We start from the raw sequence: 233,661 nt of genomic DNA, 5'->3' as shown, positions 1-233,661 counted from the left end.
TGTTCAACATGTTCACCTTGCTGCCACAAATTGGAACAGGGGTATCTCCCTGTCTGATCACTTTTGAAGCTTAGAGTGGATGTTCTGTGTTTGTCAGGAGAGCTCTGGTACACTGACGTGATGGTTTGCACCAGCCTGAGTGACAGAGACATGAAAGCGTACTGGTTTGAGACTTTAGCTATTAGTACAAACTCTCTGCTTTCCAGAGGCTGTTTTTTTCAACATTACTTTATGTACTAAATCATGTTTCACAGACTTGAATTTCAACAGCAGAAATTGGAACATGGTATTTTGTTACATATCAGTGGTGTAAACACTGCAGTGTAGGGAGGCAATCACATTGGGGCCCATGGCGCAGGGGGGGCCCACAGTAACCTCATATAGATACTTGTACAACTGATTGTTGTACAAGCGTACAACTGTGACTCATAGTTGGAAGATCCAATTTCTTTACAACATAGTTGGCCTCAGTCAACACTAAAAAGACTGACGTCTATTTATTTTCCACTAATATATAATGCATGTTATTCAAGGGAACGATTTTTCTTTCTTTCTGTCTTTTACTCCTTGCATGATATATTCATCATCGTAAAATCTGACAAAGGTATTCAAGTAAAAAAAATTAGGTTTCTTACATACCAGTGGGTAGAGAAGCATGCCTCGAGAGCATCAACTTGTTTGTAACAATAACAAGTAAACAATTTACAACAAAAACAAATTACGCCACTGTTAATTACTGCATACAATATTGTGCAACAAATCTTTGCAACAGAGTAATTCAGTCCACAGACACATTGCCTGAAGGTTATACTGCCTTTTTTTTAACTTTAAATAATTATATATCTTTTTACCCAAAGTGTTAAGCATATTTAATGTATGAATAACGTCTTTAATGATAAGTCTTGCGAAGTGGTTGCTTATCAAAATCAATTTTGAGGACAACCACCAAAGAAGGCCAGGACCAACTCTTCAGTAAACTCTCACTAATGTACTAGCAAGAAAGCATAGAAGGTTGAATAGTTAGACATACAGTTTGATTCTGTTAAAACCTTAAAAGCATGAAACCTTGCGCTCTTGTTTGTTTTCACATCACCACTTCACTAAAGTAGATCTAAAGACCTTATTTCACACCACACCTCCTATACATTTTTTCTTTCTTTTTCTATTGCAATCAAGTCTTCAGAACTGTGCTCATTCTCCATGGGCCAGGAGGGCAGCTAGATAAGACTCAAGCGGGAACAATTGCTGGAAGCTGAGGGCTGAAAGGAGTGGGCTTTTAAGACATTTCTTTTTTTAATCTAGTGTGCAGAACACAATAAGAGGGTCCGAACAGTTCTATGTACGCAGCTTGAGCTCTTTCCTTTGGCTCAACAATAAACTCCCCTGTTAAAACAAAAAAATGTCTGCAGTAGCAACAGAAATCTGCTTCATGTGAATGTGGCTCCAAACTACATCATGATCAGTATGTTAATATACCTTTACTTATAAAAAAACATGCAACAAGTACTATGTTTTTACATTTTTACGTAGATTCAGAGAAGCAAAAACTTACTGGGTGAGTTTACTGGGGATGTAGGCCTACTGTTTCCTTCATCAATCTCAAACTGAATTGGTTGCATTAATGTAACAAATAAAGGTGATCTCACAACACAATAACATTATGAAAACTTCCCCATTTTTAACTTTCCATTTAGTTTTCCATAATTCACAGGAAATCAAACGCAACATCTTGTGCAAGACACCATCTTGTGGGCATATAGCATAACTGCATCCTCCAAGGCTAAGTGTAGGAAGCAAGTCAGCTGTCAGAGAGGTTTAAATCTCTCACGTGTGGTTGCTAACAGTGAGCTATGACTGTATGGAGTTCAATGTAGAGAAATTTGCTTACTTAGATTTCTTTCAGGTGGGGGTCACAGCAACCAGGGTCCAGATGTCTACAATGTAAGTATAGAAATTTTATTTACTATCCAAAACCACCAGTGAACCTACATGTGTCTTCTGAGTTTTAGAATTAATGTTGGTAAAAAAAGTGGTAAATGTGGGGAAAAAGTTTTCTTTGGATACTATGTGCCTTACAATGCTCTGCATACACCTCTTTGTTATGAATGAATGGATTTTAGGCCAAAACCTTATCTCACAACCACTGTAAAACAATGTCTTATCCATCAGGGAGTGTATAAACATTTAATGAAATAACTTTCTGTGATGTAGCTTTTAGAGGCATTAAATTCTTCAGGCATATTGTTCCTATTACCACCACTGTGATCACTTCTAATTTGGTTAGTTTTCAGAGCATTTCACATCAAACCTGAATGACTTTGTTTACATCTTAAACATTTTATTATACGAAATATGAAATAGAGACTCAGCTTTTAAAACTAGACACATTTTAAGTTTGTTCATATCAGCTTTATAGCACTTGTACTTTTATTCTTCAGTATCATTTTTACAGACCTATGGGGCAACCTTCATATATGTTGCTGTCCAAAAAAAACAAGTATCTCCATTTTTTATCTGATTTTTGATCTGATGTAAGATCACTACTTTGCACAAGTCTTTTTATTTAAACCATTTTTTGGGTATTTATCTGTGCCAATCTAATCTATGTAATATAAAACACTGGTAAACAAACCTTTTGTCACATGAAAACTAATTTGTGTTTATACATGCTGCATGCTGAATTCAAATATGCAATCAAACTGCTCTATTACTCACAGATAGCAGTGACCTACTGTGAGTTATAGTGAGTGACCTATTGACATTGTACAGAAAAATAAGACATTGTACAGTCATTAAGAACACATTTTCTGAACACTCATCTGGATTTCTTCTCTGAGAATTTTGGCACCAGTGGAAACAGGGCCCTAGCATGCTTCCTGACCACGGTTGGACACTCCAAAACCAAAAAACAGCAAAAATCTACTACTCAGGGATGCCGGAAGTGGGGGTGCTGAGGGGGCTGCAGTTCCCCCTGATTTCAGGATTGCAACTTTTAAAAATAATAATATTAATAAAAAGCTCTGAACTTTATAACAACCCAGCAAACTCACAACATTGGCACAACATTGTCTACTTTATTACAATGTTGTCAAAGTTCTAAACAATGTTGTCACAACCTCATTATTCAGTAATGTTGCCGTACGGTGTTATGACTACCTATTTTGGAACAAAATTCCAGGCACAACATAACGGAGCTTATGAGAAGGTTGTTACAAAGTACTGAAAACGTTTTCACAGCGTTGTCAGATAACGTTGTCACAACGTTGAAATGTAATTCCTCAGTAAGTTGTGGCACCAAAACAACATAACTGTGTTTGCTGGGAACTGAGCATAGACCCATGGGTGCTAGTTTTAGAGTGGAGTTTGCATTTTTATGTTTTTAAAATCTGCTGTAGCTGTACAGTAACCTCATTTAAGTGAACTCCATATTTTCATTACAGTGAGCCAAAAACTGTTTGCTGCTTTGAGGGCGCATCACTTAATCACACGCAGACCCAGGTTCAAAGAGAGAAAGTCTATGCAGAGTTATAGGCCAGTTCTAAACCCCAATGTGGCCTATTATTGTTTTTTAAACTTTAAAAAGTCATCTACTGTAATAATGAAGTTTTTATCAACCATTATATCACCTGCTCAAAGTGTGTCTTAATGGCAAGTCGTTTTAGCCTAAAATTACACCAGTGATACAAATGTATTTCAGTTTTCAGTAAAAACATAATTCTGACTACTATATCAATGGCTGCTCATTGTGTATCATTAAAGCCCTGTTATCACACACACAGCAGTCTATCTTTTCACTCAATAACTCTGCACAATGCAAGTCTGGTGTATGAGGCAAATCTCTCGCCAATATTTACCTGCATTTGGCAAGAGGCGGGAGATACTTTGGCTTTTACATTTATCTATTAATCAATGTCATAATGTATTTTTTATAGCTTGCCAAATTGTATACATGCTAATGTATGTTTAGCTTATTTGGTTAAATTCTGATTAACCTTCAAATTTTTTAATTAAGTGGCTGCACAAGATATAGACTTTGACCTGCACTCCAGTCACTCCCTCACTAATATGACCACATTTAAAACTTTAAATGGGTCAGATTCTTCCTCTATCCTTCATTCCTCTCCTTCTCAACTACTTTCGATCTTGTGCCCTGCACTGAATAGCTACACGCATACCACCCTTTTCCTGCCTTATGTCGCTCTCATGATTATGCATTAAAAGACAAAATCCTAATTGTTTATGTATTCATTAAACCATTGGAGAGATCTGAAACATAATTTTGACTAGTCAGGATTAGATCTCCAAAACTATATTTTAAATTGCAATAATTTCAATAAAGACATCTGTAAATCTATTATGACTAGTCTTAACTTTAATTTTAGATATATTATTTCGAATTATTACTCATTCTAATGTTATTTCTACTAGTTAAAACATAATTACAGATATCTGTACCTTACATATACAAAGATAAAATCTACTTATTACTAGTCAAAACTAATAATAATAGCTAGTTATAGATCTACATTTAGCTATCAATAATATTAATATTAATAGTCAAAACAGAATTTTATATATTCTGTATTTTAGAGATCTAAACCTATACATACCTTTAAGGCATGTTATAACTAATTGTATACAACAGTTAGTTCCGGCCACGCAAGCTGATTGGTTGAGAGGCGTTGTAACCCAACGTGTGTGTGTGTGTGTGTGTGTGTGTGTATATATATATATATATATATGTATATATATACTGCTCTGTTGTAACCGTGCTGTTATTTCGCCATAACATCACGGGTTTTTCACAAACATTGTATCACTCCGCTGAGACGCCATTGCTAAGCAACGACTTTGGCGAGTTTGTACTTATTACTTTGCGCACAAACAGAAAATGGATACTTTTAAGATCACATGTGACCGACAGCCGATTTGGTCAGACTCTAAAGATGAGACTACACACAAGCTTTTCAGTCGGCAACTGTGACAGAGGAACACCTAAACAACCTGGAATAAGCCAGAAATGAACCTAATACCATTCGCCAAACGTGTGGTCTCATCTTCAGAGTCTGACCAAATCCGACTGAGCCATAAAACTGCCGCAATAAAAAACAGAAAAGCTGCTCAGTGGTGATAACAGATTGGGAATTTAGTGTAAAGAGCTGGAGAACGACCTGCCGGCTGTGCAGCCAGTGAGCGGAACTCGTTACTGTGACGCAGCAACAAGAGGCTTGTAAAGGAACTATAATTTGGCGGAAGGAATTGTTGACATTAAAACATATTAAATGACACGTTCACGTACCAATTTATTAATTTCTTACTTTATTTGTTTAACTATTTAAAGATATCTTGAATTAGCATTTCTACTATTCAAAACCCAACTATAGATATGTGGACCAGTCAAAATTAGTGTAAATATCTGTGATTAGAATTTCTAATAGTAAAAATGTAAATGTAGATATGTTTGGTTTACTAGTAAAAATTAAATCATACGTGAGAGAATAAAAATTCAATGTAAATCAATGATAGCATATGACTGGTCAGAATTACATTATTGGTATGTCATCCTGGCAACATGACTAGTTAAAATGGCTTTGTGGATATGTATACTTGATATTATGACTAGTAAAAATTACACAACAGTTGTCTGGATTCATAGTATTTACTAGTAGAAACTGCACTGCATAACACACTCTATTAGATGTAAATTGGCAAAAAAAGAAAAAAGGCGAATAATATTGCATGACCTCGTCAGTCACTTCACACATAAACTGTTTAAAATTTCAGCACCCCCAAAAACCTCTCCTTGTCCCTGTCATCACGTAGAACCCTGGGTGATAGAATTCAGCACACAAACATCACCTTTAGTTCATCTGACATTTTCTGTCAGTGCAACTTTCTTAGAGCTCTAGAATACATTCAGTTTTAAAACTGACAAAATATCTAAATTTGACCAGAGAATCGAAAATCGCATCGAATCTGAAATATAGGCATCGTTACCACCTACAAGCGACTATGGTTTTTCACGGCCCTTCTCATTTCTCTCTGATCGCCGTTTCGTCCATCCTCACCGAGTAACGTTCAACTCTCGAGACTCTCGAAACTCGCGAAAAAGAGGCCGCGCGACACACTCGATAGTTAGCTATTAGCTTCCTGTGTGAGTCAGTGACAGGAGACACGTTTGTTATTAATACAGCAGAAATGCTCCGTATTCTGGTTTCATTTACATAACAAACTGAATTATACACACAGTGTCCCGAAGTTAATAACATGGAACTCTCTGTCATTACCGTAAAAGGTAAGACGCGTCGTCAGAAGACTAGCTAACGTTAGAGGCGAACTTTGCTAAGTTTAGGGTGACTAGCTTGCTGTGGTAGTAAGGTTAGCTAGCTAACTAGCCAAGTAGCTTCACTACTTCCAAGTGATAACCTAGGTACCGCTAGACATGTCCAGTGTGGCTTATATTCAAAAGCGACGCTAGGTTATATTACACAATTTCCACTAACGTTAACTGAGAGATACCGTTATTATAATCTTTGTTTTCTCTCCTAGGCCTCTCAGAGAAACTCCTTCACAAACAATGTAATGAAAGCGTGAACGAAGTGATTGAGAAGCTGTTCGATGAAGTTCTGCCACTTGAGAAACCCACTACAATACAGGACTCGGAGGTGGCTAAGTTGCCTGTTTTAGGATGAGTTGTAGTGCCTAAAGTCTGAAGCCACAGGCTGCAAGTCCCGGTCATTTGTTACTTTGCCATGCATTTTGCTGGACATTTTTGCTGTACATTTGTAGGTCGCGTAACCCCTGATGTTTTTAAATGAAATGGCAGGAGCACTGCTAGTAGTCAGGAGTGCATTTTACACTGATATGAATTTGGTTGAATGTTTTAATAAAAATAGATTAAAATGGATGGGAACTCTGTCAAAGGAAAAATAGAAACATCTGGTCTTTGAGATTTGTAACAAGCACTTGGAAGGTCAAAATGAAAATGTAAACGATAACAAGAATATTTTTTTCCTCTTGAAAATGTGAGTAAAAGTACTCAAAAGTGTTCCATTCCAGTTAACCTACTTGAGTAAAGTACAAATCTTGCACAACAGTACCTCTTTGAGTCTTGAATTTAAGGAAACCAATTTTAATCAAACTAAAAAATGAAAGTACTCTTTGAGTAATGATATAAATTCTACTCCCAAATTCCAAATAATGTGAAAACATTCATTGCTGGCTCAGTTGCATCCAGAAAGTAGAAAAAACCTTTTCAGCAATTAAGTAGATTAAGAACATCTCCCAAATACTATGACCTCAAAAAAGTTACCTCAAGAAACAAACTTCAGATGACCCACAAGAACAGAAGGGTCATGTTACAGTTTGCTAAAAGTTCATAAAAAAGCCAATAGCATTCACTGATAAAGTTTAGTGGACAGATGAGGTGAAGAGTGATAGGGAGAGGGATGTGGAGGGAACAAAGCAGCTGCTTAGGATCTGAATTTACCACTTCATCTGTGATAGATGGTGGCTTAGGTATTTATGTTTATGTTTAGAAACACATAGTTTTTTGTTCATATTTAGAAGTACAAAGCCAAACGATTTGTGTACATTTGAAGTGGATCTGTGCCCTGGAAATATTTTAATAACAAAAACAAAAGTGCCTGAATACTTGTTTACCCACACTGTGTATGCCAAAAGGTGAGAAAAATCAAATCTAAATCTCACTGATCATACATTTCAGTTACTGAAGAAGATTGAGGGCAAAAACAAGAGCTAAAATTTTTGGCATTACAGGCCAGGCAGAGCTTCACCAGAGAAGATACTAGAATCTAATGATGTTGGTGAGTCACAGAATTCAGCTGGTCATTGATTGTCCAGGATTTGGAACCAAGCACTAAATATGACGGTTTAATTTCATTTGTCCAGCTACTTTGGTAACCTTAATTGCACATCCAGTGCACCCTGTCATTCTGCCCTTTAACCTCATTTGTTTAATTTTAAGTGAGATGTGTTGGAGTATAAACCTAAAGCTGTACAGACTGCTTTGTAAATAACAATATGAGGTTTGATAACAGTTTTTGGCTTGTGAGTCTGATGAATGTGTGGTGTAACTATGTACCTTCTATGTTCCCTCTACAGTGACCGTAGTAAACTGAATTAACCTGTACTTTAAAGATGCTTTGGCTCGTTTGAGCAAGTTTGCATGTCCCAGGATCCTGGAATGTCCTTGAAGGTTGATTGGGTAGAAAATACCTGAGTGGTTATGCTTTGAAACTACATCTTAGTATTATTTTGGAAGATTTGTACTTAAGTATTATTGAAATGGATACTCTTACATTTCCAGGAGGAAGAAAACTTTTTACTACTTACATTGTCATTTAAATCAGGCGTGTCCAGTCTTACCTGTAAAAGGCGTGGCTGCAGGTTTTCATTCCATCCGGTTGCAGGAGCACACATGATCAGTTGTTTAAACTGAGTCATATGCTCCTGCTTGTTTGGAATGAGAAACTGCCACCACACCAGCCCTTTGTGTGTAACATTGTGCACCCCTGATTTAGACCTTTAAAGCTTTAAAGCAATCTCAAATGCAGATTTCTACATTTCTATCTCTCAGATTTCTATCTTTTTTCGTCTCGTCTCGTTACACTTTTTTTCTTGAAACTTGTATCACTGTAAAATGGAGTTGCTCCTACTTAATGTTTTATGTTTGTGCGAGGACCAGTACTAGACAAGACACTAGCGAAAAATGTAGGATTTTTTCAGACTCAGACAATGCTGCTAAGGCTAAAACAAAAAAAAAAAAATCAAATTTCACCCAAAAATTCTCTTCATGTTTTGTTTTTGTAGGTTGAAGAAAATGCTATTCAGTTGTGGAACTGGGCTGTGACCAAAAATATTGGTTCGAATATCAACAAACAACAAAAAGCGAAAGGTTCTATTTCTGTGCTGTTATCATGGGGTTAAACAGTAGTTAGTAGTTTTTGCTTAACCTGTTAAATGTCCAGGACCCACTGGCAGGTCCAGAGTTTTACTACACACTATTACAACCTAAGAATAACTCAGCTAGTTTGCATTGCAATTTAAGTAGTTACTGAATAATAAGCCTTAGTATTTAATAAGCCTTAAATTTTGTCAAAACACCACGAGATTTTATTTTTCTTATGTGTGTTTCAGTGCGTCATGTGGCCTGCAGACTCCTTTATTTATGTGAATCTGAGAACCCATCAGAGAATGCCATTCGCAAGCAGATTTTGGTTTGTCTGTCCTCTTACTGCATTTCTTATTATTTTTCAGAATTCCTCCCTTTGTTCTGAAAACACTAATTATTTTGAACTCTGTTTTATAATGCAGTTTATGCAACTTAGCATCTCATCTTTTTTGCTGGTTGAAAATTAATTGCATTTTAAAATCTGTTTTGCAGATGGCCAGTAAAACAGGAAGGACATGGCTTGATTGTAAAAACCCCAAACTTGCTGATGATTTTTTAAGTCTTGCTGTCAACGTAAGTATACATTTAGCATTTTCAATATGTATGCTCACAAAATGTGGGACAAAATGGAAGTATACAGGATAGGGCATCACACATAGGTATTGTGCATGTTAAGCCATGAGGCTGCAGTGCTGTGAAAAAGTGTTTTCCACCTTCTTAATTTTTTCTATTTTTGCATGTTTTTCATACTGGGATGTTTCAGATGATCAGACTGCTTTTGATATTAGATATTAGACAAGGATAACCAAAGTAAAGGCAAAATGCTGTTTTATTTCGTTTATTGAAGGAAAAATCCTGTTCAGCCTGACATGGCCCTATGTGAAAAAGTATTTGCCTCCTTAGCTACTAAATCAAGCAGTTAACCAAATTCAATTGACTATTCGTTTCACCAGCCACACCCAAGCATGATTATCACCAGACCTGTTGATCTAAACATCACTTAAATAGAACCTGTCTGGAAATGTGAAGCAGGTGAGAAAGTCTCAAAAAGCAGCCCCTGATGCAACGATCTAAAGAAATTTAAGTACGGATGCGAACAAAGTCATTGATATCTACCGGTCTGGAAAAGGGATACAAAGCTATTGCTAAGGCTCTGGGACTCCAGTGAACCACAGTGAGAGCCATTATCCACAAGTGGAGAAAACTTGAAACAGTGGTAAACCTTCCTAGGAGTGGCTGGCCTACCAAAATTTCACCAAGGACTTAACCATGAGGTCACAAAAGAACCCAGATAATAAGAACAATAAGAAAGACACTGGGCAAAAATGGCAATTATGGGAGAGGTGCAAGACGTAAACCACTACTGACCATTAACAATGAATTGTGCTCTCTGTCAGAAAATCCTGAAACAGAATGTTCGCCCATCAGTTTGTGACCTTAGCTCAAGTGAAGTTGCGTTATGCAGCTGGACAATGATCTTAAGCACACAAGCAAGTCGACCTCTTAATGGCTCAAAAGTAACATAATTAAGGTTTTGGATTGGCCAAGTCAAAGTCCTGACTTTGAGATACTGTGGCAAGACCTTAAATGGGCAGTTCATGGTTGAAAATCCTCCAGTGTAGCCAAATTAAGACAATTTTGTTTTAGAGTGGGCCAGAATTCTTCCACAGTGATGTAAAAGACTCAACGCAGGTTATCACGGTTGTTTGATTGCGGTTGTTACTGCCAAGGGAAGCACAACCAGTTGTTGGGCTTAGGGGGGCAATTACTTTTTTCACATGGGTGATATAGTTATTGAACAAATCTTTTCAATAAATGGAATGATCACTTAAAGCTGAATTTTGCGTTTACTTGTTCTTATATTAAAATTAGTTGGAAATTGGCTTTGGGCAAATACTTTTTACAGCACTCTATGTAGACTTGCCAATTTTCTCTGATGCAATGCTTGTATTTTTTATGTTTTGTTTGGATAATGTATTTTTGATCTAAATATATCCCCTTGATACTGTAATAATGGATGTTTTGTATGATTTCACAGAGCCTGGAGACTCTTTACTGCAGACTAACATCCCATGGAGATTCTGTTGCTGATATCAACACACTGAAAGGAGATGTAGAGAAAGACCTGCTACGGGTTCTCTCTTATCAAGCTGAATCAGTGAGCAAAGATAGCTTGTGTATAGTACATATGTTACTCTTAAGTGAAGTAATCATTCATTGCAATGAGTATGAAATGACTGAAAGCGAAGTTATTACAAGAAACAATACATGAATAGATAGACAGTGTATAAATAAAAAGAAACAGACTTTATTTAATATAATGGTGTTTCCTTTGCAGGCAGTTGCTCAAGAAAAGCACCAGGAGGCAGTCTCCTGCATACAACGATGTAAAGAGATGCTTCTGAGGCTTCCCAAGGAGGTGTGTCATTTTTTCCTCTAAAAATATCTTGATCTTATGTTCTTGTTTTTTCATTTGCTATTCTAATGTATTTTGCAAGATATAAGTAAATATTAATATATTCAAAAATTGCTTTCCTATTGAAATTTTTTTCTAGACTGGCTATCTGTCTCTCATTTGCTACAACTTTGGAGTAGACACATATAATCAGCATAAGCATGAAGAGAGTTCATTTTGGCTCAGGTGAGACTGTACTGAACTGTAAATATAAATGTGTTAATCAGTACAAATGATAAATTGGCAGTGTTGCTGCTCGTATATTATTATAGATTATGAGGTGATTTTTTTATTCACATTGCATTTCTTTAGTTTAAAATGATTTGGTATGATGAGCTTTAAAAAGAATACTTTGCTCAAAAGTGACATTTTTACATTTAGTTGTCAGACTTATGATTTATTGTCATTTTCAGTCAGAGCTATGATATAGGAAAGATGAATCCAAAGTACTCCCCAGGACCAGAGATGCAAGTAAGTATTTGGTAAACTTTTTTTGCTACTCTTTAAGCAGTTAATGAAACTGCAGTATATTCTCTTTTCAGGCCAAAGTCTTGAGACTTCTTGCTACAGTTTATTTGGAACTGGATTGTCACAAGGATAAGGATAAAGCTCTTCATGCAGTGAACCTGGCAAATAAGGTATAATGCTATAAAAGTAAACACCGCAAAGTTTTGCTAGTACTTGTTTAAGAAATGGTTAGACCAGTGGTCATTAGCCTTCTTTCTGGAGATCTACCTTCAGTGCTGACCCCCCCTTACAAAGGTGGTAAAAACATTTCAAAAACACTATTTTTTTAATTGGCGATGTGTGACCAATATTTCTAACCCGACTAACCAGATCATTTTCTGCAAAGACTGACGACTGGAAATCTATGGATATAAATTTAATGTATTTATTGATTTATTTATCCCCCAGGAAACCTTTCATCCAGCAGGCCTTTTTCTGAAAATCCGCATTTTGCTGCGGAGTGGAGCATCAGATGAAGTGGTTAAAACCGGTGAGTCAGAGTATTTTAATGATCTAAGTTCTGGTTCTAACAACAGCTAACAAATATGTATTGACCTACATTCAGGTAAGGGTCACTCAGAGCTATGCTTTATCATTCTTGCCCTTCTACTCTCTCTCTGTTTAATAGGACTAACAGAACTGCTTGACTCTGAGGTTCCTCTGGATGTGTGTCTGAGCACAGCAAAAATGCTGATGGCAGAAGATAGGTAACAACTGTCATAACTAAATATTCCCTTGTACACTGTCTAATGTTTTTTGTTTTGTGTTCCATGCCCATATTAAGAGAGTAGGGCTATCATTATGTGTTCTTAGAGAAACTCTATCCTTCGACTTCCTGAAGAGGATGTATCAGCATTTTGAGTCATCTCCTGACCTGGGCACTGTACTCCTGTTGCATATTGAGCTGCTGCTGCAGAAAGGCAAAGAGCTGCTGGGCAAGCAGAAAATTGAGGATGCAATCACAGGTACTGCCAATTAAAGTACAAGCTAAACTTCGATTGAGTCTGCTAACCTAAGCTAAATCACCCCGACACTGTAATTCAGTGGCATGCAAATACAAACCTCACTTCTAAAAAAGTTGGGACAGTATGTAAAATACTAATAAAGACGGACACAGTGATTAGTAAATTCGGTCTAACCTGAATTAAATAGAAAACAATACAAATGCAATTTTTGTGAATACACTGATCCAGTTTTGAAAGTGAAAATTTTTGCTATTCTTTCATTATGCATGTCTTCAGCTGTGCAACTGTACAGGCCTTCATTGTTGTGGTCTATTTTGTGTGCCTGACCACAGTATACATTTCCACTGAGCATTAGTGCATTTAAGATTAGCTTGAGCCCCGAGAAGTTGGCAGCGCTTCTGGATGTTGTATGTGGCTTCCACTGTGCGTAACACAGCCCTAACTTGCATTTGTAAAGCAGTGAACAGTGAACAGTGTTTATAGACAACAGTTTGTCGAAGTATTCATGAGCCCATGTGGTGATATCCAGTACAGAAGCAGCAGTGCTGTCTGAAAGATCAAAGTTCTCAAGCATTCAGTTGTGTTTTTTGACCTTGCCCTTTATGCACAGAGATTTCTCCTGATTTCCTGAATCTTTTGATTTTTTTTTCAGTAGACAGTGAAATATCTAAAAATTTTAAAATCACCTCTTCAGGAACTTTGTTCTTAAACTAGGGGAATTTTCTTGCTGACACATTTTGGCAAAGTACTGAGCTCCAACCTATCCATGCTCATAAAGGACTAGGCCTTTCCTGGCTGCTCTTTTTTTTACATTTTATATAGCATGATTGCATCAGCTGTTTAAGATGTTTTCTTTGCATTTCACGATATTTCTAGTCTTAAGTTCTAGTCCCTGTTCCAGCTTTTTTAGACCATGTTGCAGGCATCAGTTTTAGAACAAAAAGTTTTATTTACAAAAGTAATTTAGTTGATAGGGTAAAACATTAAATAATGTCTTTCTACTGTATTTGTTAAAATATAGGTCTAAGTGGATTTATAACTCACTGCTTTCTGTTTACATTTGCATTCACATACTGTGCCAACTTTTTAGGAACTGAGGTTTGAACTAAGTAGTGGCGCCATGTTAATTAAAAAAGAATGTTGAACTGCAAATGTTGGGCAGACCTTTAATTGCCCGCTGTCCCATGTCTGTTCAGGTCATTACACAGGAAAGCAGTTATCACCACACACTCTAACTTCCCTCCATCTCCTTTTATGGGACAGAGCTTCTAAAAATTTTGAGGTACTAATAGTAGCACCCTTTTTTCTATAAATCCCACAAACTACTGTGTTAGTTGTACTGTTTATTAATTATTATTGATATTATTGTTATTGTTGTCATTATTATTGTAATTATTACTACACAAGTGACATTTTTGCTGCCTAGGCCAAAAACTACTCAGAGGCTCTGCAGTGGTACAACTACTCACTGAGTTTTTACAAGGCCGGTCAACTGGATCAGAACCTGGCAAAACTGCAGAGAAACCGAGCAACCTGTTTCCTTAATTTGCAGCAACTAGACAGGGTACTTTTTGGCCAACAGTACATTCACAATAGAGCAATAATGCTTATGAGAGTGCTCACAGCCACACAAATGCAAATTTCTTTTTAAAAATTAAGCACAGTAAATCTTTGTTGCAGGCAAAGGAAGCTATTTCGGATGCTGCCAAGTGTGATCCAAATAGCATCTTCACACATTTTAGTGTCTTTAAGATTGCTGTCCTGGAGAAAAATTTAGAGAAGGGTCAGTTTATGCAATGTAATACATTAAATATACTGTATATAATACTTGAAGAAAAGAAAATAACGCTTCAACAGTGTCATTGAAATGGATCATCATTATGTAAACTGTGCCGCTTAGCTGCTGAGGCTGTAAGAGAGATTGGGGTCCTAGCCCAGGTGCCTGTGACCAGCGAGGACAGGCTTCATGTGACTGAAAATGCTGCGGCCAACCTTCTCAGCCTGGCTGCTCAGATTGCCCTGGAGGTCAGTAAAAACAGCATGTAAATACAACCCATTTCCAAAAAAGTTGGGAAAGAAGTAAAGATGAGGAGGGGTTCACCACTCTGTGAAAGACTGCACGATCAAATAGTACAACAATTCAAGAATAACATTTCTCAACATAAAATAGCAAGAACTTTTGCTTTTCATCTTCTACGGTACATAAAATCATTAAAAGATTCTGAGAATCTGGAGAAATCTCGGTATGCAAGGGACAAGGCCAAAACTGGCCATAATCTTTGGGCCCTCAGGCGGCACTGCATTAAAAACAGACATGATTCTGCAGTGGAAATCACTGCATGGGCTCAGAAACACTTCCGATAAACACTGTCTGTGAAAACAGTTAATCACTGCATCCACAAAAGCAAGTCAAAACTCTAAAACGCAAAGAAGAAACCATGTATAAACAGGATCCAGAAATGCTCCCACCTTCTCTGGGCCTGAGCTCATTTAAAAAAAGTGTAAAAGTGTCCTGTGGTCCAATGAATCAACATTTGAAATTCGTTTTGGAAAAACATAGATGCTGTGTCCTCTGGGCAAAAGACCACCCAGCTTGTTATCAGTGTACGGTTCAAAAGCCAGTATTCCTGATGGTACAGGGGTGCATTAGTGCACATGGCTTGGGTGACTGGCACATCTGTGAGAGCTCCATTAATGCTGAACGATATATACAGATTTTGGCAACATATGCTGCCATCTACACAATGTCTTTTTCAGGGAAGGTCTTGCTTATTTCAGCAAGACAAAGCCAAACCACATTCTGCATGTATTACAACAGCATTGCTCCAAATTAAAAGAGTCCGGGTGCTATACTGACCTGCCTGCAGTCCAGACCTGTCACCACTGAAAACATTTGGCACATTATGAGATGAAAAATATGACAAAGGAGACCCCGAAATGTTGAGCAGCTGAAATCCTATATCAAACAAGAACGAGAAAACATTTCACTTTCAAAACTACAGCAGTTGGTGTCCTCAGTTCCCAAATACTTAGAGTGTTTTTTTAAAGAAGAAGTAATGAAACAGTGGTAAACATGCCCCCATCCCAAATGTTTTTGGAACGTGTTGTTTGCATCAAATTCAAAATGGGCATATTTTGAATTTTATATTTTTCAAAAAACAATCAAATTTCTCAGTTTCAACATTTGCTATGTTGTCTTTATAGTATTTTCCTTTTAAAATATGATTTACATGATTTGCATATCATTGCATTCCATTTTTATCTACATTCTGTACAGCGTCCCAGCTTTTTTGGAAATGGGGTTGTAGTTTACCTATTATTTTGGTTTAGAGTCCTGGTAGTCGCGCTGACCTCCATCACCATTCCATTGTTATTTAACTACCTTGAGCAATTTGTACCAATAGACAATCTTGATGATGAATTTTTTCCAGTATTCTCATTGTGTTTTATTTACTGTAGAATGAGCAGCTGGAGACAGCCATGAAAGCCTTGGAGAGTCTGTGTGAACACTCACAAGATGCAGAACAAGTGTTCACTGCCCTCAGGTTTGTCACACATAAACAATCTCTAGCCTGGAACCTCTGACCTTGACCCCTTTCTTGCATATGCTAATGTCAGAAAGTGAAAAACAATTTTTTAGTGCTGACAGTGAGAGAACAACCTGAGAATAAAAAGCAGTGTCTTTTGAAATCTCTGTTTGGTTTACACCAACCTTTTTCAGGTGTTTAGTTCGACTTGTGCTTTCAACAATGGAGAATGACAATGAAGAAAAGAGGTTAGTGGATCACTGCTGTCTGCTTGTGACAGATGGTCACAAATATGATTTCTATCATACAATAAATGCTAATATTTGTAAGGGCTCAGCTCTTTGCTCTTCTGCGTCTTGACACATTCTTTCAGCTGTCACAGGGATGCCAGTTTAGATGTCCTCTTATCATATCTGAAGATGGGTAGGTCTAATAAAATGGATGAGATAGGTAGGAACCACTATATAAATATCAGATAAAAGTGTAAGTGCATCTCTATGTAGCCTTCTTCTGTCAATTAAAAAAACACAAATGCAATTTATCTTTGCTTGTGTGTGAAGGAGAGAACTGCTTTGTTCTATTTGTTTGTACAGCACTGAAGAATGTGCCCCAACTCAACCAAGTGCCTGTCCAGGAAACTGACCAGTGCTCTGAGGAGGCCAACTGGTTCAGGAGGATTGGTAATAATTGCACTCAGCCTGTGATATACACTGAAATTGATTACTCTGTTTATAGGACTGTGTAGCTCTGTGAAGTTCTGTAGTCTCATATTTCATTTCCTTTGTTAGCATGGAATACGGCCCTGCAGTGTGAGAGTAGCCCTGTTAGAATGAAAGATTTTTTTGTCCTCTCCTATCAGGTAAATTCTCATAGAATACCACACGCATATCTTAATCTTTAATGGCAGAAACACAGTCACCGAGCACTTTGTAAGGGACACCTGTACACCTCCTTATTTATGCAATTATCTAATCAGCCAGTCAAGTGGCAGCAGGGCAGTGCATAAAATCATGCAGATACAGGCCAGCAGCTTCAGGTAATGTTTACATCAACCATCAGAGTTGGAAAAAAATGTGATCTCTGATTTTGACTGTGGCATGATGGTCGGTGCTGGATGATTGTTGGTACTCAGAATGGTGCAATAAAGAAAAACATCCAGTCAGTGGCAGTTCTGTGGACAGAAACGCATTGTTGATGAGAGAGGTCAGTGGAGAATGGCCAGACTGGTACAAGCTGACAGAAAGGCTATAGTAACTCAGATAACTACTCTGTACAATTGTGGTGAGCAGAAAAGCATCTCAAGCAGACAAATTTCCAGTGTCGGAATAAAATAATGGGAGTCTTGCTGGAGTTGCGTTGCGCTGCGCTCGCATCATTTCGATCGTTTAGTGTGAGGTGGTCAGGATGGAGGTCTTAGGTCAGTCTTTTTCTCGTCTTGATGCTGCGATAAAATCAACCGCGTTTGATATTATTTTAGGTTTTAAGTCTTGGCTCTTGCAAATAGTGATGTGCCAAGGGTGCGCGTGAGAGCGAGCGGACGAGCACATGCTCGAGGAGAGAGAGAGAGAGAAAGAGAGCCTGAAATCTCTGTAAAAAAGGGCATATCTGCTCCACTTTAAAACAACAATCATATTTACTTAAAATGTAATCTGGCTATTTTAATATTTCATGCTCACTGAGCCTGTAATAGTAATGTAATGAAATGTGCAGAGGACTTGCAGAAGAATGGCATTATTGAAGAATCATCAATGTTTTTTTTTTTGCTTTCTGTTACACTGGTTTCTTATTTTATTTGTTTGTTTTTTATGGTTTAGTTCATAACACCTAATCAACAATGCTGAATCACTGCTTTTTTTGTTGATAAGTGTTTATGTCAAATTTAAAAAGTAGCTGCACATTTTACAGGTTAATTTAAAAAAACACTGGGTGATGATCCGAGTCCCAGATCTTTACATGCTCAGCCAACGTATCTTCCCATCTGTACCACTATAGAGTGGAAGGAAAAAGTGTTTATCTGCTTGTAAATTTACACCAGTGCATAATGGGGAATAATCTCAAAAATCTAGTTGCAGTCTTACAAAAAAAGACACTTCAATATTCCTAGTTTTGCAAGATCATACTTTGTGACTAAAAACTGTGACTGTGAGAGGGTGTCAGACTTTAGTCTTTCAAAAGTCTTTCAAAGTCTTTTCAAAGTCCTCTAGTGTATGGTTAGCATAAGGTGGATGGGCTACAACAGCAGAAGACCACATCGAGTTCCACATGTGTCAGACAAGAATAGAAAGCTGAGGCTGCAGCCTCACAAACACTGGACGGTTAAAGACTGGAAAAATCTCACCTCATCTGATAAATCTCAATTTCTCTATGGAAAAGCTCCTGAAAAATGAGCATGTCAACAGACATGGCAGCATGGACTAGAATCTCAAAGGAATGTTTTCAACATCTTGTGGATTCCATGCCATGTAGAATTGAGGCCATTTTGAGAGCAAATAGGATGCCCTATAGAATAGTACTCAGTGTGCTCAGTGAGTGTACTTCAGCCAGCTTCAGAGAAATAATGTTTCAAATATTTGTTTTAATGAAACATCTTAATTGTAAAAGAATGTGCTCTAATTTTCCCTTTTTCTTCTCTTGGTGGCATAGCTGTCACGGTTCTGTGTTCCAGACAAAGGTGTGTTGATGGGGCAGAAGACTTGTTTGCTGATGGCTGCTGCTGCCTGTCTGGAGATCTACAGGATGTTTCCTCAGTCTGAACAACAGGTAGACAAACCATATGACATTATATAACATTCACTACTAAACCATTCAGAATATGATTTTTTTCTATTTCATTTATTTATTGAAATGCCTAAAGCATTAATGTTAAAAAATACAGGCTTTAAATTGATTTTAACAGCAAACAGAATTAGTATTCTTAATTTTAGTAAACGTGAACTGAAATACCTGTGTTAGTTAAATAGTATTAGATACCTAATTATAGGTAATATAATTATATTAGTCTAAATAAACATACAGTTGACCCAGTCGATCTCACTTTTTGGTCTTCTTGTTGTTACCTAAACTATCCAGGAGAGGGTGCAGTATCTCACCTGCTAAATCTACCATGTCTTTCAGACTGAGGTCCTAACTCAAGCTTTGGAGCATATTCAGATGTGCTGGGAGGTCTGGAGAGCTTTAAAATGTACAGTAAAATTATTGTGATATTTGTAGAGGCTAATATTTGTACAGACACAGATATTATGTACAGGTACAGGTATCATCTTCAGAGTGATTTATTTCACAAACATTACTTCAACTTACTTCTTTAGGTGACTGTTGTAAAGACCCCACTGAAACCTTATTACTTTTGTATGAGTTTGAGGTTCGCGCCAAGTTGAACGACCCCAAGCTGGAGTCTGTGCTGGAGTCAGTTCTGGAGCTTGATAACATTGAAACCAAAGTGCTAGAGACAATTGCAGGTGAGACATAAATGTTTATTGATTCATCTAGCTACTGGTGCCTGATGGGATGTAGTTTTTCATATTCCTACATCTAAAAGTACAGACTTGAAGAATTCAAAGAGTTCAGGCTGGACTTACTCTAAGATTGTGTGGGTTTCATTCTTTATTTGTCCCTCTGATATCCGATCAGCAGATTATGCAGTTATCATCCTAATACTGATACCCATTTATACTGATATGCCGTCTATAGTACACTGGTTATGAGAAACTTTACCTTGTGTTTGCAGCCTTAGCTATGGAACCCCCGGCCCACTTCCCGGCGCTGTGTAAGAAAGCTTTGAGAATTGCCCTCTCTCTACACAAACAAGGCCCGCATGCAGATTTGTCACGCTGCAGGTAAGTCTAACAAGTTGATAAGTTGGTACCATGTTGCTAGATATTACCTAATTATTGACAAATCTCACAAATCAGAACTTAGTAATATTTTTTTCTCATGTTTGCTCCCAACAGTAACTGTTTGCACAGTCTGATCCAGCTATCTCTGCCCAGTGGTGTGTGTGAAGTGGAGCCCCACGTGTTAGAGGAAGTGTGGGGTTACTATGAAGAGGCCTTGTCCATCATTGCAGCAGTGAGTTGGCCAACATGACTCACCACCAATCGCACATGACCTACTGTAGCTCAGCCATGCAATTACCCCCATCTCTGAAAAGATCTCCTGTTTCTGTCAATGGGCTTTTAGCCTCACTTCAGTTAGCAGATGCTCCATTCACCAACCTCTTCCTGCCAATTTGGATGCCTAATTGAAAATCCTTTTTGTAGCCCTTGCCTTTTGGACTGATTTTAAAGGAAACTAACTGGTGGTGCTGTTCTGAACACATTAAGAACGGTCATGAATATAAATGGGTATGTTACTTTTGTCAGAATAACTCTAAAGGCAAATATATGTAGCATCAATAGCTTATACACTGTTAATAATCATATTCAAAAATGTATATTTAAATTGGCTCTGTTCTGTTCCTAAACTTGAACAAATATATTCAAATTAAGATGTCCTTTATTACAAGCTGTTCTTCTAGACAGCTCTGTAGTCTTCAGAGTTCAATTATTGACAGTTCATTAGACTAAACTGTTCTTTGATTCTAGCCTGCTTTACAGTTTTTGCTTTTGCCGCCAGTCAGAAGACTTCCCTGAACTGGAGATCCTGTGGCTGCTGACCCGAGCATGGAACACAGGGATACTGCTGTACAGTCTGGCCCAGTACCCTGAGGCAGAGAAATGGTGTGGCTTGGGGATGAGCTTTCTGCGCCACCTGGGCTCCCTGCAGGAGAGCTATCAGACTCAGGTATAAAATCAGGGGTGGATGAGTCCATGGCGTGTGAGGGAGGGGCAGACTAAGGTCTTTGCAGCTGTAAACAAAAATAGGCTTCGGTATTCTAACAGAAGAAAGGGATTTCATTTATATATTTCATACTTTTCTTTCCCTTGAGGGTGGTGACAATCTATTCTGTAGTTTGTCATTGTTATTTGTTGTATTGAAGTACAACCCTGACATTATTAGCTGTAGTTAATAATAGTGATGGGCTTGCTGTAGCATGGCTTGGTTTAGTTACACATCGTGCAAGATTTATTAAGAGCCATGTCAAATTCAACTGACAACCAATGTCAGTGCCTTGAATACAAAATGCATTTGGTAAAGTATGTTATTTTTCAGATGTCTGGTCTATACAGTGAGGTGCTGGACAGGCTTGACAGAGCCAAGAAGACTTTCATAATAGAGGAGCAACAACGGTTCTAGTCACTTTTGTATTTGTTTTGTGTTCATTAACAGCAGAATTCCTGTAACATTGTTTGGGATGGTCATAAATTCAGATTATTTGCCATTCTATAAAGTTTGTGTTTTGCAGTATACTAAGATTACCTGACTTTTTGGCTGATGGGAGATTGAAAAAATAAAACACATTCAAATCTGAACAGAACCACATATTTTATTATTTCCAAACAAATAAACTCTTGTCCAGTCCAAAAAAAAGAAAGGGGAAAAATAAATAAAATAATTAAAAAAAAAAAAAAATCTAGGACTGTTCCCTCCTGACCAGGATACTTGAAGACTTGTTTTCCTTGTGTCCTGATAGGTTCTATCATTTGTATTCACAGGGAGGACACCACTGTACAATCAATTCATACTTGCAAGCACTTACTGCACATGTGCTTTCACATCAATAACTAATCATCACCCAAAAAGACAAACCAGAATCCTTGTGCCCCACCCTTAACAAGTTTATTTAAATCTCTTCTCTGGAGCAAAGATTGACACCCTCCTCAGTACACGCAGGATCATTCAGAATCAGTGGAGGATTCAGCAATCTCAATAGAAAGAGTACAATGAATGAAAATTCTTTGGGCTTTACTGACATGGCTGACTGACACCAGACACATTAACAGTCAGCTGTTTTTTTTTTCCCACTTGACACCAGAGAGGACCAGTTCTACACTAAATGAGTTAGTTATGCTCCTGGTTTACTTCTTCTCCCTACAAGTTGCTGTATGCATCTCTTGATTTATATATTTATATAAATATGTGTGTATATATATATTTATATTACTTTTTACAATTTTTCATCTATACACTCAGACAAGTTCCACAAGATATCACAAATAGACAGGCCCTAGTTTAGGGAAGTCGATTCCCAACTGACTAGAAAATGTGTTGTGATAGGCAGCTGAAGATTTTTGTCTATAGAGAAATACCCACATTACGGCACATTTGTATGGAAATTAATCTCAGAATAATTCAAAGTTTACTTACCTGACATTTGTGATTTATAAAACATTGTCCCAGTTGTTTCACACATGCATGAAGCACAAGTGAGGGGGATATTTACATTTTACAGCTATCACACCCTTTGAAACAGTCTGTAAGCAGTTTATAAATGGCTCTGTTCCCTTCGATTATTCCCTGAACTCTGGTTTTGACACAGGTATGACAGCTGGTTTAGTGGAGATGTCTGGCAGGTGCGCACACCTGCTCAGAAAATGCCTGCAGAAACAGGAGCTGGGGTGTAGAGGGCACAGCAATTTCACTTCCGGTGGGCAAGAAAATGCTGGTCTGGTTCTTGTACCTCCACGATTCTTAAACTTTCATCGTCTTCAGAGTGAAAAGGGGAAAAATGTCATCTTGGAGGTTTTGGGGGACCACAGTAATCCTGTATGAGTGAGTCAGCACAGTCTCTCCTTACACATCGTACAGAGCCTCAACAGTGGTAAAGCTCAGCACTGCAGGTGGGCCTTTCCTCTTCTGAATCAGAACGTGCACAGGAGGGTCACCACAGGTACAGTGCTCACAACGTATGTCAAAACGGAGAGGAAATCTTGCAAATACCTACGTATTTATGTTAGCTTGTCTAGGTGCTCAGTGAAGAATATTTTCATCTCTTTTGCGTGAATATTCTATTGACGGGAACCATTTTCCCATCGCCATGTGATTACTTCCATGGATTATATCCAAACATCAGATTCCTGAGCTTACCAAGCTCACTCCTGGCACAAGGTTCAACACAGCAGAGTAACGTCAGCCCAAAATAGAAAATAAAAAAAAGTATTTAAAACAATTACAAATGACAGGATTTAATCAAAACATCTTTGAGTTCTGGGGAAATTAGGCCTATTCAGGCTCTACCGACTCTTTAATATTGAGAAGAACATCCAATACAATTATTGTCTTGATTCTACCCGTTTTAAGGCTGCCTGGTCAAGCAGCTTACAGGACAGTACCATGTTGCCGTTCAGTCTGAAGAGAAGAGTCTTGGAAGGCAGAGAAAGTGCAAATGGGCTGTCTGCTGCTCAACAACTTCAGGGGAGCCTTGGCTGCCAAAATCAGAATTCAGAAATCAGTCACTTAAGACAAAAGTAATGAGGAAAAAAGGATTTCAAAGAGGTAAGACACTTAAGTCTATTGCACTCACAAGTTAGGCCTCCAATAAGTAGAAACTCAAAGAACACTAAACCGTTTGAGTCTTCCATTAAGCACTGATCAGTTGAGTAATTTGTAGCGTCCCCCCAAAATGACTGAAATTCCACAGAATTTTTATTAATCATAAGGCAGTTTGGTGTTCTGCAGAGAGCCCAGTTACACCCCTCTACCTTCATCTTTAATACAGAGCAGCTAAAAACCACAAGAAAGAGAGAACACAAAAACAAGTAAATGAACTCTAACAGCCCTCCAAGTAGACAATTCTAGTGAAGTGTAAAATGTGTACCGTAGTATTTAATATTACGTAGTAAAATCGCTCCATAGGATTTTTATTTACCATGTGATTTCAGTAATATAAATGTATAGATTCATACCCATTTTCCATTTGTTCTGCCTTTAATGGCGTCTCTACCAACTGTGCCACGCCAACTGGCAGCAGCAGCCAACTGTCATGTGACTACTGAAGATCACCAGTTTCTAAGTTTCTCCACTAAATTTCTATAAACATGATCAATAACCCCATAAACAGTACCTTCAACAGGTTTAAACTGTGTTTAGTCCTTGTAGAAAACATTTGTCTTTACTCAGCATCTTCCATTTCTTTATAATGTAACAAGGAACATATACAGGGTTCCAGCATTTCAGTCTCCATGTCCAAGGAACTTCTTAAAATCACAGGCCCCACTCTTTTAGCTTGAGGCATTCCCCTCCCAAGTCCATCCAAACACACAAAGGATTCATTCATTTTCCCTTTTTGTTTTACATGACAAAAAATTCATTTGGAACTGCATTTCCAGTCTTGAATGGATTTGCTGAGAAACTCATGCAGGGGTGTGCACAGTCACAGTAATGGTGATAAGACTTCTTTTCATTTGAGAGTAACATAATGATGACACTAAAACTTGATATGAAACATATCAGTAAAAAGGGAAGGAGAGGACTCAGGATGGAGCAGGGCTGGGGTTGGGATAGGACTCCGCACATGTGCAGAGGAGTGGAGGCTGCAAGCTCAGAGTTTTTCTGAGGACGGGATCCAGATGTAAGGGCCTGACTGCTCCTCAATGATCAGTTTGATTTTATTGTAGATCTCTTCTAGTGAGTCACCCTGGACTATGGCTGTGAAGAGAGGAAATACAAGCAGGTTATGTATTTTTGTAAAATATCTGAAACGAGTTATAGCTTGTGGGTGTGTAGGCCAAGAGTTTCCACAAGGCTTACATTTCCAGGTTTCAGCATACAGCACATTGTATCTACACTCATTATCCATATTACCAGCTACACTTACCATACAGGTGCACTCTGTAGTTCTACAATTACAGACTGTAGTCCATCTGTTTCTCTGCATACTTTATTAGCCCCCTTTTACCCTGTTCTTCAATTGCTGGGATCCCCACAGAGCAGGTATTATTTGGGTGGTGGATCATTCTCAGCACTACAATGACACTGACGTGGTGGTGGCGTGTTAGTGTGTTGCGCTGGTAGGAGTGGATCAGACACAGCAGTGCTGCTGGAGTTTTTAAACACTGTGTCCACTCACTGTCCACTCTATTAGACACTATTACCCTGTTGGTCCACCTTGTAGATGTAAAATCGGAGACGACAGCTCATCTGTTGCTGCACAGTGTTGGTCCTTCATCAGTGGTCAAGGGACGCTGTTGGCTGGATATTTTTGGTTGGTGAACTATTCTTAGTCCAGCAGTGACACTGAGGTGTTTAAAAACTCCAGCAGCACTGCTGTGTCTGATCCACTCATACCAGCACCAGGGTAAAAGGGGGCTAACAAAGTATGCAGAAAACCAGGTGGACTTCTGTAATTATTAAAAAAAATGGAGAACTGTAGATACAAGAAGGTGTTCCTAATATAGTGCTCAGTGCACACACACACACACACACACTCACACACACACACACACACACACTCACACACACACTCACACACACACTCACACACACACTCACACACACACACACACACACACACGCTACATGAACAAAAGTACTGAGTATTGGGACACCTACACATTACACCAACAGGACCTAATCCATAAGAATTAATATGCAGTTGGTCTCCCTTTGCAGCTGTAACAGCTTCTACTGTTCTGGGATGCTTTCTACAAGATTCTGGAGTGTGTGTGTGTGGGTATTTTTGCCCATTCATCCAGAAGGAGTATTTGTGAGGTCAGACACCGATGTTGGACGAGAGGGCCTGGCTCGCAATCTCTGTTCTAGTTCATCCCAAAGGTATTTGATGGGGTTGAGGTCAGGGCTCTGTGTGGGCCAATCACGTTCTTCCACACCAAACCCTTATGGACCTTGCTTTGTGCACTGGGGAACAGCCATGCTCGAACAGAAATAGGCCTTCCCCAAACTGTTCCCACAAAGTTGGAAGCACACAATTGTCCAAAATGTCTCGGTATGCTGAAGAACTAAGATTTCCCTTCACTGAAACTGAATGGCGTAAGCCATCCCCTGACAAACAACCCCATAGCATTATCTGTCCTCCACCTAACTTTACAGTTGGCACAATGCAGTCAGACAGGTAACGTTCTCCAGACTGCCAGATAGAACGACCCATCCTTCCACAAATGTTTGTAAAGACAGACTACATGGCTAGGTGCTTAATTTTATATACCTGTGGCAATGGGACTGAATGAAACACCTTAATTCAATGATTAAGAGGTGTGTTCCAATACTTTTGTCCATACAGTGTGTGTGTGTGTGTGTGTGGTGTAAATATAAACGTAAATAAATATATATAAAAATGAAAGTTACCTGTGAAATACTCCCCAAATTCCTGTTCAAGTTTCATTGCCTTATCAAAGACTTTATTGGCTTGCTCATATGTCTGCCTCTTATTCATTTCCCTGTAAAACAAAAGAAACAGAGGGACATAAATTAGATTTAAGAAATTTTTGGGGCGATGGGGACTAGAAAGTTTTACGCTTCTTTAGAGACAGGATGAGAGACATGCGCTGTTCATCAGCTGTGGAAGTAAAGTTATGTGATGTCATCGATATTATATCCATTACTATCAAAAATGTCTAGCAACTGGAAATGAAACATCCTTGAATGCTGCAGAACAAAATGACCTGGCCATCATTCCATCTCCCCAACATAGAGGATGCAGGCTTGAGTAAGGAATACAATTTTTGTTCTTAGGATGTGACAGATGAGTATTTATTATGGTAATATTTTTTATTTTATAAACTGGTAGAGCCAAGGTATACAATATTTCCAAGTGCGCTCCAGGGATGGGTGAAACTTTAAGAAAGAATAGTGTTAAATGGCTGTTAGTCAAATGTGCACATAGCGACGGCGTATACATATATTTTCCAAAAGCTGTTCCTTAATTGCTGTTGTGATTAAGGTGGAGAGCACCGTCTAACACATCGGTGCAAGATCTCCCACTGATGTTTAACTGGGTTGAGATCTGGCGACTGCGAAGGCCATAGCATATGATTTACATAATTTTCACTCTCATCAAACCATTTGGTGACCTTTCTGGCATCCTCACCACCATATTCAGTACAAAAAGTTTGCGAAGGAACATCTAAATAAGCCTGATGCATTTTGGATAGTGTTGGGCAGATCCACATTTTTTCAGTTCTGATCTGATTCCAATACACAACTACAGATTCCGATACAGATTCCAATACAAGAGCTCTTTTTACTTTAATGTTATTATTATTGTTGGTATTATTTTTACATTTGTATTTAAGGTGTTTAATATTTTCAGCGTATGGAGGCTGCAATTAAACTGCTGATGTGTGACTCCCTGCACTTTTTCAACTGACGCACCGCACTCTCTAGTGCATGTTTCAGAGTTTACCCGGTGTACAGTGGTGAGGTCCAAGTATCAGCTGTGAAGCTCATGGCTTTAACATCTAGCTAACTGTGCTGCTAACTGGGATGACACTTGATTGTACAGTTCATGTATAGCAGTCTCTGAAATGTATTTCCTGGATGGGAGGTTCTGGGCTCTTAAGTGCTCCAACAAGCTGCGAAATCCGACACTGTCCTCTGCAGATAGTGGTTGGCCATAGAGTATAATGAAGTTGAGCTACTTCTCTGTAATTCCATTAGCCTTTGGATTGTGTGCTACAAAGCATCAGCGAGAGTCGCTGCCTGGTAGCGTCTTCCTGTCTGTTAGCTAGCATGAATTCCTGGTACTCTTTCACGTGAAACCTCTGCAGGTGCTTGATTAAACTGGTTGTATTGTACGACACAGCCGTTCTTCCACCCGTCGGCACGCTGGTTAACACACACTGCAAGTAGCGGTCTTGTTTTTTGCCGTTTCCAGACTAAAATATCTCCAAACAAATGACATTTTAGTCAAACAAACAGCTAATGTTATTTGCTCACTCAGTTACAGACTGAAGTTGCTGTGGGTTCATGGCAAGACGTGGAATTGAATCTGGATTGGTGACGTGTCTCATGTTACATTATGTTATTTTGCAGCGGGTTCATGGTCCAGTGCAAGCTGCAGACTGGAACCCGGATCGAGAGTGGATCAGCCCTATCTGTCCGATATTCAATGAGTGAATTACATCAATATCGGACCCAATACTGATATATTTCTAATGCTCTAATTGTGGAAACACGTCCTGTGCAGTGATTAAGTTAAAACAAAAGTTTTTGGCCATGATGCACTCTGTAATACTACAATTACAGACTGTAGTCCATCTGTTTCTCTGCATACTTCATTAGCCCCCTTTTACCCTGTTCTTCAATTAAGCCATATGTTTGGAGAGAAAAGGGTGTAGAATTTTATGAAAAGAACACCTCTCCAAATGTTAAGCACAGGGTGGATTGATCATGCTCTGGGCTCAAGTTGAAGCCAGTGACACGACGAACATTTCTCAGGTAGAAGGATGAATTAATTAAATTAAATACAAGCAAATTCTGGAAGCAAACATCACATCGTCTGTAAAAAAGCTGAAAAGGAAAAGAGCATAACTTCAGCAAAAGGATAATGATCCTAAATACGCCTCAAAATCCAGACTACCTCAGGAGGCACAAGCTGAAGGTTTTGCCATGGCCTGCACAGTCTCCTGACCTAAACATCATCAAAAATATGTGGATGGACCTCAAAAGAGCAGTGCATGCAAGACGGTCCAAGACTCACACAGACCAAGAAGCCTTTTGCAAGAATGTGTGAAAAACCCCTGAATAAGAACTGAAAGACTCTTAGCTGGTTACAAAAAGCTGTGATTAAATAATGACCATGCAGAATGCCTAAACGTTTGTTTTCTTTTTCTATTTCAGAACTAGAAAAGATGGCAATAAAAAAGCAATCTTGCTTAAAATACTAAAGAAATGTGTCATCTTTACGCCTTTTGGAAATCAGGTAATTTTTTCTCACTTAGCTGTTCAGAGTAACAGAAATTTTGACTGTGGTGCCCAAACTTTTGCATGCCACTGTACTTGTACATATATGCACAAACACACATGAATTTTCTGCCAGTTCAAAACTACTTACATTAGGGCTTCAATGGATTTTGGCTTGATGAAAATGGAAATCGGATAGAGTTGTGCTTGTTGAAGTCGCTTTATGGCGTTCCCAGACACATCCAGGATGCAGTGCTTCCCCTATAATACAAAGACAGAAATGCACAATTTTTTCCACTCTCACTACATACAACACATCTCTTTGCCTGTTGCTGTTAAAGTCATGTATTTAAAAGAAGTTGTTAAAAATCCCTCAAATTTTTGCATCAACATGTACAAGCTCTTACGAACCCTCTCAGCCACTGCCCGAACAGACAGAATGCTGGTCCCGTACAGATTCTCATTGAACTGCCCCGCTTCAATAAACTTGTTGTCCTGAATATCTTTTTCCATCTGCTCTCTTGAGGTCACAAAGTGGTAATCTTGTCCATCCATTTCATTTTCTCGCCGTGGACGAGTTGTATCTGGGAGAGGCAAAGGTTTTACCTCATAAGTTCATTTCTAACTGAGCCCAAAAAAAATAAAAGGGCAAAAGCTGGACACGTTCAGTATACTTACGTGGGACACAAGATCCAAACTTGTGAGGAAACTCTGAAATCAAGTCATCATTTACCCTATCCTTCATTGGACCCAAGATGATAACAGGCCTTGTGTAGTGGACTGTCAGAAAAGGAGCAATAAAAAAATTATCAAAATGAATTAAACAGCTGTTTTCTATTGTGAAAAAAGATAGGACACAGATCTTGCATTTATAATTGAACACTTACTCTCTTGTCGAGTCACTGGCTCATAGGATAGAATTGTATCCTCTTGCCCTTCTGTAAGATAAAAAAGAGCAGTCAAAATACACAAAGTACTAAAATATGTTTCTCTTCACTTTTTAAATAAACAACACTTTCGCTCTCCATCATGCATGCTGAACAGCCAGTGGGTCCCCATTTCCGTCAGACAGCTAGCACTAAAGCTAAAGGTTAGCTTTCTGAAAGGTTTATTCCATCTGTACATGAGCATGCGTGTTTATTTCAAGACAGCCTACTATAAATAATTCTTTCAATCTACAAATGTGTTTTTTTTTCTTTTCCTGAAAACAGTTTGGAAACTGTTTTTTGTAAATAGCAAGTCTTTACTTTTCACAATTCAGGCTGTTTCATAGAGGAGGTTTTGTAATATTTTATGTACATTTTGATGGGTTTTAGGGCAGTGTTCTGATTCCTACTTCCAGTGTTCTTTCTTTCTTGAAAGCTAAATTTTATCTGCAGTGCTATGTGCCAAAATAGGGTTAGGAGAAACACACCTACATCACAGGGTTTGCTGGGCCTGAGAGTTTGAAAAATTGCCTTCAAGGAACTTAAAATACTTACAATTGTAAAGAATTAAGGCAATCATTCAAAGTTAGAAAGATTTAACCCCCAAGGTGTCTGAAGTGTGCTTTTTTGTGCTGGACCTATAAGTCCACTGTAGCTAAAAGCAATAGAAATTTATACATAGTCGGTACTGTGCAGACTGCATGCCTACATCCTCACACTCCTGCCTCAAACCATGTTGAGTTGATCTCAAATAGATTTATCTCAATTAGACCTGCCTATGTGGTTTCTGGTACTACATATAGCTATGATAAAGATTCAATAAGTCTTGGTTGAACAGTTGCATTTGGGCTACAGGAAGATTGTGTAAATGTGATTTTTTGCTGAACTGCTTGTTTGAGCCAAAACAAAACGACTTGATTCAAATGCCTTTAAAAACATTCATGCAACATATCACAGCATTTGAAATGGTAGGTTTAAGTTAAACAATGTGGTACTGAACACTGAATGTTAGCTTTCTGCATTACACTAATGTGAAAGATTTACATGCAATCAATATGAACAATTTTAATCCGGTTATTTAAGGAGAAAACACAACCACTGCTTTAAATCACTTACTTGAGCTGCTCTCACTGTCACTGGTATTTGATGTCAAGCACTCTGCAGAAATTAAAGAAAGGTTAAAAAATATCATGATGCTAACATTTGTAAAAGTCAAAATAACAAAACAAAAAAAACAAAAACAAAATCTGTCTCACCATTATGCTAAGAACAGGAAATAAAACACATGGAGAAAGGGAAAGAAGTCTTACGCACACACAGTCACTACTTCCTTTATAGGGAAGTGATAGGAGGTGGCAGTAATAGGAAATTAAGTATTTCCTCCTACAAAGTCCCGGGTGACCTCCACTCCCTGGTCAGGGCTTCCTATGGCCTTGTTGTGTTGGCTAAACCAGATACTGATACTGCCATACAGGCCAAAGTAAACACTCTGGTATTTAGTTCCTAACAGGAATCAAATGGCACACGCACTGCATCCCTATTGGTGGGAATAGATGGTTTAACAATGACAATTCAGAGGTATGTGATGCTAATCAAGGGCAATTTTGTTTTGCTTAATGTAGTAAATGTAAATGTTTCACTCTAAGAAATGGCCTCAAAGTACTTCACAGATCTAATCTTTATCTTTAGCAATTAACACTTGGCATCTGGACAATTAACACTTGACATGTGGAGTGTAGAAAATTGTTCTTGCTAGCCTAGCCAAGAATACTATATGTAACAGACATATGTAACAATGTAACAGACTTGGGTGGAAGTCTAGGGGTGGCTAGGTGACTTTCAGAATAAACTACATGGCAGGTTTTCAACAAAAACAAAGATGTTTTGCTGCATAAAACCATTCAAAGCATATCTTGGCTGAATGCCTTTTGCTGCACCAGTCATGAATTAAATGATGCTTTAAGAGGATCAATACAGTTGAATCAGCTGTAATTCTAATCTATGCATCGATACAATGAATGAAACAATAGGTCCCCACTGGAAACAATGACTGCAGGCTGTGCTGGGAGTTTGTAAACACCAACAGCAGCCAAGTCTGTCTGATAATCATTGAGGATGGAGGTATAGAAGAGAGCAAAAAAGGGAGAAAGACATTTGTGTGTGTGGCACAGCTATTGCCAGTCAGTTAGCTAATTCTGAGCTCAAGGGGCAGCTGCTTGACAAGTATAACCACACACTTACTCAAACTCTTTGATCCATAAAAGTCATCGCTTAACCCTGGGAAGTCCTGAGTGTCCCGACAGGTGAGAGCAGAAACAAAGAAGAGAAGAAGAGAGCAGACAGGAAGAAGAAAAGATGTTAGTGAGAAGTTGAGAGAAGAGGTGCAGTGCTCTCTGGGTATCGAGGGAGACTAACACAAACCAGCTGTGCTTTGTTCTTTCTACACATTGTAATGCAAAAGTTAAATTAACAGGGCTAACAAAAATGGAGTCAAAAGAATAACCGTGCAAGCCATGGCTTTAGGCACTAAAGTGAAACGCTTAATAGCACAGTTTTTACCGGCAAATACCTAGGACTAAGTTAAGCACAGCATTTGAGTATTAGTGTGTCTCTACGCCAGTGAGCAGCAGACACCTGAGGTCCCCCTAAGAACACAGAGAGGCCAGAGAGTACTCTGACTGTCTATGTTGTCTCTACGGGGGGGCTTAAAGGGATGACGAGAGGCATCAAGAGCCAACCACACACCGTCCCTGGAGTGAGTGACAGTGAGAGGAGGATGAAGCATGAAGGACAGCGTTAAAGCCCTTACCCCCCACTCACATGCTTATACTCACGTTCAGATTCCACCAACTCCTGCACAATATTCTCCTTGCTCTTGTAAAAGGGGAACTTGCGTGAAAGGTTGAAGCTTTTTTTGCGCTTTACTTTGACTGGCTGCTGGGAGATGACCAGATGAAGGGAGTGGAAATGAAAGATGAAACAAACAGAACAGAACAGAATGGATTTCAATGTGGCGGACAGCACAATCACACAAAATACAACCATGCAAAATACAACATTTGACGGAAATAACATATAACAGGGACAATGAATACCAACAAGTGAAAAATATTCAAATAGTGTAATTGTAAAGAGTGAAAAAGAAACATGATTTACTCTGATAATAAATAGGGGTATAACAATACATTATGACATTGTCATATCGCAAAGTAAAACTGAGACTATGTGCATTGCGGAGACTGGACATTCTGTTAATTATGCAATCTAATGCAACCACATTCTTTGAACCCCTAAGTTTGAAGATGATCAACACCAATCAACACCTCACTCCAGCACTCCTACTGCCTGCCAGCTCTAGTGTTGTTAGCAAGTTGTGTAGCTACATGATTATACTCACCATTTTTGTTCATTTGAATTTTGTTCAAAATATTACGAGAATACGGAATCTTGAACCCAGTATTGTGAATCGACTTGATATGAGGACTGAGTATTGTTTCACCCCTAATTATAAATGTCTGTTACATCACTGTTACTTGAACTGTGAATGCAACAAAAAAGAGGGGAGTGGTAGTAGTAATCCTTATATACTGGATGTACTGTGCAATTCCCAAAGAGGCAAAGCACGTAAGGACAACACAAATCCTGTAAGGCACAACAAGAAATGTTCAGACCTCTCACCATCACTGAGGTATGATGATGGCACTACACTACATGACTAAGTCTATGAATGACTACCTTTGTGTGTCTGTAGATCTGAGATCTCCACACACCCAGCGAGAAATGAGAGGTCTCTGTAATAGGAGCCTCCTATTCTCTCACAAGAGGGAGAAGGCTCCTATCCCCACACTCAGGGGGGAAGTGGGTCAACTACCACATGGCCCCTGCTGGATGGCAGGAGGGAAAGGGGTTGGGGAGGGAGATGCTATTCAACCACACTCACCCTGTTGGACTCAATCATGCCTGTCCTAGCATGGAACTTGACTGTTTTTAACCGGGCTCGCTCTTTCTTTTCCACCCTATAGAGCAGCAAGTAAGTAAATAAACAAACAAATAATCTAGTGATCTTTTCAACAAAAATTCATGCTGTTTCTCAGTTACTTTTATTAGCAGTCAGACAATGACAGTTTACGTGCCTACAATACCTGCATTACACATTTGAACATTTCAGAAAATTTTATTTTAGAAAAATAGTATGAAACTTGTTGCTCTATTAAAAGGTATTTGATTTTTATATCAAAATTTCTTTTCAGATAATAAACATAAATGGCAACAAGCTAATAAGCAGCAACTGCTGCTATTTTTTCCACTTGTTTCTGGAGCATTTTGGGAAAGGCTTGGTTTTGTGTTTACTGTGTGTACACGTATGTTGTGTACACAGGGGTACATATTCCATGGAGTCAGTGGCTGTGAAAGATGAATCATAAATAAGAAATTCAGCTGTGAACTTGGAAGTAAGAGGTCAGGTGTTTGTTAGTGCCCCTTTAATGGAATCTTTGCTTCTTAGTTTTGTGTTGAGCTGTGTCCCATCATGAGTGATCGATAGTCCAATACCTTTTCTTGCTGGGAATGACTCCAATTTGCTCACTCTCTCCGTGGGGCGTGACCAGCCGTGCCTGCCACCACTCGTCATCCGAGGCATTGATGACATGCAGGATGTCACCATAAGAGAAGCTCAGGCCCTGGCTGGGCAGGCAGCTGTCTCTGGTACGGTCATAGTCAAATAGAGCTCTGTACATATAAAAACAAATAAACAACAGGCACAGTATTTTAGCATTCAAGTACAACGCTAAAGCTATTTCTATTTCCTATAAATCAACTGATCAGGAGGGAGGAATGAAGAAATACACCACATTGCACATCAGTTTCCTTGTGATCGGCGAATTTTTTCAGGTGGTAGGTGATATTTAGACCAAAAGACACAGTCATGCATTGTATCCAGTGCAAAACCTCTGTCACCCTGTCAGACAGGTAGAAGGTAAAAGAAAGGAGGACCTGCTCCACTGGTTTTCCTCTTCTTCTACAACCTACTCTCTCAGGACATGCTGTGTAATATGAATTGCTGACTAAATGGACAGTAATGTCATACGGCAGGGGTACTTAACCTTCTTTCATGGCAGAACCCACATGTAGAGGTAGAGTTTACCCAGTTACCCACCAAATATTCTTTAAAGTGAAACAAGACGCACACACCAAAGAAGCGCTAAGAATGAAGCATGCATAGGTCTACAATGGTAGGATTGTAGGTTCTAAAAATAGTAAAACAATAAGATTTTTGTTCTGTATTTAGAGGTAATCCATTCAAGTCTAACCACATACACAAATTTAATTAATATTTAGTTGGACATTGTCTCATTTAAATTTGCTTTCATCCAGCTAGTTTAAAAAGACAGCCAGTGTTGTACTTTGATCACCACTGATTCAATAGGCTAAAGCAAGCTTGTTTTAGATGTGGCATGGCAGCGTAAAGGGTTGTATTTAGTGTATTTTGTGAATTTTTCTAATGGCAGGTAGTTGCTGTTAAGAACAGACTCAAAGCTGTGAGTGTGGCAACCGCACATCCCTACAGTTGTTGTTCAAATGACATTCGATAACTGCACAGCCAGTAAAAAGCCACGCTGATAACACAGGAGCGTTTTGCAAGCATCAGCAGTGCTGTGCAAAGCAGAAGCAACATGGTTACCACTTCAGGTCTAAGATGTACTTTATTTAGCTCTGCTTATAAAGAAGAAAAAAATGTATATATCTGCATTGATGCAGCTTCCTTGCTTCACTGCGACCCACGAATAGGTTGCGACTCACAGTTTGAAAACTACCATCACATAAAGCACTGTTCATTCTGACTTGTCAGTCCAGTTGAACAGTTAATGGGTAAACTACTGCACACATAGCTCTTCAAAAAAAGACACCACACACACACACATACACACACACACACACACACAACAAATATCTGGGGTCTGTCTCACAAAACAGGACCAGTTTAGGCTTACTTTAATCTAACCCTGGTTGAATCACTTTTCACTGAGCTACATCATCATGGCAACTTATGCTTCATGCTTAAGCTGCAGGTTAAGTTCAGGATTTTGGAACAATTATGGCCATCCTTTAGATGGAGGTGGACCCCTACAGCCCCTTTCAGTTCACTTTTTTCCCTCTATGATATCTGAGGCATTGATCAATCGAAAAACATTGCTTTTCACTGGAGGAAACAAATATAAATATGAAGCAATTATTACTACAATAAGCACTAACACAGTGGCAGCAGCAACATAAATGCTTTACATATTTATAAGCAAGTGCTTCAAATTCATTTTTTTTTCCTTTTCAACCTGAATTGCTTTGTTAGTGACTGCTGCTTGTTATTCTATCAATTATTCATCAATTTATTATTATATCAACTGTTCCAAACAGTGTCCAATGGAACCAGAAACAAGAGATACATGCTAAACAAGCCTTCCTTTCCACTGTATAAACTGTAATGTCCTGTAACTTGCACATGGATCAGGCAAAAATCTCTTTTGCAACACAAATTTTAAGATAAAAAGACAGTAATAAGTGTTTACATTTTATTCAGATTTAACTGTCAGTTAATTCGTACTAAACATGCAATTACTTCGAATGGTTAATTGTGTAACCATGTCAATTCCTAATGCTCAGGAATGTGAAAAAACTGCTTTTGAGGACTGAAACTCACATGTAGCACTTCCACCATGTCAATCATAAGACAGCATTTCAACCATAGCTCTCAGCTTACTCACAAACACGCAAGAACAAATGCCATTTTAGGCACAGCCCAAGAAGCACATCATGCATTGGGAGTTGAAGTGCTGCATTAGTGCTTTGTTTTAGGCAGTTCAAACTACAACATGAATTTCTGTGATACTCCACTATCAGTAGCTTAATGTTCATGACTAAGCTAAACCTCCTATCTTTCCTTATTCTCATGACTAAAACACCAACAGGTCAGAAGGGGCCTTCAGAAAGCTCAAAAAGAGCATATTTACTCTTGTGGTATAAAGCAAGGCCTGACCGACACACTGGCTGGAGAATAGTTTCAGCTGATACTGAGGTCCCACAGATTTATCAGTATCGGTGTGTAATATTTTGCAGCTTGTGTTTTACATTGTAATAACGAAGCACCTTTGAAAACAAGAAAACTTTCAGGGTTTCATGGTCATATGCCAGTCTTTATGAAAACAGCTAAACTATTAGTCATCACTTGCTCTCATGTTAAACAATAGTAATGAATTTGAACATAAAACACAATCATGGTTTAACGTTTCCGCATGAGGACGTTAGAACACCAAAAACCTTTTACAAAAACAAAATAAAAATAATTAAAGAAAGAGACAATTAACAGAAACCAAAACTGCTAAAAACTCTGAGTAACTCCACCTCTCATAATTGGGAGATAACAATCGTATCAGACAATTCACAGTCAGCAGCTGGCAGTTATATCAGTCAGTGAAGCACAGCTTAACTAAAACTATTATAATTTTTGACCATATTAAATTAAATTGCATACAAAATGATTATTTATATAATATTTATCTTCCATATAATCACAACTCTTCTGAATTTTATGCACCTTAAAATCTGTTCTGATCAGAAAATTTTGCACATAGTGGTGCTGACAATCTTGGGTGTCTGACAGGTCTACATTGATTCTATACAACAGGGCAAATTTAGACAGAATGTTAACTGTAAGGCTACATCTCAATATTAAACAAACTGATCAGTACAAGTTCATTTACAATCTGTTCTTGTGTTTATATGTAAAGTATTCTGGCTGAAATGAGTGTGAGGGGATTTTTTTAACATGGCTTAATCACAGCTAATTGAGCAGAGGTACAAATCGGAAGCTATAAACATCTTTGTCGATTAAGCTATTTGTTTCGCTCGAATCAACACTTCACAGCTGCTTGAACCCTGTAGGGGAGAAGTAGCTGCCGAGACTCGTGTTTTCTCCATGAGGCTTAAGTTGGCTTCCTATTCGCCAACTTCTTATTCCATTCCACCTTAAATGGAGCAGCAGCTACATGTTACTGCTGCTCCATTTAAGGTGGAAGGGAAAATTAGAATTAGAAGCTGGCTAACTGACACATCTGGGTGATGTCTTTACAAATGAGTTAACATATCTGAGGTACTGGCACAGGTATTTGAAACTTGCATTAATGAGTAATGTTGGCACAGTGTCACTGTTTAATCTATCACTCTTTGCTAATCATTACTGTACTCAACTGAGTAACAAAAGTGTTCCCAAACAGGAGATGAAATCAGGATGATTTTGACTTGTTCTAGCTCAAGCTTGCTCTCTCCACTTGCCATTTCAATCAACTTGGCTAATCAACCATCCAAAGTAGGCTAATCACATCAGTTTTTTCCAAATCCAAGAGCTGTGTAGAGGTGTTAATTTTTTTTTTTTTACATTCATGATTATCACTTAAGAAGGTCATGGATTGTGTTAAATAGAACTACAGAAACTATTCACGCTCTCAAGCATTTTATAGTATGAAATGTAACTGTATTCTATTCACGGCATTAACTGTCTCATGTGTCTTGAAGGGGAAGCACATACTAGCCTTCACCTTCCCAGCTTAGGAGCGTCATGCAATAGGTGGAGACCTAGCTAACAGGTTGGAAAATATGGCATTTTTAAACCCTTTTTAAAGTGCTTCTTCGTTTTGTTTTTTTTGTACATGTTCTCCCAGCAAACTCTGCTAATGGACAACAATCCACTTGCTAAAGCTGGCTGCACAAATAAGTGGGCGAATGTTGAACTCCAGAGTCAGTGTTTGCTGTCATTAATGTAATCAAGTTGGCTACCGTAGGATAAAAAGCTGCTAAATTGAAAAGGCAGTGTGATTGAAATGAATAAACACATTACTGAACACTGGCACGAAATGTTTCGACAAGTTTTGAGTAGGCTTCTTCTGTATGATTCAGTCTGTGCCTTGCGCAGACATACTCAAACTCACCATCAACCCAATTCTGTTTGAATCATGCCCTGTCTGCTCCTGTCTGATTTCTAACCAAAACAATAGACCAGTGGATTAAAGGGAAGAAATAATGGATTTGTTTGAGTAAAAGTCAATCTGTGTAGATGCAAAACAATTTAAAACCTACATTCTTACACTTTTCTATTTTTTTTACTACTGAACAGAAAGGAAGAAATGAAATCCAAAAGATTTACAGACAAAATGCAGACGCTGCACTGCCAGCTAATGAAGCATAGGTCGCTTCTTGCAAGCATTAAAGAGCAACACAGCCACTTTAAAGATTATTTTGATACACTTGATTAATTTCCATTGGTCCATGTTCATTTCTCAGTAATAAAGCATGCTTTAATCCGTTAACTCTGACTCAAGGCGACCCATGCTGAAAGAGCAAATTATAGTCTAGTCTTTTACATGGCCTTGAGAAAAGACTCATGTGAAACAGAAAGACAGCAAATGCCTTGAGCACTAACATCTGATGTGTGAGATGTATACCTGACACAAACACTGTATCAGTTAGGTCAAAGTACAAAGGTTAAATAAATGAAAGACTCAATCTCATAAAAGACTCTTCAGTGATTCAACTGCAGGAAATAGTTCAAGATAAACATGTGCTGATTTTCTTCAAGCATTCACCTTTAACTATATGCAGAAGAGTTAGTTTGATGTGCACGTAGGTTACCTGACATAGAGGGAGCGCTTTTCACTGGTGCGCAGGGAGCCTGATCCAGAGCTCATGCTGCTGTTCATCATCTGCTCCCTCAAGTCGTGGATTTTAGACTCAAAACGGCTGTACTCTGCAAACACAAAATGTAAAGTCGATAACAAAACTGCATTTTCCCAAAGCTCATCATATCACAGACTTAATAAACAAGAGTACAGAATGGAAATAATGTCCAGTGTCTGAAGTCTATGTTGCACAGGGCTTAACGTGAAACACAGCAGCTTTCTGCAGACTGATTAATGACTTCAGGAACAGATGGATATTAATCATGTATCTACATGAGATATGCTCTAATATCTCCTGCCAGGTAATTAATTATGTATATTAATTAAGTAGAACATGCACAATTCAGTTTAATGGGATGAAGACCTCCAAAAAATGTCTGAATGTAATCATTTCTCATTGAGAGAACAAGACAAATTCATTTCTAGAGCAGTACTGAAGCATGACGCATGACTGTACAAGAGGCTCTTGATTAAACATGTAGGCTACACCTCTGCGGCAGTGTGGTCTGGCTGCAGTCACTAGCTTAGCAACCAATCAACACACATGCACAGAAAGGGAGAGAACGAGAGAGCCAGGGAGAAAAACAACAGCACTCAAGTACATGAACCCAAGAGAGAAGAGAAGAACAGAAAGAGAGAAGTCCTATGTGGATAAGAACAAGCGAGGAGACTTATTGTGGGCGTCCTTTTAGTTGATTTTTCTGTACCAAACGAAGAACACATTGTTTCAATAATCTCTCCTCGAGCATTTCACATAAAACAGCACTTAATACAAACCTAAGTAAAACAAAAACACACATGCAAACACTGAAAATGGACTTCAAAGCAAACACACAGGCCAGCTCTACAGTACATGCCCTGCCCAGCACATAGGAGTTAACAACACTCTAGAATGACACGGCAAGGTAAAGTAACCCGACACCACTTAAACGTAACTAGGGAGACACCCTCAAACCATTAGAAAAATGTAGGAAGGAAACAGTCTGACTACATTACACTCAGGTAAACCGAGCAGACAATGAGGTGGCTGTAACGATACACATATCACATCACAGGGAGCAGCTCTGGACTACACCACTGGTCAGATACAACTGTTCTGATCCGCAGGGACTCATTAACAGCAACAGCAGCTCAGCTGTGGATTCTCAATATGACAAATGCGCAAACCATCACATGACAAGTGAAGGCGCAACAAGCAAAACACTGCAGCAAAATGCAAGGTTTGTATTTTAAAATCACCCTTTCAAACAAGAAAAACTTGTTCACATGCTGCTTGTCTTCATTATGATGAGGACTGAGCATTGGCTGTCTCTTTATCTACATGGTTGTATCAAAGATGTGAATGAAATGAGACAACATGCAATGTTCACATAGTTAGGTTAAGATAAGAACCCTTCTCTTGGTCACGCAAGCCAGTACCCCAAGTCATACGCAACTCCACACTTTGCTTATAACTTTCTCAGGACCGAAACAAATACCAACTATTAGTAAGCAGACTGTATAGGCTGCAAAAATAGTAACTAACATTAAGTAACAGTCATTTTTTTAACAAAAAAAAATATATATATTTACAATTTTTATATGAAACAAATTTTATATGAAACAAATACCTAGTACTAGTCAAGCAAGAACACCTAGATACAGGCTAAAACTGTATAAAGCCTACATTAACCATATACATAGAACTGCAAATGTAATCCCAGTAAAAATATTACAGTAAGCATCTGAGCAATCATGCAGTAAAAACTGTCCCTACTCTGTAAAAAGCAACAACGATGAGGGTATGGGAATGTTAACAAGTGTCTGTCATTTTGTTGTTCAACCAAAAGCTTAATTCACGCGATAACAAGCAGTAGTTGGGCGTGTTGATTGTATCAGATGTACTCTGATTGGCTCTTGAAAATGTGCTGTGTGATTCAATGGAAATGGCCTGTTTTGCCTAAGCAGAGTGGGGGAATCTTTGGAGGTACAAATGAAAATGACCGGAAATCGTGTATAACTTATTTATTAAAAGGTACAACTATAAGTTAGGCTTGTCTGTGTAGTTGGCCCACTGAAGCTGCGCTACAGGCACATGTATTCCAAACACGTTCAGACAACTAAAGAAGCAGGGTGGGTCTGCACACTGAAGACACCCACCACAACCCACACAAAACTCGCTCTCACCAAGCAAATCTGATGTTTCAGGCAGGGTTCAAGCTACACACACAAGTCACATTTTAAATTGTGGTTGCCTCAGATATGCACATACATAATAAAAAGCACTTTTATCAGCAAAGGAAGCCAGTTAAAATGCCAGTAACTGGAAAAATGCTGAATATCAGCTCCAATTATCGGTCGACCCCTAATGCTTACTGTGCACATATGACAGGAAAAGAGTGGCTAGCAGCGGCAGCCCATTCAATGAAATTGGCCCACCACCAACGAGCAAATGAATGAATGAAAGGAAGGATGGAAGAATTAAAGGATGTAACCAAGTCCTCAGTATTGGGCTTCAATTAGAAATGTCTGTAAGATGGCCAGGCCCTGGCCCCTCAGCGAACGACTAGGCACTGTGCCCAGACTGACATCTGAGGAATCAACTACTGAACCACCATCGCAACTCTGGTTACCCCAGCTGCTCTTTGAGCCAGCGGCTTTGGCCAGTCCAACAGGAAACTAGGCACGGGACACACTGACTAGTTAGGTCAAAAGGGTGACAAAAGGGTGACAGCAATGAAGTTTAAAGTTGAAAAAAAGAGCGAAAGATAATGATTTGCCAGCATCAGTGAGGCTGGTTATGAATCACCAATTACTAACTTACACTGCACTGCTGTACAGTGACTTTCAAGACTTGAATAGCTGTAAAGGGAACTGACAAACAGCTAAAAAAAATCCTGAGCTAATGTACAGAGTTCAGGTTGTCTTATGCTGGACACCACAATTTCTTGTTTAAAACAGATTGCCCATTAAACACATACACTGAGAAGACTAAATCATCATCCTGGATCTTGTTCTTGTTCTCATTAGTGCTAAAACTTATCCTATAGTCCCACATAATTCAATAAACTATTCTGGCCTAAATTAAGATGTCACTTCTATTTCTGTGCAGACATCCAAGCCCCTGGGAGGGAGGAGCAGACCATTTATATTCCGGGAGCGTTTGAAAGAGATCAGGAATATGAGGGAGAGCATGCTGCAACAGATAACTTACTGCCACATTCCACTCATAGTTTACACAGGAGAAATCAGACTACAGACTCAATCAGACATACTGCTTACCACTGTATTAGATTACAGATCCACTGTGAGCTGTTTAGTGGGTGTTTGATAATGAAAGTGCTGCTATTGATTTCTTGCCTTTTTATTCGTATCAAGTAAATGAGCTATAGTGAGCTGACAGGAGGTGCTCCAAGGAAATAACTCATTAATTGCAGCGAGAGGCCAAGCAGGAGCAACATATGTTAAAAAAAAGACAATTTCACTAATGTTTGTGTCGAATAAGACACCAAATTTGATTAATTGAGCTAGTATTTTAGTCCATTTCCTGATACTACCTGAGTTTCCACGCACCTGTTGTGTATCTGGCTGTGGCCTGCTGCTTTCAGCTTATGCTGAGCTAGTTTGACAGCTAACGCAAAATGTCCAGTCATAAACATAATGTAACAGCTTTAAAACTCTTTGTAATTATTTGTATTATGTTGATATGACTGGTGAGCCAAAACCCACACAAAAATTTCTCAAAAGGACCTTTTCCCAGCACCACCACTCTGAGCCCCTGCACTTCACCTTAAAAAAGCTTAAATTAGCGTTAATAACATCTGGCTAACAAAGTAAGCCAATTCACCGAGTCAAGTTTGGGAAAAGTAAGCTTTGGAAAGTAATTACCGTTTAGTTTACTGTCAAATGAAACTGCCACCGCTTCACAAGTACAAGCTAACCAAGCTAATTCAGTTCCATGAAACAATGCGCGGCTTCACAGAAAAAACACGAGCGCTCAGACCATTCAAAACTCACTCACTCTGATACTGGGGGATCATTTTACTCGGCCAACACCGCGCCGTGAGACACCAAGCGCCTTTATTTTCTCGAACTTAGGCGATAACTTGGCTCACACACAGTCGACTCTGTATGTTTATTGAGCTACTATTTGCCCTCTATGAAAGCAGTAAAGGTTTTCTTACCCGGCTGAACTCCCTTCTGTTCGCCGTGTTTGTCGTAGCCAACTTACTTCAGCCCAATCGGGAAAACACAAAACGGCTGAAAACCGCAGAGTGGACTAGCTACCAACTGTACATGTTGTACTCAAGAAGACAGCTAAGTAGGTTTGTTGTTCTTGACCGAAACAAAGATGAAAATGCAGATAAAGACGAGGCTAAAAGCCGTTTCGCTCTTCCCTGCTATGCTCCTCCCATTAACAGAGCACCTCGGCCGGACAGGCTCGCATTCGTTGCCTCGCTTTAAGGCGCGGGATTTTCCTTTCGGGCTGCTGCTAACTCCGGACGAATTTCAGGACGACTGCAGATAAAAGTCCATTCATCTCCCAAAAGTTGTGCACGGTAAGAGGACACATTCACAGATTCGTATCCACTTTTTTACACACTTCCAGTTCTTCTCTGTCCCTCCACTTTGACTCTGGCAGGATTTTCCGGTGCTCCCTCCCCTTTAGCGCCCCTTTGAATCCCACTTTGATTAAGAAGAGCCGCCAGCAGGCTGCCAGACCCCCAGCCAGCGAGCTGCACACAATCCTTCCACCCGCATGGGGGATCCCTCGAGAATGCAGTATAAGAAAGGCTCCTTAACCTGATCTAAAACCAGCCAATCAGCATTCACCAACAATGTCCTCGTTTGCAAACTAGGCTTCTGTTTTTTATGAACTAGGCGAGGCACTGTAGCCTACCTGCCTTAAAGGGACACACTACAGGAATCTACAGCAATGGCTTGACTACTGCAGCGTTAAAGGCGCATTTCACCATGTTTTCAAAATTTCTGCATAATTCAATTGTTAAGATGTAAATAAAGTCAAATTTATCGACTCGCAGTTCTTCCCAATGGTGGTGATAGGAACTAGGGGGTTGTGAAATCTGTAACTCAAATATAGTCATTTTATTTTGTACCCAAAAACTACATCTTCTAAGACTTTAGATATAATGTTGATAATGGTAATATAGTGTTCACTCTAAAAATGACTTTCTTTGGGGGCTATTTTGCCTTAGAACGGCTTGCATGTACTTCACCATAAATGGATTTCAAGAAAGGCCAAAACCTTCTCAAAGTTATTAGAAAACAAAGTCTCGGGCAGCATATTCATAACCATTCAATGTAATAACTTTCTGCATTTACATCATAATGATTTAATTATGCAGACAGTTAGAAAAATCAGGGGCATTAACTGTACATCCGTCCTGCTAATTTAAAAACACACATAGAAATGTCCCAAAATGGACCAGGCATAAGTGACAAAACCATTCATTCATCTTCTCAGCCACATAGCCTTCTGGGTCGCAGGGGGTAGGATGCTGGAGACTGTCCCAGCAGTCGGGCGGAAGGCAGGAAACACCGTGGACAGGCTGCCAGTCCCTCGCAGGGCAGATACACAGACATACACACTCACACCAGGGGCATGCCCGCCCACATGTCTTTGGACAGTGGGAGGAAACCAGAGCACCCTGAGGAAACACACGCAGACATGGGAAGAACATGCAAACTCCACACAGTGAGAGAATCGAACCCAGGCCCTTCTTGCTGTGAGACGACAGCACTACCCACCAACTGTCAGCACAAAGTATATAGCAAATCTGAGTAGTCAAAGAATTATAGATTGTAGGAGCACAAGCACAGTAAACCGCCTTGACATTTTCACGCCAAATAAGCAAGCGAAACACAGGCATTTAAAGGTTTGGAAACACTTTCACTTTACCAATACAAGACAGAATCATCTCACAAATGGTTTAGTCCTTAATAAATTACAAACATACCAAACCAACTGGCCATCAACACAATATTGCTGTCTGAATTCTTTCAATTAACCATCATCTCATTGTTCATCACTCTGCCTGCTGCAACACACTTCCATTGCTTTGGCTAATATAATGGAAAATGCAATTTAAAAACTCTCTGTACCTTCTGGCCTGTACTGGGCGATGATTGTCACCGTCTGCCCAGCTCTCTTCAGTGCAGCTGCAGCCTGTTCATGAGTGGCATTGCGCAGGTTCACACCATTCACCTGATACAAAAATGATCCGAGAAAACACTTTAGTAAAGGGGTAATTTTGACTACAAGTCTATCAACATTTGTTGAGCTTGATTCAATTGACCTGTAGAATACAAATCTGTACGGCACAGAATACAGTCATATATTTTTCCTACTCTTGGAACACACACATCCGTACAAATCAGATAAGCTTTAGGAAAAAAAATGGACACATGAATGTATGATTAAATGTAGAGGCCATAGTCTACATTTTTCTGACTTTTTCCCTTGAAGTGCACTTATAACATTAGTGTGGTTTCATATTCCAAAAACATTCTTAACTCATTTGCATGGCCATTTTTAACTTCTTTTTATGCTTATAAACATGAATTTATACAACATTGGAAATCATAATGCTGGAGGGAAAACATGATATCATTTGATTAATATTATTTTTCTGCTATAGCACATAGTCATCATCAGAAGATGTCCAGAAGTTTGTGGGAAACCATGTCCAGGGACACGAACTAAAACGTAAAGAAGGTTGATTTTGATTTCAGGTTGACTTTGAAATGAAACAAGATTTTGTTACTATGCCTTTAAGAAGTATATATGTAAATGACTTCTGTTCTTATTGGCTGCCCTGTATTGTGTCTCCTTAAAAAAAAGTCTGAAATGAAACATTAAATTAACTTCAATTCCAACTGAAATCTTCAGAAAACAGAATAAATAAACCCCAGCTACTCCTCTGGATTCTGGATCCTTCGGAATCCTTAGATCTTCCTCTAAAACAACTCTGCTACAGAATGTCTGCAGTAACAACACTTCTTATCACTTCACCTTGAATGAGTGAGCTAAACTGCTGTTTAGTAGGCTGTTTTTGCTGCTTAGTTTCCATATTATGGACTTTACAGACATGAGTGTTAAACCTTTAACATGAGTGTTAAAGCTTAAGTCTTAAGCTGTGATGTGCAATATGGGGCATACTGCTCTCTCAGAAAAAAAGTTATTCTTTTCAGAAAAATGTCAGAGATACTGGGACTGTATTCAAAGAATGGTGGCCAAAAATGACACCACTGGTTGATTTTTCCCTTTAGCCAAATTTGCTGAATATTGACATAAATTGAAACTCAAATATCTCACTAGGGCATTATCAATTAAGGTTTATCACAAATACATTTCAACAGGGTGTTTTACTTATGCCATAAATCAGACCTTTTGACATTTGGGTCTGGAATACCCATATGGATGAAATTTAATAATACCATCAAGTACCACATTTAGTTTTGAGAAGGCATCGCTATCAGCCTTGGAAATGAAGATGTAGTAAAGTTGCCTCATGTGTTTTTTCAATCTGTAGTTTAATGTTACTGGCAGTTACTGACCGATAGTATGCGATCTCCCCTTCTCAGCTCGCCACTCAGGTCAGCCGGCCCACCCGCCAGGATGAAAGAGACGAAAATTCCTTCTCCATCCTCCCCGCCCACAATATTAAAGCCCAGTCCTGTGGAGCCCTTGTGCAGAAGGACCTTCCGTGGCTCCCTGCCAAAAAGAGCAACAACGTCAGGGCACTGATCAGGGCACAGACCAGCCAACAGCGGAGAGTGGGGGCAGGAGAGAGACACTGGTGCAGCAGAAAAAGAGATAGGTGGGTGAACAAGTGCACCTCATACAGCTAGGGGTGTAGGACAGTGTGGGGCAATCGTCTCTATACACATTTGACCATCACAAAGGAAGCAATCAAAGTCCTTCCCCTAGAATTACCGGCATGTCACACTGTAGGAAGTGATCCTCATCCTTGGCAGGGAGCAAAGAGTTTAATATATTAAGTGTGGGTTGCACTAAGTTTTGATATAACCACTGGAAATAAAGCAGGGTTGTGTTTTTATGCAAAATACAGTGTATAATACACAGTGAAAAGAGAGAAGAAAGGAAGATGAATAGCATTGTCACATAAAACAAAGCTATGATTCTAGTCAGGACTTGATGAGACTGGCAAGCCTTCATTTTTTACAAAGCTTAACAGCAAGTCTGTTTCTCCAGCACACACACACACTTTTTTTCTCACACATACACAAACACTCACACACTGAGCTCATTCCTGCCTCATGCTTGACCACTCCACTGCAGTTCGGTTTTAGCTGCTGTGACTCATCTGCAGGCAGAGAGGCATTCCAGACTGCCCAGTGCTGGCATCCTGCAAAGTCTGAGCCGCAGTGATGGACGATCGAAAGCCTTTCCCAAACTCACTGAAGATTAACACGGGGCAATAGCGACAAAGCCAAAGGAAATCAGGCACACATTCACACAGTGCTATCCCACACGTACCTCAAAACTCCTTGCTTTCCACGGTGCATGTTTTCCATTAAAGTACTGTACTTCCATAGTTTAATACTTGGGCTGCAGTTGACATGAGCCATTCCCATTTTGATTCCTGTGGCTGTACTTGCTGCTGCTGATGATAGCACTTTTGCATTAGTGGTATTCTGTGACAGACTGCGTACTTTTCTTTTGAGGATTTAAAGACCACAAACAACCACTTGGCTCACTAAACATGGAAAGTTTTCTCCAAAATGTTTTAGAAACTATATAAAGGACAGTGTAACATGGAAAACATGCTAGTGGTTTACACAACAGTTTGTGCAGAATAGGGGTGTAACAATGCATAGAATTCAAAATTTGATTTGATATGGTATAGTTGTGCCTTAGCCCCACCCTCTCCCTACCCACTGTACTCTGATAAGATGCAATCAGATGTCTACCTTTGATCATTGACTGTGGTCTCCACGAAAGATGATAAGTCAGAGATCCAAGGAAGAAACCAGGGGGCATATCAGCGAAACAGTTTTCAATTTCAATGCACTGTTTCAAGTTTGATTCTTCAATACGTGCTGAAATTGTTACAGAATTAAACCATGCACTACGTTGATATAGTCTGACTACAGTTCCTGGAAACCTCATGTCTGTATAAATTTGTTGCTAGATATTTGATGATACCACATATAAAGACAGTCTGAACATCTAATTATGGAGCTACCATCAACACACAACACTGCTTTCCATTAGAAGACTCACTGGGCTCTTAATAACAGTACTGTATTTCACTTAAATTTGCAATGCATTTACAGCCAGATCTGGCCAAACTGTTCAAATATGAGGTGTCAAACACTAGTTGACGAAAGTTCTTTTACATTTGCCTTTACAGTAAAAAGCAGCAAACAAGTCTGCAAGCTTCTATTCTGTTTCTGAAGAAATCTAGATTGCATGGTGTCCTTTTAAGACATGGTGTATAAAGTAGCCATGGCATTCAGAAGGAAAAGTAACGCACACACAGTTACCTGGTGCCTCTCTGCTCAGTCCTAAAGGAGCTGTTTTTCGCAGCTTGTCTCTCCAGACTAAACCTCATCATCGGCATGGAGGAGGAGATGTTCACGGTGAACATGGTGGCTGCCACCAGCTACTCCACACAGCCTGGGTGGATGGTATCCTGAGACTGCCTATTTCTCTGTCCAGTTTCTCGTGTGGTGCTATGTGTATGTGTATGTGTGTGTGTATGTGTATGTGTGTGTGTGTGTGTGTGTGTGTGTGTGTGGAATCTTTGAGTGTAGGGGTGTGATGGGAAACAGCTCCACTTTGGCTGTCACACACTCGCCTCATCAGGAACTGTGTAAGACTTAACTCTTCCACACCCTCATTCACATTTTCTCCTGATTATTGCACAAACCAGCACATTCTTTCTTCTATCACACATCTCTCTTCGACCTCTCTACATCATCTGACCTATATCATCTTATCACAAAGATAGAGTGGTGATCGAGGTCTTCTTGAGTTAACAGTCTCTGTGTCATTCTTGCTCTCATCTCCCATGTTAGTTCTACACCTTCAAAATCAAACCGGCATATTGGTCCCAATCCCTCACTTTTAAATGGGAATTCTACAATTTTTTCACAATTTCTTCATAATTTAATTGTTAAAATATAAACTAAGTTATTCAGAGTAGTTTAATGTGTAATGCTGAATTAACAGTAGTGGTGAAAGGAACCAGACATCTTACTTAAACAAAGGTGTTTAAGGCCTCTTACAATTACCTCATAGAAAGTTATTGCATGAAATGATTATGAATAGATTGCCTGATGCCATTATTTTATGTTAGCGTTAAGATTACATACATATTATTATATAAACATACATATACATTACTTATATAAACTCAGAAGACGTGAAGATTCATCAGTTGTTTTGGGTTGCAAATAAAATGGTTAACATTATGTTAGTGTAAAGATTACATATATATATTATTACACAAACATACAAATTACATATACGTATGTTTATATATAATATGTATATTTATATTATATATGATGTATAATGTAAACATACATATCATATAAACACCCATATATATATATTACATATATAATCTCAGAAGACGTGTAGATTCATTAGTCATTTTGGGTTGTAAATAAAATGGCTAGGTTACGTTGTAGACATCATGAGTCCTGGTTTCTATCCCCACCACTGTAAAGAAATCTGAGTTGGTATGTTTCTCTACAATGCCCCATTTCACATCAAACCACACAGTTGACTTTATTTATATCTCAGTGATTGAATTATGCAGAAACTTTAAAAAATTGATGGATTTCCCCTTTAAAGAAACTCCTCATAATATTATATGGAGGTTGATTAAACCTTAAAAAGGTTCAGACTCAGAAATATGGTTCTCTATAGAACCGTCCACTGAAAGGTATGGCAGTGCATAATGAACCCTTATTGGCAACTTGTTGGGAGGGTGGAAAGAGTTAGATTAGATTACACTACACTTTGCTATAACCGCCCAAAATAAATCAGCGTTGCGTCTTTTATACAAAATATGGTGTATAATGCATAGTCAGTGGTTACTTTGGGTCTTCATGAGAAAGGCAACATACCACCCTGCCGAAAAGAACCATTAGAAACAATTAGGATTAAAACCTAATGGCTTTGCTTTCTAATGGGTATTGGTTTAATGGTTTCAAACAGAGACCACTAGTTTCCTGTAGAACACCATTAAGAAACTATCAAATGCATTTAGAATTAGCCACTGGTCACCTGTTAAACCATTAGGATCCTTTACATTGTGATATCAACACATTAAAAGCCAACACACATTATAAAACCATCTGGAACCAACAGAAACACTCAGTGATTTCTATGGGTTTTTTTAGCAGGGCAGCCTGTCACCTCAACCTTCTTAGGCAGATTAGCTAACCAGCTTCCATGTGGCCTGTCTGCTAATTTGAGAATGTGTAAACACAGTAAATAGTATGCGGTCCATTCAAGCACTGTAAGCATGGAGGCTCACGCCTGAGCATCTGAGAACTGACTAACACTGTATTGGATTTCGTCATGTGTTTGGCCACATTACGCATGCTTCATATCTCTAACCACATGTGTGAGAAAAAAGCACGATAACAGGGGAGCAGACAACTTGGGCAGTGCCAGTGGGGGCGAAAAAAAGAGAGGAGGAGTAAATTCCAAAGGTTATGAACACAGTTATCAAGCTCCTTTCCCTATCATGAGACCTGCCTCCCTTCCCCCGCTGCCTTCAATACGGTGCGGAGGAATTCTTAATTTTATCTGTCGTGCTTTCCCACTCTATTCCATCCCTCCTTCTGTTGCATTTGCTGTTGTCTGTCTCTTTCTGATAATGTTTGTGGTGAGTGCCCCCCCCCCACCCCTTCAGCTCTTTTGTGGCGCAGACTGAAATTCCCTACCCTCTCTGCTCTGCATGGAGCTGTGAGGTTTTGAGGTTTACCAGGTCACAATGCCCCAGTGCACTCCACGTCTATATCTCTCTATCGTCATCTCTCTCTCTCTCTGTGCTCACAGTAATTGGTTCTGCTTGGGTGATTAATAGTGGACACTGCAGACACGTCTCTTCACAAACACACAGAGGCCCGACTCTCTCTGGGAAACATGTACTCTTTGGCAAGATCATAGTCCTGTGGCTTTCACGGCTGCCATGCGCCACTCTCTTGGTTCCTCTTTCTGAGGCAGCTTTCGAAGTCTCGGGTGAATACTCAGCTCTCTCCCTCAGAGCATGCTACTTCATTCTAATTTGGCTCTGCACCAACAGACGGTTCAAGACATTTCAGGCCTTCCAGAGCAGCTAAGAATAAACTTGGTGTGATAAATGATTAACAGTTTAAATGCTGCAGCCTAGCTAAAGCTGCCAAAAATGACCCCTACGTTTGATCATACCTTTCCGCCGTTTAATGGGGTTTACATAACTTAGTGGCCCAGATATACACAGTTGAAGCGATAGGAATTTATGGGGCTATGAGCTGTAAAGAGCTGACCATTTTTACAGTCACTGTTGACACGTGAAAGTCATCAGCACAAAGTTACTGATCAATCCACCATGTTCTGTTGTGTACTCTGAGCAAACAGAGCTGGTCAGACGCACAGGTTTCTCCCACATACACGCACAAGGCTGATACTGACCCCACCAGGGTGTTTGTACCACCAAGCATTCATGGACAGTGCGGCAGTCAAGTCACTGATACAAAGACAGTGTGGGTCTATATCAATGTTTCTTTATACCCAGGATACTTTGAGATCCACCTACCTTATAGGTCCACTATCAAGGTGTACAATTACAGATTGTAGCCCATCTGGTGTCACGCATACCCTCTACTCATTGGTCAGTGTCTACTGTTGATCAGATATTATTTGGACCATCCTCAACACAGCAATGACACTGACATGGTAATAGCATGCTGATGTGTTTGGCACTGCTATGAGTTTATAGGCACAGTGTTGTTGCTGGGGTTTTTACAGATGTAAATGTCACTGCTGGGATGACATTGGCCCACTACTGAAAAATACCCAGCCAAAAGCAGCTCTTTGGTCAGAAACTGATGAAGGTCTAGACGATGGCTAACATAAATTTCACATGACAACAGTGGGACTCTTAACTGTACACCAGCAAGGTAGACCTACAGGGGAAGCATATGTGAGTATTATGGCAAATTTATACTTCTGCAAAGATGCAGATAAATGTATTTGAGAAGAGGTTAATTGGTTAGAGTAGTTCGCAGCTGATGTCCACACCTCCAAAATCTGAACAACCCGTCAGGCGAATCTACGGTGCTGTGTGTCCAACAAATGCTGATAGGTTCAGCAGGAAAGCATTGAAGGTGAGACGCAAAAAGGAACCAAACAACATAAAATGTATCCTGCGTTCCTCCCATCATCTTGCTTATGACTGAAAAATCTGTTTTTTTATGAGCTTCTTGTTACATATTACATGTATGCATTTGCCAGATGCTCTTACCTAGAGCGACCTACAATTTTAATTATGTTACAGAGGTTGGTGAATGTTGCATTAGGAGTTATGCCCAAGGACTCTTATTTGTGTAGAGTGGTGCGCTTGCCCAGCCAGGGAATCAGTCTCCTGCGTGGAGTGCAGTGGTATTACCCACAATGCTACACCAGCACATTACATCACATCACAGTAAAGATGTATTAAAAGTAGTAGTAGTAAAAATTATGTTAGATTCCATTAAATTTCAGTCAAACTGGCCAGCTTTTTGTTCTTTTACCTAAAGCTTATGCTATGCAGGTTAAATGAACACATAAATCATACTAGGACATTTCCAGCTTTACTTTCTATTGGCCAAAGTGATCATTTAAATAACATTATTTGCTCTTTATTTGGCCAAATTAGCATTTTAAATTCTTAAATGAAAAATGAGTTGCCTATATATTATATAAATTATATAACCTGAATCAAATAAAGTGCTACAACTAGTTACACTGAGTCATGCATAATTGTGCTACAACATGTTGATACAGGTGTAGCATATACAGCGTGAGTACACCTACCTGCCTCATGTTATTTATGTCATAAAACTGCAACAAAGATCAGCCAAAGTAAAATAATAAATTGCCAGTTGCATGAATCCGAAGGTGCACCCTTACATATTGGCATATATCTATAAATATCTATAAATATTTATCACACCCAATATTTACTTTTTCTGTCCACTCATTTGCTGCTACACTGCAGACTTCTGAGGTCAATTTTTGTTTCTTTTTCACTGCCTTCCAGCACACAGATTACTGTTATGTGCACATTCACAGATTTGCAGATGCAGAAGTATTCTTCACTGATCATGTTTAAACTTTTTGATTCCGTACACACCCAATATTATAAGCCTGTAAAAGAGGCACTCTAATTCGATAATAACCAAATGGCCACTTAATTGACTTTACAGCAAAAAGTTGTGGGTGGTACAGCTTAAGGTTGTGCTCTTCTTCACAGACAGATCTCTAGATTCATAAACCAATTTTCAGTAACCCTGCCGAAACATGTTTTGAAACTCTAATTGTTTTGTTTACAAATATTGATGTTTATGAACAGGGCAAAAACTCTCCAAACCATGCCAAGAAGGTTATGCATTGGCTGATGATTGGCTTGGACAAATTATTTGAGTCTTTACTACGATGTAGACATAAAGGCTTTATAAATTGCAGCATGTAGCTTTAAACTGCATGCCCTCAGTCAAGAGGTGAGTAGAATCTCCTTAATATTATGCATCTGGCAAGAGCTGTGGTCCTGTGGTGGATCAGATAGACATGCAAATGTGTCAGTGACAGCCCTAGCGTGGGGGAAGCACAGATGGGCAGAAGGCCGATCTAAGTCCCTCCTGTGACTCAGTCAGTGTCACACACATACACATACACAGCCTGGCAAAGTGCTCCATGAGCAAACTGGCACTGTAGAAGAATCAAGTACATATTTATATGCATGTTTATACATATTTATCTCCTGGTATCTTGACTAAACATGCATGTGTAATCAAATAATGTGGGTTTATAACTTATTTACACACTTACATGAAAGTTTATGTGTTCTTATGCATCTTGAGTGTGTGTAGGTATGTGTTTGTCCATATTCTAAAATCGTTAGTAATTTTGCGGTTGTGTATTGGTCTGCACGTTTGTGTGTGTGTGTGTGTTTGTGTGTATGCGGCTGCTTATGCATGCACTGTGTGCATGTCAGCACATTCTGAAAGGCTGTCTAAGTCAGTCAGTTTGTGTGATAGGCATAGCATGTTGTGTGTTTGTGTGTGTGTGTGAGGGAGGACCAGGGTGTGTGGCCTGCTTTCCTCCCTGTACAGATGAATCATGACAGCTGCAGGAATGTGCTCCACTCATCATTTGTGCCCTGACTACAGAAGCAGCCTCTCACTTCCCAATACCTTTACAGGAAGAACAGAGCCTACTGTTTATATTTACATAACTGCAACAGCAGCTAAAATGTTCCAGGGCTGCAGGGCAACATTAGTGTGTGTGTGTGTGTGTGTGTGTGTATGTGTGTGTGTGTGCGTACATACATGTATGCGTGTATGCTGATGAGGTCCAGTTACCTCAGCTATTATCAGCTTTCAAGATAATTGTTATTGTACATTGTGTATAATAATATTAAAACCAACTTGCTGTGCATATTAAGCAAAAATCACAAAAACATGGCTCCACAGAAAGCTGCAAAGAACATGACTTATAAACACTGTCTAAAGTATATCCGTCTTCAAAAGAAGTACAAAAAGTCTTCATCTGTTGGTAAATTTGATTATGGATGAAAAAGCACACACTGGTAAACAACAGTGGTACACAGACACTGAAAGAATGAAATACTTCATGTCTCTACTTATCCTACACATGCACAAACATGCAGGTGATTATATTTCGGTCAGTTCCTCTCCTACTCTGTTTTTATGTACAGTACTGTGCAAAAGTCAGTAATAGTCTCTTTGTTAATTTAATTTCCGGTCAAAATGCCCATCAAGTACTTCAGTTTTTCAGTTCCCAGTGTCAGAAAAAAGCAATTAATATATTCAACAGAAAAATTACACAAAAGCTATCAAAATGCAATCTGTCCACTCTTATGTGCACTACACTGTCAATTTAACTTCCCCATCCTTCTTAAAATCAGTTACAGCTGTGTCCTCCCAAACAAAGAAGTCATTGACATTACATTCCCTTTCAAAAAGACACTAACATTCACACAAGCAAAAACTGTAGTTCAAAAAATGATTAAAAGAGAAAAATGGTTCTACTAACAACCATACCAGACCTGTTAGAACACTAAACTGTCACTGTCAGATAAACAGTCCTTAAAGCTTTCATTTTTGAGAGACAGGAGAAGAACAAGCTTCAGATCTGAAAAAAGAAGACAACATGCTGTAGAACACTGACATTGGACATCTGAGACGGAATAAGGTTTTATGGACTGATGAGCCTAAATTTGCAAATGAGACTACTGAAACCAAAGACTGAACTTTGGAGGTGTGTTTAACTAAAAGCAAGTCTTCTGAAAAGAACAGAAGCTCTGATAAAGGCAAAGTGTGAACACACTAACAACTGCAAGGTTATATGATATCATATTTATTTATTAATGCATCTGTGTATTTTTCTGTAAATATGTTTTCTGCTTTTTCTTCTGAAAAATGAATAACTTTTACTCAATAGTCGTTTTGACAGGAAATTAAATAAAGGCCCAGTACACAGTACCAGAGTGAAAATTCTTCCTAAAGCCACCTTTTTTGTTCAGTATAAAAGTCTGAACATTATTTGTTGAAAACAATAACTATAAAGCACAGTTACTGCCACACTGTAAGAGGAGTACAACAAAACAGACTGTGCAACACAGACACACTGCTGAGATGATACCCATCTCAGACAGCAAGTCAGAGCACATCAGCACAGTCACAGACGAAGCCTGGCACAGAAAGTACACAGAAATATCTCGATTTGGTGTATATGGGTTGGTAAAGTATGACGACTTATGCATGACTAAAATTACATACAATGAGTATGTTGCTGAAGAGGGAATACTGAAGGTTAACACATGTATAGGCTACTATGTGCTGAAAGGGAAAAGCCATCAGACATACAGTACCAGTCAAAAGCTTGGATACGCCTACTTATTGAAAGGTTTTCCTTATTTCTTTTTTTTATATTGTGGAATAATAGTGGTGACATTAAAACTATGTAATAACACATACAGAATTATTTAGTGATCAAAAAGTATTTTATATTTTATATATTATATATGAGTATATAAACACAGGTCACTTTATTAAGTACACCACCTTTGTATCTATACTTACCATATAGGTGCACTTTGTAGTTCTACAATTAGATTGTTTCTCTGCATAACTTTGTTAGCCTTCCTTTAACCCTTTGGTCAGGACCCCCACAGAACCACCACCGAGCAGGGATTATTTGCGTGGTGGATCATTTTCAGTGCTGCAGTGATGTTAACATGGGAATGACACTTTAGTAGGTATGTGAGCTGCACAGAGTGGATCAGACACAGCACAGCTGCTGGAGTTCTTAAACTCCTCAATGTCACTTCTTGATTGAGAATAGTTCATCAACTAAAAATATCCACCAAAGCATATTGCAGACAGAAACTGACCAAACTTCGTAGAAATACAAAGTGCACTTATAAGTTAAGTGGACCTGACCAAATTGACAATGAGTGTAGATAAAGCTAGGTAATAAAGTGACCAGTAAGCTTTTATTTTGGTTTCTAAAATGTAGCCACCCTTTGCCTGTGCATACTTTTGACATTCTTTTAAACAGCTTCATGAGTATCCACCTTGGATGCTTCTCCAGCATTCTTGAAGAACTTCCAGATCAGCTGAAAACATTTAGGCTGCTGAAAAAATATGTTTTAAATTTTAAAATAAATTGGTTGGGAAATAAACTTGTACAAACACATCAACTTAACTATTTATATTCTGCTTAGAAACAAATATCAAGCATTTAAGCATAATACAGGATGTGTCATTTTTTTAATCAGATACAGCTGCTCTTTTTCAGGATAAGAGTTTCAAGGAAACAGGATTAGTACCTTTTGAGAAAGTAGGTCAAAATAAGTCAAAAGGACCTATAAAATGTACTCATGGTGTAGCTTCAAATATTGCACACAGACCTGAATAATTCACAGATTTGCTAAAAAATAGTAATAAAACCTAAACTCTGCAAAAATAATTTTGAAAACTGATTGAAACATCAGATTGCTAAGATGACACAAAAACACACTCTATATATTCTTGTTTTGTATGAATTTGCTAACATGAAAGCAGTTGATTTAAATTAAAAAATCTTAATGTTGTATTCATACCTAGGTAATATTTCAGCTTAGTTCAGTCATTCTGTAAACTCAATATTTAAGATGCAGTTTACAGCCTAATGGGGCAAACTTTAAAAATTCTTAACTAAAAAAACTTAACTAAAATTAGGAGGACAGTTTTAAGATTTTGCATTGCACTGAGACAGTCCCTCAGTGAGTTAGCTTGGAATAACTCACAAGTGTTTAGATCAAAATTTCTTTAAGCTTATGAAAAAAAAAAACCTGTCAGGTGTGTCCAAACTCTTGACTGGAAGGGTAAAGCCATCACTATCATGTAACTCAAGAGGTGCAGCCTCTCACAGCCCAGCTGTGTCCAGATAAGTCCAGCTAAGCCTCACCCTTCTCACCCTGCTGCTTTCTATAATATGCACATCTGCCTTTCCGTATATCTGCCAAACAGGTGGAATACACAGCCACCGTGCACTGTGCAGCCTCCTGCAGTGACGGTGGAGGTGGGGGGATGTGGGGTTGTGGAAGAGCGTAGGGGAGGGGGTGACTGTCAGTTTAGCTGTCTAGGCTAGTCTAGGCAAGGCAGAGCAAGAAGCAGTGGGTTAGTAGGGTTAGTACCTGCCAGAGTACGGGACCAGGCTTTGGCACAGGGCAGGCGGGGCGGGGCCGCAGCCCACATCCCCTGACCCCCCTCTGCACAGGTGGGGGGAGGGAGGGCTGGTTTCCCCAAGATGTTTGTGGATGACACTGTAAATGGGCTCGGCCCTAGTGGGGGTACAGAAATCACACAGTGAATGGGGCTGGCTAAGACACACAGAGACAGCAAAAACAGAGACAGACACAGGAAAATGTACTGCACATACATACATGCACACAGACAGAGACAGACACGCACGCATGCGTCAGTGAAGATGCATTCATCTTATTCAGTAGAAGGGGCTGGAGGGCTCTCATGTCCCCGTACTGGATAGCAGCAGGTTGGGGCTGGACCAACTCACAAGCTCCATGCTGTATTCGCTGTGAGACTGATCTCATGCCCAAGAAATGATGGACAGTTTTTACACACTTAAAGGCTGAATCTTTAACTGTCTATGACGTTTGACCCAGTGTAGAATCACCTCTTGTCCAGGAGTGTTTGCTCCGCTTGTACAGGCCTAAAGAGACTTGCTTGCTCACATGTTTCCATTTAGGCCATGTCCACAAACACGCCACCACACAGAGAGGCATAACACAGAGACATCATAGACGTTCCTCAGCCCACACCCTCCACCTACTCGAAAAAGTTTGTTTGTTCTCTTTAGTTCCATCTTTGCCCAGTTATATCATAACATGTGATGTGAACTCTGTGAGTCAAATATAATCAAAGGAAATTAAACAGATAAAGCAAAATATAGAAAAATAAAAAAGTGATAATCATGTGTAATACATGGCAAATTCCCATCTTGATAAAACACAGTAATACATGCGTGCACTGATTTTTTTGACACTGTGTGAGTTGTTTTATAAACATCAATTCCAAAAAGTTGGGATAGTATGTGAAATGCTAATAAAAGCAGAAAACAGTAAGTAGTAAATTCTGTTTGACCTGTATTAAATAGAAAATGTTAAAAACATTGTATTTGATCTTATTAACCTGTTAGTTTTTAAGTGTTTTTTTTATTTTTTTAATGTAAAAATATGCTCAATCCAAATTTACTGCTTGCAAAATATTCACACTTACTAATCATTTAGGAACTGAAGACACCAATTGACCCAATTTTGAAAGCAGAATTTTTTTGCAATTCATCTGTTATATAAGCCCTCAGCTGTGCAACCATACAGGTCCTTGTCATATTTTACACTTTATAACTGACCACACGTTTCCAGTGGGGAGATGTTTTTATTACAGGCAGGCCAGTCTAGTACCCGCACTCTCTGACTACACAGCTGTACAGTTGTAACTCATGCAGAATGTGGCTTAGTGTTGTCACGTTCAAAAAAGCATGGAAGTTGCTGAACGTTGTCTAGAACAGGCCTGCTGCCCTGCACTTTTGAGTGCTTTTCCTGCTTTAACACAGGCATTTTAACTCAATAATGGGATGTTAATAAGCTGATTCATTGGAACAGGTGTATTGAGAGCAGGGAATATGAAAGGTGAACTCTTCAGACCACAACACGCGTTTGCACTGTCCATCAGCCCATTTTAGATGAGCCCAGAGAAGTCGGCAGCGTTTCAGTATGTTGGTGACATATTGCTTTTGCTACACATAGTACAGTCTTAATTTACATTTGTGGATGCAGCAATAAAACATATTTATTAAGTTTTTCTGTGCCCATCTGGTGATATGCATCAGAGTAGCATGCCAGGTTTTAATGCAGTGTCATCTAAGGAATCGGCCCTTCAGTTGTGGTTTTTGGCCTTCTTTGTTCTTTTAATGATATGATGCATTATAGAGGGTGAAACATCTAGAACTCTTGCAATCACTCATTAAGAACCTTTGTTCTTAAACTGTTGGATAATTTATTGACAGGGTTTTGCTCCTTTTATTCCTAAACATGACTGCATGACCTGCTTAGGATGCCTTTTGTACATTTCACAATGTTCTTCTTAAACTGCCCTGTCCTATATTTTTTTTTATAATGTTGCAGGCATCAATTCCAGAATGAGCATATATTTAGAAGAAACAATGAGGTTCATAAGGTATTATGAGGTTCATAAGGTATTATGAGGTTCATAAGGTATTACATTAAATGTCTTGACTGTTTTTGATTAGTACAGGTCAAAGTGGATTTACAAATCACTGCTTCCTGATTTTATTTGCGTTTCACATACTGCTTTCCTTTTTGGAATTAAGGTTTGTATTTCATAGTGGAGCGAATTTGTGAAGGCGGAGAACTGACCTAGTGAAGTCGTCCTCCCCCAGCATGTGCCGTGGCACTGGGGAGTAACGTGACGGGGTGACCTGCGGAGGCTGGTACACGGGCTTGGGCTCCATGGCTCCCATGTATGCCATGCTGGAGTTGTGGCTGACGTGGTTATCCACCATGGTGGGGAAGGCTGGGGGGAGGGCGAGACCAGTAGAAGGAAAAAGAGAGATGATTAGTCCTGAAGTGGTTAACGCCGGGTGGAAATGTCTGTGAATTGTGTATATGTGTGTAAATGTGTGAGAGAAAGAGTGCGAATGCAAGTGTTTGAGCCTGGTTGGTGCTTGGCAGAGTGTTTAGGTGTGACTCCACACAGATTTGTGTGCGCCTCCTCACTCAGCAGGAGAGTGAGAGGAGGGCTGTGTGTGGAGCAGCACAGTGGGCAGCACTGCAGCATGTGGGAGTCTGAGAACAGAGCAGTGCGCCCACCGCTACAGCACCGCATTGTTACAAAACTGCACGAGCATAGCAGCCTCTACGGCAAAGCACTTCTCTACTTCTTAAGCTGTGAATAGCATGGATCATCTATGGGCAGCATGTTGAGTTTTATCACTTTACTGTTCTATTTTACATATTGCAGTTCACTCTGAGGATCAAAGCTGCAGTCTTAATAAGTCAAATTTACAGTTTTCTCCTTACACCAAATGTAGTTTGGCGTCTAAGGTTTGCTATGAGGCTAATGTAGCTGACAAGTAAAGGAAGCTTAAATTCCACCATGTATCATCATGTAAACTGCATGTCTGAATCTTCACACATTTGCCTCAAACTGCATGGAGCTGTATGGAGCTATTACGTAATCACAACTACACTTGCATGCGTGGTTTCTGACCCTGTAGGATAAACTGTCGTCTATTAAAATGAACAAAATATGTTGCACAGCCAAAACCAGTAGTAGCAGCCCACTTGAATCCTGATTTTCATGTATACTTTTTTTGTCCATTTTCATCAGGCCCACATCATGTGGGGGGTGGGTTTCCAAGGATAGGCTTAGACCGCACTTGGAAGACACTAAGCCCCCCTACCCAGACCTGCCAGAGCTGTGTCAGAGAACAGTAAACTTTTATTATTATTATTTATGATATACACATCTGATTTGTTTTTTTTTTTTTTGGTGAATTTTGTCAAAGTCATGACACTCTCTGTGTCATTCCTAATTGTACCCAAGCTCTGCCATATTTTCTTATCCCTCCAATCACTGCTCAACAGCCTTTGCTATTCACTATTACCTCGGTCAAGATTTAGGTTCTTTAGCCAGAGTTTCACGGTAACATATTTTACATCTGAAGCTCCAGATATGGTCAAATTATATTTCTAGGGAACAAGTAAAAGGGAGACCTGATAGCTCGAAAAAGTGGAGTGTTTTTTCTACTCTTTTATCAAAACCAAAAACAAATTAAAAAAATGTCAGCTTGAGTTGCTGCATCATCGTTGTTGTTGTTGTAGTCTTGGGTCAATCAATTTGGCACCTACAACACTCCTTTACTTAAATAACTAGGCTATAATAGGCTACGCAGAATGTCAAAGCAAAGGTCTACTTTCATGTGTTGAGTAATCAAACGTAAGATAAATGGTTCATAAACATTTCATGCCCCGCATGGCAATATGCATTAGCCTAGGACGTTTCACTGTTTAGGAAGTTAACTTGGCTGGTATTGTTTGTTGCTGACTCAGATTTTGTGAATTTTTCACCAAACAATTACATTCAGATGCAGAAAATATGCTTTTGTGTCAGAGTTGGTGTTGCAGAGCATGATGTAAGTCTGAGTGGTCCAGCAAAAGGAGGTACGTACTGCTGGAGTAGTCCGGAGGAGCATACATGTCATTGAGGTGTACAGGTCCTGGCTTAGCCACTTTCAAATAGACCATGTCTGAAGTGTTTTTCAATGCAGCTACGGCCTCTTCATGACGCACGTCCTGCAGGACGATGTTATTCACCTACACATGCACACAAACACAACCACACACACACACATCATACAGGTCGGTCACTGGAGGGTGACTCCAGGAGGCTTGACACTGTGTTTGAGGTAATAGGAAGGAAACTGCCACGGAGAGGTGGCCGGATGGCCCTCGGCACGGTTTTCATTCTCCTGCCTTGCACTGCTCCACCATGAAGGGAAGGAGATTAAAAGCGGAAACCAGTTAAAGGCAGTGTGTTCTTTCCTTTCTGTATTTTAGTCAATTTAGTCAGTTAATTACATGGGCACATTAAGCTGAAAACCTGATCATATATATGATACTGCAAGTCATTTTGTGAGGAGAACTACATAAATCATAATATTTACATTCTGCTGTAAAGAGCTGGCAACCGAATAGGAGAGATGCAATATTTTTGGCAAGTGCATGGACATTTTGCATGCCTCCATGATGGCAGTCATAACTGATGACTGGGACATTATTTATGACAGTCCTGACATTATTGTGCAGAAGTCAGAGACCACCCTTCGTTTTTTTTCCATTAAGTACAAGATATTTATTTTTACAAGATATTTTTGAGGAGATAAAAGATAAGATAGAAAATAAGTGAAAAAAACGATTAAAACATATAGAAAAATTGGTACACTTAACAACTGTGTAAGATAAAAAAAGGAGAAAATCTGCATCAAATAACTAAGCTCCTAGTAAACAACACACCAGAACGATTACTTTGTCTGTGCGAAGCAGAAAATGCAACCAAATCCTAAGACTGAACATTAGAGGTATGAAAAAACTATCCCTGCAGATTTCTTTAAAAAACTGAAAGCAAGTCTTCCGAAAAGAATGGAAGGTATAACAAAGACAACGGGTGGGCACACTAAATACTGAAAAATCTGATATTATATTTGATTGTTGAGGCTTTCTTTTCCCGACGTTGAAAAATGAATAATTTGTATGTAACGGCCATTTTGACTGAAAATTATTTATTTGATTCTTTTTTAACTTTTGCACAGTACTATATATTGTCCAGCACTAGTGTTGAGTGGGGGAGAGCTTACAGCCAGGAGACGATCGCCTGTCTGCAGCCTTCCATCTTTCTGTGCAGCCCCGCCTTCAATGATCTTTGTGATATAGATGCTGTTGTCTCCAGGAATGTGCTGGTTGCCAATACCCCCGGCAATGCTGAAGCCCAGGCCTGCAAAACAATGTGAAATTAACAAATGAGAAAGATATTAGGATGGTGGTCTGACGCTAGACTAGTTAGTGTAAGAATGATTCAGTTCTCAACAGACCAAAATTCATTACTGTTAAATAATTTAACATAGTTACATTAGTGATACGTTGCATAATGTCACTCTAAAAGGGTGTGTTCATGTGCACGGGTACATTTGTATTTGCTCAAACCTTTAGGCCCTTTGAGTAGGTTGACCTCCAGGATGGTCTCAGGTGGAGCCTGTCTCCTGCGCACCAGCAACCGAACCACAGGCCCTGCCTCCTTCAGAGCCTCCACAGCCCGGCTGTGCACCACTTCTGACACATCCACCTCATTCACCCGCAACACACAGTCATTCACCCTGACAAACATACAGAGCATAGATTGCAAATTCACAATTCAACTGCGCACATACACTAGCCTTGTCAATCACAGTAACACATGACAAACCTGTCAAATAACAGCCTTACGGGTAATATATATACTGGGTACAACATTAGAAGGCTTCATTACACACATTTTCTTCACAGATTAACAAATATGCCCCTAGTTTAACTGCCTGCAATCCAGTTAAGAGGCCTTAAAAAATAAAATATATTAGCTACACAAAATGATGGAAATGCTACCTGAAAAAGGGAGCTTTTCAAAGCAACATGCTAGGCATGTGCCAACATAAACATTTAATAGCATAATAATTCAGGGTATCTGCACTTTTTTTAAGGGACTTTAGACGTTTAAGACCTCTACACGGAAAAAATAATCCCATTACTGCAGCAAAGGAAATCAATAAACTACAGTACAGTATGCACTGTTATTGAGTTTTATTGAAATTGAATAACAGAAATATTCAGTACACATTAGGTAACACGACTTCCTTCTCATTAACGAAAATAAAACTGGTGGTAGACCGGACAGATTTGCAGTGGACAAATCACCTTTAGTAGAAACAGTCAAAGTAGCCCTCAAATCAGAAGCTGGATAAACACCTTCTTCTTCTAATTTAATATGCAGATCACAGCCATACAAGGCATACTATCACCACCTACAAAGCGGAGTGTACGCTACCTATATAACATGCAAACAAATAGGCTGTGTTTGAAATAGCCTACTACATACTGCTCGCGTACTGATTCTGCCCAAAAGTTGTAAATAGTATGCAGAATGACCAGCATGAACTTCTCCAGTACACCAAAGATACTTGGATGATGTGCTGCTCCGGCAAAATATTCCGGCACACTGCCAGAGCGTGACATACTGCACCTCAAAATGCAACACGGCCATTCTGGGAGGATGTAACCACTGACATAACCACCTGGATATTTTGAATAGCCCTGGATTCAGCCTTTCTTCTATACATTAAAAACAGCAAAATGAAAGAAATTTGACCAAATGCTGCTGCACCTAGTGCCTCACTGAAGCCACATCAGCTTTCTCTGCATATTGTGAGGTGGGTTTGCTTACTTTGTCTATTTAAAAGTTAACAACGACTTACCCTCTTTCATGGTAAGGGGTCTCTTTTAGAAGTCACACAGACACATCTCTTGACCAAAATATAAACAATATAAAGCAACGGTTGCTAAGCAGTGATTGGAGGGCTGATGAAAATGGGGCGGGTCTTGAGATGATTCTGATTGGCTTAGTCCCTGATGTTGGCAGTCTTGTCGCACCTCTGTCCTGTAATACGGCACATGGCTTGTACTGTACTGTATACTACTGATGAAGAGCAGTATGCAGTATTCATTGTATACTGATGCAATATACAGTATACAGTACACAGTATGCGAACACAACCATACTGTAGGTATAGGCAAAGGCTTCATGTATCCTCTCTGGTTTAGGGCACATTGTGCTGCATTATGGGATCATTCTGCCATGCTGACAGAGTTTCGTTCAATACTCGCATTGTGAGAGCTTAAAGAGATTTTTGTTTTATTGTGGCTTTATTTGGTGAGACCATAAGTTACAGAACAGCCAATATCAAGGAACGCAGGTAGAAAAGTTAGATCCATGATGGTTGATTCCCCCTCAAAACACTGCCTCACATTCAAGCCCTATTGGACAGTGCAGAAAGGGTCATTTTTGTGGGTCAATTTAGGGTCAATATTTTTGAATATCCCGTTATACCTTATTATTGAATAACAGCACATAACTACAACATTCACATACTTCTTATTCATTTTAGTACTAATACCTTCTTGTACAAGTTGTACAAAGTTTTTTAAATACAGAGAATAAAGAGAATATTTAAAAAAACTTTGTACAACTTGTACAAGAAGGTATTAGTACTAAAATGAATAAGAAGTATGTGAATGTTGTATTTTTTTTTTTCTAAAGCAACATAAGACATCTAATACTTGAAGTGAGCAAAAATGAGTAATTGGACACAAACTGCAGTAGCACCAGCTACTAAAAAATTATAATGAATCAAAAGCTAAGGCTAATTTCAAAGAGGGCAGCGTTTCTAAGGAGGGAGGAAAGTGGTTAAAATGCGACATTCTCTGACAGACATTAGTTGCTAAAAATACTAAATGAGGGCCTAAAAATGCCCACAGAAGCCAATTTAAACCATCTTGACGTGATCTAAACCATAACTGTGCATTATTAGCTTCACAAAGCTGAAAAGTACTAGAAGTCTTCCAAATCAATTGTAACCACATAACCTGTTAGTAATTGGAGTGCTGGAAGAAGCAAATGGCTAGATGAGTCATGTTTTACTCTTTATTTCTACAACTGGATATGTTTTTTTTTTTTTTGTCCGAGGGAGCCCTATCTGGGCAACTTGATAGTGTGTAGGTTCTTGAAGTTTTGTTCAATTTACCACTAGAAATAGTTCTGAAAGGGTGATAATAATACTGTGATACTGGAGCTCAGGTTGTATGATGCATTATTTATCTGAAACATGACAGGTAGGTACTGGGAGTGTAATGGTACACAAAATTAAAAACCTGATTTATTTCTGAATGTGTCTTGCATTCATATGCTCATATTCATACGACTATGCACACAGTTTAAACGCTTGCACGCTAGGGGCATAATAATGTACATAGCATCAGGTTTCATACTATGTTTAATTTCAAGGTCAAGATTTAATTAGATTTTCAGTATCTGCATGTAAAAATGATTCTACACAGCTCTAACTGTACACTACACTGATTGGTTTGGCTCAGTTAAATACAAATTCTCAGACTGTGTCTGTCAATGTCCGTTGTTTAGCCCTTTAACAAAATAAATCATAAAAATCACAACCCCTAGAAGTTATAAATGGAGTTATGGAATGACTAAAGTTTAAGGGGTGGACTGTTCCTGAAACCTCTCCTCCTTCCAATGCAATCCCATAAATACCTTTCGTTTCCCATGATGAAGTTTTTGAAATCCCCACCACCACCCCACCTCCTTTCTGTTTCTCAGGTCTATCTGTCAGTCCTACCAATGTCCAAAAGGGAGCATCTGGCCTTTTAGCTCCAAGCAGAAGCCACCTAGAATTCAAAGTTCTCTGAGTTCTCTCCCTTCTCTCATACCACCACCATGGCCTGACCTCACAAGCTTATAAAAAGTCCAGTCATTTGAACATGGGAGCATGCATAACATACGCCCCTCCCCCTCCCAGCCCACTGACAGTATGCACACAGATGCCTTTTGATCACTGACAGTGGTTGATAATGATGATAAATGAAAGACCCTCAGAAGAAACACAGTCAATTTTGATGCACATTTCAAATTCGATTTTCCAATATGTACTAAAATCGTTAGACCCTCAGTAAGTATGCAGCTCATTATGAAATTAAGGGTTGTATGTATATTTCCATATCTGACATGTTTTTGTTGCAGTGCCTTTAAGACTGGTGTATGTAAATGAGCTCTGCACTGATTGCTGCCCTGTATTTTGCCTGAAATGCTGAAACATTCCTTCTTTACTCTATCTTTATTGTGAAAGGGTGAGGCTAATCAGCTGTAGGCTTGACTAGGTGGATATATTTATAAGGGTTGGTTTTTATGACATTACAAAAAATGATGAATTGAAAACAGCCTGTTTTTGCAGCTCAGTTTCCATATATGGCTCATACAGACTGGGGAGTGAGTGGTACATTTTGATACTTTAACAGTGTTTATATACTGCTTTAAACTCTTTTATTCAAAAAGCAAGACATTTTGTTTTTCCATGAAACTGTCCTTTAAAAGACACACAAACAGAAAATCTGATGAAACTTACTAGGATACTAAAGAATTAGGACAGTGGTTCTTGGGCAGTAGTTTACTAGGGCAGTGTGAGGTAAGCACAGAAAGCACAGGAAAGCATGACAGAGCAGAGAGAGTGTGGACTCACCCCAGTCTTCCATCCATGGCTGCTGCACCTCCAGGGATGATCTTAGTGATAAAGATTCCTGGATCATCAGGGATGTGTGGATTATCAATCCCTCCAGCAATACTGAAGCCAAGCCCAGAGTTGCCCTGTTGTATTGCAGGACAGGTGTTATACACAAGAACATACATAACCAGCATTCATAACAGGTCCTCAGGCATTTCAAACATATGTGGTTAGGAGATGAACACAAAAGCCTTTTCCTTAAAAGAAAAAATATCTTTCTAAGAGACATTCCATAAGTCTTTGTTCATTTATATGAAATCTCAGGCATATGGATAGCTTTTGAGATGGATGAAAGAAAGAACCTTTGCACTATACAAGGATTTGTGTTGCTCAAACACAAAAAAACCCTTAGAAATGTATTTGTTACACTAGTCCTTCATTGGTTCTCTCATTCTCCCACTGTTGTTCCACCCATTACTCCTTTCATCCACCCTCCCCTTTTCTTTTGAATCTAAAGCTGTGGATTGAGACTCGATGGTCTATCAGGCACGTCAGAGATGGGCCCCAAAAGAAGACAGCTGAGAAAAGATTTCACTTTATTATTTTCTATAATTAATGAGTAACAGTCGTAGCAAATTAGGACAGAGGGAGGCTGAGGTGTCCCAGCCAGAGGCTCCTGAGCCAGAGTGAGCACGCTGGGTCCCACTGCCAAATGTTACACACCCACGGACCTTTTAACGTGTGATCCTACATAGTTTATTTAGGCCTCAGCATGCAGAAATGCCACTTAGCGGAGGAGCAGCCCTGCAATTATCCTGAAAGCCCAGAGATGCATCCAGACCTGTGGGAGGACGAAGGCCCACAGAGCTCTGCCAATGCGCTGACCCTTCTCCACCAGCTAGCGCTGTTTCATGGATGCTATATACTGCCTGATTAAAACTACATGACTTTGCTTTATACAAGATGGAGGAATGCAGAGAGAGCCCAGGCCCTATAAAAGCTATTTATTCACTCGGGTCTCACTGTTTAACGCTCACTTAAAAATAGGCTCTTCTTGGGAACACATTGTCTTATGTAGTCAGATGCAGCACTGGAATTTAAATGAATTATGAGTGTAGAAGGACTGTGGTGATTTGTAAGCATTTGCTTATTGAGAAGCCATTTCACTGCGGTGTCTCCTGTTTCATCCTGAGAACACTATTTATTGCCATCTAGTGGCCAGATCTGCACAGGTAGCACATTAGAGAGAGCATGCACAAATGTCAGTGCAGAAACTGCTAAAATAAAAAAAAAGATGTATGCAGTAGCACAATGATATTCACCCTTTCCAAAATGATTTCTTCATATTTGTACATGCCGTCACTCCCATTCACCTGTAATTAGCAAAAGGAGGATTAGTTCATGTACAGTGCTGACATAATTTACTTTAGGCAAAGAAAAAAAATGTTTGAGAGATATCATGACCTTAGACTCAAAAGGGTAAATACTGCCAGCTACATCAATGTACTGTAAACAGTACAGATTTTGCGTAAGTAGATTAGTACTAATGACAGTCTAAAACACTACAAAATCTCACATTAAACCACGCACTCTGTCAATTAGTATAGTCCTTGTTTGTATCTTATTCATCTCAAACACATACAGGAAAGGGCTAGGTCAGACCAAAGGGAATAATTCCACGTGGCAGGCAAGCAGGGACTATTGGAGGTGCACTCAGAGAGACAACAGATACTTACATAAGGGCCTGCATCCAGTGAATCTGCGTTGACAATGATGGGAGGAGGGTTCGCCTGGAAGATAAAGAGATGCGCATTACCTCAGTGTGTGAGGCTGGCTACTCACACATACACACACACACGTGCTGTCAGGGGGTGAGGAGAAAATAAATGCATGCCATGGGAACAGCTAGTGTGCCTCAGTGGAACACGGTACATCATCAGCATGGTGTGATGCCGTAGGGAGAGTAGCGGAAACAGGACTGAAGGTGTTAGGATTACAATGGCCTGTGGTTCTGAGTTGAAGCAAACTGTATCTACAGCAAGAGAGACAAACAACGCTGTGCACAATTCCCCCTGGACTACACAGTATATTCCATTTCTAACATATCTACTTTGAGGTGTTCGCATATGTCAGAAACAGAGATAACGGACACAGTAATGTGTTCAAAATTCAGTACCGTACAGGCTCATATATATATATATACATATATATATATACACATAGACTTTTTTTTTAGTACATTCACAAGGCACCCAATGCTCTGAATGTGAATGAGAAGACACAGACAGATCACAGGCTGATATTAATGCCATTTCACACGCAGACCTTGCTGGATTTCTCGATACTCAGGATGCTGACAGTGCTGCAAAGCAGCTAGAAGCCTCCCAATAGACATTTTAAACCTTACTATGTGACTAAAACTACTATTTGTAGCCCTTACAAAAACGGTACCAATAATGCATTACAATATTTCACTTATATTCCGTAATATATTGTCTGCATATTCAATTTACAAAAAAGGTGAAAAAGGCAAAAACCTTATCATGGAAACTCACTAACTGAAAGAGGTGCTTAAATGGTATATCTGCTAAATCTGTGGATCATTCCACAAAGCTAATTTATGACCGATGCACTTGGAAAAAAGAAACAAAAACCAAAACCATTTACAAGTGAAGGCAAAAACTTTCATATACTTTTCATGTAAGTTAATGTAAAAAGATTTAATTGCAAGGAAATTTGGAGCATTTCTACTGACCCACTCATTGTGAAATTTTCAAGGGCAGCTGCTGCACTGATATGATGTAGAAAAATACAAAGTGGAAAAAAAATGGAGATTTTTTTTGTTTTGTTTTATTTATTTTAGTTATTTTATTTATAGCAATGATATTCTTGTTAGAGGTGGGCGATATGGCGAAAAATATAGTATTAAAAAATATTTTCAGAAATTTTTAGAATACATTATATGCATTTAAGTAGGGTTTTTTTCTTTTGAATCAAAGGAAGCCTTTTACAGCACTTTTCCTGCCCCCAACTGGCTGACATGATAGTGCATCTGTTCTTCTTGAAGAATCGTTCAATTTTCCAATAATCCATTCCAAACCTGCACAGCAGCATTCCAAGAAGGAACTGAAACCACTCTGAAGATTTAAGGAACCCCCTAATTCATTATTGCTGATATAACCGTATGTTGCTTGGTGTTTCCATTATTTTCCTATCCCCTGCAAATGTTAATCTGCTTATTGTTCTTGGAATCTACAGCTCTCAATTTCGCATTATTTTGATTGCCATCATGCTATCATGAGCCGTATTTTGCAGTAACTAAACTCTCCACTATTCGCAAAATACCGCAAATACCGCAAATACCACCAGACAGCACCACAGCAGTATGTAAAGTACAGCGATAGATCACAGACAGTCACACTTTAGATTCTCTCCCATTTTCATTGCCATTGTAGCTTTATAATAACAGCTGCTGAATTATTTCTCTGCTTCACTCACAGCTGAAAAGAGCAGATGGAGTACGAGCTTTTCTTCTGTCACAGGTTCCATTTTCACCTGACTCTTCCTGCTTCCAGACAGAGCCTTGCAGGTACAGCAGGACACGTACAACACAGCCTGTTCTTCCCAAGATGACGCACTTCATAAACCACTAACACACATCCTGCCTTATTATCTAGTTACTGCTTATCTTTCAGTTCAGCCATAAATTACTTTGTATTCAAACAATATTGTCTCATATGGTAACCTTTTAATTAAAAAGAGAATCGTTGTTATAAGTGTGTATTATAAGTGTGAATTTCTTTCTTGTGTCTTTTAGTAAATACGTCAGAAACATAAAAATCAGCTATTGAGTACAAATTTATATCATTTTAAAGCCTGAATCAGTGTTTGTAGCAAGTAAATGTGGTACTTTACCACTACAACCTGAAACACTAAGAAGGGAGGGAGATACCCTACTAAAGTTCATGAGCTGAGATCTGAATGAACCAAGTGTGGTCAATGACACAGTGAGGTAGGGCTGGGCAATAAGTCAATATGTATCATTATGGATATCATCAGTACTTAAAGAACACTGATCAACTGCATGTTTCATTACAAAGAGAGCATTATAAGTCCTGTTTAATCGGAATTTGTGCAGTGCTGTGCATATTTTATAAAAATAACTGTATGCAAGATGTCAGGAAAGGATGGTGGCATATCGTGTAAATGATCATGATATTATATTTTTGCCATATCTCCCATCTCTACTGAAAGGTTCTAGTCATTTAGAAATATTTTGTTTTTAAATAACTGAACTAAAACTTTAATTATTTTGCAAGGTATGTAAAATGTCATCTCTGAAAATCAGCTAAAATACATAATTAAGTCTATCTTAAAAATGTCTGATTGAGGTCTTAATTGTAGCCCTCCAACTACCAAGTTTACCCTATCCCCTATCCCCTCGTCACATACAACAACGCATGTACCAAAGCCACAAGACACATTTTGGAGTTGGGAACACACTGCATAAATAGCATTAAGGCTGAGGAACAGGAGAATTCAGAACAATATGTTCCTTAAGTAACACTGCCACAGCTATCAGTGAGATAAAAGAGTCATCTGACTTTTACTGAAATTTTGTTAAACCAAATGCCATTTTAACCTGTTTGTGAAAAGAGATCTGTGACAAATGATTCAAATCTTCATGTGCTTCTAACAGCACCAAAAACAATTAATTGCATTTATATACCAATCCATATTGGCTCATCACTGGCTCAACATTGCTATTCTTGCTTAAAAGGAGCCACATGTAGTGGCTGATAGCACACTGTGAAATTATTATAGCCTTCTCAACTACTGAATTTCACAAATGGACATTACACTTCGTTATTATGTGCAGGGAACTGTAGTGAAGGCGAGGACAAGCAAAGCAACATATAGCCTGCAATAAGGTAGTGTCAACTGCCCAGCTTGCTAATTAGGTATGAAAACATGTCATAGCAATTACCAACAAACCACCCACAGTCTCAGGCCTGTAAAAGCTATCATCCTAGTCTGGGATTTTGTCTATAATCCCACATCTTTATAGCAATACACACACAAACAAGATGAAACAGGACAGTAATCTGAGCGGGGGCCACCCTGCGTGCGGCTGTCCTCGGAGAAAGAGAAGGTAAGCGAGGGTGAATGAGTCGTCCACAGTGCTGCAGCATCACCGCAGCAGTGACAGCAGCACATGACCTGGAGAGTCCATGTCCTGGAGAGAGGCTTACACGGTCTGAACCTTGCTGCACATCACTCTGTTCAACACTAACTCACTATCCCAGATTAAAACCATGCTGGGTGAGGGAGAGAGAAAGAGAGAGAGAGAGAGAAAGAGAGAGAGAGAGAAGGAGAGAGAGAGAGAGAGAGAGAGAGAGAGAGAGAAAGAGAGAGAGAATGGGGTGAGCTTATGCAGGGATGGCTGACAAGAGGTGAGAGGGTGAAGAGAAAAAAGGGGAGAGCAGTAAAAGGTTGGAGGGTGTCCAGATGTGGCAGAAGGGGGTAGACGAAGGGCCATGGGTGGAATTAACCAAATCTGGATTAGATTATCATAAATCCCTTAATTTCCTTTTAATTCAAACACTAATCATTAAAAGGCTGTTATCCAGCCAGCTGTCGCTGTTCACTTCTCTCCAGCTGCAACGCACAGGGCCAGACACACCCACAAATACACACATATGCAAAACAGCACTGGGCAGTTCATTTATTGCAACTGTTGCTTGGGCTCCGGTTTGCTCGTTAAAGAGGTGAATTGATATTAGCTCACAGCACCGCTTCCCCTGACAAGCTTTAGTCATTGGACTCGGTCCCTTGGGACAGCAATCTGACAAAGGCTCTCGATGAACCTTGGCAAGCGGCAGGACAAGCGCCTCATCCAAACTACTAAATAATCAATGTGTTCCCATGGCGACGGCCACCCTGGCTACCGCGCTGGCTGCATGGAGCGGATAGAGCCCTCCCCCTCCAGGTTTGTCTCTCTCAGGACAGAACGGCAAAGGCTCGGGCCCCTCCTGCCCGCAGCCTAGTGTGTGGTTAGCACAACCATTCAGCAGACAGACTGGCTGTGTCACATTCAGCTCGCCTCTAAAAGCGGCCTGCCCCGGAGCTGCAACACAGCGGCCAGGTGGGGGAGACTGTCCATTACACAGCCACGACGATCACCACTATTCACTGCCAGATAGCTTTCGGGTGAATCCACACTCAATGTGACTCGATGTGTCAAAGCACCCTTGACATTTTCGGAACTTAATTGTTTCTAAATAAAGATGTGTTTGTGCAGAAAATAAGTGTGAACAGTTTTGTAACATTTAAAATAGTAGCAACAACAGACATGTTTTGTAGTATTTCACAGGGGGGCAAAACTGCTGTTCGCTAGCTTAATAATGCTTGACATCCTTTCTATGTTCAATTAATGCACAATTCACTTTACCCGGCAAGTAGCAATATTGCTTACCGTGCTTTTTCAGAATTATAGCAGCAATCCCTATTGGACTTTCCACACTATACTCCCTCTTTTGCATTACCTGTCCTTACTCACGGTTTCACGGCCTGCAATATCTTTATTTGGCTCATTTTTGTACTCTCATGCTTGTACAGTTGAATGTCTTTTGCTGTAAACTGAGTTTTTGCTGCTTTGTTCCACATCAGTCCTTCATAACATATGAGGATTAGCTATATTTTAATACACTTATGTGCAGTGCACAGTTGTTCATATTTACATATGGACGCATACCGTACTTACATTCCACATTTGACTGTTTCAGATTTGCAGCAATTGATTCTTGTGACAAGACAGGACTAATGCTAGCAGTACAGTGAAAGCAGCTATTACATGCAATACTTCAAACATATAACTATCCGTGGCCTGTGGGGAAATATGAGTCTTTGTTTCTATAATAAAGGTGGCTTTCTGACATGATACTGCACACTATGAGGATGATCACTCTGTGCTTTGTGTCCTTCTGGTTTTAGGGAGACAAGCCATGCCAGAGGAATGATCCATTTGGTGCATGAGTAATTCACATACTTCATGAGCTGCAGCCCAGGGCAGAACTAGTGGGGACAGAGAAAGGGGTTTGTCTAGGGTTGTGTGGGGTGTCTTGTGCTGAGTAGGGGCGAGAGAGCCAGAAGAAGAGAGAAAGAAAATGGAAAGTCAGGGGTGCTGCTGTTAGATGGTCCTTTCTGCCTGCCTTCATTGAGTTCTCATAAAAGCTACGCTGCAATCCGATCAATAGAGACCCAATTACCATGCACCCAACATCTCATTCACTTCACTGAGGCGTGGGTGCTGAGAGGGGACGCCAGGAGGAGAAAGACAGAGACAGAGGTATACAGTGGGTAAGCAAAGAGAATGCCTGATAAGTTCTCCAATAATGCAAAAGTATTAAAAAATCTGTCTGTAAATGAGAATCCTGAATTCACAGGTTTTTAACTAGTTGTCTCAGGTGTGTTTCCACATAAACAACCCCAGCTGCTTCATGTTATGAGGTACAAGCTGTCAATGTTAGAAATAGGGCCCAAACAATATATCTATTGCTAATAATATCAGCCAATACTGAATGTCCCACCGACTTATCAGGTAAATTCGCGGCGATAATATGGCAGAAAACTGCTATGTTTAAAGTTTCTTTGAACACAAACGCCATCATGTGTAAAAAAACTAAACAGGTCAAATGCTTCAAAATTAGGGGAGGGCGATATGACAAAAATATAGTATCAAGACACTTCAAGTCATTTTCTCAAGACACTGTATGTGTCGCGATATTAAGTTTGAGGTTTGATATGTTAGAACAGAGAAAAAAAAACAGTATTGCCACATTTAAACAATACTAACATAAACTATGAATATAGTAAGTTTAGTCCATGTTTCACATATGACACTGCACTAAATCCAGTTAAACAGGACTAATTATGCAGTCTTTATTGTGAAACATGCAGTATAAAGTGTTCTTTAGGTACTGAAGATATGCTTATAAAAGCATATTGTGATGTAATGTGACATAATTTATCACAATAAAGCTAAATATTTATTGCGCTATATTGCCCACCCTAACTGAAACCTAACCTTTAGCATGAGCATAACATGTTATAACACAAAACGTTTCCCACGAAAACTAAAACCAAAAATATAATAGCTAATTATCGGTAACCTAAACCACAAAGAACGCTGGGAAGCTCTGCCACTGCGCTACAGTATTTACATGATTTAAAAATTCATAAATTGCTGCTGTTTTTTGAGTTTAAGAAATGTGACAAAATTAAAACCTAAAATTGAATTACAAAATACAAATTTTATCGGGTGATATTAATGGTCATTGGGATTTGTAGCCCTTCAAAATCAGCAAAGGCACACAATTTTCATATCCATCAGGCCCTAGTTAGAAACAAAGACTTGTTCATCCCATGTGCCGGAAATGTTACTCAAAGTGTACACATTTCAAATAAGTACTGTAAACTAAAGCTGTAAAACAGTACAAAGGAAGAGTATAACAAAAACTGAAACTGTATAATCAATATGCCCCTGTGTCTTTTCCGAAGGTCTTTCATTTACCACCTTTCGTGGAAACCACTGTCAGTGGTCAGGCATACAACATAGCTAAGCATGTGGGTGCATCCTAGCTATGTTGTATGTTTAATAGCTCAGTTACTCTACTTTATGAGATAAATATTTTACACAAGGACACACAAGCTACTTTACAATCTCTAGTTTAGAAAGTAAATTTTAGGCAATCCAATCTAATCTGTGTAGTATATAAATACAGCTCTGACATTTTTACATGCAAAGCACTTCATAAACTAGGGGTGGGAATCTTTAGGCACCTCACGATTCGATTCGATTACGATTCAGAGGGCTGCGATGCGATTATAAAACGATTATCGATGCATCTCGATGCATCGTTTTTCTCTATACATGATTTCTATCTTCCTACTGTCTGACTTGGTAGTTTTAAAGCAAAGTATTTGTAATGATCCATAATGTAAATGCATTACGGATCATTACAAATACTTTGCTTTAATTATCTAAAATATCTTTTATTAATAAATCAAATGGAAGTGATGTGGCAACTGAACTAGAAGGCTCTCATTCAGAGACGCTGCTGCCACTCATCTGCGATAAAATGCGCTGTTGCCCTGAAATAAGATCCAGTGGTAATGGGTGTCCACGCAGTACGTTACAGCCACCCTTTTGGTCTCGTTGTAGAGAGTGGGGGGGTATTTTCGAGACTGAACGCTGAATCTCGGCTCCGAAGTGTGCAGCATAACGCAAGAGCCCTGGTTCTCAACGACTGAGAACAGACAGCAGACAGCAGGTCACATAGCCCCGAGGTCTGGCCTCGCTAGCAGCGAACGAAAAAAAACAGATTAAGACGAACATTTGGAGGACTTATTCGCATTTATAAGCAGCGCGGTTGGTTAAATCTGCTGAGAGACTCTTTCTCTTAAAAGTTGCGAAAATCCACTCGCTTCTCTTTCGTATTTTCCCGTTCCACCTTTAATGGTGCAGCAGTTACATTCGGCGCCTAAGGCAGAATTTAAGGTGGAACGGGAAAATTAGAACGAGAAACTGGCGAATGAGAAGCGACTTCAGCCTCGTAAAACAGACGCATGCTGAGACATTTTACAAGAAACTCTTCTAGTTTTGAAGAAAAGTTTTCTGGCGGAGATGGGAGGAAAGCGGCTGTAGCTAAAGCTTAAAGCAGAGCGGAGTAAATCTGCGCTCTCGTTTATATTTTTAGCCCATACTAGGACATTAGCGCACCCTGAGACATACTGGGCATTAAATGTTGTGGCTCCCAAGGTGGTTTGACTTCGTTGAAAGGCAAAATGGCTCTTCTTATCATTTGTGTTGTGACTCCTGACCTAATCTGGCTTTTAATGCAGAGGGAGCTGGTCGGATTTCTCGCTCCTCCAGTAGTGTTTTTGTTATGTGCCGCCACAGACTGTCCGGGCGCTGCACTTTCCCACTTCCAGTTCAGCTTTTTGCGTTCCGTCAACATTACGTTATAAATTAAGTATTTAGAAAATCGATTTTTGACGTTGAATGAATCGATTCAGAATCGTTCACGTCCGCATCGCGATGCATCCAAGAATCGAGTTTTTCCCGCACCCCTATCATAAACCTAGCTTGTAACTCACTCACTCACATTTAGTAGGCTGAAGACTCTGCAAGGGGCTGTTATTAGCACACAGATCACTTTTCATGTTTCATAAAAGTGATGCTTCACATCAGTGACACTGTGTGCCCTTGTTATTACCTAAAATAGCAAATCCTAACCTCCGAATTAAAAATCATTTCAAAACAGAAAATATTTGTATCATCTCATCCCTGTTCTAAATTACAAAATAAGACGAGTAGAAACACTAAATGAAAGTGAACGATTAAACACTGAGACACAGTAAGAGAATATTTAAACCTTTAGCAGTGTTTTCCTCCGCTCTATGTAATGTCACTAAAGCCCACACTGGCTTAGCCTTCTGTTTGGTCATGGTGAGCAGCTCCAAATGAGCCCCCAAGAGGTCATCAGTCTGACCTTCAGCTCAACACACACAGCCACCATGAAGTAATGACATTATGTGTATCAGTCACAGCAACAACCACAAAATATGAGGCTGCGGCTAAATGTGTGAGTTTAACTCATAGACGCCTGTGCACAGACGTCTGCACTATATGAATGCTGAGTGTTTGATGTTGGCAGGACGTTTGCCAGAAACAGCCTGGCTTGGAGGATGACAGTTCGTATGGAGCACATAAGCACTATCTGGGATAATAATTCAATCTACCCAACCCTGTCTGATCACACCGCTGCCAGGTTATGTGAGCCACTGCAGCAGCAGCGCTATAATCATCTCCATCATTATAGCGAGGAAACAGCCTCTGTCACCACTACCGAAATAAAACGTCAAGCTGCTTCGCTTGTCTGCACCATCACACGAAGCACAAGCAGAACCAGATGCCCAACGACATATGATAAATTACTGCGAGCTGGAGACAGAATTGCGCAAATAAAATAATATCACACCATATTAATAATCCATTTTAGAGAACAAAGGAAATGGACAAATACATCAACTTGACTGATACCTGATTTCTAGGTAGGGATGCACGATGTCGGAATCATATCGATATCAGCAGATCTTTGATTAAAGGGCCCATATTCTACATTTTTCTGGTATTTTATCTTTTCCCCTGATGTCCACCAAAAACAGTCACAATTCATTTTACATGACTGTTTTCCAACAGTCTTTGTCCCTTAACATTAAACAGACTTTTCCTTTAAGACTGAAGAATGTAAATGAGCTCTGTTCTGATTGGCTGTCCTGTACTGTACCTCATTCCAAAAGCAATAAGAACTCCTTTTAACTTCAGTTTGACTGGGTGGGGCTAAACAGGTTTGACAGACAAATATGTGTAAATGCATCGCTTTTGGTGACAACACAAAAAAAGTAAAATCAAAACAGGCTGCTTTGGCAGCTTAGTTTACAGATATGAACTCTATTAACTGTTAAATTAATGGTATGTTTTGAAACTTTAACAATCTATATTTACTACATCAAATTATTTCATTAAAAAAAGTTTTCAATGATCTGGGCCTGGACAGTGTTTAGATTTAACCAATATTTCCAACCAATATCTAGACACTGAGATAAAATGTCTGCTTTCTATTCATTTTACTGCACTCTAAATCCTATAGAAATAAACTTTATACTTTTTCTGTAATGTTAATCCAGGTGGATTAATCAAAATCTACATTTTATAAATATTTATGTACATTGGTATGTACATAGTTATGCATTGGTATCATGATTGACATTGTACATGAAAAATGCCACATATCGGCATTGGCCTACATTTCCTATATTGGAGCATCCCTGTTTCTGGGTCTGAAACACATACTCATTTTACATTGTTGTAAATGTGCCTACATTTTAACTTCAGTTTGTCTATGTACTAGCATATTGTTGCCTTAAATACTGAACCTAAAAGGGTGGGCAAACTCAAATATTAGCCAATGCATTGATGAATATGATACATTAATCTAGCTTGAATAATAAAAGCTTTATATGACCACTGCTTGATGCATTTCAGCTGGTTGCTACCCCCTGTTGCTAAGATAACAGCACTGTCTGCTCCGATGTGCCGTTCTAGCAGTGAGTGTCAGTAACAGGGAACAGAAGATCTCACACATTTTTTTTTGGTGTTATTTAGCTGTTGTGAGAACTGCGCATTCAGTATATGCATTTTTGTTTCAGCTATTTTCACTTTAACTTTTCCATTATCCCTCAGGAAATGAACAGCCTGTAATGTATGACAGACCTTGTTTTAAAAGGCCTTATAGGCCTTATTCGCTCACACTGTGACCTTGATAAATGTTATTGCTCTACAAGTCAAACTTCTGCAGACAGTTAAAAAGACAAGCATTACTGTAAAATGGTTCTGGCCACCTGAAGACAGTGTGGGAAAGTGACAGAGAGTCGGTGGACAGGGGAGTACTCAGGAGCAGCTTACGGGTCATTAAAACACAGAGGAATCCGACGGGATCTGCTATTAAAACAATCACAGATCACAGGGACACCTTTTGCTCTTAGTACGGAAGAAAAGGTCCCCCTTCCTGCCTCCCATTCTTCCTCTTTCTGTCTACCTCCATCTCTTTACTCTTCTGTAGACATGAGTGAGGGATCAGGTCTCCATCCCTCCACTCCAATGCGCCCACACAGCTCCATTCACTCTGTGTGCCTGTGTTCTGTTTGGCTGACAAATGTAGGTGTTGAAAGTGATGAGAAATTACAGTAAGTAGGACAACGGCAACAACAACGGCGCAGAAACAAGAGCTGTGCCACTACTTTTCTCTACACAATTATGAATATATTCATGAGGACGCTTATCCATATGCTGGCGTATTTACTGCCAAAAGGCCGTGAAAAAAGGCTTTGTTTTAAACGTTTGTATCACTTCAGGGATTGCCAAAACAATCTGCCTCCCACAGAGGGGCCAGATTTGCAATCTCTCTCGCACACCTTAGGACGGAGAGAGGAGCGTCAGAGCACGAGCCCACAGCACATATCTCCACTGAGATCAGAGCGTGCATCACAGAGACGCACACAGATATCACATCCACAGATCTGAGAACACGCACACCAGCCATTTTCACACAAACATCATCAGAGGGGAAGATGTGTGACACAAGCACTAAAGATAACAAAAATGATTCAGCTAATAGTGGGATTTTTTAAGACCAGCCAGGTATTATACAGTAGTATTAAAACATTTCTTGATTTAATCTTTAATAGTATGATTAATAGTAGTGTAAAAACATTAACTGGTAGACCTACCAGTACACTAGAACATAGTCACTGTTGGGACAAAACCTCGTATCTGCATTTTTGTAGTTTTGGGCTTTTTTTTACATAATTTGAAAACACCAGCTGCCCTTTGCAATGTGTGAAAATTTCATATAGATGGACCAATAGAAATAGGTCCAAATTACTTTTACTTTTACTTTTACAATTACTTTTTACATTTACTTCCATTTTAAGTTAAAAAAGCTTTTCCTTCTCCTGAAAAGTCACCGTGTTGAAACTATGGGGTTTTGTGTGAAATTTCAGGCCAGATATCTGCCCGATACTGATACCCAGTATTGGATCTGTGCCATCTCAAGTAATTTTTAAATTTAATTCAAGTATGTTTACAAGTATACTTTTTCTCATATTTATCACAGGTTATATTCGTTATATGTCCTCTGTATTGCAGCGTAATACTACGTCATGAAGTATCAGCAACTAATTCATGTTCGGATTTGCTGATGTTCATAGTTAATATTGACAAATTGTCACATTATTCTGCCCGTTGTCCTAGCAAACATTAGTCTTTCCCAACAGACAAACAGTTCTGTGAACTAGTACGTTTTTAGAAAGATTTAACTATTTTTTTTTGTTTTTGTAATGAACTGTTTTACTATATTAACAAAATTTATTTATGGAATGTAACAGCATCCCAATACAAACTTTAGCACAATACAAGCTAATGTTTCTTTCTTCCTGTACCCCTTTTGTCCCTGCTCCTGTACTCTGCCCCTGTACAGGATAAAATACAAGATCATATTAAACAACACATAGGATCAGATTAACAGAGATTTAAAAAATCACATCATCACATAGAAAATAGATAAAATAAAATAAAAAGAGGTCATTAACCGAGATTTTTAATTGCAGTTATTGCCTCTCTCGGTGTCTTTAAAGCAGCAGGTTTTGCTTAATTAACCCTAACTGCAGACAGCTCTAAGTAATATCAAGAAGAGACTGTAAGCATTGTCTGATTGGAAGTTTGTCAGGTGTTAGCCAGACACCTTTTAGCTGTAGTTATACTAGCTAACCACATTTTACTGATTTTCATTATCATTTGGAGATCTGAACGTCAGAAATGTATTTCTAATTACTCACCCTGTCATAGAAGGGATGACCGGCCCTGTTTTAGATGCCATTTCGAGTACTAGGTCTCGATTTTTAATGTAATAACTCACATCACCAAAGGTAATTCCGTAAATGACTCATAATCCATATTCAACAAGGACTGTCTGATAAGGGAGAGTGTTAGATTGTGTTCGTAGGTTTCAAGTAGTCATCAAAAGTAATAAGCTTAGAAATGGTGTATTTTGTAAACATTATGCAGATATCACCATATCTTGCAGGGCAGTACATGAGGTCGAGTTCACTGGAACATCAGATACAAGTGACATCTGACAATAATAACATTGTTCTGTAACAGGGAATCAGCAATGCAGTGATGGCAAAACGATATGAGTGGCCTTCTGTTGCATCATTCTCTCTCTCTCTCTCTGGTCCTGGCCATCCCCCTCCCCCCGCCACAGACAGCATCATCACTGGCCTCGCAATGATTCTGATGAGCATATGCAGAACTTGGATTTGGCTGATTACATAATTGGAATTTTAATGGGGAATATTAATCCACAGAGGACCCACATTGGGTTTTATAAGCTGGCTGATCAGGATCTGCAGCTACTCCAGCAGCCTATTCACAGTGCACGGTGTTACACAAGTGGCACGTTACACCGAAGCTCATGTAAGATAACAGTGAATATTCAGCTGAAGCTTAAAACTAACCCAAGATATGTTACTCAAGCTACTAAAAATGAATGAAAATCAACTTTACATTATTATTCTCCACCTCCTGTATGTACTGTATCTTTAATGGATGAGTATGTATGTAAGTATTTGTCAGTATACGGCAGCCTATATGCTTTCTAAAACCTCTTTGCTTGTCTACAGATCCACAGTGCAGTCCCATCCTATTAGGCAGAGCAAGGCTTATATAGAGCTCAGTTCAGCCTGCACCATGGCAACACCGGCAATGTGTGGCTCAGGCAAAGCTCCCCTCCTACCCAGCGCCAAAGTGGATGCAGCATAAATGTGTCTGCGTGTGTGTGTGCGTTTCTCTTATGTGTTGGGAGTTTTTGTAATATTCTGCATGTCCATTTCATGATGCTGACACCGAGTCCAAATGTTGATTGGGTTCGGAATACACTTGCAGTGCTTTGTAAAAGCTTCAAAGGCATCCAGAAGCTGTGGGCTTTATGAGCTGCTTCACTGAGGCCAGTCCCTCATGCCATAACAAACCCTTAATGGGTGCCTATCCTTTTTCTGTTCTCCTGCGCAGCCACAAAGTCACGAAGTCATGATGACTAATGTCAAATAATAAACGATTTTTCCCCCTCCAGATGCAGGATGAAACACAACAGAAAGATCTACTGTGGGACTTTCTACTCTGTGCTGGCAAGTCAGACTTTCTAAGAATCTCAGTGAGTAAATATTCCTACTCAGGAATCAAATCAATTGCAGGTATTATCACACTGCAAAAAATTATACCTTGGCCTATATTGACTTAAGTCTGGTCAATTCTAGGGATGCATCAATGTGGGACCTGTCATCTTCATATCCAATATTTTTCATGTACATGTCTGCCAGTGGTGATAGACAAACATTTATAAAATGGAGAAACTGGGACTACATCTACCTGAATTAGCATCCAGGAGAAATATTACATTTATTTCTATGGGGTTGCAAATGCAGTAAAATGGACAAAATGTAGATATTTTAACCAGTAGCCCAGCATCGCCTAAACATTTTGCTTTTCAAGAGAAAAATAAATATTTCATCAAATACAAGTTTGAAATATTGGTCAAATCTAAACCGTCGTCCAGATTATTTTAAACTAATGACCTGCTGATATAGTCAGGAGTTCAAACGTTTACCTCTGCGTAGAGTGTTGTTGGAATATTATGTGATTAAATATTATTACATATTATATGTAAAATAAAAAACTATGTAATTTTTACTGTCAAAGGTTTCTTGTTTTGTGAAAGAAGAAGAAAGAAGAAAAAAAAAAACAAACTAAAATATGATGTGTGTTTGCTGCTGCGAGTCACCCTGTAAAGGCTGAAATAATAATTTAAAAGTCAGAGGCTTCGGGTTGGACTTCACAGAAGTTTATGGACCACATCATGCGTCTTTATGTATTGACGTCATACGCACAGGCTCAAAAGAGAAGATGCAGTGTGATACTTAGGTCTCAAATGCAAAATCATGATGAAGATATGATGATATTAGTAGATATTTCACTTGCATCCTTGGAAGACACTGTCTGCACCAAGTTTTGACAAGTTTGAAGGTCTCTTTGAATACTCTTTCAACATGCTCACAACCATCAGACTGATCCACTTGTAGTTCGAAGCACAACTGATGTTACAAGATCAGCTGCACTATGTAATAATACCCAAATATTACATAGTAAAGCTTTAAAATAAGTACAAATGTCTAGAAATAGGTTGCAACATTTTATAATATACCTACAACAATCTCTGTATCTCTCAACAATATACAAGCTCTAAATGTGAGATATATTGACTAGATTTAAGTCAGTATAGGCTTTCAATAAAGGAATATCTTTAACTTGGCCGGAGATCATTTTCTGTTGTGTGATTGTGTGGTAACCTGTAATGTTTATGATGATTTGATTTGGGTGCTAACAAAAATGTCTAGAAATAGGTTTAAAAATATTCTTACAGCAATATCCTTACAAACAATTTATGTATATACACAATTTGACATATATTGGTTAGGTTCAAGATTTTTTTTTTCACAGAGAGAAAGAGAGAGACAGAGAGAGAGGGACAGAGAGAGAGAGAGAAAGAGAGAGATAAAAAACGATTCATTATTTGTTGAAGCACATTTAAAACGTACTAGATTTCTGTGATATCTTTCATTACATGCTCAAAACCTGTTTCGCCCCAGTGCTCAAGAAATACTCTAAAAGGCCATCAGGAACGCCGAAGAATCCAAGACAGCATTTGAAAATTGTGGTGAAATTCTGGAAAAAAGTTATTTATTTATAAGTTTCTCTATACTCATGAATAGAGATCTTGGTGCCTTTTTCTGAAATTTAAAGTACAATTACTGCATAAAAAATTTCTCAGTAGTTCTGTGGGCGTTTACCATGTATAGTATGACAGTTATATCATTAGAATACTAAAATGCAGTTCATCAGGACACAATTTGAAACTGTCAAATAGGCATAGGTCTAAAGGCAAGTTTAGAAACATTCTCAGCAGAGACGTGGTGCACACTTTCAGAGAAAACAGAAACTGTAAAGGTGCAAAGACTGTCACACCCACTTGCTATTTCTCGACAGCCTATTAGCAAGCGCATAAATTATCAAGAGAAAAGATACAGAATTTATACAAATCTGTGACACAGTAATTGATGCCTGTCAGAAATACAACAGTTTGCATGTCTTGATGTTGTATTTTTTGAGACTACTTCCTACCTTTAGAATTGATAATGCATAGCTGTAAAAAATAGTAGCTTGTTATGATGTCTAAATCCTTAGTTGGCACTAAAACAGCAAAGAGACCAGAAATGTGACAGGAGGCTTATTTGATTTTACCTCTAACGACATCAGTGGGGCCAATGAACACCAATGATCAAATCACTCAACGTAGGTCTAAGACAATTACACCCATACACACAGCAGGAACAGCCAAATAAGTATACAGGAGCAAATACCAGCTAAAAATTGGGCTGCTGCCTGCTAGCTGTGTAACACTGAGAAACTTTGATAAGCCAGCATGGTAATCCGGCATGTAATCTTTACAGGCTCGGCTCAACCCTCTCGTAGCAGTTGCCAGGGGCTGAGACTCTCTGAGATGAGAGATGTGCGGCTCGATTCTTATCTCTGTCGAGATATGGGGTGAGCAAACATGTTGAGTAGGGCTGGGGTGTCTATAAATTCAAATTGTACTTTACTCTATCAGTTACATTTCCATGCACAAGGTATGTGAGGTATTCATAAATAATTGCTATACAGCAATTTCAGCAGGCCGTAAGACCAAGATCATCTGAATATGAGTGCACTTGTGGATGAATACAATCTGAATATTCATAGTTTCATAGATAACTTCACACACTAAGTGGTATAATGGAGCTGTACATTTGATCAAGTACACTACGCCAGGTAACTGGAATAAATTCTGTATGAAATAAGATACCAATAGCAGTGTGTTTATAGAAATTCTAAGCCTAAATCATAATCTTTCAAATATACTAATAACCATTTTAGGTAAGCTTTGTATTATGCATTTTTCATTGTCTTTTCCTATAGAGTGCTATTTAGACAGCCGTACAGTAAGCTGGGTGGATTCCAAACACAAAAATCAATCAAATCAATCAGTCTCTGATTGATAGTGCATTTCAGATACAGAGTCATTAAAAATTCCTTATGAAACTTTATCAAAACATTTGAAAAACTATAATATACAACCATTTCCAAAAGTTTTAACACTCCCAAAATACATGTTTTGTTGATTTTCTAAATGAATGTAAGCTAAAAACCTTTACATATATACATATTAGAAAAATATTTTTTCTAATATGTAAAATTCAGAAGCTGTGCATTCAAATGTGTGTGTTCTCCGTAGAGGATGTGCACTTATTTTCACCTAAAAATATCAACAAAACATGCAACTACGTCAGGGGCGTCCAAATGTTTGCATACAACTGTATGCAGTATTGGCCAAGTTTTATTGGTGACAATTAGTTTTCTGGTCACAGCGTAGCTGGTTTGTGAACTCTACATCTCCCAATGATGAGGAGAAATCTTACATACTTGTGGCACAGGGAAACTCAACATTTAACTACTCCCTATTTAACTTTATGACAGCAATAGCAGCTGAATGGGTGAATTTGAATGCAAATTCATCATTTGAAAAAATTTACCATTAGAATAAAAAAACATGTAACATGTAGCCACACCCAAGACTTCTCATAAAAATAACATATTATAACACAGAAAAAAAACAAAAATAAGAGGTGATAAATAGAAAACAAAACCGCAAAGTTTTCTGCAGCTCCAACTCCAGTGCTACAGTATTTACATTATGTAAGACTGTGAGTTTCTGCTTATTATATGAGAATGGTCACATCATTATATTAGTCAGTAAAGCACTGTTTAACTAAAACTACTGAAGTATAAAATTGCATCTAAAATATAAACAGAAAGTTACATTGACTGATATTATCAGTTATCAGAATTTTTCGGCCCCTAAAATCAGCTTTGGCCACAAGATGTTCATATCGGTCAGGCCCTAGCATGAGATCACCTACTGCATGAAATTCAACTTTAAATTATTAAATACACATACACTTTTTAGTAAGTTGTTAAAAGGAATGAAAGCAATCAAGATGTTCACCTGCAAGGTCTCATCTAACAGCTGAAACTATTTTTGGTCCTTAATTTCACTTAATGTGATTTTGTTTAGAGACTGTGCTGGTACATGCTCGCCTACAGAAAAGCATGACACTGCTCACTCTCTGTGGAACTATGTGTAAGTGTTCACATTCTCATACAACCACATAATGACACGCGTGCATGTCTGAAATGATTACAGTTAAATGAGAACAGATTACATACAACATGTTTTAATTGTCTATTTCAGATGTATAGACTGCTGAAAGTAAGGGAAGTTTACATAAGATGCAAAGGTACACTAATTAAGATTTTCACCAGGGATTTGCAGTGTTTGCCATTATTATTTACATCTTGGCAAACAGTGTTTAGTGTGCTAATGATCAGCCATTTTGGCCACTGTAACAAAAACACAAAAACACAGTCATCATATTTTGATCATCTGCAAGAGAGCTGGAAAAACTGCTATAAAAATAAAAGAAACTACAGAGAAAAATGCAGATTTCAATATAAAAATTCTTCATTTAAGACAAGCTTAGGAAAATCTTTGGAAAATCAAATGTGCTGCATGTGCTTTCCTAAATATATATATATATATATATATATATATATATATATATATATATGTATATATAATCTGAGCATAACAAAATAAGGATTTTTAAGGATGGTCTTTCAGTGAACTCAACTTTCATGAACAATTTTCATAATGTAGTGAGCAGAACACACCTACAAGTAAACAGCCTGTAGCACTGATACTTTAAAAAAGGAAAAGTAAATTCAACATTAAGCTAGCATGCTTCAATATGTTTCTTGAATGTTACAGTGCTTTATACTGTTCAATACCTGAATTCATGAATCATGATTGTTTTAAAAAAAACACAAATGTTCACTTTGAACATTCTAGCGTATTCCTTCAAAATATCATCAAAACCACAAAGGTGAAAAACTAGAGACTGAGAGTACAGATGAAAACAATTCTCAGTTATATTAAATTGAAGAAAGCATATAACAGTGTAATAATCTGGAGCCTTTTCAAAATGTCTAAAGCATCAAAAGAGGTTATCTATAAAGGTAAAGAACACAAATGACAAAGGATGGGAGAAAGAAGACCATAAAGAGTGAAAAAAGAAAATGGAAGATCACTAGGAATGCATGCAGACCAAATGGCTGAGGGCCTGTTTAGACAAAGCATTAGCGAGAGATGGCACTCAGTGCACCTCCACCTGGTAAAAACACTGCCAGTATTGTCCCCATAGACATGCAATCAGTCATGTGAGCATGAGTGAAATGTGGCACCTTAAATGTGTTTGTCAATTCTTGAATATTCCACTTAGAAAAATAATTTGTTACATGGACAGTTATATATATATATATATATGCTTTCTAAGCAAATCGTTGATTTACTATGACAACATTAGAGTTCATCCCTAACATTTCAGTTTAAACTAGCTTTTCTCAAACCGGTCCACATTTTTGCTTGACGCCAATTCAGAACACATAGGGCACACCATACAAAAAAAAAAAATCTGTGTAAAAAAACAGTAAAAAGGATGCCAGACAAAACCCGTTAATTAACAGTAAATCTACGCTTTCTCAATGAGGGTAAAAATCTGTAAAATTACAGTCATTTATACTTTTTAAGAAATACTGTCTTTTGCTGTAATTCAACAGTTTCAATAGTTTGACTAGTTATTCGAACATACACTGTTTTATCATGATAGTAACAGTAACAACCATTAAAATAAATGCAAATTTCTGTGAAATAAAGGTGAAAATTTGTTTGTACATTCTATTTCTGTAAATTAAACACAGCAGTGTTAAAGATATGCAGTATATTACAGTATGTGTATGGATTATTTACATGGATTTAACCTTTAAAAAAAGTGGTAATGACCATTTTTACAGTACTCTGACATTAAAAATACTTTTTTTAACAGTGCACAAGAGCAACATGGACGATCTATGATATTTAATTTAAACAAAACAGTGGTACGAGCAATCGTATCATTTAATCTGATTCTATACATGTAAGAAAAAGGTAAGTTTGTAATTATGCTTGGTAAATGTCCTGAGACCACTAATACAGGCTCAGAGCTTAATTTGAAAATTGTATTTAGATATTTTCCTCAAATTGTTCAGCTCTAATTTGAAGTCTACATCTTTTCAAATAAATAGGTGCCTTCGGAAAAAAGAGGGAATATTTGAGATCTGAATTTTAGCTGTTGCTATGGATGTGTGCACGTACAGTGTACAAAAAAAGTGTCTAAAATTATGAACAGCTGAACAAGCACCCACAGACACCCACGAAAGAGGAGTGAGAAGACTTGGGGATAGGACATGCTGGAGAGTTTATTGATTGCGATGCACGCAGGTTCCACGATCGCGCGTGGGTGTCATGATACGACTGTGTGCGGATGGTGGATGCGAGGCGCTGCTATTTGAGGCCTGCCACAGCGAGGAGAGCAAACAAAGGCCAAGCAGAGATGATGACTCTACAAGTATCATAAAGAAAAGTGTGCAGCACAGCACATCGCTGGTTTGAACATGGCTCTGGCTTTCATTGTGATGATAACCCTGCGACTGTGGGTTGGGGGGGTGATGGCACAGCTGAAAAAGCCTGCAACCGTGCCAGGGCTCTTGGTGGCATGTGCGCGCGCCTGTTTTCACTGTCAACACAGCGAACACATCAAGAGCTGAATCATGAGAGGTGCCCTGACCACGACGGCTGCGTTTTCCAGGACAGTCGCTACTGTGATCAGCAGAAAAAAGGAGGAATGAAACAAAACAGGAAAACAAGCTAACAAACAATACCCCCTATATCTTCAAGTGTGATGGGCAGCAGAGCGGATGGGGGTGTGGGGGGGGGTGGTGGCAGAGCTTCAACAAGCCCCCTGACTGAGAGCATATGGCTGACAGGTCCTGCAAGGCCAGGGCGAGAGAGCTCACTCCTTTCAACACACCCACACACAAACCAAATAAAATGCACAAACTCAAATGACTGGTACTCACTCAGTAACTGCTACACAAAAAATATGAAAAAACAGTCAAGTATATAAAAATAGTCGAGTAGTCCAAATGAAGACGGCATCTTTCATTCATTTAATTTCTGATCGAAATGGTCTTAAATCCAAGTTATTCATTTTTCAAAAGATACTTCTGTGCAAATTAGATAGGATACTCCACTTGCATAAGGAAGGGGAAAGTCAAAGGAAAATAACTAAAAACAGGAGTTTCCAAAACTAGAGTTAAAAAAATTATCAAAATATATAAAGAAATGAGAAAACTGTGCAAGAACTGGCAGACCACCAAAAGTGTCACCATGAGATAAACAATACCTAAAGCTTTCATCTTTGAGAGATCGAAAAAATGAGAAAATGAAGCACCCAAAGTGCATTAAATTAAATACAGGCTAGTTTTAACTGGTCTATTTCTTAATGTTAGACAAAAACACAGAAATAATGCATATGATCTTGCATCACTCTCTAAACGCATGACAAAGCTATAAAAGTAACATGAAGGTGCTTTTGTGAGAGTATGCGTGTTACCATAAAGATCAAGACACTTTCACGTCACCACTTCTCAACTTTTCATGATGGCAGTCTCCTCCTGGTCCCAGAAAAGAAACAGTCTACCTTCCTTGGACTTTTTTTCTCAGGAACAGAGCCTTTTGCCTTCCTCAAAGTGGATAAAAGCCAATTTCTGTAAACGTGGACATAAATATTGCAGTGTACCTTGTCCCCCTGTTTCATAGTGCATTTGCAGTGATTTACTGTGCTCTCCCCCTTTGGATTTTTATGGGCTCCGCACATTTTGTTTTAAAAACGGGTTCCAGAGAGATGTTGTATTTGTGTGTGTTTATGTGTTTGTGTGTGTGTCTGTCCAGTGCCTAAATATATATATATATATATATATATATATATATATATATATATATATGTATGTGTGCGTGAATAGATGGATGCCTTGATAGAGAACGTTCAACATTCTGCAGTCTTTTGACAATCCACACAGAAACAACGGTAAAAAGTAATAGAATTATTATTTACAGAACAATTTTAGAACTATTTAGCAAATGTGATGATTGTCAGTGGTAGTAACACAATGAACTAAGGCTCCATCTTGTTGACTTATGTAATATCAAAGATTATTACACAATTACACAAACCATGGCGATCAACACATAAACTTGTATATGTATAAAAGTGTATCAGATGATGAAAGCAAATCATTTTGAAACGGAGGTCAAAATGCACAAGAAATCAACAAATACAAGCCTGCTTTCAGTATGATTTAAGTAGTAGGGAGTCCATTGTACATGGCAAAGTAACCTCACCAACAGCATCTAAAAGAGTAATGTTAAAATAATCATGTCTATAAAACAGCACTAAAATTTGATGCTCCCTCAGGTAAGAGGGTTTCTCTCCCTCTTGTCGCTATGGCAACACCGGGTGCCTATGGAGCCTTTGGTAAAATTAGGCAAACAGTGGTCAGTGATAGAAACTAAAATTCTAGAGTGAAATGTGGTATTAACTTTGTTAACTATGCTTTCGGAATCTAGGCATATAATGGAGATTCACATTCATCACAGAAAACTGTCTCTACACACTTCCAGAAAAAAAAAAAATTCAGCAAAGCAAATTTTTCAGCAAAAAATCTTACAAGAGAATCCACCTTATTTTCCACATGACCACTGTGTTTTGAGATTATGGCTGAAATATCTGGTTCTGTTCATAAGTCACTCAAAGCATCATGGGATGCAGGAATATAGTGGATAAGCAATAGGTAGTACTAGGCATATAACGATTCACAAAATTCATAATTCCATTTGATACAATACAATGGTGTCTCTGCTTGATACATTTTTCAATATAGCAAAAATAAGGAATGCCTGAAAGTCTGCCTTATGCTAACATGGTAATACTTCTATTTTCAGTTTATCAGATCATTCAACATTGGAAAAGTACAATATTTTAAAATAATGCACAAGCCATGAGCTAATATGGTAGCTCCAAGCTAATATACAATATATAATATGCTAATATATTGAAGACGGTGCTTTTCCTTCCTGCTCCTGATTCTGAGGTAAAAAGGAGATGATATTTTGAAAGGAGGGTGGGTCTGCCTTCATTGTAGGCTTTCTTGTATGCAATATTATCAGTATTAAAATGAGCATTTTATTTTGCTCCAATCCATTTAACGTACTGTTCGATATCTGTGAGTATTGAATTGAGAGGCTTATATTGAATTTTACAATATTATACGTTGTATTGTTATATTCCTTCAGCATACCTACTGTATGGATTGTAATACATAACATCTGTCCATTTAGAGAAAATATACACTTTGCACCAATTTGCTGTACTGCACAATGTACACTGTCAACCAGTATGTTTGTAACTCGTTGCAGTTAACTTGTAAGTCATCATAAAACACTGAACCATTTCTTCTCTACTACCACACCAATGCTCAGCTTGTGTGTAGTATGACATCACTCTCAGTTTTCTAGGAAGTCTAGCCTTTTAGTGTCAGGAGAGATAACAGTCACAGAAGAGAGAGCAGGGCCAATTGGGACCCACCCTGTTTCAGAGTATGTCTGCCACCATGTGCTGCTCCACCCCTATCTAGGCCTTCCTCAGCTACCCCTGCCACCCATTCAAATTCACCACCAACAGCACCACTGGGAATCTTCCCCAAAAATCTGTTACAGAAACCCATAAACCTCTTAAGCTACAGATGCTTGCCTGACTCCTCTCATCCTCCACTCTGTCACCGAGTTATGACATGCGTAACCAATCTACAGGTCTGACCACCCACTGCTAGGATCATGCCAAGCGCTAGCACACTTCACAGATCCACAGCAATATGCACCTTTTTAGAGTACTACAGAAGTGTTTAAACTTTAAGTATAAACTATTCAACATGAACAGTAAAGCTTTGAATTTGGAGGTCAAACTGATATACATCACTCAAGCATATAAAGACAGTTGTTGGTGGTCTATGTTCTACTCAGACACTAGTCTCGTTGGAGGTAGATGTGATATTGTAACAAAAAAACATCTGGGGATAACCATGAGGAATTTTAGGCTAAATGTGAGTGGAAACAAACTGAACGTAAACTTCATAAACCAATCCAATATCTTGTGAAAGCAGAGCTCAAAGCAGGGGGCAATGGTGCATTCATCAACACTGTCCAATGAACAACCCTTTCATTAGCACACAGATACAATGTCTGTTAGCTGGCTAAAAAGCCCCCCCAAAAAAAATTCCAAATAAGCATGTAAATATGTGTAGCGTGTGGGGAGAATATATTACATCTGGTAAAATAAAGCATTATCTCTTAAAAAAAAAAGCAGATCAATTAGCTAACAACAGCATTTCGTTAGCTAGCGTGTTTTGCTTTTGTTTTTGATTGTCCTCTGGACAGAATGCATGGATTAGTGGAATTTGGGAGCAGGTTTTAGCAGGGGAGGACCCTTGCAAGTAAAAGATTTTACCATAAAAGCACCAAAGGTTTATCAAGTTGTGCCCAGATGTCTATTCTCGTCACTTCTGGCCCAGCGAGACTACTCAGAATTCTAACATTGCTATCAGAGTTATAAGAGTCTGATTTTCATGTCAACTGCCATCTATTTAATTTTGGTAATGATTTGGAAATGTAATGGCTGACAATAACAAATAATACAATATATGCAAATGGTCCATCTACCTTGCAGAAGCTCTTAAGTGACATCCATGATTATACCATAATATTGGTGAATATGCTAAATAAGACAATGACGATATCCATCCTGGTAATCAGTCAGGATATGAGAAACACACCGATGACATCACTTTTCCTGTATAATGTGTCATAGCTACTTCTTCCTCTTCATTCCTTTGGCTGGTACACATATGAGCTAAAAGATTAATCCCTCTTGATATGATGAAGGCTCTAAGATGGAGGTCTTCCATGCCACAGCAGGGGTCAAAGCTGAAAAAAAATTGAGGGGATAAGTCCCTCTTTAAGTCTTCTCTGCTCTCTGTTTAAAGACTGGGTCAGAACACATAACACTCTCAAAAGCACTTTTGAATGAAGTTTTAAAGATGAGCATATGTCAGCAGACATGCATGCAGAATTCCCATGAGAACACGCTATGCCAGAATATTAATCAAACAAAGAACCCTCAATTAAATACACTTTCAACAAGAGGCTGAGTCTAATCAAGAAAATGGACAAAATGAGCCACAATTAAGACAAAACTACTAAGGAAACTACTCTCAGTCTATAGCATGACATAAGCATTCCAACATTTATCTAATATAAAAAAGTACTTTGTATGTGATAACTAAAGGCCAATTAGTATTCAACAAACTTTGTCTAAACTTCAAAATGCTACTTTTACAGGAGAGAGTAAAAATGTTCTGAACTTTTAATGGAAGTTTTTTTTTTTTACAAGCAATCTTGGCCCATTTCTATCAGTCCATTCATCATGAAATTTTCACACAGTATATTTCACACACATATATTTCAGTATGTATAATCCAGCATTGTTGGTGGCTGAAGGCTTCTGTTGTTGCAGGAACCAAAACAGGCTTTCTAGCATTATTTTTCACACCCTCCATTAGCCAAGTTATCAGCAATGGCTGGTCCAGAAGCAAGAGAATGGACACAATCAGCCAAGATTGGAATCGGCACATTTCTACTTTAAATATTCGATAAACAATGGGCCAATTTGTTGTTATTATTTTATGGTATGAAATATGTGAGCCACGTAAGTGAACTCGAGACGTACTGTGAATGCTGCTGCTACACCTCAGTGTGCTAAATAGACAGCAGCCTCTTACTGTCAATGTGATGCTTATTTGATTTGTGTTATTTAAATAGGCAACTAATTTTTCGGTTGTGAATTTAAAATGCCAGTTTGGCCTGTTAGAGAGCCAATAATGCTAGTTATATTGTGACTTTGACTAATAGAAAGTACTGGAAATGTGCTAGTGTGTTTCATGTATTCATTTAGCTTACACAGCGTAAATTTGGTAAATTTCAGACTTAAAAATTCATGATCAGTGCATTATTATTTTCTCCAGTTGTTTTAAACTTTCAGCTGTCAATGTCAATGTCCTGTCTCATTTCATATGCATGCTTCTGACCTCTTGCATGTTTATCAATGAAGAACTGAGTCTGCCATGTGTGTGACCGCATGCTGTATTTATACTCCAGTAAAATAAAAAGTCATGACACTAGCCTGAAGACTAAAATAATGGGATAATATTCCTATTAAATTTTGTAGACGAACATTCAAGTAACAACAATCACAATGTGTTTTTATTAAATATGTATTTCTTATAGGTATGATTTTCTATGTACATGTAATCTATGTCCATGTGTGTCTTTGCTAACATTATAACAGATGTTATAGGTAGTCGGCTCTAACATTCACACATATAAAGTGCAGGATGCATTTATCAACACTCACAGAAGTATAAGACTTAGTCATGCCTACATATTTTACCTTCATGAATTTAAGATGATGTCACTATTAATTTCAGATTTGTCATATCCTGAGTCATATCCTGTTAGCTAATTATCAAAACCCAATGAAAAGAGTAAACTGCTAACATTATTCTTTTAAGACTAGTGTCAAAACCACACACAATATTGTGTCTATTGCTTCTATACAGCCAGTGAAGGTTTTTTGCAGGGGTGGGACTCTCATCTATGTGTCAATGTAAAAAAACAGCTTGTAAATGCGTACAGGGATATAACACTGAGAATAAAAGAGAGTCCAAAAGGGGCTTACGGCAGAAGAATTTATAGAGAAGAGAAAACAGCAAATAGCATGTACATGCATATATGCATCCACACTAATGAGAGCTAGCAGGCAATAAACTGTCGCCCTACAGAGAGCGGGGGGCAGATGCTAGTTCACAGTTCCACAGCTCCATGGCTGCTCTCTCTGAGCATCTCCTCTCACAGCTCCACCAACTGCCTCTTCTTACGTAACCCCCTCCCCCTCCAGCATGCTCGTCTTTATTGGCTTATTTCTCTCTTTCTCGACATTAGGATTTTCACCTTTATCACAGTCACTTTCCCATGCTAGATTTGATTCTCAGTTCTCTCTGATTGTGTCTTTTATGATGGATGCTTTTGTCATTTCTAATGCTGTCCTTTTATGCCTACTGTAATTCATTTAGATTTACGATGGACGGCTTTTGTAAATAAAGCACATCAACGTGGCCTTCAAAGATAAATGAAGCCTCCTTTGGAATCTTGACAGACAAGATGGAGTCATGAACGGAGTGGAGGTTTCCTGTCGAATGAGGCACTTTAATACTGCCATTGCCTTATATCCTCTATTTGAACATGTTTTCCCTCATTAATCATCAGTGTGCACTCAAAAACTGCCAACCAAGCCATTACATAAGTAAAACTACTTGGTATATGTTCATAGCACTGGAGGAGGCATTTAAAATGACACATTTGACAAATGAGCAGAGTATGTACGAAAGTGCATAAGGTAAAATCAGTAAAGCCTGTCACGCACAGCCTAGAATAAATAGACATATAATTTCACTGCTGTTTAGAACAAACAGGCAGTTGATAGATGAAGCCTCTGCCATCCTGACAAGCAAATGGCTTTCTGCTTGTGCTTTTCCTCCCTGTGCTTGGTGGAATCTCTTCTGCAGCCACTGATACCTCACCCTCCATTTTAGTGCTATGCTCCTGGTCTCTGTTCTCTCACCTTCTTTCTCCCTCACTCATGAACGTACAGATAAATGCACCCCCTCCCAGCCAGATCCTGCTTCTCTAGATACGGCATGCAAGCACAGGTTCATATGCACTGCACATCCATGCAGGCTGTTGCTCACATAAGGGGTTGTATCTTCCATTTCACACACTGAGAGCGACCCTTCCCCCACCCCTCCTCACTCACACGCACACGCGCACACCTTACTTAATTACAGTTTGTATTCGTAGGTTCTGTCTGATATGCTCTGCCAGAAAACAGGCAAAACAAAAAAGACCAATCTAATTAAAACGGCACATGGACAAATGTAAATGACCAAGAAGAACTGCATTATTTTTATGCAACATTTAACACATCAGGATTTTTCCTTTGTAGTATTTCATCTCATCTTTGCTAAGTGATGTAAGTCTGTAAATATCAAAAACATTAAAAAATGACCGGAACTTCTATAAGAGCAGCTATTTAGAGAGGTTGTTTAAGAAAAGCTCTGTTCAGTCACTCCCTTCTTCTACTTTCCCCAAAGAAAAGATATCCAACAAGAAACTGTTCTTTCCTTAGTTCTGAACATGTCTTTATAATAAGCATAAAAATGTCCAGGTCCGTTTTGCTGCAAATGAACATATAAATATAATACTTAGGAGCAATGTAACCAGGCATTCTATGCCCACTCAAAGTGTTCTCCAGTGTTAATATCCCTCATTTGGTTATGAAATACAGTCAAACTATACAGTCACTGCTGCTCACAAATCCCTGTAAGATATATGATTTGTACCTATGGTTTGAGGAAGATACAATATTATGGTTGCACTATGAAGACATGGAGATTTAGCATTCTATACACAGCCATCTTAGACAATAAATCTTCAATGAAATTACAGTAAGATTACTGCACAACAAGAAAACACTGAATCAAATAAGCAATCCTGCAAGAAGCCCTTATGCAGAGGGACCTCCATTATAGGCTTTGAACAGAAGGATCAGCTCCACCGAACGTGTTCACGCTTGTGTCAGCTCCAACCTAGCAACCACATACAACCATATACGGCCTCAGTGGCATGAGCAGTTATCAAACACGGAAAACGCGTTTACCTGGTCATACCAGTCCCGATTGGAGCAGGTGCATTCCGGCCACCATCCTCCTTGCCCTCCCGAGTTGTTTCCGTTCACCTTGGGACCACCCTTGGATTGGCTCTTGGGATTGGGGCCTCCAGGACCCCCGGCGGACATCATTTTTCCTTTACTTCTCCCCAGCGTGCCCCCTCCGCCCATTCCCGCTCCTCCACCTGAGGTCTGTGGCGGTAAGGTCTGACCGCCTCCGTAGCCAGCCGGATATCCGTAGGGTTCCGGCTGCCAGTCTCCGTACGCCGGGGCATCCATCCTGCGCAGGGCAGCCATGCGGGTCACCTCATAGCATTCTGGGCACTTACAGCAGTGGTGGTGTTTGTGCATGCTGGCTGGCTCACACGGCGTGGCGCTCTCTCACGCTGCTGCTGTTGTTGCTGCTGCTGCCTGCTCAGATCAAACACAGCACACGCCGCTGCTCGGCTCAGGGAACAGCAAGGCTAGTGGTAAAAAAACCGCACGAATCGCAGCAACGTCGCCGACTTTCGCAAGCCCTGTTACCCCCTCTTTGTTCCTCCCAATCCAGAAAAAGCAGATGAAGAGGCAGCAAGCAGGAAAGGGGTAATACAAAAAGGACTGTAGTCTTCCTCCGTTCGATGAAAAAGATCTGGGAAAATATCGCTGAAAATACTGTATATGATCTCACAATCAGAGACCAGCCCCGATGACAGAATATTCTTCTTGCCGTTCTTGGTTCACAGTGATATGTATATAAATTCATAGATATATATATTCATTTGTTTATATATGTATATATTTACACACACACAAATACATATAAAAATATGAATATAAACAGACAAGCACAAATACACAGTTATGTACAGGTATATTATGTATATTTATATATATATATATATAAATAACTATATGCGTGTGTACAAATATATATATAAACAATTTGTATATATATAAATGATATCCGTGATTCTTCCTCTGGATTTCTCTTCTTTTTTACCAGCTAGATTTCCTCCTTTTCTTCCTCCTGCAATGGGTAGCGATTTTCTTTCGTTCTCTCTCTCTTCTCAGCCTGCAGAGAGGAGCTGAGCACTGAATTGCCTCTCAGCCCGCTTGCCCTAGATGTGGATTATACAGAGGGACGTGAGCAAGCGAGAGGGGGAGAGAGAAAGAGAGAGAGAGAGAGAGAGAGAGAGAGAGAGAGAGAGAGAGAGCAAGGCAGAGAAGGGGAGAGGGAGATGCATAGCAGCATCCCTCCAGCACCTCAGCTCTGACAGCCACAGCCAATCAACTTGCAGCACAGCCATCAGCAGCAGCACCAACAGGACTCTCAGTGCATCAGTGACTGCTCTTAAAGGGGCAGTGCACCATAAAATCAGCATGAGCACAGAAACGGCATGATGATCCAGAAATTCCAATGCTCATCTGATGCTGGTTCAACGTAAGAAAGACTCTAAGCCAGTCTTACCAAACACATAAGAGCTGTGTTAATTTTGTGACGTATAAAAAGAGCCTGTAGGTATATTTACATTACAGACTAGTGCTTTCTGATATATTGTCTACACAGACACACCATGATACCACCCACTGTGGTACTTTTGAATGTTAGCAACATTTTTAGCAATATATTTGATACAAAATGAGCAGAATATGCAGGATATAATCCCCACAAAACAGCGGTATTCCTGTTGCCAAGCAGTTTGTTTATAGGTTTTTAGGTGATTAACTTTTATGTGACACACTTTACTCATGGTAAGGTTTCCTTTGGTGCAGTTTTAGGAGAAGAAAACAAAGAGAAGAAGAAATATGGGTTCGTTAACTTCACTGATCCAAACTTAAACGGGAATGATGTATACAAAGTCATTCAGAGTAGTCTGATATGAAATCCGTATTAAAGAAACTTGCGAAGTCAGAATTATTCACAATAGTATTGATATGAGCAGACATCTGAAGTGTAATACCTCAAATATATGAAATGGTTACGAATGTGCTGCCTGATGCCTGAGACACTGATTCACAATGATTCTGATACAAGGTTTTGACCAAAAAAGTATTTTTTTTAAATCCATTCATAGTGGTGAGGTGGGGTGTTCCTAGGCAAAACACTCCAAAAAGAAAACATATTTTTTCACACTTGCAAATATTTTACCATTATCAACATTATCTACCAAACCAGTTCAAAGTCAGACTTGAAAACACATTTTGGACTTTTAACTGTCCTGAACTTTAGACTAAAAACTTATACCTTAATTGGGTTTATTTTAATTAAAACAACAACTGAAATGACTAAGTTAAATGACTGACTGCACACTTTAAATAGCTGTACACACATAAAATCACAACATTTTTTATTAAAACACAAAACGTTTACATAATGGAAGAAAATCTGTGTTTCAGTAGTGACATAACACCAACATTTTTAAAAACAATATTAAAAAAATGCAAAAAAAATGTGAGTATTATTTTCGCTGGTTTAAATTTAGGGGTTAGGCTTTGGGACAGCCACCTCCCTAAATAAATCATAACATAATTTGTTAAATTAAGGTTCTGAACATTGTTTATTTAAACAGTTTTTTTACTGAGGGACTGCAAATTGATTTAATTCTGTAGAATGGTTCATATATAAATACTCAGAAGACACATGTAGGTTCACTATTGGTTTTGGATAGTAATTAAAATGGATATATTTGTGTTGTAACCATTGTGACCTTTGGTTCCTATCACCACTACTGTAAGGAAATCTGTTGATAAGTTGCTCTACAATGCACCGTTTCAAATGAATCCAATCTGACTTTGTTTACATCTCAACACCTGAATTACGCAGAAATTTTGAAAAATCAGTGGAATTCCCCTTTAAATGCCATTTGGTACTGCAATTAAGTTAATAAATATTGTGGTATAGAATTGTATCAAAACCACCCAGCAGTATTTCAGACCAAACAAAAAATTGTTAAATCGTTAAAATATTTCTTTCAAAATATTTCTCATGTCTCAATATGTCCCATTTGTATTTTGTTGCTAGGACAGAACTGCAAATTTCTTTTTTTCATTATGGCTATAAAATGGTAAATCACACAGAGTACATAAACACTTTAAATAAAAAAAAAAGAATAAGATTTAAGATTCTGTATTTTGAACATATAACAATTCCTATACAAACGTTTCATAATCAGTGGGAAACATCAGCCCTGACCACCAAGACAGTGTGACGTTTTCATATGCATGTCCACTTAAGAATAAGAATTACACACTTCTGTCTCAGCGTAGGTGGTGTGAGAGGGGGAAGGAAAGATAGTGAGAATGAAAGGAAAGGCTGGCTGAAAAGTCTGTAGAGAACAAATTGAGTACAGCCTGGAGTGTAGGCAAATCAACTCATTTTAGAAGACATCTCTATCAATAATAACAATGAAATTCAAAACAGAGGACATTGTGGAAAATTTCAGCTGACAGTTTGAGATATTGTTAAGCCTGCTAATATCACAATGCTTAATCTTCACCAGAGCCACTCTTGGATATGCAGAGAAGCTGACAGAAAGAAGTTGTTTGCAATTACAGAACACGTAACAGGTATAAAACAGACCATCTCAACATCCTCAACAGGCTGTAAAAGCTATGCTGCTGACACCATTCTGTGGCTGAACTGGATTAGGTTTTGATTAAGGTTAGGGTTAGGATTAGGGCCAGGGTAAGGGTTAGGATTAGGTTTTGGGTTGACGTTTACAGATATGAATTTGGACACTCCAAATAAGTGAAAAACAGCTGAATTCAGTAGATTATAAACAAATTTTATTTCCATAGTTAATTAAAAGTCTCTTGATAATCTACTGAATGTATCGTAACATATCAACAATACATCTACTTAATGTAAGTAATGTATCAACAATACATCTTCAAGATATTTACCTCAATGTATTCAGATGCTCCACTACTGCTACCTCACTGATTTGTTGTTGATGTGTTACTGATACTCTGTTAAGAGTTTATTAATCATCTACAAAAGACCACTCAAAATAGTATTTCCAAAAAAAGTATTTTAATAGGAAATACATTTGTTCTCTCATCGTGTAAATTAAACCAAATGTCTTCACAGGCCAACTTTGGCCCATGAGCCACACTTTGGGCAACATCAATGCCCATAATTTTAGAAATGTCACTTCTGCACACAAAATGAAAATGTATTTGTACTCATTTGGACATTTACAGGATTTCCCACATATTGTTATTTATATTTATAACTCAGTGACACGACACTAGACATATGTACTAGACTATGGACAAATGTAGCTGGGCATCAAAGCAGCAGTGTACAGCACATCTGGATTAAATAATAGTATAGAATATACTACTGATACAGAATGATCATATAATGCCAAAAATAGTATATTCCACTGGATGCAAATGAATCTTCACAGTGAAAGAATTAAATGATGTGAGCATGAGTGTGTGTGTGTGTGTGTGTGTGTGTGCGTGTGTGTGTGTGTGTGTGTGTGTGTGTGCGCGTGAGCATGTGCATGTGTGTTCCTGCATGAACTGTTTGTGAGTCCTTACACTGACTGCAGGCTGTACCGTTAGAGCTCTACTAGGAGGCACAAACAGCAGGCTCAGCCACACATAATTATATGCACTGGTAACTCCTTTCATTATCACAATATTCTATTCCTGTAACTTGTAGAGACTGTGAAAGCAGAACAGAAAGAGGGGAAACTTTTACATTCGGAGGGAGAGATGAGGGCCAGTCAAGACTCTGAACCGGGGAAGAAGCACACACTAACACTGCCAAAGCCAATCAGAATGTGCGGGTGGTGCTTGGTGGCTGGAAAAGACGGTGCAAGCATATCTACCACATGACTGGACACATGTTGTGGCCATCCTCCTCTTTCCCTTTGCACAAAGCCCTCCTCTCTACAGCAGCTCCCTATACAGTGATGCACAGTTCAACGCTCACCACACAGCGCTGTTTGAATCTCCATGCTTGGAGATGCAGATTAGAGGGGAAGGGAGAGGGGCAGAACATGCTCGTATGCATGCATTACATGTTGGCATTATGTCATGTGTTTGTGTGTGATTCTTCCAGTGTGTGAGCGCATGGGGGCGTTTCTAGTACCTCTAGGGAAAGAATCCTACTCCTTCAAAGATTATATAATATAAAAATATATATAAAAAAAAAAAGATTCTGTATGTCTCTGCAGTCAGAGCCAATCAGTGGCCAAACTGTCTGCATCTGTCATACTAAGGAATGGCAAGAGGGGGAGAGAGAGAGGAAAAGAGGGAAAATATGGTTAGGTTGTTAAGGGGTTGCCAATCCAACCAGAACACCGGAGCACTGCTTAAAGAAAAGCAGTGCCTTGTGCATCTTTGTTACAATTATGGTTATAATATCAAGCTCCATCTGTCTACTTTCTGGAAATGTGCATCCATATATGATGCACTGTTGCAGGCTACTGCATACAGTGTCCATGTGATAAAGCTGACAGATGCATCCTCTCAGGCTGAATTCTAAAAACAAATCTCAATGCCATTAGCACAGCTGGACGGTTCAGTAACATTTACACAGCATCCTACTACTGTATATGTCTCATTATATATTTGCATTTTATAAAGTCAATAACCACATATTTTGATTTTATATGATCCAATCTGCCAATCATTTGAAGACTAGATGTTCTAGGTGTCTAGAAAAAGGTTTCAACTCCTGCAAGTATTAATAATTTTTGGAAAATGAAATAGGTTAGGTCTAACATACTCTTAACATACTGATAAGAAAGGCTTGCTCATAGCATGAACAGGAAGAAATCCACATTGGTTTTAAAGGGGGGCAGAGCCCACCTTACGGCAAATACCTTACATCTGTCAGTCTCACTGTCAGCCCCTGCAAGCCCCCATTACATAAACCCTCCAGCCTGCCTCACGCCCCTTTGCATACGTTCTCACACAGCAAGGCATCTATAGAAAATTTCTGGAATTTCTGTGCATTCTCATATCAGCCCATGCGACTGCTCTCTAATCACCTGACAGGATGCATGCCCATATAAGGCGGGATGAGACACAGGCAGTCTTAAAGGGACAGTAACACTGTTACTAAGCATCCTTTGAATGAAATGCAGAGGCAACGCTGTGTAGAACACAGTGTGCTCTTTGAATCAGCGTAAAGATCTGTCACAGGCCTTGATGCCTTTCATCCTGTAATTTTCATTGGATAGGTCACAGCATGGGGGAATTTCTGTACCAACAATTTCCTTCCTATTGTACGTGGCTCATACGATTCCTGCGTGCTTTCAATTGGCTCTGACAGAGTGAACACTTGCCAGTGTTTCATGGAAAGCTGAAAGCAGGGAAGACGAGGCTACAGACCCAAAGACTGTTGTGGCTCCCACATTACTACACACTCCGAGACACTAAACAAAAGCTCCTATGAAGGATGTGACTCCTATTAATAGGGCTGGTGGTAGAAAACAGCTGCTGCACCAAACACTGCACATCTGAGTGACAGTATAATGATAGAGGTGAGCTACAGAAAAAACACAGAGATAGTGACAGGAGGAAAAGAGAGATGGAGAAAGCAGGAGTATATGAGGTGCATGGAAAGTGAATGGGAGATAAGGGACTAAACTGAAGAAGAGAGGCTGCAATAAGGCATTGCAGAGGCTGAGGGAAAGGAAAGAGAGACTAATGGGAGGAACCAGAGACAAGGGAAGAGATATAGGAGCTAAGTAAATGGAGAATGCTAATCATGAGTGGGAAGAAACAACTGGACTAAAAATGGCTGGAGGAACCATGACTAGAAATCTGTGCTTAGGAACAGATGAGACTTGGACAGGGAAAGATGTTATAGAATCCAAAAAAGAAAGATGAAAATAACTTGCCGCTATGAAATAGCACTTCTATGTAATTGTATTTGCATGTCTGATTGTGACATTCAATTCAATTTCAGTTGAGACTGTTCAATTACTAGCATGTCCATACATTTCATGCTTTTGCCCATGTTATAACGGCGCACACATATGATAGAGTATAAGGTACAGAGATGCAAAAGAGACAGAAAAACAGAGACAGAGGGAGGGAGAGCGAGCAAGGCAGCCTGTCTGTGGGGATGCAAGCAGAGGGAGGAATTTCGTTTCCATGGTAACCTGCAGAAGGCTGAACTCTGGGTGTCCGTTCCAGCTCTGACTGTGTTGCACTGCGCCGGCCCTCGCCTCTCAGCCGGCTCGTTCCCTTCATCCTCCCCCACTCCCTCTTTCTTTTTCTCTCTCTCACTCTCTCTATCTCTCCTTCTTTATTCGTGCCACTCTCTATCCTTCCCCTGCACCACGTATCCCCCGTCCTCCCTCCATGTGTGTGGAGAGACACAGCGCTCTGTTCGGCTCAGCAGCACACAGCCTTACTGTCAACAGGATGTTCTTGCCTTGCACTCTACTATATGGTTTAATGCGGAGAAATGACACTTGACACGTCTTTAAAACCCACTGAGCCTACATTCCTAAGCCACAAATCGAGACCCCCGCAACCACCTCCTCCTCTTTTCCTCCTCCCCCTCACGCCCCCACCCCTCGAACTAGTTCTCCACTCAGCTGAAAAGCCAGCGCCTGCAGGCATTGTGCTGCCATGTGCCGCTGGGCGTGTTGTGATTGGGAAGGCATGTGAAAATGAGGGCTGCCATGATACAGTGGAGCTCAGTATGCCTTTGGAGCCATGATGCCTTTGGACCACTCTAAGAAATAACGTGACATCATGATTAGTGCCACTTTTCTGTTTTTTTTTTGGCAAGACAGGGGGCTTATTGATTCAGCTGTAATGTGGCTTAGGTAGGATCCACAGTCTTAAATGCATGATTACAGCACCTGCAATCATGTTAATGTGTTAGATTCAGACAAATAACCATAAGATATGACAGTATTACAATACAATCATGCAGACTGTTCCCGAATACCAGGATTTAGGCATCTTATGAACCAAATTAGCCACTTGTGAACCCAAACCTTTGTGATTTATTTGGCACTATACAGCACCATGTGAAAGTCAGAAACTATCCTTCATTTATTTAATGTCTACTTAAAACAGCCAATTTTTAATTTTTCAGGAGATATTTCTGAAGGGATTACAGAAGATAATCCACTTGCATAACAAAGGGGAACGTCAACAGAAAATAAGTGAAAAACAGGAGTTTCCTAAACTGGAATTCAAAAAATGCTTAAAAGAGAAAATAGGACCTCTAACAACCGTGCAAGACCTGCTAGACCATCAAAACTGTCACTGTCAGGCAAACAGTACATAAAGCTTTCATCTATGAGAGGCAAGAGGACATAAATCTCCACACTTGCTCGTGGTCTAAAAGGATGTGTAGCTGTCAAGAACACATTACTAAGAAAGGCAAACAGACAGAAAAGAAGAAACTGCAACTGCAAATCAAACAAAGAAGCTGCTGGCGTTCTCGCAACAACGGACTGGCCACCCCAGAGCCCAGACCTCAATGTCATTGAATGTGTTTGGGATTACTTGGATTGTGAAAAGCAGAAAAAGCAACCAACTTCTAAGACTGAACTTTGGAGATACGAAAAAATATCTCTGCAGATTTCTTTGAAAAACTGAAAGCAAGTCTAACGAAAAATGATAGATGGTTTTCCATCACTCAAGGGAATGCAATTCCACTGCACTACAGTGCTGGGGAGTTTTCTATCCCTCTTGCTAACACTTGGCATTAGGCATGGTGACCTTAGATTCATGTGCGGGTGCTCCCAAGTGTCCCACTCAATTGGTAATGCTTTTCTATGGAGGGTACACAAGCTGTTTTTGTGCAATTAACTGCATGTGAAAGCAATGAAAGAACCTTAAAGTAGACGAATTAACTAATCACAAGGGGCGTCTGGACGTCTGGAGACTCTTATTTTCATCAACAATGAAACAGTTAAATGAATGCTTGAAGCCTCAAATCAGCAAGCATGTAGTTGCGGAAAACTGGTAAATACTGCTAGTCAATTTGTTAACATTGTTTATGATGTAACAGCCCAATATCTTAACCAGCAACAGCAATGTCTGTATTCATAAGTATTCTTAATTCAGCATTACATGTATGGACAAAGAAAAGGAGCCGCCTTATTAAGCAACTCATAACTCAACTCAAAAAATGGCATCTTCAAAACAACTCACATTTCACACAAATTTGAAACCCTCATATACATTCATTCATAGACAAGCACTGTGTTTGTTTTAAGCAATAGCCCTTATTAACAAACTGAAACTGCCAGATCTTACATTCTTAATAGCTCTAGCAATTCTAAACTGGACAAAACTGTGTTGTACTCAAATCTTAATGTAACTCCTAAACAGTCATCACCATTTAATCTCCAGTTTCCCACTAACCTTGGGTGCCTCTACATGGGAGTGACTCACAAGCCCGGCCACTCTCTCCACCTTCTGTGGGCTCCTCCTGCTGGTCACTCGCACTCGTGACACACCCTCCACTTCCGAGCTCTGCTACACAATTTATGAAAGAGAACATCAGACAGCAGCAAATTCAAAGATTAAATTTGAGTAACTAATTTTTATGTGAATCACTCCAAAACATAAATGTCAAAATATGCCTGATTATTTGCAATAGATCAGTATTACATTACCTTACAGAAAGCAAGTTTAATCATATGCATCTGGAAACACTATAATCCAATTTTATGATATTACAGTACAGAGACAGTGATAGCTATGCCGTGTTTATATGTATATTAATTACCTCACAGCCATTTGTGTTTTTTCCTCTGTTTTTCAGTTGTTTACATTCTAGCATCAGATTAACAGTCACAACGGCAGAGCGAACAACAGCTCCTAGGCTTTCTCTGGAATATTCCAGTGCACGCACAAAAAAGCATTTGTTGTGCAAAGAGACAATACTGCAAAAAAGGCAAACACTGCATGGCTGGTAACCTGAACTGGAAACCTCAGTGTATCAGACTGACAGCACATGACAAAGCAATAGCATTACAAGAGAAAAGAAAACAAGTACAACATAAACAAACAGGAAAAACGGAAAAAACAAAAACGCTGAGCATTACAAAATCCAACTAAATACACTCAAGCAGCAGAGGCAAGTTGCAAAGCACTGCAAATCAGATCAATGGATCTAAAGTCACAGGACAGGTACAGTAATGGCTAGGTGAAATAATGACATTATTCATTATGATATGAAACTAATAATGCCACAAATTGTAAATAAAGCAATATCATGAGTGAAGAGTGAACAATGTACCTTCTTAATTGTTAAGACTTTGCATCACAGTTATTTACTGATCTCCCACAACCTTGTTGTCTGGAACTGTTTTCTAGATAAACCTAGCATCATTTAGCTTGTGGTAAACATGTAGATTAAATGCAACTTGTATATAAGTAAATTAATTTTTATATATGTCAACTGTTACACTTAAAGAAATGTAAAGAAATTCAGTAAAAGATCAAATTTACACAACTTTCCTCTTACCCCACAGTCAATCAGCCAAGACATGTTCGTTGTCTGAAATTTGTTTACTAGTTTTGCACTGTAGCAACAAGGCATAAAGTAGCTAACATGTAATGGAAGTCAATGACATGCAAAGTCTTTTAGTCTGACATAGACTTCTATTATATTAGCCTTTTAGCTTTACTGCAAAGCTAAAGAACCAAACTTCAGACACCAAATATGTCTTTGGTGGATCGGCTACTTTTGGAGGATAAGTGAAACGATTGTTTAAATGTGAGTTTTTTTAAGAAACCATTTCTTTAAGATTCTGTATAAGCAGAGTCTTAGAAAGTATTTCAGTATTTGTTAAGGACTTAGTCACCAACTTATAGATTGTTCTCTAATTGTGCCAACTGTTTGCCAAAACCCATCCCACATAGAAAATCAACAGGCAGCAGAGGACAACCTTTGGAATAAGTCACAACAGCGAGGTTAATTATTAATATCTTATTACTAAATGTTACAAAAGCATCATGTTTGCACGTAATATCACGCAACTAAAACTGATCACTAAAGTGAAACTGAAAGCAGCAGTTAAATTAACTAGCTATAGAAGCAAATATCCCAATCTGAATTCTTAAGAATAACAGACTACATTATTACTACTGCAGACTAAAAATAACAACAATATGAAGCTTTATTTATTAAGCACATTCCACAGATTTACAAGGTGTCTCATAAGGTTTCTCAGTGTAAAGTAGTTAAAGAAAAAAGCAACAAATGGCAGTCAAAAAATATTCAAATAATAAAAATGCAGTGACAGGAAAATAACAAGAAATAATAACAATTATCAGCATGTTAAAAAAATAGAATAAAACATTTAAAATGTCATAACATAATATAAAAATAACATACCAGTAAAACTAAGGAAAATAATAAAAGCTACTTAAATGCTAAACGAATAAATATGTTTTTAGCTATTCTTTTAAAATAAGTGATATATGGAGACTGGTGAATGTTTATTGGTAGCATGTTTCAGACCTTCAGTGCATAAAAACAAAAGGCTCCCTCTCTTTTAAGCTTTATACATGGAACATGAAGAATGCTAGCACTGGATGATCATTCATCAGATCTAGCTGACAACTGTCTGCGTGTGGTGCTAATGTGTGGATGGATGAACAAGCAAACAAACAAATGGATGGATAGAAGACAGGCAGACAGATGAGCTAGCTTAAAAAATTAAGTAACATTTGCTATGTTAGCTTTTGTTGATGGTTAGTTTCCTCTTTGTTAGTTTCTCCATCTCAAAGAGAAAGAGACTGTAGGGGAACACAGATGTGTTAATGTGAAAACTGTTTGGGCAGGACAAGCCACACAATTGGTGAGGGTATCAATTACGTAAGAGGACTGCCCAGTACACACTGAAAGAGATTTATTGGGTATTGAAAAGTTATTCACAGGGCTACTTTGTACATGTATATTGTGTGTCTGCAGGAGCAACATTAACCTAGGCTTAACATTTATAATTATCTAAAAACTCAAGTCATCCTTATTCCAAAACCTTAATGACTGATCTGTGCTTTAGTCAATCACAAAAGCTGCTGATAGCTGTTTCTTCTCTGTAGCCTCTGCACAGGATCAGTGAATTTGCAGACTCATTTCATTTAACTCCTCTCCTCCGCTCAGGTGACAATGTGTTGTGAATGCTAATGAGAACTGCACTGGACATTCTCTCAGCTCCAGCCCTCCCTTCACTGCCAGCTGCCTCTCACCCAACACCCGGCTGCTCCCCAGGGCAGAGCTTTGCATTTCCATACAGTCATCATGGCCTGTGCTGGGCCTGGAACATTCGCCACCACAGATAACACAGTGAGTCAGTGACCCCTGCAGTATTTCGATGGAAGAAAGGCTCTTGTCACACAGCAATGATGCATCTGGAAGCAAGCAAGCAAGGACCTGCAGGAAAACCTGCATAGTTGTTAGAGTATGTCTAAGACAAAATAGTCCGTAAACTTTTAAATCTTGCCAAACTTGCCAGATTAGATCCTTACTAAAGTATTACAAAAATATTATTTAAAAAAATGCAGCATAATTAGTCTTGATCATAGCTGGATCACATTTTCCAGGCTTTATTATAATATAACACAATCAGCTGTAACCTATTGTAGTTAAATAAATTTTCTAATAACAATTACTAACTTAATTAATATTGTAGCGTCCCACTACCCAGGGCTGGCTGGGTAAGTTTAGTGGTCAACGGGACCTACCCTGCTTCACGGCTGTTTGGCAGCGCTGCGTGACAGGCTTCTCATGCTGCTGTGTTAATAAAACTGCACTTGTTCGAAGCACTGTCTTCTTTTTCTGCGCCTACACCAAAATATGATTCACTACAATATATAAAATTTGTATAAAACCATTTAGGCCTACTATTTGTCTGCATTTTAATAAACTACAGAACATTGTCTAGAATATACTTACAATTGCATTGGCTTCCACAATACATTTTTAATCACTAATAATTATATCAGTCTTCACAATACTTGCTTAAGTGTGCATGATGCAAATGAGCCTCTAACCAGTCACTGAATGATTTACTGTGTGCTGTGCACATTCTGATCAATCACAGATGTTCTTAGGATGTATTGATGAATCAATGCATTTACATGTATACTGCATTTAGTATAATGTAAGGTATATCAGAATCACAATATGCGGCTCCAATATGGTGTTCTGTCCATATCACGCAACCCATATTAATTCTGTCAAAACTATCAGAAATTATCTAGTTTATTAAAAGTAAATAGAAATTTTACCTCAAAACATTTCAAAATTTCCATGTTTTCCCTCAAATGGTAAAGTGAACAGTGTTTGAAATTTAATACAGATTGTGCACTGTATTATATTATTTAGATCTATACAACAGTTATTTCTGGCAACGCAAGCTGATTGGTTGAGAAGCATTCTAATCGTGCTGTTATTTCACCATAACATCACAGGTTTTTCCACAAACACTTGATCACTCGCTGAAACGCTGTCGCTAAGCAACAACTTTGACAGCTGTAGGAGACGCTCAAGCCATTTGAACGTTTTTACTTCTTACTTTGCGCTCAAACAGAAATTGGATACTTTTAAGATTACATTTGACCTACAGCTGATTTGGTCAGACTGTGAAGATAAGACTACACTAAATTCCCAGACTGTCAGTTGGTCTGTTTAAGGAGCTGGAGAATGAACTGCTGGCTGTGCAGTGAGTGAGCAGAGCTCGTTACTCTGACGTAGCTGCTTATTAAGGAACTATAATTTGGCGGAAGGAACTGCTACCATTAAAACATATTAAATGCCACATTCACAGCCCAGTTTATTTATTTCTTACTTTATTTATTGAACTGTTGTATAAAAGCAATAGAACACTCGTGGTTGTGTTCAAATAACAGCCGTTATGTTATTTCGTGATAACACACTCCTTCTTGTGTTCTACTGCTTAAGTATACACTGCTTCTGCATGAACAAAATATACTGCATTCATACAATTTTTGTCACTCAGTTTACATTAGATAATATCTGTGCCGATGTATACATCTAAAAAGCACTACTTTTCAGTGCCTGCGATGGACTGGCAACCTGTCCAAGGTGTATTCTGCCTTTCACCCAGTGACCACTGGGATAGGCTCCAACACCCCCCCCACCAGCACTGAAGTCGTTCACTTCAATTTGTCACCAAGCAAACAACCAAAGCATTTAGTATTTTAAAAAGTTAACTTTCCACCGGTAGAAAGAGTCCAATAGGAAAGAATGAATGAAGCCTGAAGGAAGAGACCTAAAATGGAAAGATTTCTTTCAAAAAAAAAAAAAACATTGAAAGTTTTAACCAAATTTAATAGACTAAGAATTACCATCACCATTACACTACAATACTTTTAAGGAGATTAGTAAACACAGAAATTAAAATTCTAGACCGAAAGCGAAATCCTGGATACACTTTTCTAAAAAATCAGAACTGAAAACAGAAAGAAATGGTTCTTTTATATATGATCTGCCATTTTATATATACTTCTGAATTTTTGTATAATGCTGATTATACTTCAAAGGCGATCATCTTGTTAGGAAACAGAACTGGAAGATACAGAGGATTCATTTAATTTTAAACAGCTTGCTAAATAATGCTAATTAGTAACAGTTGTGTAATTATGAAAGTAAAAGTATTCAAGGTTTCCCAAAAGCATCTACAGCTGAATTCCAGGGACCCTCTACTTTAATAATGAAAAAATACTCAGACCATAGCCACGTCCAGTCATACTAAATTGTACATTAAAAGTATTACACCACCATTAGAAATGCATTCATTACTCGTTTAAAAAAGAAACAGCCAAAAACCTCAGCAGTATCTAACGAAAACACGTGTTTGCAGTAACAACTTCTTGCAAAACCATTGGCGAAAGGGTTTATTACCAAAACACATTGTGTTACTCAGTATTATTTACATGATTTCTAGTGAAGTATTTCATCAAATCAGTTAATGCTAAAAAATCTTGTAAGCCACAAACCGTATAGAACACAGCTGCAGTGAACCATGTTTATGTTTCACTATTTATTTGCTGCCACTCAAACTGTTTAAACACATCTGCACTGACCAGCGTAGGAGAGTGAAAAAATGCTGATTTTCTAAGTGAAAATAAGTGAACACATCCTCTACAAGGAACGTTAAATAAAGCAATCTCTGCAAATCTATATTTACTTGCTTAGTTTAACATATTGTAAAAAAATAAAACACAAAATATTAAATTTGAAAAAAAAATCATTTTTTCCCCAATATGCTAAATTCTGCAAATAAACAGCAATTAAATTAAAAGCAATAAATTGTGCAGAAGTGTGCTCTCAGTAGAGGATACGTTAACTTCTTTTCATTTAGAAAATCAACCAAACATGTCATTTGACCAGGGCACGCAAATTTCAGAATTCTACGAGTGCACATGTACACCAGCATAAAAACATACATGTGAATACATACTTTGTCAATACAACTTGATCAAAAAGACAAACAACTCAAAATCAACAACGAGCTAATGTGGCCTTACTTAGTGGTATTCAGAGCAGCGGACAATCTACTCTCTTCTCAGACTGGTTAGACTGCATGGTCTTTACTGCAGTGGTGCAGTAGGGGCTAAAGAAACAATCTGGGCTCCATAATATTTTCCTCCCCACCAGGCTTTCCCAGATTCCTAACACAGGCCTGGGGTTATTTTCTCTACTCTGTCTATAAATATTTCACGTGGCCATGTGACTAGACACTTTTAATTGAAGGTTTCGATGCCATCGTTATGCTGCCCACTGATGAGCCCTCAGTGTTGTCTCTGCAGTCCTTCCTAAAATGACTAATGCTCTATAGTGTATGACTCCCTCTCTTGCGCTCTCTGTCTGCCTTTTACACTCACTTTTCTCTTTTTCCTTCTCATTGGTCTTCTCTCAGTCTTCCTTTCCCCTCTGGTTTGCTCATTAGAACTCACCATGTTCTTTTCATTTTTCCTGCATTTTTTCAACTGAATGTTTGCTTTCAAAATGTAACTAACATGATACTATAATCTGTTTGGTATGTGTATCTTTCTATAAAATCCTTTATTTGAAACTTGGTATCTATATTCTGAATACTGTTTTTGTTTTTCTGTGTTTAACACTTTTGGATTGTCATTGTCTTCTCTAAAGAATTTTACCTCCAATGTTTCCTTAGGGCCGTTCTCTTTTTTTCCATTCTCTGTTGCATTTAGCTGCAGGGTCACCTCATAGCACTCTTGAATATCTGAAAATAATGGAAGAACAATGTCATGTGGGAAACACAAATAATTTACAGTTGAAATACTTCTCACTAGCTTGCATGTTCAAAACAATGGCTAGCTTATAATAAACCACTGATACGGTTTACATCCACAAATAAAACAGATTTTAGAATTAGCCTAATTCTTAATGAGGTATTCAACAGTATCATGTTAACTAAAATCAGCAAAGGAAAACCTACCAGTCATGCCAAAAGACACAGGTGCAAAACTTTCATGAGAGAAATATTACAAGGTCAAGAACAAAGTCAGTTCTTGGCTCAACCTGAGCATCAGTCCTGCCATTGTAGGGCTCTATAAATATCATCCAGCAGCTCCATCCAAATTTCCTGCCCATACTGAGTTTAGAGGGCAGCAGCAGTGACACTCACTTAGAAAGGCTGTTAATGTGACTCACTACTGATAGCACAGTGAAGTACACAGTACATTCCTCAGCTGTACTCTCAATACTGCTGTCATTACTGCAGGTCACAGTAATTCTAACTGACAGTGTTAATGATCAAAAAAACTGCTAACACAAACTGAAGAGATTTTATTATGTTGTAAACAGGACATCACAGCTGATTGGGCCTATTTGTTTGCTGTATTATCCATGTAAACTATATAAGAGGTATGCTAGTTGAAACAATAGGCAGGCTATGTCTATTCACACAGAGAATAGCTGCCTTGAACAAGCTATTCAATACAATCTAACCTAATTCATTAAGGAAATACATAGGTCTTTTCGGTCTGCCTCAATTCGTGATTGAAGATGTCCAAACAGTGAACAGTGTTAGTTTCAGACTATATCTATTGTTTCCTAAATGCTCACGCAGTCTTCAAAGCAGTCAGCAAAAAAGGTTCACAAAATTTTCATGAAAACTACAGTAATGTTCAAAAGTCAGAGACCACCATTTCATTTATTTAATTTCCAGTCAAAATGGCCATTAAGTACAAGTTATTCATTTTTCAACAGCAGGGAAAAAAAAGAAAATGTATATTTCACAGAAAACACAGAAGACTAAACAGAACAACTAAATATAATACTAAAACTTTTCAGTATATATTGTGTCCACCCTTGGCCTTTATTATAGCGTCCATTCCTTTCAGGGGACTTGCTCTGAGTTTTCAAAGAAATCTGCAGGGATATTTTTCTGTACCTCCAAAGTTCAGTCTTATACATTTTCTGCTTCTTGAAACCCAAGTAATATGAAACACATTTGAAACAGAGGTCTAGGCTTAGGGCTGTACAGTCTATTGTTCTGAGAACACCATAAGCTTCTTAGTTTAATGTGCAAATATTCTACTTTTTTGCCTATTTCTTTTCTCAGCATCAGCTTCTTGACAGTTACAAACTTTTAGCACAACAAAAACTCCAGCAGCACTGCTGTGTCTGATCCACTCGTACCAGCGCAACACACACTAACACATCAGTGTTACTGCAGTGCTGAGAATGATCCACCACCCAAATAGTACCTGCTCTGTGAGGATCTATGAGGGTCCTGACCACTGAAGAACATGGTAAAAGGGGGCTAACAAAGTATGCAAAGAAACAGATGGACTACAGTCATTTGTAGGACCACAAAGTGCACCTATATAGTAAGTGGAGCTGATAAAATGAGCGTAGAAATAAGGAGGTGGTCATAATGTTATACCTGATCGGTGTATCTTTTAATAACTTCATGGTTGGCAGCTCACCACCTGAAGCTCAATACTAGCAGGACTGAGCTTCTATTCATCCCTGGAACTACAGGTCTTCACCATGATCTTGCCATCTTATTCAAGAACTCTTTGGTCATTTTGTCTGAAGATGCAAGAAGTATTTGTGTGACTCTAGATAACCAGTCATCATTCTCAGCCCATATTGCAAGCCTGACCCAGTCATGCAAGTTTCTCCTGCACAACATCTGTTTTTCTCTCTCAGGAGGCCACCCAGGTGCTAGTTCAGTCTCTTGTCATCTCAAGGCTTGACTACTGCAACTCACTCTTGGCCGGTCTTCCTATGTGGGCCATCAGACTCCTGCAACTCATCCAGAAAGGAGCAGTATCATGTCATGTCAACCCTGATTCTTGCCTACACAGCCAAAAATGGACCAGTCCCTCCCTACCTTATGGCAATGGTCACAATTGAAATGGTACCTCGAGCCGTTTGAGCTTCAAGAGCAGCTCGGCTTGACCCACCATCTTTCAAGACGCGTGAAAGACAAGCGTCAAGACTCTTCTGGGTCCTGGCACCCAGGTGGTGGAACAAACTTCCACTGGTTGTCCGAACAGCAGACTCTCTCACAGTCTTTGTACAGCACTTAAGTGAGCACTAATCTAATACTTGTTGAAATTTATTGTGTTGCACTTATACTGTCTAATAACGTCTGCTAAATACCGTAAATGTACATGTATATGCAGTCGGGACCTCCACAGGACTACCACAGAGCAGGTATTATTTGGGTGATGGGTCATTCTCAGCACTGCAGTGACACTGATGTTGCGGTAGCATGTTAGTGTGTGTTGTGCTGGTATGAGACAATCAGACACAGCAGTGCTGCTGGAGTTTTTAAAGGAGCAATATGTAAGATAACTCAATCTGTCAAATTCACACTCCATACTCCAAACAAACAGGGGTCAACATATCACCAGAATACTCCAGAAAGTTGTGGTGTCCACCCCTCTCGAAAGAAACAAGGAAATGCACAGTCCCTCCTCCTTCTTCACTTCATCCCCTCCTTACCAGTCTAGAAGAAACGTTAACTCACTACTTTTCTTTGCTGTTGAACATGGTTTCTTGCCAAGAGCAGGCAGTGGTGGTGAAAATGGTCATTTGCCAAGATCCTTTGTTGCTTTTACTGTTTCTTTTATTGGCTACCTGCCTTTAAATGATCTAACTGGGGACGGTACCTTCAACATGATTGACAAGAGGTTAGAGTACGCCCTCAGGGCAGTGCCACTTCTTTATCTTCTCATGTTGAACTGATGTCAGACTCAACACTTCAGTGACCCACTATCGCCTCTTGAGGTACAAAGTGGTACTACAAGGCAGCATGGGCTGGGGCTATCTGGATCGCATGCTAATTTAAGTAGATATCTTTACAACACAATACATAGACGTCTTTGACATAACGTCATAACTGTTATTTTTTCACATTCCGCTGATAATTTTGGAGTGTTTAAATCTTACAAATTGCACTTTTAAACACAGTGTAATTGTTGGACTGAGTATAGTTCAGCAACCAAAAACATCCAGTGTCCTGTGACCACTGATGATTGACTAGAGGATGACTAAGACAAACTGTGCAGCAACAGATGAGCTGCTGTCTCTGACTTTACATCTACAAGGTAGACCAACAAGGTAGGAGTGTCTATCAGAGTGGACAGTGTGTGAATACAGTATTTAAACACTCTAGTAAACTGCTGTATCTGGTGCACTTGTACCAACTCAACACATGCTAACATGCCACCACCACGGCAATGTCACCGCAGCGCTGAGAATGATCCATCACCAAAATAATACCTGCTCTGTGATGGTCTTGTGGGTCCTGACCATTGAACAACAGTGCAAAGGAGGCTAAGAAAAAGTTTGCAGAGAAACAGATGGACAACAGTCTTTAAGTGCAGAAGTACCAAGTGCATCTAAATGGTAAATGAAACTGATAAAATGGACAATAAGTGTAAAAACAAGAAGGTAGTTTCAATGTTATAGCTGATCATTGTATTTTTGGGTGCTAGTTAATGTATTACTCATTGCATTTTCAACAGCACTTTCAAAAACCTGGGATGAGAAATAGCTGTGATAAACACTCTCTTCCACCACTAGGCCATGCTGTTCTGCCTTGGCTGCTCTGGTTGATTTAGGATACTTTGTACAATCACCAAATATTAATGCTTTTGCCTTTTTCATCTACCCTCCACCCTTTTTATCTCATCTGTGTATCTTTCCCGCTCTTGCCCTCTGCTCGTCTCTATTCATCACCTCTCGGGTCGGTAATTGTCCATGGCCCGTGGTCACCAATTAAAGGGGCAGCCATTTGAAGACAATTAGGGGAGACAATACTGCTGATGTCATACAGACTAACATACCAAGCCACAAACAGCACTAATGGCATAATGTGTTGCTTGTTGCTCCACCGTGTTCAAAGTGAAACATACTCTATTTACAACTCCCGTTCACGTGTTCCATCACAAAGGGAAAAGAAGTGCAGCTAGAAAGAACATAAATGTTTGAAAGGTTTTATAAAGAACTTTTTTGAGATATCTGAGCGACGGTGTGTGTGCATGTTTGTGCATGAGGGGGTGTCAGGGGCAGCGTCGGAGTCCCACTGGGGTGCAGTGGGAAAGACAGTAGAAGAATGGGGCGATGTGACTCATCATGCTGTGTCTGTGTGAGTCTGTGTGAGTGGGAAGAGAACAGTGTGTGGGAGGCAGTTATGTTGCCCGGCTGGCCAGAGACAGATGAGAGAGAGAGAAAGAGAGAGAGAGAGAGAGTAAGTAAAGTAAGTAAAGTGCAACCTAAGTGAGCAGGGCCCGCTGCATGATTATAAAACATTCAGCTTTATAATGAATGGAAGTGTTTAAGTGTGTCAGACAGAAACACCTCCTCGTTTACTAAAGTTCTCTAAGCTGTCTCAAAGGATGGAGGCAATAATGATCTATGGAAATTGTATCTGTTCACCAGGAATAAATTCAGTCGTAATTGCAGAGACAGCAACAAAGCAGGTGGCTGGCACTAGTTTGTCCTTCTGAATGTCTCTCACTCTCATTCACTCAATCTTTCAGGCGAATCTTTAAATACTAAATGCCCCAATTTCTCTAGGTACATCTATAAAATATTCAATGAATACAGGTCTTAAACTTGCAAAATGTAGCTGTTCAGTGCAATGCGTTAATGTTTTCTCCACATTTAGGTACTTATTTTAAAAGGTTCATATCAGTACTAAAATAGTGTTTCATTCCAGACTGCTTTCTGAATGAGCCACAGTACAGGGCAACCAATCAGAACAGAGATCTTTCAATTGACCATCCCTGGACATGTATTGTTGATTTTCTAAGTGAAAACGAGTGCACATCCTCTACAGGAAACACAGTTCTTCATATTTTAATGCACAATTACTGTTTATTTACTGATTGTAACATAGTAACATAAAATGTAGCATGCACACAAGTTATGCCATGTTTTTTATTTGATGTTTTATATATGTTACGTAATATGCTAAATTCATAAATTAAATGAAAGTCAGCTACTAAACAGGAATTTTGCACTAAAATGTGCAGGAAAATGTCATGCTTAAGTTCCCAGTAGAGAATGTGTTCATTTATTTTCTCTTAACATCAACAAAACATGTACTTCGACTGCTGGCATTCAAACTCTTGCATACGACCATTTCCATCTAAAAGGCACAGCAGAAAAGGAAAATGGTTAAGTAAAAATTTATTATGACTGTTTTTGGTGCATAAACCCACATAAATGTTATTAGAGAAAAAAATTAAATACAAGAAAAATATAGGACATGGATCCTTTAAACAGTAAAAAATGTGTTAAAATAAACTGCTCTGGAAAATGTTCCCACAGCCAACTGAATCCTAAAAGACCACATGAACTTCTGGCCACAGAACAAAAAATGCTAACCCCTCCAACCATAAAAACTGCACAGTTCCCACTATACTTCTACAGAATTGTGCTGTGTGTATGGCCCCTTTTACTGCTCCCTTTAAGTAATGATACCCTTTACTGCATTTTAATGGATGTTTAGTGTTGCTTGTGTTAAGTTAAAGCTAAGGAATTTTCTGTGGAAATACATAGCTTTGTGGTATTTGGTCTTAAATGCAGTTCTACTCAGTACAAACAAGGGATGCTGTAATAGAGGTCGCCACAGCACCTCTTTTGTGAGAGCTGCCTGTTCCCCTGTGTTTTTGTGTGTTTGGAACAAGGGGATGAGTCTGCTGTTAAGGAAACCTTTGTTGAAAATTGTGCAATCATGCAGACATCCAATCAAGCTTTCCGTCCACTCTCCGTCCCTTCCACAGAGCACAGAGCTTGGCTTGTTGCAAGCCCGTCACAGTTCTCCCATACCTTTACCATAATTATAATATGATAAGACAACAAAACACACATACAGTACAAAATATACAAACCTGCTCTTAATAAGTATATTTTTCAAATTTATATTACATTCAGCAATCATTACTTTCCTTTACCAAAGCCACAGTGACGAACGTACAAAACATTTGAACAATTTATGTCACTTTTATGACGCACTGAGGTTTTCAAAACAGCAAGTATCAGTTGGAAATGCAAACATGATCATATTAAACAGGCTGCATGAATGATGATGGGCAGTGTTCCCTCTACTGCAAACCACCGCTGTGTTGTTTAGTAGGCCAAGCTGCTTGGTACACGCATTAAGACCAAATAATAGAGAAAAACTGTTAGTGGAAATATTATGTTCCCATTCGTACTGGGCACCACCCCAGAGTTCGCGCTGATTAAAACCACATGTTTCTCACAGCTGGGCCTTACTTGACCCCATTCTCTTCTATACCTGAGAGACAGCTTAAAGCTCTCCTCCACAGTACAGTATGCTCGGAAAAAAACACACCCAGCCTGAGGGAAGATGGGAATGAAGCACCGAAGCAATGAGCTTTTTGTTTTCAGTCTATCTGCAGTTAACGTCAGCCTTGCACATTCCACTAACAATCCAAGCTCTTTCCGGAATGTGTGGAAATCTTATCCACTTATTTTGCCAGTTTCAGGCTGGAAATGGTGTGGTTTCTATATCCCTGATTCAGATACTGATAGAATAATTAAGAGCCTTTGTAACATCTGTTAAACATACTGTAACTGGATAAAAACACAAGGAGAGGTCATGTATTGCCAATACAGTACTGCATTACAAAGGCATTAAGGTGTTATAAATGCACCTTTTTGTACATTGTGGCATACAGGCTGATTTGTTATATTCAACAGGTGTATAGATCACCTGGGACTAGAATAAAGGGAAAACCTGTCCCTCTCTTCACTACAGGCTCATAGCAACCCAAACTAAACTAACGCCCTGCCTAAGCCACAACCCCCGGCAGTATTTTTCAACAGTGCTGCAGCTGTAGCTGTCTTATAGGAAGCCCTCATTAAAGTTTGGGCCTGGTAATTAAGATAACTACTCAGCCATTTGTTGAAGAAAAAACGTTTTCCTTTGCAGAGCAAAACTATAAGAAACTTAAGAATCGAGTTTGTAACTTCAGAGAAAAAAAAAACAACACAAGACAGAGACTAAACACAGAGTAACAAATTATTACTATTATAACTGAAAGGTGGAATCAATGTGATGGTTATTCAAGGTTAGTGCACAAAGTTGGTTAACGCTTTACAGTTTGACTGTTCATTAGTCTAAATGACACCCACATAAGCTTGTCATGAGAGTGGGCATAATCCTACATAAATGTTTATAAATGCTTTTTCCAACAGGCATCACTCACTATAAAGGTTACTTTGGCCAATTTAGTAAGCTAAATAGCCTTTATGACAGATGACATCGATTGAAATAAGCCTTTATAACATTTATGTATGGTTATGTCAGTTGTCATGACAATCACAAGCTGTGTGCCTTTGGCCTCCCTGATTTCCCCATAACCTACTGAGAAGGAAATGTGGGTTTATTTTATTTTATGTTATTATTTATTTATTTTTACCATCTTAGCCATAAAACAAGATCACATTATACAGAGCTATTTGAGCACTTTCCCTTTAAAAAAACTGAGTAACTCCACGTCACTCAGTAAGAGAATGTTAGCATTCTTTTTAAAAACGTCTCCTCCACAGACTTTTAAGAGGTATGTCACATGGAAATCTGTTACAACACTAAATATGCATAATTATTGTTTTTTTTTCCATAAAAAAAATCACATGAGGAACACGCATGCAGCATCTTTTAAAAACTGCCTTAACAGTCAAGAAAAATAGCAATAACAGAGGACGTGTGCCCTTTTTTGACACAATCCCCTTTTTTTGACGCAATCCTTCTATCCACTTAATTGAAACTGAAAAATAACTGACACTAAAAAATAGCTTGCTGTTGTGATGCACTGATACTGATCTGATACTGGTACTTAAATATAGTATTTGCATCAGCACTAGAGTGCTCTACTGAGTAATGCACAGGTCTACATGTCGGCAGTGTGGGATTATTTGACATTTTAGACTAGCAGTACTAAAAGTGTTCACCACAAACTGTGTAACATCAATATTTCTAGGGGAGGCCAGCAAGCTATTAAAACACTCAAAAATGTCATTCTTTCAAGCTTAGTATGCTTTATTTGTGACACAGAACACTACTTTTACCAAAATACAATATATAAAAGTGGAATGGTATAAATATCAGCATTTATTTACATGAATAGAATAATATGGTCAGACAGAGTTAAGACCAGTACCAGTATAAGCAACTACTTAAGGATGAAGCATTTGTACTAATATCAGAAGGGAGTAAGTGATACCAGTGCATCATTAGCTTGTTAGATGACATTTCTGACTGCCCTGCTCTTTTGTACTGTTGTAAGTGAATGGCTAAAACTCCTCTGTTGTGAGCATTACCCATTTAGTAAATTAAATAAAAATTTACAAAAGTCTATTTATGTTTGTTACTGTAGGCTTGTCATCATTACTGGGGCAAATGATGATAATTGAGATTTCATCACCCAGTACGAGTCCATGTGTTCAGTGACCGTCTAAACTGCGCACAACTACTGCCACCTAACCACAGGTTACTCACATTGGACTGTCCTTACCAAAGTTTCTGCTAAATTACATATTACTTTCACTTAACATGATAATATTTATTTTTAGCTCTGTGTGGCCCTACTCATGCTTTTTTCATTCTAGTTTCGGCACCTTCTCAGTGTTGTACAGCATTCCAACTAGCATGGAATGCTGCGCGACACTGAAAAGGTACCAGCAGGGAGCAATTAATAAGATTTAATCTTAAAAAAAGACATACTTGTGAGGCACAAAGATCATTTTGTTGTCTTGTTGAAAGAGGGCTTTTATTTGGCCTAACTCAATAAATCTAAACTTTGTTATGATGACACGTAAATGAACCAGACCTTCATCTGTTCATCTTGGTTGTATGTACTGGAAACAGAGGAATGAGCAATATTCAGCATGTGGGACTACAGCCAGAGCTGGATTTTTTTAAGACTGGATGATTATAGTATAACTGAAATTCATGAGCTAGTCCAACAGCAGAACACAGCATTATTGAAAAAAAGAAACAGAGTTGCAAAGTCAAATATTTTCTTGAACCACAGTGATTTTATGTGAAGTATGCTGAAGTCAGTGAAGTCTTCAGCTCTAAAAATGTCGAACCTTTAAAAGAATGTGTCCGGAGAAATGATTCACATAGAACCAAATCTTACCTAAAAGGGCCTTAAACAGCTGGCTGCCAAAGATAGCAGAAACCTTTCCCACACTGGTCTTCAGAGCCTGCTCCTCTGGGCTAGTCAGACTAGCCTGATACTGCTTCAGTAACCCAACAGCTCTCTCCGTATCTGTAAATAAAAAAAAGAAATGTGACTATATACACTGTCTGCTTTTTGCTTCAAAATGCTGTTCATGTATCTTTCAGCTACCAATGCTATATGTGTTATAATAAATGTATCAATTTAAACTGTACATCTTTTAAGTTTGTCCATAATCAGCATATTTCAAGCAGCCTACAACAAAGATTTAAATTTAAGTTTAAAATAAGATCATTTACTATAACTCACAGAGCTGTGATAAAGGGGGAAGAACCACTCATTGAAGGCTTATCTGAAAAAGGTTCCTAATTTTGCCCCCATTTGAAATTCTAAGTGTTGAACTGTGATTTAGCTTCGATACCAGTTCTTTAAGTTGAAAAGTTGTAATTGTTCACAATGGTGGCGATAGCAATGATTTCAAACAGATGTGTGAAGCATTATATTCGTCTAAAAGCTACATCACAACGGTGTACAGGAAGTTATATACTGTACAAAAGTGTTACGAACGTTGCAGGTTGTCTGATGTTTGTAAGTGTTTTATGATGGTTTTGCAGCCTAAAGCATATTTCTAAAACGTATTAATGTCAGAGAGATACATGCAGACCAAACAGTACCCTAAGAAACTTTACTTTGATTAATCGGTAACACTTTACATTAAGGGTCACTAATCAATCATTAAATATATAATAATCAACTATTAGTTTCCCATTAGTTAGTTATTAGTTAACTCTTCATTAAGCATTAGCTATTACTTAGTAATTGATTAAGCACTTATCAATTAGTAATTAAGTACACTGTTAGGTCATAAGTTAGTTTGTTGTTAGTTTGTGGCTTACTTACTCATTATCTGTGTGCTAATTGCTGCTTATTACATTGTTAATTAACTAATAAGTATTTTTCTTCATATAAAGAAGTAACGTGATAACTTACTAGCACTTATGTGTTAATCACGCTAATTATCTGTTAATTAACTTTCCATCACCTCCATATATTCAGTTGCTTCACTTTTCTCACTTTGGTTCATTAAAGATGCTTATGGTTCTATCTGACCATAAGATGAGCGCACACAAATTCATGGACAGTTTTGTTATTCATCACGTTCATCTTGGCATATCTGTACTCATATCTGGTAGGAGTGCATGTAAGTTTGGGCATAAATGCTGGATATGTGGCTAATTAACCAAAACTATTATCAACATAATCTGTAATTGCAAAAATAAAAACAACAGTAGAAAATATCAATAATACTAATTTGTGTGCATGACAGCCCAGTACAAAAGTGGATGTACTTACTTTACATGCACATTGATATAAACAAGTGCTGCAACTATTTCATGTTCCATTTAAAGACACATTACACTGTGCTTTTGTTGTCATACACTGCAATAATACAGCGTTTATTTTAGGGAATTAATTACACTAAACAATCACTCTACTATGTTAACAACACTGAGAGTATTTTGTTTTATTTCACATTTTATTTTTTTCCAGTTGTTTTCATTTTAATACTATTAAGTTTGGTCAGCAGGGGAGGAGTGCACTCACTGCTGGACATCAAACTCCACCCATGAGCACGGCCATTAGCTTTCATGCCAAAGACTGCCGTTTTATTGGCTGACTACTGAAACATCTGCATGAATTAGTGTGTGCTTCATGTAAATGATATGTAAATGAGGTGCTGGTAGGCTGGTTTCATGCACTGAAGCTGATTTATCATTTATGCTCAAATCTCCACTTGTTTCCACATCGTACAAAATTGTTATGAATCAGCAGTTCATACCGTATAAAAGGCAATAAAAAGGTGTTTTTTTTTTACGTAACTTCGATGATTAATGGCCATTAGATCTTTACATTTTGACCATTAATTACTTCTTAAATTCCACTTAATCAACCATTCATTGCTTCTTAAATTCCTCTTACTTAATCATTAATTACTTCCTAAATTCGTCTTACTTAACCATTAATTACTGCTTTTGTGTCCCTCCAAGTAAAGTGACAACACAAAATCAGTAATTAATGGTTAAGTAAGAGGAATTTAAGAACTAATTAATGGTCAAAATGTAAAGATCTAATGGTCATTTTGTCATGATAGTGCACGAAAACTAACATATGTCTGTTGTAGCTCAGTATTTGAGCATTATAGTTCACTGCTAACTATTAATCCAGACGTAATCGCGACTCTTTGTGAAAAGGGCCCATGGCCATTGGATCTTTACATTTTGACCATTAATTACTTCTTAAATTCCTCTTACTTAACCATTAATTACTGCTTTTGTGTCCCTCCAAGTAAAGTGGCAACACAAAAGCAGTAATTAATGATTAAGTAAGAGGAATTTAAGAAGCAATGAATGGTTGATTAAGTGGAATTTAAGAAGTAATTAATGGTCAAAATGTAAAGATCTAATGGCCATGGGCCCTTTTCACAAAGAGTCGCGATTACATCCGGATTAAGCTTTAGCAGTGAACTATAATGCTCAAATACTGAGCTACAACAGACATATGTTAGTTTTCGTGCACTATCATGACAATAGGAAGTGAATGGAAGCACTGATTTAACTGTAAACACAGCTAAAATGCTGTGTGTGGTGAAGCCCTGCTTACAGCTGCTCACATCAAGCAGTGTCTCTGTAGTTGTACAACATGCCAGCGATTTCTGTAATATTTTTGTTTTCAAAAGAAATTAAAGTTCTTCTGTGTAGTATGAATTTGGTAAACGTTGTTTAGCTGTCGCTAGCTAGCAACGCTAGAAGCCACTTCTAACTGTAGCTGTGTTCCCAAAATAAGGAAGCTAGTTAGCTTTCATTAGCTGCTGGCACCAGCTGGCTAACGTGGAGCAGGTTCTGTGACACATTTAGCTACATGATGGCAGTGACTTCTGACATAAACACAAACAAAAAACTTTTACATGTAAAGTCTATTTGATAGACATCGTTTAAACTGTATTAGCTTACGGTAGGCTAGCAGGCTACAGTCGCTAATTAGCTAGCCTGCCATTAGCAGTTTGAGGAGCACCAGCTTCGTATGAGCATCAAACTTTAAAGCTAAGTTAGCTCTAACGCTAGCTATGTTAGCGATCTGCCAAACAGCATTATTCTTATAGTTTCATGGCAATTTTTGAAGCAGCACTTCAGAAAACATCCACCTTTCACTGCTCAGTCAAAAACGCGACTCCTAGCTGAAAAAAAACATCTGAAAAAGCTGCTTCATGTTAACCGGGCTAGTTTGGTTAGCAGTAGCTTCTAGCCAGTATAGCTAGCTTAATATAAACAAAGTCTATAACATTTATGCTACATATAAAAGTTCTTCTTTCTTTTGAAAACAGAAGATTACCGAACTCGCTGGCGTGTTGTACAAAGACACAGAGACGGCTTGATGTGAAGCAGCTGCAGCAGAACTGCAGTAAAAACAACATACAGCATTTTAGCTCTGTTTACAGTTAAGTCAGAGCTTCTTACTCTCACTGTCACAACCGTGCAGGAAAACTAAAATACAGCTGTTGTAGCTCCGTGTTTGAGCGTTACAGTTCACTACTAAACACTTTGACATCGCGTCTGCAGTAGCTATATGGAGAGGAAGTGAGTTTTACCCTGCTAATGCTTAAACCGGAAGTAATCACGAATCTTGTGAAAAGGGCCCATTAATCATCAAAGTTACGTAAAAAAGGAACACCTTTTTCTTGCCTTTTATACGGTATGAACTGCTCTGCGTCTGATTCATAACAATTTTGTACGATGTGGAAACAAGTGGAGATTTGAGCATAAATGATAAATCAGCTTCAGTGCATGAAACCAGCCTACCAGCACCTCATTTACATATCATTTACATGAAGCACACACTAATTCATGCAGATGTTTCAGTAGTCAGCCAATAAAACGGCAGTGTTTGGCATGAAAGCTAATGGCCGTGCTCGTGGGTGGAGTTTGATGTCCAGCAGTGAGTGCACTCCTCCCCTGCTGACCAAACTTAATAGTATTAAAATGAAAACAACTGGAAAAAAATAAAATGTGAAATAAAACAAAATACTCTCAGTGTTGTTAACATAGTAGAGTGATTGTTTAGTGTAATTAATTCCCTAAAATAAACGCTGTATTATTGCAGTGTATGACAACAAAAGCACAGTGTAATGTGTCTTTAAATGGAACATGAAATAGTTGCAGCACTTGTTTATATCAATGTGCATGTAAAGTAAGTACATCCACTTTTGTACTGGGCTGTCATGCACACAAATTAGTATTATTGATATTTTCTACTGTTGTTTTTATTTTTGCAATTACAGATTATGTTGATAATAGTTTTGGTTAATTAGCCACATATCCAGCATTTATGCCCAAACTTACATGCACTCCTACCAGATATGAGTACAGATATGCCAAGATGAACGTGATGAATAACAAAACTGTCCATGAATTTGTGTGCGCTCATCTTATGGTCAGATAGAACCATAAGCATCTTTAATGAACCAAAGTGAGAAAAGTGAAGCAACTGAATATATGGAGGTGATGGAAAGTTAATTAACAGATAATTAGCGTGATTAACACATAAGTGCTAGTAAGTTATCACGTTACTTCTTTATATGAAGAAAAATACTTATTAGTTAATTAACAATGTAATAAGCAGCAATTAGCACACAGATAATGAGTAAGTAAGCCACAAACTAACAACAAACTAACTTATGACCTAACAGTGTACTTAATTACTAATTGATAAGTGCTTAATCAATTACTAAGTAATAGCTAATGCTTAATGAAGAGTTAACTAATAACTAACTAATGGGAAACTAATAGTTGATTATTATATATTTAATTATTGATTAGCGACCCTTAATGTAAAGTGTTACCGATTAATCATTATTGTACCATTACCTACATTAGATAAAGGCACGTGTAGGATCACTGTTATTAAATATCTTTATTTGCGTTGTAACCTCTGGTTCCTATCACCACCATCGTAAGTCAGAAGCTTTCTCAGCAATTCACTTCGCAGCAAATTTTGAAAATTCTGTGGAATTCCCCTTCAGCTGTTACTAAGGCTGACGGAATCTTTCTCAGTACCTCAGAGTTAAGCCTCAGACCACAAGGCAAGTAAGTTACTCCATTTGTTTGACTTACAGAAGATGGGAGTAACGGTTAGAGCTTAGTGAGAGGAGTAAAGGGGAACGCCCAAACTTCTCTTCTGGTTGCACTACTTAACACCCAGAAGCTGCTCTCGGAGGTCCCAGTGCTCAATGATCTGAGGAGAAAGTTGTCAACAGCGCGAGGAAAAATACTTCCTGCTTCCCAAGGGAATTTCCAGAATATGAATAGCCACACTGTCAGCATGTCAGTGTTAAAGCTTTCAGAGTAAAAACTAAACTATCAGCTTGAACTGAGAGACTTTAGGTGCAGTTCGTATGAAGCAACACAGCTAACACTCGTCAGTTAACTTCACAGTTAAACCGACAGTATGCTAGCTATAGCCAAAGTTAACGTTAGCCTCCCCATCTCCCGTGTGAAATGGACTTACCGTACTTATGGACCATGGTGAACAACTGTGACCTGACAGTTACACAGTCCGCTAAGTCAGTGTTAGTATTTCCAAATCGCCTTCACGTTTCATTTAACGTCTTACGGCGAACTAACAGAGCTTTCTCACTTTCTCACAGTCTGTCGCTCGCTTGTTTTCTTTTCGGTCTGACCGTCTCAGTCCTGTTGGCACGAGACGAGACACGAGATGCGCTATGACGGTTTAATAGCGGTGTAAACTCTTCAGACGGAGGGAAAGTTCACCCGCCAGTGTTGCCTCCCGCTCTTCTTGCCGTCTGCACAGCCTTCATCATGCTATAAAGTTTTGACGAAATGTGGAGGGCGGTGTTGTCCAGTTCTCTGGACGTTTTACTCAGACTACGCAGGGCTGGCAACCTGCTCAGATGAGGGGGCGGCTGGTTCACACACAGTGTCCTAATGACCCGCGTGTCACAGCCTTGCTATGATTTTTCATTCACACCTCCAGTCTATTACTTTAACAGGAGAAGAAATGTAATCGGGAGCAGAAAAAGCGGTTAAACTGACCCTATATGTTATCAATATTTCGCAACTTTCATTCTGATCTGATGATATAACTTGTTTGTCTACCATTGAAGTACGTGAATGACTCCTTTTTTGAACCGATTCTTTTCAGTCAAATAAATCGATCCAAACGATTCAAGAGTCAACTGAATCTAAATTTTTGGAGTATTTACGCAATGTTTATGGCTAGACTGTAAGTTGAAGACTTTTGAATAATTAATCAAATCGAATAATAATAGTCTTTGGGAAACTTAATCCCATAAAAAAGCATATATAAAGCATAACACACCACACTTACATTTACAACAGCTAGTAAATTCGTTGGGGGAAATGAGGAGAACGTTAACAGATTTGTGAATCAATGAATCATTGAATCGGACGTCCTGTTCACGCAAACCAACGGTTCAAAAGAATCGATTCGGTAAACCGAATAGAACCTTTTATGTAGATTTGTAGATTATTATGAGGTCGTGTCTGCCACCTACTGGTGATAAGCTGTAATAGATAGCATGATTTTGACCCTTAAACCCAAGTGTAAAATGATGAATAAATCTTTTAAATTTAATTTTATTTATGCAAACAATTTACAAACAGTAATGGCAATGCAGTGTACACTTGTTTACTTAACACAAACCGAAGCAGTCGGTAAATTAACCAAATCAAGTAAGAAAAAGGGGAAAAAAAGGAGGTGGGGGTTGTGTTAGGGGAGACACAATTACTCCATAGTGTTTTCATAACCATGTTCATAAATTAATTTTAGTAACTTTTTGGCATTTTTCTTTTTCGTGCACTCTAACCTACCAAAATAGTACATGAGTTCCTTATGAAAAATGTAAAAAGATGGTGTTGTTTTCATATACCTTACTTTATGTATGAAACATTTTCCTAACAATAAAATAACGTTTACAACCATTTCAGAATCTGTGTCTCGGAAAAGCATTCCATATATAATATCTGTCTTTGTAAACTCACTTAAACCCACAATCTTTGGATATAATCAATAATGTAAATCATCCCAAAATGTGCTTGAGAACTTACAAGGAACAAATAAATGCTCAGTTGTTTCAGTATCTTCTTTACAGAAAGCACAAACATTTTCATCCAAATTAAACCTTTGTCTCAGAACTTTTAGATGGATATATTCAATTCATTATTTTGAAATGAAATTCCTTAGCCTTTGGGGGGACAGGAAATGTAATATATATATATATATATATATATTATTATTATTATTATTAATGACATATTTTATTGTTTGCGATTATAAATCAAAAAGTCCTTGCAAAAATCTTCATTAGACCTAACATTACCATTTGAGTCTAAAAATGTAATGTTGACCATATTCCCTTTTCAAACCATTCAGAAATGAACAGTGATTTGAATCTGTAGGTAATACATCAGTTGTTCCAGATTGGAGTATTATGAGGTGTGAAATTGTGACTGTAGATCATTTTCCAATACCTGTTGGTGGAATAAGGAAAAATTCTCTGGGAATATGAAACCAAAAGCTGTCACAGTCTGTAACAAAAGATTTTAACAAATTGATTTTCAGAGGAAAAAAAATAATTTAAAGTTTTTTTTTTCCATATTGGCCTTAAATAACACAAATCAAGAGAAATAACATTAACACATTAATTTAGATTTTATTGCTTATTTTATTGAATTTGCTGAGATACGTTACCCTATTAAGGTACTAACTTAGTGAAATTACAATAATATTTTCAGAAGTGAAGCAAAATCTTGGTTTCTTTCTTTGGAACATGTGCACAATTATTCATCTTTTGAAATTAAAATATACATAAAGTCAACCTAATCATTATCAATCGTATACCAACTAGTAGCAAATGGCCCCTTGAATAATGAACAGTATCTATATCCAGCTGCAAACTAAGTTGGCCAGTATTTTAACACACTCAAATACATTTTCAAATATACTTTCAGAAAACTTTTTTTGCCACACTACTGTATTTTTTTTTTGTTTGTTTTGTTTTGTTTTTGAACTTTCACTGCAGATGAAGAGGAATGCTTATTCTGATTTATAGTATCCACCTGCTCTTCTTGTTTGAGAATATCTTCTTTATTTGTCTGGTCTGACATCATTTCCAGAGCCTTTCTCCAGTAAAATACATGAGAAGTAATGTTACAAGCATTTTCAATCATCCCAAAGATTTTGGATGAGGTAGAGGTCAGCGCTCTGTGCAGGCCAGTTATGTTCTTCCACACCAAACACTTGAAGCCACTGCTCTATGGGCCTTCCCCAAACTGCTGCCACTGTCCAAGCACACAGTTGTAGAGAATGTGATTAAACGCTGCAGAATTAGACCTTCATTTTATCGGACCTAAAGTTTAGAGTCTAACCCACTAATTAGAATAGGGGTTCAGATACTTTTGGTCATGTAGTGAATGATATAGATGCTAAAATGTACTTTTGTTTAAATAATATTATGTTGTGCTGGTGAAGATTTGGTGTTTCAAAAATGAATATGATAAGAAAAAGTACTCAGTTACAAAGTAAATTGTTTACTATCCCTAAATGGGCAAAGTAGCCCAGTGGATAGGGGGAGCTTAGAGGGAGCATATCATCTTCTGGCATGTCTGCCAACAAGTCATTTGGCACAGGTGTTCAAAACAGGTGAAACTTTGTTTCTTGCAGAGCCCTGGCTTCATTTGATAAGAGCAACCTCAGACCTTCTTCCTAGCTTCAATTTTTGGCCCAGGAGGGGGGGCTGTGACTCTGAGCAAGTGAGGTTTGCGTATCTTTACAAATCCCTATTGAAGATGGGGCACTAGGCTATATTGTGGTCAAATGTGCTTGGAGGTGATGACATTTTATATCAAAATACACTATTTTTATTGCATCTGGAGCTTTATATGCAATCCATGTTTGGTGGCACTGGGTCGATGAAGTTTGATCTTCCTCAGCCAGCCAGGGCTCTTGTTGCCATACAGATTACACAGAGAATTTTCACATGGGCTAATCTGTATGCCTAGAAACTGTGTCTGTAGTGTCTACTCGTGCCAGCTAGTGTGTTTGAAATAATACTCAGTTGCTAGTGGTTTGTCACCAACCAGTTGAAATTCAGTTCACCTCTTTTAACATCAACAGAGTATATTAATGTGTGGCTAAGATTTGAATCAAAGTTTCTTCTCTTTTTCCTTCAAGTCATAATGCATAAACAGAAGTAGTTCCACACATGGAAGGGTAACATTCCATTTGACCACATCTATACATTTATACAGTTTTTGGAATATATTGTCGCTGAAAAAGATGCATCTCCAAAATAGTAACTTTACACAAGAATTAATTTTTACATTCATCATGGAATGCAGTGTTCAGTCGAATTATACTGTCAAAAATGAACAAAAATGGAGATTTTTTTTGGGGGGCAGCAACAATATTTAAGTTAATTTAATGTTTACATCTGCAGTAGATTGTCCACCTTGTGATCTGAGGCCCCCTGTCACAGGCCCCAATGGCCTGATTAGTAATCTATCTAAGCACCAGCTTCATCTACAGAAACTATAGATAAAAATGAAATAACTTTAAAAATTAAATAAACTTAAAAAAAAATCAAGTGCCCAGAGTTATTGCCTGCCATTGCTGCATTCAAATTAGATTGTGTAAGTATGGTACTATTTATAAGCACCTATGAGACAACAAAAGAAAGTATGTCTTGTGATCTATCTCAGTACCATCTTAAAAAGCAAAAATCTGGGAAATGAGGGTAGTTTGATATTCTGTTCAGATAGTCTGCTTGAATGGCTACAGATTGGCACAAAATACACAAAGCATTTTCTGTTAAGTCGGCTATTTCAATGATTTAAACATTAACGGATTTCTGCAGATCTAAATGAATGCAGACAGCATGTAAGAACAGCCATATGTAAATGTTTGAACAACCCCGGGTTAAATTATTTTCTTTTGTTGATTTTCTAAATGAAAATAAGTTAGAAAAAAATTGAATATGTAATTTTCCTCCAAATTTTAGCACATATTTCTATTTATATTGGCAAAAATAAAACAAAATCTAATGTTTGCACATTTTGTTTCACCTCACAATATGTTAAATTCAGCAAATAAACACTAATTGTGCATTAAAATGTGCATGTGTATTCTCTGTAGAGAGAGTGTGCTTACACACACACACACATCATCTAAACCGCTTATCCTTCTGGGTCACGGTGGGGAGCTGGAGCCTATCCCAGCTGTCATTGGGCGGAAGGCAGGATACACCCTGGACAGGTCGCCAGTCCATGGCAGGGCAGACAGACAGACATACACAGTCACACACACACCTAGGGGCAATTTAGCACGTCCAATCAGCCTGACTGCGTGTTTTCGGACTGTGGGAGGAAACCGGAGTACCCGGAGGAAACCCACACAGACACGGGGAGAACAGGCAAACTCCACACAGAAATGACCCTGGCCGCCCCGCCAGGAATTGAACCCAGGCCGTTCTTGCTGTGAGGCGACAGCACTACCCACTGTGCCACCGTGCAGCCCGAAAGTGTGCTTATTTTTACATAATTTGACCTTAGGCGCCCAAACTTGCATATTACTGTAGACCCTTGTAAGAATAGCACACTACTAGCTGCCATGCCCACATACCACATTCTTGGTTATTTTCCTTTGTTAAAGTTTAACCAAAGAATTTTTGCAGTAATCTACACCACAATCTAAACATCAAGGTCACAAAATAATAGTTCAATCCTTACACTTCACAACAGGTCAAATCAGGGCCACAACTAGAATCGTATTGGTGCAAAAATAAAGAAATTTATCAATAGGCCTCCATACAATAGTGACTTTCAATGCATAAAAAAGGTAATTGGCTTGTTTGCACACAATTGTTATGGGTTAAACCGGCTGATGCCTTTACGTCATGCCACTTATCCCACTAGTATCTACTGTTAACTTATTTGAGTTGCAATAATTATATATTGTATCTACCTATCTGACACACCACAGGCCAAATAAGGTTAGATAGATTACATAGAGAACCCTTGCTGTATGACATACATATTTTGATACAGTTCATATTTTGATGTATTACTTGAGTGAAATCATTTTTACCTTTTAAGATCTTTAAATTATAAAGAATAAAATATCATGCTGCAGGTTGTGAAGGATGCTAAAATAGTTAGCACTGATGCATTCTGTATAAGAGGAAGATAAATAGATATTAGGGCTGTCTGTGTAGTGTTGATGATAGCTGACTGGTGACGTATGTCACTTTGAAACTGAATCTTTCAGTTTCTGTATGTACTAAAGATTTTAGTAACCACGGTCCCTGTGCAATGGGTCCCAGTGGGATTGCCCCCTCCTGTTGTTTTTGATTGCACTATTGAAAGGCAATGACAAAAAGTATATTTTATATTCCTGGTTCTGGAGCTTTGTCAATAAACCTTCGTCATCCTTTATAGAGTATAAAATAGACTGGTAATATGTACTGAATGTTGTGCAGGAATATTACACAGTGAAAAACTGATTAATCAATTGTGCTTTATTTTCACAGCAATAATGCAATAATGTACAAAACATGTGACCGTTCACCATCAGGCTCTCAGAAAAGAACAACCAAAAGAAATATAAAACAGAAAAAACACACACAAAAAACACCAAAAGAGAGTTAAAATGCCATCCATACATTACACTAAAACTAGTGATTAATGCTCTCCATTTGTAAATGTGCAAAGAGGCAACTGGCAATTTATGTGATAAAACTTTATAAATGCATTTTAAACATGCACAATACACACTGGCCCAAACACAAAGAGAAGGTCAGCGTACATTCAGTACAGCTCATACATTCACAGTGCTCATCATATCTAACAATTTCAAAGATCTGCATTCCCATGCATTAAATCAACATCAGGGGATAACAACACTGTAGCCTGGATCATTTTAATCTGCTGTACCAGGATGAAAGAGGAAGAATTCAATAACTACTGATTAGATTACCAAAGCAAACTAGCCTACTTATAATGGATTGTTTTGGATTGTTTTCTTTCCACTCTGAAATTAATTAACAGGATATTGTTAAAGTTCCTTTGGCTTTTGGAAAAGGACACTAAATCTCTAAGTATTTGTAACACAGAACATCTTCAGGGTTATTCCAACTACAGAGCCTGCCAAAAACAACTATCTGGACATTCCAACCACACATTCAGCTTCAGTTCAAGGTCACAGAAGAACACTAGTATGAAGTTACAGTCTTTCTTCCAAATATCAGGCAGTCAGTTACAGAGGAGCTACATGCAGAAATAAATGCTGTAATACATGTTATCGCCAAAATAACAAAATATCTCCTTCTTATATATAAATGCAGTACAGGTAAAAACTATACAGTCATATACAAAAGTTTGGGTACCCAAAGATTTTCAAAGTGAAATATGCACATATCTTCTACAGAGGACACTTCTACATGTTTTTTATGCACAAGCGAATTTAACACATTAGGGATAAAACGAAAACATAAAACGCAGAAAATAAACATAATTCGTGCACTTAAAGTCACAGAAAAATGATATATTTAAGTCTGCTTCCAGTAGATGACGTTTTATTATTTTTATTTAAATAACCAACAAAACTCATAATTTGACCAGTGGTGTTCAAACTTCCTTGGCTTACTCCATTTACAATCTGCAAAAGAACAGGCTCTGTGGGGTGCAGTATCTGAATGCTGTTTAGAACCAACAGCAGTCAAAATCACAAGTGCAAAATCAGCTACTGTTACTAATATTTGTGAAGTCCCACATTCACATATTCCATTGAGATGTAGCAGTAATAGTTCTATGACCAATTCTAAAATAAATCATTTTATTATTTTTTTTTAATTCAGTGATTATGAAAGCTGGTTCTTTATTGAGCTGTAAAAATCCAATATGACGAAAACTCTTACATGTAATTATTAAAATCACTAGTCATCAATACAGGAGAAATATTTGCAGCATTCAATAGGAGTTCAGCATGCCTGACCACAAGCTACAGAATTAGCATCAAAAGTTACAGTAAGAGGCAGGAGTGGCTCAGTGGTTTACATATTCACATTAAATACAGTAACATGTTAAAGAGAAAAGACTTAAAGCTCAGCTGATCTAAAGCGTCAGCAGAGCTCCAAAGTAATCTAACAATCATTTTACTCTAGTCCATTATAATCGACGTTATGTGTCCTAGGAAAGAAAGCTGAAATACAGCACATTCATTCACAGTTAATCATTAATGCATATTATAAAATATATACAAATGCCACTATTCAAGAGACTGTACTTCTAAGTGTGTTTTAATAAATTTTTGAACACGTTTTGTTAAAATTCCTCTAATCTGAATAAAGTTATTTTTAATTATTTTCTCAAAAAAGAAAAAAACAAAAAAAAAACTTACAATAACTCTCAACATCCTCTCAAGAGGAACTACATTAATAATAACCAAACCCAATTAAAACGTAAGATTATCTTTAAGGAACAAGGAAAAAAAAAAAGATAAGGAATGCATGGTTGAGTTTAAGGGTGTCTGGGTGCACCAACGAATACGCATGAAATGAATCAGCATGATGGAACTCTAAAAAAAGCACAAAAGAGTGGCTTCCTGGACATGAGTTAAGCAGGGTCATAGACTAAACTGTTATGTCAGTGGTGATTCACCATGAAACAACCTGGGTGTGAGAAACCGGTCCTTAGGCCTCAAGCATGATGAAGATGAGACATCACAAATACTCTAAGACTTGCTTAAAATATTAAAATGATATTTAAACTGGACTAATTTGAGTATCTCCAAGCTGGACAAAACCTGTCAAAGAATGACTCTTCCAGAAACCATCTAAATCTGCAGCCCCAGGCCCAAAGAAATTATTATGTAATCTTTTCATAGTAACTTTGCATTAAGGCTTTATTCCAGTGTATTAGAACACTATAAGGTCACTGGCACAAGAATCACAAAATTCCTTTTCTGTAGTTATCAGTACATATTTCTTGCATCTCTACGTATTTATTTTCTAGATTATTTTTATGCAGCATTTTTAAACTGCAGGCTACTTCACATCATGTGGGATGTGGTATGCTGTTTTCAACAGCTGCGAACAGTAGAAATGTTAAACCTTTTATTAACAGTGAAATGGTATAAACTGAGAGCTGGGCAATATGACAAAAATGCAATACGTTAGATGGTATCCCACAATATCTATTTTGTTTGACATCTGATATGTGGGAACTGAAACTAATGCCACATTTAAAAGATACTATCAAAAACCAACCAAATAAATCCAACTCAGTGTATTGAAAATTTCACACACTGACCTGTGTTATTATGTTCTCTTTATAATCAAACATATAGTTAAGAAGTTTTTACATGTCAATAATATCCATGATGTGATGAGAAAAGCATTCCGATATAAGTTATCACGATAACAATAAATAGTGTCATATTGCCCAGGCCTATATAAACCTACTCAAATGATGAAACATGTACTTCTAGGACTATGATAAGAAGGGAGACAATTCTCTCTGATTCCAGGAGGAATCCAGGGGGTTCCTTGATTTCTTTCTCCTGTACACAAAGACACAGAAAAATAGTAGTTGTTAGATTGTTATACATTGTTTAATAATTACATCTTGCTAATCTACACAGCCAAATCCAAAGTGCTAAATTAACATCTACACTCTTAGTGTAGGTGCAAAAAACTTCTTTTTTGTTTTGTGAACTGCCATAAATGAACCATGTTTATATTCCCAAAAATGTTTACACTGTTGTAAATGAGATGTGCATTTTTTTAAGTTTAAAGAACCTCTCCATAATGTTCAAATTCAAAAATCTAGGAAAAAAATCCTTTAATTGGGATAGAACCTTTACATTACATGAAGGCTGTTTAAACTTTTAAAAGGTTTGTCACACTCACAAAATCTCCTTTTCAAATATTCTTCTTTAGAGATCCAAAAGTGGTCCTTCTATGACATCACTCAAAGAACCCTTTGTGGTACCTTTTTAATTTTCTAAGAGTGTACAGTTTTTGTTTACAGGGGAATTCTACCAAATAAAAAAAAAAAATCTGCATAATTAAATAGTTATGATCCTTGGAAGCTTCAATGCTTCTAAAACATGAACATTACATGAAATGGGTATCAAAATATTTCCCTATTGATCAAGTCTATAATTCGTAGTTTTGAGATGAAGTTTTGACATTTTGTTAAACTACTCATGGCAGATGCAAAGTGTAATTAAGCAAAACAGTACCCAAAGAAAATGTACATGTTTTTTCCAGATTTTCCAGATTTAACTTACTAATATCAACATTATATTTAAAACTCAGAAGACACATGTAGGTTCACTGTAATTTTGGACAGTAAATTAAATGGCTATATTTGCATTGTAGGCATTGAGACATTGAGACCTCTGATTCCTATCACTTCTATTTTAAAGAAATCTGAGTTGGTAAGTTTCACTACAAATGAACCATTTCACATCAAAATATTCCAGATTACTTTGTTTACATCTCTACAAATGTATTATGCAAAAAATGTTAAAAATTAGTCAATTAGGTGGAATTAAAAATGGACACAAATAAAAATATAAGAATTAACTGGACACAACGAACTGTGAAGTCACCTTGAATTGATGAGTTAAAATTAACAGTTAACACTCTCTCTTACACCAATATGATTGGAAAAAAGTAGGATCAGTCACAAAACCATACAGGTAATTAGCCTTCATATTCTTCTCATGGGATAGGGTTTTTTGGTTCAATCAACAAATAAACGGAAAAAAGCTGGCTTGTTATTTTGCAGTCAACTAAAAGTAGCTTCTAGCCACCATTAGGTTGTCTGCAGGGGCATCTTTTACTCAACCCCATAAAATGCCAAGCTTATTACATACAAAGGCTTATACTTCAGTAACTACTGGGAGTTAAGTGCAAACTGGCGGAGCTATTCTTAGGTTATAGAAGTGTGTAATAAAACTTTCATCTGTTAAGGGGTTAACAGACACTATGTGCATGAGTTTTTCCCCATTAACCATTCTGTGCTTTGTCACTTACCTTTGCAAGTAAAACAGAACGACCATCAGAACCAATGACACCAGGTCAGTGGTGATCCATATAATTAGGTACGTACGATATTTCTGGGGGAATGAAATATTCATACACACAGGCACATACAGACACACACACACACACACACACACACACATATACACAGTTATAACATCCTCAAACTTAAATTCCAAAAAAGTTGTGACAGTATGCAAAATGGCAATAAAAACTAAAGGTGATGATTTGTAAATCCACTTTGATGTGCATTTAAATGAAAGCAGTACAAAGACAAGATATTTCATATTTTACTTTGTTATTGGAAATTGATGCCTGTAACACATTCCAAAGAAAAATAGAATAGGGGCAATTTAAGACTTAAAAACATCTCAGAGGTGATGCAATCATGCATGGGTGTAAAAAGCATCCAGGAAAGGCCTAGTCTTGAGAGATTGGTCAAGCCAAAAACACTTTGCCAAAACGTGCATCAACAAACAATCCAGCTTTAGGAATTTATGTTTTTCACCCTCTACAGTGCATAACACAACTAAAAGATTCAGGACACCTGGAGAAAGGCTGAAAACCACAACTGAATGCTCATGACCTTCAATAACTAAGACGGCACTGCATTAAAAACTGGCATGCTTCTGTGATGGATATCACCACAAGGGCTTGGGAATACCTCGACAAAACCTTTGACAACAAACACTGTTCATCGCTGCATGCACAAATGCAATTTAGGAGTGTACTATGCACAACAAAAGCCATATGTCAACAATGTTCAGGAATGCTGTTGACTTCTCTGGACTCTGCACATCTGAAATGGACTGATGCACAGCAGAAAGGTGTATTGTGATCAGAAGAGTCAACCAGATTGTATATGGAAATAATGGATGTCATAAGAAAAGGACCATGTAGATTGTTACCAAAGTTCAAAAGCAAAGGGCTGTCATGGTATGGGGGTGTATTTTTGCCCATGACATGGGTAACCTGAACTTGCTGCCTTCTAGACGACATCTTTTTCAGGGATGTCAATGCTTATTTTAACATGACAATGCCACAAAACATTTTGCATATTACAACAGTGTAGCCATGTATTCAGAGAGTGCATGTGCTAGACTGGTTTGTCTGCAGTCCAGACTTGTATGACACTAAAATGTGTGCCAAAAATGCTTTCAAAACTGTATCAACTGTGTTCTTCATTCTTTAAACGACTGACTGTTTGCATGAGTGTTGTTAGGTACATAAATTATATTTAGCATTTATTTACAAAAAAATCCAATAATGGTTATAAAGCAAAACATCAAATATTGTGTTTTTCTACTTTTTTTTTAATATATTACAGGTCAATTCAGTAATCACTGCTTTCTGTTTTCATTAGCATTTCACATACTGTTCCAGCTTTTTTGTAACTGAGGTTTGTAGAATCAGCATATTCTGACATAAGAACACAATAAGTATTGTACAGAATATATGTTTCCTGGGTTGGACGTATGATTCTATTAAAAAGCACCCATACAAATATTCATTTTTTACAAAAGTACACATTATCCTATAATATACTGTATATAATAGTAATTATATTACACAGTTATGTGAAGAGGTAAGTGCACCCCATGAAATGTTTTATCTTTTTGACATATGTGGACATGTCAGCATTTGATCTTCAGTTTAACAGTGTGCATAGATAAATGTTATGTAATAGAACAAAGACTATGAAAATTTGAATTTGAATAATTTATTTTTAAAAGATTAACTGAGATGTCATTTTTGTTTGTAGAAAAAGTAAGTACACCCCTGGCTTCAGTAACTGGTACTGCCCTCTTTGGCAGAAAAAAAATTATGTAGGCATTTCTTACAACTGTCTACCAGTTATAAGTTACCAGAGGGGCTTTTTGCATGCACGGGCAGCAAAATTCCCCCACAGCATTTCAATGGCATTCAGATCTGGGCTTTGACTAGGCCACTCCATAACCTTACATTTGTTCCTTTTGAGCCATTCCTTGGTGGATTTACTTGTATGTTTGGGATCATTATCCTGGAAGGTCCACTTCTTCAGCTTCAAATTTTTTTTACAGATAATCTCAACATCTCCTCAAGCACTATCTGGTATGAAAGAGAATTCATAGTCAATTCTATGATTGAAAGTTGGCCAGGCCCCGAGGCAGCAAAGCAGCCCCAAACCATAACATTTCCACCACCATGCTTTACAGTTGGTATGAGGTTCTCTTGATCAAATGGTGTCTTTGGTTTTTGTCAAACATGGCTTATGGTTCTGTGGCCAAATCTTTGTCTGCCCATAGCACATTGTTCCAGAAGTCCTGGTCCCTAGATATTTATTAGCAATGTTTAGTCTTGTCCAGATGTTCGTTTTAGAGAGCAAAGTCTTCTTCCTGGCACACCTTATACTTAGGTCAAATTTGTGGAGTGTTTTGTAATGGTAGATGCATGCACTTTTACATCAATAGTGGCAAGAGCTACCTGCAGATCCTGTGATGAAATTTTGGGGTTCTTAGAGACTTCTTATAGCATCTTACCGTCTGCTCTTGGGTTAAATTTGCTGGGATGGCCCGGCCTGGACATGTTGGCAGTGGTTTTAAATCATCTCCACTTACAGATAATTTTCTGGACAGTAGAATGACTGATTTTCAATATTTCGATATGTTCTTAAACCCCTTCCCAGATTCATAGGCATCTACAATTTTCTTTCTGAATGCATCAGAGAGCTCTTTTGACCTGGACACGATGATACCACAGACCAGATATCTGAGGTTTAAATAAGACAGGTTCCTACAAGATTTTCTCTAAAGTGTACTAATCACTAGTGCCTAATTGCACCTGATTTCAGTTGGTGTTTAAATTGTGATATATGTAGGGATGTACTTACATTTTCCACATAAAAATTGCATTACTCTTTATTTCAATTATAAAAAGGATGACAAAATGTTAATTTTAGGTTTCACTTGTTAACTTGTATCACCTTTATCTGTCAACACAGTTTAAATGAAGACTTGATATCCGTATCTCCAAACATGTTGGAAAAACTTTTCATTGGGTATACTCATTTCTTCACATGAATGTATGTCTCCTCAGACCTGCATATGTACAGATATTCACACATCTCTTAAGCTCCTTTCACATAGGCTCTTTATTATTCTTACTTAATCTTTATTCTATTTATTGTATATTTGTTTTATTTGTTCTTTGGTTAAATACTAGCCTGTGTGCTTGTCTGGTCTACTCAGTATTTTATATGTCACAGATGTGTGCACCAATCAAGACAAATTCCTTATATGTGTAACATAGTGAAAGAAAGTTACTGTGATTAATCTAAAAGTTTTGCATTATGTGTACTCCTCTTTAAACTTTAGAGGGTTTTCAGACTCACAGATTTAATTTACAAAAACAGTTCTTTAAAGAAATAGCCAACCATGAGTGGCTTCTCTATGGCATAGCTCCAAAAGAACTCCACTGGGTTACATTTAGAACCTTTATTTCTGAGAGCGCTGGCTCCTTCATCCTGCTCTAATGACTAATGCTCTAACTGACATTTAAATTGGTATGAATCTGAAAGCGAGACAAGCAAAAAGGAACTCACCAGATGCCAGTCAGGGTTAGACATGTCGCTGAGGACGTGGCAGGTGTTGGTGGTCACTGAGCTGGCCCCCGAGCACCACAGCAAAGAGAATAGCCAGCGTTCATTCACTACCCACAGGTTGACCGTCACATTTCTGCTAGTCAGGTTCCTGCATCATACATTCACAGACATGTGCGAACACATTTATCAGAGATATGCACAGAATTCAAACCAAGACTATTATGCAGTGTTCTCCAAATCCTCTCACCCCAGAGATCTAATGTCTGAGGGGTAGACAAGCTATTCTGTCAGGTATTCAAACATGTAATGACTTGTGTAATAAAAAATAAAGACCTACAGCGTTGTAAATTCAACGGAGTGTGCTCTCAAAACATTATGTTGTTCAAAGACAAAGCTCTTCATATCACAAAACGTGCAACAGGAACAATGTAATGTAGTTATTTGCTTTTGCAAAAGTGTGGAGTGTGGAGTTCCATACATCAGAGCAGCGCATTTTTGTTTTATATTGTATGAACCTATTTCCCCTCAGGGTGTAAGACTACACTACTTCTGGAGCCAATTTTCACAGAGCATTCATGTCTCTGCATGCCAGGCAGAGGGTGCAAAACCCTCTGATACACACCTGATGTCTTCAGTACTCAGGCTGCTGTATTTCACATTTAAAAAATTTCCGTTATTGTCTTTCATTGCAGACACATTTCTGTAGACCTGGCGGAACCCTTTAGCACGCATGTTAACATCTTCTCCACATGCTGAAGGCAGCCACCATATCTGTAAGAAATACAAGAGATACAAAATAATATACAACAAAATCTGCATCAGGCTTTCACATTCAAAATTAAGAAGTGAATCATTTAACTGCCGTAAGAAAGGCCTCTTCCTGATCAAATTTCAATGGCCCAATCACAAACCTGGCAGCAGGGCGTCATTTGTGTTGGGACAGTGTGTGAAGTATAAATAAAAGCATAAAGCAGTGATTTGTAAATCCTCTAATCTGTATTTAAACAAAAAAAACAGTGCAAAGATTTTTAATGTTTTACTTTATCAACCTATACGCTCATTCTGAAACTGTCTGCAACACATTCTAAAAAAGTTGTAAAAAGTTCAAAAAACATCTTAAACAGGTGATACAGTCATGCTTGGGTATACAAGGAGCATCCAGGACTAAGGCCTAATCCTTTATAAGTAATGATGGGTTGAGGTTTGCCAAAATGTGTCTGCAAATGGTCCAACAGTTTAAGAATGATGTTCTTGTGTTTTAAAACAACATGCAAAATGTCATCAAAAGATTCTGGGAATCTGAAGAAGGCAAGGCCAAAAATCATAATTGAATGCTTGTGACCTTTAATTCCTCAAACAGCACTGCTTTAAAATCTGACACACTTATACGATGGTTATCACCACACATATTTGTGAATACTTTGACAAATCATTGTCAATAAACACTGTTTGTCACTTTATCCATAAATCCATAAAATCCATAAAAAGCCTGTACTATGTAGAGTGGATGCCATGTGTCAACAACGTCCAGAAACACTGCCGATTTCTTTGGGCTTGAGCTCATCTAAAATCACTGCTTTCTGTTTTTATTAGCATTTCACATACTGCCCCAACTTTTTTAGAATTGAGGTTTGTAAACCTAAAGCCATTACCAGTGCCTAATGCACTGAATAGTCAAAAAGTCCTTTAATTTTTAGCTATAATAGCAACTGACACCCCTACTACAAAAACTAGCACAGATCAGCATAGCTAATCAGAACCAAAAACAGCAAATGTTGTGTTTTGGATGCTGGAATGCTGGTCACCCACCATGATCATGCTGGGTAACAAGCTAAATCCACTTAAAACCACTATAAACAAGTTTAGACTAGTATGGAATCGATGCTGCTTTAAGCTGTTTTTTCAGCAGGAACATCCATCAGCCAGTGTGCAATATGGCTGTACAGTAGTGTATAAAATCAATGAAAGTTAAATAGTGAAACAAAACTTCAAAAATTAGTCTAAGAATATTTCTAAACAAATTCAACCTACCAAATCATGTGAGATGCTAGAGTTCAGGATGGTTGTCACTGTGCAGTTGCAGTCATAATTGCCATTCTTTAAATCAAAGATGACAGAGATGTTGTGTTCTTTGGCGAGGTCTAAAAGTTCAGAAAGGGTCGGCACTGTCTGGTTACGAGCGTTTTCCTTCTCCTCCTCTGAAAGCAAGGATACTGACCAAAACGGATCTGTCTACATGAACAAAATAATTACTACCTGAAAATGTAGAATGAAACTCTAGGGTGTAGCACAAAAATCTTCACTCTCTGCTTTACCTTCAGAAACCATTCGCCTGCGTTTAAACTCTGCAGCTCTTCCAGTGTGAAGTCACTGCTAGAGTTGTTTGTACGATTTGGAAAAATAATATCCACATTTGTTGTCCTCTTTAGAAACTTCTTGCCATCGTCATGCATAAGAAAAGGCTTCTTGTCCTTGCTAAAGGGAGAGAGAGAGAGATATTATGCAGCAAAGCCAAACCCATTTATAGTATTTACAGTCACTTGCAAAAGTTTGGGCCCCTCTGGTCAAATTACACATTTTGTTGATTTTCTGAGTTAAAATAAGTTAACATATCCTCTACAAAGAATACACTGCTGCAGATTTAAGTGAACAATTACTGTTTATTTGAATTTATTCAAATATTGTAGAAACAAATAAAACACTAAATATGGTCTGTACAAAAGTAATGGCACATGTTTTTTTCTAATATGTTAAACTCAGCAAATAAATAGAAATTGTGAACTCATCTTTGCAAAAAAAATGCCATATTTATGTTTGTTCACAGCACAGGATATATAAACTCATTTACACGTAACAAGTCAATACATTTTTGCATAGTCTGTATTCACTTTACATAAAATAACCAAAAGTCTGAGAAAGGAGCTATATAAATAAAACATACTATTGCAATTATTATTATTATGATTATTATTATTATTATTATTATTATTATTATTATTATTATTAACAACATTACACTAAAAGATTTGACAAACCTGAGCTGGACATCTGTCTCAAAGGCTGTAACTTTGCACTCTGCACTTCTCCTAAATGACATCATGGTGTTCTCTGGAGCCAGCTGAACAAAGCATATCAACAACAGTTAAAAAGAGATCTAATATTGTTTCATGCTTGCCCTAAATATCGTAACTGACATAAAACCAGTCATCTGTCAAAACCTCCTTCAGACCTATTTCTGGACCAAACAGAACAAAGCGTATTACTGGTTGAGGAGTACATGTCTCAGTAATGATGATTATTGTTCTTATTGAGCTTACTAAATCTTAATCCCTCTGGTTCGTGCCTCATTTTAGCCTAAGAATTACATTGACAGCCGACAATCTGGGCAAAATGCCATATTGCATAAACAAAGTAACCGCAGGTGATTCATTGCGTGCTTCCTGTCAAACTGACAGTTTTAAAAGAAAGAAGCCACACTGTAACAATCGAGATGAAACAGAAGTATAGAAACACACTGATCCAAAGCATTGATTTTCAAGGTGGATGCAGGTGTAAAATGATAAGCTCCATGGAAAAACCTGACACCAAACAACAAATTTATCTTTCAGAAAAGTAGCACTTACCACAGGTGCACCTCGGTGTCCAACGAGGGCTGGTTTCGGGGGAAGTTTGTCAATGATGCATGGAGAATGAATTAATAGAGGACTGAGGAAAATTGCAACAGAAACTGCCAGTAATGCTCCAATAATGAGGGCTTTGGAAACTGTGCCAACAAAAAGAGAAAAAGTTGGCTTGTTTTTCAGTATCAATCAGTAAACAGTGCCCCCACAGTGATACCCACAAATGTACACACCTTTGTGCTTGTCTGTACTTGAGAAGGTGAAAAAGAAAATATGTGATATGTTGTTCTTTCTATTACATATTACACGGCATATATGTGACATAAAGCTAACAAAGAAATGGTCACTGAACTTAATTTTTCTAGATTTCAGCATAGTTAAAGTCATACACAAAAGTTTGAACACTCCCAGTCAAATGAAATGTTTTATTGATTTTCTAAGTGAAAAAATGAAAAACATAGAATAAATTTAAATATGGCATTTATCTGCAACTGTTAGTACACAAAATAAAATAAAACATAAGATATAAAATGTGCCATAACTTTTGCACAGGGCACATTATGTTTTATTTTTATAAGTTCAATTGAGCAAATGAAGGGTAAAGGTACAACTAAAATCTGCAGAAGTACATTCCCTGTAGAGGATGGATATTTACTTTCACTTGGAAAATTAAGAAAACATGTAATTTGATTGAGGTGTCAAAACTTTTGTAAATGACTGTATATTGTTAAGCTGTATAAAATGGGGTTTGATAAGAAATTCAGTGTCCTAGAGAAACTCATTAAATCAAATGATCATAGTGGTGGTGATAGGAAACAGACATTTGAAAAGTTTAATAATTTTAATAACTCCCTCACAGACAGTCGGAATCTACCGACTGATGCCTGAGACATTTTTTACAAGTGCTTGCCATAAAATGTTTTCTTACATTAATGTTGGAGAGGTACATGCATGGCATTGTAAGACAAAATAGTACCTAAAGAAAACATATTTTTTGGGATTTAAAACTATTTTACCCTTATCAATATTACATATGAAAACTCGAAGATGAGTGTAGGCAGTGGTTTTGGATAGTAAATAAAACGGCCACTCTGAATGACTAAATCACATTTTCCACATTTCCACTTTAAAATTGATCCACAAGACTGTTACAACATAAAATACATGGAAAACAAATTCTCTTTGCCTACAGCTTATTGCTCTGCCTGATGCCATCTGATAATAGGGACATGTTGACATATGTTACAGAGTAAGACAAGGCCAGTACTGACCAGCACTCTGAGTTCTGTGGTAACTCTGGAAGATGAGCCAGCTCAACATGGTCAAGGCCACCACCGCACCCAACTGCAGAAAAGGGGCCGTGGCCTGCGAGACATTGGAGATGACATAATACCATCTTCACTCATGCATAATATATCATCACTGTTGAGACACTTTCACAAACATTCTCCCAAAAATAGTGATATCCGAAATGGTAGGAAATCTATAAATCCATTCTGGCTCCACACCTGCAGGGACAAATGAATAGTGCTCCATTCCTCTTCCCATTTTGAACTTATTCCCGCTATACCGAACACGACTATAACCAGACCCAGAAAGAGCAACACCTACAGAGAAAGAAAGCACCATTCAGTAACCAAGCCTAAAAACATTTGGTGTTTCCCAACCCAATCCTCAAGGACCCCTAGGAGGTCCATATTTTTTTCTGTTATGTCTCCAAGAACAATCATAGACCTCCCAGATGTTGGGAAGAGGAATACAGAAACATGTGGCCTGATTTAGATTACGATTAATTGTCATATAAATAATTACAGTTAACAATTCTTGTCTTTTCTTCCTTGTTCAGTGTACTGAATTATTAAACTACAAACCTAAAGTTGCTGATTGGCCATTTTGGCTAATTAGCCATCTTGCTTCCCAATTATGTTTATTTAGAAGCTAACATCGGTTGTACTGTCAAAACAATGCACTACACCGTTCCGCATGCACACATGATTGGCATAAATGTCCGCAGTTAAACAGAAACAAGGAAAGCTTACTTTTTTTGAGAGGGACAAAAACAATCTTTTTTTGCATAAATGCTATAAATGTTAGAATTTTCCACATAGCTACAAATAAACAAACATCTCACTGATGACCTCAACATGTTAGAGCACCAAGTTAGAAGCAAAAGTTTTTGGGTTTTCTTTGAGTGAATGCATTTACTGTTTTCTTTTATTTACTCTTATTTGTCTCAAATAAATTTGCTTGTTGAATCATAAAATGATTGTGAAACACATATAAGTAATTGCAGTTATCTCATTTGCAATTTGTTGGTTATGTAATAATCATGGCAGGCCTATTTTGAGCTGCTTGGAGGTCCCCAAAGACTGATTTGGAAAACACCGCTACAGATAAAACAAATGACAAAATCAACATTAATAAGAAATTTATTAGGTCCAAATACACTGACGGTTAAAAACAACTGCTCACATTTGGAAACAGAGAATAGAGTGTTTAACAGTTTTAAGAAAATTTGATCATCAGTTGTTTTTTTTTTGTTTTTTTTTGTTAATGCATTTTGTTAATGCATGGTTGGCAATACAGCAGGAATATCACGATACCTGAAGAAATTTTCATGATATATGACATGCTACAGTATTTATTGTTTAACATCTGATAAGTTGGAATAGACACCAAGGAACCAGCAGTGCCCCATTTAAAAAAATATTACTGAAAACAATAAATACATAAATACTAATTCCAATTAAACAGGACAAATTATGGTCTTTGCAATGAAACATGAAGTTGGTCAGTGTTTTAAGTACTAATGATATCCACAGTTTGCTGAGAAAAGCATTTTATGACATAATGTAGCGTAATTCATTATCTTAATAATATATTGTCCCTTGGAATTATAAGGTTCTATCTGCGTTCTGAGCAGTTTTGAGATATTGAGGTTCAAAGATTTTGCATTCTAAATAGCAAAACTGATATGGGGAACAAGTCTGTGTCATACATGAAAATGGCAGACATTCGAAATGTATTCTAAATGTACAATATCAAAAGCCTATCAAATTTGTGAAAGATAGAACCTTCTAATCCTAAGAACTCACTTTCTGCTTGGAATTATAAGGTTCTATCTGACAAAACATGAAAAGAAGCAATGAATTTCAAAGATCACAAACAGGTTACTCAAAATCTGTTTTAAAAGATAAAATTAGTGTTGTTGCAGAGTGTCTACATTATCAGAACATTCAATTTAATGTCTTTTTATGACATTTTTATTAATTTATTTTTAAGACATTTACTTCTTGTTTTAGGACAAATCATATTTTTCTTATTCAAGAAGCATTGCTGTTTAAGTCTAAAGGTCAGTGCTAAATATTTTGTCCAGTGCAGAGGTCAGTTTTAGGTAGGAACCATTAGTTTAAGTGTCCTTTCACAGCAACCAGCTACTGTAACGAACTGTCCCAGCAAGTAAGTGTAGATGTCAGTCTAAAGGCAGTATAAGGTTTTGTTTTATATCAAGAATGTGATATTTTGGGAGAAAGAAGCTGGATGAATGAATTAAATGAATGTTTATGTGGTAATTAAGACCCCATAAATTCAAATGTTCACTATTTAATTAACTTTAAGGCTTAATATTTATAAACTCTAAGACAATAAGAGTTTTTAAACAACTGCAAGGAGTCAGGCAGAGTTTCAGCAACATGTTTATGTTTCACAGTTTTATAAACTTGGACATAAATATATATATATATATATATATATATATATATATATATATATATATATATATATATATATATATATACACATATGCCACCATACAACATGCCTGACTCAAGCTTTTATCTACATTCTGAAAGATACTGCTTTAGAAAATTTGAACACTGTATTAATATTAATCTGTTTCGTGGTAAGAAATGTGAAAATTGTACTGAAGTGCTCAATCCCTGCCACACTCTGGCCATCCAAAAGAAAAAATTCAATAAGCCTGACTGAGCATCAGTCATGCAAACTCATGCACTTCATGCCTTGATGACTCTCAAACAAAAGAAGGGATATGTGAGAAAAACTAAAGTACTAAATACTAGCATACAGCATAAAAAAGCATACAAACACTTACTCCTGGTTGTTATAACTTTTCTGATGGACATGAATGAATAAATAATAACTTGGAAAGCAAAAAATATACAAGACATAACTTGTATTCAGAGAGTGTCCCAAGACTACTTTTAAGCACTGTATTATTTGTTGAGTCATTCTCGGCACAGCAGTGACACACGGCTAAAAGTGGCTCTGTGGTCAGAAAATGTCCACTGATGAAGAGCTACAGCATGTGTCAAGCTCAAGTCCTAGTGGACTAAAACACTGCAGACTTCAGCAAACTGCCTTATTAAACAAACCTGAGTCAGCTCATTAACTAATTAGCAAGGCCTTCATGAACTGAATTCAGAGCATTAGACGATGATAAACGTTAATATCTGCAGCACTTTAGCCCGGAAGGTCCCCATGTTAGACATGCCTGAGCTAGGGGATAGTTAATATAAACTCTGCATCTGCAGATGCTACAGTCTACAGTCCCTTACTGTACACCTGCAAGGTGGAGTTACAGGGAAAGGGTTATCATCATATACCATGACCATATCAGTGTCACTGCTGTGCGGAGAATAGTCCACCAACCAAATAATATCTGGTCAACAGCGGTCTTGTGGTCAGACACCAACCAATGGTGAATGGGGTAGACAAGAATGATTGTATAAATTGTAATTGTATAAAAATCAGTAAAAGGGCATCGGCTGTTGCAAAATTTAGAGCGGTAAATAGACTTTATATTTCATGAGCTTCACTTTCACTTTTTCCTTCATAAAGATGGCAGCTTTTCTGTGAAAATTTTATAATGAATGAACCAACAGAAATGCTACAAAATTACTGCTTTGGAGATGTTTTCTTTTGGACAGTGTAGATATCATAGTTGTAACTGTCTCTAAAATACTAACTTTGTTTGGAAAAAGGTAAGCAAACAAACAAAAAAACCTGGAGTTACAAGGTTCTAATCTAACCTCAACAATATCTCTAAATGTTAAATGAATCAGATTATTTAATATGTAAGTGGGGTTGCAGTACCTTATGCAGCCAGTGTAAATCCAAAGGTTCTTTAATAGCAAACTGGAACAATGAAAAAAGCTGAAAGGAAAAAGGTCACATTTATTACAATAAATGGCCAATTTCTTGTGTCAATGAAAATACTGCACATATAAAACCTATCAGTCTATTTTTCATTCTCACCAATAGGAGAAGGCAGTATATGGCCACTACTGCAGACAAGATGATGATACACATGAACCAGTTCACCCACAGACTGAGCTCTTGAAAAGCTTTCCTGTTAAAGTGAGGTCATAAGAAACGACAAAATTACTATTTACCAGTCAGTGTGATCAAACATTTTCCCGAATAGACACCGTATACCATTTTTATTTTCTTAAATCACTTCTGTAAAGTGTTTTTTATAAAATGTGCCTCACCAGTTGAGATCACTGTGGTCATTATAAGCGATAAAACAGATGTACATCCATCCCAGCGTCAAAACAGACACCAGAGAGAGGCAGGAGAACCAGCAGCATGGGCACTAGGATGAGGGAGAACAAAGAAAGTACAAGTTTCAACATGTCATTTACTTTCGCTTGTGATAATCACTCAGGTCAAACTGGTAGTCTTTAATCCCCTGCATAAACAGATGTGTCAGGCTGTCATCACGTGCTATGCAGATATTTTCCTGCCAGTAATTTGTCAGAATTGGCAAAACACTGTGGCCTGATAAAGTTTATTAGCTTGTAGTGTTAATGGCGTGGCGTAATTTACCTAACATTCTTTTGAAACACTTATTGAACAATGCTGTCACATATGTAATTGATTTATCTCTGTTTTGTAAATATTTTTTTTTGAATGTCATGAAGAATTCTGAAAAGTGGTTACTTCCAGGTCCACCGTTTAAAGCAATGTTTTCATGGTGACTTTGACCATGATATACATCTCAAGGTCAAATAACTATATTAGCTTAAAACTCACAGTAACAGAGATTAAAAATATTTATCTATAGGATGAGATGGCCAGCATTTTAACTACTGCAATTTTTTAATATTTTATGTTAGTGCCAGTGGGCTTATGGTGTATGTGAGCTAACTGTGGGCTAAAAAATATTGGTCTATTAAAGCATGGTTTGATTTAGAGGTTTGCAATATGATATTTTAGCACTACTGTGATTAATTTTGTTATGGTGATAAAAATATGCTTTTCTGAGCATGGATATCACCCGTACCTGACCACTGACCAACCGCACTTTTCATGAAAAGATAGCAAAATTTGTGCTGTTTAACTGGATTTTGTGTGGTACCGTAAACAAAACATTCAATAAAAATCACTGTCCCCAGAGTTTTTGAAGGCTGTTTTTAAATGTGGCTGTACTAGTGCACTGTGTATCAAAGTATGGTGGTACGTATTGTGCATTGTGAAAAGGTCTTTAAATATTGTATGATATTTTTGCCATATTGCCCACCTCTAGTATAGTTTAGCACATAGTTTACAATAATTACAAATCATTCCAATCGGATAATTTGATGGTTGTCAGTTTACTAGTTACTGGCTGAACTTTTCAATACCACCAACAGCACACCTGTGAGAAATGCTTTTAGAGCCAAGTTGCTTCAGTCATGCAAAAACATTACACCTTCCCCCAGGGCAAACTCATAAATGAGAAAGCGACCCTGAAGTACATTTTTCTGAGAAAAAAAATAACCACAAAACCCCCTTAGCCTTTTTTGAGTGCTTAGTTCAACAAACAATCCTTGTTTTGCCTCCGTATGCGAGAGTGTAAACTGATGTAAATGCCATAGTTGAGTCTGCGAGGCCATTGGAGCCATGCCACCGTCTCCTCATGTTGAGTTTCGCCTGATCATGAATGACAGAATAATGAGACGTGCATGATGCTTTAAAGCATGGTATCAAACTAGCTCCAGCGCTGAGAGCTATTAAAAGAGACCAAATTAGTCCATTCACATGGCCAGGAGCCTCATAAACTAAGTTTTAGAAATCTCTGAATACATTCCTAATTAGTCCCAATATACACAAAAGATTCTCCCTGCTCCAGTAATCAGACTTCCAATTAACATACTTTTCAATACAACTAAACCATCCACCCAAGAACATATTTAGTGAAGCACACAGTTAGGTGATAAGTGTTCATTAAGCAACATTTCAGAATTCTGCTCTACAATCAATCGGCAATACTTCCTATTTGGTTAACAGAGAATATTAATTTTCTCACAAAGGGAAGGCCTTAGTCTGTCTGCATAGAAGATTCTAGACACTGGAAAGCCCCTGGTTTCAAAGACAGGCCTGTATGTACTTACTGACCCAGTGAGAGGGGCAAGTTGACCATGATAGGTAGAGCAGACTGGTAAAACCAGTTGAAAACCTGGAAAAGGAGTGAGCTCATCTTTTGAGAACTTAGACTTAAAACAGTTATTAGTATAAATGTTTAGCTGGTATTAAAAGATTTCTTTTTATTCATAATATTATGTTGGAGGCCTGGGGTTCAAGGGGATAGCCCTTGGTCCAGACAATCTAATGGTTTCTGACTATTACTCAACACCCAATTTAGTTTGCTTTTCTGTGAAAGTAAAACTGAACAGGACAGCAAAACAAAAAAGGTTAACTACAAGCAGTCAATTAGTATGTAATTAGTGTCAGTACAGTGATTATGATCCAGAGTAGAAAGATATTTAGAGCAGAATAGATGGAACTGTCAAATGGATGCTCACTCTTTGATTGTTGTCCCTTGAATGCGTCCAGTAGCAACTGTAGACCCCTCTGAAGCAAATTCGGAAGATGCTTTCCTGTGAACGCATTGCGTTGTCTTCACAGCAAGATAAGACACATTCACAGAAAATGTAGACCTGGATTTCCGCGTGTGTAGATGTCCGTGTAATAGCTCAGATCTGCAGAGGGTTGAGAGATACGCGGGGTGAGTTAAACCTGTTCTTCAGTTAGACCCCAAAACATCCAGCCTCCCCCCACAAACTCACTGTCTTCAAATTGTGATTCCTTGGAGGTCTGTCAAGCCAGAACTGGTTGGTTGTTCGTTGTTGTGAATGGATGCATGAAAGGATGAATGGATGACTGGGTGAATGATTCCATTGATAGACAAGCAGGTGAGTAGATAGAATAGATAGATACAAAAATTGTACTCTATAATATATATACGCATACATATATATACACACACACATATATATATATATATATATATATATATACATACACACACACATACACACACACACACACACACACACACATATATATATATATATATGTGGCCCCAAATGGAGCTTTTAAATAATTAAAACTAGTCAATGAAAGAGATAGTTATCAACAAAGACTGTGGAGGCTTTTCCCCTATAAGATGCCATAATGTCTATAGAAAAGCACTGTCAACAGAATGAAACCCCCTGAAGCAGCCACACACAAGCTGAGGTCTCCATGCACGCATGGCTGCAATTAAATCCTCAATGCAATGTTCCAACATCTAGTGTAAAGCTATTTTAGAAGAGTAGCGGCTGTCATTGCAGCAAAGATTACAGAAATAAATACTGGATGAGTAGGTGTCTACAAACCTTTGGACTTGTAGTCTTTCTCTATCATACAGTATATCACTACAAACCAAATACATTTTTTGTTAATGTAAATAAAACATGCACAGCGCTGATTTTTAGAAAATTGTAAAATATTTCCAAAACTTAAAAATCCATACTTTGGTTTGTTGTGTACATACATAATACACACATAAATAAATTAATAGAAAGATTACTGAGATCCAAAATGAGCACAATACCCAAGCCAAATAAAACTCTGTCCCCCCTTAACACAGCCAAACGAAATATAGTTTCTCCAGAACATTTTGCTCGATTTTATTTTTTGTCAAGTGAAATGAAGTGTATCCCATATAAAGTTGCAGTAGGTAACCCAATCCCAAATATTACAGACCTAGGGCTGAGTGACATGGATGAAGACCCACAGTGACTTGGATAGCGTTGCAAAATGCAAAATGTCCATCATAACTTCACAGATACAAAAAGCCTTTGATGGTGTCAACTCCATATTCCAAAAAGCAGGGCTCGATTTGAGAAGAGGGAAGTCCTCTTGTCAAAAAATGACAAAAATCACCAGCCTTGTAAAAGTCATCTCCCCTTTCCATCTCCTTTTAACTAATGGAGTGATTTTATCATTTAAGGTTACTTATGTCTTTTATTGATATTTTAACTCAATCCATTTTTGAGGTTAACATACCAGTCTGTCCCAGATCTTAGGAAGCTCTTCAGGTCAAGTCATAATATTACAATCAGGGCAAAGCACTCACATACTAAAGAGGTGTATATGTAGAAATAAATGTTTTACTTTAGTTGTTTGAATCCACCATCCGACTTGAAATCTTTCATAATTCAACCACTATTAATAAGGGTTGCTCCTGGTACATTACCCTGTAATGTGTTACCCAATGGCTCATTGGTGTGCATTTTATGTGGTAACAAGACCCCTTTTGCTCTCTGTGGGCTTTCCCATCCTTTTGATGAAGTATGCACTGAGGATATGCTGTTCCTGTTTCAAAAGCTGTTTTTTCTCTGGATCACCTAAAAGCTGCAACTCATGATAGGACTGGCAAGTCTAAGCAGGTTAATAAAAAATATGTTCTCTGAAGCTCAGCTAATAATCTATAAGCAGGCTACACGCAAGCCGGCTACACGCTCTAAGAAACAAATCCAAAATCACAAAATGACAGTGGCATGAAAGTGTGTAAGAAAAGGAAACATGAGGAAAATGTTCTGTGGCTCAGCTATTAAAGCTAACAACAGGAACGTGTATGCATGCCTCTGTATAGATCTCATTTGATTAGAGTAGGAGCAATGCAAAACAGTAACTGATTCAAACAAGCTGTGAAATTTCTGCACACCAAGCCAAAGCTAGTTAGATTACATGGTGAACATTCAAAGAAAGTGCATGAGTACTGAGTACTGACTACAAGAAGCATTCACAGCTCTCTTTCATGTGCACAGTCAATACAACTCAAAGCACTCAACCAAAAGAAGACATAAATCAGCCACAAGTCTCAATACTTACCTTAAATGATGGGTTTGACATCAAACATGTCATCAATTCCAGCATTGACAAAACTCCTATTCTCAAAATACTTATATTTTGATCCCATTGTCCTGGACTGGCACTATCATGAATTTAGAGCAATAATTATTGTTATAAAACTAAAACTAAAACAGTTTTAAAGCTAAAACTGTCACCATCAGATACACAGTACTTTCATCTTTGAGAGACAAGAGAAAATCAAGTACTCACCGCAGAGTCCAGACCTCAACATCATTGAACGCATTTGGGTTTATTTGGATCATGAGAAGCAGAAAAGACTGAACTTTGGACGTGTTGAAAAATATCCCTGCAGATTTCAGCAAATCTGAAATATTGTAAGCTATAAAAGACAAAGGGTGGACACTTAAGACAAAATTGATGTATTTTGTTGTTGAGACTTCTGTGTAACATTTTGCTAAATTTGTTTTCTGCTTTTTTTCCTGAAAGCGCAAAACAAACTGAATTAACTTGTATTTAATGGCCCTTTTGACTGGAAATTAAATAAATGAAGGATGTTCTCTGATATTTGCACAGCAATGTATGTGGGCAGGCAGTCTTGTAACAAATTAAACTGCCAGATTTTTAGACGTATCTACTTATAATACTGGTGAACCTGGCTATATTTTTAGTATGCTGAGAGTGACACACCTTGTTCTTCAATAAAGTCATAAGTACACAGAGCTCTTCAAGATAAGTAAGATCAAAAGGTCAGAAGAGAAGTGAAACTAATGGACTCTGGACTATAAACGCAAATTAAATCAAGGGAGGATAGGCTACTTTATGGACGTGTTACAGACTATGTTGCAGACTATGGATATGCATACAATTGCAAAATACCACACTGTAATAATATTGCTACGTAGTGTAGCTGTTACATGCCTTGCAATCTATTAAAAACACAACAGTAAATCAAAAAGTTTATTGCATATTTCGCAATGTTTATGATTAACATTTTTTGGATTATGTAAATCCAATTTGATTCAACAAAGTCCCCAAACAACACTCATCTGAAACATCTAAGCCTTGCCAGGATGCCCACAGCACATAACACGTCAGGATTTGTTAGAGTATTCATTTGCGTATTGCAGCCGGCATATCTGAGGTAGTAATGCAAAGGTCAATATTGTGCTAACAATTCATCACACCACGACACAGAGAAAGCCAATGTTTCTGATTATGATATACAATAAAGACAGATATTAGGCACATTCTACTGTAAATTTCCATTTCATAATCTTTCTATCAAGAACCTGTTGATCTGCAAAGAACAACTGACAGAGGAAAGTTACCTTCACACACCCATTCATTTAAATGCCAATGTGGAACTGAACTTGTCAACTGAAATCATCAGATCATTCAAGATAAGAGATTGCTTTGTGTACATTGAGCAGAATTCCGATATGATTACAGAAAAGTATTTTGTGCTCTACTAGCTCTGGTATGTAGTGAAACTACTGAGTCTTGTTAATAAGAGTCTATTGAGACACTATGGAGACTACTGAATTCAACAGCAAAAAGACCAGTGAAACTCAATTCATGAGAACTTTGCTCATGAGAGGACAATTCTGGATAACCATGGTCCTTGACAGGAGAAAACTATGAAGTACTTTTTTTTAGATTCTTAGTCTGTTCATTTTTTTCTGTCTTCTGTCAAGTTGATCTATTGTGGTAGCCACAGTTGTCACAAATGTCACTCGTCACACAACACATCTTATTGTGCAATATGTAAACAAACTGTGGGAATGTACAACTGTGTGAAAATGGCAAGAACAGCAGGAAGTATTAATGTTAATGACCCTGCTTCATAAACAACAAGAAATATGCAACAAAAAAATCTTGAGGTGATCTCGGAAAGAAAGTGAAGAATAAACCAGTAAGTTACTCAGCACTGAAACTTTCAAAAACTTCTAGTTTTTTGCTGATCACACTAAACAGTGTAAAGAATCTTGGTCACTGGAATGAATTTGAACGACTGCCACCTACTGTGCTGTGAAAAACTATTTGCCCCTGCCTGATTTTCTTGATTTGTCACTCTTACTTGTTTCAGATCTTCAAACAACGTTAACAAACAACAAAGACAACCCAAGTACACACAAAATACATTTTTTGAATGACCATTTAATTTATTGAAGGAAAAAGTACCAACAACCAACAGACTCTATATGTGAAAAGGTTACTGTCCCCATATCAACCAGTTAACCAAATTTAGTTGACATCTGGGATCAATTAAACTACACACATTCAGGCTTGATTTCTGCCAGTCCTGTTAAACCTAAACATGTCTTAAATAGAACCTTTCCTGCAAAATGAAGTGTGCTAAAAGGTTTCAACAAGCAGCACAAAATGCTACAATCAAAAGAAATTCCAGAAGAGATAAGAATAAAAATAATTTAAATGTATCAGTCCCAGAGGGGTTACAAAGCCATTTTTAAGGCTGTGGGCTTCTAAGAAACCACTATGAGGGCCATTATGGAGATGATGTGAAACAGTGGTGAACTTTCCCAGAGGTGGCTACCCTACCAAATTCATCCAAGAGCACAGCAACGCAGAGGTCACAAAAGAACACAGACGAAAATCTAAAAAGCTGCAAGCCTCACTCAGGTCAGCATTTGTGATTTCACCATTAGAAAGAGACTGGGCAAAACAGTACCAATGGGAGAGCTTCAAGGCAAAAAGCAAACGAAAGTAGAACTTTTTGAAAGACAGGGGTCTCCTGTCATGGTGGTGGTAGTGTAATGTTCTGGGATGCTGTGCTGCTTAAGGGTCTGGACTGAGCTAAGATTACTTAGCAAGACAATGATTCAAAGAGCAAGTCCACCTCTGAATACTTCAAAAGAAACAAAATGAAGGTTTGAGTGGTGTAGTCAAAGTCCTGAATTGAGATGACGTGGCATGACCTTAAACGGGCCCTGACTGAATTACAGCAATTCTGCAAAGAGGGCAAAAATCCAGTGATGTAAAATTCTGATCTCCAGTTATAGGAAGAATTTGGATGCAGTTGTTTCTGCTTAAGGTGCCACTTCCATGTATTTAGTTTAGGGGGTAATTATTTTTTTACATGGGCGACATAGATGTTTCAAAACCCTCTTCCTTTAATGAATGCAATGACGACTTAGAAACTGTGGACAAATACGGGAAATCAGGAGGAGTCAAATGCTTTTTCACAGCATTGTATGAAAAGAATGCCTTTTATTACTATGCATCCATGAAATTTCAGTACCGTAAAACTGGGCTAAATTGTCCAGCATGCACTGACCCAGGCTTCATAGCTTCTTTAATCCTAGAGTCACATGGTGGCCACGTGTCGTGGGCAATGTCACCCCAAGCACTGCAGAACAGAAGATTTTCCCAGCCTTAGGAATATTATGGCTGTGTCCAAATAGTCAAAAAACGTTTTCCCTATTTGCTGATTTTGTCAGTTAAAACAGTCATTAAGTACAAGTTATTCATTTTTTTAGCATCAGAAAAAAGCAGAAAAGACATTTTTAACAGAAAATCAACAGAAGCCACAAGAACTAAATATAACTATGAACAGTATTTGGTGTGTCCACCTTCGCCCCTTTATACAGCTTTCATGCTTGCTTTTGGTTTTTCAAACCTCTAAAGTTCATTCTTGGATGTTTGTTGCATTTTTTGCTTCATATGATCAAAGTAATCTCATTTACATATTTAGACTTACCAGTCCATAAAATTGTACTCCACATCTCAGACGTCCAGTTTCAGTGTTCTAGAACAATTTTTCCTTCCTTTTTGTCTATTTCTTTTTCTCAATAACAGCTTCTTGCAAGCTACACATCCTTTCAGACCCATAGTGTTGAGTTATTTTCTCACAGTGGAAGGATGGACAGATTTTTTTAGATTACAAGATTTCTCTCAAAGTCCTGTTTGTTGACAGTATTGGTGGTCTACTAGGTCAACCACAGTTTGTTAAGAGTTACATTTTCTATATATCTTTTACTTCTTTTTTAGTCCAGTTTTAGAAACTTATTTTCATGTATTTTCTCCTTCCTCATGCAAGTTTGTTATCTTATATCTAATCTCCTCAGAAATATCTCCTGAAAAATGAATAACTTGAACGTAATGGCTATTTTCAATGGAAATTTAATAAATGAAGCATGGATTCTGACTTTTGCACAGTACTTTACAGTAAGTTCCTTGGATCTATTTTCAGATCTATATTGATCAGTTTGTTTATATTTGTCCTAAAATAACTGTCATTTTAATGAAAGAATGAGACACAAGGATCATAAAGTTTCCCTATGAAGACCTTAAAGGGCCCATATCATGAGAAAACCAATTTCCCTCCCACAAATGACAAATGTTGGAGTTTTGATATTTGTTCAATATAAAAATATAATTAATGCATTGCACATTAAGCTCAGTTATCATTATAAGTGTTATCACATTGCAAATATATTACATGATACTAGCTTTAAGAATGAATTAATTAATTTACATATTCATATTTTTCCAAATACCAGCCTGTCCACATAATGAGCCTGTAATAATGGATATTGAGGAGATGAGGAACATGGCATTGAAGCTAGGGTGCTGCAACTGTGTGCAGAGCAACTGTGTAGAATTCCTTAGTACATCTTTAATTTGAGCTGCAGCCTAAAAGAGTCCCAGTTATGTGGAAAACATCTTGTGAGGTTCCTGTCCCCAAGAAAAGGCAACCGACAGCACTAAATTACTATTGACCTGTTGCATTAACATCCCACTTAATGAAGACACTTGAAAGTCTGATGCTAGCTCATCTGAGATCTCTGGTCAGAACAGCTCTTGACCCTCTGCAGTTTGCATATCATGACGGCACTGGAGTGGATGATATGGTTATCTATCTGCTGGACAGAACATACTCTCACTTGGACACATCAGGCAGCACTGTGAGGATCATGTTCTTTGATTTCTCCAGAGCATTCAACACCATACAGCCTGTGATGTTAGGGGAGAAGCTATGGCTGATACAAGTGGATGAATCTATCATCTTATGGACAATGAACTATCTAACTGGACAACCTCAGTATGTATGATTGCAGAGCTGTATCTCAGGCAAGGCAGTGTGCAGTGTTAGGGCACCCCAGGGGACTGTATTACCCCTTTTCCTTTTCAACCTGTACACCTCTGACTTCAGGTACAACACAGTCATGTCATCTGAAAAAATTGTCTGATGACACGGCTATTGTGGAATCAGAAATGGAAAGGAGGAGGACTACAGGAAGCTGGCAAAGGTCTTCGTTAGCAAGCATAAGTTGAACCAGCTGCAGCCAAACATCAGTAAGACTTGAGAAGTCCAAACCTGCCTTGTAGCAGATGTGGAGGTGGTAGGGACATAGTATCTGGGTGTGCACCTGGACAACTAACTGGACTAGAACTGTAGCACTCACACTGTGTACAAAAAAGGCCAGGAGGCTGAGGTATTTTGGTGTGTGCTCACCTATAGACATTCTACCAGTCTGTTGCAGCGAGTGTTTTATTCTACACTCTTTTGTGCTGGGGCAACAGCATTAACAAAGGTGCTCTGAACAAATTAAACAAAATTATTAGGAAGACTGTCTCTGTTGTAGGAGTCAAGCTGGACCCTCTGGAGGTTGTGGCAGAACAAAAGCACGCTCAACAAGCTGCTACTCATCTTGGGCATTACCTCACAGTCCCTGCATAGTGCAATGGATAAACAGAGAAGTACCTTCACTGCACTGTGTTAAAGAGCACCATATAATATTTCTCTTATCCCCTGCTATAACGCTCTACCACAAGTCTCGTTACTGCAGAGATTGTACTGATCTGCTGCCTGAAATGTGTTGAATCACATCATTATATCACCTCTCTTGTTAATACACTGTGCAGTACATCATAATATGCTACTGTAATGACACTTTCACTATGTACTTTAGACTGTATGTACTGCTGCTGCTCCTAAATTATCATTATACTCATTGTGTTTTAACTACCTCATACCATTTAGTGCAATACCTGCTCTCACGGAAATGCAACAAATATCTTATATACATATGTAAATATGCTAATAGTTATCCTTTTATTCCCATTCCCTCATATTTTCCTCTAATTTATGTCTATTTTTAATTTAATTTTTTTCTGCCTATATGCAAGCTTGTGAGCAATTATATGTCTTGCTACTGTAACGCTGCGATTTCCTAAGGGATCAATGAAGCTCTATCTATCTATCTATCTATCTATCTATCTATCTATCTAATAAGGACTTGCGAAATAACGTTCTTTTTTTCCAAGAGCCTGGATAAATAAATGTACTGACATTGCAAAAAGCAGTGGCCGTGATAACAAACTAACAACTAAGCACCGCCTCATTGTTTCTCTATGGTGAACCTGCCTTAAGCGTGCGACCAATCAGGAGGCGATACTGGCACATATCTATAATTAATCTACAGATGATCTATCAAAATGCATATCGCGCAGAGAATTGGGTCAGTGGAGTTAAAATAAACAATTTAACTTGGGACTTTCTCTGCACAATTTTTAAGTACTCTTTGTTATAACTAAGCACATTCATTAAACGACTTTGAGTGGACTGGTGGCTGAAAACTGTAATCACACAAGAGTGACATTGCCTTGCCCTGTGAATCAGCTGTTCCACATCTAACATCATGTCTCATATCAGTTTCGAAATCAGTTGTATAGTACATATATACATATATATGTATACAGGGAGTGCTTGTCATGACACAGATCAGTGACAGTAAGAGAAGTGATCGATTCACTGAAATCACAGGTTTCACTTTCTTATTCACGCCATCTTACATAAATTATAGATCAGGCTGATGACCTTACCTTAGGAAGCCTGCAGTCTTGATTTGACTGATTAACCGGTTACCTATGCAATACGAGAAGTTACTGCCGCTGGGAGGAAGAAAATGGGCCAGCGGAATTTCTTCCACACCTGAAGATCTAACCTTCTAACGGCTGTAAACATCAGGTGATGATCATATTTGATAAGAGGTGCATCAATCAGCTCACTTTTCTTACATTTTCCAACCTTGGAAATGCACCATGCGCACTTGGCTTAATAAAATGGTTTCATAAACAAGAAATATTTAAAAACTACAGATATTAAACAGAACGTCATCTCTGAGATGTACTCCGAGGTGTTAGATAGTTATGGACCAAAGAACAGATTAAGAACACTGATCAAAGATCAGGTACGTGGTCGGTTTATGTTGTTATGTTCGGTTTCAGCTGATTCCAGATCACCATTCTTACTCTGAGGGTTTAATACATATTGAATTTCGACTCAGACACTTTTTGTAGTAGTTAACCATGAAAAATAAACTATCGCTTACCTTAGCATGACAACTTACAAGAGCCATCCAAGTCCCAAATGTTCAGAGCAAACAAGTGGGCTCCTCTCTCACAGCAGACCTCTCTTTCTCTCTGTCTCTCTCTCTCTTTCCCACGTTGTAGATGCAGTTGAGAATGTCGGGATTCGAATGCTAATGACGCCGATCAATGTAGGACTCCACTCCACACAGCGGGGGAGGCGGGGGAGGGGCGACCACTATAACCTCTCGGCTGCTACAAGCTTTCATTCACATTTCTTTATAAACCTGGTGAACCGTCTGTACTAAGCTGCACGAGATGTGCTAAGATGCAAGCGGTAAACTAACTAATTTCAGATAAAAGTTTCAGCAGAGAGAAATTGTACAAGCCATTATCAAACAATCTGACATGAAACAGGTTTGGAGTTGAGAACCACTCTAACAAGTTTCTCTCAGCCGGTATCAGGAGATAATAAAATAATGATGTGGGGGAAGTCGAAATAGTCTACAAATGTGAGTTATACGGCGAATCTGTGATTAAATCAGCATAATAACTCCAATTTACGGTTGTGATGTCAGTGTAGAGGACAATCTGGAGTAGTTAGTAGTGTTAACTGGTGGGAAGTTCGATTCTTATAGAACCGATTCTTTCGAACTTTCCAACTCGATGAATCGATCGGCCGATTCAACGATTCCTTGATTCACGAGTCAAGTGGATCTCATTCTGAAATCCTTCCTATAAAACAGGATCTCCGGTCCTGAAGGGTCAGTGTCCTGCACAGTTTGCTGATTTACTTATTTAAACAAACTTGATTATACTCATCAATTAATTGCCACGTTTAATGGGTGTGTTTGAATAGGGAAATCCCCTGTGCACCCCTGCTATAATATAGCACTAAATTCAGTGAGTTCACCCCATTGTGTGACTTTGATATCCACTAAGTTACTTACGCTGTCAGATAAAAGGGTACTGTACAACTGTAAGTTACAGTGTGGCCCTTAATGTTCAATTGTGTTAAAAGTACACTACATTCATTTTCTTTTCCAGAGGAGATGGTATATATTTGTATCTCTTCATAAAATTTTTGAAAAATAAAATAAAAAGTATGGAGTTAAGTCAGTATAATTAATTTAAAAAAAAAAGAATAATTGCAACAGAATGTGATATACTTCTGTGCTCTAACAGAAGGTACTAAAGAGAGACTCTTGAGGGTGACATCACAACACAAAAAAAAAGTATCGGCCTGTAATATGGACCTAAACATTGTATAGATGTTACAAACAGTTTGATTCAGCTGAACTGGGACGTGAATTGAATGAAGTAGTTTGTTGACAAGAATCATTCAAAAGAACGTTTCGTTCACGAGTCGGACACCTTTAATGTCAACATGAAGAAGTATTCACTTTGATAGCAATTGCCTGAAGTTCAACTGCGCTACTGTGTGGTAGTACATTTTAAAGTGTTTGCTCTTTGGTAAGGTTTAAATTACTCATATGTATATATATATATATATAGGTCAGGACTTATGAATATGAATTGCTAATTTACATACACCTTTTGTGATGGGTAACATGTTTGCTCTTTGGTAAATGTGGATTTTTAAAAATTATGAAAAGAAAACATGGAAAAAAAAGGTTTATATTACTCAGTGGTATAGCTGGTTTTGCTGTTTAGCTTTGTGTTCATTCATAAAAATTCTACAACTTTGATGATGTACACAGAGTAATCTGTAGCTGTTTAGCGACATCTGGTGTCTACAGAAGTATATTTTTTTATGTTTCTAAAATGATGTTAATCGGCACTATAGTGTTTTTCCTCTATTTTTGTTGTGCCCTCATTTTACGTTGGAGAATTGTTGCTGCTTGACATTTTATGATACAATAAAGAGAGAAAGAAAGAAATATCAACGCGTTAGCCAGCATTACCTAAATGTTATGATATTTGATGACTTTGGGGTGAGGACTTTTATTTCATGAAAAAATTCCAGCAGCAGAGCGCTTTTAGTTTTCTAATACAGCTTATTTGTCCACAGTGTCATTTCTGTGAAGGGTCATTTATTATTCTGAGCTGATTATGAATTAGAAATAAAATACAATCATCGCATTTACGGCATGTAATCACAAAGAATAACAGCGTGTTTCTCTCATAGCGGACACAGTTCCTGTACAGATGAATGATTGTGAGATTAGTACTTTTTAAAACTTTGATGAAAAATCTCGCATGGAAATTAAAGATTGAACTTGAAGCTCATAGTGATTGCTGTGTTTCCCTGTAGGATTTGTACTGGTGCATGATTTATTCTAAAATGAATGAGGTGCAGTGATTTCATTGTGACACTGGGGGGCAATGGTGAGCACGTGTAGATACATGAAGGATCCAAAGAAGCGCAGGCGAATATCAGCGAGGCCGCTCAGGGTTTTTTTTTTTTTTTTTTTTTTTTTTTTCCATGAATTTATTTATTTGTTGTAGTCTAGCACTTTAGAAGAAACTCAGTGGAATGTTTTCTTGCTCAAACTGTGGAAAGAAACCTGTAAATGATAAGAAACCTCTGGACATTCTTTCAGGTGCTGCATAAAGTCAGTGGTGCTCTAGGAGGCCTTTGAGACAGATTTTAAGTTTGAACTGAACAAAAGCTGTTATATTCCTATCCCGCTCTTTATTTTATAAACCAGTCCTAGAACTTTGGTTCTGTGGTTTACACACTGCGACGACATTGGAGGGGGCACTTTTATTTTGATAAAACACATCGGTCAGTCAGCGGTCTGTGTTGCTGTTCCAGCAGCAGAGCGCTTTGAGTTTTCTAATAGTCTCTAAATGACACGCTGCTCTTGGTTCAGCATTATAAATAGCCTCATCCAGAGCGTCTGTATCGCTTACGGCCATACCACCCTGAGAACGCCCGATCTCGTCTGATCTCGGAAGCTAAGCAGGGTCGGGCCTGGTTAGTACTTGGATGGGAGACCGCCTGGGAATACCAGGTGCTGTAAGCTTTTTCACACTGAAGCACACACTTTCCAGTTTTTTTCTTCTTTTACTCTTATTTTCTTTCGTTTCTTTTGTTTTTTTTTTTTTGTTTTTTTTCTTTCCGTTACAGGCATCAGTGTATTGATAGGGTGAGATGATAAAAAAAGACCTGCCAATGTAATTAGTCAACTATCTGCTCAGCATTTGAACCCTTTTCTTACAGCTTATTTGTCCACAGTGTCATTTCTGTGAAGGGTCATTTATTATTCTGAGCTGATTATGAATTAGAAATAAAATACAATCATCGCATTTACGGCATGTAATCACAAAGAATAACAGCGTGTTTCTCTCATAGCGGACACAGTTCCTGTACAGATGAATGATTGTGAGATTAGTACTTTTTAAAACTTTGATGAAAAATCTCGCATGGAAATTAAAGATTGAACTTGAAGCTCATAGTGATTGCTGTGTTTCCCTGTAGGATTTGTACTGGTGCATGATTTATTCTAAAATGAATGAGGTGCAGTGATTTCATTGTGACACTGGGGGGCAATGGTGAGCACGTGTACATACATGAAGGATCCAAAGAAGCGCAGGCGAATATCAGCGAGGCCGCTCAGGGTTTTCCATGAATTTATTTATTTGTTGTAGTCTAGCACTTTAGAAGAAACTCAGTGGAATGTTTTCTTGCTCAAACTGTGGAAAGAAACCTGTAAATGATAAGAAACCTCTGGACATTCTTTCAGGTGCTGCATAAAGTCAGTGGTGCTCTAGGAGGCCTTTGAGACAGATTTTAAGTTTGAACTGAACAAAAGCTGTTATATTCCTATCCCGCTCTTTATTTTATAAACCAGTCCTAGAACTTTGGTTCTGTGGTTTACACACTGCGACGACATTGGAGGGGGCACTTTTATTTTGATAAAACACATCGGTCAGTCAGCGGTCTGTGTTGCTGTTCCAGCAGCAGAGCGCTTTGAGTTTTCTAATAGTCTCTAAATGACACGCTGCTCTTGGTTCAGCATTATAAATAGCCTCATCCAGAGCGTCTCTATCGCTTACGGCCATACCACCCTGAGAACGCCCGATCTCGTCTGATCTCGGAAGCTAAGCAGGGTCGGGCCTGGTTAGTACTTGGATGGGAGACCGCCTGGGAATACCAGGTGCTGTAAGCTTTTTCACACTGAAGCACACGCTTTCCAGTTTTTTTTCTTCTTTTACTCTTATTTTCTTTCATTTCTTTTGTTTTTTTTTGTTTTTTTGTTTTTTTTTCTTTCCGTTACAGGCATCAGTGTATTGATAGGGTGAGATGATAAAAAAAGACCTGCCAATGTAATTAGTCAACTATCTGCTCAGCATTTGAACCCTTTTCTTACAGCTTATTTGTCCACAGTGTCATTTCTGTGAAGGGTCATTTATTATTCTGAGCTGATTATGAATTAGAAATAAAATACAATCATCGCATTTACGGCATGTAATCACAAAGAATAACAGCGTGTTTCTCTCATAGCGGACACAGTTCCTGTACAGATGAATGATTGTGAGATTAGTACTTTTTAAAACTTTGATGAAAAATCTCGCATGGAAATTAAAGATTGAACTTGAAGCTCATAGTGATTGCTGTGTTTCCCTGTAGGATTTGTACTGGTGCATGATTTATTCTAAAATGAATGAGGTGCAGTGATTTCATTGTGACACTGGGGGGCAATGGTGAGCACGTGTACATACATGAAGGATCCAAAGAAGCGCAGGCGAATATCAGCGAGGCCGCTCAGGGTTTTCCATGAATTTATTTATTTGTTGTAGTCTAGCACTTTAGAAGAAACTCAGTGGAATGTTTTCTTGCTCAAACTGTGGAAAGAAACCTGTAAATGATAAGAAACCTCTGGACATTCTTTCAGGTGCTGCATAAAGTCAGTGGTGCTCTAGGAGGCCTTTGAGACAGATTTTAAGTTTGAACTGAACAAAAGCTGTTATATTCCTATCCCGCTCTTTATTTTATAAACCAGTCCTAGAACTTTGGTTCTGTGGTTTACACACTGCGACGACATTGGAGGGGGCACTTTTATTTTGATAAAACACATCGGTCAGTCAGCGGTCTGTGTTGCTGTTCCAGCAGCAGAGCGCTTTGAGTTTTCTAATAGTCTCTAAATGACACGCTGCTCTTGGTTCAGCATTATAAATAGCCTCATCCAGAGCGTCTCTATCGCTTACGGCCATACCACCCTGAGAACGCCCGATCTCGTCTGATCTCGGAAGCTAAGCAGGGTCGGGCCTGGTTAGTACTTGGATGGGAGACCGCCTGGGAATACCAGGTGCTGTAAGCTTTTTCACACTGAAGCACACGCTTTCCAGTTTTTTTTCTTCTTTTACTCTTATTTTCTTTCATTTCTTTTGTTTTTTTTGTTTTTTTGTTTTTTTTTCTTTCCGTTACAGGCATCAGTGTATTGATAGGGTGAGATGATAAAAAAAGACCTGCCAATGTAATTAGTCAACTATCTGCTCAGCATTTGAACCCTTTTCTTACAGCTTATTTGTCCACAGTGTCATTTCTGTGAAGGGTCATTTATTATTCTGAGCTGATTATGAATTAGAAATAAAATACAATCATCGCATTTACGGCATGTAATCACAAAGAATAACAGCGTGTTTCTCTCATAGCGGACACAGTTCCTGTACAGATGAATGATTGTGAGATTAGTACTTTTTAAAACTTTGATGAAAAATCTCGCATGGAAATTAAAGATTGAACTTGAAGCTCATAGTGATTGCTGTGTTTCCCTGTAGGATTTGTACTGGTGCATGATTTATTCTAAAATGAATGAGGTGCAGTGATTTCATTGTGACACTGGGGGGCAATGGTGAGCACGTGTACATACATGAAGGATCCAAAGAAGCGCAGGCGAATATCAGCGAGGCCGCTCAGGGTTTTCCATGAATTTATTTATTTGTTGTAGTCTAGCACTTTAGAAGAAACTCAGTGGAATGTTTTCTTGCTCAAACTGTGGAAAGAAACCTGTAAATGATAAGAAACCTCTGGACATTCTTTCAGGTGCTGCATAAAGTCAGTGGTGCTCTAGGAGGCCTTTGAGACAGATTTTAAGTTTGAACTGAACAAAAGCTGTTATATTCCTATCCCGCTCTTTATTTTATAAACCAGTCCTAGAACTTTGGTTCTGTGGTTTACACACTGCGACGACATTGGAGGGGGCACTTTTATTTTGATAAAACACATCGGTCAGTCAGCGGTCTGTGTTGCTGTTCCAGCAGCAGAGCGCTTTGAGTTTTCTAATAGTCTCTAAATGACACGCTGCTCTTGGTTCAGCATTATAAATAGCCTCATCCAGAGCGTCTCTATCGCTTACGGCCATACCACCCTGAGAACGCCCGATCTCGTCTGATCTCGGAAGCTAAGCAGGGTCGGGCCTGGTTAGTACTTGGATGGGAGACCGCCTGGGAATACCAGGTGCTGTAAGCTTTTTCACACTGAAGCACACGCTTTCCAGTTTTTTTTCTTCTTTTACTCTTATTTTCTTTCATTTCTTTTGTTTTTTTTGTTTTTTTGTTTTTTTTTCTTTCCGTTACAGGCATCAGTGTATTGATAGGGTGAGATGATAAAAAAAGACCTGCCAATGTAATTAGTCAACTATCTGCTCAGCATTTGAACCCTTTTCTTACAGCTTATTTGTCCACAGTGTCATTTCTGTGAAGGGTCATTTATTATTCTGAGCTGATTATGAATTAGAAATAAAATACAATCATCGCATTTACGGCATGTAATCACAAAGAATAACAGCGTGTTTCTCTCATAGCGGACACAGTTCCTGTACAGATGAATGATTGTGAGATTAGTACTTTTTAAAACTTTGATGAAAAATCTCGCATGGAAATTAAAGATTGAACTTGAAGCTCATAGTGATTGCTGTGTTTCCCTGTAGGATTTGTACTGGTGCATGATTTATTCTAAAATGAATGAGGTGCAGTGATTTCATTGTGACACTGGGGGGCAATGGTGAGCACGTGTACATACATGAAGGATCCAAAGAAGCGCAGGCGAATATCAGCGAGGCCGCTCAGGGTTTTCCATGAATTTATTTATTTGTTGTAGTCTAGCACTTTAGAAGAAACTCAGTGGAATGTTTTCTTGCTCAAACTGTGGAAAGAAACCTGTAAATGATAAGAAACCTCTGGACATTCTTTCAGGTGCTGCATAAAGTCAGTGGTGCTCTAGGAGGCCTTTGAGACAGATTTTAAGTTTGAACTGAACAAAAGCTGTTATATTCCTATCCCGCTCTTTATTTTATAAACCAGTCCTAGAACTTTGGTTCTGTGGTTTACACACTGCGACGACATTGGAGGGGGCACTTTTATTTTGATAAAACACATCGGTCAGTCAGCGGTCTGTGTTGCTGTTCCAGCAGCAGAGCGCTTTGAGTTTTCTAATAGTCTCTAAATGACACGCTGCTCTTGGTTCAGCATTATAAATAGCCTCATCCAGAGCGTCTCTATCGCTTACGGCCATACCACCCTGAGAACGCCCGATCTCGTCTGATCTCGGAAGCTAAGCAGGGTCGGGCCTGGTTAGTACTTGGATGGGAGACCGCCTGGGAATACCAGGTGCTGTAAGCTTTTTCACACTGAAGCACACGCTTTCCAGTTTTTTTTCTTCTTTTACTCTTATTTTCTTTCATTTCTTTTGTTTTTTTTTGTTTTTTTGTTTTTTTTTCTTTCCGTTACAGGCATCAGTGTATTGATAGGGTGAGATGATAAAAAAAGACCTGCCAATGTAATTAGTCAACTATCTGCTCAGCATTTGAACCCTTTTCTTACAGCTTATTTGTCCACAGTGTCATTTCTGTGAAGGGTCATTTATTATTCTGAGCTGATTATGAATTAGAAATAAAATACAATCATCGCATTTACGGCATGTAATCACAAAGAATAACAGCGTGTTTCTCTCATAGCGGACACAGTTCCTGTACAGATGAATGATTGTGAGATTAGTACTTTTTAAAACTTTGATGAAAAATCTCGCATGGAAATTAAAGATTGAACTTGAAGCTCATAGTGATTGCTGTGTTTCCCTGTAGGATTTGTACTGGTGCATGATTTATTCTAAAATGAATGAGGTGCAGTGATTTCATTGTGACACTGGGGGGCAATGGTGAGCACGTGTACATACATGAAGGATCCAAAGAAGCGCAGGCGAATATCAGCGAGGCCGCTCAGGGTTTTCCATGAATTTATTTATTTGTTGTAGTCTAGCACTTTAGAAGAAACTCAGTGGAATGTTTTCTTGCTCAAACTGTGGAAAGAAACCTGTAAATGATAAGAAACCTCTGGACATTCTTTCAGGTGCTGCATAAAGTCAGTGGTGCTCTAGGAGGCCTTTGAGACAGATTTTAAGTTTGAACTGAACAAAAGCTGTTATATTCCTATCCCGCTCTTTATTTTATAAACCAGTCCTAGAACTTTGGTTCTGTGGTTTACACACTGCGACGACATTGGAGGGGGCACTTTTATTTTGATAAAACACATCGGTCAGTCAGCGGTCTGTGTTGCTGTTCCAGCAGCAGAGCGCTTTGAGTTTTCTAATAGTCTCTAAATGACACGCTGCTCTTGGTTCAGCATTATAAATAGCCTCATCCAGAGCGTCTCTATCGCTTACGGCCATACCACCCTGAGAACGCCCGATCTCGTCTGATCTCGGAAGCTAAGCAGGGTCGGGCCTGGTTAGTACTTGGATGGGAGACCGCCTGGGAATACCAGGTGCTGTAAGCTTTTTCACACTGAAGCACACGCTTTCCAGTTTTTTTTCTTCTTTTACTCTTATTTTCTTTCATTTCTTTTGTTTTTTTTTGTTTTTTTTGTTTTTTTTTCTTTCCGTTACAGGCATCAGTGTATTGATAGGGTGAGATGATAAAAAAAGACCTGCCAATGTAATTAGTCAACTATCTGCTCAGCATTTGAACCCTTTTCTTACAGCTTATTTGTCCACAGTGTCATTTCTGTGAAGGGTCATTTATTATTCTGAGCTGATTATGAATTAGAAATAAAATACAATCATCGCATTTACGGCATGTAATCACAAAGAATAACAGCGTGTTTCTCTCATAGCGGACACAGTTCCTGTACAGATGAATGATTGTGAGATTAGTACTTTTTAAAACTTTGATGAAAAATCTCGCATGGAAATTAAAGATTGAACTTGAAGCTCATAGTGATTGCTGTGTTTCCCTGTAGGATTTGTACTGGTGCATGATTTATTCTAAAATGAATGAGGTGCAGTGATTTCATTGTGACACTGGGGGGCAATGGTGAGCACGTGTACATACATGAAGGATCCAAAGAAGCGCAGGCGAATATCAGCGAGGCCGCTCAGGGTTTTCCATGAATTTATTTATTTGTTGTAGTCTAGCACTTTAGAAGAAACTCAGTGGAATGTTTTCTTGCTCAAACTGTGGAAAGAAACCTGTAAATGATAAGAAACCTCTGGACATTCTTTCAGGTGCTGCATAAAGTCAGTGGTGCTCTAGGAGGCCTTTGAGACAGATTTTAAGTTTGAACTGAACAAAAGCTGTTATATTCCTATCCCGCTCTTTATTTTATAAACCAGTCCTAGAACTTTGGTTCTGTGGTTTACACACTGCGACGACATTGGAGGGGGCACTTTTATTTTGATAAAACACATCGGTCAGTCAGCGGTCTGTGTTGCTGTTCCAGCAGCAGAGCGCTTTGAGTTTTCTAATAGTCTCTAAATGACACGCTGCTCTTGGTTCAGCATTATAAATAGCCTCATCCAGAGCGTCTCTATCGCTTACGGCCATACCACCCTGAGAACGCCCGATCTCGTCTGATCTCGGAAGCTAAGCAGGGTCGGGCCTGGTTAGTACTTGGATGGGAGACCGCCTGGGAATACCAGGTGCTGTAAGCTTTTTCACACTGAAGCACACGCTTTCCAGTTTTTTTTCTTCTTTTACTCTTATTTTCTTTCATTTCTTTTGTTTTTTTTTTTCTTTCCGTTACAGGCATCAGTGTATTGATAGGGTGAGATGATAAAAAAAGACCTGCCAATGTAATTAGTCAACTATCTGCTCAGCATTTGAACCCTTTTCTTACAGCTTATTTGTCCACAGTGTCATTTCTGTGAAGGGTCATTTATTATTCTGAGCTGATTATGAATTAGAAATAAAATACAATCATCGCATTTACGGCATGTAATCACAAAGAATAACAGCGTGTTTCTCTCATAGCGGACACAGTTCCTGTACAGATGAATGATTGTGAGATTAGTACTTTTTAAAACTTTGATGAAAAATCTCGCATGGAAATTAAAGATTGAACTTGAAGCTCATAGTGATTGCTGTGTTTCCCTGTAGGATTTGTACTGGTGCATGATTTATTCTAAAATGAATGAGGTGCAGTGATTTCATTGTGACACTGGGGGGCAATGGTGAGCACGTGTACATACATGAAGGATCCAAAGAAGCGCAGGCGAATATCAGCGAGGCCGCTCAGGGTTTTCCATGAATTTATTTATTTGTTGTAGTCTAGCACTTTAGAAGAAACTCAGTGGAATGTTTTCTTGCTCAAACTGTGGAAAGAAACCTGTAAATGATAAGAAACCTCTGGACATTCTTTCAGGTGCTGCATAAAGTCAGTGGTGCTCTAGGAGGCCTTTGAGACAGATTTTAAGTTTGAACTGAACAAAAGCTGTTATATTCCTATCCCGCTCTTTATTTTATAAACCAGTCCTAGAACTTTGGTTCTGTGGTTTACACACTGCGACGACATTGGAGGGGGCACTTTTATTTTGATAAAACACATCGGTCAGTCAGCGGTCTGTGTTGCTGTTCCAGCAGCAGAGCGCTTTGAGTTTTCTAATAGTCTCTAAATGACACGCTGCTCTTGGTTCAGCATTATAAATAGCCTCATCCAGAGCGTCTCTATCGCTTACGGCCATACCACCCTGAGAACGCCCGATCTCGTCTGATCTCGGAAGCTAAGCAGGGTCGGGCCTGGTTAGTACTTGGATGGGAGACCGCCTGGGAATACCAGGTGCTGTAAGCTTTTTCACACTGAAGCACACGCTTTCCAGTTTTTTTTCTTCTTTTACTCTTATTTTCTTTCATTTCTTTTGTTTTTTTTTGTTTTTTTGTTTTTTTTTCTTTCCGTTACAGGCATCAGTGTATTGATAGGGTGAGATGATAAAAAAAGACCTGCCAATGTAATTAGTCAACTATCTGCTCAGCATTTGAACCCTTTTCTTACAGCTTATTTGTCCACAGTGTCATTTCTGTGAAGGGTCATTTATTATTCTGAGCTGATTATGAATTAGAAATAAAATACAATCATCGCATTTACGGCATGTAATCACAAAGAATAACAGCGTGTTTCTCTCATAGCGGACACAGTTCCTGTACAGATGAATGATTGTGAGATTAGTACTTTTTAAAACTTTGATGAAAAATCTCGCATGGAAATTAAAGATTGAACTTGAAGCTCATAGTGATTGCTGTGTTTCCCTGTAGGATTTGTACTGGTGCATGATTTATTCTAAAATGAATGAGGTGCAGTGATTTCATTGTGACACTGGGGGGCAATGGTGAGCACGTGTACATACATGAAGGATCCAAAGAAGCGCAGGCGAATATCAGCGAGGCCGCTCAGGGTTTTCCATGAATTTATTTATTTGTTGTAGTCTAGCACTTTAGAAGAAACTCAGTGGAATGTTTTCTTGCTCAAACTGTGGAAAGAAACCTGTAAATGATAAGAAACCTCTGGACATTCTTTCAGGTGCTGCATAAAGTCAGTGGTGCTCTAGGAGGCCTTTGAGACAGATTTTAAGTTTGAACTGAACAAAAGCTGTTATATTCCTATCCCGCTCTTTATTTTATAAACCAGTCCTAGAACTTTGGTTCTGTGGTTTACACACTGCGACGACATTGGAGGGGGCACTTTTATTTTGATAAAACACATCGGTCAGTCAGCGGTCTGTGTTGCTGTTCCAGCAGCAGAGCGCTTTGAGTTTTCTAATAGTCTCTAAATGACACGCTGCTCTTGGTTCAGCATTATAAATAGCCTCATCCAGAGCGTCTCTATCGCTTACGGCCATACCACCCTGAGAACGCCCGATCTCGTCTGATCTCGGAAGCTAAGCAGGGTCGGGCCTGGTTAGTACTTGGATGGGAGACCGCCTGGGAATACCAGGTGCTGTAAGCTTTTTCACACTGAAGCACACGCTTTCCAGTTTTTTTTCTTCTTTTACTCTTATTTTCTTTCATTTCTTTTGTTTTTTTTGTTTTTTTGTTTTTTTTTCTTTCCGTTACAGGCATCAGTGTATTGATAGGGTGAGATGATAAAAAAAGACCTGCCAATGTAATTAGTCAACTATCTGCTCAGCATTTGAACCCTTTTCTTACAGCTTATTTGTCCACAGTGTCATTTCTGTGAAGGGTCATTTATTATTCTGAGCTGATTATGAATTAGAAATAAAATACAATCATCGCATTTACGGCATGTAATCACAAAGAATAACAGCGTGTTTCTCTCATAGCGGACACAGTTCCTGTACAGATGAATGATTGTGAGATTAGTACTTTTTAAAACTTTGATGAAAAATCTCGCATGGAAATTAAAGATTGAACTTGAAGCTCATAGTGATTGCTGTGTTTCCCTGTAGGATTTGTACTGGTGCATGATTTATTCTAAAATGAATGAGGTGCAGTGATTTCATTGTGACACTGGGGGGCAATGGTGAGCACGTGTACATACATGAAGGATCCAAAGAAGCGCAGGCGAATATCAGCGAGGCCGCTCAGGGTTTTCCATGAATTTATTTATTTGTTGTAGTCTAGCACTTTAGAAGAAACTCAGTGGAATGTTTTCTTGCTCAAACTGTGGAAAGAAACCTGTAAATGATAAGAAACCTCTGGACATTCTTTCAGGTGCTGCATAAAGTCAGTGGTGCTCTAGGAGGCCTTTGAGACAGATTTTAAGTTTGAACTGAACAAAAGCTGTTATATTCCTATCCCGCTCTTTATTTTATAAACCAGTCCTAGAACTTTGGTTCTGTGGTTTACACACTGCGACGACATTGGAGGGGGCACTTTTATTTTGATAAAACACATCGGTCAGTCAGCGGTCTGTGTTGCTGTTCCAGCAGCAGAGCGCTTTGAGTTTTCTAATAGTCTCTAAATGACACGCTGCTCTTGGTTCAGCATTATAAATAGCCTCATCCAGAGCGTCTCTATCGCTTACGGCCATACCACCCTGAGAACGCCCGATCTCGTCTGATCTCGGAAGCTAAGCAGGGTCGGGCCTGGTTAGTACTTGGATGGGAGACCGCCTGGGAATACCAGGTGCTGTAAGCTTTTTCACACTGAAGCACACGCTTTCCAGTTTTTTTCTTCTTTTACTCTTATTTTCTTTCATTTCTTTTGTTTTTTTTGTTTTTTTGTTTTTTTTTCTTTCCGTTACAGGCATCAGTGTATTGATAGGGTGAGATGATAAAAAAAGACCTGCCAATGTAATTAGTCAACTATCTGCTCAGCATTTGAACCCTTTTCTTACAGCTTATTTGTCCACAGTGTCATTTCTGTGAAGGGTCATTTATTATTCTGAGCTGATTATGAATTAGAAATAAAATACAATCATCGCATTTACGGCATGTAATCACAAAGAATAACAGCGTGTTTCTCTCATAGCGGACACAGTTCCTGTACAGATGAATGATTGTGAGATTAGTACTTTTTAAAACTTTGATGAAAAATCTCGCATGGAAATTAAAGATTGAACTTGAAGCTCATAGTGATTGCTGTGTTTCCCTGTAGGATTTGTACTGGTGCATGATTTATTCTAAAATGAATGAGGTGCAGTGATTTCATTGTGACACTGGGGGGCAATGGTGAGCACGTGTACATACATGAAGGATCCAAAGAAGCGCAGGCGAATATCAGCGAGGCCGCTCAGGGTTTTCCATGAATTTATTTATTTGTTGTAGTCTAGCACTTTAGAAGAAACTCAGTGGAATGTTTTCTTGCTCAAACTGTGGAAAGAAACCTGTAAATGATAAGAAACCTCTGGACATTCTTTCAGGTGCTGCATAAAGTCAGTGGTGCTCTAGGAGGCCTTTGAGACAGATTTTAAGTTTGAACTGAACAAAAGCTGTTATATTCCTATCCCGCTCTTTATTTTATAAACCAGTCCTAGAACTTTGGTTCTGTGGTTTACACACTGCGACGACATTGGAGGGGGCACTTTTATTTTGATAAAACACATCGGTCAGTCAGCGGTCTGTGTTGCTGTTCCAGCAGCAGAGCGCTTTGAGTTTTCTAATAGTCTCTAAATGACACGCTGCTCTTGGTTCAGCATTATAAATAGCCTCATCCAGAGCGTCTCTATCGCTTACGGCCATACCACCCTGAGAACGCCCGATCTCGTCTGATCTCGGAAGCTAAGCAGGGTCGGGCCTGGTTAGTACTTGGATGGGAGACCGCCTGGGAATACCAGGTGCTGTAAGCTTTTTCACACTGAAGCACACGCTTTCCAGTTTTTTTTCTTCTTTTACTCTTATTTTCTTTCATTTCTTTTGTTTTTTTTGTTTTTTTGTTTTTTTTTCTTTCCGTTACAGGCATCAGTGTATTGATAGGGTGAGATGATAAAAAAAGACCTGCCAATGTAATTAGTCAACTATCTGCTCAGCATTTGAACCCTTTTCTTACAGCTTATTTGTCCACAGTGTCATTTCTGTGAAGGGTCATTTATTATTCTGAGCTGATTATGAATTAGAAATAAAATACAATCATCGCATTTACGGCATGTAATCACAAAGAATAACAGCGTGTTTCTCTCATAGCGGACACAGTTCCTGTACAGATGAATGATTGTGAGATTAGTACTTTTTAAAACTTTGATGAAAAATCTCGCATGGAAATTAAAGATTGAACTTGAAGCTCATAGTGATTGCTGTGTTTCCCTGTAGGATTTGTACTGGTGCATGATTTATTCTAAAATGAATGAGGTGCAGTGATTTCATTGTGACACTGGGGGGCAATGGTGAGCACGTGTACATACATGAAGGATCCAAAGAAGCGCAGGCGAATATCAGCGAGGCCGCTCAGGGTTTTCCATGAATTTATTTATTTGTTGTAGTCTAGCACTTTAGAAGAAACTCAGTGGAATGTTTTCTTGCTCAAACTGTGGAAAGAAACCTGTAAATGATAAGAAACCTCTGGACATTCTTTCAGGTGCTGCATAAAGTCAGTGGTGCTCTAGGAGGCCTTTGAGACAGATTTTAAGTTTGAACTGAACAAAAGCTGTTATATTCCTATCCCGCTCTTTATTTTATAAACCAGTCCTAGAACTTTGGTTCTGTGGTTTACACACTGCGACGACATTGGAGGGGGCACTTTTATTTTGATAAAACACATCGGTCAGTCAGCGGTCTGTGTTGCTGTTCCAGCAGCAGAGCGCTTTGAGTTTTCTAATAGTCTCTAAATGACACGCTGCTCTTGGTTCAGCATTATAAATAGCCTCATCCAGAGCGTCTCTATCGCTTACGGCCATACCACCCTGAGAACGCCCGATCTCGTCTGATCTCGGAAGCTAAGCAGGGTCGGGCCTGGTTAGTACTTGGATGGGAGACCGCCTGGGAATACCAGGTGCTGTAAGCTTTTTCACACTGAAGCACACGCTTTCCAGTTTTTTTTCTTCTTTTACTCTTATTTTCTTTCATTTCTTTTGTTTTTTTTGTTTTTTTGTTTTTTTTTCTTTCCGTTACAGGCATCAGTGTATTGATAGGGTGAGATGATAAAAAAAGACCTGCCAATGTAATTAGTCAACTATCTGCTCAGCATTTGAACCCTTTTCTTACAGCTTATTTGTCCACAGTGTCATTTCTGTGAAGGGTCATTTATTATTCTGAGCTGATTATGAATTAGAAATAAAATACAATCATCGCATTTACGGCATGTAATCACAAAGAATAACAGCGTGTTTCTCTCATAGCGGACACAGTTCCTGTACAGATGAATGATTGTGAGATTAGTACTTTTTAAAACTTTGATGAAAAATCTCGCATGGAAATTAAAGATTGAACTTGAAGCTCATAGTGATTGCTGTGTTTCCCTGTAGGATTTGTACTGGTGCATGATTTATTCTAAAATGAATGAGGTGCAGTGATTTCATTGTGACACTGGGGGGCAATGGTGAGCACGTGTACATACATGAAGGATCCAAAGAAGCGCAGGCGAATATCAGCGAGGCCGCTCAGGGTTTTCCATGAATTTATTTATTTGTTGTAGTCTAGCACTTTAGAAGAAACTCAGTGGAATGTTTTCTTGCTCAAACTGTGGAAAGAAACCTGTAAATGATAAGAAACCTCTGGACATTCTTTCAGGTGCTGCATAAAGTCAGTGGTGCTCTAGGAGGCCTTTGAGACAGATTTTAAGTTTGAACTGAACAAAAGCTGTTATATTCCTATCCCGCTCTTTATTTTATAAACCAGTCCTAGAACTTTGGTTCTGTGGTTTACACACTGCGACGACATTGGAGGGGGCACTTTTATTTTGATAAAACACATCGGTCAGTCAGCGGTCTGTGTTGCTGTTCCAGCAGCAGAGCGCTTTGAGTTTTCTAATAGTCTCTAAATGACACGCTGCTCTTGGTTCAGCATTATAAATAGCCTCATCCAGAGCGTCTCTATCGCTTACGGCCATACCACCCTGAGAACGCCCGATCTCGTCTGATCTCGGAAGCTAAGCAGGGTCGGGCCTGGTTAGTACTTGGATGGGAGACCGCCTGGGAATACCAGGTGCTGTAAGCTTTTTCACACTGAAGCACACACTTTCCAGTTTTTTTCTTCTTTTACTCTTATTTTCTTTCATTTCTTTTGTTTTTTTTGTTTTTTTGTTTTTTTTTCTTTCCGTTACAGGCATCAGTGTATTGATAGGGTGAGATGATAAAAAAAGACCTGCCAATGTAATTAGTCAACTATCTGCTCAGCATTTGAACCCTTTTCTTACAGCTTATTTGTCCACAGTGTCATTTCTGTGAAGGGTCATTTATTATTCTGAGCTGATTATGAATTAGAAATAAAATACAATCATCGCATTTACGGCATGTAATCACAAAGAATAACAGCGTGTTTCTCTCATAGCGGACACAGTTCCTGTACAGATGAATGATTGTGAGATTAGTACTTTTTAAAACTTTGATGAAAAATCTCGCATGGAAATTAAAGATTGAACTTGAAGCTCATAGTGATTGCTGTGTTTCCCTGTAGGATTTGTACTGGTGCATGATTTATTCTAAAATGAATGAGGTGCAGTGATTTCATTGTGACACTGGGGGGCAATGGTGAGCACGTGTACATACATGAAGGATCCAAAGAAGCGCAGGCGAATATCAGCGAGGCCGCTCAGGGTTTTCCATGAATTTATTTATTTGTTGTAGTCTAGCACTTTAGAAGAAACTCAGTGGAATGTTTTCTTGCTCAAACTGTGGAAAGAAACCTGTAAATGATAAGAAACCTCTGGACATTCTTTCAGGTGCTGCATAAAGTCAGTGGTGCTCTAGGAGGCCTTTGAGACAGATTTTAAGTTTGAACTGAACAAAAGCTGTTATATTCCTATCCCGCTCTTTATTTTATAAACCAGTCCTAGAACTTTGGTTCTGTGGTTTACACACTGCGACGACATTGGAGGGGGCACTTTTATTTTGATAAAACACATCGGTCAGTCAGCGGTCTGTGTTGCTGTTCCAGCAGCAGAGCGCTTTGAGTTTTCTAATAGTCTCTAAATGACACGCTGCTCTTGGTTCAGCATTATAAATAGCCTCATCCAGAGCGTCTCTATCGCTTACGGCCATACCACCCTGAGAACGCCCGATCTCGTCTGATCTCGGAAGCTAAGCAGGGTCGGGCCTGGTTAGTACTTGGATGGGAGACCGCCTGGGAATACCAGGTGCTGTAAGCTTTTTCACACTGAAGCACACGCTTTCCAGTTTTTTTTCTTCTTTTACTCTTATTTTCTTTCATTTCTTTTGTTTTTTTGTTTTTTTTTCTTTCCGTTACAGGCATCAGTGTATTGATAGGGTGAGATGATAAAAAAAGACCTGCCAATGTAATTAGTCAACTATCTGCTCAGCATTTGAACCCTTTTCTTACAGCTTATTTGTCCACAGTGTCATTTCTGTGAAGGGTCATTTATTATTCTGAGCTGATTATGAATTAGAAATAAAATACAATCATCGCATTTACGGCATGTAATCACAAAGAATAACAGCGTGTTTCTCTCATAGCGGACACAGTTCCTGTACAGATGAATGATTGTGAGATTAGTACTTTTTAAAACTTTGATGAAAAATCTCGCATGGAAATTAAAGATTGAACTTGAAGCTCATAGTGATTGCTGTGTTTCCCTGTAGGATTTGTACTGGTGCATGATTTATTCTAAAATGAATGAGGTGCAGTGATTTCATTGTGACACTGGGGGGCAATGGTGAGCACGTGTACATACATGAAGGATCCAAAGAAGCGCAGGCGAATATCAGCGAGGCCGCTCAGGGTTTTCCATGAATTTATTTATTTGTTGTAGTCTAGCACTTTAGAAGAAACTCAGTGGAATGTTTTCTTGCTCAAACTGTGGAAAGAAACCTGTAAATGATAAGAAACCTCTGGACATTCTTTCAGGTGCTGCATAAAGTCAGTGGTGCTCTAGGAGGCCTTTGAGACAGATTTTAAGTTTGAACTGAACAAAAGCTGTTATATTCCTATCCCGCTCTTTATTTTATAAACCAGTCCTAGAACTTTGGTTCTGTGGTTTACACACTGCGACGACATTGGAGGGGGCACTTTTATTTTGATAAAACACATCGGTCAGTCAGCGGTCTGTGTTGCTGTTCCAGCAGCAGAGCGCTTTGAGTTTTCTAATAGTCTCTAAATGACACGCTGCTCTTGGTTCAGCATTATAAATAGCCTCATCCAGAGCGTCTCTATCGCTTACGGCCATACCACCCTGAGAACGCCCGATCTCGTCTGATCTCGGAAGCTAAGCAGGGTCGGGCCTGGTTAGTACTTGGATGGGAGACCGCCTGGGAATACCAGGTGCTGTAAGCTTTTTCACACTCAAGCTCTTTCTTTTCTTTCCTTGTTTTGCTCCCCTTTTCCTTTTTCACTCATTAGCAAGCGGCTTACACAAAGTTGGCTTACAGATTTTAGCATTTTGACACAAAAAATCAATATATAAGAAAAAATCAATAAAACGTTCAGGCCCAAATAATGAGTGGACTAGCCAGTCAGCTTCAGCAAACTCCATTTATATTTTTATTCACAACTAACTCTTACACTGTTCACATCTACCATTTAAATACACCTGTTTTATGATACAGTAAATGGAGAGTGAAGGTGAGCTTTAAGGACTTTCTGTAGCATTGATATCCCCTGTGACTTAAACCATTCAATAATGTCATTTTTTAGTCCACCTTTTTACCAGTAAACACTTCATGAAGTGATGAGGACATTCTTGTGTGTATATTTAACTCTGTGCTTATCAACCCAAAGCTGTGCACTGTTCTTGTGATCTGAAGCTCTTCAACGACAGCTGCTCTCTACATAGGAGAACCTACTGTTTCCAGAATGATGTAAATCAGCACTACATCTTTTTACTCTGTCCTTAATGTTTGGAAGTCGTAACTACTTACATTTCATTACAGGAAGAAAAATACACACATTTTAATAATATTATTGGACAAAACCTGTGATCGTCCTGTCTTTTACATCTTCAACATTTGGCCGACAAGGAAATAGTAGATCACAGGCTACCAGTATATGGAGAAGGAAAGAAACATTCAGTTTTCCTTCACGTGGATTGAGAAAAGAATTTTAGAATTATTCATTTCAGCTTTAATGATTTTTTGTAGGCTTTTCGTTACAGATGTTAGCATATAGGTGGTGTGAGGTGATAAAAAGCCTTTTCAGATCAGTACATCAAAATGAAGCTCTTTTTACTTGTAAACTGAGTTAAAAGACTAACATGCACTTTTACTGAAGTGGACCCTGACAGTTCTTCTAGCAGTCTCAGTAATAGTCCACTATTTCCTGTTCTAATCACATTATCTGTGTTTAAGATCTAGCTCACTGCATTTCACTGTGTTTAACTGTGCTCCTGAACATTTCCAGAGCCTTTACAGAAATTAAATATTTCTTTGTTCTCTGTTTAGAGAAAACATCAATATAATAACTTAAAATATCTCTCATCAAAATGGGTTTTACTGCATTTTCAACTTCATGCACATAAGCATAACTTCGCTGTTTTTCTTCTTTAAGCAGGTCAAATTAAATAGTGTGTGCTAAGTAGGTACGCCTGCATATTATTGTACCACACATTTTAAAAATGGTGTCGTTACAAGGCGATGTCTGTAAATGTGATATCATCATTCTGAGTATAATATTTCTATATTCACAAACTAATAACATATAGTTTCTCTTTATCTTAATTAAACCTCCATAAGAATACGATACATAGCGCTGTCCTGCTATGAAGGCACAGAAGGTCGGAGGAAGTCAGGGTTTAGTGATTCAAAAGGTATTTGTAAGAGTTCGTTGTTTGGTGTTATTTAGGACAGCTACACAAATCACGAGTTCTTTGTCATGTCCCTTTTCTCTTTTTCCTGCTTTTTTCCAGTCCTTATTTTCTTTTTGCTGTCTTTTTTCTCTCTCCACTCTAATGCTGTAGGGGGCGGTAGAGCTACAATGTCAGTAAATCCTGTACAAGAAGAAGAAGACGAAGGTGCGGCACTCGGTGAGTGAAAAGAAGGAGAGTACTAAAATAAAACGTAAGAAATATTACATTTAAACTTTAGGCTTAATTTGTGAATACATGGAAGTTTTTACGTAAGTTTATTGTCAGAGTATTTCGTTGCTTTTTGAGGAACACAGTCCAAATATTTCCTGTGGTGTTAGCTCGCAAGCTAACTAAGATTTGTTTTGTTCTATCCAGATTATTGTGAAAACGCAGAGTTCCAGTGTAACTGATGCGAGTTATCTAGTTAACTTCATCTGCTTCTTACATATAATGTTATAGGTTACGAGTAGTTATCGCTGTAAAGTCACCCTTAGCATTAATTAGTTGCAGCCGTTATAGTGGTTGTTGTGTCCCTTAAAGGGGAACGCCACTGATTTTTCAAAATGTGTGTATAGTTAGGTGGTTAACGTCTGAACGCTCAATCAGAGTGGTTTGATGAAGCATCCTCCGTTGTGGAGAAACTTACCGAGTCAGCATTGTTCACAGTGGTGGTGATAGGAACCAGACTTCCTCCTGTAAAGGTCTAAAAGCTTCCTCACAGTAAGTTATTACATGAAATTGTTTTGAATACTCAGACTGATGTCTGAGCCATTGGTTTACGGTAGTTGTTTGAGAAAGTTTTAGTCTAAAACGTATTTTAATCAATTGATTTGAATGCATTAATGGTGGAGGGGTAAATACAGGGTGTTTTAAGACAAAAATAGTCAATAAAGAAAACTTATTTTTGCAGATGCATCATTAATTTAGCATCGTCAACATCATCTAGAAGACACGTTCGCTGATGGTTATGGATAGTAAATAAAATGGCTATATTTGCATTGTTGAAATTGTGGACCTCTGGTTCGTATCACCATCACTGTAAAGAAAATCTGTGTTAGTTTCTCTGCAAATAAATGTTTTCATGTCAAATCACTCAGAATGACTTCGTTTATATGTTAACCACTGAATCATGAAATTTTGAAAAATCGGTGGAATTCTACTTCAACAATTTTTTCATTGCCTACAAGTTAGCCATGTAAGCTTCCGATAGCCCTAGCTAATGTATCATATTAGACTTAAAGTTGCTTTGTTATTGTTGTTCTAAGAAATTATCCCTTTAATGTACATCTTTTTAGCACAAGAGGTATGGATCAGAAAATTCCTTATGATGACTATCAACTGCCAGTTGTTTTTCTGCCCCCCTATGAAAATCCACCTGCATGGATTCCTCCTCAGGATGTAAGAAACATTTGTTATTCAATAGATTCTATACAGAACTAATAGAATATGATTTAATTCTTAAATGTTCCTTTGATTTTTCCTCACAGAGAATAAATCACCCTGATTATAATAATGAGCTTACACAGTTCTTACCGCGCACTATAGTCTTGAAAAAGCCTCCTGGAGCACAACTGGGCTTCAACATCCGGGGTGGAAAGGCTTCACAGCTTGGTATCTTTATTTCTAAGGTGAGTCCTGGCAACTTCATTGCATTTTCATCAAGCTAACTCGGTTTGTGCTTTTTGTTGTATTTAAAGTAATTGTTCCTTAAAATCACAGTAGATGGACAGCCCTGTATGGATGCCCTTTTTGGGGAGTACACTGTTTTGTTGCATGTTTTATTAGGTGGTGCCAGACTCTGATGCCCACAGGGCTGGGCTTCAGGAAGGAGATCAGGTGTTATCAGTTAATGAAGTGGACTTTCAGGACATAGAGCACTCAAGGGTAATGATCAGTAAAATGAATTGTATATTTAATGTTTTTTCATTTCCATACATTATTCCAGCTACTTTAATTATTCTTTAGGCTGTGGAGATTCTGAAGACAGCCAGGGAGATTTTGATGAGGGTGCGCTACTTCCCTTATAGTGAGTTCTGTTATTTTGTCTAAATGAATATCTACTAGAATAAATGTGTAGAATAAAGAATAATAAAAATCAAAGAATTATCTACAAACGTATGTAATTTTATTTATAGTGTACTTTTATTCAATTTAATCTTGTTAGATTACCAGCGACAGAAGGAGAGGACGGTACACTAGGTGGCAGAGATGTGCTGAAGACTGAATGAGTGAGTCACTGAGGCGTTGATGTCTGCTCCTAACCTGGAGTAGTACTCCATCTTCATCTTTACTGCTGTCTTTGACTAAAGCTGCATTCACGTGGTGTCAGAGGTGTGAGAATTATTAGTGTGTAATTGTCTTGAGTGTCTATCTCGCCTTGTATTATAATGTCACTATTACTTGTGCTGTGTTAAAGCCTCATGCAGATAAGAACATGTTCTGGATATAAGAAAGAGGGAAGATTTTAGAACACTATTTTTAACTTAAAGTTAAAGAACACTATGAACTAACTTATGACATGGCTACTTGGGAAAGCATTATCTTCCCAGGAGCTCTACAATGCAGTGTCAAACAATCAGAAACCATGGGATCTGATTTGTAACCAATGTGGTCAGTATTAATACTATGACAATTTTTTATGTATCTTCTTTAATATTTGGCATGTAGTCTTAATAACATGCATGTAGAATGCAGTTTCGCCATCCACACAGCGTTCTAGATTTTGGAACACACATTCTTGTTGGCTCACTGACACTGATAAAAGCTTAGGTATTGAAATCTGGTACTGAATGACATGGAATTTTTCGGTACAATATGTAATATTGAAGTCATTCATTCAGTACCATAAATATATTAAATTTTTATAGCCAGCTCTAACAGTAACAGAGTGAATAATTATTTGTTTTAACGTGAACACAGCCAAAGAGAACTGTTGACTATCTCTGTATTAGCATATATTGGGAATTGCCAAATCTTTAATATCCCAGTCATCATCGTCTTAATATTTGTTGTTTTTAATTATGGAATGTTCTTTTGCAGCTTGATGCCCTGCTGACAGTTCGATTTACTACTGAAAAATACAACCATCACTAACTTATATAAGAAATCGGTATATTTATGTTTAGTTGAGGACCTCAAATGTATATAATTGGTATCCTTTGAAATTTATGGTTTGGCATGATCCTAACTTTTGTCCTTTCCACACATTAGTTTTGTGGTACTGCCTTATCTCAGAGGACTTTTTATTTTTAGGAATAACACATTATTAAACACTGATGCAGTTGTTTTTTTGTTTTTTTTTTAAACTTTGTATTAAGATAATCATATGTGGAGGTATTTTTAATAAATAATTAGTTCTCTTTCGCTGTACTTTTTTTTGTTGCTTTGTAAAGAAGATTACCAAGTATTCTGTGGTGTTATCAAAGTTTATGAAATATTTAAAAAGTTTCATCCAGTGAATGAGGAGAGAGGCCATAAAAAGTTTATTGTTATAATATTCCATTCATGTGTCATACACATCTATCCCTTTTCAGAGTGTTCTCAAAATGGTCAAAATGGCACCCCATTTAATGAACGGATGAAGGTGGGGAAGACAGTTACTTCTGAGAAACAAAAGCATGGGACATCACAGTGTTTGTGCCAGTATGGCTTATTGCAGTATTGCTTTTTCTCTTTGCTTTAAGAACATTCAGAAGCTAAACTAGTGTTCTAATGGGTATTTCACAGAGCAGGACTTTTTCAGCAACTGGACAAAAGAAGCTGAACGTGAAAGCTGATAGAGAGCACCCTCTATCTCTAATCAAATTGGATATGCTTGACCTTTGGATTTAGTTATCTGTCGGGTTAATGCTGCTTTGTAAAATACCAGGAAATCCCATAGTCTGCATCATGTTGTAAGTCAACTCATCAGCATAATAGAAAATTTCTTGAGTCAGCACAGAACATGCATAACTGGGGGTCCCTTGGACTGGAGACAACTTTCTTACAGGATAGCTTTAGGACTAATGAATAAAGCCATTATGCCTTTGTATGTTAGCCCATCTCTCTCACCAGCAATTTTAGCAATCAGTTAAATTAATAAATAAATCTGAGGTAATACAAACTGACAGTCCTTTTCTAATAGGCATACAATCATATTGTACAGCACTTAAGCACCTTGCTTCCCTGGATCGCTATCTAAAATCAAATTAACCATTTCACACACACCAATATAAATACACCCTTTGACAAGGTGTGCAAACAGATGTATGAAGCATAAGGATGACTGTGCTTCCGTACTTTGAGTTCAAGTAACCTTTCCACTGTTGTAGAGTTCTTTCAACTTTTAAATACACTGGCCATTTGTTTTTTAGTCTCAAGTAAGTAGATACATCATTAAGGTAGATAAAAGCCTATTTACTTTTTAATTACAGAACAAGACCAAAATATAATTTACCTTCATTTTAAGCAATTAAAACACATTGGCAATATTATTACTTTGGCTGATCTCTAGAGAGAGAGAGAGGGATTAGGAGAATTTTAAAAAATCTCAGGTTTGGCAACCTCAAGCATATTCAAACTCTAAGGAAGCAAAGAAGAAATAAATAAATTGTTTGTTCATAAGTTGTGTGCGCTTACTTGAGAGTAGAGCTCTCAGTAGAATCTGGATTTATGCGTTCTGTATAAAACATGGGAAACGCATAAGTCACTTCATACATGCCACAGATAGCAGTGGCTATAAACACTTCTATTCCAGCAAAAGGGATCAGGTACATAGTAGGAAAAGAACAAACAAACAAACTGGTCAGGAGGGGGGGGTCTAAATGGGAAGAGTCCATGTCGTCGTTATACTTTGCCACGCTTCAACTACTGTCCTCATTTTCCTGTGTGTCCCAGGTTGAACTCTCATCCACATTCTCCAGCGAATCTCCACGTTGCAGGGTCAGTTCTGCTGGATCCATCATGGGCAGTTCACTCTGTATGGGGTATAGCCAGGGCTTGTGTTCTGGAGAGTTCAGTGCCTTCCACGCAGGGTAGTTCTGACCCGCCTTGTGCACGCTTTTCATAACCTGTGGAATGACGTAGAAAGGGTGGGGTTGAGGTGGAGGCACGAGTATCGACGGATATGACAGTGACAATGAGCGCTGGTTGTTCCTATGCCGGCTTATGACATTGGAATCCTGCTTTTCAGGCCTTGTTTGACATATCTGGATTAGTGCTGCATTTTTGTCTATCTGAACATTGCTTCTATGACAAATGAGAACTATGAGAATGTTAGTGTTATTAATGCTTAACAGTATTGTATAATCATTGTCATCTGAATCAAACGTATCTTGAGTTCATCTGATGGGCCTGTTGAGACACTGGTCATTGTAGTACATTGAACAGAAGAGAAAAAAAAAATCAAATCTTTATAAACTGGTTGCTGCTCTTCTTTTTCATGGCCTACAAGTTTTTTTATATTGCAAGTGATGAAAATGCAGTGGACATTTTAGGACCTTGAATTCCAAAGGAACTATGATTAAGAACTAAATGAACCAAGATTTTTAAGCCTGTTATGACCTTCATGTATCACAATAGATACACTTTGGCCTAAATAGTTTTAAATGACTGTGGCAATGTAGTCTGATGAAACCAGATAAGCAAGTTCTACATGAACCTTAGTTTTAGAAACATACTGGACAAGAACTTTGAGTAGGTCTCTATGGATACAACATTCATTGGAAATAGTAAAGCCAGTCATCTCCAAGACTTCTCACAGTCAGTCAGTCCAAACAAATGACTCATTCTAGAACATTGAGAAGCAGTATTTCAGGACTGTACATAATGGTGTGCTTAACCATCATGTTCATTACCCTAAAATATGCTGACAATCACTCTGCCTGTGCACCATTCTATTCAGTGTGTTTCACATTAGTGGCAAACTAAGCACAGCAATCCCATACATACAGTTGTAAACAAAAGTTTGGGCACCCCAGTCAAATAGCATTTTCTTGATTTTCTAAGTAAAAATAATTTTACAATTATTGTTTCTCTACTTGCTGAATTCAGCATAATTTAATAAATACATTAAATTAAAAAATGTGTCCTGTGCAGATTTTCCCCCAAATATGTGAAACAGAAACTGTGTGCTAAAATTTGCATAAAGTTGCCATATTTAAGTTTGTAAAGACTACTTAGATAATCAGCAAAACATGTCAATTGACCAGGCATATTCAAACTTTTGCATACGATTGAATATACATGAAAGATAAAGGCGGGCTTGTCAGCAGTTTGTATTATTGCACTAGCAGCTGTAGATCTTTACATCAATCAAATGGGAATAAACAAAACTGTGCCAAAACCAGAGGGAAGGGGAGGGATTAAGTAACAGCATAGCAATTAGCATTAAGCAAAGAGTGTTCAAAATGCTTACACTAAGCACACAATTGGTCATTAATGCTTTTGGAAAATCAAGCAGCTGACATCTTCAGATGACATGCTTCAGGATGGTCAAGCCAGGCTAAACCTCAGATTAAAACAAAAAACATTCACTTACTTTGGGAGCCAGGATCTGAGATGCCTTGTTGACTGCCCACTTGGGAAGGGAACCTAATGGATGAGAATGTAAATATGACATGTTCTCAATTCTAAATCATATTTTTGCTGCCAAGCCAAGTACAAAACACTCAAGATATTTTCTTACCCTTAGGATCAGCTTGTGAGACGTAGGTGAAAGAGCAGCTGTTAGGCCCGGTTGGTTTCACTAAGTAACCCGTCAGAAAAGAGACTGCCCTCACCAAGTCTTTTCGTGGAGGGTATTTCTATAGTAAACAAGAACACTCATGAACCATGGGTCATTTTAGAATTGTAATTAAACAAGTACAAGCCTTGTCTAGTGAATGCTTTAAAGTACTAGACCAATATGAAACTTGACCATTCTGGAGCAGGCAGATAAAGCTTGTAAGTAAAGAGACTGACATACCGGATGCTTGACAGAGTAGTTCACGATGATGTATTCATCTTCAGATGCCTGCCATGAACGCAGAGTAATCACATCTCTGTTTTTTAGTGGCTTAGGACACAGCCCTGTGAATCAAGAGTAAAAACACTGAGAACCCTTCAAGAATGAGGCACAAGTTCCTGTATTCCATGAATTTCAGAGGTAGCATGGACTCAACAGCAAAAATAACACTGCACTGATGATGATATAAATACAGGCTTATGAGAAGAAAAAACAAGATCTTATCTTCACACCTTGGGACTTGTGACAAGCTAACACAGTTATCAAGTTATGGGGCATGGTGTCCACAAAGTCATTTAATAGGTATAGTGCCATGTACAGAAGACATGGAAAATTTCACGACCAAGTGACACAAAACAGCCCTAAAAGGAATTACAGATAAGCAAAAGAAAATGAAGTAGAAGTGAGCAAAGTCAGTTGTTGATGGGAAAACTCACATGAGTAGTAGCCCACGTCTGCGTTGGGTGCAACCCGAGCTATTTCGAAGCTCTCAAGCATAGCAGGGTCCCACGTTTTCCGATACTTGTTGTCGTGAAGAACATCATACATTGTGGCAGCTGATACATCACTAATGGCAATTTTACACTGTTGGAAACATAGAAAGTTTATTAAGTATTCTTATGGTAACCCATTAGACATAACAGGTGGATGCTGAATGAAACAATCTGTCATCCGGAATTTTAAGTGTTTTTTTTTTGTTTTGTTTTGTTTTTTTTATATTTTATTGTTTTATTGGATATGAGCCAGACAAAACAGTTTTGGTTCTTCTGTTTACAGACTGGTTAAAAAAAAGAGCATTGTATGTCAGGTTTCGCACTGCTCTCCATAAGCTTTTCAGAATAAACTCAATGCCACACTGTCCATTTTACAATGGACACAAATCTTAACAGTTAGTTAAAACATAAATGGAAAGTAGAAAAAAGCACACACAACACTTACCTTGACTTTGTGCACTTTAGAGAGGCTGGTTTTGTTCCCTTGTGGTGAGTTTATTGAGGGGGGCACCTCGACCCACACCTCCATTCCGTTCTTATTGTATTTGTTTTGCCAGTTTTCTGTCGACATGCACTGTCTTCTCAATTCAGCGAAAACGGACTCGTCCGGAACAATTCCTGATCCCAGAGACATGGTTAAAGTGGCTAAAGGTCGCTCGAGAAAGTATCCAACAGCACAAAATTGTCTTCAGTTCTTGTTTCAAACGCAGATCAATTCGCCACCGGAGGAATCACAAAGTTTCGGTGTTACTGTGTTAGAGGTCCTGCGCCAAGCCTCATACTGCTCTCCCTGACAGCTAGTCGCGGTTTAACATTTCTAGTCTGACTGGATTTTTGTCGTGAATTTTGCACCTGCCAGCAAAACCTAATGGCTTCACTTCCTGGAGTCCTACAGGTGTGAGGTATAAGGAGAGCACGCCCACTGTTAGCGTCCGAGCTGAGTGGAGGAGCGTCTGACCTTCTACCGCCTTCATTGACTGTCAGTCTGACTGAACACTGAGACTCAGAGACACCTTTACCTTTTATACGTTTTTACAGGTAGTCGAACAAACGGTGATAATTCTCACCGCCTCCTAACACTGGGTGTGGCAGGTCTGGGTGTCGGTGGGTGTAGTCGGTGAAACTTTCCTATCACCATTTGTAACTTACTTCATTCAGACTGTAGTGACTCTTCAGTATCTATGAAGACGACCCCTCCAAAGACCCCCTCTCCTCACCTGACCGAAACCAATTGGCGCGGGCCTTCAGCTCAGCTGCGAGCAAATGAATTAAAATAAATGTACAGGATACACGTACGGAGATAGGACATATGGCAATATATAGGTTTCAAATCTATAACATAGCATAAGTGTGTTTCACGTAGGCCTGTATATCCAACTTATAATGTCACATTTGGACATATACGTAGCATGAACGCGAGCTTATTTGAAACATGTATTTCAGCCGTATATAAACATATGCAAACATATATGTGTAACATATACATTTAAAAATATATGATAGAAAACATTATTCGTGTATAGATGGCAGAAATTATTCATACATGCTTGATGTTATATGATACTATGTATATTGTTTTCTCCAAGTGAAAATTAATTGAATAGCGTCTAAACTCTAAAAACATGCACTGTAAGCTGTGCAATAAAATCATTAAAACATGAAATAAATGAAAATATTGACATTTGAATACATTAAAATTTAAAAACAAGCAGAAAACAAAGTAACCATTATAAAGGTACTTAAGTGTATTTAACATTGTACCAAACATAAATATAACCTATGTGTATGTCCAACATATGAAATGTACATATATGTACACAACATAAATGTACATATAATTTAAAAATATATGCCTGACCCTTTATGATGTATGCAGTCATATATCAGATTTCTGTATGGGTAAAGAAGATCGAGGCAATAGTAGTGATATGCTTCCTGTTTTAGCAGCCAGACCACTGCTCACTTTGCCATCAGTGCCCTTAAACTCAAAATATATATGATCCAGCATTTTTTTTAAATCCATATTTTACCACTTCTTAACCAAATGATCAAGGCCTGGTGTGCAATGGCTTTGTTGTACCAATGCTAGTACCTATTAAAAATAAATAAATAAAAATAAATAAGTGCTGTACTTAATTCCATCAATAATGAAGGCATCCAAACTAGATGACAATAACAGTGGTTGTGCAAAAGGCATTTCATCATGTCTACTGGACTAAAGTTAGACTGGGCAAAATTCCACAATAATTGTGAAAGCTCCTGTTACTTTGTCTCACATGTTTTGGTTGTCAAGCCTAAACCTCTTTTTGGAGATCTGTGTTTATTTTTCCTCAGTTCTGGGCATCCTCTTAGAACCCTGTCTCCCAGTAATATCCCACTCTCATGTCCCAGGTTTTTCACACTGCTTGGCTAGATGGCTTGTCCTTTTCTGGAAGCAACAAACTTCTCGTTCTGGCTAAAGGATGCCATCTATTTGTTATATTTATGAATAAAATCAGGCACACTATCAAAAGGCGAGACACAAAGCTTCAACTATATCTTTTTTTCCGCTTCTCCATGACTTATATGTCTCATCTGTAGCCAATGTCCAGTTCACTCCTCCCTCTCCTTTTTTAAACTGCATTTTTATGGGTGGTGTAGGTGGGTATCAGGTGTGAAGGGTTTTCATCTGATTTAAGCAATTCTCTCCATACAGTTGGTTGTTCTTTTCCTGATATGTTTTCTCATAAAACCAATTATTTAAACAAATGTAATCAGGACAAATCATATACATGTTTGGTGAAATATCTTTTATTTCATGTGATACACTTCAGTGTTTCTTTAACCTTCCTTTTTTTTTTTTTACAGCAGATAATAGTACATTGTTTTTTCCACACAAACTTTGCTAAACACTAGTAGACAGCATATTTCAAATAGACAAACACACTTCAGAATAGCACACAGCTGAGTTTTCAGTTGGTGACAACAAGTGGTAGAGCCGTTCAGGAGAGTTGTTTCTTGTAATTAAATACTTACATATCCAAATAATGTTGAACGCCAACATTGTAAAACAAGCTAGCTAATAGGCATGTGTACTGTTGGGAGTCAGAAAGTGTACAGTTGAAAGTGTGTGTGTGTGTGTGCGCGTGCGTGCATATGTTAGCAGTGATACCTTTCAGCGACTATAGACCCACTCAGGCTATATTCTTACAACTACACAAAGAGCATACAGTTGAAAGGGAGAGGTCATAAATAGTGTGACCATAGTGATGAGAAAAGTACACGACCAGGTCTCTGTGACACAGTAGCCAAGCAAAAAGGCAAACCAGAAAATCAACTGTTTTCCCAAGTGTTAATAACTGTCATTCAGGCCAAGCACAACATATTTTATGCTCCTAGCAAGATAAATAAATTAACACATAAAACCAACAGTCTTAAAACGAGCAAAAGCAACACAGGTTTAACTCCTCAAGACATTTCTCTACACTAAGCAATTGCTGCTAATAAGGAAAAATACTCCAAATACTCTGCTCAATGAAACCTCTGCAGCTCTTTGCGAATCAGCAGGCCTCTGCAAACCACAATGCTGTGGCTTTATTTGGTGCACTGTGACTAAAACAAAACAAGCAAGGTATTTTGTGTTAAAATCAACCTTAGATAACATGCTGTTCCTATAATGGTGTACCAAACACAAGGCAAAACAATAGGACAGTGGGCACAGAGATTCCAGATGCAGCTGCAGAAATTCAATACATCCTCAACAGGGAATTTCCAATGCTGCTTCCTCACCTTACTTCAAAGAGCCATGTGTTAATCTAAGTATTTTATGATGCATTAGTACATGTGGTGCTTTACTATTAAGGTTAGGTCTGGTAATTACAATTCATGGGTAAGTTACAATTATACAAGTTGTGTTTTAATGAAATCGGGTCTCTAGAATAACTTAATTACTGAAGCTGAATATGCACAGCTTTTCACCCCCGGCTAAGTACATTCACGTTCCATGCAATCCCCCAAAAGACTTGTGTACAAAAGCGAACCTGACCAGAATGCAGAGGTTTGTCTAAAAATAACCTACGAATATCAAGTCTTCTTTGGCCATAAACCTGTATCTTGAAACAAAAGACTCAAACTGTACTGGTCCCCAACACCAAACTTGACATCCTATTATATTATTGTGTATGCTGTTCCAGATGCTGAGATAATGTTTAACTTCACTCTAGTTTAGAGCTAAATTGTCCTTTCACTCCATGTCTGGCTTGTCTGCTTTCAAATGAAACATCTGTCAATGTAAATAAAAATCAATCAGTAACTACAGTTCCCCAATACACAATGCCATCTTGGTTTCCCTTGCCATTCTCTTCACTGAAATTAAATAGCAAGGCAATCAAGGTATGCGACCTTGGTCCAACATAAGAGAGTTGGAGAATCTCAAACAAAAATTCACAATAATGAGTGTGACAGCACTGATGCTCAAAAAAAGTGCAAGAACTCAAGAGCGATTGAGCCATGTCAGTCTGCAATCCTATATAATGCCATGCAGTCAGATGAGAATCCGATGAGCATTTATAACCTATGCTGTGATTTCTTTACTTTTTTCCCTTTAACATATATATATTTCTTTTTTTTTTTTTGATGTTTTAATCTTTGATCTGTTTTAATACAGAGTAATAGCACATCCACACGGTTACTCCGAAAAGTCACTGAGTCAAGGGGGGGAAATAAAAGGTTCTCCAACTAATGGCACAGGGCCACTGAGTGGAGCGAGTGGCCACTGAGAAACAAGCTGTTGGTGGGGAGGAGGCAGGGCTGGTGGGGATCTGGGGGTGGTTACTAGCAGGAGCAGCTGCTCTCAGTCACAGGCAGTTCTGGAGGCTTCTCCAGTTTAATATCAATCACTGAGAGAATTAGGTTAAGGACCGCCAACTCATATACATCAAATATTTATAGTGAAATGTAAACTCAAAATGCACTTCTCTTAAAAACAAAAGTAAAATTTCAACTTCACACTTTAAGCAGGACGTCCATTCATCATAAACATGTCCAAAATCATCCTCGTTTGCAGTACAAAGGGTGTTTTATCAGAAATAACAAACTATGATCTGATAAGACAAACTTGTTTGCTATGTACTGTTATCAGATTTGCAAGGATTAAATGACATCTCAAGAGAGAACAGTATGAGCATAGATATGCAAGGTACTTGATGCGAGCAAAGATAATATATAGAGTTGTTAGAGCTATACACAACAGAATCTTACTAATTTTGCCTCTTAAAGGATACTGTCCTCTTTGCTTTTCTCTGGTGTGCTATCCATGCCAGGCAAGGCTGCTGCAACACGTCGGAACAGCTGTAAAAAGAGTGGAAATATCTTTTATTATGCCACACTATTACATATAAGCTTTATTATGCATTGTGGACTGATGAATACAACTACAACAGGGGTGTCAAACTCATTTTTGGGCTACATTATACTCGGTCCAATGAGACGAAAAACATTTAGTAAACAAGCAACACATCAACAGCTCTTCATAAATGTGTTTATCATAATTTATCCAGAGACTGGTAGAGCGTCATACCAAACAACATTCTGCAAACAGCCAGTGACGTCTAAATGATTATTTTCATTTTGAATGTTCACTCTAAATTCAACTAGCTGGCCGGATAAGAATTATAATAGAGCCGTATGTTTGACACCCCTGATCTACTTAGTGCTATGAAAACTCTGTAAATCAGAGAGTGTACACATCTAGTGCTATGGGGACAAACAGCTTTATCAAAAAAAGTCAAATGTATGAGCTAAACATTCGGATTACAAGGGGAATACTGGGAGAGACAGGCAGGGTTATTCTACTGGGTTTACAAAAATAAAAGACTTCAAATCAAGTTGCGTTATTTTATTAACATGCAGATGATTCCAAAGGCACAGGTCACAAGAAGCAGTACCAGCCACTCAAAACACAAGCTAAACTTGAGCAAGACAGTGGACCAAAGAGCAAAGGAAAACAAAGAGCAGCCCTTTGCACAGGACCTTGCGCATGTGAAGTGTTGAGAAAACATCAAGTATGGGCGAGGCCAAAAGAGACAGCAAAACAAAAGGAAGTGCGAGAGTGAGACACAGAGTAAGACGAAAGAGGGGGTTGGCTAATGAGGAGGCAGCTGGGGCTGGGCTGTCCTCATTTTACTGAGTCTATACCTGTTTGACATTGTAGCCAGTCTTTGCACTGGTTTCAATGAACATGACATTCAGTTCCTTAGCCCTCTGCTCGCCCTCCTCCGTAGTGATCTGTCTGCTCGGGTCCGAGCAGGAGGAGTGGAACACAGACAGACAAAGGGGGGCGTGGGTCGAAACAAGAACAAAAAGGGGAGGAAAAAAAAGAGAGAGAAAGACAGAAAAAGAGAAAAAGGAGAGACTCAAGTTTAAATTAGTAAGGAGGAAAAAGGGAAAGATTAGTTTTTTAATAATACGCTTTCAAAAGCTGGGAAAAGGAAACAGCAGCCCTGCTGAGAAATGACTGAACATCTCAACAAGTTGATAAGAGTCAATGACAAAGCACCAAAAGATTCATACAAAACAACACTTGTGGCCAAATCCACAACAATTTATGTCTTAGAAGGATATTGTCATGGACACGCTCATCTTCTTAGTTGTATCTAAACACGTGACCCACCTGCTTGACGTTATAACCAGCCTTGGCGCTGGTCTCTATGTACATCACATTGAGCTCCCGAGCTTTTCTCTCTGCAGCCTCTACTGAAACTTGCCTGCCACAGTCCAGTGGAAAGGAAGGGTGTGGAAATGGTTCAAATCATAATGGAGATGAAAGACAAAAGTGATAAAAGGGAATCAAACCAAATCAAAACATGGCACACCATGGAAATCGGAAAAGCAATAATTATTAAAAAAAAAGAAAGAAAAAAAAAAGATTAACATAATTCCAACTTGGGTGATGATAAGGAGACTGCACCAAAATTATAAGGTTTAAATGAGTAATTAAAATGAAATGAGACACTCGATACATACAGTATATGGCTTGAAGAGGGACAAACCTGAAACCTAATGAAATGCTGGAAGAGGATTTTCACACTACTGAAAAATACACTACTGTACTATTCACAATGTTCGTCAAACTAGTATGAACAGTATGAATAGCACAAATACAAAAGGTCCAATTTTCATTATTACTATACCTTTTATCAGCCAAGTCTGTTTTGTTGCCAACGAGCATAATAATGACATCACTTCCTCTCTCTGTTCTGACATCATCTATCCATTTTGAAGTTTGCTGAAAGGAGTTGAGATCTAAAGGAGAGAAGAGAAAAAAAAAAAATAAACACTGACACAGGTCGACTTTCGCTGGTTAGAATTTCAGCTTTGATTAATCTGCACAAAAATGAGCACACTCACTGCATATCAAAAGCAAGCTGTCAGAAGAAATTGAACACGTAGACCAGGGCTGTTCAATCTTATCCGCAAAGGGCCGTTTTCATTTCAAACAAGAAGCACACTTTGATTCTACATACTAAATCAGTTCTCAGTCTTCAAACAGTTGATCTTGTGTGCTCCTGTTTTGTTGGAATGAAAACCTGCAGCAACATCAGCCCTTTGCGAATAAAACTGGACACCTCTGATGTAGACTGTTAGTATAAAGTTGAGCAAACAGTGAAGGGCAGTTTAGTCGAAACTTGAATTCTTTCAGGGCACCGACTGGCCAAAAACCTAAGCAGGTTGATGTATGGTGCAATGTCCCTAAAACATTTCATTGTATGTTTTTTTTTTTGTTCTAATTATGTGTGGGAAGTATCACATTAAAAGAATGCATCACACTTCTGTTTACAGGAGACAATAGCTAGTAGGAAGAAACTCTCCCAGTCCACAGAGCTGCTCTGTCAAAGTGACCAACCATGAAGCAACTGTAGCTACTGGACTATGCTACTCATCCCAAGAGGACATAAAGCTCTGCTGCCCCAACAAGTATCGCTCTGACTCACTGGTAATGTCATAGACCACCACAGCAATAGTGGAGTCGCGGATGTAGCTGGGGATGAGGCTACGGAAGCGCTCCTGCCCTGCAGTGTCCCACAGCTGCAGCCGAACCTGAGGAGCCAGTCAACGGCATGCAGAAGAAAACAAGAGAAATAGAGCAGCAGAGGGGGAAGATATAAAAGGGTAAAGATACAAAAGAGCAGATTAGAAATCAAGGAAGAGGAGATAAGAGAAAAACAACTACACAGAAATCAAAGAAATGCACCTTAACATGTATGCACAGCACACTTAATTATCTAGGGAATTTCAAGATGTAAGGAGGAGTCATTCCATGCAGACAAGCGGTTAGGATGAGTGATGCATTCCCTCATTCCTGCTCCTTGCAAGACGCTTTAAGAATGGCACTCTCTGTGCTGAAGCAACACTGGACTCTCCTCTGCAAGCCGCAACACCATCTGTGTGTCCAGCCTTTGCAATGTAAAAGCTCAGCATGTTTTTTCTCTCCTTAAAGCTAGATGCTTATTTTATGCAGCTACTCAAACATTTTGACAAATTTCTGGCAGACTATCATCAATTACTATTACATTACTATCTGGATTTTAGGACTGGGCAATATATATATGTATATATATATTTACACTGTGATACTGACATATAACATGCTTGCTTAACTTTTTTTACGAAGTCATATATTATATATATATCTTTGTGTATACACCAGATTCTCTACAGAGAACAAAGGTTATTTACTTTTGTTCTCTGTAGAAAATGTGTCAACTTATTTTCACTTGACATGTAATTTAACTTTTTTTGCCATTTTTCTGCCAATTTTAGTGCACAATGTCAATTTATTGAGTTTAACATATTGGAGGGGGAAAAATAAATGTGCTATGACCATTGCACACACAACATTTTATTTTATTTCCCAATATGTAAAATTCATCAAACAGTATGTGTGCATGAAATTGCACAGAACTGTGTTCTCTGGAGAGGATGTGTTAACTTCTTTTCACTTAGTAAAACAACAAAACGTAAATTCACCAGGGGCGGACAAATATTTGCATACGCCTGTATGCTTTGTCTAGTTAATATTTACAATACTGTGCACGGCTACTTTGGTGTAATTCTAAAACTACTTTTTAGTGGGGGAGGCATGGAAATCCAAATCCAAAAATCTGGTTTGTAAGACATTCTTTGGCACAGACTACCAGTACTCAAAAAGAATGGTCTCATTAACTTCATTTCATATTCATACTTCATATTCATTTTAAAGCAGTGTTTTTTAATTTTGCTTCTGGTGATCCACAGCACTACACATACCTGATACAGCTCATGAACTGATCATCAAGCCCTTCATGAGATGGGCAAAGTGTGTTAGGGAAAGGAATAGTTGAAACTATTCAGTGCTAGTCAATACGAGTCAATACGAGCAGGATTAAAAAAACATTAATAACAGTGCCAACACTGGCAGGTAAGGAAAACACCAACCAGTTAAGTTCTTGTCCATTTTTGGGAACTTAGCATCACAGATTTCAACTAGAGTGTGCCTTTTTCAGCGTGTCATCTGCTGTTCCAAATTCAGAATTGGGACTGAGGTCTGGTGATTTTGTTGGTCATTCAAACTGTCCCTGGTTTTCTTCATGTCTGTTGAACCAGTCACATCCGGACACTCTACAGCATCATGGAATGTAGGAATCTCAATGTTGTGTTCTGCTTGACAAACTAGGCTAAAATGGACAGAAACCATATCAAAACACTGGTGTAATCCTCACCTGACAGGACTGCAGCTGTTATTAAAATGCAAGCCTTCAAGAAGAAATAACACAACTATTTTTTGTCTGGGAAGCTTATGTGGAAAATATCATTTTACTAAACTTGATCAATATCACCCAGCCCTACTGGCTACTGTACTTCTCCATCCTCAAAAGGAGGATGCTTTGAGCCAGCACATACATAAAGCTACAAGAGTGCCATTCACCTCAGCATCGCCTATATTTACTCCACCACATGCTGTGAGCACTATGATGGGTTGAAGCAGGAGCACCAGCTACCTACTTGCTATGTCATAGACCACCACAGCGGCCGCAGAGTCACGAATGTAGCTGGGGATGAGGCTACGGAAGCGCTCCTGCCCTGCAGTGTCCCACAACTGTAGCCGAATCTACCACCATCCGTATGGCACAAGCCGCAAGGGCCCCATTCGGCAAACAGCCATGGGCAAAGTAAAAGTAGACAAACACACAACCAAACCAAAATGAAAAACTAAAATGAATGGCACAATATCATGACTGTAATGAGGTAAAGGCATGCACAAAGAACTATGCAAATGAAATGCCTCTGTTCTATGGAGGGGCAAAACAAAACAGGCAGGCTAGTTTGATGGATATGAAATAAATCAAGCTGTGGCATGCTATTTACAAGAACAAACACAACAGGGTGGGCAACCTCTGGAAAACAGTTAACAGTTTTAAGCAGGGGTGGAAAATACTTGGGAAACTGTACTTTGTTACAATACTTAACTATTCTTTCCATTATTGAAGAGTATTATTCATTTTTATTCATCAACACAATTACATTTATTAAAAAAATACTTTTGACTCCTTACATTTACATTTAGAGCTTCAGTACTAATTACAAATTTCAAAGATCAAGATTGTTTTTTCCCTTGAAAATGGCTCAGGCTCCCGCACATTTTATTTATTTATTTTTTTTAAACATCCAACCAAATTCATGTCAGTACACAAAGAATCTACACAAATTTATTTTCATTCAAATATGCTTGCCTCATGCTTCCACTTTTAATTCCATACGATTTGAACACGATATCCATTCTTTCACTTTTAGATTTTCTGTACTTTTTCCACCCCTGCTATTAAGTCAGTCTACAAGGGGTCAAACCTTTTGATTCAGTTGAGGGATAAATCGTCAAATATAACACATACAAATAAGATTCAATTTTGCATTTCTGACACCCGTAAAAGCCCTTAATTACCCATGGTGAAGGATGCTTACCGTACGATCCTCCAAGTACATGGTTTTTGATAGGAAGTCTATGCCAATCGTTGCCTATGGTAAGAAACAATGATTAGTAAAATACACATTTAAATCAGATGTTAGTGTTCAAGCTAGCATATTTACCTTTCCATCATAAAATGATATATAATACAAAATTGTGCATCATGTAACTGAAGAAACAACTTTCAAAAACACAGAATGATGCAATTCATTGGTTTGAGGTTTACAGGAATGGATGTCCAGAGTATCTCAGACCCTGAAGACACCTGGTGGGTTGATCAGTAGTACCTGGTAGGTGTTATCAAAGCTGTCATACATGAACCTGGTGATAAGAGAAGTCTTCCCAACTGCAAAAAGAAGACGTGCTTCAGTTGTAACTGTACTGGTCCACAAAAATCACACAATACATAGACAACCATTTAGCCAGCGTTAGATTATCTGAAACACGGCGGCTGAGTTGGCAACATGGGTGGTGCCATATTCCCTACCGACTTCAGCTAAGGGCTCTCTCTTAACAAAAAGAGGCACGTTATGCTAAGCCTTTATTATACCTGGAAATACTGATACACTACTTCAGATTTTTACGAAACTAAAAGGAGGATGCCGTATATGTGGTGTGGGAGAGTCACGCCGCGTGACACATCGCTGTCATAACTAGCCAGCTAATGTTAGCTTACGTTAGTCCTTTTAAGCTGACGTTGCTGAGAAATTAAACTGCCAACGATTTAGCACCTGTAGCTAGCCATTAGCTGCCTAGCTAACAATCAGCTAAAGGAACTCTATCAAATTTACCCTGCTTATAAAAAGTCTGTCTTCTGTTTAAAACATTATGAATATCACAAATATTCGCTGGCATATGATACACAAAGAGTGGCTTTACGTTAGCCAGCTGGTAAGAACAGCAACGTTACATGATAACTAGCTTTAGCAATCGCTTTTAGCTAGCTTTGATAGCTGCAGTTTTGTCAAATAGACTGCAGTTAAAAAGCTAACCAACCTAGGTATGTGCTTTACCAATAAATATAAACAAGCAATCGTGGAGTGTTTCTTCACTGACAAACGCTTTTACGTTGATTCTAAAAGGACAGAAAATTATTAGGGAAAATAACGTTAGGTTAGCTAGTTTTTGGACAGGGTGGACTCTAGCTAGCTAACCTAGCTACTCTGCTAGCCACAACAAGAGAGCAAATTAAGTGAAGCAGCGTTATAATGGGGACCTGCTTTTGTTAATGACTGAGGATGATTTAATTTCTTCATCGTTAAGAGTATCTATGCTACTGTTAGCCCATCTTTGGCCTCAGTATTGTACAGATAAACCCTGTCTGTGAATTGGGCAGCAGCACCCTTCACTCGGCCTGTCTCTGTCTTTGCTCATGAATTTTGACTTTGCTATGTCGGAGGCCGCTTACCGCTCTGCTCGCCCAAGAACACAAGCTTGAATTTCCGCAGAGGATTGCCGAACTCTCCGCCGCCGGTCGTACTGGACATTTTTATCAAGCGAAATAGACGACAGCTACGTTGTTGTTCTCAATGTGCGGACGAAGGGCACCGTAGTGTTCAGTCCACCAGAACTGAGCTCCCCAGTGTTTTCTTCCTCGATAATTCAGCGCCGCATAGTGACAGAGGAGGAAACTTCACGGTGCTCCTTTAAACCATTAACGTCAACTGCTAACAGTGTTTTACAGGCTGATCTTCGGTTATGGAAGACGGTTAACACGCAGGGTAATGGCGATTAATTAGTGACTGAAGGTGGGCGAGACTGCTTTTAGCAAACGTTATAGGTACTTCGCACCTTTGTAGCCTGTTTATAGCACAGCCGTCCAGATTAAAGTGCAATAACGATGTTTCGTAAAAATATCTGAATAACTAATTGATTAAAATGTAAAAAAGTCATTCAGAGTGGTTTGACGTGAAATGCTCTTTTCCAGAAAAACTTGCCGAGTCAGAATTGTTTACAGTGATGGTGATAGGAACCAGACGTCTGAAGAGTTTAACGCCTCTAAAAGCTCCCTCACAGAAAGTTATTACATGAACTGGTTATAAATAGGCGGCCTGATACCAGAGACACAGTTTCAAGAAATGTCTTATATATAATTCTTGCCATATATATTTTAAAATATGTACATGACAGGGAGGTAAATGCATGGTGATCTTAGGTAAAATAGTTCGATTTACAATTTTCTCTCCATGAATATGTTAAGTATAAAAACATAGAAGACACGTGTAGGTTCACTGGTTATTTTAAATGGCAATTAAAATGGCTATATTTGCAATTGTTGATAAAAGTGCAGATTGAATTGTGCAGATATTTAGAAAATCAGAATTCCCCTTTCAGTATTAAAAAACACATCAGTTCCATTGTAGTTTTAGCTCACTGGACTTTCATTTGAGCTATGTAAATTACAGTTCCCATTAACCTTTAATAATCGATTATACCACAGTCTCAGACATGTTCAAATTATTTAACAATTTTTGTATTTCCTGTATGACCTGTGCTGGCTAAAAAGTGAAATTTGTTCATTTCATACATGTAACAGCAGTGTTAACTATTTCATGTATTATTTCCAGTTTAGGACATTAAGTGTCCCAAGTGGGACTGCCAAGATCTGATGCAAGATCTGCACCACACTGTCTCACTGTCTGCAACTCTGTAACTCAGTCAACCTGTATCAAAGTGAAAATGAAAGAAAAAATCAATATCCGATCAGTTGTTTTCACTGTAGTTTTATTGAAAATGTACACCAATGAAATCTCACTACAATTAAATATTTCACAACTTTGCGTTATGACAGGGGCGGAGGGAGCGGACAATGAAAGGCAGGTATGAAGATACTAGAAAAATGGAGCCTAGAGTCTTGATGTTGTACACAGCGAAAACCATCACATCCCAACAATATTATTTTTCATGAAGACACGTCTCTACTTCAATACACAAAATAGATCCTTATAAATTATATGTATATGGATGAATATCTGTATCTGCCATTTGACTTATTTAGAACAAAACTGCCAAAACTATAATCTATCTAAATGTAATATTTGGCAAAATCTGTTGAAATTTGTCAAGCAGATACAACTGCACATGTACCTGGAATAAATACGCAAGAGAAAAACAAGCCAATATAGAGAGCATTTTTTGACACTGAAAAAGGCTTTGAAATAAATTTATAGTAAAAACAAAAGAAAATGTGAAAAGACATGCAAAGGGCAGATTAGGCTGTCAAAAGGTGAAGTTTAAATGAAAAGGGACTGAAAGTGATCTACATGGTATTTAGAAGTGCTTTTTTAAACTACAGCCTTCAAATTCACCAAATTAGAGGACACTATCAATATTGTTATTAGTCCTCAGTCTTGAAATGGACCAAATTTAAATAATTGTAATTACATTTTTCATCAACAACTTTGAGTCTTATCACATGGTTTCAAGATAGAAGTTAAATAGGTCTTTTATATTATTTGACAACACTTCAAACTAAATCTTTCTTTGGGTCTTTATATCTCACAGCCAGACAGTCAATGTTTTCAAGTTGTAGAAAAAAAGAACTTGCCTGTCCTTTACTTCTTTAAGTTTAAACACATAGTGTGTAGTAAGGAAACATTAACCTGTATGTATTTCATCTGCACAGTTTTGTTCTTTGCATCATTTTTTTTTCAGAGGAAATCCATGTTCACTCATACAATCACATTCTCACAAGAGAAATCCAGACGATTCCTGTGCTAATGTGAAAGACTGAGGCCTACATGTAAGCTTACTATGCAAGGCAATATGTATTTATGTCTCATGTATAAAAGCTAATGTTTTCACAGCAAAGAATGTCTTTTAGGTCTCCTTCATGCTGTTTTACTCCCAGAACTTTGGTTCTGGCATTTTTCACAAAATCTGTAAAAAATATTAGTGTGGGACTTTGCTTGGCATGCCGTAATTAGGAAAGAGAGTTAATGCTTATTGCGAAAAACACCTTGTGAAGCCCACATAAGGCTCTGTTTGACTGAGCAGACGGCGAGGACGTTTTGAAACGTTCAAAATAATAATAAAAAAGGCTGGCAGAGAGAGACAGGAAGAGGAAAATAGGTGCTTTAGTTCTCGTGGAAGCTGCAATCCCCTCTTCAGACAGGTGGCCAAGACAGATTTAAAAGAAGCTAGAGAAAGAGAGAAGGGGATACAAACACAGGTTAGAGAAAGTGTAAAGCAGCCAGAGAGAGCAGAAGCTACCAACGGGAAGGCGAGGCATACATTAATCAGAAATCTTCTGATTATGACTTTTGACAGCCAAAAGCATTAAATTTAAATATGCGTAGATATACAGTCGTATGCAAAAGTTTGAATACCGCTGGTCAGATTACGTTTTGTTGATTTTCTATGTGATAATAAGTTAACACATCCTCTACAGGACACTGATTTAAACATGACTGCAAATGTTTGTGCACAGTTTCTATTTATTTGCTAAATTCAGCAAATAAACAGTAATTGTGCATTAAAATGTGCAGATGTGTGTTCCCTGTAGAGGACTTACTTTCAGTTCAACAAATCAACAAAACATGTACTTTGACCAGGGTGCCCAAACTTATGTATACCACTATACACTACTTCTAAGCATCAGATCAAGTGTAGTTACACTTGTTAAAAACTTTGAACAGCCGGATAACTCGCATGCGAGTGCTGTGTAGACCTGTTAATGTACAGTGATGTGTCATGGATGACAGTGTGGCCCTTGATTAGCTGAATAAAATGAAATTTGAGTCCAGTCTTGCTGGAACTGTTGCCTTCTATAAGTCTTTCAAAGCATCCAACAAAAAGTTATTTTTTCCTTCAGCTCAAATAACTGATAATAATTATCACATACAGATGGATATTTAGAAAGTTTTAAATGCATAAGATCTCCCTGAAGAGGCAGAACATGTTAAGCATATTAGTCACACAGTGTTACAAGCAGTACACTCATGGCCTTAAGCAAGTGACATTTAGTAACACACTAAACACTGTTAGTTGCTGTATAAACCAAAAGAATGTAGGGCTCTATCGGAACAAGGGAGCTGATCTATTGGAAACCCCCCAGGGGCTGGGATCCACACTGTCTCCCCATGGCCTTGGGGTACCGCTTAACCAAAAAGTCATGGTCTGGTCCCTTAGCAAAGCTGTGAGGGGGCGAAGGCACTACTCAGTGCAGAGCCAGGGATTACTGCAAAGGAAAGTAAATACACACACAGCAGTGAGCAGGGAGGCTGTAGCGAGCCGCAGCACAAGACCCACCAGAGAACACAGGTTGGCCCAAATTAAAGAACGATACTTCAGCTCTGGTCACACCCATCATTCCTAGAATTCAAAAGGCCAAACATACAGATCTACTGAGTACTACCAGTCAGTATGAAATGCGCTGTGATGTCCTCTTTTTAATGATGCTGTTGTAAAAATATGCTTTATGATTTATCTATGACGTATCAATCAAGCACAGATGATATCGTCGCTGTTGGGACAAAATGTTGTGTCTCAATTTTTTGACAATTCTTATTTTTTGACATTTGAAAACAGCAGCAGACTTTTACATTTTATTAAAATCTCATAATGAATGGATGAATAGAAATGGTCCAAAATGTCTTGGAACAAATGATTTCTGCATTAACTTCCAGTAAAAGGCTCATATCGAGGAAAACACATTTTCCTTGCTTTGAAACAGTAAACACTGTAAACACTGCTAAAGTTTCAAATCGCACCACTCACTCCTCACTCCATACAGTCCATACATGGAAACTAAGCTGTAAAAACAGCCCGTTGTGGTTTTACTGTTTTCATGATGTCATGAAAACCAAATTATTACAAATATCCACCAAATCAGCCTACAACAGTGTAGCCCCGTCCATTCTCACCTGGACTAGCGCTATACAGGCCAGCCAATAAGAACTTATTAAAATATACCAGTCTTAAAGGCACAATGATATAATCAGCTTGTTCTATGGGATAAAGAATGGTTGGAAATGATCATTTAAAAATGAATTACAACTTTCTTTGGTACATAAAACCACACAAATGTTATACGTGAATCTCAGGAGGAAAAAATAAAAGGATTTAGGATATTGGCCCTTTAAAACTTAGGAACTTTTTTTTTCTCTCTCCTGTAAAATTGCCAGTTTAGAGATACAAGGACTTATTCCAACAGCGATATATATGGTATGATATATAATAAATAGTACTGATTTAAAACTAGAAACAGCAGAAAGCTGACATCTTTTATGTAAGTTTTCCATATAAGGATAATGCATATCTAGCATAAAAAGAAAATATATGAGAAGTATCTTTGGGCTTGGGTATATCTTCCATTGAAGTCTTAATGCAGTAATAACTTCTGATATATGTAGTTCCCATAAAGCTCTACTAAGCAGAGCTAAGTATGCTGCTCTACAAAAATACAGTGTGGGATTAGATCAGCTTTTTACCCAAATCCCAAGAAGTTACAGCGGTTGCTAAGCTGTATTAGCATTTTTAGTGAAAACAAACCAGCACCAAAAGAAATGTTTTCTCTCCAAAATATAATTCTTAATGTAACTATACCTCAGGTGATGCACATATAGCAATATATGTATGAAAGGCACATGAAAGCGTTACTGAAACAATGCAGAATTTGCTGTATGATGGTCATACACAATGATTTTGCCCACAGTTTAAATATTTGGTGAAAATTACCCTTTATTATTTGCGTTAGAAAACTCTTATGTACACTGACACAAGTGCAGTATTGGTCCCTTGGCAATTTTTGTTAAAATATACAAAAGTCCAAAATGTGCTTTTTGTATCAGTTTATCATAAAATAACTAAAAAAAGAAGCAGAGGAATTAAGAAGGTGCTGACATTGAGTTAAAAAGTGGTACAGCAAAAGCTCTAATACACCTAATACAAGCGTGCTCATGGCATGTATATAAAAAAGACACTGAGGTATGCTGTAGATGAATAGAGAACATTCATATAACATGCATCAGGATAAAATGAAACCACATGTCATACTCAGTACTACTCAGATGCTGGAGGTGCACATGTTGCAATGGTGTTAGATAATAAATTGAAATACATCATTTCAATACCATCTAAGACAAATTCAATTCATAGCTGAGTATGAATTGACAGAATGTGGAGTGATGCACACCTTCAGTATTAGTAGTATGGGGGGATGGTGTCACTGGTTGGAATGCCCAACCGATGAATGTATCACAGATGGCAATTTAAACAACACTCTGGGAATGCCAAACCATGCCAAGTTGATGCCAGTCTCATTTTAGCCTGCTACTCTTGCTACCACAACAGTAGTCACACTTGTCAATGTTAATAGCATACACTAGTCATGCAAAACAGAACATCATCATTGTCATGGGAGCACAAAACAGGTGATTAAAAAGAAGAGGAACACTGGCTCTTAAAAACAAACAAACAATAATAATAAAAGAGTTATGGTAACAGAACGCATTTGAGTCAAGGATCCCATTCACATTAAAGGTCCCTCTTCAGCGTGGTTATGTGTGAGATGTGGGAGGGGTGGGGAAAGAGGGGAGGGGAGCAGAGCAGCATGGCTCAGGAGCACTGAGAGGGAAGAACTCATTCACAGCTGGCTGGGGGGGGGAGCACTTTCTACAGGAATCCTGAACTGGAAATGAGAGAAAAGGAGGATTATTTTTTTGCTCTATTGGTTACATTCACACTACTGTGTTCATTTATACATAAAAGTTAAAGGTTAGTTAATACATGTGTTAATATACGTGTTGAAGATGTTGAGGGATTATGGGATAAGTGCATAAGTTTTAAGATGGGACTTTCTTTGAACAAGCAAACACTGAGATTTTAAATTTTACCCATCAATTTCCCAATGTGCATATCTGATTTGAATAATGTCTGATCAACTGGAACTGAAATACAATAATCACCAATCTAGAATCTTAGTTCTAATCAAAGAGCTTGTTTCAGTTCTAAAATCTGATTGGCTATTTCACATTCAGAGCTGCCACAACATACTCAATATACCACAAATATCTCTATTATTAATAATAAATGAATTATTTACTCAGTACTGAGGTATTTATCATAGTGTCATTTTGTCAGGGTTCATGAAAGCTATAAGCCACTGGAGGCAACACCCATGAAGGCAACACACATTAACCACGGGAACATCACCGTAAAACGTCGCCTCTCATGGCTTACTGCTTTAATTCCTCCCTCTACACTCCATACAAAGAGCTCCCCAGGACTCGAAAAACACTTGTACAGCAACCAGACTGTCCACTGTTTCTCACACAAGTTGATCAATATGAATAACTTTGCTCTGATGCATGTAGCCATTATGCAAAAATGGGTGCATGGCAGGGGTGGAGGACTTGACCTTATAGCCTGACCAACAAAAGCATTATTTTAGGACCAAGTGCTGCACCAGTGTGATCCAGCTGCTCGAGGGGAGCAAAGAAAGACTGCTTTGTGTGGAGTCATGGCAGGACAGGGAGCGCCGCAACAGAAGACTATTATGGATTCAGAGGGCAGACTGGGAGAGCACATCAAATAGGGTCAGTAATACACTACAACCCTGGCAGTACTGCCATGATAAGTATTTGCACTACTTCTATCACAGCTCTTCACATTTAAAAAAAAGATTATGAATGCTTATAAATGCTTATTAAAACTAAGTGAGCAAGAGCAATATTTGCTACAGTAATGTAATGTCTTATTACTGTCTAAAAGCATTCATACTTCCCTGAGAAACTTCCACTACATCCACCAACTAACCATAATTTCCCAAAAATGTTCCCTCTTCTGTTTTACGATTTAAAATGTGCCTTAATGTTTAGAAGCCTTACCAGCATAAGGTGTCTCATGCAGCATGCAGCAAGCAGACGAGGAGTTAACTGGTAAAAAAACATGGATTTAACATGCAGAACATGCACAGACCACACAGAATGAACATCATACATGCCATGCCCTGCTTGGTTACTGAGGAGAACTGTGCATTTCTGCGGCATACGGGCAGATGCAGGAACATCGCCCTCTCTAGCCCTCAAACTACCCTGTACAACGAACAGTGTTTCTTCAGTAACGTGATTATGTAACAGACTGAAATGTGATGGGCTTCTAAGCATAGCAGGCAGCTGTCTGTGAGAACCTGTGAATAGCTTAAGAAGCAAATAAGCCAGTGAGGAAAATGAGAGAAAAGAAAACAAATGTAAACCTTCTCAGTGCAAGTGTCTTCCTTCTGTATCATGGTCTGGTGAGGAGGCCAAATCAGCTTGAATACACAACCACGAGTGATTACCAGCATAACAGGAATATTGGTCACTTTTGAATACTACACCAGACTAGTCCTTATTCTAGACTGCACCTTAGTGTTCATTTTAATTTTTGTTTTAAGAGGGACTGAGACACATAAGGTATCCAGGTATGACATCATTCAGCATCAGTGCTTTAACAAAGATACATTGATAAAATGTGCATTGCAAATTTTGCTATTATTTAAGCTTCACTAGCTACGGTCATATGAATAATGCTAATAAATGCATAGTGAATAATGGTAATAAAAGCAAGTACTATTGAACATCAATTGCATTATCACTAGTGCATTACACGAAAAAACACTGCTGAACTGGTCTAAAACATTAATCTGAGAAACTTGTTAAAAAAAGAAATGAATAATTTAGCTGTCACTGATAATAAATATTTACTTATTATTTTTAATCACATATTTAATTCTGAATTAATAGTGTGACCAAATACTTTAAGAAATGCAAAAACAATCTAGGCCAGTGAAAATAATAAAAATTTCTGTTTACATTTCAAAAAGTTTTAGAAAAGTAAGGTCTTTAAGTGTTTACTGCACTTATTTAGAACATTTATTTGGGCTCATTATCGCATCATCAATTGGTACCAAAGTCCTAAGCCCTAAAATCAAATCACAAAAGATATTTATGATCTAGAATTTAAGCTGTGCTCTTTTGAAACAGAACCACATGGGATAACACACATACATTGAAAACATGGGCTTATGTCTTTGGTTGATGGTGCCACGCCCCATTTTTCCTTTTTAACATAAATATCATTACGGACAGTTAATAGTTAAGTAGGCCAATGAGGACAACACGTGGATATCCTCCGGCTTGTAGAGTATTCAGCGATTCCACCTTGAAGGGGAAGCTGTTTTTGGGAGAGTTAAAGGCAAAGAGAGGATGAAGGTCAGTACTTACTTTTTCCTCTCTTTGTCCCTCTTGAGTGTGGTGGAGCCCCCTGCCTGCTGGGCCTGAGACTGCAGTAGCTCAGCTGCCGTCTTCTTCTGCTTGAAGATGTTCTGTTCATCATCAAGAGCTTTCTTCTTATCCTCCAGCTTCTTTTTCTCATCCTGGTGCAGCTTCTTTAGACGGTCAAACTTTTCATGCAGCTACGTATGAAGACCACAGGGTCAGTGTGTGAATACTGGAAACTTTTAATGCCAGATTCAAATAACAAAACTTAATGCTGAGGTGGCTTCTTCAGTCAGAAGACAGATGTCAGCCTACTGTCCAACACTATTTGACTAAGCAGTTCACATTTTTGTTTTTTAAACCATTACTATTTGTGAAAATGAGGTTCTAGCAAAAGAATTTAAACAAACCGTGTCAGATGGTTTTACTTTAAGAGCATAAACAAAGGGAAGTGTGCACCATTCCAAAACCATAAAACACACTGACCTCCTTCTCCGCCTCCTTCAGCTCAGCTTCTTTCTCCTTCACTCTTTGGACAAACATCTGCCTCATCTCCTCTTCCTTCTTCTGCAGCTCACCCATAAACTCATTTCTCTTGGCCTCATACGTCTCCTGCAGACTAAAGTATACAAAGAAATACTCAAGTGAATGTAGGTATAACTAATAAAAGAATTTATTAAAAGTAATTTCTTGGCATCTGCATTTATTATAAATAATAAATTATTTTCATAATAATTTTCATGTCATAACAATAAACAAAGAAATTAACAGCATTTACTGTCACTCCTAAATAAACAGAAGGCTCTTTTTTAACAAAATAAACAAAAATATTTTTGTTTTGTAATGCATGAGTTATTATACTAATAATACATATCATACTAATCAAAGCATAATTTACTTCACTGAGTCCAACTGTCCAGATTACTAGACATTCAACTTTATCTCAAAAATTGTGTATGTAGGAATAAATATCTACAGATAAGGTGTTTTTTTTACCTATTACATGAGGGACCTTCCAGAAGGACATGCATACAAAAACATTTCTAAAATAAATAGAGGATAATTCACAAACAAGGGTTCATTTGGTCTTAGAGGTAGTGAGTCCATCTCGCCAGCTGCCAAATTTGTTTTTGTTTATGACGAGATAAAAAAAGAAAACATTCTATTAAATGGCCAACCAATACAAAGACATGAGTTCAACAGAAACACATAAAAGTTAGTGTGTTGATGTACCTGCTTATATAGAGCCGGAATATGTGGGAAATACTATATTTCACTGGACATTCAGTGGTTATGGCTGTTTTTACATCTAGTATGTTTGTGAAAATTGCATCATTTTCATTTGGTTTGGCTGGTTTCACACTGCAACATATAGAGTGCACCAAACTATACGCATCAGTGTTCTTTGATAGGTCAGGATTTTGGTGGGGATACTGATGTTTTTTTACTATTTGCCTCCATTACTGCCAAAACAACCTATTTTTTGTTATTACTTATTCATTAATTAGTCACAGTATAAAATCAAGATTTATCCCTCAAATATATTCTTGATAAAATGCACAAAAGATGCAGATGATGGGTCTAACTTACCAAAAAATCTGTGCAAAAATTATTTTATCTGCCGTTATTAACAGCAGCTCGTGCTTCTAGAACGATACGAGCATAGCTGTGACATGCTGCTAGAGGAGAACAACATGCTCTGATCTTGCATTCCCTTATTTGGCGTATATCACTGTAAAAATCTTTTTTTCACAAGTAGTGAACTGACACAAGGTTCATTTGGAACCAGATCGAGACCTGTGATTTTTGGCAGATCAAGCTTCTGTTATTTAGCGTAGACTGCTCACATCTGTCAAAATGAACCAAACTAAAGAAAAACTTTCATTAGTCCTGTTGTAAAAAAACTGTAATTATAGTACTCTTTTCTCACCTGAAAGGTTTGCTGTCAGGGTCTGTGTCTTTGAAGCCCATCTCCTCTAGTTTGCAGCGGCGGTAGAGCTCATAATGGCGCGTGTGGGTTTGCTCCCTCAGATCCTCCATGTTCACCCGGATCAGCATCTCCCTCAGCTTCACAAAATCACAGTGGTTCTCGTTCTCCACTGAAAAAGAATGCAACTTTTACACAGATGCCATGGACCAGCAAACTGGTTAAACACTACTTTTTAATAGACATTTTAATGATGTTAGGATGAACAAAAAAAAAAATTATTTCCCTTTTTACAATTATCCATTCCCTAAATTATCCTTTTAACTTAATGATTTGTCCAGCAGATGGTGTTCCAAAAGCTATACTACTGGGGAAAAGAAGACGTTTTCTTGCATTTGCTGATACATTGCTTCCACAACAGTGGTTCCAAAACTGTGGGACGCGTACACAAAGATGTACGTCAAAAAATTCTAACATACATCTTTATTTAAGTTTATTTAATTAGCCTGGCACAAAGTTACACAGGTACTTTCCTGATAGAAGCAATCGAAACAGTTTCCAGCACAGGGCAAACTCATGCTCTAATAGTTCGATATCGTAAAAGGTTGTATTAAAGAAAAATTGTTCAAGTCTGGCCCCTTCTGAGCCCCACGCATTCAGGAGAAACTAACAACAGTAGTCAATACAGTTTATCGTGCGCTGCTGCATGAGTGAATGAAGTGAGTATCCCTTTGTAACTGTTATTAAGGCTTGCATTATGCTTTTTAGTTGTGTACTTGTGTTAGTTTCACTTTCACAGACGTGATTTAGTTCAGATTAGTTTAGATTTATTTGTTTACAGCTGCTGTGATCCACGTTATCCACTGAGCGGATGAAGTTATGTGATAAACACGGTCTGTGTCACAGGTTAGTAAACGTTGTGCTATTCACTGTTCATTTTACAGTCGCAACCTCTCTTGCACGCACACATGTGCCCTCAAACTGATGCTGCAGCCTTTATGATTTCAAATAAAAAATGTGCAGTCATCTGCCTCTCTGTGTTCATCTAAAGATAAACATTAACAAAATTGCCGGTTGTACAACATCAGAAAAAAAGGATAAACATACCCTCAAAGGTACCTTTTCATAACACAATGCTTACATAACATGTATATATATATATATATATATATATATATATATATATATATATATATATATATATATATAATTGCAATATATAAAATCTAACTGTCTTACATATTCATCATGGCAATATATGTGAGTATATTTGTATATGGAAAGAGAGTACAGACGTTTAATGTCTGAGGGAGTACAGGAATGTAAACCACTGGTTGGAAACCACTACTCTACAAGGACAAAAATATGATAGGCATCTTTAAGACATCAGTCATATTTAGTAAAAGCAAACTTGCTCTTTGTTTTATTACAGTCCTATATTCATTTCCCTTGATAGTAGATAAGGTTTTACAGATGGCCTGCATATTCAGACTATGCCTATGATTCACTCCATGACATTAAGATAAACCGACAGTATTATCACACTGTATTCTCTTATGCTCTTGTTCTCTTTATATATAGTGCACCCAGAAGCTTAAAAATAAAGCCTTTCTACTGCATATCCATCCCATATATATTTACTGAGATAAAAAAACAACAAAGGTTTTTTCTGATCAAATACTTCACATTATGAGAATTAACACTCCATGTTATCAGAATTAGCTTCAATACTTTTGGCTCACTGCTGTCTTCAAGCTAAATAAATTGACATCTCATGCAGCAGAAGTCAAATAAAAATAAACAAACATGCCAAAATAACTGTATTTTCTTTGCTAGGTCAACCTCAAAATAAACTAAATTAAGCACTGGCCCACGTGCACTGCCCCGTGGCCTCATGTACGCAGGTTGGCAGAGAGCATAGTGACTGAGAGAGAGAGAGAGAGAGAGAGAGAGAGGGAATGAAATGGTGACACAATGTCAGCAATAGCCTGGGGACAGCTCTGTGCCATTCAAGCTGCATGTGGTTTGTGTTGCTATGCTCGTCACCCATGCAACCACCCCACCCCTCCATCAATAAATGCTTCCCAATTGTAACGGAGACTCTCACAAATCACGTGAGAAGTACTGCTGTCATCGTGGCTTTGCATAGAGAAAGCAGCCAAAAAATGTAGATCATATGTAGTGGCAGGATGTGAGAAAGAGGATGGGTCTGGATGTCCTAAACTGGGACTCATGTTTCTGTAGGACGATCTCAGCCTCATTTCCTCTAAAAGACGTGACCTATGCTTACCCTGGACAGTTCCCCAGGGGTACTGCCGTGCTTTCACCATCTTGTTCCCGATCTTCACTTCCTCAGTGCTTCCCACCACTGCGAATGGCAAATGGCCCTGCAGAGCACCCAAATTGCATGCAAATCAGTGAACTTCTTGTATTCTAAATTTTGACACACATTCATATAATTCCACATACATTACCATGTAAAAGTTTGAAATCACAATTCAAAAGTTTGGAATCAATGTTTTCATAATATACAACTGATTTTAGATACATTTCAGATAAATGTTTAAAATAATTCGGTATGCTGGCCTAGAGCAAGTTCAAACCTAAATAACCTAAACACTAAATAATTAGCGGGAAGCTGCAAAAAGTGTGTCCAGAATGAAGAACAGAGCTGTAGATGATTCTGAAATGACTGAGAAATGCTCCCTTTAAGAACAATGTCAAGCGTAAACCTAAATCATATCTGTGGATGAGTTTAGCGTGAACAGGATAATGATGCATAGATCGCACTGTTAGGGTGAACTGGACAGCAGACAGTTTTTTGTTTGTTTTTTTATGGCAAGCAAGGAATATCTTTGAAATCTCCCCTTATCTGGGATAACATGTCCCCCTCGTGAAGTTTTCCATCAATGTGCAATCTAAACTTGCAGAATGTATAATTTGTCAAATCATATCTAGCCTTTGCATTTTTCAAGTATTGTGCTATTAATCAATGTTTAACAATAAAAATATTATAAAATGAAAATTGAGAATTCCATCAGTTTGTCTTAGTGATTTTCCACATTTTAGTAAGTTATGACAAAGGACAAATGACAGTAAAACAGAAACACTTGAAATGTCAATTGTGTCAATGACTTAAAAGTTATTAATCTAACAATTTAAAACAAAGCTATAGATTTCAACGCTGAGCGTACGGTTTTCAATTTAAACATTTAATTGGTAAGTAGTAAATGATTAGTGCACATGGCTAAACAGATTAGGTGTGGATGTAACACTGCCAAGCTACAAAGCTCATATTTAAACTCACTTCCAGCAAGATGGCTAAAAATGTTGCCTGATTCTAGTAAACGACAGCCATAGCTCGCATGTAATGGTAAGGCTAGCTATTTAGTGAAACTCCAGAACAACTTTGTGTCTTTATGATGAAACTGTAAGTAAATAATATAATGGGCCTTTTGCCTCATGTCTGGGAGTAAATCTTACCCCAAAGGTCTAAATTCTCAATTTGAATACTTTTTTTGTCTCAAAACCACATGTACTGTTTTCTGTACAACTCCCACATAATCATATATCTTTGATTTTCTTGTACAAGTTAGTAGAAAAGCAAAGATCACTATTATACAAAGACAAAAAATTAGACAAACTGACCCCAAAAACGTCTGCGGCAATAGATTTTGAGAATGTGGTCATCAAGATAAAATTTCAGGATTAATTAGACCACAACCAATCAGTAAATGTATCGAGATTAAAATGACCCCAAAATTTGATCAGGAGAGAAAACAAGTGATTCCTAACTTTTGAATGGTAGTGTATATTCATACAACATTTCTCCAAAGACATACAGCATTATCTGAGGGAGAAAATGGTTTATTTGACACAGAGGAATGTGAAACCAGGATATAAACATGCATGCTGTCAGTCCTTCAATATTCATTAACCATTATCCATCACCCTGAGACATCAAGGCAAACACCCTGGAACAGGAAGGCCACTGTACTCTTATTTCAACTTGATAACATAAGAGAGCGCTGTTAAAGAGACAGGGGCTGGAGAAGCAGCCCACGAAGCAGACATGATGCCGCCACCTCATTAAGACAATATTTACTTTCAGGAAACTCCTCTAGAGCAGCAGAGAGAAAGATATGAAAGATAAGTCCCATCCCAGTCTGCGGAAGCACTGATAGAAGCCTAAACGTCTCTAGCCACACCAATGGAAAACCAGCGGTACCGTGCTGGGAGGAACAGTTATCATACCTTCTCCGTGACAGAGATTTGCTCTGCAGTATCTGGATTTGTGACCCTGTGTAAGGATTAGCGCAGTAAGACCTCACTGGCCCCACTGGCAACTGGACTGTATTCAGTTTACACATTCATTGACTGTGCATTACATAGACAATGTGTGTGTGTGTGTGTGTGTGTGTCTTTCCCACACTTCCTGCAGTGAGAGCATACTCATTATGCATTCCTCTCCCTCTGCGCTGCCATTTCCTGACAGCAAGCAATGCGTGGAGCACTGGAAACCAGATGGGTTATTTCTAAACTTAAGTACTTATTACTGTCACATATAGCATAAACTGTAAAAATGAGCACGGAAGTATTAAATATGGATGTGGGACCTGAAGATATAATTCACATCCAAAGTGCAGGAAAACACATTCAGATGATTACAAAACAGTACCTAAAAAGGTTTTTATTATACATGTATTAGAGATGTGCATTCTGATTAATTTTGATATTTGAGTGTCTGTATAAATTAATGAATGGATATCCATATAACTACGCTGAAAGAGAAAGTAATAAAAAAAGCAGAGACAAAGGATTTTGGCCAAAAGAAGTATAGGGCTGTGGGCTTACTCTGTAGATAATAGTACTGGGAGTTAAAATTTGAAAACTTTTATTATTCAAACTTAGCCATGATACAGTGGGCTTTCATGTTGGATGAGCAACGGAGGCTGCCTCCTCAGAGGAAGTAATGATCTAACAGTAACCGATAAACGTTAAATGCTAATGAAGACTTGTTGTTTTCCATATAAGATCCTTTCCCCTCAGTGGATGATGTACCAACTTGTCAGTTTGTCCTTAATAATGTGTCCATTATTGCTACTTCGTAGTAGCAAAACTGTCACAATTTACAGTCATATTAATACATAAAATCAGCATTTCCCTGATTTGTTGGTCTGTATATTTTCTTTGTCTTCCCATAATGAAATGTGATGAATACCCGAAAAGTGATTTCTGTATTTCAATACTGGCACATGTGACAGCGCTCAAGTACCCACGCACATTCCCACTGATGATGATCATATATAAATATGAATATCAATTATAAATGAGTATGTACATTGCATAGCAGCCACAAATGTATCTATTGCAAAGTTTCTGCATTTGCATTTAAAATCTGGAATGTGTGATGTAATGATATGCTTTTCTTGTCACACTGAAAACAGCAAGCAATCACTACAATGCGAGATTGATGAATATCACCAACTTACGTTCATTGTGGAGTTGATCTCTGCCACAGTCTCGTCATCAGTGGGGAACTGGTAGATCTGGACTCCATTGCTGACCAGCTCACTGGTGATCTTGATTTTGAACTTAGCCAGTTCACTCTTTGAGACAGCATCAGACTTGGCAATGATGGGAATAATATTAACCTGCACGAAATGAAGGGACACATCCATCAGAGTGAGCACTTTCCATTAACAAAATTAAATTCAGAAGCAAACAGCGATGTGAAACCCTGAGATATTTTACAATGAACATAATATGTATTGCTGTTATATTTCAGTGATATAATAATTTTGTTTTAAATGTATAAAATGTATAAAAGGAATTCCGTAAACCAGTCCTGTACAATTATATAGCTTTCAAATAATAAGGAGGAAGGTAACTGTAAACAAATTAAGAACTTTTAGATACGGCAAAAATAATGGACAGAGCTGCAAATGATCCTAAGATGACTTAGAAACGTGTATAGCATAAATAATGACGTTTTAATAAATCAAATAAAGGTAAAAAATTAAAAACAGATTTTTGGGTGTATAGTTCCTAAGCTCTATAAGTAAGTAACATAAATAACATATATTAAATAAATAACATAAATTATTAATATAACACGATTCCAAACTTTTGAACAGTAGTGTATAAGCATAAAAGCAAAATATGTACATGTTTAGATCTAGTCTTCCTGGATTTCCAACATTAATCCTAAAAGGGAGAACTACTGTCATTTCTCTCAATCTGACACCTCTTCCTCACCTATCCAGGTCAGTCATTCTGTGAACAGCTTGAGAAAGTCAGAGAATATCTGGCCAAGCAGAGATAAAAATAGATGCAGAAATTCACTCCTGCTGCCTTTTATGCCTCGCATAACCCTGGGGCTACAGAATCAGCCTGATTCCCAATCAGGCCTGGAAATCTAGCATTTCATTTACGTTAATATAACTCAACAGTCCCTTTTAAGTTGTAACCCAAAAGTGCGTAGACTGAGGCAGTTGCTTCAAAGATACATATATTGTATAACTGTAATAGAATATATATATGTAAGTGCATACGACTACAATTGGTGGTGATTTTCACTGATACATTTTATTTATTTTTAATCATTTTAGGTTAAAATGATCAAATACTGAATAAATAAAAGGATGGTTTAGTCTGTAAAACTAACAGTTCAGTAAGACATAATACGTAGCAGATAGCAGAAGGTACTTATTTCAAGCGTGTAGGATGAAATACTACAGTAAAACGAGTGCAAAATAAGACTTGCTGCTAAGGGTTAATCAAACATTCAGCCTCCACTCATGGCTCACACACTGTGTGCTCCAATCCCACACTAAGTCTTCCACCCACACTGCTCACTGGTGCTATTCCAAGCAACCTGGACTCTACTAGCGAGTTCTCACTACTTCCCAAAAATAACATCCATTCTGAGCAATACAAGCAATAGTGTGCATACACAAAGGTTAACATTCTTGATATACCCGTACATGGGTTTGTAGTGCCTGACAGCAGACACAGTTGCTATTCTAACATAATACACATAGATATTAGTATGTACTTCATGAGCAGCACCCCAAATACATGCTCATCTTAATCAGTTTACAGTATGCTTGTGTGCACAGCAATGTTTGGCTGACACGTTTAGACCAATCTGCTGGCAGGTCTTTCTCTGCAGAATTTTGTTTGTTTAATCGTTTAATAGCTTTAAAATAAATGTTGTTCTACGTCAGTACAAAAAATATGCAATAAATCTGTGACTTGAATGACTGTGCTGTAATGTTTAAAGAAGAAGCTCCTTCATAATCTTAAAGCACAGATTGGGTTTGCTGTGTGCTGACAGACTGGTTTGACAGTTAAATTAACCAAAGTCAGTTCTGTTTAAGTGAACCTGAACTTGAACCAGCTGCAACAGACCTTAGTTCTCCTTTTGGTCCCATTTAGCATGATGCAATCTGAAACCAGCTGATGTACAAACCACAACTAATTAAGAACTCAGACCCCACCTGGGTAAAGCCAAATTATGGACAGCGTGGTTCAAGTTCCTCATATAACAGATCTGACTGACTGAGTCACATTCAAATCCATTACTCCAATAGCACCAAGCTTTAAAAAAGCATTAAATATATAACACTGATCATTAAATATTTTTTTATCTAAACGTTTTTTTTCTTAAACTATGTATTAATTATATTGTATATTATAAAAACAGAAACATAGAAACATTTCTCAATGCATGATTGCAAGGAATTTAGGGATTTTATAATCTACAGTTCATAACATTATTAACAAAGAATACAGAGAAATCTCTGTGTGTAAAGGGCAAGGTCAAAAGCCAATACTAAATGCCCATGACCTGCGATCCCTCAGACGGCACTGCATTAAAAACTGACATGCTCATATCAACGCATGGACTCATGGAATACTTTGGAAAACCCTTGTCAGTAAACACAGTTTGTTACTGCATCTACAAATGCAAGTTCAGACTCTACTACACAAAGTGGAAGCCATATATCAACAACATCCAGAAACACCACCAACTTCTCTGGGCCAAAGCTCATCTAAGACGGACTAACAAAAATTGGATAAATGTGCTGTGGTCTGACAAGGCCACCTGTTTTTTAAAATAATGTGCGACTCTGTCAAGGTATGGGGATGTGTTGGTGCCAGTGGCATGAGTACCTTCTGTGAAGGCACCATTGATGCTGATAGGTTCATATGCATTTTGGAGCAACACATGCTGCCATCTAGATAACTTTATTGTGTGTTTTTGTTTTTCCTGCTTGTTTCAGCAAGACAATATGACAAGCCACATTCTGCACGTGTTACTACGGTGCGGCTTTGCAGTAACAGAATGTAGGTGCTAGACTGGCCTGCCTGCAGTCCCAACCCATCTCCCATCGAAAATGGCTGGTGAAGCACAATATACAATATACAATATGTTATATCAAGCAAAAATGGGATAAAATTCCACTTACAAAAACTGGTGCCCTCAGTTCCCAAGTAATTACTGATTAAAGGGAAATGTGATGCAACACAGTGGAAAACATGTTTGGAACATGTTGCTAACATCACGTTTAGAATAAGCGTCGGCCTAAAAACAACAAACTTAATTAGCTGAAACATTAAATATCTTGTCTTTGTTCTGTTGTCATAAATACACATCAAAAAGCATCTGCAACTCATTGCTGTCTGATTGAACTTTCCTACTGTCCCAACTTGGAAATGGATTTTTTAGAATTGTATTTATTGTCACTGTTTCATAAAAGCAATAAGTCCACCTGAGTCTGCGTTACAGTCATTTCAATTTGGGTAGAGAGTTTAACTCTTTGTTACATGCGTGCATGCGTAGCATTAGCAGCCATTGTCCTGAGTAGTTGTTTTTTTTCCATTTAAGTACTGGAAGACTGTGGCTGTGTATACACGATACACCTCAAGGTTCTTTAGCCATAAACCAAAATGCAAAGGCAATCAGACCAATTCATGAGGTAGTCTGAGTAGGGCTGGGCGATAAAACGATAACGATAATTATTGCGATATAACTTTTCCTCGATAGAGCGATATGACATGTTCGAGAAATGTTCGATATAATACACCATTCTCACACTTCCACGTTCAGCGAAAGCCTTGGTGGCGTTTTCTACTGCAAGGAAAGCGACACTACTCTGCTGTCGCCAGGAGAGGGCGCACTTCCGAGTTTTTCTACATGATTAGAAAGGGAGAGGGCCACGAGTAGGATGAGTCTTTAGCAACACCTGAAACGCGGAGTTATACATTCCCTGTTTGAGCGCAGTAAACTGAGGAAGCTGTGAGGTGTTGGAGAGCGGGAGAGTGCTAGTTTTCCAGGCTAGCTGTTTTTAGCAGCTGGCTAACTTGAAGCAGCGCTCCGTCACTGCACAACATGGAGAACTGATGATACTGTGGATCAAACACGACACAAAAGCACCGCTTTCAGTTTAAACGTACCTAAAAGGAGGACTCTGTTTGTCTGGCGTTGATATTTTGCGGTTCACCCCTTAAACTACTACGATAGTATAGAGAAATCCAGTTGTCGCTAGCTGGTGTCTGAATACTGTGATGTCATTTGTAGCGGGGTAGCCGAGCGCTCGTCACCAGCTAAAATAATCTGTTTTCTTTCTTAAATTATGACTATACAAAATAGCCATGCTTTTCCAGCTGGTAAAAACAGCTCTTTCTCCCACTCTCCCACGACAGATCTGTGAAATGTTCCACTGTTTGGCGAGTGTTTGTCATGATCCGACCATAAAGCATAGTTTAAAACAGCAGTTAACCACCCAGGAGCAAAAATCAGCCTTCAAACTTGAAAGAAATAATGATTTGACATTTATCGCAGTATGTATCGATATTGAACGATATGAATTTTGTTTATCGTGATAACATTTTTGGCCATATCGCCCAGCTCTAAGTCTAAGTTTGATTTATTTTATACTTTTCAGTGGGGCCTCACTTGATATGCTATATTTGCATTGTATGCCATAGATTTGCATCATCCAGCCTGCACAGCCTTGAGCATTCGGTATTCAATGCACAAGAAACTGATGAGAAAATGACAAATTCCACCTCAGTTGCTGCCCAATTGGACACCTTGATATCAGCACAATCCCATTAACAAAACTGAGCACAGAATTAACAGTGAGGGTCAACTGTACTGATGTAAACCGTGCACTAACCTTGCTGTCCAATTTCTTCATGGTCACCAAGTCCAGGGACTTTAAGGAGTGTCCAGTGGGGGCGATGAAGTACAGGCAGGCATGGATGCGTGAGTCATGATAGTTGTGGAGGGTGCGTTTGATTTTCAGCTCTTCCTGAAGGTAAGCTTCAAACTGAGTGTCGATGAACTCCACAATAGGTTTGTAACTGTAAACAGAACAAATGTGAAGTAATGAAACAGAAAGTAGAGAAATAAATATGAAAGAGATGAATGTGTGGACTAGAAATCAACACACAGCACAGCTGTATAACAAATGACTGCTGCTATTTGGATGGAGCCGCTTCAATAGCACCAGTCTGTTCTGGGTGATCCAGGTCTGTGATCTCATCCTAATACTGCTCCCACTGCTGGCTAAGGATAAAAACAGTCTGCCTGTTTACACTTTTACCCTTTTTATGTTCTAACCCTGATTGAAATATACCTTGAACTAAAAGATGCAAGGAATTCCAAAGACCAAAAGGAGACATCAACCGTGACCTGTGAAGGGACCCATAACTGCACACCCTTACCTTCAGGCACAACAAGCATTATGACGTCATCCTTTCTCTGATGTTTCAGGAGAAATGTACACTAAGGTGTCACATGACAATGAAAAAAGACTGAGACAATGGGAACTTTTCTTTACGTGAGTGTTACCTTACAGAAAAGCACCAAGCAATGCATTTTCCCACAGACATCAGGCTTGCAATGTACCGTATAACCATGACATAAATCCTCAGGGAGGGTCTGTCACAAACTACAACAGGCTTATAGTCACACTACCCATAACAGAAAATGAAAAGGTTCAGATGAACCTATTCCTCAAATGCTCTTTAGCAGGGGTCAACATTGCCTATTGCCCAGAGCCCCTGGCTACATTTCACCTTTTGGCCACTAAAAACTCAACTACTTCTTCACCCTTCCATGCAAGATTCAGAAACTGTGTTGGTCAGATGCTGAACTTCTTGCATCAAATCAGATTTGTCAGAATTCACAAAATGTAATGTTAACTTTAACACCACAAAAGTTAACATGATGGCAAGGGCAAACTTTTCTCTAGTATTTCAAGCATTTCTTCATGTTAAAATATAGCTGTAGTGCTAGTTGTAATGCTGGCATCTAAAAGCAATCAAATAATGATGACGGCTATGAAAGAAAAAAACAAATGAGAAAGTTCAGTCAAGTGGAAGAAGGAACTGTGGCTAAAGTATGATTTTGAGAAGAATGTGATGTTCTGTTGACACAAGTTCACCACAAGTTCATTCTTTACTGGGAGTAAATCTTTTACAAGACACAACTCTTAACACATATTCTCAATTATTCGCTGTAATCCAAAACATCTTGTAGGCTGCAGAAATGTAATTAAGCTAGTTCTTACCTGTCCTCTTTGTTGATCTGGTCTCCAAAGCCAACTGTGTTCACAATGGTGAGCTTGAGGCGCACGTTGCTCTCCTGCAGCTCGTACGTGTTGGACTTGAGCTGCACTCCTGGCTGGTTGTGCTGTGTTGGTTCACCCTCAAACTTGGTGTTAAACAGAGTGTCCATAAGAGTGGACTTCCCCAACCCTGTCTCTCCTACACCCAAAAAAATCATATATGAAGTAAATGGTTTTGATTAGTTTTGATCTGAATCTTTAGTAGGACATCTGATATATCAGTGCATTTCAATTCACTGGAACAAAACAAACTAAAAGCATTATTGCTTCACGTCCCTTACTGAAGTTATTTCAACATATTGATATTTCCTCAAACACGCTTTTATTACTCAGTTTTCCTATTACACTGTAAAGCACTTTGAGCTGCTCTGTGTATGAAAAGTTTAGTATTTTTATTAAAATAGTAACATCACTCAGTTTATTATTATGCCTCTGTTACTGTTAAGTACAAGCATAAACAAATCCATACAGTCAAAGCTTTTTCAGTCAGCCTATGGCTTTAATTCCTCCACTCCTGACAGCCACGAAAGAAGTGAAAAGGCTTATCATGCTACGCCACCAGAATGTTAATTATATACATGGCTCTCATTGGCCACTTCTTCATATATTTAGCTTGCAGAGCGCCTTCCCATGGGCCCCTCGGCTGCCGGCACAAGAGAAAAGCTTCTTCCCCTCAGAGTAAAATAGGAAGTTTTCTTTCAAATCTACAGCGGCTGCCCAAACGGTGACATTGTACTGCTGCTGTTGGGGTTAAAACACGATCTGAAAGCTGAGTGCCTGGATTAAATTGGTATCATCAGGAGAGCGATTAGAAAATGGCAGCTGAGGCCTGACTCATCGATCATCGGACCCATACTGACAAACCAACGGAGTAGAAACTGTGTGCTCACTGATTCACAAGCCTTTCCTCTTCTCTTCATAAGCAGAGTGTGACAGACAAAGCATTTCTGTTCACACAGGATGCGGTTTGCAGTATACACAAATGTAAATGTAGAGGAAGACGAGACAGCTCTGTTTCAAGGTGGCTTTTCCTCTCCTAATTCCCAAGAACTCCTAAGAGTCTTCTGTGATCCTCTCCTCTGAAGGATTTGGCAGTGGGGGACATTGCTATTGGCTGAATACCAAAACTGCACAAAGAACTCCTCTAAACATCAGTGGGGATCAACATCCCCTTACAAATTGTCCAAAATTACAAGTTATAACGGACAAATTACAGCCCTAATGAAACCATAGACATGAGGTCTCAGATTTCTGCTGTGTTTACTCATGGTGCTGGCACACAGCCTTTCAGTTTCAAATGATTTTATTTTCAGCTTCTAATGGTTTATGGGCTCTGCTTATTATCTCACATTAATAATACCATAATAACAGGCTGGTTTACACTGGTTTACATTTTGTGATTTATTTGTTAAAAGAAAATACTGCCATCAGATTTTTGAGGCTAAAAACGGGGAGTGGAGCTAGAAGACTCTTCCTGTCTTCTGTAGAGGGAAAACATCAGCCATCAGATATCTGTGGCCACTCTGAAGACTCTTCAAACAAAACAAACACTGGCTATGGCTAGAGGCTAGGGCTGCACAATAAATTGCACATTCATCAACATTGCAATACTGAAGTCTACAATAAAGATATCACACTAGCAAAATTACCTCACTTTAACAACAGAATTTTTCATTTCAAATGATTGTTTTGACAGATGTCCTAGGAGTTCTGATGAATCAAGGCATTCACAACGTCTAACACATATACATACTTTGAATGAGAATAATTATTTTTCATTTTGACGTTTTCCATAAAATGCATACTTCCACAATGCAATTCACTATCACAATTTATTTTGCACTGATATACAGTAAATCTATGAAAAATCTCCCATCTCCAACCATTCTTACCAACCACTCCGAAGGCAGACGGAGCGCGGCTTTATTGCTACCTAGGCTAACTGTTCTAGCTAATGTAAGCCAGGTCCAGAAACAGTGACAATATGTTTCTCAACATGTTGGCACATCATCCACTGAGGAGAAAATACCTTGTGCAAAAGACGAGCCCTCACCAGCATCCAACATTGTAACAGTTAGTGTACCAGCCTTTGTTAACTTTACTTATCCCACACGAAAACTACAGCTTTTGCTCAGCTATTTCTGAATAATAAAACCTTTTTTCAAATGCATTCCACTACTTGTTTTTGGTGCATACATTTTTGTGCTCTGATATTTTTAGCCTCTTATCACCTAAAAGACTAAGGCTTGAGTAAACTCCCTTTTTTCCTTCCCTGTGGTTAACTGGGTTTCCGGGGGGTTTGGCCTGTTACCGCTGCTGAAAAAATCCTATGGGAAACACTGCTTGCACATACTAATCAGTGTGAAAATGAGTACAACTTACTATAGCAAGTTTACTTCATGGTGCCAGATCACACTGAGTAGTTTTTTTTCCCAGCAATTGCCACAATGAATGTGAACCAAAATTCACACTATTCTCTGTCCCACATATCAAACTAGAAGGTTGTGTTTATAGTCATATGCATATACCTCTGGAATGCAGACCGCTAATTTCAGGTCAGCCACACGAAATTCATTTACTGGTCTATGATGTAACATTCATAAGCATGAATACAATAGTGTTCAAAACGTCACTAAAATATCAGTGTCCACTGTTAAAAAAGCAGAAGAAATAATAAGATAATTTTGTTTTTATCTAAGTTGTAAGTGAAGCCTGAACAATACCATAAAATACAGCAAGTGGACTTGACCAGCCAACCCATATACAGTAAGTGGGTCAAAGGAGGGGATCAGTATGCATTCTGAAGTGAATAGTTAGAGATTTTTGCTCGAGGGAGTGGAAGGGAGCTCCCACATGACACACTCACCGACACAGAGGATGTTGAAGCAGAAGCCATGGTTAACAGACTTGTTGACCAGCTGGTCCGGCATGCTGTCAAAGCCAACATGGCCAGAGAGTGGGACAGCACGTACACCCTCTCCCTGAAAACCAATGACCAGAACAATATTCATTAAGGATATTTGATTATGGCATTTATATCTTCTTTAGCAATCCTTAGCATTATGACTGCATGAGCAAGCAAATGAAACATATTGGGTCAAGTCTGAAAAAAATGTATTCTCTACTGGTTATAGGTGTTTAAGACCCAAATTGTATGGGGACATTTGTGTAACATATCATGTGCCAACATAACTTACATGATCTATTACAGTGTAATTATGGGGAATACAAAACATCATGATTTTACTTTTTTTGGTCATGTTCTTTTCCTCCTACGTTCAGTGGCTGGTGAAAAACTAAGAGAGGTGCAGATCAGGTAGTGAATTGTACACTTCCTCTTTCCTGTCTAACTGCAACCGTTTAAAACCGCATTTTACAGATGACACACTGTCTACTGCAACTGCACAGTTAATGTTTTCACTAAACTAGCAATGCTTATGCCTATGATGAAACGTTTGTGCAAATTAAACAAGAACCATGGAAATACAGAACTGATTTACAAACTACATCTAGTGTATGTTTGGTCTGCTCTTGACCAGGCTGTATTTCAGCATTTTCTGTCACTGTTCAGGCAGGCCTGCCACCTGGCCTTCTCAAACCCTAACAGGAAACACCGTAGCCACCAGCTGTCATATCTAATGTGTTACTGCAATTCCACAGAAAACACATTCAATATATAGTCTAAAAAAATCACACTCACATCACAAACTTTTAGTCAGGACCAGGGCGCACAGCTAATGTAAACTGTGCCCCTTAAGTTTACATTAACCCAAACCTTTGGAAAGAAAATAACAGTGTTCTCTCTGGATTTGGCTCATGTTTAACAGCTGGCAAAACACTGTTCTGTGCACACCGATTGCCGCATTTTCTTGTTTAGCAATGCACCATCACATGGTTTATACCGTAATATGTGAATGCTAATATACCGCATAAGTACTAAAGCTCAATAAAAGGTGTCAAAACTGTATTTAAGATTTCATTTTCATTAAAGTCTTCTAAAACAGCAGATCAGTACAGACATCTGGTTATTGAGCAATAGTTAACAATAAGATGCTAAAGTTTGCTTTAGCCTGACAACAAACAACCAAGAACAAAACATCTTATTGACAGAACCAACACTCCACCATCTGCTCCACATGTGCAAAAGCACGGCTGAATGGAGACCAATGGGAAAGTCTACGGTATCAATTAATAGCACTCCTTTTCATTCTCCATTTATGGAGGAATGAAAAAGAGTGCTATTTAGGAAACACTGCCACACCGTAGTGTGCCAGTGAGAGAATATATACATTTAGAGTGAAGGGAAAATGAGAGCACCCTCTTCAGCCGTCTGGCATATGAGTATAAAGCAGTGCTCAAATCTCGACAACACAATTAGACTACGTTTGAAAGATTATGAGGAAAAGATCCTTATTTTTCTCTTTCAATCACTCTCTACGGCAAATTCTTCGTAGTAGACAACGCCCATTGAGCTAGTGGGACACAGGATGGTCAAACAATAAAATAACGGTGCCAGGCGAGCACGACATGGGTGGTTCTTCCTTTACATGTCGGTGGAGGACACCATTTAAGAATACACACATATGCAGCATATGAGAGAGAATTCATGTTTCAGCGACTGAAATTTCTAGGCCAGAACTGGGTTAGTGGAAACGTTACATTAGTCACTTCGAGCCGGCGGACATCAAAATAGACAGGCTCCGGAACCATCAACATGTGAGGAGAGCGGCAGTCCAACCCGAAAAATATCAGACTGTACGGAACTAAAATACAAAGCGAATCGTATTTACAGTCCGTGTAGGTCTGTGTAGTATAATCTACTGTCTGTTTTACTGTTAAATTGATCAGTAATGCTTATCTACACCGCGCTGCAGCCAGCCTAACTAACCTAACCCACATTCGGTTTAATGTGCATGAGTGGAAACTGAAAAAACGCTGACTTGTTACCTCAAATAGGCCGCAGTGTTGCGAAGCTCTTGTTCGCTGTGCTAATAAGCGTTTACTGTAGACATTTACAGCGATTTATATGTTTAAGACTAAGAGCTGACTTACCGCTTGTCTCGCGATCTCAGTAGCCGCCATGGTTCGCCTCTCTGGCTGAAAACGCTCGAAGAGGAAACAGCCGAGCTCACACAGCAGAGAGGCAAGGGGAAAGAGGAGCTTAACACGGGGGTGTTGTACTAAAATTCAACATCGACACGTGCCTAGACCGAGTTCTACATTTAAAATTCACTTTGGATAAGGTTTTGAACAACAGTTATATGTTGCTCATGACTAAACAATTCCAGAAAAAACAACTAATCTCTAAGAAATGGGTGTAACTTCTTATTTATTCCCCCATCACTCTTAAAATGGTTCACTCTCCGTT

General features: G+C 38.3%; 8 protein-coding genes and 15 non-coding genes across 41 annotated transcripts; 17 read left to right on the top strand and 6 right to left on the bottom strand.

The window, feature by feature from the left end:
- Positions 1 to 6,267: 6,267 nt before the first annotated feature.
- tex11 (testis expressed 11) lies at positions 6,268 to 21,603 on the top strand. The gene is made up of 30 exons (XM_036567737.1): positions 6,268 to 6,295; positions 6,550 to 6,665; positions 8,833 to 8,917; positions 9,160 to 9,239; positions 9,407 to 9,487; positions 10,953 to 11,072; positions 11,253 to 11,333; positions 11,470 to 11,555; positions 11,783 to 11,840; positions 11,912 to 12,007; positions 12,285 to 12,366; positions 12,505 to 12,583; positions 12,690 to 12,841; positions 14,038 to 14,123; positions 14,268 to 14,405; positions 14,522 to 14,624; positions 14,742 to 14,866; positions 16,301 to 16,386; positions 16,563 to 16,616; positions 16,751 to 16,791; positions 16,962 to 17,048; positions 17,157 to 17,227; positions 19,012 to 19,128; positions 19,483 to 19,549; positions 19,616 to 19,621; positions 19,677 to 19,826; positions 20,096 to 20,204; positions 20,319 to 20,436; positions 20,983 to 21,150; positions 21,520 to 21,603. Exons 1-30 carry the CDS (start codon positions 6,268 to 6,270, stop codon positions 21,601 to 21,603), a joined length of 2,754 nt encoding a protein of 917 aa, XP_036423630.1.
- Positions 21,604 to 21,773: 170 nt separating this feature from the next.
- dlg3 (discs, large homolog 3 (Drosophila)) lies at positions 21,774 to 99,554 on the bottom strand. Of its 6 annotated transcripts, XM_036569066.1 has the most exons (22): positions 99,006 to 99,554; positions 70,145 to 70,198; positions 69,731 to 69,781; positions 68,427 to 68,551; positions 64,294 to 64,463; positions 63,948 to 64,084; positions 62,763 to 62,907; positions 60,949 to 61,123; positions 58,687 to 58,833; positions 47,315 to 47,471; positions 45,860 to 45,962; positions 39,711 to 39,825; positions 34,584 to 34,760; positions 33,973 to 34,048; positions 32,867 to 32,966; positions 31,149 to 31,190; positions 29,994 to 30,044; positions 29,785 to 29,886; positions 29,518 to 29,690; positions 29,258 to 29,367; positions 26,551 to 26,642; positions 21,774 to 24,894 (listed from the first exon to the last, which is right to left on the bottom strand). In XM_036569066.1, exons 1-22 carry the CDS (start codon positions 99,363 to 99,365, stop codon positions 24,788 to 24,790), a joined length of 2,769 nt encoding a protein of 922 aa, XP_036424959.1. In that variant the 5' UTR covers positions 99,366 to 99,554; the 3' UTR covers positions 21,774 to 24,787. The 6 variants fall into 6 exon arrangements, with proteins under 6 accessions (XP_036424959.1, XP_036424953.1, XP_036424954.1 ...); XM_036569060.1 differs by lacking the exon at positions 58,687 to 58,833 and having other exon boundaries at positions 32,867 to 32,969; XM_036569061.1 differs by lacking the exon at positions 58,687 to 58,833.
- A 318-nt stretch (positions 99,555 to 99,872) lies between these two features.
- LOC118807171 (disks large homolog 1-like) lies at positions 99,873 to 130,762 on the bottom strand. Its single transcript, XM_036569067.1, has 5 exons — positions 130,230 to 130,762; positions 124,626 to 124,757; positions 115,128 to 115,213; positions 108,354 to 108,467; positions 99,873 to 100,114 (listed from the first exon to the last, which is right to left on the bottom strand). Exons 1-5 carry the CDS (start codon positions 130,243 to 130,245, stop codon positions 100,064 to 100,066), a joined length of 399 nt encoding a protein of 132 aa, XP_036424960.1. The 5' UTR covers positions 130,246 to 130,762; the 3' UTR covers positions 99,873 to 100,063.
- A 6,760-nt stretch (positions 130,763 to 137,522) lies between these two features.
- gdpd2 (glycerophosphodiester phosphodiesterase domain containing 2) lies at positions 137,523 to 165,717 on the bottom strand. The gene is made up of 15 exons (XM_036569059.1): positions 165,507 to 165,717; positions 155,814 to 155,990; positions 153,519 to 153,622; positions 153,283 to 153,376; positions 153,121 to 153,180; positions 149,517 to 149,615; positions 149,280 to 149,373; positions 148,012 to 148,151; positions 147,424 to 147,506; positions 146,704 to 146,863; positions 146,420 to 146,620; positions 145,011 to 145,159; positions 144,389 to 144,536; positions 140,800 to 140,882; positions 137,523 to 139,316 (listed from the first exon to the last, which is right to left on the bottom strand). The coding sequence occupies exons 2-15, from the start codon at positions 155,898 to 155,900 to the stop codon at positions 139,247 to 139,249; spliced, it is 1,572 nt and encodes a 523-aa protein (XP_036424952.1). The 5' UTR covers positions 155,901 to 155,990; positions 165,507 to 165,717; the 3' UTR covers positions 137,523 to 139,246.
- Positions 165,718 to 168,354: 2,637 nt separating this feature from the next.
- On the top strand, positions 168,355 to 168,473 carry LOC118807391. Its single transcript, XR_005007205.1, has one exon. It is a non-coding gene; the product is annotated as a 5S ribosomal RNA (ribosomal RNA).
- Positions 168,474 to 169,500: 1,027 nt separating this feature from the next.
- On the top strand, positions 169,501 to 169,619 carry LOC118807390. Its single transcript, XR_005007204.1, has one exon. It is a non-coding gene; the product is annotated as a 5S ribosomal RNA (ribosomal RNA).
- A 1,033-nt stretch (positions 169,620 to 170,652) lies between these two features.
- On the top strand, positions 170,653 to 170,771 carry LOC118807389. The gene has a single exon (XR_005007203.1). It is a non-coding gene; the product is annotated as a 5S ribosomal RNA (ribosomal RNA).
- A 1,032-nt stretch (positions 170,772 to 171,803) lies between these two features.
- LOC118807388 lies at positions 171,804 to 171,922 on the top strand. The gene has a single exon (XR_005007202.1). It is a non-coding gene; the product is annotated as a 5S ribosomal RNA (ribosomal RNA).
- A 1,032-nt stretch (positions 171,923 to 172,954) lies between these two features.
- On the top strand, positions 172,955 to 173,073 carry LOC118807387. Its single transcript, XR_005007201.1, has one exon. It is a non-coding gene; the product is annotated as a 5S ribosomal RNA (ribosomal RNA).
- A 1,033-nt stretch (positions 173,074 to 174,106) lies between these two features.
- LOC118807386 lies at positions 174,107 to 174,225 on the top strand. Its single transcript, XR_005007200.1, has one exon. It is a non-coding gene; the product is annotated as a 5S ribosomal RNA (ribosomal RNA).
- A 1,034-nt stretch (positions 174,226 to 175,259) lies between these two features.
- LOC118807385 lies at positions 175,260 to 175,378 on the top strand. The gene has a single exon (XR_005007199.1). It is a non-coding gene; the product is annotated as a 5S ribosomal RNA (ribosomal RNA).
- Positions 175,379 to 176,395: 1,017 nt separating this feature from the next.
- LOC118807384 lies at positions 176,396 to 176,514 on the top strand. The gene has a single exon (XR_005007198.1). It is a non-coding gene; the product is annotated as a 5S ribosomal RNA (ribosomal RNA).
- Positions 176,515 to 177,547: 1,033 nt separating this feature from the next.
- LOC118807383 lies at positions 177,548 to 177,666 on the top strand. Its single transcript, XR_005007197.1, has one exon. It is a non-coding gene; the product is annotated as a 5S ribosomal RNA (ribosomal RNA).
- A 1,032-nt stretch (positions 177,667 to 178,698) lies between these two features.
- Positions 178,699 to 178,817, top strand: LOC118807382. The gene has a single exon (XR_005007196.1). It is a non-coding gene; the product is annotated as a 5S ribosomal RNA (ribosomal RNA).
- Positions 178,818 to 179,848: 1,031 nt separating this feature from the next.
- Positions 179,849 to 179,967, top strand: LOC118807409. The gene has a single exon (XR_005007221.1). It is a non-coding gene; the product is annotated as a 5S ribosomal RNA (ribosomal RNA).
- Positions 179,968 to 180,999: 1,032 nt separating this feature from the next.
- On the top strand, positions 181,000 to 181,118 carry LOC118807408. Its single transcript, XR_005007220.1, has one exon. It is a non-coding gene; the product is annotated as a 5S ribosomal RNA (ribosomal RNA).
- A 1,032-nt stretch (positions 181,119 to 182,150) lies between these two features.
- On the top strand, positions 182,151 to 182,269 carry LOC118807403. Its single transcript, XR_005007215.1, has one exon. It is a non-coding gene; the product is annotated as a 5S ribosomal RNA (ribosomal RNA).
- Positions 182,270 to 183,300: 1,031 nt separating this feature from the next.
- Positions 183,301 to 183,419, top strand: LOC118807392. The gene has a single exon (XR_005007206.1). It is a non-coding gene; the product is annotated as a 5S ribosomal RNA (ribosomal RNA).
- Positions 183,420 to 184,442: 1,023 nt separating this feature from the next.
- Positions 184,443 to 184,561, top strand: LOC118807381. Its single transcript, XR_005007195.1, has one exon. It is a non-coding gene; the product is annotated as a 5S ribosomal RNA (ribosomal RNA).
- A 184-nt stretch (positions 184,562 to 184,745) lies between these two features.
- On the top strand, positions 184,746 to 189,430 carry pdzd11 (PDZ domain containing 11). Of its 3 annotated transcripts, XM_036569057.1 has the most exons (7): positions 184,746 to 185,085; positions 186,180 to 186,245; positions 187,364 to 187,466; positions 187,556 to 187,696; positions 187,854 to 187,952; positions 188,034 to 188,094; positions 188,233 to 189,430. In XM_036569057.1, the coding sequence occupies exons 3-7, from the start codon at positions 187,374 to 187,376 to the stop codon at positions 188,265 to 188,267; spliced, it is 429 nt and encodes a 142-aa protein (XP_036424950.1). In that variant the 5' UTR covers positions 184,746 to 185,085; positions 186,180 to 186,245; positions 187,364 to 187,373; the 3' UTR covers positions 188,268 to 189,430. The 3 variants fall into 3 exon arrangements, with proteins under 3 accessions (XP_036424950.1, XP_036424949.1, XP_036424951.1); XM_036569056.1 differs by lacking the exon at positions 184,746 to 185,085 and having other exon boundaries at positions 186,088 to 186,245; XM_036569058.1 differs by lacking the exon at positions 184,746 to 185,085 and having other exon boundaries at positions 186,193 to 186,279.
- A 97-nt stretch (positions 189,431 to 189,527) lies between these two features.
- stard14 (START domain containing 14) lies at positions 189,528 to 194,178 on the bottom strand. Its single transcript, XM_036569055.1, has 6 exons — positions 193,990 to 194,178; positions 193,488 to 193,635; positions 193,012 to 193,115; positions 192,733 to 192,850; positions 192,586 to 192,638; positions 189,528 to 191,116 (listed from the first exon to the last, which is right to left on the bottom strand). The coding sequence occupies exons 1-6, from the start codon at positions 194,176 to 194,178 to the stop codon at positions 190,910 to 190,912; spliced, it is 819 nt and encodes a 272-aa protein (XP_036424948.1). The 3' UTR covers positions 189,528 to 190,909.
- Positions 194,179 to 196,312: 2,134 nt separating this feature from the next.
- On the bottom strand, positions 196,313 to 206,178 carry rab41 (RAB41, member RAS oncogene family). 6 transcript variants are annotated; one of them, XR_005007173.1, is made up of 9 exons: positions 205,934 to 206,174; positions 204,813 to 204,871; positions 204,522 to 204,575; positions 201,515 to 201,620; positions 200,714 to 200,825; positions 200,194 to 200,287; positions 199,719 to 199,812; positions 198,806 to 198,872; positions 196,313 to 198,421 (listed from the first exon to the last, which is right to left on the bottom strand). XR_005007173.1 is itself a non-coding variant. In XM_036569053.1 (8 exons), the coding sequence occupies exons 1-8, from the start codon at positions 206,010 to 206,012 to the stop codon at positions 198,357 to 198,359; spliced, it is 636 nt and encodes a 211-aa protein (XP_036424946.1). In that variant the 5' UTR covers positions 206,013 to 206,178; the 3' UTR covers positions 196,313 to 198,356. The 6 variants fall into 6 exon arrangements, 4 of the variants coding, with proteins under 4 accessions (XP_036424946.1, XP_036424944.1, XP_036424945.1 ...); XR_005007172.1 differs by lacking the exon at positions 201,515 to 201,620 and adding an exon at positions 203,565 to 203,670 and having other exon boundaries at positions 205,934 to 206,166; XM_036569053.1 differs by lacking the exon at positions 200,194 to 200,287 and having other exon boundaries at positions 205,934 to 206,178.
- A 1,050-nt stretch (positions 206,179 to 207,228) lies between these two features.
- sept6 (septin 6) lies at positions 207,229 to 233,445 on the bottom strand. 7 transcript variants are annotated; one of them, XR_005007170.1, is made up of 11 exons: positions 233,346 to 233,445; positions 231,160 to 231,274; positions 228,237 to 228,432; positions 226,839 to 227,025; positions 222,144 to 222,305; positions 218,942 to 219,038; positions 216,655 to 216,823; positions 215,211 to 215,343; positions 214,731 to 214,921; positions 209,731 to 209,838; positions 207,229 to 208,664 (listed from the first exon to the last, which is right to left on the bottom strand). XR_005007170.1 is itself a non-coding variant. In XM_036569044.1 (11 exons), exons 1-10 carry the CDS (start codon positions 233,373 to 233,375, stop codon positions 209,814 to 209,816), a joined length of 1,305 nt encoding a protein of 434 aa, XP_036424937.1. In that variant the 5' UTR covers positions 233,376 to 233,445; the 3' UTR covers positions 207,229 to 208,664; positions 209,776 to 209,813. The 7 variants fall into 7 exon arrangements, 5 of the variants coding, with proteins under 5 accessions (XP_036424937.1, XP_036424940.1, XP_036424938.1 ...); XM_036569044.1 differs by having other exon boundaries at positions 209,776 to 209,838; XR_005007171.1 differs by lacking the exons at positions 207,229 to 208,664; positions 209,731 to 209,838 and adding exons at positions 211,189 to 212,155; positions 213,722 to 213,778.
- Positions 233,446 to 233,661: the final 216 nt, after the last annotated feature.

This window comes from Colossoma macropomum, unplaced genomic scaffold (genome assembly GCF_904425465.1).
Source record: "Colossoma macropomum unplaced genomic scaffold, Colossoma_macropomum, whole genome shotgun sequence".
In the NCBI taxonomy this organism is placed as follows: Eukaryota; Metazoa; Chordata; class Actinopteri; order Characiformes; family Serrasalmidae; genus Colossoma; species Colossoma macropomum.
Note: the sequence above shows the minus strand (reverse complement) of the source record. Positions and strands in the feature narration are given on the sequence as shown.

What these genes read in the sequence shown, in the direction of transcription:
- tex11 (XM_036567737.1), top strand. Translation starts at nt 6,268, where the DNA reads ATGGAACTCTCTGTCATTACCGTAAAAG. An exon ending in GAGCTTCTAAAAATTTTGAG is followed by an intron (nt 14,124 to 14,267) that starts GTACTAATAGTA and finishes TTTGCTGCCTAG; the next exon opens with GCCAAAAACTACTCAGAGGC. An exon ending in ATTTGCAGCAACTAGACAGG is followed by an intron (nt 14,406 to 14,521) that starts GTACTTTTTGGC and finishes TCTTTGTTGCAG; the next exon opens with GCAAAGGAAGCTATTTCGGA.
- dlg3 (XM_036569066.1), bottom strand. Translation starts at nt 99,365, where the DNA reads ATGCACAAACACCACCACTGCTGTAAGTGCCCAGAATGCTATGAGGTG. An exon ending in TGACAGTGAGAGCAGCTCAA is followed by an intron (nt 30,045 to 31,148) that starts GTAAGTGATTTA and finishes TTTATCTTACAG; the next exon opens with AAGGGCAAGAGGATACAATT. An exon ending in AAATCCATTGAAGCCCTAAT is followed by an intron (nt 26,643 to 29,257) that starts GTAAGTAGTTTT and finishes TTTGTTTTACAG; the next exon opens with GGAAATGAATAAGAGGCAGA.
- LOC118807171 (XM_036569067.1), bottom strand. An exon ending in GCTGTTTAAGGCCCTTTTAG is followed by an intron (nt 115,214 to 124,625) that starts GTAAGATTTGGT and finishes CATTATTTTCAG; the next exon opens with ATATTCAAGAGTGCTATGAG. An exon ending in CCCATGTAGAGGCACCCAAG is followed by an intron (nt 100,115 to 108,353) that starts GTTAGTGGGAAA and finishes ATCCACATCTAG; the next exon opens with GGCAAGCGGGCTGAGAGGCA.
- gdpd2 (XM_036569059.1), bottom strand. Translation starts at nt 155,900, where the DNA reads ATGCGTTCACAGGAAAGCATCTTCCGAATTTGCTTCAGAGGGGTCTAC. An exon ending in GAGACAGATGTCCAGCTCAG is followed by an intron (nt 146,864 to 147,423) that starts GTTTGTCAAATC and finishes CTCTCCCTTTAG; the next exon opens with CAAGGACAAGAAGCCTTTTC. An exon ending in CAGGCGAATGGTTTCTGAAG is followed by an intron (nt 146,621 to 146,703) that starts GTAAAGCAGAGA and finishes TTGTTCATGTAG; the next exon opens with ACAGATCCGTTTTGGTCAGT.
- pdzd11 (XM_036569057.1), top strand. Translation starts at nt 187,374, where the DNA reads ATGGATCAGAAAATTCCTTATGATGACTATCAACTGCCAGTTGTTTTT. An exon ending in AGGACATAGAGCACTCAAGG is followed by an intron (nt 187,953 to 188,033) that starts GTAATGATCAGT and finishes ATTATTCTTTAG; the next exon opens with GCTGTGGAGATTCTGAAGAC. An exon ending in GGTGCGCTACTTCCCTTATA is followed by an intron (nt 188,095 to 188,232) that starts GTGAGTTCTGTT and finishes TAATCTTGTTAG; the next exon opens with ATTACCAGCGACAGAAGGAG.
- stard14 (XM_036569055.1), bottom strand. Translation starts at nt 194,178, where the DNA reads ATGTCTCTGGGATCAGGAATTGTTCCGGACGAGTCCGTTTTCGCTGAA. An exon ending in CTAAAGTGCACAAAGTCAAG is followed by an intron (nt 193,636 to 193,989) that starts GTAAGTGTTGTG and finishes TGTTTCCAACAG; the next exon opens with TGTAAAATTGCCATTAGTGA. An exon ending in ACTACTCTGTCAAGCATCCG is followed by an intron (nt 192,851 to 193,011) that starts GTATGTCAGTCT and finishes TGTTTACTATAG; the next exon opens with AAATACCCTCCACGAAAAGA.
- rab41 (XM_036569053.1), bottom strand. Translation starts at nt 206,012, where the DNA reads ATGTCCAGTACGACCGGCGGCGGAGAGTTCGGCAATCCTCTGCGGAAA. An exon ending in GTTCTTGGGCGAGCAGAGCG is followed by an intron (nt 204,872 to 205,933) that starts GTAAGCGGCCTC and finishes TTCTTTTTGCAG; the next exon opens with TTGGGAAGACTTCTCTTATC. An exon ending in TGTACTTGGAGGATCGTACG is followed by an intron (nt 201,621 to 204,521) that starts GTAAGCATCCTT and finishes CTGGCTCCTCAG; the next exon opens with GTTCGGCTGCAGCTGTGGGA.
- sept6 (XM_036569044.1), bottom strand. Translation starts at nt 233,375, where the DNA reads ATGGCGGCTACTGAGATCGCGAGACAAGCG. An exon ending in CTTCAACATCCTCTGTGTCG is followed by an intron (nt 228,433 to 231,159) that starts GTGAGTGTGTCA and finishes TTTTGGGTGTAG; the next exon opens with GAGAGACAGGGTTGGGGAAG. An exon ending in CCTGACAGCAAACCTTTCAG is followed by an intron (nt 215,344 to 216,654) that starts GTGAGAAAAGAG and finishes TGTATACTTTAG; the next exon opens with TCTGCAGGAGACGTATGAGG.